Below are 214,870 nucleotides of genomic sequence, written 5' to 3' on the forward strand. Positions count from 1 at the left end.
GGTAAGGCTCTAAACACAGTAATGTCCCGTCAGAGAGCAAACTTCAATTGTCATTCCAACATTTATTTCACTATAAAGTAGCTCCTTGTTTTGGATAAACCCTTATGGTCCAACTAAAATTCATCTAAAGCAAAAACGAATTAAAAAGTAAAAATATGGGTCAATTAGCAACACTAATCTGTCAAATTGTCTCTAAAATGTCCCGTCAGAGAGATTTCGAATACCGTGTTTTGACCCGTAACTAGCTTTTTTTTTTTTTTGGTGTATTTACACTTTGGTCCATATTCACCAAGTGCAACAAATCAGCATGTGGCTGATTTTTACTTTATTACTTTACTATTTTACTTTATCCTATTACTGTGTATCTGTTTTATCAGTTTTAGTATATCTTATATTCTATATCCATATATTTTTTATTAGTTTTATTACATCTTTTATTTTACCAGTATCTTCTTCGTTCAGCACTTACGGCACTTGTGTTGTTGTAAATGTGCTATATAAATTATATATATATATATATACATATATATATATATATATATATATATATATATATATATATGTATGTATATACAGGGTGGGGAAGCAAAATGTACAATATTTTGAGGCAGGGATTGAAAGACAGTGTATGACCAATTAGTTTATTGAAAGTCATGAGAATTTATTTGCCACAAGAAAATTTACAAATAGAAAATGTTTTTATTCTATGTGTCCTCCTTCTTTCTCAATAACTGCCTTCACACGCTTCCTGAAACTTGTGCAAGTGTTCCTCAAATATTGGGGTGACAACTTCTCCCATTCTTCTTTAATAGTATCTTCCAGACTTTCTCGTAATAGTTTTGCTCATAGTCATTCTCTTCTTTCCATTATAAACAGTCTTTATGGACACTCCAACTATTTTTGAAATCTCCTTTGGTGTGACGAGTGCATTCAGCAAATCACACACTCTTTGACGTTTGCTTTCCTGATTACTCATATGGGCAAAAGTTTCTGAAAAGGTATGGATAATAGTGTTAGGTATGATTATGACATCAATATATGTATTGTTTACATAACATAACGTAATGTAACGTAGCGTATCGTAACGCAACGTATCGTAACGCAACGTAACGTAACGTAGCGTAGTGTAGCGTAACGTAACGTAGCGTAGCATAACGTAATGTAGCATAGCATAGCATAACATAACATAACACAAGACTTTATGTATCCCATTGTGGATACAGTGTTGGCTAGTTCCTCTGGTCTGACTACCGTAAGTGCTTTTATTGTGATTTTTATTGTATAGGCTAGCTATTTATTTTTCTGGCTATGTCATTTTATTTATATATTATGGTTATGTCACTTTTGTTTATTTATTTATTTATTATTATTATTATTATTATTATTATTATTATTATTATTATTCTCTATTACATCTTTTTTTTTTTTTTTAAACTCTTACATGTCATTTATATGTATGTTTGCGAGCAATGGAGTTCACAGAATTTCCTTCGGGATCAATAAAGCACTATAAAGCAATATAATATAATGGTGCTAATTATGTTCCCCATTGTTAAAATATGTGAAAATAAATAAATAAAAAATAATTTTCTTTTTCTCATGACTGTATTCTATCAAATAGCACCTTACCAATGGTACCAATTTAAGTCCCATTTAATTTATGAATGTGTGATGTTTCTTTTGTTTTATTATTATAGACCTTCATGGACATAGACACAGAATACTAGTTTGTATTAACACACTGTCCTAGCTACTCCAAAAACAAACCCAGACGCTGTATTTGTGACTAAAATACATGTTGTGTCATTTTCCTATCGCTAAAATCCTGTGAACGTCCTGAACTACTGTTTCATAAGAGTCTGACTACAGATCTGTGTGGTCTGAAACTTACATGAACTGTCAGTTACTGTCAGCTGTGTCATTTATCTGCCGATGACCACATGTTTCAGATTAGTCTGACTTTAAACCATATTAGAAAAGGAAACAGAACAGATGAATCAAAGGCCCCTGTCAGGACAGGAGTGAATATGGTAAAACATCGCTCATGTCCTGCTTTATGAAGCCCACAACCAACCATCAAATGTTCCTTCTGCTCTGAAGCCATTGTCACCGAGGCCAAAGGCTGAAAAAGACAAATCACCTCCTGTGGATGGACTTAGTCTCCGTCTCCCTGAGACACTGAGGGATTTGTCTCCATCTTTGCCTTTTATGCCTGGATGACAAGTTGTCATTTTAGTCTGGCAGGTGGCCCTTTGTCAATGAGGATCTATTGATTTTTCCTCTACTCTCAACTGGCTTGATTTCTCATTCTCCCACTCATCGCTGTTGTGTTCCATCGTCACAGCCTCAAGACAAATAGAAGGATGAGCAGCTGCAGCCACGAAGATGGAAGACGACAAAACAAGTAGACAGAAAGACGCTGTCCCGTTTTGGTTTGAGTTGTCGGTTTCATCCCTTAAAACACTTATTTTTCCAGAAAACAGCTGTCGCTTGTTTAACAATCATTTTAGTTCAGGAGCCAAATTCAGCCTAATTCAGGGGTGTCAAACTCATTTTGGTTCAGGGGCCACATTCAGCCCAATTTGATCTCCAGTGGACCGGACCAGTAAAATAATGACTTAATAACCTATAAATAATGACAAATCCAAGTTTTTTATTTTGTTTTAGTACAAAAAAACTCCAATTGAATTATAAAAATATTTACATTTTACAATAAAGATGTGAATAACCTGAAAAAAACTAAATTTCATTTGAAAAATTAGTGCAATTTTAACAACATTATGCCTCAACTTATTATTTATACAAGTACATTTACACACAATGTTACCTAAACATTTGGTAACAGGTATAATGTTGTTAAAATTTTGGAGTTTTGAACAAAACTTGGAATAATTTCTACAATATTACATATCTTATTATTAACACAACTATAGATCACAGTAGATCCATAAATGCACAAAACATTTAGTAACAGGCAGAATATTGTTAAAATTGCACATTTCGAGTTGTTCATCTTTGTTTTTATTTATGTATCTATTTGTATTTTATTGTGAAAAAAGAGTTTTGTAAATCTAAATATTTTCACAATGAAATCTTTTTTTTTTTTTTCACTTAAATTTTTTCCACATAATTTCTCACAAAGAAAATTTGTATTTGTCATTATTTATGGGTTATTGATGTTACTTTTACTGTAGATCATGTTGGTCTGTATGTGGAACCTGAACCAAAATGATTTGGTCAACTGTTGTTGACTGTTCAGGTTCATTTTTGCACTTTCATCCCGTGGGCTAGAATGGAACCTTTGGTGGGCCAGATTAGGCCCCTGGGCCACATGTTTGACACCTGTGGCCTAATTCAATCTCAAATGGATCAGACTAGTAAATTACAATCATAATAACCTATAAATAATGACAACTCCATTTTTTTCCCTCTTTGTTTTAGTGTAAAAAAGTTAAATTTACAAACTATCCTTTCACAAAAAATGTGAATAACCTGAACAAATATGAACAACAAGTGCAATTTTAACAATATTCTGCCCAATACTAAATGATTTGTGTATTTGTAGATCCTATGTGGTCTATAGGTTGGCAGAATATTGTTAAAACTACACTTTTTTTTTCTTGATCAACCCATAAAGACCCAAACAGCCACTGGCAACCAAAATCATCTACTGATATAAAATGTTTAATACCTGTTGATGGTAGAAAACCTATGCTTTTAATAACTAATCGTGTGTGAGGCTTTAAGGAACTTCTATCTGTGAAAGTGAAAACCATTTACCAAACACAACCAGCAGTTACCACAAAAGAACAAGGCTTCCAACAACAACAACAAAAACATGGTTTTGTTGTTAGGAACTAGTCCAGACTTTGGCCACTCCAAAAAAAAAAAAATCATAACTTTAATGATTCCAACAATAACTTGAGGGCTTAACCCCCTTTGAACATAAACTACAGTTCTTGACAGAACCATTTCATGTGTTGTTTAAAAAAGTGTTCACACAAGATTGAACAGAGGTTTCAGATCTTACCTGGAGGCCCATGGAGTTTGGCTTTTTTCACTGAAAAAGAAGAGAAAACACATTAGTTACACTGTACTTGTCATTTCTTAGTTTATCGAACCGTATGTTATTCGTTCTCCTCTGTCATTTCAGGTAGAAGTGTTTCATACAAACCAGGTCAGAATGAAGAGAACACAGACAGTGAACGACTCTGGAAACAAATAAGATCTGTAGCACCTTCACACCATAATTACATAATATTAAACTTCACCGGGTGAATTTGTAAAACATATTAAAGCCACAAAAAAAAAGTATTTAGAATATAAATAAATTCATCAACAAGAAGAAGAAAAAGAAGAAAATACAAAGAATAAAAAGACAAAGAAGAAGACAAAGAAAAAGAAGATGGAGAAGAAAATGAAGAAAAATACAAAGAAGAAGAAGTAGAAGATGAAGAAAATGAAGGAAAAAAGGAGAAGAGAAAAACAAAAAGAAGATGAAGTTGAAGAAAATGAAGAAAAATACAAAGAATAAGAAGAGGAAGAAGAAGAAGAAGATGAGAAAGTAGAGGATGAAGAAAAAGAAGGAAAAAAGGAGGAGGAAAGAAAAACACAAAGAAGATGAAGCAGAAGAAAATGAATAAAAATACAAAGAAGACGAGAAAGTAGAAGATGAAGAAAAAGAAGGAAAAAAGGAGGAGAAAAGAAAAACACAAACAAGATAAAGTAGAAGAAAATGAATAAAAATACAAAGATCAAGTAGAAGATGAGAAAGTAGAAGATGAAGAAAAAGAAGGAAAAAAGGAGAAGAGTATAATAAAAAGAAGATGAAGTAGAAGAAAATGAATAAAACACAAAGAATAAGAAGACGAAGAAGTAGAAGACGAGAAAGTAGAAGAAAATGAAGGAAAAGAAGACAAAAGGAGAAAAACTGGACAGGGGTCTACTACAGGTGGACTAAGTGGACAGGGGTCTACTACAGGTGGACTAACTGGACAGGGGGTCTACTACAGGTGGACTAACTGGACAGGGGTCTACTACAGGTGGACTAACTGGACAGGAGGTCTACTACAGGTGGACTAACTGGACAGGAGGTCTACTACAGGTGGACTAACTGGACAGGGGTCTACTACAGGTGGACTAACTGGACAGGGGTCTACTACAGGTGGACTAACTGGACAGGGGTCTACTACAGGTGGACTAAGTGGACAGGAGGTCTACTACAGGTGGACTAACTGGACAGGGGGTCTACTACAGGTGGACTAAGTGGACAGGGGTCTACTACAGGTGGACTAAGTGGACAGGGGGTCTACTACAGGTGGACTAAGTGGACAGGGGTCTACTACAGGTGGACTAAGTGGACAGGGGTCTACTACAGGTGGACTAAGTGGACAGGGGTCTACTACAGGTGGACTAACTGGACAGGGGTCTACTACAGGTGGACTAAGTGGACAGGGGGTCTACTACAGGTGGACTAACTGGACAGGGGTCTACTACAGGTGGACTAACTGGACAGGGGTCTACTACAGGTGGACTAAGGGTGAGTCATGTGACTGCAGTACTGCTGTTGTATTCAGTGTAGTTGTGAACAGTGGTGCTGTTGGTTCTGTACAGGTAGGATGCTGTTATGGAATGTTTGATGCCTTGTTAAGAAACAAACAGACCAGCGATCCTCCGAACAGGTTCTGTTCACAGTGTTGTGTGAAAACTTTCTTTGGTAGACTACCCTCAGTATTTTAATCTGTCAAAATGACAGACAGCCTTCAGAATTTTACGTCATTTAAAAAAAAGAAATCCGTCAATGACAGAATATTTTCAGTTAACACGACCTCTGATGTGGTTCTATGTCCTGATAAACGTCTGTTCACTGATGTTCCATAAACAGTTACTGACAGAACTTCTTCATATTAGACATTCTGGCTGGTCTCAGCACAGGTGATCCTAATATGACTGAAACTGGACTGGTTCCACTGGTCCCAGAAACCCATGCAGGTGTGAAGCATCAACAAACCCAAACCCTCTGACTCCTGCATCTACATGAAACACAGCCAGTGTCAGTTAAAGTTATTAAACTGGTTCATTTTTCTGCCATAAAGTCTAAATATGTGCTGTAAATATATTTTTAATGTATGTTTAATGGTTAATGAATTAGAACAGACTGACTTTTCATGCATGATTTTTGGTGAAGTAGGATGAAATTCCATTTTTAGGAAACATTCTGAAATTGAAATAAATATATAAGCTTTTAATTATTGTAATTATGAGCTAAGGTTAGTTTTGTATTGCATGTAATGTAAATGTTCTATGTTTGTACATTGTCCCTGAGAAATAAACAATAAACTAAACTAAAAAAAAATAACATCTGTCCCAGCTTCTGAGGTCGATCTGGACTAAACCTGTTCTAGATTTCAAATGATGTTTGTCTTTATGGTCACAAAATATAACAGAAAAGGTCTGACTATGTTTATTATCACCTTTATACACTTTGAATAAAACTGTTTGTTTGCTCATTTATCAGAATGACCAGCCATGGCATATCCACACCATTAAAAAGACCGGTCCATTAGTCATCTCTGCTGCACACATGTACTGTTGATTCTAAATCCTAATTGTAACCACAGTGTGTATAAAAATCTTAACCTGCAACAGGACTGAACATTTCAAATGAAGGATATTACGCATCTTTCTACTAAACCTGAGGAGGATAAGATAAGATAAGATAAGATAAGATAAGATAAGATAAGATAAGATAAGATAAGATAAGATAAGATAAGATAAGATAAGATAAGATAAGATAAGATAAGATAAGATAAGATAAGATAAGATAAGATAAGATAAGACACAGTTTAAGTCAGAGCAAAGCAAAAATAGTCAATAGCCAATACTCCGATAATAACTTTAGAGCAGATGTGAACTAAATCTGAAGGGAAGACATTTTTACTAATACTCCTCTCATTTAGTACATTTCAGTGTTAGTTAATCATCAAACACTAAGTCAAAGTGAACAGAGGAGGAAGACAGAGCTGAAAACCAATGTGTTAAATGTCAGGAAGTGATGGACACTGATCAACACGAACACTTCCCCCTGAGGACAAGTCAAGACTAATTGAAATTGCACCGCTCGCTAATATATTATTGCATTTTAAAGTAACTGAGTTAGCTCAGTTAGGTTTCACTCGGTATATTTTCAGTATTTGGGCTGAATGTGTTTAATTGAATCTCAGCCCAAAGGTTGGAGGTGTGACAGAAGAGGAAACACTGAGCGCGCTCATTAACAGGTCATTCATCAATCTGTCAGCACAGCTTGGTTTGTGCGTCCGTCGTGTCATTTGGCAGAGGTCTGACATTAGCGCTGAGGCCTCATTGGACGGCGGCCAGCGACAGTCTGACAACACCTGTGTGAATGGAACCACAATGACAGAGAGGCTGTGACAGAAGAACCTCAGACAAACTTCAGCTGTGGTCATGTGTGTGGACGGTTGTGTTCTGTATGTGAACGTGGAGAGACCGACTCCAATTCAAAAAACTCTCACTTTGTGCAGGAATCTACACCTGGTTTTTCTGCCTCCGTCCATAATAATATACATTATATAGACTAAATGTCGCCTAAAATTAATGTTTATTTACAACATAGTATAGCAAACTATTATATGATCAAAAACAAATAAATTTTAGCAAAACAAAAAAGTCTCAGTTTTGAATGTCTGGGGTCGCCAGAAATTAGTGATGTTAAAATGGGGAAACCACTGGACTAAATGGTCAAGAATATAAGATGTGGAAGAACCAAATCTGAAGGTTTTTTAAATGTCCCTGTTTCCATCCATGTCCAGTGGGGCTGTTTGGTCAGTACTGGACCAGTGCATCCCTGTCCAGCTGATCAATAATAAGCCCCCCAGTGCCTCTGTGGGGCTGTCAGCTTAAGGACATACACTATGTCATTCATATGGGGGGGGGGGGGGTTGTGGACACATCTGCCAACACAACCCTGACATAGAGGACAGAACAAACAGATACAATAAACTCATCTATCTATCTATCTATCTATCTATCTATCTATCTGTCTGTCCATCCATCTATCCATCTATTCATCTATCATCCACCTATCTCTCCCCCTATCTCTCTATTTATCTCTCCGTCTCTCCGTCTATCCCGTCATCCGTCTGTCCGTCCGTCCATCCATTATCTACCCATCCATTCATTCATCATCTATCTATCTATCTATCTATCTATCTATCTATCTATCTATCTATCTATCTATCTATCTATCTATCTATCTATCTATCTATCTATCCATTATCCACTCATCCATCCATTCATCCACCTATCTCTCTCTCTCTCTCTCTCTCTCTCTCTCTATCTATCTATCTATCTATCATCCATTCATCCACCTATCTCTCCACCTATCTATCTTTCCATCTCTCCATCTCTCCATCCATCTATCCATCCATCCATCTATTCATCCATTCATCCACCTATCTCTCTCTCTCTCTCTCTCTCTCTCTCTATCTATCTATCTATCTATCTATCATCCATTCATCCACCTATCTCTCCACCTATCTATCTTTCCATCTCTCCATCTCTCCATCCATCTATCCATCCATCCATCCATCTATTCATCCATCACCCACCTATCTCTCCCCCTATCTCTCTATCTATCTCTCCGTCCCTCCATCTATCCCTTCATCCGTCTGTCCGTCCGTCCGTCCGTCCATCCATTATCTACCCATCCCCCTATCTCTCTATCTATCATCTATCCATCCATTCATCCATTATCCACCCATCTATCCATTCATCCACCTGTCTCTCTCTCTCTCTCTCTCTCTCTCTCTCTCTCTCTCTCTATTTCCTTTCCTGAAATAATCTTTGTTTTCACTCTTTCTTGGTGAACTTATGTTCACTTGTCTGACTGAGGGCATCATTATTATCACATTGACTCAAACATGGGACTCATTCAGCTCCTAGAAACTCTCCGTTTGTCCTTCCGTCCGTCCGTCTGTCTGAGTGGTTCTGTCGACTTCTCCTGCTTTAGAACCTACCGCTACCTTTTGGTGGATTCTATATTTTGTTGCTGTCAGGTTGGGTTAGAATCATAATATTGAATAAATACAGCCTCCACCTGTTTAGAATCTATGAAAGTAATCGATGGTAAACAATGAATGAAAGGCCAGTATTACATAAGTTATTAATGTTAATACAATACATAGATTTTTCACTGTGCTCTGTCTGTGCCACTGTGGCTGCAGATAAATGTGTGCATTCAACAGCTGCCTTTTCATCACCTTGGTGAAACATGGACTGTTCGCTCTGTCGATGACTGCTTTTTTTTTTTTTTGTTCTTTCCCCAGACTCGTACTGAACTCAGAGTTACTGGACTGACTCAGATCAGATGCTCTAAAGATAAACCATCTCAGACTGAGCTCATCTACACATTAATCATTCCTGCTCCTGGACTTTTACAGAATCCGTTTCCACCTTCAACACCACATATTAGGGATGTAACGATTACCGGTATAATGGTAAAATTCCCGATGGTTTGTGTTACCATTTAAAATTCTAATTATCTTTAAAAGTGTGTTTAATTAGCATACTTTGAGAAACTCACGGTGATAATATTAATTTCCTGGAGATGTCGCAGCGCTCCAGTTTGCAATGTTTGGCCTCTGAAAACATGGCAGACAACGCTCTGGAGATTTTTGCCCCCACTAAAAGGACAAAGTGAGATGTCTGGATGTATTTTGGATTTTTAACCCATAAAGACCCAGTGCTACTTCTGTGGCAGTTCCTTTTTTTTTTTTTTTCCTATATTTAACATTTCATACGTGATTTAACACCATTTATTAAAAAATAATCCTCTGTATATTGCATTTTTCCAGTGAAAATCAGATATTTTCCTATCTTTAATTCACTGATCATGTAGATGTTCATAAAAACTCAGATTAAAGTTAAGGGTTATTGTATCAAAAACAGAGAAAACAATATAAAGAATATAAAATGCCCCAAAAGTGAGATGATTTGAAAAAATATCATCATTAAGCTCTCACAATAAAAACAATCAAATGTAAACTTTTCAGTAGTTGCTTTATCATTGGACATCTGCGCAAAACTTTACGGATATTTACTAAATGTCAAAAAAACAGAAGTGCGTAATGTTGGTTTTTCCATTAAATCCCAAATACGATGATTTGTTTATTTATTATCACGAGATGACACGAGAAGTCATTTGATAAAAATGGTGACAAACATAAATATCACATTGATTTACAGATATATTCATTATTATTATTATATATTACCCCTCTATCTTGTACTAAATTTAAAAATTATTCAGTTTCCTGGTGTGTCCACACATACAGCACCATGTTTCTTTTAAAACTCTTCTTCTTTGCTTGTAACATCTGTCAGCATCCGTTTTTTTAATTCACATGATGCTAGTTGCAAAAAAAGGTCTTTCCATTGCAGTTTTGCAAGATATAACAATTGTGTTACGCCCGAAAAACCACCTCTTGCCAGAAAAAATTTTAAGCAAAAAACGAGTTTTGGCGAAATATTTGTTTTTCTACTAGGTAAATTTTTATGTGCAACTTATATTCACACAATTTGAGGGTCAATGGAAAAGCGACTAGTGATGCTGAGTGTGTGTATGTCCAGCTGCATCCTGAAAATGTGTGATTTCATCTGATTCTTTCTAATCTATCCTTACACTAATATACTCATCAAAAGTGTCAGTTGGGGCAAAGGTCAAATGTAAATAAATTGGATTTGTCTTCGAGTCGGATATCAAACATAATTTCAATCCCATGACTTTGAGCTCTTTCTGCAGCTTTTTCACCAAAGACTAAGTATCTCAAAGGCAGGAAGAAAAACTCTTAAAAGTCCTGACGTCTTTTAGGTTTGGGAAAAGATCCAGTTGTTTCATTTAATTTAATTAAAAAAGATGTAATAAAAAATAAACACTGTGACTGAAACAGTAGTTTGATGAGTGTAATTACAGTACTTTACAGAGAACACTGCACTAACCTGTGGCTTTATACCACAGGTGTCAAACATGCGGCCCGGGGCCAAATCCAGCCCACCAAAGGGTCCAATCTGGCCTGCAGGATGAATTTGTGAAATGCAAAAATTACACTGAAGATATTAACAATCATTGGTGTAATCATTTTAATTCAGGTTCCACATGCAGACACATACAGTTTAATTCAATTTTAAGTGGGTCAGACTAGTAAAATATTATCATAATAACCTATAAATAATGACAACAACACATTTTCTCTTTGTTTTTTGGTGTAAAAAAGTAAAATTACATGAAAATGTTTACATTACCAAACTATACTTTTACAAAAAATTTGAATAACATGAACAAATATGACCAATGGAAATGTCTTAAGAAAAGTAAATGCAATTTTACCAATATTCTGCAATTGTAATGCACATGTGTAAATGATAAAACTGATAAACCGAGGCATAATATTGTTAAAATTGTGCTTGTTTTTTTTTAAAGATAATTCAAGATGTTCATGTTATTCAGATTTTTAAGGAAACTTTATAGATATAAACCTGATCATAATTAGGGATGTAACGATTACTGGCATAATGATAAACCGTGGTAAAATTTGCAGACGGTTAGTATTACCATTTAAATTCTAATTATCATGATAACTGTGTTTGATTACTGCACTTTTCCAGAGAAAACGCCTATGTAAAGATATGGTTATATGTCAAATATTTGAGTATAGTTTTAATTTATTCCCATTTTAATTTTATATACCTAATATTTGGAACCAGTATTCACTTTTAAAGTCTTTGAAAATGTTCATTAAGCATCTTTGTGTTATTTATGCAATAAATTATATACATTTTTCAAATTGGATTGTATATATTTTTTGTGTTTTGTGGCCTTTTATTTTAATATTGTAGGTTAAAGTGAAAAAAATAATAGGCAGTTGATATAGATGAAGTTGTGCTGAAAAAACAGATCCCAAACATGGGTATAGTAAACATTTGTTTATATAGTATATAAGGCAAAATCAAAAGTACTGAAAAACGGCCAAAATTAAGCTGAGACCCCTAAAGGTTAATATTTGAATGCTTCTGCCAAGAGAAAGTGCATTTTGCCAATTATTATTATTATTATTTTTTCAAAATACTACTTGGTTAAAGTATTTCAGTGTGTGTATTAGTACTTTTTGAACATTTTGAGCACAATTTCAACAATACTGCGATAATAATGATAACCCTGATAATTTTGGTCCCAATAACCGTGATATGAAATTTTCATATCGTACATCCCTAATCATAATAGAATTTTACTTTTTTCACTGTTATTATTTTACTGGTTTGGCCCACTTGAGATCAAATTGGGCTGAATGTGGCCCCTGAACTAAAATGAGTTTGACACCCCTGCTTTATAGCATTAGCATGACAAGCACAGGTCACTTTAATAGGGAGTTTGTTTCAACCCATTCCTGGTGGTACTTTATACTTCAACATTTGTGTTTGGGTTCAGTCCACATTAACAGAATCTGTGTCAAGTGTTGTTTTTTTGCAAAGAAATAATGACCTAATATTGGTCCTTCAGCTGTAAGTGACGCTTCTATCTGACATTCAGTGAGTTTTCATATTAAAACTTTGTTTGGACAAATGAGGTTAGTATAATTTAGGTCATTACAGTGAGTGTAGCTGTATGATTAATTATCTACATGTGGTCAGTATATTGTAATACTGTCTGTCAGGAATTATACAGAAATACAAGGGTTTTAGTAAGACAATTGTCATCAAATGCCATCATGCACATACTGTATAAGTTGTAATAATTTGTTTGTAAAATGTCTACATTTTATAAGATAATAGTGATTCAGATCATAGGTTGTGATTCTACCTTAATCGATAAAGACCCAGTGCTACTTTTGCGGCAGTTCCAAAATATTTTTCTTCTCTATATTTAACTTTTCTTATGTGATTCATCACCATTTCTTATAATGTTATCTTCTGTATCTTACTTTTTTTCAGTGAAAATCAGTTATTTTCCTGTTTTTAATTCACTGATCATATACAAGGTGTCCCATAAGTCTCCATACATAGGAGACATAATGCATTCCATACATATATGGTTCTAACATGTATTTCTTTATATTTCTTCTTTATAGTTCTTCAGCAGACACGCATTGAAATGTGTTCCTGACAAAATGGCAGTCATATAGAGCATATTATATAAATAAAAATGGTTTATGTCAAGAAACGTTTATTTTTCCTATGTATGGAGACTTATGGGACACCCTGTAGATCACAGGTGTCAAACATGCGGTCCTGGGGCCAAATCCAGCCCGCCAAAGGCTTCAATTCGGCCCCCTGAAAGAATTTGTGAAATGCAAAAATCACACTGAAGATATAAACAGTCAAGTATGTTAAAAGCATTTTAGGTCATTTCAATCTAAAAATGATCAGACCAGTAAAATACTACCATAATAACCTATAAACAATGAAAACTCCAAATTTTTCTCTTTGCTTTAGTGTAAAAAAAGTAAAATTACACAAATATTTACATTTACAGCCTAACCTTTAAAAAAAAAAAAAAAAAAAAAAGTGAATAACCTGAAATCTCTTAAGAGAAGTATGTGGAATTTTAATAATATTCTCCCTGTTATTTAATGTTTGGTGTATTTGTAGATCCACTGTGATCTCTAAGTTGTGATTCACATGTATAAATGATAAACTACGGCGTAATACTGTTAACATTGCACTTATTTTATTTAAGAATGTTCAGGTTGCTCATATTTGTTCATGTTATGTTTGAGTGCAATTCATAGATTTAAACATTTTCATCATGGAATTTTACTTTTTTCACTCAAAAGTTCTTATCCTATTATTTATATTACTTTACTGGTCCGGCCCACTTTATGTCTTATTAGGCTGAATGTGGCCCCTGAACTAAAATGAGTTTGACACCCCTGATGTAGATGTTCATCAAAGCTCAAATTAAAGTTGAGGGTTATTATATCAGAACCAGAGAAAACAGAAGAAAAAGTGACTTTCAGCTAAGACATCAATAACTGAACATAAAACGAGTGTGTCCATCCACTGTCATCAGCTGGGGTTCCATTACCCTCAGAAATGCTCAAAATGTAAATTGCACAATAGATATGAATTTCTTCCACAATGTCTCTCCTGTTATTTAGAGTAGGGGGTCCTCTTTACACTATTTTCATGCGATGGCTTTTATAGATGTTACCAAGAGGATTTTAGTCAAATATTTATCCTTACTTGGTATCTCTTTTCCTGTTAAATGACCCAAATATAGCACAGAACATGCCCTTGGCAGTTCATATCCCAATATTTTCCCAAGTTCTTTGCTGATATTATTCCAATTTGGGGTAATTTTGTGCACTGCTAAAAAACATAACCCACATCCTGTTCACCGCACAACCTCCAACAGGGCTGAGGTAATGATAGTGAAGCATTTTTGATTTTTGGTATTTTAAAAAATCTCATTATGTTTTTCAAACAAAATATTTTCCAGTTTCTGGAATTAGATGTAGTCACTTGAGTTTCACATATTTCATACCATGTGCCATCACTTAATTCTACCAACAGTTCTTAACTCCGTTTATCTCTAGCATACAGAGTCGAAGTTTTTCTGTTAGACACTAATCCCTGATGCAGTTTGGATATCACTATTTCTCCTTCTTTACCTCCACCAAAGATGGCAGGGGTTATGTTTTCATTTGGGTTTGTTTGTCTGTCTGTCTGTTAGCAAGATAACTCAAAAAGTTATGGATGGATTTTGATTAAATTTTCAGGAAATTTTGATACTGGCACAAGGAACAAATGATTAAATTTTGGTGGTGATCCAGGGGGTGGGGTGGTGATCTGCCTTGGCGGAGGTCTGCGCTTTTCTAGTTTTTATTTGTGCATACTGTATATGTTATATTTTCTGTGCAGAGATGGAAATATAAAAGACAGTTGATGCAAACGCTCTCCGAGTGCTTTTCTAGAGTTTTCATCTGGGTCCGTCTGTCTGTCTGTCTGTCTGTCTGTCTGTTAGCAAGATAACTCAAAAAGTTATGGAAGGATTTGATGAAATTCTCAGGAAATACTGATATTGGCTCAAGGAACAAATGATTAAATTTTGGTGGTGATCTCCGAGTGCTTTTCTATTTCTTATATGCTTATATGCTTTATTAGGGTGGTCCAAAAAAAAAAATTTTAAGATTCTCTGGATTAGAACCTTGCATTTGGTTCCATATCTGGCCACATTACTTCGGTCCAAATTTTATGCAAATTAATTAATATTTAGACGTTGCACAAGACACGTGCAGATTGCTCTATATACTATAACATAACTAGCCAAATGAATAGGGCATATTAGAATAATTTGTAATTTTATTCTCAAAATCAAACTGCAACTCGCATAAAAATGTTACTTAGAAAGTCCAGCAACCACTGTTGCTTTATTGAAATTACAAAAAATGTTCCTGTGTTCTTTGACAACTTGGAGCAAGTACTGTTTGTGATCTGCATTTTTTGTTCGGCTACAGTTGGGAGTCTTGAATAAGCTTCACCCCTCTTTCAGAAACATCATAATAACAACTTTTCTGGAATGCACAATTTTAGCAACCTTCTGAAAGTCTTCATCATCAGCCCAGTCTTCTGGAGGAATTCTGAAGAATGTTTGTGGTAGATCCAAAGTTTCAAAGAAACGCATGGTGCTGGTGGTGACAAAATTACTGATCTGCTTCCCTTCATAAACACTTTAGTGGAACCTCTGAACCTTCATTTTCCATCATGTTGTGAACCATCAGCTGCTTCTGCTCTTGTGTCACACTGGAGTCACAGAATGCCAGGCCAACCAATTCTTCACTCCAGTACCAAAGATGTCGGCCGAAAGCTGTTACGGCTGCTTTCTTGACAACTGAATTTTCATACTGTGACAGCTTTTTAAGGAATGCCAAATCATTTCCAGGGGCTTTCGCTGGTGATGGGGCTTCAAACCATGCTCTGATGTAGAGGCTATTATGTATTTATCTGTTAACAGTCCAAAATAAGCATTAGTAAAAATTCCAGTAAATTAACCTGGTATATGCCTTACTTCATACACATATTGCTAGATGAAGCACTCAAACCTTGGTTTTGATGGTACTGCTGCTTCTCTTAGCAGGTCAGCTCGGCTATGCTGAAAATGCAAAATTAGTCAATTTCCAGGAAACTTCAAGCAACTTATGCAACCTCTAAAACATCTCCTTTTTCTTCCAAATTTTTTCCTAAATCATCTTTTGAATGCCAAAACCTAATGCAGGGTTCTAATTGAGGTTATCTGAAACTGTATTTTTTACCATGTTTGTTGGACCATCCTAATGCTTTATCCGCGATTACAGTGATCTGGTTTATTTCACCTGGAAGGTCAACCTGACCGATTTTGATGTGTTTTTTTTTTTTTCATTAAGCCCTCCCAGCACCGAAAAAGAAAATGAAACTGGCAGATAAAGTCAATGTAAATGCAAGCGGAGGCTCAGGAAATCCCACTGACCGACAAACAACCTGCTATAACAAAAGCAGAACGCCCTCAGTGGAGTAATGATGCGGGCAGAGTTAGATCCGAGCTCCGGCCGAGGTCAGCATCGTCTGTTCAGAGGATGTAAATCAGCCTGGTCTCAGACACGTGTCACGGTGACGGTGGAGGATCGCTGATGCTGGTTACCGAGCGTTTGGCTGGTGGGATAATCCCTCCACACTAATGCCTTAAGCACGGCTGAAATCTACCAGACCCTGATGCATTGTATGATGGATAAATGACAGAATGGGCTGCGTGGGGAAGGGAGTAAAAAAAAAGGAGTTTTTATTTAGCCAAAGAGCTTTTGACCTTATGGAGCTGCAGCTTTCAAAATGGTTACTGAAGAGAAGATGTGGAGGACAGATGTGGACGTGGCTGTTTCTGTGTCATGTTCACGTGATGAGTCACAGATTGGATTAAAGCTGCAGCACGATAATGATTATGTCACATCTGGAATGGCTCTTCGAGCAATAGAGGAGCGCAAACAATGATTTTTGACAAGAAATAATTCTGATTGGATAGACACAAGTTGAATTAAAGCTGCAGGAGGGAAAAAACACAGTAACATGACAAGGCATGGGGGTCGCTGGAGCCGATCCCAGCTACTTTATGGGCGAAGGCGTGAAGGCATAAGCACAGTGTGTTTCAACCCCCACGTGGGGACGTGGGGTCGCCTGGAATTCAAATGGGGTTGCCTGAAATTTCTAGTAATTGTTCATTCATTCATTATCTCAACCCGCTTTATCCTCACTAAGGTCACGGGGGTCACTTGGAGCCTATCCCAGCTACTTATGGGTGAAGGCAGAGTACACCCTGGACATGTCACCAGTTCATCGCAGGGCTGAACATATAGAGACAAACAATCACTCTCACATTCACACCTGTGGACAATTTAGATTATCCAAAAGCTAATTTAGATTAACCAAAAGCAAAGCCAATTCAGCGCATGCATCCCTTCCAACAAAAAGATTTTCCAACTTCCATCAACACAACAGTCCCAAGATTGTATGAGTGCAGTAAGTCGCGGATCTAAAGAAATAATTAGGGAGAGTCGGATTTCACAAAATCACTTACAAAAGACAACAAATCACCTTTAAAAAACTGGCTACGTGTGACCATAGAAATACAGTGACTATGCTAAGCTAAGCTAACAGAAGGGCTGCCAGAACAAGGCAACGTGAGCACTGCAGCGCAAACCCTTCTGCTCACTTATCTACCTCATGAATACCTCATGTAAACCTTTATTCAGGTTTAACATTTCCATGTAAACAGAAGAGAAAATACTTTAGTTCCAATTAATTTCTTCTGGAAAAATAAATTGGATTTAAAAAGCATCATGTAACCGTACCCAATGATATGTAATAAATGCACACTCATTCATTCATTCATTCATTCATTTTCTGAACCTGCTTTATCCTCACTAGGGTCATGGGGGTCACTGGAGCCTATTCCAGCTACTTATGGGTAAAGGCGGGGCACACCCTGGACAATCACAGTCACATTCACACATATGGGCAATTTAGATTAACCCATTAACCTATCAGTGCATGTGTTTGGATGGTGGGAGGAGCCGGAGTACCTGGAGAGAACCCACGTAGACATGGGGAGAACATGCAAACTCCACACAGAAAGGTCCCACCCCCGTCAACTGGTGTTGGAATGGAACCCAGGACCTTCTTGCTGTGAGTGCTATCCCCTGCACCACCGTGTCCACAGTCATTAAATGTCATTTCTACTGTAAATCCATTGATCTTGTGTTCATCAGAGTGTCTGTGGGTCTGTCTAATAGATGCTCTGGTTGGATCTGTTTGAAGTCACGTACGTATGAAAGGGCAGCTTTGAAGCTCACAAGTGGAAATAATATCCGAGTGGTGAATTAAAGACGTTCTTATGTCTGTGTATCTTCAGGTCAGTGCTGGGACATAAACACCAGGCCGTTGAACTGACTGAACTGAGGCCAAACACACTGACAGGCTTCACTGTTTTTGTGTTACACATGTCTGAGCATTTCATCGATTGTATCAGTTTTCTGCTGTGGGTTTGATTTTGATTGAACCTTAAAAGATATTTATTTATTTATGTATTTATTTATTTATAGCAGGGACAGTACATATTACTGAATATTTCTGTAAATGTGTCAGTATTAGCAAAAAAGCTAATTTTCAACTGTTGTCCCTGGGTAAGTAGTAAAGTACAAGCATTCATAAAATTAGAAAGATTTTAAAAATTACATATTAACCCTCCGGTATCCAAGTGCGCCTTTTAGGCACACTTTGCGTATCGTAAACAAAAGACAATTACCAGACTAGCATCTGTCTCCCAAGTGTGCCTAAAACGCACTATTTCTTCCATTTGATATGTATGATTAGGGCTGACCTGGATTTACAAAAATAAAATCAAATTAGAGCAGAAAAATAAATCAATATATAATATTTAATAGTTTGATTTATAGATGTGCATTTTATGCACACTTGGTGACAGATGCTAGGATTTTTTAACATTTGACCCAGCGCCAAAAATAATAATGCAAATTAACCAATGTTGGAGTTAATCATTGACATATACCAGGCTGCAAAAATCAAATAATATGTGATCCACTTTTATGTAGTATATTGAAAAAAAATTTTTTTTTGTTTTTTGCATCCAAAAAAATGGTTTGTTTACATTACAAACACAGCATTTAAAGGGTTAAAAAAAAATGTGACAATTATTGAGTATTTGGTATTTTTATTTACGGCTCAAATTGATGAAATAGAAAAAAGTGTAAAAGAATTAAAAACAAACTGTAGGAATTTTTTTTTTTACATTATTCCACAAGTGTATTTTATATCAGAGTTAGTATTTAGTATTATTTTTTACATTTTACTGTAACATTTAGTAATATATTAGAGTTAGTATTTAGTATTATTTTTTACATTTTACTCTAATATTTAGTAATATATTAGAGCTAGTATTTAGTTAGTATTTAGCATTATTTTTTACATTTTACTCTAACATTTAGTAATATGTTAGTTAGTATTTAGTATTATTTCTTACATTTTACTCTAATACTTAGTAATATATTAGAGCTAGTATTTAGTTAGTTTTCAGTATTATTTTTTACATTTTACACTATTTAGTAATATATTAGAGTTAGTATTTAGTATTATTTTTTACATTTTACTCTAAAATTTAGCAATATATTAGAGTTAGTATTTAGTATTATTTTTTACATTTTATTCTAATGTTTAGAGTGGCCCCCCTTTTGCAATGGCAAAAAAGTGAAATTCAGGCTCTGGGAACAAATAAACCTCCAGTTGCTTAAGATTTGATAAGTGTTCTAATATTTTTGCACACCACTGTATTCTTCGGGGAAAAAAACTCCTGTTCTTTGAATGTCTACTTGAGGCTGAAAAACCGACTATGAAACTCCCCAGACTGTGCATAATTATATAATTGTAGAATGGAGGGACCTGCTCAGACAGGGTTTCTGCAGGTTAAAGCAAATCTAATTTAATGCCCTTTTTAATACCACTTTAAACTAATTCAATGCCCATGTCCAACTGCAGATACAGTTTTATATGTAGTTTTATGACAGTTCTGAATAGTTCCTCCTCCAGTCACTTCTGCTGAAACTTGCATTTTCCCATTTTTCCGACATTTATCAATATTCCCTCCATTCTTTCACCATGGCATGTTGCATTCAAAGCATGTGGTGTTGACTTTGTGCATAAGCAATAGCCAATAAAGGGTTCCACCTGTCGATCATCACACTAAACTTCCGATCAAAATTATTAAATGTTTATACAATCAAAATAAATCGTGAATAACAATGTTTTTTTTTTTCCATCAAGTGTATTTAATTTTTTAATCCCTCTGGACATGGAATGTAATGCTTTTTAATGCCATTTAAGGCCTTAACTTTAATGACTTTTAATGCTTTTTAATGACCTGCATAAACTCTGTTAGAGGCCAGTGGTTTGATGTTACCATATAAGGATAAAGGGGGCGGAGCTGTGGGAGTGGGAGGGATCAGAGCCATATTTGAGAGGTAATGCTAAATGTCCTCATCTAAAGTGGTGTGTGAAGTCTTTTTTGTTTTTTATACTTTATTTTTATTTGTTTTATCAACAGAGAAACTAGGGGTCACTGGTTGAATACAAAATATTAAATGACAGACAATAGTAATTATGCATTGTTTTGTTTGTAGTCCAGGAATTTTCTCCAGCGCTTTATGAAGATAGCCTCCTGAGACTCTGTAAGACAAGGCTGAAACTTTGAGTATCATTATTGTGAAAAAAATATAGTGGAATAAATGTATACCTTTCACGCAGTGTCTTGTGTTGAATTTATTGGAAAAAATGTGTAGTTCAGGGGTGTCAAACTCATTTTAGTTCAGGGGCCATATCCTGCTAATTTGATCTGCAGTGGGCCAAACCAGTAAAATAATAACATAAAAATATATAAATAATGCCAACTCCAAACATTTCAATGTGTTTTATAGTGAAAAAATTAAAATTGCATTATGGAGACATTTACATCTATAAACTGTCCTTTTAAAAATGTGAATAACATGAACAACCTGGAAAAAAACAGAAATTTATTAAGAAAAATAAGTGCAATTTTAACTCTATTTTGCCTCTGCTTATCATTTGTAAATGTGTATTACAACATGTGGATCACAATGGATCTGCAAATACACAAAATATTTTAGTAGCTGGCAGAAAATTAGAAAAAACTGCACTTACTTCTCTTAACACATTTCTAGTTTTTCATATTTTTTGTGAAAGGCTAGTTTGTAAATTTACACATTTTCATGTCATTTCACTTTTTTTACTCTAAAACAGAGGAAAAATTTGGAATTGTCATTATTTGTAGGTTTTTCTTGTAGTATTTTACTGATCTGACCCACTTCAGACTAAAGTAGGGCTTTATATGGGCCCTAAAGAAAAACAAATGACTGTTAATATCTTGAGTGTAATTTTTGCATTTCACAAATTTCATCCTGCAGGCCAGATTGGACGCTTTGGTGGGCCAGATTTGGCCCCCGGGCCACATGTTTGACACCTGTGGTGTAGTTTCAGAATATAACATCCAAAAATGTGTATCACTTGTCCTTGTGTGACTTTTTGCATGACGTTTGCTGAAAAGTGGGCAAAAATTACCCTTTTTCAGTGACAAATAATTTGAAAACCCATATTAATCCTGTTGCTGCTTGCAAATTTCCATTGAACTTGCTTACTTTGAACCTTAGAAGAAGAGCTTATGGTATGGCCTTTTGAATGAGTATCAGTTTCAGTGATTTCAGTTCAAAGTCAATGACGTCAGATCAGCCAGTTCCTCAGAAGATGTCCTGGGACAATTTTGTTTGGATTTTTTTGACTTCTAGGTAAGAATTTGACTTATAATTCTTTATGTAGAGTTGATATTATCATAAATCTGTTTGTATTATACACTATTCTCTTTCTTTTTCTGTTGTGAATAAAGCATTACCCAACAATTAAGTATATTCTAATATTAGATAAATAAAATCATTACTTTTACTAACCCTACCCCCATCAGTTTTTAGTTTGTGAAAAAAATACATGCCATCGTAAAAAAAAAAAACTTACATTCACTCAATTTTCAATATTTAGCCTCCAGAATTTAATCAATTATGCCCACCTACATGGGCTACAATTAGTTTATATTATTTAGACCCATTTACTTTCCTAAAGTGAGATCAAGTTTTTTTTTACAACCAAATTTTCATATTTGTTTTTGAAACTGCCCATCAATTTTGTCGGCTGATATGGAACTAAAACAACAAAACCCATCAATATACAAGAGAAGAGCTTTAAATAACTGTCCACTGGAGTGACCACTATGCATGAAAGGGTTAAAGTCCAAGTAAAACTAATTAAACCAGAAATAAACTGGATACAGCTGGATGTCAACTCTAATAATACTTATGGATGTAATTTTAATGCAGTTAAACATATTCATTTAATAAGATAATCCATCCCAAATGTGCACTTCAGAGTCATTTTCAATGCATGAACATGAGAACCTGTCAGGCTTTAACGGTGTATGGCTCCAGTTCTCTTCGCTGTATTTCTGTGTTCATTCATTCATTTCAGATCCACTCACACCTGAAAAACCTGAACAGAAGCCGCCGAGCAGACAGAAGTGGACCAGACCACTGTCATTACAACAGGACAGGCACAAGCTCTATTTTTAGATCTGGTCCTTGGACTCACAGTGGGTTTGGATCGAGGCAGAGGGGGGGGCATGTCATTAACACCCCCTCACATCCACAAACAGCTCCTGCAGACACTCCAAGCCCATAAAATACACTCTTCTCCTACTCCGTGTTTATAAAAATGATGTCATCGTTAATATAAGATATATTTAATGCCTCCATGTGTACAGTCACGAAAAAAATGATTAGACCACCCCTTGTTTTCTTCAATTTCTTGCTCATTTTAATGCCCGGTACAACTAAAGGTACATTTGTTTGGACGAATACAATGATAACAACAAAAACAGCTCAGAAGAGTTTAATTTCAGAGCTGATACCTAACCATTTTCCTTTTTTTTTTTTTTTTTTTTAAATAATAACCAAAATTACTTCAGTTCTTACATCAATATCTATGGCATTTTACTGACAAAAACAGTGCTTTTAGGCATTCCATGTTTTCTTTTCTGTCTGTTTTAGTCACATGATACACACAGCAGTTACTTGATTGCATAACTATTGCTTTTCATGACTTTGATGGTCTAATAATTTTTTTCACGACTGTATATTAGAATAACATTATATGTATATAGGATGAATGGGAATGTAAACTAAAGCAATGTTTCAGCTTCATTTCTGAGTTTAAAATAAATCTTTAAAAGAATCAATACAGTCATGATGATCTAATGGTTAACAACAGTATGTTCTAAGGATGTAACGATTACCGGTGTAATGATAAACCGCAGTAAAATTGCAGACAGTTAGTATTACCGTTTAAATTCTAATTGTCATGATAACTGTGTTTGATTACCAAACTTTTCTGGAGAAAACGCCTATGTAAAGATCTGCTTTTATGTCAAATATTTGAGTATAGTTTTAATTTATTACAATTTTAATTTTATATACCGAATATTTGGAACCAGTATTCACTTTTAAAGTCTTTGAAAAGGTTCGTTAGACATCTGTGTGTTATTTATGCAATAAATTATACACATTTTTCAAATCAGATTTTTTTTTGTGTGTGTGTTTTCTGTCCTTTTATGTTTTTATAGCAGGTTAAAGTGAAAAAAAATAATAGACAGATGATATAGATGAAGTTGTGCTGAAAAAACAGATCCCAAACATGGGTATAGTAAACATTTGTTTTTATAGTATATAAAGGCAAAATCAAAAGTACTGAAAAATGGACAAAATAGGCTCAGACCACTAAGGGTTAATATTTGAACGTTTCTGCAACCGAAGGTACATTGTGCCAATTATTTTATATGGGTTTTTTTGTTGTTTTTTGGGGGTTTTTTTTTAATACAACTTGGTTAAATTATTTCAGTGTGTGTATTAGTACTTTTTGAACATTTTGAGCACAGTTTCAACAATATCGCGATAATAATGATAACCGTGATAATTTTGGTCACAGTAACTGTGATATGAAATTTTCATATCGTTACATCCCTAGTATGTTCTCAATCATTTAAAAAAAACTCAAAAACTAAATTCAGTGATTTGTAGCTAGAAACATTGTACATGTTTAAAAAAATACTGCTGGAAATGTGTGAAATCACTGTGAACTGTGTAGTTCTAAACTGTACATTTCCATGGTTTAGCCCAGTTCACAAATGGTGACTAGATTTCCACAAAGATGAAAGATTACTACCACTTTACACATTAAAATAAAAGCGCATTAAAAACAAAACACTGTAATGCAATTCTCAAATAATCTTCAATTAATTTCACTGTTCATAATATAATGAAAGTCATAACGTCCTGAAACTTCAAGTTCTAAAACTAGCAAGTCCTCGCTACAGTAAAGTTGTTCAAAGTTAAACACCTTTTCTGTAGTCTGATGAACTCAGAGTACATTAACATACACTTCAAAACTATTTCCTCTCATCTGTATTTTCCTGCAGATATATTCAACATACGCCCACTTACGCACTTAGTTTCCTTCAAATTTTCTTTATGTAATATTAGTGTTCACAAAGGAAGTGGAATTTAAAGTGGAGTTTGACTGTATGACTCTGTCATATAGATAAACAAAGTAAATATTATATAGGCTACTCTACACCTTATAGATTAGTCATTTATTTTCCTGTTTACAATGCACCACATAACCACCACCACCATCCTACATGATAATAATTAACTCCTTCTCCTGCTGTGTCACTGCTTCACCTCCTTAATGAACCAATTACAGATGCCCACAGACCTGGAGTGACCCACCAGGGGGGTGGGGGGTGAGGGGGGTAAGGGTCCACATGGGTGAAGGCTCAGTGGTAAACACATACGTGCACACAAGGCTGTGTTTGTATCTGCACTAACCTTTACACAACAGGAATCATATAGCACATAAAACATGTGATGATGATATTATTGGATGGATGGATGGATGGATGGATGGATGGATGGATGGATGGATGGATGGATGGATGGATAGATGGATAGATAGATAGATAGATAGATAGATAGATAGATAGATAGATAGATAGATAGATAGATAGATAGATAGATAGATAGATAGATAGATAGATAGATAGATAGATAGATAGTCTACAGTTTCTAGGAGCTGAATGAGTGCCATGTTTGGGGTCAGTGTGATAATGATGCCCTCAGTCAGACAAGTGAACATAAGTTCACGTAGAAAGAGTGAAGACAAAGATTATTTCAGGAAAGGAAATAGTTTAATTCCCTTATTTAAACAAACCCATGTACTAATCCTTAATTAGCCCTTTAAAAAGTGACTGCACTGTCGAAAACTTAAATTGCTTTTTGTGTACACAGAGGAACGCACACCGGCTTTAATGAAGATACAGAGAAACAGGGAAATCCCACTGTTTAATGAGTGAACCATTGGTATTCAAAGGCTGAATGAGGCTGTAGGAGGCATGACCCACTGAGGTGTGTTCAAAGACCATCTGTTAAACCAAGTATATCCAGACATACAATTATCTTACATAAAAACACAAATGTTTTTCTAATTCCCAGTTCAAAACAGTCTGTTCTTCTGTATGTATTTCAGAACACCTTAAGTGATCAACTATAGACATATATTGTTTAAATATTCATATTTCAAAATGACATGTACTTTAACATCAACAAATAACTCAATTAAACTTTACTGTGCACTGCAGTTGAATATTTTCTTTGGTTCACCCATAAACAGCACACACAATAAAGTAAGTAAAGTAAAGTAAATTTTATTTATAGAGCACTTTTCACAGACAGAGTCACAAAGTGCTTTATCAATTCAAATCAGAATCAAATTAAGTTTACAGAGACCCAACAGAATCCTTCAGGGGCAAACACTTGTGATTGGTGACAGTGGCGAGGAAAAACTTCCCTTTAACGGGCAGAAACCTCAAGCAGACCCAGACTCCTGAAGGATGGCTGTCTGCCTTGACCAGTTGGGGTTAAAGAGAGAGAGAGAGAGTAAAGGAGGAGAAAAGAGAGAGCGATAGAGATATAGAGAGACTGGGGGGGGGATGACACATGGAGTACGTTATGATGAATACATAGAGTGTAATCAGTCTGTGGTGGTCCTGGGTCAGGTGGGAGACTAAAAAGCCTTTTTGAACAGGAGGGTTTTTGAGGTGTTTCTTAAAGCTCTCTACAGAGTCCATGGACCGTAGGTGTAGAGGCAGGTCATTCCATAGACGTGGTGCCACAATACATGTCCAAGCAATCAAATAAATAAGTAGAGCTGTATTCAAACTACACAAAACTCTCCATCACATTACAATATTTACAGATTATTTCCATCACAGCTGTTTATTTAACAGACTGACTGACTCTTGGTTTGTTGACCTGTTTAGTTTATAAAGGTGTCCTCTATCTGCTACCTGAAGGCATCAGTGAAATAAACAGTTAAATGATGAAATGTAAATAGAAAAGTGTTTTATTCCTCTACTCCACAACATCATAGTGAAATTCTGTCCCTACATTAGCATTAATGTTTAGCATTAGCATTAGCGCTTAGCGCATTAGGATCAATGAGCTGCCATTGGACACACAGGGACTAATTCAACTGACCAGCAATCACACATTTAAACCTGTGTTTCATATATTTATCTGTATTTGATATATTTATGTAACTGTGTTTGATATATTTGTGTACATGTGTTTGATATATTTATGTACCTGTGTTTGATATATTTACCTGAGTTTGATATATTTGTGTACCTAGGTGTGATATATTTGTGTATATGTGTTTGATATATTTGTTCCTGAGTTTGATACATTTATGTACCTGTGTTTGATATATTTGTGTACTGTATTTGATATATTTGTGTACCTATGTTTGGTATTTTTGTGTACATGTGTTTAATATATTTACCTGTGTTTGGTATATTTGTGTACCTGGGTGTGATATATTTGTTCCTGTGTTTGATACATTTATGTACCTGTGTTTGATATATTTGTTCCTGTGTTTGATACATTTATGTACCTTTGTTTGATATATTTGTGTACCTGTGTTTGATATATTTGTTCCTGTGTTTGATATATTTGTTCCTGTGTTTGGTATATTTGTGTACCTGTGTTTGATATATTTACCTGTGTTTGGTATATTTGTGTACCTGAGTTTGATATTTGTGTACCTGTGTTTGATACATTTATGTACCTGTGTTTGATATATTTGTTCCTGTGTTTGGTATATTTGTGTACCTGTGTTTGATATATTTGTGTACCTGTGTTTGATATATTTGTGTACCTATGTCTGGTATTTTTATGTACATGTGTTTAATATATTTACCTGTGTTTGATATATTCGGTCAGACTTGTATCCTTCCATTGTCTTAGTTTTTGGAGTTTTTCTAAGTATATTAATTAAAGTTCCGTTACCATTACCTTATCATGATGACAACTAAGTTATGGTCAAATGTATTAAATGTTTGCGTGTCAGAACCCAAGGGTTGTAACATGGTTTTTATGAACATGAAAAACCAGCTCTAAAAGCTAAATGTGTTTGAGATACTGTAAGAAATGCAATTAAATTTATAAAAATAGACCTTATTGTTTTTAGATTATTTTCATGTAGAAATATTCCATATTACTGCTTTAATAGATATGAAAGTACAATTATTAGATTTTTATCATTTTATTCTAAAATTTTAACATTTCTTTTTTTATGCAAACGACAAATGTACATTATGCACAGAACAAACAACTTACCAGGTGTTTCTCTGTAATTATCTCTTTATATTTTCATGATTTAAATATTGTCTAAATATAAATGTTTTGTTTGGTTTTTTTTTATTTAATTTTATGTAACCTTTATTTAACCAGGAAAAAAGATCCCATTCAGATTAAGAACCTCTTTTTCAAGGGCGTCGTGGCCAACAGACACACAGTTACAACATACAAGAATTTACAGGACAAGTCAAACTACGAAAAACAAGCGCAAGTCATTGAGTTAGTCTGTAGCACTTTGAGTTTGGATTTAAAAGCATTCAAGGAGATCAGTTCAGTCAGTTTCTAGGCTTTTAGCAACATATTCCATGTGCATATGAGTGATACTATAGTCAGAGTTTGAGATGAAACATTTTTCATTGTGGGGCTTTGCCACATATGTGCTGAAAATATCGAGTTTAAATATGGATATATGAATATATTATTACTATATAGGACAATATATAATATTATATATATTTATATTATGTATGTAAATGTGTTTTTGTTTGGGGTTTTTGTTTGTTTTGTTTTTGTTCTTTTTAGTTTTCATTAATATCTGGTGTTAATATCTGGTAGGAAAAGTTGTAAATGGGTATTATCATATTAGTGTATATAGGAAAAAGGATGTATGATATTGTTATGCTATTATTATTGTTGTTGTTGTTGTTATTATTATTATTATAATTATTATCATATTCAAAATAATAATTGCTATTTTACTTCTTCCTACTCCTTCTCGAGCATGTATAATTTCATTTGTTTTTATTATTATTATTATTATTATTATTATTATTATTATTATTATTATTATTATTATTTATTTATTTATTTTTGTTGTTTGTTTGCTTATCAATCATTAATGTACCAGTATTTATATTTTGTTGGTTGATTTTTGTTTTGATTTCACTGTCTACATGTTCGAAATAAAGATTTTATTCATTCATTCAAACACATATACTTCAGGACCGAACCATGAAATAACATTATCATGAACGGGAGAGAACAGCCAAAAGGAAGTGAAGTTTCTGACCCACGTGAAGCACAGACACATAAATACATGGAGGAGAGAAAAAGCAGCAGATGGCCAGAGGATTAAACCCTCAATCCCCCCCTCCCCTCCTCCCCCAGACAGGCCGGCTGCTGAGGCTTCACTCCTGTCCCTGTCATTCCACAACGCTGTCCCGGTGTCCACGGTAACCGTCTGTGTCCTCACCTACTGATGTTACCTGTGGCATCTGGACGCAGAAATGCCTTCAGTTACAGCATCGCCTGAACAAACCCTACCTCTATTCACCCAGGAAACAGTCGTTATATAAACCCGGGCTAATCCTGACCTGCACGAATCCCTCAGTCCACATGTCAGTCAGTCTGGTTGAGTTGGACACTGATACTGAACAATGCTGATGAGTACAAATGCACTCTGATATAATGCACAACTTAGAAAAAAACAACACAAAATACACATACACGCTGCCGCTGATAAAAACACAAGTACATTTGGTCTCCTCTCCTGCTCTTAAAAATAAGCCAAAAACAAAAGAAGAACAAAGCTCAAAATCAACAAAGCTAACAAAATGATCATGAAGGAATTAGCAACAAAATGAACGAAATACATAAAATAATCAACAAAACTAACTAAAAAACAAAAATCCCCAACAAAATAAGCAAAAAATATTAACAAGTTACATAAAATATTCAACAAAACTAATGAAAACACAAAAATCCACAACAAAATAAGCCAAAAAATAAACAAAATACATAAAATAATCAACAAAACTAACTAAAAAACAAAAATCTCCAACTAAATAAGCAGAAGAGATGAGCAAAATACATAAAATAATCAACAAAACTAACTAAAAAACATAAGTCCCCAACAAAATAAGCAAAAAATATTAACAAATTACATAAAATATTCAACAAAACAAACTAAAAAACAAAAATCCCCAACAAAATAAGCAAAAAGATGAACAAAATACATAAAATAATCAACAAGACAAAAAAATAAAAATCCCCCCAAAAATAAGCAAAAAAATTAACAAAATACATACAATTATCAACAATACTAACTAAATAAACAAAAATCCCCAACAAAATAAGCAAAAAAAAACAAAAAAGATCAAAACACATAAAATAATCAACAAAACTAACTAAAAAACAAAAATCCCCAACAAAATAAGCAAAAAAATGAACAAAATACATACAGTTATCAACAAAACTAACTAAAAAACAAAAATCCCCAACAAAATAAGCAAAAAAAAAAGATCAAAACACATAAAATAATCAACAAAACTAACTAAAAAACAAAAATCCCCAACAAAATAAGCCAAAAAATGAACAAATACATAAAATAACTAGAAGCACTCGGAGAGCGCAGACCTCCGCCAAGGCTGATCAGTGGCCCCACCCCCGTGGGCCCCCCCACACCAAGGAGGTTATGTTTTTGCCAGGGTTTGCTTGTTTGTCTGTCTGTCTGTCTGTCTGTCTGTCTGTCTGTCTGTCTGTCTGTCTGTCTGTTTGTCTGTCCGTTAGTGTGCAACATAACTCAAAAAGTTATGGACAGATTTTGATGAAATTTTCAGGGTTTGTTGGAAATGGGGCCCCCCCGTGGGGCCCCCCACCCCCGATCACCACCAAAATTTAATCATTTCTTCCTTATCCCATTTCCAACAAACCCTGGCAAAAACATAACCTCCTTGGCGGAGGTAATCAACAAAACTGACTAAAAAACTAAAATCCCCCACATAATCAACAAAACAGACAAGAATTAACTCCAGATTTTTTTGCTCCACTGAGTTCAGTTCCACATGTGTAGTTCTGTAGGTGTCAGTGGGACGTGGGACTAGGTGATGAGTGCTGTGCATCCCCTCATATACCAGGACACCTGGTCAGCCTGCACATACATATTCATCCTTCATTACTGCAGTCGAATTCCTTCATAACGGCTCCATTTGACACTGGGCAAGTGTATGCATTTATTCTACTGCTAATTACCCTCTAGAAATAGCTGTGCAGTCTGGGAACCGGCTGAGTCGTTGGTGAATACATCCTCCCGTTCTCAACACCCTCTGATCAACCTCCATGACCACCGCCCCCCTCCCCCTCCAAAACCAACCCCACAACCAGGAACAAGGAACAAGAAAAAGACTCTGAAAGTATCAGCGTTTAGGTTTGGTTTCATTTCCTGTTGTTGTTGGTGATAGAGGGTGGTAGTACTGTTACAGAATCAACTAAATATATGAATTTCACACTAATTTACTGCATTATTAACTAGGGCTGTGTATTGGAAAGAATTTGGCGATACGATACAAATGACAATACTAGGATCACGATACGATATATCACCATATATCATGATACTGTTAAAAAGCCAATTTTTTTTTATTGGTTTTGTTTCTTTTTGTTAAATGATTATTTCCTTGAAGAATTGAATTACACCAAAAGTATGCACAAATACTAAACACATTTTTATTGGATCAGAACAGGATCTAATGCTATATCACAAAATTTTCCTGTGTTAAAACTTAAATTCTGTTTTACAGACATTACAGTTTAAGATCCTGCTCAAATGTTCATATTCTATTAGTTCAGAACTTACATTAGAACATTATTTTTGTGCAATCCCAACCAAGGAATTATCATTATTTAATAAAAGAGTGTTAAATAGTAATAAATAAAAGAAAAACAAAAAAATGAACCTCCACAATATCTACATTTGAATAAATACCTAAAAATATCGATTTAGTACTTTTTAATATTGATACAGTATTGTGAAATGAAATATCACGATATATTGCAGAACTCATATTTTCTTACACTCCTAGTAAAATGCAGTTTGTCATCTGTTCATGGTCATCAGATAGATTCAGATTACGATTTCTTTATTGTCATTCAGACATTACTTTAGACATGCACTGCAGAGCGAAATTACAATGCATTTAGCCACGATAAAAACAATTAGATAAAACACCATAAGAATGAAAAGATTTTTAAACATATATATATATATATATATATATATATATATATATATATATATATATATATATATATATATATATATATATATGTATGTGAAATATGTACATGCAAAATGTATGTGCAAAACAGTCATAATAAATAGATAAATAAATAAACGTAAATAGTGTGGCTGGGGTCCAAAGTGTGACAGTTATTTATATGTTTTTCGGGGGTTATTAGAGTCCAAGGTGTTTGCAGGTGTTCAAAAGTGTGGTGGCGGTTGGGTAGAAGATATGACCCATTTGGATGTTCAGAGGCTATGTAGTTACCATGGAAACACCGCCATCTTCTAGAAACATTGATTCACCAGTAAAACCATGGAGTTGGATCAATGACAGTGGATGGACATGATTGATTTATGTTCAGTTAATGATAGATTTTACTGAAAAAGTCACTTTTTCGTCAGTTTTCTCTGTTTTTAATATAATAAACCTCAACTTTAATTGGAGTTTTTATGAACATTTTCATGGTCAGTATCCTCTGTATCTTATGTTTTTTCCAGTTAAAATCATGTCATTTCCTATATTTAATTCACTGATCATAAAAGCTTAGAGAAAATTCAAAGGTTATCATATCAAAACAATAAAAACTAAAGAAAAATGTGACTTTTTCAGCAAAATATATCATTTATTGAACATAAACCCAGTGTCTCCATCCACTGGCATTGATCCAACTCCATGGGTTTTACTGGTGAATCAATGTTGTAGAAGATGACGGTGTTTCCATGGTAACTACAGAGCCTCTGAACGTCCAAATGGGTCATATCTGATGACCATGAAAAGATGACAAACTGTATTTTACATCAATTATTTTCATGTATTGATAGGATTAATGGATCAACACGTATTAAATGGTTTAGATCAATAGATGGTTTTGGTCAGTAGTCAACTGTTTGGGTCTTTATAGATTAAATGTGTTAAATCTTACATACTTTAATAAGCTGAATGTAAAACAAATGAGCAAAGTGCTGTTTATCTGGTGTTTTCAGTGTATATGATAAAGTTATATTACACATTGTGTAATTTGTGTCCATTTATCCAACAGATTTCTAAATGTTCTACTATATAGAACCTGTAAAGTGAATGTATTGTAATCTACAGACAACTTATTCTATCATTAATTCACACTATTTCCCATTTAGACCATAAAGTGTATCTGTGAAACTACAGCAGACCAGCATTTGGACTGAATTTAGATTTATTAGAGAGTCAGAAAGGGGAAAGTTTAACTACATTTATTATAGAGGTTTTTTACTCATAGACCAGTGATATATGTGACTCAACAAGATGAAAATAAGACAAAAGATGAAGATAGAAAAGCCGTAAAATACACAACAAGAACCAAAAAGGTTAAAAAGAAACAACAAAATGATGATTTAACCAGACAAAAATAACGTAAAAGACAAAACAAGACCAAAAAGACGCAAAAGGATGAAAATGATCTAAAATAGGAAACAAAACGGAAAAGGTGCAAAAAGGAAAAATAAATGATGAAGACATAACAACACAAATAAGTAAAAGATGAAACAACAAGGACGTAAAAAGTAAAAGATGAAAAACAAGAGCAAATGACACAAAAGATGTAAATTACGGAATAAGGTGGAAAAGATTAACAAGTAAAAGATAAAAAACAAAAGCAACATAATAATAGAATTAAGAAGAAGCCACAACCTAAATGGATTTTTTAAATTACACTCCTCTGTGTTCAACCTATGAAGTAAAATAATGATTTTGTTTTTATAATTACACTTGGCTGAGCCTGTTGTGACTCGGCTGAGGACCACCCCCCACCCCCCGTCCTCTGAAGACGCCAAAATGAGAAAAAACGTCCACCACTCCAATCTTCATTCTCTCTATCAAACTGATGGATATTTCACAAATGAGAAACTACTGCATCAGTTAAAGGGTTAAAGAACTTGTTTCAGCTGAAACATATGAATCACAAACAACTAAAACAGACTGAAGGAACAGACAGTACCATCAGAATCCACGCTGTACTTTTAAAGACCAGGACCAGACCAAACAGTGACACAGGGACACATTTCATATTCAATAAAGCTCTGTGTAGGAAACTAAATAAATGATGTCCATGTTTAACCCTCCAGTATCCAGGTGCGCCTTTTAGGCACACTTTGCACTTTGTTTTAAAAAATTTTGTGTTATTTTTCACAATCTAAATAAGGTTAGAATTCAAAAGTTGTTCATTTTTGCATGATCTTTAAAATTCTGGCCACCAACTAAAATTTGCACATTGTAAACAAAAGAAAATTACCAGACTAGCATCTGTCTCCCAAGTGTGCCTAAAACGCACTATTTCTTCCATTTGATATGTATGATTAGGGCTGACCTTGATTTACAAAAATAAAATCAAATTAGAGCAAAAAAATAAATCAATATATAATATTTAATAGTTTGATTTATAGATGTGCATTTTACGCACACTTGGTGACAGATGCTAGGATTTTTGAACATTTGACCTAGCGCCAAAAATAATAATGCCAATTAACCAATGTTGGAATTAATCATTGACATATGCCAGGCTGCAATAATATGTGAGCCACTTTTTATGTAGTATATTGGAAAAAAAAAAAATTTGTTTTTTGCATCCAAAAAAATGGTTTGTTTGCATTACAAACACGGCATTTAAAGGGTTAAAAAATGTGACAATTATTGAGTATTTGGTATTTTTATTTACGGCTCAAGTTGATGAAATAGAAAAAAAGTGTAAAAGAATTAAAAACAAGCTGTATGAAATTTTTTTTGACATTATTCCACAAGTGTGCCAAAAAGACACACTTGGTGCTTAGTAAGGGCCTTGCTGGATGGGATACCGGGGGGTTAATACATGTATGAATACGTTTATAAGTACTTTCACATGACACATGTTACAATTTACAGAAATAAAATTCTGGGGTAACAATACTTAAATTACGTCATAATTTATTAAGGCAAATGTTGACAACTTTTCCTTTGGAGAAACTGATGTACATATGAAAAGAAAGGCAGGATATGTTTGAAAAGATATGGGAACCTTCTAACGTAAAAAGCATCGATTTCGTAAATGACAATGAGGAGGAATAAACATTCAGTTATGTCAGGGTTAATGAGTTCAAACAGCTGTAACAGGGTATTAAATTGTGCACAAATGTTTATGACTGAGAAGTTTGTGATGTGTATTATTTATTTGTTTTTTTGTTTGTTTGTTTGTTTGTTTGTTTACAACACTTGTAATACTGCAGGTGCCTTTGTTAGTGAGACACAGGTCTACATATGTGCTATAATTGTGTGTATATTTACAAGTGTATGTGTGTATATATAAAAAAAATGTAAATAAATACATTGCTTAAAAAAATTCAATTAAATTTAAAAAAAAATATTTAAATTACTGCTCCGTGACACAACGCAAATGGGCCTGGCCAAGATAGCACTGTGCAGCAATACTAATTTTTCCATATCTGTTTTTAAAAATTAATTTAGCAGCAAGCATAATAGCTCAAATTGTAGGTCTAAGCAAGTACTTGAAAATGACATTAAGGAATAATGACCAAATATTTAATAAAAACAAAAATTTATCATCACTGACAAAGTAATGGAGTGAGGAAAAATATACAGCAGTTATTCAAGGTTTGGAAAAAATACCAAAAAGAGCTGTTCCTCAAGAAAAGTGCCAATATCTAGCATAGCACACTTTTCTTAATATATGAGAGTATATTATAGCCAAAAATGACACTGATGTCATTTGTATTTTAGTTTTAAAAGACATTAATTCATGGTAACAGAGTGAGAATCCAAAAAGTAACAGAATGAGGTGTTTGTTCAGTGTGATGCACCAGAATAATAATAATAATCGAAGATTTTATTGAGATACTGATAAAATTATCAGTCTTTGACCACACGTTTGATTACTATATTTAATAAACATGATTCTGCTGTTTTTTTCTAACAAATAACATTCAAAATCATTATAGTATTTGATTATTATGAAATATAAGCTTAGAAACAGGCATATGTTTTGAACATATTTATTTACACATCGATACAGTCTGAATTTATGCTGTATACATTCATTTACAACCTTTACCGTTCTTCATTTACAGTGTATTCTCATATATTTTCTTATATACCCAGTTGTAATTCAGGTACAAATTAAATAAACACATTTCTAGAAACTAGGGATCTATGTTTTTCATGCTGAGTAATCAAAAATATTGTTTTAGAGAAAAAAAAAAATTGAACCTTATGTTCACTTTCGCTTGGCCACCCAAAATGTACAAAACAAACTGTTGTCATAAGAAACTGATCCAAAATGAAACAGAAGGCTTTAGCTATGATGTTAAACTACAACTGTGATCAGTATTGGATAAAAATGTTGAGATGATACGTTTTTAACAAACACAAATATATTGTGACACAAGGACAGCAGTTTGTCACTTGGTTCAGTATCAGAAAAAAAGACTTTGGAACTAAAACACTACAAATATGCAAATAAACTTCTATTTAACATACATATTACAACAGAAGTGATATATACAGCTAATAGTAGAGCACATTTTACAAATAATTGGATTGTACATAACCTTTCTATTCTTGTACTGTTGAATAATTAGTTCCTACAAATTTACAGACTTATAACATCACTTATTCAAGCAAGAAAAAACATTATTATTAAAGTAAAGAGTTTATTTACATATTATAGTCCTTCTTAGGTTTCATTTTATATTGATTATATCTTCATATCTTTTTTTCTGCAAGTGATACTGAAATTTTGTAAACAATTCCATAAAATAGAGTTCTTAAGCTACAAAATGAGCCTATTTGAGAAATGATAGGTGAAACTTTAATTTTTGACACTGATGTTTTCTTTTGCTTGATCTGGACCACCAGTCTTGATATTGGGTTGGTGCATACATACTTAAAATAATAAAAAATAAAATAAAATAACAGCTTAAACTGAAGTAGTGAGTAAAGCCATTAAAAAATTTTAAAACAACACTGTACCATAATATTGAGGTTTTAAAATAGTGTCCATTTAAGATGTATTATGTTTATTTTTTTGCTTTTTTTTCCTCATTTGACTGATTATTTTGTTCATTTCATTCAGTCATGTCATCATTTCTTGTTAATTTTTGTTCATATTTTTGGTAATTTTGTTCATTGCATAGATTATTTTGTTATTTTTATGCCTTTTTTTTTTTTGTTGAATCATTGCCTCATTTTTTGTTCCAGCTGATTATGTTGTTTTTGTTGTTCTAGGTTATTTTGTCGATTATACCTGTCTTTTTTTTTTTTTTTGTCTTTTTTGTTTTTTTTTGTTCATTTTGTTCATTCGACACATGGCATCATAAATGAACAATATCAGTTCTCTTCTGTTCTTTACCGATATTCTAATTGAACTTTGTTATTCTTTTTATTTTCAGCAGATAGAGGAGGAAAAGGGTTTTTTTTATTTTTGGTTGGGTTTTTTTTTTGGTTTTTGGTTTTTTTTATTTGTATTAGACATGTAAATAGTTACAGTCCATAGAGTATAATAAACATTAAAAAAATAATAATAATAAAAACGGTTATAAATATAAAAACAACACACATGCACACACCCTATCTTCAATAACAAGTATAAAGATACTGGTGTCAGTATTTAACAAGTGTAGAATCTGCATAAAAGTCAGAGTTAACAATTGTAAAAATCACAACATTTCTAGAGTTACTTAAATGGAATATAAAATTCAAAATTACTTTCCGTAACATCTCATAATAAGAGCGAACATTATTAAAACAGAACATACCACTAACACTACAGCTTCGATAAAAACCATGTATAATACGGAATGCATTGTTGAAAGCAACTCTGACTGAGTGAGCAGTACAACATTTAAAATTAACCCATAAGTTACAGAGATAATAAATATTCAAGCAAAAAGATATGAACAATTTATTCTTAACATTAGTGGAACAAAAATAAAACCTGTGAGAGATAAAATTACTCCTGCCAAAAGTGTAACATATACTTGTGTTTTTGATGAAAAATAGTCCTATTAGCAACACAGAGCTTATATTTATAGCATCATTGACGAATTGACACAACCCTAACCCCCAGTATCAACAGCATAAATTCTAAAGCAAATAAAACAAAAAAATATGTCAAGTGTAGAATCTTATTTAATTTTTATAATTTCTATTTATACCTCGAGCATTTTATATATATATATATATATATATATATATATATATATATATTTTTTTTTTTTTTTTTTTTTTTTTTTTTTTTTTTCCCTAATGTTTTTACTTACATGTATTTCTATATTTATAATGTAAATATTCTGTGAATTATGAAACTTTCTACCCTTGTTTGGTGTACACTATTATGTATATGTTGGATTCTGTTGGGTTTCTGTAAATTGGCTTAGAGTCTGGTTTTGACCAACTCTATATGTAAAGTGACATGAGATAACTTTTGTTATGATTTGGCGCTTTATAAATAAAATTTGATTGAGCTGATTGGTTTTCCCTTGTAAGTCGCTTTGGAAAAAAGCGTCTGCCAAATACATAAATGTAAATGTCAAATATATACTGTTCAATGTTCATTGTTCAAATAAATTAAAAAAAAAAAAAAACAGGAAAAAAAATCAGTAAGCAATAAATAAATAAATAAATAAATAACCCCCAGTATCTGTTAAGACCCGTTCACAGCCTGCTCAGAAATGTAGGTTTTTATCAGTTTTATATATAATAATAAAAAATAATCTCCATAGCACTTTCAATCAAACTGCAGTTTTACAGTAACATGTGTAAATAGTGAATAATCCCATTTGTTTGAGCTCAGTGTGTGTTTGGATGCAGGTGCAGGTGCTGGTGCAGGTGAGTCCTTACCTCGGACACACAGCAGGGACATGTCTCCGGAGCTTCAGTCCCACAGTTTCTCCGACGCCAGTGAACCTTCCGTGAGTTTCAGCCCTGTCGCCTGTTGCGCGCGAGGCATCAAAACCCGCGTGTAACCACGAGCTCCTTCCACTTCATGACAGAAAACAAAAGTCCAAATGAGAAGTAGGAGGAGAACCTGGAGAGTCCCGGGAGTTGAAGGGACAACGGACAAACACCGACCAAAATACCGGCTGAAATCCGGTTGAGCGAGGCGGCTCTAGTGCTGCTTTCAAGGACCGGTGTAAATGTGGGGAAATTAGAGTACTCCGCTCTGTCGGCTTAATAACGTCTCCAATGAAAGTATTAAACGCAAAATCGCTCGAAAATGACATGAAAGACATCAGCTTCAGCCATTTGGAATGACTGATATGACTCAGCTGTCTGTTATTATCAGTATAAATGAATGGACTGACTCATTTCCTACATATTTTTGAGTTTTTGTACAGCAAAACTACATCATGAATTGGGATAATAGGTTACATAACACACAGTTCCATGTACTGTATTTAACTGGGACCAGTTTGAGCTGTGATAAAGACACAAACATGTCCACAGATGAAAACACATGCAGCGTTTGACACCAAGACCTTGTACAGGACTGGTGATGGAGCCAGACCACTGTGTCTTCATCACATCCCAAAGAGTCTCTGTGGTTCAGGTCTGGACTCTGGTTCAGGTCTGGGCCCTGTGGTTTTAGTCTGGACTCTGGTTCAGGTCTGGACCCTTTGGTTTTAGTCTGGACTCTGGTTCAGGTCTGGACCTTGTAGTTTTAGTCTGGACTCTGGTTCTGGTCTGGACTCTGGTTCAGGTCTGAACTCTGTCGTTCTGGTCTGGACTTTGTGATTCTGGCCTGGACTCCGGTTCAGGTCTGAACTCTGTGGTTCTGGTCTGGACTTTGTGATTCTGGCCTGGACTCTGGTTCAGGTCTGAACTCTGTGATTCTGGTCTGGATTTTGCAATTCTGGCCTGGACTCCGGTTCATGTCTGGTGTCTGTGATTCTGGCCTGGACTCCGGTTCATGTCTGGACTCCGGGGTTCTGGTCTGGACTTTGTAGTTTTAGTCTGGACTCTGGTTCTGGTCTGGACTATGTCGTTCTGGTCTGGACTTTGTGATTCTGGTCTGGACTCCGGTTCAGGTCTGAACTCTGTGGTCCTGGCCTGGACTCTGGTTCAGGTCTGAACTCTGTGATTCTGGTCTGGACTTTGTGATTCTGGCCTGGAGTTTGTGATTCTGGCCTGGACTCCGGTTCATGTCTGGTGTCTGTGATTCTGGCCTGGACTCCGGTTCATGTCTAGACTCCGGGGTTCTGGTCTGGACTTTGTAGTTTTAGTCTGGACTCCGGTTCAGGTCTGAACTCTGTGGTTCTGGTCTGGACTTTGTGACTCTGGCCTGGACTCTGGTTCAGGTCCGAACTCTGTGATTCTGGTCTGGACTTTGTGATTCTGGCCTGGACTTTGTGATTCTGGCCTGGACTCCGGTTCATGTCTGGTGTCTGTGATTCTGGCCTGGACTCCGGTTCATGTCTAGACTCCAGGGTTCTGGTCTGGACTTTGTAGTTTTAGTCTGGACTCTGGTTCTGGTCTGGACTCTGTCGTTCTGGTCTGGACTTTGTGATTCTGGCCTGGACTCCGGTTCAGGTCTGAACTCTGTGGTTCTGGTCTGGACTTTGTGACTCTGGCCTGGACTCTGGTTCAGGTCCGAACTCTGTGATTCTGGTCTGGACTTTGTGATTCTGGCCTGGACTTTGTGATTCTGGCCTGGACTCTGGTTCATGTCTGGTGTCTGTGATTCTGGCCTGGACTCCGGTTCATGTCTGGACTCCAAGGTTCTGGTCTGGACTTTGTGATTCTGGCCCAGACTCTGGTTCAGGTCTGGACTCTGTGATTCCGGTCTACAATAAAATGAACCAAAAGTAAATACAATGTAAAAATGAATGAAGTAAAGCCGTCATCAGTCTATCAGTTTTCAGACTCAGGTGTTGTAGAGTCTGATGGAAGTGGATGAAGGATGTTCTGGAACGTTCAGCTGAGTCTGGTTTGTTTGAACTGGAAAAGAGGCTGACCCACATGGTCCAAACAACCTTCACCACCATCCCTAGAGTCCAGCCTCTGTCCAAACACTGAACCACACTTCTTTACCAGTACCACAGGTTTTCAGTACAAAGCAGGTTTTATGACTCCAGTCACAGGTGGTTTTGGTCCGATGATGTGTTTGGACACAGACCCTCACAGTTAGATGGACCCTCTGTTACTTACACTATCACAGAGGTTGACTGTCCTGTCATTACTGTTGACCATGGTCCAGAGGTCTAAGGTCAGAACAGCTTGAAAGCAGATGATTGGCTGTAGTGACCCCGAAAGGAAAGAGCCATAAGTAGTGGGTGGGGGTGGGGCGCTGTAAATTCAACCCAGAAGAGGACAGGTTATGTGTTTTGTGTGACTTGATGGATGGAATTTTCTGTTTTATTGTCCTTTATATCATGATGTCAGAAGTGTTATGTTTAAGAAAGTTAAGTGTGAAAAGCCTGACTTGTTTCAGATGCCTGATGAGGACACGTTGAGTTGGTGATTTAAATATGAAATATATAGTTTGGCACGATTTTTGGGGAAGATATGGAAACTTAGACAAAAAACTAAAAGGACTTTGTTTTAAAAAATTGTTTTTGGGATGAGTATATGCTTTATATGTTGGTCATCTTCCTGTTTTGAATGTCAATAGTGTCATATTAGCCTACATAGGCTGGGCACGTAAGTGTATGACACTTAAATAAAATATTCAGTCATTCATTGTTTAGACTGGGCTTTAAGAATTAATATTGGGTATGACTTCAGTAGATTAATAATTATTAAAAACTGTTTTATATATAATAAAATTATCTCATTCTTTAATAGCCTTAAAATTGTAGATTTCTCAAAGAAATCTACATATATCTCTAGTTCATAAAATTAAAGCGACGCATCAAAAGTATTAATGTTGATAGTTAGGATTAAGGTCGTTAAAGCTACAATAAATTAGAGCCTATATAATTACCCACTCAATATGAGATTTTAAAAACACACAAAGGAAATAAAGCATTCTGTACTGTTCAATTTGATGTTTTTAATTTTTAATACACATTGACATCTACTAACGGTCTGCACTGACAGATGCAGTGGGTTGACCCATCATACATATCACATTCATCGTGCTGAACCAATTCTTCTCCAAGTGATTATCATCAAACTTGTATCTGCCCAGGTCTGAGGCAGCCTTTATAATGATGTCAGCTGACGCCATCTGGTGACACAAAGAAATCCTGCACCAATACAGGATTTACACAGACATGTACAACTGGTAAAGCAGTGTGTTCAGTGGTGAATTTAAAGATAATATTGCATCATTAGGCAAATGTACGGTGGCCCAGAGGTGCAACAGCCCAAAAAATTATCCACTATAAGAAAAAAAAGAGAACAGCCCAAAAAATTATCCACTATAAGAAAAAAAACCCCATCATCCACCTTTTCAATTACAGGGCCCTGTTTACCTGAAAGGTCTCTTGCTTTAAAATTAAGGCCACCACAAAAAATAAAAGCATAGGCTGAAAATTTTTAAGGCCTTCAGCTAATGTGGCAAAAGCTAACAAAGTAATCCACCGGAAGTGGAGGTTGGTGCGCTAAAAATAAAGTTAAAAAAAAAAGAAAGAAAGAAAGAAAAATAATACAAAAATTAAAAAAAAAAAAAAAAAGTTATTCTAAAAATATATAGTGGATAATTTTTTGGGCTGTTTTTTTTCTTATAGTGGATAATTTTTGGGCTGTTTTTTTCTTATAGTGGATAATTTTTGGGCTGTTCTCTTTGTTTTCTTATAGTGGATAATTTTTCGGGCTGTTCTTTTTTTTTTTTTCTAATAATGGATCATTTTTTGGGCTGTTGCACCTCTGGGCCACCGTACAAATGGACTTGTACAATTATACCTATAGTTTTTTTCCTTGTCTTGCTTATTTTCAGTCTCTTGCCGTTTGTCATCACAAACCTGTGAAACAATGACTCGGAGAGACGTGAATTCAGTATTCTGAACTATGACATCTGCAGCACAAACATCACTTTACAGACGTAACACACACACAAGTCCTTTAGTTAGTTTATCTTTATTGTCCCAGAAGGAAAATTCAGTTTCCAACAGTAATTTGCACAAACAGAATAAAAACACTAAAATGAAAAGACTCAATGAACCAGTGAAATAATGGCCGAAAATACAATTAAAAATTAACATTGTCAGGAATTTACGTAAAATCAAAGCCTGAGTAAATATTAGCCTTTTCAAGAGAAGACTATGGAACTCTGTATAGAGGATGTTGAGGGTCAGGATGGTCTTTAGGGCCATTTAAGTACAATTTATGGACATAAATAGTTTAGTCTGTTTCAAACTGTCATCTATTATGTTCAGAGAGGCATCTTCTGCCTCTCGTTCATTCCATCACAGACAGATGGAAGAGTACATAAGGTGATCAATGGACCTTAAATCCTTCAAATGCATCTATGAGGTCAATATCTAGTGATTATCATGCAGTTTAACAATTTGCCAGGTGAATTTTTAGGCTGACAATATCAAAACAAACAAAGTATATTCTCACAGATTTTATGATGGGCCTCAGCTTCTAAAACCATCAAGTCTGACTCCTGCACTTCCTGTTTTAAGTCACAGCACAATTGGTTTTTCAAGTTTTGGCCTTTACTGGAAAAACCCAATAGTTTTTCCCAGGACAGCTTTCTTTCAGTGACACTGTACAGTTCACCCCCTGCAGACAAATGCATTGCTGGGTCTCAGCATATTTGATTTTGCACTGAAGCAGCAATGAGTTTTTAGGTTTACAGTTGTGGTCTGATCCATTTCAGATTCAAGTCTCACAGGATTGTAGGTAGTTAGAGTGCCAAGGACGTCCCTAAAATGTCTCCCAGAGGACTGGATCCTGGACATTGGAACAGCTCTGATGAAGTCAGACAGCATGACTCAATGTTAATTCCCAGTTGAAGATTCTTTGAGATTGATTGGAGGTCTACATATGTAGACTATGGAATTTGTGTAGCACCTTAAACTGTGGATGTCAGTCAATAAGTTTTGCAGACTAGAGCCACATGCTACAATTCCCATGCGTCAATTTAACTCCTTTCCCACCATTAGAGAGTCAGTAGCATCGCCTGTAGTTCTGGTCCAGTGCACTTCAAATGAAACCAAGTTGTTTTACCAGTGTTTCCAATACTGGAGTTGCCATGGTCAAAAGTCACATAAAGGACAAACTGTTGACTCTTAGAGATACTACCCAGACTGAGCCCTTCAAGTGAAACACCATGATTTACCATTTCCACAAATCACACTTTGTACATATTTAGGCAAATTCCATTTTATTTTCAAAAATCAAGTGAACAGGTGGGTCCCATCAGATGAAGCCATACACTTCGGGAGCACCGGATCTGAAAACAGTGTTGTTAGTAACAGTCAGAAGTTCAGATTAAGGCATTTAGTCTTCAGTCTGCAAGTCTTTCTCATCTACATTAAATGGACCAACTCACTGAGGTTCTAGAATCATTACAGTCAGGTCAAAAATGGATGCATTAGACATTTAAAGGTTGTCCTTTCTCCCCGGGTTTCAGCATGTGGTTAGGACAGCCAAGTGAGTTCAGACACTGCTCAAGATGTTAAGGGATTACTGATGACCTAATGATATCAGGGTCAATCACAACCTCCATCTGTTCTGAACCCTGAAGGCACCATGTCCACTTACCCAGTCTCCCCCTTTGAGACTCAAGGCTGAATCTGGTAGTCTCCCATTGGTTGATAAGCAGCTCTGGGCATGAAGACAGGATTTCCATAAGACACCGATGACTGGTCTGCAGTCTGAGAAGGCCACACAGGATTGTAGGGAGACCGTGGCTCAATGACAGTTGAGGAAACCACCTGGGTCTTCTTTGGGTAGTACGGGTAGTAGTATGGCTTGCCATAGTAATGGTAGCCGTGAGTGTGGTGGCCATAATGGCCATGAGGGTAGCCATGGCCATACTGACCATGAGGGTAGGCATAGCCATAATGGTGGAAATGGGGCCAGCCTCCATGGTAGGGCCAGTAATGGGAGCCCTGTTGGTGGTCCTGACCAACATGGTCTTGGGTCACATCCTTTGCTCCATGCTCTACAATAGTTACAGAATAGAGAAATTTAGAGACAAAACTAGAGTTAATCCTCACTTGGACAGGAAATATTTAACCTCCTGAGACTGAGCATCAGCACAGATCACATTACAGCCTCAAATTTATGAGCTTTGCACTCAATATTTAACTTTACCTATTGGCCTTATTTGTGAGTTTTAGTGGTACACCATTGTAGAGACAGCACCAAGCAACTATGATACTAATGAGATGTAGTCTGGGAATACTGTTCCCAGACAGAGCGCTTTTACTTCATGTTTAAAGAAAATGCTTCCATTTTACTATGTTCAGGTTCCAATGATAAACTATGGGAATGCTCAGGTCTCTAGAGGTTAGTTTAGAGTAGTAGTTTAAGAGTGTGACAGATACTTACGTTTAATCCATGCATGAAGCTCCCCAACAGAAAACAGCCACAACAGGACAATACTAGAAAAGAAAACCCAGTTTACACATAAATTAAGTTAAATAGTCAAACACAAAATACAAGAAAGTCAACAACTGGAACATTACCATTGATAGAGTCCCATGGTTTCAGCCAGAGAGAGATGGGCAACTGGAAACACCACCAACAGCCTTGAGGAGATGAAATTACCTTCTCAGAGGTGCAATGATAAGAAACCTGTCAGAGACCCATATTTAACTGGTTTTGTCAGCCAATCACAGCTCGGGTCATCACCCACAGATTGGAAACAGCTGAACTGATTGAGGATTCTAGGGATTCACAGGTGTTTCATGATAAAACAGTTGCATCACAAGTGAGTCTAATGGTCTGTTTTGAAGTGACAGAGTTCATGTTGGTTTCTGCCCTTTGTTGATGCCTTTAGTGCCACATATTGAGTCTGTGTTTTAATCACATAGACACAAAATCAGAAATTCATGGTTCAGAAATGTTTATCTATAAGGTTTGTCTTATTCTCTGCCACTATTATGGATACATGTTCGGTAGAAAAAGGAAAGAATTTACATGTTTTTTAACTTCTCACAGAAAACACTTGTTTGTTGGTCAAATGCATTGTTTATATTTATTCATAAAAACAATGTCCGAACAGAAAAATCTACCAAAATCAGTCATCAAGTGAGTCAAATATACAGGTTTGGAAATAATTATTGGAACAGGAATTGTAATGAATGTGACATGTTTTTTTGGCTGCTAATATCTAATCAGTAAGAGACACATGAACTGTTTGTTTTACAAATTAAGAAATAAATAAATCTAATGCTGCACAAGCGGTATGATACCTTTGGGGGGTTTGATACAATGCAAGCTATATAAGATGCATCATTAGTCTTCAAAAATGTTGGATTGTGAGGAGATAGAGATTTGAAGAGTGAATTTGGTGTATTTTGATGACTTTCATGGTGAGTACTAGTAGTATACGGCGTTCAAAGGTTTAAGACCGTTTTGATCTTGTTCCACCAAATAAGGTAGAAACCAGCAGTGGATTTACCAGTGCAACAGTGGAGATCCAGAGATATTTATGTTGAGTTCTGCTGAAACATCAGTTGTTTTACTGTCATTCATTGCCTTTCTGTTTCACAGATATTTGAAAGAACATCTGGGCAGAGCAGAGGACCAGCTGAAGTACTGGACACCACGTACGACTCTATAACCTACACTGTGGAAACTCACATGCAAGTATCTGTGTATTCCAGCATCATCCGTTCCCTGTCAAAGGATTTTTCCTAAAGCTGTGGAGGAGGAGCAGACTGAAACCACAGTAGAAACCATGTTATTTCTAAATAAAAACTTGTGAGGAAAGAAACCTTTGTCAACTTTCTTCTGTGAATAAACAGGCCAAGACAGTCCCCAAATGACTAATAAACCATAGCTTTAACCCTCAGGGTGTGCCTTGTAGGCACACTTTACACTTTGTTTTAAAAAACTTCATATTATTTTTCACAATTTAAATAAGGTTAGAATTCAAAAGTTGTTCATTTTGTCATGATCTTTAAAATTCTGGCCACCAACTAAAATTTGCACATTGTAAACCAAAGAAAATTACAAGACTAGCGTCAGTCTCCCAAGTGGGCCTTAAACGCACTATTTCTTCCATTTGATATGTATGATTAGGGCTGACCTTGATTTACAAAAATAAAATCAAATTAGAGCAGAAAAATAAATCAATATACAATATTTAATAGTTTGATTTATAGGTGTGCATTTTACGCACACTTGGTGACAGATGCTAGTATTTATGAACATTTGACCTAACGCCAAAAATAATAATGCAAATTAACCGATGTTGGAGTCAATCATTGACATATGCCAGGCTGCAAAAATCAAATAATATGTAATCCACTTTTTATGTAGTATATTGAAAAAACAATTTTTTTGTTGTGTTTTTTGCCTCCAAAAAAATGGTTTGTTTACATTACAAACATGGCATTTAAAGAGTTAAAAAAAAATTGACAATTATTGAGTATTTGGTATCTTTATCTATGGCTCAAATTGATGAAGTAGAAAAAAAGTGTAAAAGAATTAAAAACAAACTGTATGATTTTTTATTTTTTTTTTACATTATTCCACAAGTGTGCAAAAAAGACACACTTGGTGCTTAGTAAGGGCCTTGGTGGATGGGATACTGGAGGGTTAAAGGTTTTCTTTTAAAACATTAGTAAAACACAAAACAAAAAACAAAATGTTTCTGAGTCCATCCAAACACCAGGATCAGTTGCAAATCAAGATAGACCTCTTATCCAGTTATGGACTTTTAATCCAGTTTTTAATAAAAGTTTTACAACATTTAACTCTGATATTCTATCATTTAGTTTTTTGATTTATTCTGGAGTGTGGGTGAGTGTAATTTATTTATTTATTTAAACAAATGTTTTACTCCTTTTAACAAAGAATTTAGTTGTGGTTCAAGGTGTCTAAAAAGTATAATTTATTTTTATGTGTAATGATGACATATTCATTACACAAAACACATGAATGACCAGTCTTTTCTACGGTCGCATCGCTGACATGGGACTGAAACAGTGGTCAGGTTGTTACAGCTTCAGTTGTCCACCAGATGTCATTGTCACCAAAGCCTCAAAACTTTGAAACTTTTTCAGCACAATTGTAAGAAAAACCTGAGTACTTCATGAGGCTCCACCTTCCCATCACTAGAGGCATGAAGAGCATGTATAAAGTATAAAACTATGATGGACGCAGCCAACAAAGGGCAGAAACTAACATAAACTGCAGAACCTCAAGACAGAAGATTAGACTCACTTGTGATGCAACTGTTTTATCATGAAACACCTGTGAATCCCTAGAGTCCTCATTCATTTCAGCTGTTTCCAATCTGTGGGTGACGACCTGAGCTGTGATTGGCTGACAAAACCAGTTAAATATGGGTCTCTGACAGGTTTCTTATCACTGCACCTCTGAGGAGTCTGTTTCATCTCCTGAAGGCTGTTGGCAGTGTTTCCAGTTGACCATCTCTCTCACTGAAACCATGGGACTCTATCAGTGGTAATGTTCATTTTGTTGACTTTCTTGTATTTGATTATTTAACTTAATTTGTGTGTAAACTGGGTTTTCTTTTCTAGTATTGTCCTGTTGTGGCTGTTCTCTGTTGGAGAGCTTCATGCATGGATTAAACGTAAGCATCTGTCACACTCTTAAACTACTATAAATTAACCTCTAGAGACCTGAGCATTCCTGTAGTTTATCACTGGAACCTGAACATAGTAAAATGGAAGCATTTTCTTTAAACATGAAGTAAAAGCACTCTGTCTAGGAATGGTATTCCCAGACTACATCTCATTGGTATCACAATAGCTTGGTGCCATCTTTACAATGATGGTGTACCACTAAAACTCACAAATATGAGGCCAATAGGTAAAGTTAAATATCAAGGGCAAAGCTCATAAATCTGAGGCTGTAATGTGATCTGTGCTGATGCTCAGTCTCAGGAGGCTAAATATTTCCTATCCAAGTGAGGACTAACTTTAGTTTTGTCTCTAAATTCCCTTATTCTGCAACTATCGTAGAGCATGGAGCAAAGGATGTGACCCAAGATCATGTTGATCAGGACCACCAACATGGCTCTCATTACTGGCCCTACCATGGAGGCTGGCCCCACCATGGAGGCTGGCCCCATTTCCACCATTACGGCCACGCCTACCCTCATGGCTACATCTACCCTCATGGCCATTACGGCCACCACACTCACGGCTACCATTACTATGGCAAGCCATACTACTACCCGTACTACCCAAAGAAGACCCAGGTGGTTTCCTCAACTGTCATTGCACCACGGTCTCCCTACAATCCTGTGTGGCCTTCTCAGACTGCAGACCAGTCATCGGTGTCTTATGGAAATCCTGTCTTCATGCCCAGAGCTGCTTATCAACCAATGGGAGACTACCAGATTCAGCCTTGAGCCTCAAAGGTGGAAACTGGGTAAGTGGACATGGTGCCTTCAGGGTTCAGAACAGATGGAGGTTGTGACTGACCCTGATATCACTAGGTCATCAGTAATCCCTTAACATTTTGAGCAGTGTCTAAACTCACTTGGCTGTCCTAACCACATGCTGAAACCCGGGGAGAAAGGACAACCTTTAAATGTCTAATGCATCCATTTTTGACCTGACTGTAATGATTCTAAACCTCAGTGAGTTGGTTCACTTAGTGTAGATGGGTGAAGACCTACCAGACTCTAGATTAAATGCCTTAAGCTGCACTACTGTTACTAACAATGCACTCTGTTTTCAGATCCAGTGCTCATGAGGTGCATGGCTTCATCTGATGGGACCCACCTGTTCACTTGATTATGAAAATAAAATGAATTTGCCTACACATGTTGTAAAGGTGGTGTTTGTGAGAATCATAGTGTTTAACTTCAAGGTTGGACTGAGTTTGGGAATATCTTGAACTATAGGAATCAACAGCTTGTGCCTGTTCTTGCAGTATACCAACTAAAGACATTCTTTAATCAGCTAATCATCTGGCTACAGTTCTCAACAGAGCTGCAGTGAACTTCTCACAATACATTTGACTAGTGAAATGGTCAAAGTTGTCTGTCAGACAACTTGTCCTTTATTCCAAAATCAACTGAAATGACAACACAAAGTTTTAACAAAAACAGATAATCAAATGACATTTGCACTACAAATTTGTATCGAAGTTCAGACAGAAATTAAACATAAGTGTCTGTATGGCAAAGTCACTTAGAAGTTAAGTACTGGGGTCCTTGTCCCATCTGTGGTCTGAAAAATGAGATGTTTGTCTCGGTCTGGTTTGTTTCTGGTCCTGCAAAACATGACTTGGTGAGATAACATGCAGCTCAGCTCTGGAAATGTGAAGTATGAATAGCAGGAAACTAGTTTCAGAGTAAAAATGAACTGCAGTGATATTTGGTGACACCCCCCCCTTTGTCCTGAACAGGTCTCTAGCCCTTTTATTCAGTGAGATTTGACAACTCTTACACTAGTTCTCATTCAACACATTTCTGTTGTGCTGCTTCTTGTCATGGGGTCAAAAGTCAATCTAAACACTAACTTTAACCTTTATGACACATTTAGTTTAGTTATCTTTTAAAGTTGTGCACATAACCCCTGTGTATTTGAACAAAAAATCTTTTCAACCTTGTAAGAAACTCTAAAGGTGGAACAAGACTTTAACATAGTACTGTAGATACAAGGTATGAAATAAAAATCTACAGACTGCTTTTGTTTTTAGAGGTTCCTGTATTAGATCAGTCTAATAGGCCTACTCACTGTATAAAACTGTCTGACACGGTAAAGACACAGAATTTACAAATATAATACAGAACTGTATTACTATTTTTCACTTTTTTGGATTTCTATGCTGCACATTTTTTCCATATAGGCCTATGCATACAGTGTACATATGCATATATTGTATCTGTACACTGTATGTGTATATGCGTATATATACACGCATATGTATTTATACATATATGTATATACGGTATGTGTGTGTATAGTGTAATGTGGGAGTGGAATGTGAGTAAAAGTCCTGCCTCTAAACCAGTTCTGGACTGGTCCGTGTGTGGATCATGTAGAAAGGCCCAAAACGGTCCGGTTCGGCTCAGCGCTGTTTACATACCCCCCCCCCCCCTTTCCGCTGCCAAGTATGTGAAAGTCAATCCCAGCCCCTCTGGTTCCTCCGTGGCTGTTATTTAAAACTGGGCTCCATGATGGCGGGGGGGCCGGGCCGCTCCACTCCGCTCCTCCAGGATCCGCCGTGTTGTCGGTGAAAACAACCCCCCACCTCCCCCTGGTTCCGGGCCGTGTTCGTCCGTCCTGCCCGGCCTCGGATGTCTCTGCCGGTGGTTCTACCGGGCTCGTGCTGTCCGGTCAGCGGGACCTCGCAGCTGTCGGAGCCGTCTTACCGACACAGACCGCGGGGTTTGTCCTCCTCTTCGCGGGTCGGCACCGGGGGCTCCCGCCTGCTGCTGCCCGGCCGACCGCTGCTGTCCCTGGGCCTACTGCAGCTGCTGCTCGGTGCCACCATGGTGGCGCTGTCCTTCGGAGCCCTGTCCCTCAGTAACTCTCCCCCCATCCGGAACTCGTGTCCGTTCTGGGCTGGTTCGTCGGTAAGTCCGACTCTGAAGTCCGCCTTGAAACATGTGTCTGTGTTTAGGATGGTGGTTTTGTCAGAGTGAAGAAAACTGGAAAAAAGTCAACAGCTGAGCCTGAAAATCCACTTTCACATACACACATAGTGAGTACAAATCCAACATAGACAGGCCTGTGTACTACTGTAGTACTGTAGTACACAGGCCTGTGTACTACTGTAGTACTGTAGTACACAGGCCTGTGTACTACTGTAGTACTGTAGTAGTGCAGTGTGGTACAGGCCTGCAGCAGTAGTACTACAGCTGTACTACACCTGTTGTAGTACAGCTGAATGCCTGCTTTACTACAGCTGTAGTACAGTATGCCTGCAGTACTACAGCTGTAGTACAGTATGCCTGCATTACAACAGCTGTAATACAGTATGCCTGCAGTACTACAGCTGTAGTACAGTATGCCTGTAGTACTTCAGCTGTAATACAGTATGCCTGCAGTACTACAGCTGTAGTACAGTATGCCTGTAGTACTTCAGCTGTAATACAGTATGCCTGCAGTACTACAGCTGTAGTACAGTATGCCTGTAGTACTACAGCTGTAATACAGTATGCCTGCAGTACTACAGCTGTAGTACAGTATGCCTGTAGTACTACAGCTGTGGTACAGTATGCCTGTAGTACTACAGCTGTAATACAGTATGCCTGCAGTACTACAGCTGTAGTACAGTATGCCTGTAGTACTACAGCTGTGGTACAGTATGCCTGTAGTACTACAGCTGTAGTACAGTATGCCTGTAGTACTACAGCTGTGGTACAGTATGCCTGTAGTCCAGCAGTAGACCTGTCCTACAGTTGGGGTCATGTGGTCTGTTTGGTCCAAGCCTCCTCTGATGGACACACCTGGACTAGTTGTTGTATCTTATGTTGTGTAGTTGTACCTTTGCTCTTTGGTAAATACTGTGACATGTTCTGACAGCTCAGTGTCTGTGTAAAACATCCCAGGGATAGAAACAAATACAAACATTCACATGTGCAGCTTCCACGTGTAACGGTCAAGAAGAGAAAGGCACCAGAGACCTGGGACCTTCTTTTTCAGGTCTTAGGACTAGATTTAGACTTTTCAGGACTGGCTGCAGAAATCAAACCTACTTTGCTTTCTGTCTCAGATTAAGACAGAACATACTGACAATGGTTTCTGTATTAAAACCACCACAGTAATAAAAAATAATTTCACATTAAAAATAATGTGCCTTATTTTCTACAAAAGTACAAATGTATAATTTCTAATCAAGCAGAGAAATACCATTACATATGTATGTGTAAAAGACTGTTGAGCTACAGATGAGCTCATGTCAATGGAGACGTTTCTCACATCACAGCAAAAACAGAAAAAATTCAATATTTTTTCCAGCCTGACTGAAATGTAGATTTAAGCCATTGTAAGATTTGAAGCTTGGACTCATTTTAAAGTAAGAATGAGCCAAAATATCACTGTGGGAATGTACAGTATATGACATTATACCTAATTTTCATATTTGTACCATGGTGGAAATAAGCTTGTGTTCACCGCATGTATTTGTGATGTATTATATTAAACTGTGCCCAGTATTGGTCCATTACACCCACATGACCCTTCTGCACATGCTCAGTTCCATCGAGGACCAAACTGGATGTTTCAGCAGATAATGAAATACACCCAGAGAATTTCCCTCAGGGGACAATAAAGTTTATTTTACTTTATTTTACTTTACTTTCATTTTACTTTACTTTACTTTACTTTACTTTACACCCAGGATGTGAAATGTTGAAACTACCAACTATTTAGTTTGGTTGTTTCAAAAATAGTGCATTTGTTTGTGTCAGTCTGATGGAACACCTTCAGAAAGACTCCTTTTCCACTCCTGTATGTACACATATAAAACACTTTCTCCTGTTGAAATGATGGAACATATGTAGTCACGGCACTAAACTAAGACTCTACTCATATGTTCTGTTCATTGTTTCATCTGTGTTGTTGAATTCTGTGAAACTGACACCAGTGATAAGAATAAACACATAATTCCTGCGTTCCCCCTTTAGTCCTAGGGTTTCCTTTTCAGTGCCATCATGGTAGACTGTACATGGATATTACAGATTCATACACTGTTATTTTAATCTATGTTTCTCTAGTATGTTATTCTGTTCTGTCAAAACTGATCTGTAATTAACATATCAAAATGATTTAAAGTAATGACTTTATTTTACATATCGCTGATAACCACCTCCATTCAGTGGTGAAACAGAAATATAACATGCTTTATTTTTTTTAATTTCTATATTTTATTATTAGAAAATTTCACAGAAACTTGTGATTTTATTCTACAAAAATGACATAAAAGATGCAACGAGGTGTTTATTCATGGCTCTTCTGTTTGTCCATGTGTTTCCAGGTGATTCTGTCAGGTATCGTGGGTCTGACCACATGGAGGAGGCCCATGCTGCTGTTGGTAAGACTGGGTTTCAGTCCCTTTATTCCACCGAACACTAAGGCCCAATCCCATTTCACCCCTTAGCCCTACCCCTTACCCCTACCTCTTACCCCTTGGCCCCTGCACTTGGCACTACCCCTCGAAACAGAGCTGCAAAGGTTAGGGGTTGAAACATTCCCCTATGAAATGAGACAACCCTTCACAACCTGTTACGTCATCGATGCTGCTATTAACAGATGCGACAACTTTGTTTCCAAAAGTATTCACCATGTCGTCAGTAGCTGTAACCGTCTCTGTTCCATGGGCTTTGGTCGTCTTTGTGCGGCTATCAACTATAAACTGCAGAAATGTAGTCTATAACACACTGAAATAGCATTAAAACCTGTAAATTCCCCTTGTGGGACGAATAAAGGCATATCTTATCTTATCTTATCTTAAACGGTCGATCAAATGATTAAGTTGTTTACGAAGAAAGTACGTACATTTGTGTGTTTCTTTCTAGGGATGTCCCGATCCGATCTAAAGATCAGTATCGGCTGCTGATCTGGCATTTTTTAGAAGATCGGATCAGATTGGATTTAGTCACGAGATCGGTCTGATCCGGGCTCGGTTCTGGGTGTGGGGTGGGGTGGGGTAAACAAACGTCCTGCCCCCTCAAATTAGAGTTTCGGAAGGTAGGGAAAAGCTGCACAACAGCAGGAGGCTTAGAGGAAGTAGTAAAATGTCTCAACCTCATAACCTATAAATAATGACTCCGAATTAAAATCAAAATTTCATTGTAAAAAGTTGGTATCGGATCAGTATCAGATCGGTATCAGCAAAACTAATCCCCCAAAAATCGGATCGGATTGGAAGCAAAAAAAATCCAGATTAGGACATCACTATTTCTTTCATCACACTGCTGCACTTTTTGGCTATTTACCTCCATCTTGCCAATGATTCAAACAGAATTATGGGAAATTTCTCCTACCCCTCCGTTCGTAGTGTGGTCCACCCCTCCGCGTTAGCCCTTCCCCTTCGTCTAATCGAGAATCAGGACACCCCTACCCCTTCGCATGTATGCGGAAAATGGAGGGGTATGGGTAAGGGGGGTGGGGTGGCAAAGGGTGAATTGGGATTGGGCCTAAGACTATGTTTGCATATGCTGAGAAGTAACAGGTTTGGCCCTTATTCTGAAAATAAAAGTATTCCTAGTAACTGATTTACAACAATAACGTCCCTCAACCTCCTCCTTTCAATTCTTCGAACATTGAATTTGCTCATATCCAAACATCTGTATTCCTGTCCCAGTGTTCATGTTTTTCTGCTTTTGAATCATTTTCGGAAAGCGTGTATGTTTACGGTACAAAAAGCCATTAAATAAATGTATAAAAAGATGTGTTTCAGTTATTGGTGTTAAATTATGGAATGACTTTATGTAAATTATTAAATTATGGAATGCCATAAACATACATTTAAAGACGTGGTTTTCAGAACATTGGTTTGGAAAGATATTTTCGAGGGATACAAACAGGAATGATTTTTGATGTTTTGATTGGCAACATGTACAGGGGTTGGACAAAATAATGGAAACACCTTAAAAAATCAACAAAATATAATTTAATATGGTGTAGGTCCGCCTTTTGCGGCAATTACAGCCTCAATTCTCCGAGGTATTGATTCATACAACTTGTGAATTGTTTCCAAAGGAATTTTAAGCCATTCTTCAGTTAGAATACCCTCCAACTCTTTTAGAGACGATGGCGGTGGAAATCGACGTCTTACTTGAATCTCTAAAACTGACCATAAATGCTCAATAATGTTGAGGTCTGGGGACTGTGCCGGCCATACGAGATGCTCAACTTCATTAGAATGTTCCTCATGCCATTCTTTAACAATTCTAGCTGTATGGATTGGGGCATTATCATCTTGAGGTGAAGGTGTTTCCATTATTTAGTCCAACCCCTGTATTTTAGAACATTAGATCGTCCCTTTCAAACATTAGAATATCATAAGTGCTGATCCAGACCCCTGTCCACATCCACATGATCCCTTTGAACATCATTCCTTACATTAGTACCATTACTTCATGGTACCTAACAAAGCAGTTCCACTCACTGTTCATGCAGAGGTGGACCTTCCAGACCCTGTAGACCACATTGGACCTGAGATTGTTGACTCATGCACATAATTTCCTGTGTTTTCTTGTTGTATGTGAAGAAAAGAGAATGAGAAATAAATACGTGTGATCATTTAAAGCTACGTATGATGTTCGTCACCAGTTTTTCATCAAATCTGTGAAACCCAAATGATAGCCAAAGTATCATGAAGCCGTTGGTCTTTCTGTGATTATGCACCTGAATCACTTCCCTCACGGTGAACAATTTCGAAGTCTGTTTGTTTACATATCAAACCGAAACCAAACCGTCACTCTGGCCTTTTCGGAATTCTACGTTTTGACAGGATGCGATATGCGACAGGATATTATGGGATATTATTAGATGTTATAGGATATTATCAGATATTATTTGATATTATGGGATATTATTAGATATATTGGATATTATCAGATATTATCGGATATTATGCAGTATTAACAGATAGTTTCAGATATTATGGGATATTATCAGACATTACTGGATGTTATAGGATATTATCAGACATTATTGGATATTATGGAATATTATTGAATATATTGGATATTATCAGATATTGGATATTATGGGATATTGTTGGATATTATGGGATATTATCAGACATTACTGGATATTATCAGATATTGGATCTTATGTCATATTATCGTCATTGTCATATCATCAGACATTATTGGATATTTTGGGATATTGTTGGATATTATGGGATATTATCAGACATAATTGGATATTATCAGATATTACTGGATATTATGGGATATTATCAGATATTGGATATTATCCAGTATTATCAGATATTATTAGATATTATGGGATATTATGAGATATTTTTTGATATTATGGGATATCATCAGACATTATTGGATATTATGGGGTGTTATTGAATATACTGGATATTATCAGATATTATTGGATATTATGGGATATTATCAGATATATGATATTATGCAGTATTATCAGATATTATGGGATATTATCAGATATTGGATATTATGCAGTATTATCAGATATTGGATATTATAGGATATTATCAGACATTATTGGATATTATGGGATATTGTCAGATATTGGATATTATGCAGTATTATCAGATATTAGTGGATATTATCAGATACTATAACATATTATGGGATATTATCAGATATTATTGTATATTATGCAGTATTGTCAGATATTTTTGGATATTATGCAGTATTATCAGATATATTGGATATTATCAGATACTATTAGATATTATGGGATACATTATCAGCCATCCATCAGCGTCTGCATCCATCTGCCTGTGTTACATTTCAGTGGTGTCACTTCTGTCTTTTATCATTTAATTACATCCTTGTACTGTGTGTGTCTGTAGGCATCGACACAATAACCATCCTTCCTCCCTTCTTTCTCTCACCCCTCCCCCTCCCCCCTCCCCCCTCCCCATCTCTACATCTCCAGGTCAATGTGTTTGTCCTGCTGTCTGTGGTGTGTGTGCTCCTTAATCTGGCTGGATTCATCCTATGCTGCCAGGGAGCACAGTTGGTTTCCAGTATGACCAACTGCCAACTGGTGAGCCTGTGTGTGTTGTGTTGTTGTTCATGTTGTGGACTCATGAATCTGTTGACACACTCCTGTTGTAGGAACTCAGCCGCTATTCATTGTTGTGGTCAAGGTTACGTTACAGTAAATTATAGCCTGTCAGGGGATAAATGGGAGGAATGGTATCACTTTCATGTAAACAGTAGAACCACCAGGTCCGCTGTCATTGTCAAGTTATACTCTTCTTTAAGTCAGTGTAGGCCTAATAATCATCTTTGTTTTGGACATTTGGTTTTTATCGATATATTTCCAGGGATCCTTAGAAGTCTGAAATGTGATTGTCCTAAATTAAGGCCATAAATATCCTGAAAAATGATAATTCTGAAATATAACTTAAAAATCCCACAGACACAATAAATGATACTTCTATATTTTCTTGGTAAATCTTTGTACAGAATTAGTCTAATGCAGTGTTTTTCAATCTTGGGGTTGGGACCCCATGTGGGGTCACCTGGAATTCAAATGGGGTTCCCTGAAATTTCTAGTAATTGATAAAAATAAAAACTTACTAATAAAAAATATGGTGAGTTGAGAGAGACAATCCCAATCCATAAAAGACATGACAAACTCTGAAGCTGAAACTGAAGCACTGTGGTACTGTTTATCTGTCAAATGTTCATTGTAGTCGGTTTCAGATGCTGCAGCTCTTTCATAATTCATAGTTTGAGTTCTTGTTTGTTCAGTATTAATTGTCAACCTTGTAAATCCAAGCTGGACTGACTGTACGTATCCTGACCAAGGAAAATCAAATTCTCACTTTGTGCAGTCATCTGCCTCCATCCATAATAATATACATTATATAGCCTAAATATTGTCTAAAATTAGCATTTATTTGCAACATTGTATAGCAAACTATTACATGATCAAAAACAAATTAATTTTACCCAAAAAAAAAAAGTCTCTGTTTTGAATGTCTGGGGTCGCCAGAAATTTGTGATATTAAAATGGGGTCATGAGCCAAAAAAGGTTGGGAACCACTGGACTAATGTGTAATGAGTGTCCATGATTTGATCCTAACGAAGATGGGAATGAGTAGGTCCTTCAACAGTCGTTCATGGGTGGAGGGGTTCATTGGTGGGTGGGGTCGAACGTCAGTAGCACAAACATTATTCTCGGACGAATGGAAATGTAACATTAGATTAAAACAGTACCAGCTGGTTCAAAACAGAAAATATGAGGCCAGTTGTGCTGTTTATGTGAACAGAAGGTCTGAAATTTCACAAAAGACGCCTTGAAAAACATTTTAGAAAGTTATAAATTTGTCTTTTTCAGACCTGCTAATACCCTCGTTTAAGAATACTAACAGCTTTGCATGCCTGTAGTACAAATTAGGGATGGGAATAGGGATGCGCAAATTGCAAAAATTGTAGCAGATACTAACATGAATATTTTAGATGATAGCCAATGAAGATGTTACTTTAACTTGCTGCATAATTAATCCTCGCCTTAACAGAAAGCCTCATTCTTACTATAAAAAGAGTTGTCATTTTAAGGCATTTCAGTCCTTCATCACATTATCACAGATACAAAATATACAAATTTATGAAAAAACCTTTAATATAACACAGCACATAAATATCTGACACTGACATCTGATAGTTTAGTTTGTTGATTTGTATTAGTTGTTCCTTCTTGAGTCATTCCTTCATCTAACAGGTATTAAAAGTCATATATTTCTTTTTTTTTTTTTTTTCCAATTCTCTTTTTATTAGGATTTTCCATGGTTATTCACATAACAATTGACCATTCTCATCCGTTCATCTTAAAATTACCACTGAATCACACATCAATACACCCGTGACTCCACAGACAATACAGATACGGATGATTGGTTGATTGGTCCTCCCTCAGTAATACAAAAGCTGTAATTTATACGATACAAAATTAAGATCTAAACTCCCTTTCTTTTTCTGCGCATATTCAGCAGCTTGTTAAAAAACTAAAACTTGGCTTCTTCTTTCGAATAAATCATGTCTGTCTTTCGAATCAAGAAGGAGACTGGTTTCAGCTACGTTTCTGTCTGTGTTGGACTACGGTGATGTACATGCATGCCTCCTCCCATAGTTTACAGTCACTGGACACTGTGTATCATGGAGCTTTGAGGTTCATCACCAATTTTAAAGCTCTCACCCATCATTGTTTGTGTTATGATCATGTAGGATGGTCTTCTTTGTCGGCTTGCAGACTGAGTCACTGGTGTATTTTAGTTTATAAGTCTATTCTAGGTCTGCTCCCATCCTACCTTCAGACCTACATCAGTCGGAGCACCACAGACACTTATAATCTTCGTTCTCAGGATCTTTTCTTTTTGTCTGTTCCTAAAGTTAGAATTGAACAGGGAAAAAAGGCCTTCAGGTTTGCGGCCCCATTCACCTGGAACGAACTACAAAAAGACCTGAAACTTAAGGATCTGGTTTCGTTGGACACTTTTAAGAGGATGTTGTATGACTTAGAGAGGGAGACATTTGGCTGCAGATGTTTAGCCTGATGCACATTGTCTTCATGTCATGGGCACTTTTTTGCAAAGTTGACTTTGGAAGGTTTGACTTGACTATGTGTTTTTTATGTATTGAAAACTTGTATTCGTTTTATGTTTGAAAGTCTGTGTCTGTAACTATTTAATGTACTGCTGCCCGTCTTGGCCGGGACACTCTTGAAAAAGAGATTTTTAATCTCAATGAGGTTTTCCTGGTTAAATAAAGGTAAAATAAAAAAAAAACAAATAAAGAACTAAACTCCCTAGAACAGGAATGCTGGGGTGCCCTTTTGTGATATTAACCTTTTCATGCATGAATTATGAGAACCTTAATCAAAATTTTTTCCTGAGTGTTTTTATTCCTCTTTAGGCATGAAAAAACCAATGCAATTGAAAAATTTCTTCTGAAAAATAAATTAAAAAATATATATAAAAATAATTTTTAAAAAATTCAAAAATACATTAAAAAAAAATTATAATAATGAAAAAAAAATTCTTATGAACCTATTTTTCATTAAGTTGGAAAAATGTCTACTCAGCTGGACACCACACGTTTAATTTTTGATGCACAGAAACATGAATTTAGTGATAAATTGTGTGAAAACTATGGGGAGGGCTTGTGATTCTGGGGGTTTATGCCCAGGAGAGATGTACATAATGTTACCAATTCATGTCAGAAAAGATATGTAGTGTCTTAAAACTTTAATAAAGATATGGGTAAAAAAAAAAACAAAACAAAAAAAAAACAATGAAAAGAACAACTAAATCCATGAATATACAAGAGAACAGCTATAGAACAGCTGTCCACTGTAGTGACCAGTATGCATGAAAGGGTTAAAAAATTATAAGAAAGAAAGAAAAAAAACATTGATACAAAAGGGTTTAAGAGGAAAAAAGGGGTCAAATGGAAAAAGTCTTCATAAATGTGCCCATACCCGGGGGGATGACAGAGGATGTGTTCTGATTGGCCGGTCTCAGTGGTCATACCTGTACTGTATGATCGTCTGGTCTGACCCCGTGCAAACGCAGACGTGTGAGCTGTATTTTCCAGTATCTAACTCCAGATCTCATCCATCCACACAGCGTCATGTGACTTAAAACAGTGACGAAGACATTCCTGTTTAGCTGCAGGAAATGCAATGAGTGTGGAGTTCAGAGCTGCACTCAGTGACCTTTGACCTTTCTGGTGGCTGTGTCGTCTCTCTTTTCCTGTGTCGCTCTGCTCTGCCTGTATTTCTGTCCACATGTCCTTTGTAGGGGGGTGGGGGGGATGTGTAAAAATAGATGGGGATACTGCTTTACACTCTGCTCTATACATAGAGCTCTGAGTGGACGCCTGCTCTGCCTGTGTGTATATGTATACACAGGTTTTTTATTTATTTATTTAGGGTTTTTCATTAATTTGTATATTTTGAATCTGTGGTAATTCAAAGATAGCAATATTCCCCTTATTCCCCTCCTTGTGGTACACACAATCTGGTATTGAGCGTCTGACAAATAAAGTAAAAATCAAAATAACTGAATAAACAAAGTATTAATCAGGATTACAAACAGGACATATAGTTACCATAGATCAGAATCCCAAAAGTCATGACAGCAGTTTCTTAACATCTTCTGCAGCTTTTTTCCCACATCTCCAATGTTCTAAACTTAGCATTATTAATACAGGCTGATGACCATTCCAGATAGATCCCCTCGAGAAGGGCTTGTAGTCAATGTTTTATTGATAACTGGTGGGTTGAGAACCACCTCAAAACTATAATTTTAACAAGATACGCAAAGTCGTTTGTCCCTTGAGTAATAAGACAGTATAGCAGTATAAGTGGGAGGGGAGGTGGGAGGAGTAGCTGGGTGGGGGTGTACAGGAGGTAGAAGCTCCGGAACACTTTTGTCCTTGGGGGGGTGGGGTTATGTTTTTATGGTTTTCTGTTTTTATGTGATAGGTAGAAAACACATTTTGTCTATTATTTCTACTTTCTTTTTAATCTAACTTATTCTTAGCTACTTATACTCTGCATTTATTTATTTATTTATTGTTGATGTGGTATGACTGTTTTTGTGGAGCAGTGACTGTATTTTGAATTTCCCCTTGGGGATTAATAAAGTAAATTAAAAAATAGTTTTTAAAAGATTTTATCTTTAGATTGAGGATTTCTTTGTTAAGGAGGCGATAAATTACACAAGTCAAAGTAGCATCAGTATTGCCATTGGGGTGTGTGTGTGTGTGTGTATCAAATGGCCTGTTTTATATTTTACAGAATGTTACTAACATTACTGATGCCAGTTTTCTAGGTTTGTGACTTTGTTATAGCGATGCTCAGGTTTGGTCTTTATTAACTTAAAGGTGCTGGAAACTTTTGTGACCAATTTTCCATCAAATCTGTCAAACCTCAGTCATATCCTCAGTATCATGAATCTGTAAGTCTTTCTGTGATTACACACCTGAATCTCTTGCATTACGGTGAACAATTTCGAAGTGCCATCCACCATAAGCAAAACGTGTGTTTACATTCAGAGCCAGGAGGTAACTCGGGCATCTTCGGATCTTCAGATCTTCGGAATTTTGTCGCGACGTACATTGTGGGAAACGGAGGCTCACGCAGCCACCTGACAGCGGCAGCTGCTAGAGACACGACACAGAAACGACAGGAGCTCCCCTCAGACTATACATATTCCTCCAGCCGTTTCTGCATTTCAGCTGTTTCCGCGTGTTTGTTTCATCCATATAATATCATCTGGTTGCGCTGCCGCTGCAGGTGGCTGTGCAAGCCTCCCTTTCTCACAATGCACGTCGCGACAACATTCCGAAGATGCCCAAGTTACCTCCCGACTCTGTTTGTAAACAATACGGTTTGTTTATGGTGGATGGCACTAAAAAATTGTTCACCATAATGCAAGAGATTGAGGTGAGTAATCACAGAAAGATTTACAGATTGGTGATACTGAGGGTATGACTGAGGTTTTACAGATTTGATGAAAAATTGGTGTTGAAAGTCTTCCGCACCTTTAAGAACTTTGTGGAATGTGTTGTATTTCCACTGTTGAAGAAATAATGAAGGTTTACCAATGAGAGCGTAATTTATACAGATGCTCGAGTTAATGCTAGTGTGAAAATGTTTTTGATCCATAATAAAAGTCAGACGAGGCCACACTACAGGTGATTAACAGAAACACTGCAGCTAAATGAATCCAACGTGATGCTGAAATGCAGAGTTTGTAGTTGGATGACAGCAGCAAAAGGCCAAAAACAGAGAAACTTAGAAGAAAACGTGGGTTATAACCTGCCTGTGTTATAAGAGGTGAGAAAATTGTGATTTAGATCATGGATTGAAGTGAATTACAGCTAAAATTACACATAATCCTCTGTGTTATACTGTTAAATCTGAGTCTAGTGGTTTTGATTGGATTTTTAAGAAAAAAATGAATTTCTTTAAAAAAAAAGTTCAAAAATGAAGCAACATAAACTTACTAATATCTGAAAGCAGGTGTAATTGTTTTAGCAAATTGCATATTATTTTGCGACATAATAAATCTGTTTCTTTCATAGTAACCTGTGTGGTGGCATTAGGACTGGAATGCAGAGACTGTGGATGACGCTGCAGTGTCTGAACGTCATGGATGTGTTTGTGTTGTTTCAGAGTGAGGTTGGAGATGTGTGTTACTGCTGCTCCCTGTCCTCCACCTCCAAATGTCCTGAAGAGAAACTACTGGAGCTGCACCCAGCCCACTCCTGCAGCACCATGAGGATCCTGCTCAAGGTAGACCACCATACCTGACCATCACCGTACCCAACCACCACCATACACCAGCACCACCATACCCCATTACCACCACATCTTATCACCACCACCACCATACCCCATCACCACTACCATACCCTATTACCACCATACCCCATCAGGACCATACATGATCCCCACCACTATACCCCATCACCACCACCACCATATCCCATCACCACCACCATACCCCATCACCCCCATTATACCCCATCACCACCACCACCATACCCCATCACCACCATACCCCATCACCACCACTATACTCCATCACCACCACAATACCCCATCACCCCCATTATACCCCATCACCACCATTATACCCCATCACCACCACCATACCCCATCACCACCACCATACCCCATCACCCCCATTATACTCCATCACCCCCATTATACTCCATCACCCCCATTATACCCCATCACCACCACCACTGTACCCCATCACCACCATTATACCCCATCACCACCACCACTATACCCCATCACCACCATACCCCATCACCACCACTATACCCCATCACCACCACTATACCCCGTCACCACCACCGCTATACCCCAACACCACCACCATACCCTATCACCACCACTATACCCCGTCACCACCACCGCTATACCCCATCACCACCACCATACCCTATCACCACCACCATACCCCGTCACCACCACCATACCCTATCACCACCACTATACCCTGTCACCACCACCACCGTACCCTACCACTACCTCCATACCCTATCACCACTCCCATACCCCATCACCACCACCATCAGGGTGTCACAAGATAAGTTTTCTAGAGCCTGTAAACACAAAGAAGAAGTAGCTTTAATAGTCGCTGTCGTCTCATACCTATTGACTTACCATATGCTTTAAGGGAATTGTGGAAGTTTTGCTCAGTGATGCTAAAAACTATCAAGAACTGCAACATTAAATGAACAATGTCAGAGTTCATTTGAAAAAGGTTTTTCCTTTTCCCTTTAATGCACATTTATTCTTGTTACATTTATTGAAAATCAGCTAATGGTGAGTTCAAATCAGTGGACCCCTCTGACCAGATTTCCAGTGACTCAAATAAAACATTAGCGATGGAGATGTTTTCTACAGTTCTGAGGTGATGTGGTTGTGTCATGTATTTCCTAACATGTCAGTGTGTGTGTATATTGTTGCAGAAGGTGTTGTTTGCCCTGTGTGCTCTGAACGCCCTGACCACAGCTGTATGCCTGATGGCAGCTGCTCTGCGTTACCTGCAGATCTTCACCACCAGAACACCCTGCCTGGTATGAGAACGCACAACGGACCAGTCTGATAGGCTGATGAAATACAGCAGTACAGCGGCTTAATGATCAGCAGTGCTCAAAATGTTATTTTATTATTGTTCACTGACATATCCACTTCACTGCAACAAAAAACCCAGGTTTAATTTTTGTTTTTTTCAATGCTTATATCAGGGGTGTCAAACTCATGTTAGTTCAGGGGCCACATTCAGCTAAATTTGATGTGAAGTGGGCCGGACTGGTAAGATAATAACATAAAAATATATAAATAATGTCAACTTCAAACTTTTCTCTATGTTTTAGAGTGAAAAAAGTAAATTTATATTATGAAAAGGTTTACAAACTATCCTTTCAAAAGATGTGAATGACATGAACGAAATGAAAAAATAAGTGTAATTTTAACAATATTCTGCCTCAGTTTATCATTTACACACGTACATTATAACTTACAGATCACAGTGGATCTGCAAATACATAAAACATTTAATAACAGGCAGAATATTGGTAAAGTTCATTTCAGATGTTTCAAAATGTTCATATTTGTTCAGGTTATTCATATTTTTTGTGAAATGATGCTTTGTTTTAGTGTAAATACATGAAAGTATTTACATTTACAAAGAGAAAAATTTGGGGTTGTCATTATTTCTATGTTATTATGATAGTATTTTACTGGTCCTGCCCACTTGAGATTGAATTAGTCTGAATGTGGAACCTGAACTAAAAGGTTTGTTAATATCTTTGTGTAATTTTTGCATTTCACAAATTCATCCCAGGGGCCGGACTGGACCCTTTGGCGGGCCGGATTTGGCCCCTGGGCCGCATGTTTGACATCTGTGGCTTATATGGTTGGGTTTGAAGTAATGTCTGATTTTCGTTGTTTTCTCTCATAGGAGGAGACCAGGCCCACTGTCGAAGAAGGGGAGGAGCCAGCTCTGGTTCCTGACCCAGATGAGTTTGTGGCCCCCGCCCCTCCCCCCTCCTATTTCTCCACATTCTACTCATATACACCACGCCTGGCTCGCAGGTAAAACCCACATGACACGTTCTTATGTTGAATCCTTTTCATTCATCACTGTACTTACTACTTGATATTCTTGATCTTACTTTTACTTTTGAAATGTAAAAATACATCATAATATAATATAATCATAATATTTAAAGTATTGGTGAATGAGGTCCGGTGTTTTCAGTCTGGTCTGTTTGTAGACAGACCAGACTGAAAACACCGGACCTCATTCACCAATACTTTTCAACTGCATCTTTATTTCTGTTGTGTGCTAGAGCCTTGGAAACTGTTCTTATAGCGTCTGTTCATTAGAAACGTCAAAATCACAGGTTTTAAATGATCATCTAGTACACAAGTGTCAAACATGCGGCCCAGGGGCCAAATCCGGCCCACCAAAGGGTCCAATCTGGCCCCTGGGATGAATTTGTGAAATGTAAAAATTGCACTGAAGATATTATCAGTCAAGCATGTTCAATCTAAAGTGTGTCAGACCAGTAAAATACTATCATAATAACCTATAAATAATGAAAAAAAGCAAATTTTTTCTTTTTGTTTTAGTGTCAAAAAAGTAAAATTACACAAAAATATTTACATTTATTGATTTATTTATTTATTTTTGTTTTTAATTGTATGGCTTTTTAATCTATTCTTGTATTTTATTCTTTTATTTGGGTTTTACTTATTCTTCTGTATAGCACTTTTTTCTTTTTTGTGCAGTTTCTATGCCTTTAAATCTATTCTTGTGTTTTATTCTTCTGTTTTGGTTTTAATTATTCTTCTGTACAGCACGTTGGTCCACTGCAGTTGTTTTAAAGTGCTTTTCAAATAAAGTTGGATTGGATTGGATTGGATTGGAGACTGGCTTTTCACAAAAAATATGAACAACCTGAAATGTCTTCAGAGAAGTATGTAGTATTTTAACAACATTCTGCCTATTATCAAATGTTTTGTGTATTTGTAGATCCACTGTGATCTGTAAGTTGTGATACACGTGTATAAATGATAAACTGAGGTGTAATATTGTTAAAATTACACTTATTTTTCTTAAGAATTTTCAGGTTGTTCATATTTGTTCATGTTACATTCAAGTACGGTTCATAGATGTAAACATTTTAATCATAGAATTTTACTTTTTTCACTCAAAAACATAGAGAAAACTTTGGAGGTGATATTATTTCTAAGTTCTTATCCTATTATTTACATTATTTTAGTGGTCTGGCCCACTTTATTTCATATTAGGCTGTATGTGGCCCCTGAAATAAAATGAGTTTGACACCCCTGATCTAGTAGCTCTAACATCCTTTGTAATCTTGTAAGAATGGTGTTACAGCTTGTCTTCTCTGAGCTAAAAGCAAAACTAACCCACTTCAATTTGCATATAACACACACATATACACACACACACACACACACACACTAGCCACTATTAGACTGGGTGTGTTCTTCAGCTGTTTAACTCTATCAGGTGATGGCTGGTGTTGACACTGTGGATTATGTTTTCCAGGGTGACGGTATTTGTCTTACAATTACTGCAGACACAAAGAATTTCCAAAGTAATAATAAAACAGATTAAATAAACATTTATCATTTCACTAGTAGTGTGTTCAGGAATGCGTGTGGAACAAATAGGAAACAATTTGGCACATTTTCAGAAACTTATTTAATGTGGACTTTAAACTTTCACTTTAGCAAATGTTGAATGAAATGGGAAAATTGGAAAAAAAAAAACTCCCCAAATTTGGAAATTAGGTTTTTTTTCACTTTCTTGAGGTAGTTTTTGCCCTTTTCAAAACAGAGGACATTTGTATAAACAGAAACAGAAATGCCTTTTTCCACTGAATTTGGACCCAAGAACCATTTTACTTATGTGGTTGATCGGCTATGATTCAGCATCTTTCTAGATCACAGGTGTCAAACATACGGCCCACAGGCCAAAACCAGCCCACCAAATGGGTCCAATCTGGCCCGTGGGATGAATTTGTAAAGTGCAAAAATTGTGTTGAAGATATTAACAATCAGTTTAGTTCAGGTTCCACATACAGGCCAATATGATCTCAAGTGGTTAGATCAGTAAAATACAATCATAACAAAGGGTGCCAGGCACAACAAACCCCGCCCCTCACACATATTGTTGCTTTTTTTGGCATCAGTCCAGCTGATGCTATCATATCTATGTGTATGGTGATGTCAGCATATCAACTGCCTCTATATATAGAATAGAATAGCGTTTATTGTCATTTGACAGCACAGTACAGTCAAACGAAATACGGTCGATGTAAGTCAGGCATCGGGCCGCCGCAAACCTAGTGCGCCGCCACAGCCTCCTTCTTCGAAAGAATTACAGTGAAGATAATGCAAGCACATATATAAGACATTATAACACAGTATGTGTGGTCACGTGGTGGAACTTTTTCAATGGATTCGGTTGTGGGAGAAAACTATGTGAAAACTATGCATTCAGTGACTTTGTTGACTGTCTTTGTATTGTTTTTCAGAATGCTCAGGGACAGTGTGATCCCACTGCCTCACATCTACGGGGCTCGAATCAAAGGGGTGGAGGTCTTCTGTCCACTGGACCCCCCACCTCCATATGAGGCTGTAGCTGGGAGCTCCGCGAATGCGGACACTCAGGTAGACGCTGAAATACAAGTACACCTACAAGTGCACATCGTAGTCACGGCCAGTGGTCACTCTAGAACAGTGGTCAGCAAGCTTTACAAACTAAAGAGCCACTTTTGTCCATTTTGTCTCCAAAAGGACTCCTTGATCCAAGATCTGGTGTAGCTGACATTTCCTCTTCGCTTAGGTTCATGTCTTTATTCAGGAATTTCATTGTGAAAGTTTGGGGTACCACAGGGCTCGTTGCTGGGCCCAGAGGGTGTCTTGTCATTCAACATTAAAATTTAATTGGCTTATAATTCTGTCTCTAATACTTATTATAAATCAGATGTCTGGTCGTTCAACAAATTGCCAACTGTATCTGTGGTTCTGGCCTCAGTGAGATGAAACTACTGTGAGGTGTTCAAGTGACTTTTTGGATGTAGGATATTTGTCAGTAACTGGGGCAAAGTGGACTGAGGTTGAGTAGAGGTGGATGGAAGAGCCAAGGCTTTGGATGACACTGTTGGATCATGATCAATAATTTCAGTTGATATTCATAATTGTCTGAATAAATGTCATGACTGATCCGAATCGTCATTCCTTTGTGACTGAATTCTGGAGTTGTGATTGTCTTCTCACTGTTCTTCTCAGGACTCAGACGTTGCTCTGACGGAAATGACAGTCAACTCCTCCGTCAACTCCACCATCAACTCTGAGGTGGAAACGTCTGCTCAAGGTAAGTGCTGGTCACATGACCACACAGCAGGTGAGGGTGGAATGTACTGTACTACTGAGTTAGCATCTGTATCACTGACCCTGGTGGGGTCTGAAATCTGACCCACATATATGTTAAGGATGAACTTATTAACCCCCCATGAAAACTTCATTTTCATTTTTAATTATTTACCAAATGCTGTTAAAAAAGAGCAACAGAGCAAACAGGTTTTTCAAACATTCTAGTTTTATTGTGGATGCTTTCATTATTTTACTTTGCCCACAGACATGAAACTGTTTCACAAAAGCCATCTGTCTGTCTCTGTCTGTCTGTCTGTCCGTCTTAGACCCCCAGATGGTCTCAGCCTCATCAGGACTTGTGGCCCAGGCCCAGCAGAACCCAGGTCCATCCCAGTGGAGGAGGCCCAGGCTCCTGCGCTCCAGCAGTGACCCCATGGTGACAGATCCAGCTAAAGGTGGGCGTTTCCTCACCTTGGTCTGTAACGCATTCACACGGATGAATCCATCATCATGATTAATCTGATTAAAATTTTTAATTCAGTTAACCCATCTGCAGTGCAGAATGACTCTGAACGTCTCTGGCAATGCATTTCAGGCAGTTTGTCCAGGTAGAGTTAGCGTCACGTATGAACAAATGGCCAGTTGATCCGGTAATGACAAGCAGCAGAACCAACCCATAAAGATGGAAGACGCAACAATTAGAATGCAACAAATATTCAAGTCAATATTCAACGAATATTTGAGCAGCAATAAAATACTTTTTTCCCCTTAAACAACATGGCATTTTATGCAGAACAATTCCAGTGTCTAACAAAGTTTGATAAACAAACAACTAAATATGCAGCATGTATTTAATTACTGATGTGTAAAAACAGGAATAAAAAGAGAAATGTATCTGAATTATTCCAACTTGATGGATAACAGATGGATAACACCCATTGGTCAACCTCTGATGAACTCATCAGTGAAAGAAAAGATTAGATTCTCGTCCATTATGAAAACATTCAAAGGCTTTTACCTCCACCCTGAGGCTGTGGCTGGAAACTGGTTCCATAAATGAGTCTTGATGGTTCCTTCTTTGCTTGGCACTAATATGAAATGAAGGTGTGACCATTCTTTCTTTTCCCCTCATATAGTGTGGAGCAGTGACCCCCCCCTCGCTGCTTCTCCGCAGACCACCGACTCGTCCACACAGACCTCGGAGCCCACCCTGGCAGCCCACACCCAGGGACAGGTCACGCTCCGACGGGGGAACCGCGCCGGCCAGACGCCGCGCCGGCCTCGGCCCTCGTCCATGGTGGACTACCAGAGCTACCGACACACACAGCTGCTGGTCAGGAAGATCCTGGATCAGCCGGCTGCCCAGGGTCTGACCCCTGAGGTCCAGGAGCTGGTGGACAGTATACGCCACGTCCTGCAGTCGGACCAGGAGCACATGGACGAGGCCGTTCGCTGCGCCAGCTACATAGAACAGGTAGAGTTCCATCAACTGCCATAATCTGAAGCAGAAAACACAGAACATGAGACTCACATCTGTTTGGATCATTAATGCATGTAATTCTTTGTTTATGGAAATATTTATATGAATACAAAATTTATTTTTCTCCTCATAATTTCATTTTCACTCATTTGTGGTTTTTCTGTCTTTCTTTTTCTGAGCACTTGATTGTTGTATGTTGCTGCTGTTAACTGAAATTTCCCCACAGTGGGATAAATAAAGTCTTATCTTATTTTCTTACCTTACCAGCTGGTTTGGATCATTATCAAAAAGTGTTTTCCGTGGAAATGTAACTGATATTTTTGTCGACCAGTGAATAATATGGTCTGATCATTCCACAGACCTGTTGTACGACCATGTTTTATCGCTTTACATCAACGTTTACAGAGACGCTAATGTTTGTACATCACAACTTATTTGAAAAAAAGTCTTTGCATATACTGTTACGTACTTTTTTTCAATAAATTAAGACTACTTGAAGTATGTATAAAAACTTTCATATTAAATTAAGAGGTTTTTTGGATTTGCAGGCTGTGTTTTTGATACTTAATGATTTTGCTTCGAGTCTTTAGATGAAACCACGTTACAGGTCAACGAAGGCAAACCAGACGCTCTTTGGTTTGGAAGAAACTGATCAGTTCACCCAATAAACAACTATTTGGCTGTTTTCCCACACCCAGTTCTGATTCAACACAGTCCTGTTCCGAGTTGGTCCATTGCTCCAGTGTTGGGGCTTCACTGGCTCCTGAAACCAAACTTCAGATGTCCTGTGTTCATTTTTTGGTCAGTCATCATTATTTGGTGCCATGAATGCTTGTATTGTGTTTCCAGGTGTTTACTGATTCGGAGATGAGTCCTGGTCGGCGTCAGGCCCCTCCCCCCCAGCAACACCCTGCAGTCAGCTCCAGCCAGACGTTCCCCCGCCCCCCCAAGAGGAAAACTGGAGTGTTTCACCTTCAGAGCTGTGGCGACCTCAGCACCTTCGCCTGTGAGGCTCTGGAGTCTGCCACACGTCAAGAGAACAGTACAAAAGTAGGCTCCAGAGCGGGGTCCAGGACGGGGTCCAGGACAGGGTCCCGCCCGGATCACCCTGAACATCGCCACAGTCTGATCGGAGTCTTCAGAGAGACGGTGCTTTGAGTAAAACCGCAGTGTTCAGTATTCACGCCTGCAGGCCGCCGTCTTAACTGTCGCCACGGAGTTTGGCCGTTGAACAGAACTGTGGAATCAAACCTCAAATCAAAACATCACTATACTTTATCAAAGTGGAATTTTGTTTCCAAAAGATCCAGAACGAATCTGTCAAAGTGGCAAAAACCTACTCATAGACTTGATAGAAAACACTGCTTTAGTACTTTATACTTTTTAGTACTTTATATGTTTTTAGCTTTATGTGAAAGATTGTTCCAGAACAAAACATCTGTTCGTATTTCAATGAAACTCATAAGAATAAAAACACATCAGGCACTACAGGGTTTTTTTTTTGTTTTTTTGTAATTTTTTAACCAGAAAATGTAAAATCCTAATACATGACTGAGCCCTGGCATGTTTGTGTTCATCAGCTGTGGGTTTAATGTGGATGTTCATGTTCTGACCTAGTGTCCTCTGTTGGACGCTGCACAAAAAGAGTTACACACATCAGTGGATGGAAATGACAAAACCCACAAAAAAACTGTATATTCATATTAAAATGACAGACTTTCTCTGCGTTGTATGATTTATGTCCAAGAGCAGGGGTGTCAAACTCATTTTAGTTCAGGGGCCACATCCAACCTAATATGACATAAAAGTGGGCCGGACCAGTAAAGTAATATAAACAATAGGATAAGAACTTCTGAGTGAAAAAAGTAAATTCCATAAAATAAAAAATACGCTTAAATATCCTACAATACACGCAAAAATACACTTAATTATGCTCAAAAATCCTACAATACACGCAAAAATACACTTAAATATGCTTAAATATCCTATAATACCTGCAAAAATACACTTAAAATTCCGTAATTAAAATGTTTACATCTACGAATTGTACTTGAACATTACTTGCATACATGAACAAATACAGGGGTTGGACTAAATAATGGAAACACCTTCACCTCAAGATGATAATGCCCCAATCCATACAGCTAGAATTGTTAAAGAATGGCATGAGGAACATTCTAATGAAGTTGAGCATCTCGTATGGCCGGCACAGTCCCCAGACCTCAACATTATTGAGCATTTATGGTCAGTTTTAGAGATTCAAGTAAGACGTCGATTTCCACCGCCATCGTCTCTAAAAGAGTTGGAGGGTATTCTAACTGAAGAATGGCTTAAAATTCCTTTGGAAACAATTCACAAGTTGTATGAATCAATACCTCGGAGAATTGAGGCTGTAATTGCCGCAAAAGGCGGACCTACACCATATTAAATTATGTTTTGTTGATTTTTTAAGGTGTTATGAAGGTGGTATGAACAACCTGAAAATTCTTTAGTAAAATAAGTGCAATGTTAACAATATTACGCCTTAGTTTATCATTTATACATGTGAATCACAACTTAGAGATCACAGAGAATCTACAAATACACCAAACATTAAATGACAGGGAGAGTATTATTAAAATTCCACGTACTTCTCTTAAGTCATTTCAGAAATTCACATTTTTTTGTAAAAGACTAGTTTGTAAATGTGAACATTTTTGTGTAATTTTACATTTTTTACACTAAAACAAAGAGACAAATTTGCAGTTTTCATTATTTATAGTTTATTATGATAGTATTTTACTGGTCTGATCCACTTTAGAATTAACTGACCTAAAATTATTTTAACATCCTTGATTGTTAATATTTTTCGGTGTAATTTTTGTATTTCACAAATTCATCCCACAGGCCGGATTGAACCCTTTGGCGGGCCGGATTTGGCCCCCAGGCCGCATGTTTGACACCCCTCTCCAAGAGGGGTTTTTTTGTTAACTTGAACATGGTACATTAACCCATAAAGACCCAGTGCTACTTTTGTGGTCATTCCCAAATGAATTTTTCTCTGTATTGAATCTTTCTTAAAGGAATGATATTTTGAGTTTTAAATGGAATTATGCATTTTCAAACATTTCCCTGTGGTCTACATAAACTGTAAATGCTCTGCTTGGGTCTGAGTTCTTCATTAATTCAACTCCACAGGTTCATCTTCAACCCTAGTTATGACTAATGACACTAATGACTAATGAGCCACTTCAGGCCCCGCCCCCTCCAGGTTGTTGGTCGTGATGGTCTGTCCTGTTCAACCAACAACCGAGCATTTTAGGTATTCGGCTCAAAGTTGGACATATTTTCAGTATGGACTACAACCGCTGCTGCTGACAGTTATGGCGTATTCAGAGAAATATTTGTTGGAAGTCTTGACCTTATATCCAATCCAACTTTATTTGTAAAGCACTTTAAAACAACCACAGTGGACCAAAGTGCAGTACAGAAGAATAAATAAAAACCAAAAATAAAAGAATAAAATACAAGAATAGATTTTTTTTAAAAAATAAAAAGCCATACAATTACAAGCAACAAAAAATAATATATAGTGATATGTGCAAATGTCGTAACAACTTAAGAAGGAATATAAACAGGTTGTAGAAATCCACTTGATTTTTGCCAAAATGAATAATGAAACAACATCCCCAGCTTTTGTACGCTTTCTATACATGTATTCAGATTTGTATAGTGTAAAGGTCAGTGGGATTCGGTTCAGTTGAATACAATGACAGAAATCCTTCATTGTATCAGTGTTATTTAATGGTCACATGGACTGACTTAAACCTGCTCACATACAGACTGTAAAATGTAGATTGTGCATTGTCCCTGTCTAAATAAATAAAATAAATAAAACATATTGATATAGTTTATGTAGGAGCTATTTGTCGGTTTAGCTTTTTGTTTAAAGTTATTTTATCTTTTTTGTTTAGTAACTTAGTATTTTTTTGCTAATTGTTTATTTTTTGTTTGTTTAATATTTAGAATATATTTTTCGATTTTTATGGTTATTGTTTTCATTCTTTGGTATTCAGCACCTTTTTGTTTTGTGTTTTCTTATTGGTTTAGACTGTGGGCACCTGGGTGTAAATAGGGAGCACAAAGTTAGACCAGCATGCACCTGGGTGGGCCTATGGTTTTTTACCAGACGATCAGACAGACAGGATGAGGAGGAGAGACAGCACAAAAGGCCTTAGTTGTTTTTCCTGCAAAATCTTGAAAATAAACCACTTGAACTAAATCTATGATACGGACATTGTATTTTTGACTGCGTAAACCACAAACCCATGGTGCATCTAGTGAATATTTCAGTTATGTTAAAGTCTTAAGTTCAGTCACCTTTAAGTTGATTTAATTTTGATGACAAATAGCCACTACACTTTATATATGTACAAAGTTATAGTTCACCGATTATGAATCATGTAACCGTGTCACTGTTTGACCTGACCCAAATGCAAAACACGTCATTAGGTTTTTGGCAGGAAATGAGCTGCATTCAGTTTCCTGACATTAAATTACTGAGTAAAGAATGGTTCCTGTGTTTTGTTTTGTTTTTTAAAAGCAGAAGTGAAACACAACTAACTTATCTGACAAAACTTGGACCAGTCAAATGTAAAAACTGCACAAACATTCACTGCCAATGAGGAACAGTGATAACCCGAAAACATATGACACAATAACCACACCCAACACTAGTTTTTCTTGAAAAAGATGTTTATAAAAAGTTTCCCATGACACACAGAGGAGGCTTCGCATTAATAACATACAGTAAAGTATGACAAATTCAACACCTGTCTGAGCGCAGCCTTAACTATCAGCCGTTGGTTTGTTGGATGATTCTGGGAAAAAAAAAAAAACCCACCTTGTATTAAATGTTGGATGCTTTGTGTGCTCATGAACTCATTTCTTTAGTCTGAAATGAGCTGGATTTCAAATCTCATAACTGATGGTTTCAGATCCAGCAGTTTCCCATTTACACAAACAAACAAACAAACAAACAAACAAAAAGAAACAAAGAGACTGCATTTGTCATGGCTTTAAGAGTAAAGCTAAAACTGTATGGAGACAAATTTGGGCCAAAGGTTTGGTTTATTTGGAGTTAAATAACAAACAAACACTTCAAATTGTAACCAAATCTTTAAAGTACTATAAAAAAAACCCCAAAAAACACGCATACAGGAGTATTGTCATTTTCCATTTCTTCTTGTGTGTGTTTTCTTGCCCATTACAACCCTGCAAAATAAAAAACACGAACACACAGCTGATTCAGATTGTTTTGTCTGATTCTATTTTTTCATTTTCAGATCTTTTTGTCACTTTTGAATCATAAGTCTCAAATCTATCCTGTTTCACGTTATTTTGAATCTTAGACAAACAGATCTGAAAGTGAAAAAACAAAAACTACAAAAAAAAGTCAAAAAAACAAACAAATGAGTAAACAGTGAATTGAAATCCTTCGCATTCTGACACTAACACTGAAAACACTGTTAATACTTTTCTCAGTTTAAAATCAGAACATGCGTTTCACATTTGAGTTGTTTTGATTAACTTTTTATTTTTCAAATTAACTTTGGCCCATATTTGACTCCACATGATGAATACTGTATATTGACTTTAACAGATAAAATAAATATTTTATGGCTCAAACAACAATAAATAATGTCCCGTCCACACAGATATTTGGAGCAGCAGTAATACTGGACCTGCTGGTACCGGTTTCATGGCTTTCCTTCTCCATCCACTTCGTCCTATGTACCATCCATGTCCAGTCTGTGTGCCTAATAGACTCTAAACCTCTACTGATACTAAGGAACACCTGTTTGGACTTAGATCTGGGAATGGTCTGTCCTCCGCTAAAGGATGACGCTCATCAGGAGTCGCAGTGCTAAACCTGTGCAGGTGTGAATCTGTTTCGGTTCATAGATGTTGTCGACATCTACCACTGATTCTCTGATACATGTCATTAGGCCATTTACAGTAAGAGTAACCGTTTCTTTTCTGTGTCAAAGATATTACATGGTCAAAAGTATGTGGACAGTCTATATCCTCCATGAGCCAGACATGAGTCATTCAAACCCATCAATACATCCATGAATGGACGCATGAATCACAAACCTCAGATCAGCTGATGACTCACATATAACAGCCATATTTAGTGGAAAACTGCTGCATACATTTAAAAAACACTACAAACGGTGAAGCTAGGGTGTTTGGTCTTTATCCAAATAAACATTCCAGACCTTGTTGACCAACTCCACTCTCCTTTTCTTTTTGTTTAATTATTTATGCCTGATAAATGTCATACCTACTAATATTATTGCTTTTATTTGTAGGGACTTTGAGGGGTGGGGGACTGGGAATTGTATATACGTATGTTATGTGGAAAATCCAAAAGTTTTGCCGCTTTTTGTTTTTTTTTTTAAACCTTGATTCCAATAAAAAGAACTTGTAAAAAATAAATAAATAAAAAATTCCAGACCTTTTTCAAAACTATCCCCCCCCCAGACCTTGACTTTATGTATTTTTAAACTTGTATCCCTACTTTTTTGGTTGAGATTGTTCCTGTTGTGCGTAGGAGAAAAGTTCATTTTAATAAGTGTATAAATGAATGAACATATAATTTGCAGTAAATTATGTTTTACTGACAGAAACATTTTCAAAACATATGAAAATCACAAAAGTGCATGGATATCACCCAAATAAGTTCCACTAGAATCATTCTAGTGCCAACTGGTTATTGAAATCATATCCAGTCTTTTTTATCTGCTTTCCTCATGTATTTCTTATCTTACTAAATTATGTGCCTTTGAACATACTCTAAAATTAGACGATGAGAGAAACTTTTTTCCATACTTTATTTAGACTTTTCACACAAAATTCCTGACTTTGAGGTCTGGAAAACAGCGTTTCAAAATTCCAAACTTTTTAAGACTTTTAAGACCTGCACAAAAACCCTGCATATCTATTGGAAAACTACTACATACATTTACAAAAATACTAATCATGGTGAAGTAGAGTTTCTGTTCTACTGAAACATGGAACAAAGTGAGCTTAGATTTACTCCAAATGTAGATTTTTTTTTTTTTTTTACAACACATTAAAATTTTTTTCTTTTTGGGAAATTCTTTCTGCTCCTTTACTGTTATTTAATATAACTTAAGTTCTGTCTAATGTTTTTATTTTTGATTTATTACATATGCGTTTGGCTCTTTTCCATTTAACTAATCTTGGTCATTGTTGTTCTTGTTCATATTGAAGGGGTTTCCATCGAAATAGATCACGAGTTTTAACTGAAAATCAGTAAAATAAACTGGTAATTTATGCGCATTACCACTCACTAGTGTTAAGTGAATGCAGACAGTTGGTTCTTCATCATCAAAGTTTAAAAGCTTTAAAACATGTACATGTAGTCTTTGATAAAACTACCTGAATGGCTGAATGAGAAGCTAATCAATGACAAGTATTTTCATAAAACTGGAGTTGGCTAAAGCTTTGTGACTCTGTGAACTACAGTGAGGTTCTGAGGTTCTGGTCTGGATGTCCAAGCCTTTTTTTGACATTTCTCTGTTCAGTTCATACATGGAGCTGTGTCACTGCTTTTTTTTCCCATCTAGCATGACAGAATTATGGAATGTTGCACTTGTTCTGTGATGCCAAAAAAAAAAATAAAACAAAAAAAAACAACTACCAAGCACCAGAGCTTTAACAACTTTGAGAGAGTGAAGGTCAGTGCGTTGTTAACGCGTAAAAAAAACCCCACGAATAATAAACTAACGCAAAATAAATGCAACGGCATAAGTGTGTCCATATACTTTTGACCATATAGTAAAAAAAAAAAAAAAAAAAACAGAATCAGAGGTTTGTCTTAATTGAATACAGTATAAGTGACAGTTTCTTGATTATATGACAGATGATTGTGTGGATACAGTCAGATAAATGTCTGTTCAGTTTACAGTGCTCTGCTCAGATTGGAAAACAATCCATCCTTCTGGAAAAAATACTCTACATGAGATGTATGAAGAGTGTGTATGAAGTATGAGGAACATGTATGAAGCATGAAGATGTATGAAGTATGAGGAATATGTATGGAAAGTATGTATGAAGTATGATGTTTGAAGAACATGTATGAAGTTTGAAGATGTATGAAGATATTTGCACTTTTTCTACAATAGAAGGAATTAAAAAATGAAGGGCACAGAGGTTCAGATGTGGAGAAACGCTGCAGTAGTAGCTGCATTTATATCATCTGATGCGGATTCACAGCCGACGCAGGTTTAATTGGGTTCTGTCTGGTTCCATCAGGGGACTTTTCTAACCCCGTGCCCAGTACAGGTCCACACAGAGGAAGGAACCTAAAACGTGCCCTTCATAAACCAGAGGGTCAGTGTATAGCCCTTCGGTCTCGATAGTTCTGCCCATATTTGGTCTCTGAAAGTCAAATCATTTGTCAGGTTTGTCAAACATAAAAAAATATAACATTAACACGCGTACAAGACAGAAAAGTCTTACTGGAAGTCAGTTTTCTTGTTGATTAAAATTCCAGTTGAGGTCCATAAGGATTTGTTTTTGGTATGGAATAAAAAAAGAGGAGGAAGGGTTTGAAGTCTGCAGAATAGAAGGGTGAGCTGCTTGTTACCTGATTGTGCTTTTCCCTCCAGATGCTGAGGATGGAGCGTCTACAACACAGAGGTTCTACTGACACTCAACAGGTCCTGGACCGAGGCTCTGTGAAGTCCACTAAAGGAAGGACATGCACAGGACAGAAGACAGCAAACACAGTGCCTCAGCAGTGCATATGGATGACACCACACCACAGGGCAGTCAGCGCCGGACTCTGACGCCTTTACTCGTTTTCAGTCCAAACATGGGTTCAGCTGATGTTTTTAGATGAGACGTGTGCGTTCCTGCCGCACACCAGTCCAACTCCAGCCTCATTTAACTGTCATTAGCGGAAATAACCCCCAAAAGTGAGAGAGGGACAAAGAGAGACAAGTAAGAGTATGAGTGAGACCTTCCCTTCAGCTTCCAACAGTCCGGATCCATGAGCCCAAAGCAGCTGGTGTCAATCCAGAGGAGTCCACTGTTAACCCAGCTGGATCTGTCCAGAGTAACAGGTGAGGAGGAGCATGATGGAAAAGCCCGTCAGCAGACCGGCGTTCTGGATGGCGAAGGTGAGAAGGAAACTCTTGCCGCCTGCCTCCTCATCCTCACGACTCACTTCATTCATCTCAGGGAACTATGACAGAAAGAGATGACAGAGACCCTCAGAGACAACAGAGATGCTCAGAGATGTCAGAGACGCTCAGAGGCCTCCAAAACACCCACAGAAAATTGAACTATGACAGAAAGAGAAGACAGAGACCCTCAGAGACCCCCGTACTACCAGATAGCACCAGGTACTACTAACAGTTGACTACAGCTAACAGCCAACTACTAACAGCTGTTAGTAACACTTTCCCTGAGGGTCCCTGGGATCTGATGCAACAGTAAAAAGGGACATGAAACTATGCTCATTACATATGGATCAAACCCACATGGATGTTGGACACTGGAATGACAGTGTGGTGGTCAGTATGTTTTATGTCCAGGATGGACATGAGACTGGACAAGTTCAGGTACTTCCATAGGACACAGAATCAAAACACCCTCATGGAGAACAGTCTGAGGTCCTGAAAGGGTTAGTTTGAGTTTTTACACTGGTTTTACCACCTGAGAAAGGCCTGCGTAAAAATCAGTGTCTGCTGAAACAATGATCACTTTTTCTGTCATTTTCAAATTTGCTCTTGATGCAGCAAATGCAGATTTCACTTCTAAACAACTAAATTCTCACCTATAAAAAATAATCTTAAAGGTACTTTTTGCAAAGCAACAACAGTAGTATGTTGAGACTTATATCACACACTGTGTTCTCATGTTCCCTCCTTCACAGCTGAAGTCAAGCTCAGACAAAACTAACATCTAATAGTTAACTAACGCTAATAACTAATCAGTTAACTAACACTACTAACTAATCAGTTAATTAACACTTGTAACTACATGTTTATGCTGTCTTATATGATGTTATGGCATTAAAAGCCGTTGACCACAGACTGCATGACTTAAACGGTGTTTCTTCTGTTGCTGTAACTCACCATGTCTGCCAGAGCGATGTAGAGGAACATTCCTCCTGCCAAGGCGAAGATCCAGTTGGGGGAGAAGCTGTTGCCGGCCAGGATACCAAAGCCCATGCCCAGATAACAGCAACACGCCGACAGGAAGTTGAAGAACAGAGCCTGTTGTATGCTCATGCCAGCATTCAGAAGAATCACAAAATCACCTGGAACAGAAAACATGTATGAACATGTATGACACAGTGACCTGAAGAACATCTGCTCATCTATGGTAGACATTCCCCAAACAGGTGAGGGGGACAAAACCCATTATTAAGTGGTGTTTTTCTGACCCAGCTCATGAGGAAACTCCTCGCACAGGATGGCCACCGACGTGCTGATGCCTTGGAACACAGAGGCTGTGAAGGATGCGCCAATGGCCAGGCCATCGATAAAGTTGTGTAAACCGTCGCTCAGCGTGATCATCCAGGCCAGTGTTCCAATGTCCGAGTACGTCGTCCCCTTCAGCCAGTAACAGCCCCCACCACTGCTCCCAGACCGGCCCCCCCCATCTGGACTCTGGGAGTCCTGGAAGACCAAGGCAAAGGGGAGAAACCCCCCCAAGGTAAAAAAAAAGACCAGACAAACAACACACATGACCACCATAGGGTTTGATCTGCCTCATATTCAAATGTCCATAAAGTTACTGCTGATAATGAGGAGAAGCTTCCACATAGTTCTGGATATTATCAGATCTAACAGGATATTACAAGGCAAATTTAACCAAATGTTTAGAAAACTGCTACAAGAAAATGCTATCATTAGGCTTAAAAGTGTTGCTAATTAGATACAGTAATTTCTTCAATACCAACAGCCTGAGCGTTGATTCAGGAACTGACGTTACACTTGTTTATGCAGCTTTTCATTTCATCATTGTGTCTGTCTAATATACCAGGTATTAGTTTCTAGTAGAAATTCAGACAACATAGTTCTCTTACTGGTCCACACATAAAATTATTTCAGTTTTTTTCCCCCATTTTCAGCATTCTACTTGGGTGTTTTAATTAGTAACAATATGAATAATGGCGGACAGAAATACACCAACAGTGAAGAAGTAAAAAACTTAAAACTACTTCTTGTGAAACATCTTGTAAAGGTAGATATTTTTGTTTGGTGCATAAATGTTAAAGGTTATCTGACATGATGGAAGGTAAACATTTGTACCACAGTAGCCATGTAGTAAAAAACAGTGTACTGCATTTGTGGTATACCACTTACAGGAGCATGTTTATGTCCAGTCAAAGTCAACCATAGTAAAATACTTTAAAAGTAACAATAAAATGAAATGAAGGAAGTACAATTCAATAATAGAATTAAACAGATTTTTTGGCAGTTTCCACATTGAACAGGACAGATTATAGCTGATAAGTATGTAAATCAGCAAATCAATATTTCTATTGGTAACATTATTATGATTATTAATAATTACTGTACATAATGGATGGAGGACCCATGGTGACCCCCCCACCAACCTGTGGGGTCTGGGCAGGGCTGAGCATGAGCTCCCCCTCCCCTGCATCCACTTTGCCCAGGGCCAGACTACTGGCCTCTCCGTTCTGTTGCAGCTTCTCCTTCTCGCCTTCTTCCATGTCGCTGCTGGGTGTTGAGTAGTGGTCTGCCCCGGGGTAATGGCTGTGACCATGGCTCTAACACAAACAAAACACACACAAACACGTCACAAAGTAGGCAGAGCTTACGAAGACTTGGACAAAAATGTTAGAGGGACGGACGGACGGGGATTTAATATCTGACAATTTCAACGATGACAACTTCATTTACATCTACTGTAATTCTTTAAAAATACAGAAAATCAACACAAATAATATTAAGAGAATAAAGTGAAACTGCAGTAAAACCACAAACTCCCTGGATTTCAAGTGTTTTTTTTTTTTCATCTTTTTGAGTCTTTTATTATCACACTGCAAAAATCTAAATCTTACCAAGTGTATTTTTCTCATTTCTAGTCAAAATATCTAATACAAGACTTTTTTTTTTTTGCTTAATTCAAGCAAAAAAAAATCTACTAATGGAACAAGTGAAAATTATCTTGGTAAGATTTCTTGAAATAAGTAAGTAAGTTCTTATTTCTCACTGAAAAGTTACTCTTTAGGTGATTATGTCTCATTTTAAGTGTGATGAGATATTTTGACTAGAAATGAGAAAAATACACTTGGTAAGATTTTGATTTTTGAAGTGTGATACTTTAAAACTACCAATAACCATCACGTTCATTCAATAGGAACAAAACTCAGCCTTTTAAGTGGAATAAAAGGATGATCTGTCATTCAAGTATTGGGAACATTTGTATCACATACAATTTATGATCTTATCACTCAGTTGTAACATTACGAGAATGTCAAAATCCCACAGATAAACAGTACAGTTGGAACAGATATAAAAAAAAAAATACAAAAACCCTCCCTGTCTAGTAGTGAATTCTAAATAACTGCCCCCATGTAAATGACAGACTACCCCTGTCTGAGTTTTCCATCCGCTGTATGTGATCAGAACCAACATCTGCACTGTTCAGTTGCACTTCAGTAACAGAAGGTGGAGATGAGGGCTTCAGTTTTAGTTTGAAGGCACCGATGCTCTACCTCAGTTTCAAACTCAGTATTTTAGCACCGTCAGCTCCATAGTGGCCTTCGCTACTATACATCCTCCTGATGTACTGTTATGCAGTTTTTTTCCCACTGTACTGACCTACTCTGACCTCTGACCTCATACTGCCTCCTCACTTCATCCTTAAAACAGCACAGGGAGAACGCTTTAAAAAACGTTTCAACAATAAGTCACACCCTTGAGGTTCGACGCCACTGAAACTGGACAGAAAATGACTATAATCTCCCAAGGTCACAGAGAATATTTATGTGGAGTGCAGAACTCCTGGGACCGGAACACCAGCGCTGGTACCATGACCTGCCCAGAGCTGCACTGCACAACAATATTTCTACACGACACCTCTAAAGAACCATACATCTACAGAGTTCTATGAGGTCATGTGGAGCAGCTCTGCAGGAGTTCAAAGATAAACCTGAATTTGAGTGAAGGATAACGGATCCCAGCCTCAGCACCAATGTGGGTCAAAGAGGAAATGTAATTGGATCACCGTGTATTAAGAGCCTGGATTATGTCTGATGGCAGGAGAACCACCAGAGGGCGCTACTGTCACTGCTGATGAATTTATCAATGAAATGAGCTGCACTGGAAGGCTTTGTCAACAGGCAGCTTCTCCATTCATTTATGACTCGGGAAATACTGCACATCAACACCAAAATGAACCAGATCTGAACTGGACCTGAACCAGATCTGAACAGGTACATGTGTATCTACAGAGCTTAGACAGCCAAGTCTCATGAACAACATTTAGATTTACATAATTCCCTTTTCTGACTGAAATGAAATTGTGCGATTTTTTAAAAGGTATTTCCTGACATTTATAGAGAAAAGATGAGGATGCATATTTATTAACTTAATATACTTTAAATCTGTGAAAAAAAAGAAAATGTATTTTGTGACTATTGACAGGGGTAGTATATTATGTACAGCATTACTTAATGTAAACAATTATAGCCAAAACATGTTAATAAGTTTTCAAAGCAATTTTCATTATGTTTTTGTTTTAAAGCTTAATATTTGTTCAAAAAAAGCATAAAATATTTTTGTTAGAAACCATTGTATCTGATTATAATCTGTTAAAGAATTAAGCTAATTTACTTTCATACACCTGATGCCATATTTACTTGCACTGAAATGGTTTTCTAGACACATTACGGTAATGAGTTTCTGACAAGAAAATCTGTTCCAAACATTTACTCAAGCAGTCGTTAATGAGATGTTTACTGGAAAACTGTCACATTGGTTTTGTATATTGTTTCTGGTTCTTCCTGGAAACAAACTTATGATGAACAACATGACGGATGACAGAACAGCATAATAATAATAGTAATAATAATAACAAAAAATCGGTTTTATATAGCGCTTTTCTAGGTAGTTAAAGACGCTTTACAATAGGCAGCCAAGGGACAAACACACAACAAACGGGTAAAACCGATACAGAGCTAATACAAAAGGGCAAACAAAGAGCAAATACTCAAGCAAAAAGGTAGAGACAGATACAGAAAAGAAAACGGAAGCGAGAAAGGTGGATGCACCACCAAAACACACAGTGAATTTTACGGAATAGTTTTCTACAGCTCTGACATGATCAGATATCGGACTCTGGAAGGACAAAAACACAACTGGAACCAAACAATGAACTGGGCCACAAAACAGACACACGTTGAAGTCAAAGAAAAGTGACTTATATCTAGTTTTGTCTGGAAAACCTTCAAACACACAGTACTGTTCGAAAGTCTTAGCCTTTCGCTCTGGTGGTTTCGCAGGTTTGTAATGGATGTGTCTTGTGTGTTGACAGTATTGAAACACAAAATCAGAAGAGAGACGCTTCTGCAGGTAAAGTCAGTATTTACTGAGACGTGTAAACACTGATTTCAATTCTCTTGGTTTGACTGCCTGAGTGGGTTATATTACACACTTTCAGAATATCACAGACTTTTATGGTCTTCTATCCTTTTTTCCATCCTCTCCAATATTCATATCTTTTTTGTGAAATGCATTTGTGTTTCAATTACTATTCACATATTTGCTGTATATTCCAGTTATACACACCTGTATATGAATAAGTGTGTGCAGTTAGAGTCTTAGACCTTTGCCCTGTACTGTACACATAGTTTATCTTGGCATCATAGGAGTTAAACAGGCAAATACGAAGAATAAACATGGACTGATCTCAAGTGGCTGAGAGCCAAAAACAACCCAAACTGGAACATGTCAGTCTACCAACATTAACCATTTAAATACTGCAGGTCAAAGGCAAAAGCAGGAGTCAAAGTGAGAGGGGAATTCAGAAAGACATATGAGGTGAAGAAGGCACAACATAACCCAGGACAAGATAACCGTCCCCCTGTCAAGGTCCAGGCACTGATTACAAACTGTCCCAAAGCTACTTTCACTGCTTTCCTGACAATGTGCCATGACGGAAACAAATATCACATGAACACGTCAGAGCTGCAGAGGGAAACGGTGTTGGTGTTTTCCCCTCGAAATTTTCAGTTTCAGTTAAAAATTGCAATTAATTAATGAATAAATAATAATAATAAAAAAAATTGCAATTAATGAAAACTAAGACTACAGCTAAAACTATATGACAAAAATCAATTTTGTTAACTGATCCAAAATCAAAAATTACATAAAATAATACTAAAGAAGGACATTTTTAGTTACTGCTGCAATCATTTCTGTGAATGAATGAATAAATGTATTATTGAAAGTAACTGTCTCAATTTCCAAAAGCACAAAGATTAAACAAGAATTGTAATGAACACTAGAGCATGATACTGGAACACAAAGTCATCTAAAGTATCTTTTCCTTTTGACTTTCACTATGTGCTGAACAAGAATAAAATTAGTTTTCACAGTACAGGGATTTAAATAAACCATGAACTTCATAAAAATTTGAAAACTACATTAACACTAGAGAATATAGTGAATGTTGTAACTGATCTGTTCTATTAGCAGTACTTCGCTGTTTCATCCTTCACTAAATTTAACATGTGGTGCTTTTGAACACCACACACAAAACTGAGATGGTTTTAATCTTTGTCTCTTGGGTTTCTTTCAAATGTTTTCAAAGTCAACAGATTGCAATGACATTGTCCATGTATCTGTCATACATTTTAGTTGGTCAAAGCTCACCGATTAACAGTGGGTGTTTGGTTTTAGTCCGTTCAGTTCTGTGAACTTTAACCTGTGGCATTGATAACGCAGGTGAAGGTGTGTCTACGTCAACACCCTGAAAACCACTTTACAGACAACCCTGCACCATTAGTTTTGTTGCTTTTCAAACATGTACTCGTCTGAAAATCACACATCCTGCTGATCTGGTTTAACCCTTGCCACTCATGCGTTACAAATCTGAGCTACAGGTGCATCCTGGGTAAAATGACATGGCAATAATATCCAATTAATTATTTGTCCATCTTGTACATGTAATGTGTTTATTTGGTCATGTCTTCAGGTTTTATAAAATGTACTTTATTTATCTTTGAAACCTGAGATATGATAGTTTTAAAACCCTCTAAGGCCAGACTCCTTGCTTTTACTTCATGTGTATATTTTTCTGTCTTTCTTTCTTTCTCTTTGACTTCCATCCTAGTCTTCTCAATGCCCATATTCTGACTACTGGTACTTTTTTTTCTTATGCCAGGGGACCAGACTGTAGGTGTTATGACCATAATGATCAACACAGATTAGTTTAAGTTTTGTTTTTTTTTTCGGTCCATTTGTTTTTTGTACTTGCGTATAATTGTTTTCTTCTAAGGCCTGTTTTCACCATGGTTTCACTATGTTTTATTAATATTTTTGTCATTTTCCACTGTAGAAAAGTGTTTCTGATACTTGGGTTAATCTCATCTTTCCGTTACTCACTCCACTGATGTGCCATGTGATTGACAGCTGGAGTTAGAGCCAATCACAGAACAATACACACATAAACAAATAAATGTACAGGATGTATATATAGTGTACTCAGTAAATGTATATAATATAACGGTCATTTATACACATCTAATGAATGTTGATCTGTAATATAAAGTCATAATTCAGCCTAATTTACGTCCCATTTAGAGACACTTAATGAAAACAGAATGATGGTATTCCACCATTTACAACCCCTATTATTTTATTCACATATTCCACTGCTTTTGTGAAGCTCAGACTTTGTTAAACCTATTTCAACACCAAAACACTTCATCCACGAGTGAAGGTGTGTTTTCATAATGGATTTGAATGTTATTAAAAATCTGACATCAAACTTTCAGCATTTGGGCTGAAAAGTTTCTTTCTACAGTGAACAAGGATGAAAATAGGCCTTTTATTATATAAAGCTGAGATTGTCCTGAACATTTTCATATAAAACACTTGGATGCTGTGTTATTTTCAAGTACCTAAAAAAGGTACAAATCGAGAACATACCCTTGGAGCTCTGAGTGTCAACATAACACTCAGATATGCTCATGTGTGTCATGGATGCTACTACAGTTCACTTCTATCCAACTGTGCTCCATGTTGAATGCACTCACCCCATTTTTCTGTTTGAGAAGCACTTTGAGGACCTTTTCAGTGAAGAAGAAGAGGTAGAACCCTCCAAAGACGACAGCAGACTTTGACACATAGAAGTCCACCATGGGGTCAAAACCAAAGGCCTGTTGGACAGAAAAAAGGAGACAATGTTAACAGAAATTATACATGTCTAGTCATGGTTGTAGCTTATCAGAGATAATAAGAATATTATGTCATTATTAACTATAATAAGACAGAAATTAAACATAATATTTGCACTTACTATCCTGATCTGTTTAAATGAAATGGACATTTTATACCACATCAATTCCCTCGATTTCCTGAGGGCTCTGCACAAAAGATCAATAAAGTTGGATCTAATCTAATCTAATCTAATCAAATCAATAATTACAGTAACAATCTGAAAACGGGATGGCAAAAGCTACATCAATGATCATGATAATATGCTTTAGACAGTTTCATTCGATGTGGACAGATCTAACACCATACTCTGTTTGATATCATCATACTGAAGGGTACATTCAGGGGCACTTCATCAATTCTGCACCTACATTATACCAGTAGATTCCATGATGCCTTCAAACACTACATGTAAACAGTAATCTCTACTCAAACTTCCACAAAGTTAATATTATTTTTAACTTGTTTTCCTAAATATTTTCAGTACATTTCTTACTGAATATGTTTACATGCTAATAATACCCATATTCCAGTATTGTTCCAAAAATTACTGAATGAAAAACTATACTTTATGCTCACTGGGATCATTCCAGGTCTGATCACATTCACTACATAGTGTTTATATGGAACACAGGGAACTTTGGACTGTCTAATCCGTGTTTCATTAATAAACTCTAGTATCACTGTGTACTGCATCATTGTTACTGTTATTCTTTACTGCTGCTGACTGTGCACGTGATTGCAATATTTACAACATGACAAGGTCATTCGATCACGTTATGTGGAGTTGCTGACTGACTTTAAAGTTACTGAGGCTGAAGAAAATGGATTACAGTGGTGTTGGCTCTGTTAAATGACCACATCATGTCGTGGATTTGTCTTTGCCATCTACAAGTGAACATGTCCTGTTACTGTTAGAGGGTTGTCATGATGAGTTCAGTGACCCGTTTTAATGTTTATCTACATGTTTCTGTGGCGTTTCCACCGGGACCTGAGTTGTGGCCTTGTTTGTGTTTTTCGATTTGAAAGCATTCCGGTGCTTTTGTGGTTTGTCATATTTTCTTCCGTATGGCCCAGACCTGGTGCTAAATGTTTAAAGGTTCAGAAGTAACTGGTCACCAAGCTAATACAGCCAAAACTGTTATTAGGGCAGGTGTGGGTCATTTCAGCGTTAGTGCTAATTTGTGAACTATACAGCTGTAATTTGTCCTGCACTTGTACAGTTAAAGACAGAAGCTGAGTGAGTCTGTCCACAGTGGTTGGACTGTTGAAGAGTGAAGATTCACATGTTGAATTAAACTGAGACTGTTTGGTGATCCATGCTGTTTCTTTTCTTCTTTACATATTTTTTGGGTTTAATTATATATAATCTGTTGAAGTTACACTTGAAATATTCTTAATAATTACTTCATGAGGCTATTATTATTGTCTGACCATGCATTTGTCTTGATTGTGTTGTTTTTTGGCTGCTACTTGTACCTCACCTTGTGCTCCATCCTGCCATGAAATGTTCTCTACAGATTAAGCTTTACTGTTTCATTACAAGCACAAGTTCTTTTATTTTGACTTTCTCTCACACCTACAGGCTAGGCTTTTGTTTCAACAGATCTCTGCAGTAAAAATGTGCTTGTCATATTGGTAGATTTTCTTTTCTTACTACTAATCAACCTTCACTTCTCATATGTATTAATAAGAATATTAAGTTTCTTTCTTTAGTTTTTTCAGACCATACCTGCACCACAGTGACTCTCACTACACTTAGTGATATTACATTTTTATAAAACAAGAGCTGGACAGCAAGTGCATAAAAATATTCTTTGACACCTTGAGCTAAACTCCAGATATTATCTAAGACTTTTTTTTTTACTGCTCTTCCCAGATGCTGCATAGCAACCGAACACTGAGGTGCTGTGAGGGATCTGCAGCAGATAAATGAGTCACAGCAAAGCATCATGGTCTCTACCTCTGGGATCAGCTGAAACAGGGCGTTGGAGTACAGCGTGCCAATGGCCAGGGCAATGAAGTAGAGCAGCAGCCGCTTGTAAAAGGTTTTCTTCATGAAGGGCACCACGCTGGCCCCGACCAGCGAACACAAAGAGATGAGTGTGACACAGAGGATCCCATAACCCCACACTGATTCACAGAGAAAAGGAAGAGGAAACACCACAGAGTTAGCAGATCAAGTGTTTCCAAATTAATCACCCATGGAAGAGATAAAACGTACACAACACCAAGGTAAATCCCTGAAAAGAAGAGAAGAATTTAGTGAAATCAACCTGAAAATTAGAGATTTCAAAGACACCGGCAAGTCTTAGCAAAGGAAACAGTACAAATCAACAGGTGATAGAAACCCCATATATTTAATCAAACAGACAGAGGAGGTAATTAAGACCAGTTCTTCAGACACACACACTTTGTCTGTAACCACTCAGGTGAATCTGCACCACTGCAAGGGCCTCTGGGTAAAGATTATCATTGCACACATAAAAAAAGGCCAAATGAAGACTGAAAACCCAATGGAGCAGAAGAAGCGCTGCTTACAAGATGGACTGATGTGTTTGATTTCTAGAGCTGTGACCACTTGAAAAATTAAATCAACGCACATCCGACACCTGCAGTTCTTCAAATGGCCACTCGAGGCACCAAAAGCAAGTCAATTCTCATACACCCCCATGTTAAAATGAAATGAACATGTTTATGGCCTTGGACAAAACAACAGATTTGGTTTTTATAGATAATTTTTTTAAATATTACATAACTCACTGGCATACATTTCATAGAGACTTGAGGTTATACATTATTAAAGGAGTGGTTAGCTAACATTTACCAGTAATTTTTTGGTACTGTGTTTTATGGTTTGATGTTTGCACTGGTTTGTGTTTTATCAAAAATGCATGTTTGGATGGATGGATGTATAAAGGGATGGAATATAGCTAGCCTTGATGTAATTGTCAGGGAATGAGCAGACATAGAAGTGGAGACAAACCGACACAGGATGTGTGTTGAAGTATAAGGGCAGATCATGACCTCTCCATGGAATTCATTAGTGCCCAAGAAAACCCCAGCAGGAAAACAAAGGTAGGAAAGAAGGAAGCGCTGGGCCAAAGGTATGCTATTTTGGTTAACAGCCACGTGACCCTACAGTGAATAAACTGATGACATGCGTGTGCAAAGGTAGGATGTGGGAAATGATGTCAAACCTCTGGGAGGAGCTGGAGGATGGCAGTGGAGAACAGAGTACCGACGGCAAGAGCGATGAAAAAGGTCAGTGTGTGTTTCATGAAACGTGACTTCATCAGAGGCACGATGAAGACTCCAGTGAGGGCGAACAGGTTGACCACTGTCACACTCAGGAAAGAAAAGCCCCACACTGGGGGTGGGGAGACAGGAGGGGGACATGGGTGAGATTACAACACAATGGGTGGTTACACAGCACCAGATAAACCACTGACTTTTATCATCAACGCACTGATTTTTCCTGTTAAAATGCTAACTTCTATTGGTAAATGAGGTTAGGGAGGTAACGATTCATTTCACAATCCAAACAGTTTGAGAATCGCTGCATCGGCTTACACCTGTAGGAACAGAAACAGCTTTTTAAGGCAGTTTTACTCGGTGCTGCAGGCCCTGTGATGGTTATAGAGAGGAAACATTAAATGTGGACAGTTGCATCGTCTTTGTGGGCTGTGGTGAAGGACACACATTCCTGAATGACAAAAAGAGGAGGATGGTAATGGTAAAAGCAGTACACGGCCATTTTTTCCTGATCTTGTCTCATTCAGCTTTAACACAACATAGAATATAAACGCATAAACATGGACTTCTACCTGCAGTTGACAAAGGTTAATATACTAGCGTAATGGAAAATGTACAAAAGCAGACAATTAACAACAGCAATGTAGGGTTTGTAATCAAATTTATATTCAGTTGTTGGCAAATAAATGCAATGATCGGACTGAGTTTAACTGCTGTAAAGTTTCTAATAAAGTCAAACATAATTCATGGGTCATCTCTGCAGGAGTCCACAGTCCACATTAGATTTAGAACATGGTATCTGGGACACAGTGCAACAGAATGTCAGAAAATTTGGCCAAAAATATTCAACTGGACACAACAGTGAACTGAAAGTATTTTAGTTTGTAGGATTCAGGGACAGTGGTTGCATGTGATCGTAGTGTTCCTGTTCTTTGGGAGGTGTGTGATATTGGCTTGATTAAATCAGCTTTTTCCGCTCCGCATAAAAATAAAAACGTAAAAATGCTTCAAATGAAACCATTAAATTGTAAGACCTAAAACTAAAGGGAGCGTGAATCAGGACAATGCAGTCAGTAAGTGCAGGACAGATGATATTCTGTGGCATCGACATCACTGCTGCTGGAAAAGCTCCACAAACAGCTGAAGCCAAAACCAACTGCCTGCATGGGCTAGCGCCAGACCAGAATAGGAACAGATAAGAAAAAGCAATGTACCAGTGGAAAAGGACAGATACCAGCAGAAGTGGAGGTCATGACAGACGTCTACCTGCCAGGGATCACACAGACCAGCTTCAAGTGTGAGCTCAACATTGTGGAAACTAATAAAATAGGAGCATTTCTAAAGTGGACGTTGGGTTAAAGACATCACAGCAGCTCAGTCATTATCTGTTGTTTTATATCAGCCACATACCTCAGAGCTACTTTAGCTCATATTCACACAGAGCTCTGAATAAACAAAAGCCTGTGATACACAAGTGCACATTTTCCAACACTCCACAGTGGTGACACATGCCAAATGACCCAGACTTCTAAAGGACGTGGTGTGGAGATGTGAGTGTTCAGCAGTATTCGGTATTGTCTGGGTTCCGGCGGTGGTGGAAACTGTCTGTTCATTTATGGATCCGGTCTGGATGCCCTGTACCTGGATGAGGCGGACTCAATCTGGATGTGCTGACTCCAGCAGAACTGAAAGAGCTCAAGGATGAGCCATTTTTTCCAGCCAAACTGAGAAATGCAATCTGAGCTGTTGGCTGACGCAGTTTGCTTATCTTGGCTTTGATTTTCTTCACAAACAGCATGATATCAGCGTCTCCCAGCAAAAACACACACATTTCATCACTGTTCAGATCTGATGAAGAAATGGGGTCTGAGCTGCACGAGGGTCTGCTTGGTGATTGGTTTAACTGAGGCTGTAAAATGTAAAGGTGTTTACAAGTTACTCATTGACTTTGACTATGTGTCTGTGTAAAACGGACAAAAGTGCTCAAATAAAATGGTCCATTAGAATCAAAAGACACCGAAAAACATTAATAACAAGAGGCACTCGGAGAGCGCAGACCTCCGCCAAGGCAGACCCCCATGGCCCCCCTACCCCAAGTCACTACCAAAATTTAATCATTTGTTCCTTGTGCCAGTATCAACATTTTCTGAAATTTTCATCCAAATCTGTCCATAACTTTTTAAGTTATCTTGCACATGGACAGACAAACAGACAGACAAACCAACGCCGGCTAAAACATAACCTCCTTGGTGGAGGTAACAAAATATTGCATTTAGATTTGCACAGTTCTGGTCACCATGTATCATGATAAAAATGTCATATATGACTTTCAAAGCCAGAATGCAGAACAGACTGAAGAATCCCTTTGTCCTGCATATGACTTGGTTTTTAAATGACTCAATATATTTATCTTATTAATTATAGTTTTCCCGGATAAGCGGTGGATAATGGATGGATGGATGGATGATTATAGTTTTGTTAGTTCTGAATGTTGGTTGCCCCTTGGGGATAATATAATATACATTACTTGAACTTGACTGCAATATATGACCTAGTAGTATGACTAGCATTTTGTTAAGTTTTGGTCTTTCATGGAAAACCTCCAGAGTGGTGATCATCACAGCTCTGGTGAGTCCTTTAACTGTTGGATTAAATGAAACTGCTCCTGGTGACATTTAAAAACATGTAATATCACTTTGTTTCACATTTAAGTCATAAAAGTCTCTATCTGTGAATGTTAAAACTGTGACCCTGAGCTGTTTCCTAATGTTCATTCGTTACATGATCAGTGGAACTTAAGTCATAAGATTATGTGGAAAAATATTAAAACATCTTCCTTTATTTAATTTTTTCTATGTGAACTAAGAACTCATTCAAGATGTTTTTACATGTTTCTTTTGTCTTTCATTTATCTATGAGAATGGGTTTGGTTCTGGTTGTGCAGGTTCTTTTACATAATGCAGTTTGAACCATAATCTTAACGTAATGGAAACTTAATGTAAACGTGTTGTGAATGCCTCAGGTTTGATCTGTGACAGCCTGCTGATCTATGTGACACAGTTGTAGTGTAGTGACTGGAGCAGACCACCTGGGCCTGGACTCATCCTGTCCAGTGGAGGTGGTCCTCTCCTGTCCATCCAACTCTACCCTCCCCTTTGTCCATTTATACTCTGTTAGATCTGGTTAGACCCTCTTAAAAACATCATATTGTTCTTCATTGGTTGTGTCAGTTCCTTCTGTTAAAATAAAACTTGAATCTATTGGTCATTTTTTGTTCATGGCATCTAAACCGGGCCATAAAACTGTGGACATGTCTGAGCCTTGAATACAAAAATCACACCCCCACCCAAACCCAGGACCCCAGAGGGACACGTGACCTCTTCTTACCACTTACCACTCCATGCAACAGTGTATTTGTCATCAAAATGTCCCGTCACTGTTACTACATCTGAAAGCTCACCTTCAGCATCTGATGGTCTGGGGGAGTTGTCGGTGCTCAGCTCCTCCTCTTTCCCCCCCTTGCAGGACCCAGCATCCAGCTGCTGCAGGAGGGTGGGGCAGAGCTCCTGGAAACCCTGCCCATCCAGGCGGGACTGTTCACTGATGCTGTAAACAGCCAGTGTGTCTGCAGGCAAACACTGAGGATGAAACAAGAAAAAAAATAGGCATTAAACTTGAAACAACCAACAAAAAGACTGAAGCTGTCTGCTGATGCATCAGGATTATGTGAGTTTAATGTGTATACAGTGGCTCCTCCTCTTCTAATCCTGATGGTTGGATGGATACATATGCAAGAAACTGGATTCAAAACAAATTTATCAACAATCAGGACAAACTCTGCAACAAGGTGGATTACAAAAGGGTTTGTAGTTTATCTTTAGTTTCAGTTATGTCTGAAATAATCCCCAGGTGTAGCTGTTGCATACATAACACACTCATAACACACTCAGTAGCCTCCCACCTTTACTCTGAGGCCCAACATCATGTGTTACTGTTGAGAGTGCATGGACAGGACAGATATCAGAATAAAAAGCTTACCCAAACTAACTCCTATAGTAAGATCTGTGTTCCAACTAGTTCTGTGACAATAATATAGGATCTTCTGATCATTATTTGAGGTAGCCACAGTCAGTTTGGGTTAATGTTCAAGTGTACAAAACCAAGTAGAACAAACTGACTCCAAAGAGTACATCTGTGCAGATTTGACTGGTGCTCTACTTAACACTCGGCCTCTTTTCAAGGCTTCTTCTATTTCTATTTGTTCTAATCAGCCCTTTCTCTCTATCTTTCAATGACAGGTTTTGTATATTTAAGTTGCTCATATAAAATCTACCTTGTACATTTTTATTATGTTTCCAAAGCCTAAAAGAAATACAAAGTTTTATTTGATTTGAAGTAGATTTTTGTTTGCATTGTAGTGTTTAGTGACAATAAAAGGCACATCATACATGTTATCATTGAACCTGATGTATGAATACATTATTCATAACCTTATACTAGTGGCACAAAATGAACAGATGGACAGACTTAATATTAAGTGAAAGACAAACACTGTTGAACTGTCATCGTTTAAGCTCGAGGTGAAGTAAATACAGTAATTATAGCCCCCCTCATATTAATCACATCCTAATTATTCCTGCTCATTTTAAATTCAAAGCACTCATGTCTATTCATGCTATTCATTATTTCTATTTTCAGACATTTGGATGTTGACCATAATACATTAAAAGTGACTGAACAGAGGTCAGATGTCCTTAGTGTCCCCTTCTATGTCAAAAGACACGTACAGCAAATAATGAAATCTGAGAAATTAAAAGCCAAAAGGTCACGCTGGGGAAAACAAGGGAAACTTAATCCATGCTAAACGTTTCCATATTAAGATCTGGATGCTGATCATAATTTGATCTCTGAAAAACAGAAATTGTGCAACTCAGCACAGTAACTAGAATAACACATGTGGAAATACAATATGTATAACTGAGGTTCAAACTAAAGAATACAGTTTTAATTTGATCAATAATTAATTATTCATTTTCTCTGTGGTGAGATGCTGACTAAAGCTAGCTACTTTACCATACGGTTTGAAATATTAGTTATGTCTGAAGTCTAAGTCCTTGAAAGGCTGAGTAAACCATTTAAAGACACAGCACTAATGTTTTTTTTGTTTGTTTTTTACAGAGGGATAATATTCTTCACAGGTTAGATAATTAAGATAAGATAAGATACGCCTTTATTAGTCCCACAAGGGGATATTCCATGTTTACAGCAGCGAAGTACAAAGCACACAAGAGCAAAGAAGTACAGAATCAAGATAAACACAATCAAGAAAGCCATATACACTATTTACAGTTTATTGTACAGTTATTGCACAGACTTTTTGGAGCAGTTCTTGTTGTGGAGCCTGACAGCTGCATTCAGTTAGCATCTTACCTCAAAAGGGCAAAAAAGGTGCTATTATTGACCAAATTAATACTACCGTACTTTCCGGACTATAAGCCGTACCCACCCCATCTCCAACGTCTCACCATCGATTCATTGATGCCAAGCTTATGTGCAGCAGCTCTATGTCCTTCTTCATCAGCCTGATCAATCATGAGCCCAGAAAACATAAATTAGCCGCATCATTTTAGAGCCGCTGGTTCACAGTGTGTGGAAAAAAGTAGCTGCTTATAGACCGGAAAGTACGGTATATTGTATATGTAGTTCTAGCTGCTACATTTCCAAAGTTAAAAAAGTCTGCATTGTGTCCTGGAGCTGAAGAGAATGTCAACATTTTTACAGAAATAAAATAAACCAAGTACTTTACATATAAATCAGTGTATAGGCCGTTATCATGGAAGGCAACGGACAGTCATTAATGTAGAAATGTTGCCTAAAACAAACAATATGTGATATGTGGGGATCTTCCATGTTGATCATAATTGGATCTCTTGCTGAATCACAACCACAGCCTTTTCATGGAAACTCAGTCTACTACAGGAGTTCAAGGGTTCCTTCCCTTTCTTTCTCAAAGACAATTCAGAAGGAAATGAGAGGAACGTTTCAGTATTGTATTCAGTGACAGCTTATTCATTCCTGTGTTTCAGCAGGAGAAATGGTGCAACAGCTTTGAATAATAACCTGCAAAGGGACCTGTTACGAATGGCCAACTTTTGCGTGACTTAAGGTGAGTCATTGACTGGTATTATTGAAGGAAGTGCACTTAACCTACTCACACGTCTACTTATGATCCGAGTCACAAAGCGATGTCTGAAACCTGTTTTCATAGTTACAGAACATCTTATTCTCTCCATGACGTCTGACCGAGATGTGACCTCAGACCTATGTTCTAACTGGTTTTATACACATGCTTCATACTTTGATTTAATCGTTTCAAAGCAGATCAGAAATTACTGTGGCACTAAGTATGGGAACTATGCTAGCTATCTGAGCTATGTGGCACCAATGGCCCCGTCTCCTTCCAGACAAGCTTAAAGCTGGATTTAATGCCTCAGGGTGTTGGTGAAGGGCTGATATTCCTGCTACCCGCAACTGTAAATGTGCTCCACCTCCAATTATGAAACAATACCAGTGCTGACACCAAGTTTCCACAGACTTTAGCGCTTAGCTGAGGTGGAAAAGTTTAACGGAATGTAAATACAAAATGTGATAAAAGTGTGGTGAAACAGATGCTGCAATTAATGACAAAGAAATGATGAAGAGGATTTTCAGTGAATATGAGCAGATAGAAACTTGAGAAACACTTCCTGAAATACAAAGCTGACATTCTTAGGTGGTCACTGTGTCTACTGTGCATTCTGCCACCATCCCGTTATTTTTAACTGCTTGAGCTGTGACCATCATGGGGAAATACAATTTTGCAATAAACCAAAGAAAAAATGGTCAAAATAATAAGCAGATCATTGCATGAAATAATAATAATAATAATTATAATAATCATAATAATAATAATAATAATAATAATAATCATAATAATACATTTTATTTATAAGTGCCTTTCAGGACACCCAAGGACACTGTACAGTAGAGGATAAGGATAAATAAGCTAATAACAACCCAGAAGCCCGGCACTGTGTGTCCCAGTACTGCACAATAATGCACTATACTTTGCTGCTACCTCCCTCCTAATGTGCAATATACCCATTTATCCACCTAAATGCCACCATTAAGCTTTTATTATGCTGTGTTTACGTCTGCCTTAATGTTGGTAAGTGTTCTTAGGTGTGTGTTTTGATTGTCTAGCCACTTTTATTTTGTCATTGTCTTAGCTACTTTTAATTGTTTTTAGCTACCTCTATTTTAGGTATAGTATATGTTTTCTTTTATGTTAAGCTTGATTTGCACTGACCTGAAGAGCACCTCGAATTTCGCCATGTTGATGCCTTGTGCTAATGTGCTGACATTAAAGCTTCTATTCTAAAGGTTAGTGGTTAGAGTGTCATGATGCTGGTTTACATTTCCCTTTCCAGTTCAGAGATGAGAAATGAATTCACTTGGATAAACCTGGTACATTTCTTCATAACATCCAAGATGAAAAGTAACCAGCATCAGAAATGTCAGTGAGACTGTGGATCATATGCTGTAGATTATTCAGAACATAGCTGGACTTTGGGAAATGATGTGTAAAACATTTCAACAAATGTAAAGATGTAAGGACTAGTAATGCAGTTTAACCAAAGAAAGTGTAATGAGGAGGAATGGTCATGTTGTTAAAATACTATTAGAAGCAAGTAAAACAGACCACTGAGGAAGGATCAATATCTGATGATCTGAAGACATTTTACAATGGGATGATGGAGGAAAAACTGGTGATAGATTAAAGTGACTGAGGGACAAGTTAATATATTTTGCAAACACTATTTGTCCTGTGTGCCAAAAAAGCACTAACTATTGGCCAATCATCCTAAACAATCTTGTGGAACCCAGATATAAAAATATAACATAATATAGAGGTTGACAGAAGTTGTTGGGAGGAACATCCAGACCCTTCTGGCTTTCTTTTTTTCCTTTTTATCGCAGTAAGGTCCTAAAACAGTGACTACATGAAGTACTGGGACCTTGGACTTGTTGAACCTCATAAGATTTGACAGTAAATCTACTTTGTGCTTTGAATTTTGCATTTATTTGTTGCATGCTCCCACGAGCGTTTGTTGGCGCCAGGGTGTCATCTAAAAGAATACGACCAAATGAAATATAACTCAGCTGTAATCAGAGTCAGATGTGCTTGATGTCTATTAGTTTACACATTCACACATGTTTGGTACATCCATCCCTGCATTTAAATACTCATATCACTGTTATTTAGTATTCCATAAACACGACTTAGTACTGTATGTACCATTATATAATATGTAGGCGAGAAAATGTATGTGAACCCTTTGAAATTCTCTATTTTTCTGCATAAATTGGTCATAAAATCTGATCTCAACAACATCTAAGTCACAAGTACAGACAAACACAAAGTGCTTCGCCTTATACCATATAAACAATTATAATATTTCATGTCTTTCCTGAACACACCTATTAAACAACCACAGGGCAGCCACAAGTGGCAACGTTTGGGTCCAAGTAGGAATCATTTGTTGATCCCCAGTATTTATCTTGAAGACCAGAAGACAATAGGTTGGACTGCTAGTCATACATTTACCACTTAGCTGTTCTGGGACTCATGTCCTGTATGGAAATGCACAATGTACTGACACTAGTTCAGCTCATGAATCTGTAAGGAGTTTTCCATACATGACCCAGTGTTTGGTTTTGTCAGGCTGGGTCAAAGATCCCGGCTCTATGGAACTGACTTCATGACATACAGGCATCAGGCCCTGGCTGACAGATAAGTTAATATGTTTGCTCTCACCTTGGAGCCATTGGATTTATCAGGTGTAGCTGCAGGTATCTGGACCACGTGGCTGCTGTCCCCTCTGGTGTCCCCGGGCCCCTGGCTGAGAAGGGCCAGCAGAGAGCGCAGTTGGGGCACTGAGATGGTGCTGTTGTCCCCATAGCGATCCAACAGGTCCTGGAGCACCTGGGTGGGGGTGGGGGTGGGGGACTGGGTCCGACCGGGTCCGTCCTGAGCTCTGACTAGACCCAAAGGGCAAAGCAGCAGGGCCAGAACCGTGACAAAAAGGGGGAGCAATTGGAGGAGGAGGAGGGTGGAGGTGGGACGGCCATGATGGGACCAGATGAGCATGGCTTCTACACTGACTGGAAATGACTGATCTGTGGGAGGAGAGACAGAAACACACACAATAAACCTAAAGACAACAACCACATGTACACAGACCCAGCTCAAAACTGGGAGAAAAGATAAAGTTTAAATGAACAAATTCATTCTCAACAGGCTGAGTTAAGTCAGTACAGCATGTTTTTTTTAATTCAAGAAAGGAAAAACAATATGTGATACAAGGCTAATGACATTCATTTTGTCTTCTGTTTATGTAATTATACTTTTCTTTTGTCTTTTGTTCAGACAAGCATGTCGTGCTGCTGACGTTGGATGACGCTTCTGAGGAATACTGGAGTCACAGTTGAAAGTGTCAAGCAGGTAACATCTAAAAACCTATACCTTGTCTGAACAAAAGAAAAAAGAAAAGTATAATATGTGATACATTTTAGATACGTCTTGAATTGTTTTTCTTAGTTTAACCAACCGAATGCCCTCCCTCCTACCCTTCCCACGTACATACAAACCGCCATTAAACATGAACCAAAAAATAAATAAACAGTATATTTAACAGCCTGCTTCAAAAGACAAGTGTTTATTTTAGAGGTGCATGCCAAGTGTCTCATCGTGTGTCATCTAGAAAATAAGAAACATCTTTTTTTATTTTTTTACACGTGAGGCAAATAGCTGCAGCAATCATTACACAGCATTTTAAGGAAACTCATTGTACAACAAAGAGCTCAAAAGAAGCAGCTCCACAGCATCAGCAAACAACCAACCTGACACCACACACATAAAGGCAGCCACTGCACAAAGGTACAAGAGGACAATGTGGTCCAAGAATGACAAGTAATGCATGAACAACATACTAATGTTAAAAAACAAGTATTCTGATTCGGTATTGTCTAATTAAGAAACATTTGAAAGAAATGTTTAGAGTTTTTGGAGACTTTTTGGAACATGAACACACATATGAGGCTGGTTCTGAAGGTAAATCAAACACATGCTTAACACATTTAGACCCCAAACATAAAACTCACATGGGGGTGCTTTTTAGACAGGAAAAACACAACCACCAATTACACACAATTACACACAATCATAGCACACAAAGGATCAGTGATAGCACTGGAATGGCCAACTGAAGGAAAAGGAAAAGCATCTCAAACCACTAATACACCAATGCATCAGTCTGTAAACCAGAGCTACGTCTGAGCCACAGGCAAATCATTAAACCTTATTTTCAGAGACATGGATAAATAACAAGATTTAGATTTTGTTCTGTCTATTAGACTGTGGACAAAGAATTATTTAAAGCAGTTTTCTTTAATTAAAACTATACACTATATGTGGGAAAATCTACGACCACCAACGCTTAAAAAAACAGCACTTCCAAGGGTGTGTATGTGCAATATTTGTTCTAAAAATAAAACACTTTGAAAGCACATTGTTGGCAATGACTGTACAAATATGTACAAATACATTTTTTGAGCATGAAAGAGAAAGAACTCAATTTGGTCATTTAGTCATTTTTCACATTGGTCAAAAACAAAAACGTGATTAATCAAATCATTCCAAGCTGTTGCGCAGCCCAAGTTAGACATGCAAAAAAATAATGACGCATTCATATGTTAAAAACAGTAGCTACCTTTCACAACAAAGTTTTCTTTGTTCATCTGGCACAAAGTGGACACACACACTCACTGACGTTGGTAATGGCCTCGGCAATGAACCAAGAATTTCTGCTACTAAACATAAAACACAGATATAACTTGTAACACTGTCCGGAATTACAAAAATGTAGATGTCAGTTATCTGTGTGGGTGGGAAAATATAGTATTGGCACTGCAGTAAAAAAAAAATTAACTTGGTTCTTCCCTTCACTGCATCCCTGACACACACATAGAGTAAAGTGTTCTGTTCTGGTTTCGTGATGCAGAACACAGGCCTGATTCATTTCAGTACAGCCTGCAGGTCCACATACAGACGTAGCCTGAATAAACAGACCCATTCATGTGAAGTTAAAGACATGCTCACCTTTTCCTACAGAGGCTGGAATGACAGTTGGTTGGTGGAGTCTGAACCAGTGGATGTGCCCAGTGGCTCAGTTCGCTGACTGATGCACTGGTTACCTGGAGGCAAAGATGGAGTCCAGGGAATAAACCTGCCAAGAGGAAGGAACAGCTGAAAAGAGCAGCAGGTGTCTGAGGAGTGCAGAGTTCACCTTCACAAAAAATGTATTGTGCATGCATTTGAGTTTTATTTTGGCTAATTATCAGTGGGAAGGAGTGATCTGTGACCTGTACTGTCAACATTAAACATCATTAATGTTAAATATTACACACTGACACAAACACATGTAAAGATATTAGCGGGACAATCATCACACCTGATGAAACATGAAAAAGGCCTTGGGTTCAGGTCCTGTACCAACCAGCCACAGTTTCCTTAAATCAAACCCTGACAGATGCTTAAACCAGGATCTGAATGAGAACCTTCTCAGATTGTCCCATATCCACTGACTCCCATTAGATTAATCCGACTAAATCAAAGGTGGAAGAATTTCTTGTCCTGTCAGAATAAACTGAGGAGGCTGTGGACCACATTTACATTTTAACTTCAGTTCCAGTCTCTTCAGCCTCTATTATACAGACACAAAGCTGGAGCATCAAAAATTAGACAAGTCATTCTTTGGCCTTTCAAGAGAAAATAAATACAAATAATTTATCATTTACTTATTTTTAAGCAAATCTGCCAAGGTTGCCACTTTCCTACTTCTACAACTACCACTACTACTACTACTGGCTCCTCCCTTTAGGGGTAACCACAGCCAATCATCTGTTTCCATCTGACTGTCTCCTCCTCCTCCACATCCATAAATCCTCCGTTTCTTCTTCCTCTTTGCCTCCTGCCTGGTTGAGAACATCTTCATCATCCTTACATATATATATATATATATATATATATATATATATATATATATATATATATATATATATATATATGTTTGTTTATTTATTTATTTTCACCATCCGTCCTCTGCCTGTGGCCAATCATCTCAGTCAAATAAGCAAAATAAATTGTCAGAATAATTACAAATTAACTGCTATATAATGGCTAACAGGCAAAGTCTAATTATCATCAGTGACATATAACACAGCCCAAGTGGAGACACTATTACTGCTGCAGTTTCATTAAATCTATTACAGTCAGGAGGTTGAAAACCTGACAAATATACTCACACCAGCACTAACCCCCAGGAAAGAAGCCGCAGATAAGGTGATCTCTCTGTGCTCTAGTGCATTTATTATTAATGAGGGAGGAAAAAAACATGTGGACAATTATTTGAGAGTGACAAAGCCATGGATAAAACAAAGATAACCACAGCCTTTGACATGTTTTTCTGTCTAATGTAAAACAGATGTGCCCTTTCTGCTTCAAACTTGGATTTAATGTTTAAACAGACTTCCTCCTCAGCCACTTTTTAATTTTTGTACAAACACTACAGTGCACATATGGGTTTGTTGTTCCCAGATTATCTATGGAAATGTGTCAGTCTATACTAAATAAGCCATAAAAAAAATCAAATGACACACAGGAGCTACATGACTCACCTGCTTAAATTCATCTAACCTTTTGGCATTATTAACCCCATCAGCCCCACAGGGCTAGAAATTAGTACCTGACACCTGTAAAAGGTGGTGTTGAGCAGTGGTGGAAAACTACTAGACACAGGGACCAGTACCCTGAAGTAGTATGTAGAAATAATGCAGTTCAAACACAGTGATTTGTGCAGTGACCAATGCAGTTTGAACTAAGTTTGTTTAACTACAGAGTCTGTGTTTACAACAGCTCCATATGGTTCATAATGTGATGGGAACTGAACAGTAACATCTGTATCGTGGATGTTAAATACACTTCTGACACTCATGGCCCTTTTAACCTGACCTCGTTCTGTTTTCTGGATCACAGAGATCCAAAGAAGTGAACTGAACACAGAGCCAAAAGGCCTTGTTGTGCAGTTGGGTCAATATAGTGAAGCTGCTGTTCAATGTCATGTTGTCAGGTCATGCTGGAGTCACCGCAGACTCTCAGTCACCAGATCCACTGTGGTGTGAGTCTGTGTGTGTTGGACGTCCAAGGACCATCAGTGGACGTGGAGATAACAGTTGGTGAGAACAGATAGTCAGTCTGCAGAGGGGACATTAGTTCTTCCCCGGGACAGCAACATGGGACAACACAGAACAACAGAGGATGAGACAAGGTACAAAACAGAGCAAAGAGCAGAAGGGACATCTGTTTTGACCCAGTCTGCTGCTGTCCAATCCAGAGGCATCCAGCTGATTATACACCACTCAACCTATGACATAAGTTACACTGGAAGACCAATGCCTGATCACTATGGCCTCATCTATCACCTGGTAACCCAAACACAGGGGGAATATGATCAGGCCTCATCTTGCAATGTTATCACCACTACTGTCACATGTTGCATACACTTATACATTAATTGTATGTCATTGCATCCACCTCATTTTCAATAAAATTACAATTCTGTTTCTTTTTGTGTAAAACTTCTTATCATTCCCTGAGTAAGTCACATTTCATCAAACATACTAATTTACAGTGCTCGCTTATTCGAAAATATTCCAATATATGTATTAATTATTCCAGTAAATATTCTGGTATATAACTCTGCACATCATGATATAGATTATTTTTATTAAAAATTAAAGCACTGTCAATCAATAATAATATCTATGCAAAATACATTTTAATATAATGTTTATGTGTATGTGTATTTTTATGTTGTATATATTGTAAAAAAAAAAAAAAAAAAAAAAAAAAGTGTATGACATTGATAATTGAAATTTCAAAAATTATTTCATATTTAATTTTTATTATTAAATATTATTTATTTAATTTGATATTTACTTTTGTTGTCCATCTGTGACATTGCCATTTGCTGCCATTTGCCAGTTGATGTTTGTCAAAACTCTTGCTTATTAGGTATGATAAAATATTTTTTTCCTCTAACCAATTATTAGGTTGTAAAATAGAGGGTATAAAAGTATACACTGAATACATTTTAGGATGATAATGTCGTAGAAACTTTACTTTTGAGAACTTTGTTATTCTTGCAAAAAATAGACAAATATTTTGTCCATCCGTGACGCAGTAGTTTTTGATATTTTTCATTTAGAAATATCTGAAACTAAATTTGGCCCTTTGAGTATGTTTAAGATGGCATTTAGACCTTTCCAATTACGTGTAATATTTGTCTTAAACTTGTCTGGTTTAAAAGTTATGAATCAAAAAGTAGTGGGCTGTCCATCTGTGACGCCCTTGACCTCACCCAGTAGTAGTTTTTTCCCTTAGTTTTTATGATTAGAATTCCTGTGAGCCTAAATACAACATTTTCAATCTGACACACACACACACACACACACATACACATATATATATATATATATATATATATATATATATATATATATATATATATATATGTTGTCACACACAGTTTCAAAAAATCAAATGCGTGTAGATTTTGTCACTTAATCTACCCTTTACATATTGAATCACACTGGGAACATGAAGAATAATCAACATTAGCCTCTTAACAATTATTACCAAATGCACTAATGCCCTGTTGCTACAGTCATTCAAGTCAAAATAGTTTCATGTTGCTTTCATGTTGAACTAGCTCACCTTGTCTGCATCAGTGCAGGATGAGGGGTTTGCTGTAGGATCACTTTCTCTGACAGTTTCTGGAAGGTGTTTCACAAATTACGTTTTAGCAGGCAGCTAGGATGGATGATAGCCATAGTGAAGACAAATATCATGACATCTGGGAACTATCCTCTATGCCAGTGTTTCCAAACCAGTGTGCCGTAAAAAATCATCAGGTGTGCCGTGGAAGATTATCCAATTTGACCTCACCGGTACTGTAAGAACAGCGTGATATAGATCCATACGACTGTACGCACTAATGATCCACTCAACCACAACAGTCTCCTGTTTGCCTTTGCAAAAATAAAAATAAAAGTGAAAGTGAACCAGCCCCGATGCAGTGCGATCTGCTGATAAAGCCCCCCGCCCACCCCCTCACTAGTGACGCGCGGATTAGCGAGTAACCCACAAACCCCAGGTATCAGGCTGGGGCAGGGGGGATATGACAAATTTATGAACAATATTTGAGAGAAATAGGCCTTTTGTGTACATAGAAAAAGTTTTAGATCTTTGAGTTCAGCTCATGAAAAATGGGAGCAAAAACAAAAGTGGTGCGTTTATATTTTTGTTCAGTGTAGATAAAAGGACAGGAAAATTACAGGAATGTCAGTGTATGGGATGATGCATAAGCGTCCACTGTGTTGGTTGATATGGAACTAAAACAACAAAACCCATGAATATACAAAAGAAAATCTATAGAATAACTGTCCACTGTAGTGACCACTATGCATGAAAGGGTTAATAACAAAAGCCTCATTTGAAAGTGTTGCTCTTGCTTTGGATTGCCTCTGTTTATATTAGCAACGATAACGGACGAGTTAACGGCACCTAATAATGCCATTTCATCTTGTGTGTTTAAAAGTTTGTGTTCACCTTTCTTTTAAAAAGAAGTTGGTCAGAACTTGACTTCCTTCATTTTGCCTTCTCTCCTTTTCTTTCCTTTCTTTTCTGAAATCCTGACTTATTTTTTCAAAACTATGACATCATGATAAGATTTCTTCTATCATAGAGATGCAATTAGTCACCGTAGCCTAACAAGCAAAGTGTGTTTCTCAAACTCTGTGTGGAGTGAACCATTTTGTGCTTTTCTCAATGGATGTTCACAGAGTAGTGACAGCAGTCTGTACTTTTATGGAATACAATAATATACCAATTTATAAAATCTAATGCGTGAAGCTTGTATATAAGTCGGTATTTACCATATAATTTAGTTGAAATACAGGAAAAAAAAAAAAACTTTAACAAAAAAATCTTAACTTCCCATGGACCCCCCTCTCCCTTGGGCCCCCCTCAGCTGTATAGGTTAACAGCCCTGATCAATGGCCGTGCCAATGACCCTTAATACTGTAGACCTGTCGTTGCCACTGTCACGTTCAGGCTGTCAGGGGGAAGTGGGCTCAGAAGACACAGAGACAGGCAGAAAGAGCTCTGGAATAGGTCCGAAACATCTGCTCATTACGGAAAAACCGTAAAAGATAGGTGAAAACTAAAATCACATTTCATCAAACATACTCATTTACAGTGCTCGCTTATTCAGAAATATTCCAATATATGTATTAATTATTCCAGTAAATATTCTGGTATATAACTCTGCACATCATGATATAGATTATTTTTATTAAAAATTAAAGCACTGTCTTTTATATTATTTTTATTACTCAGTCTGTGACATTTAGTGACATCTATCATTAAATCACAACCAACTGAACAGACCCCAGCCCTCATTTACAGCAGCACTAAACACAGAAGTTATTACAGTCAGTTTTGTTTTGTCTATTCTCATTATAATGCAATAACAACATAGCAAGCAATTATATTTTTTACATGAATACACACTAATCAAAGCATAATCATGAATGTAATATTCCATTTCTGTATTTCCAAGATCTTACACATTGAACCTTGAACCTATACACAGAAAGCCACAATACTGTATGTTCATTAATGTTTCAGTGCAGATAAACTGTTATATCATGCATAATATGGCAATTAACAATAATACTGAAACATGTTTGAGGTAAACTGATAGTGAACTGGGAATCAAGCTTAAACAGCCAGTAAAACTGACATGAATCACCCACTCTTTTCTCTGACTTATGACCTTGGATGTGCTTTGGTATATTGTCAATATAAATGAGAGAATCATGCCCGTTTCTGAAATAAAGACATAAAGAGGACATAACAGGAAGCTTTAATGTTTGTGTGAGAACAATTAATGAGGTAGTGAAAGCACATGTGACAGATGCAGGCATATGGAAGCACTCTCTAATTCATGATAAACACAACATCTAGTGTGTCTGTAGAAGTAGACTTTACTCTAAACAAACCAAATGGCTCATAAGCGGTTTAACTGGATGTCACTCAATGTTAATGCAGTATTTAATGAATGAATGTGTGTACACAAGTACTGCATCCATGTCATGAAAATTATTCACACTATGACAACACAGCCCAAACTCTAGGAGGTGCCACTGTATGGAACTGCCCTTAACATTGTAAAAAATAAACCTTGTTCAACTAGTTAGTGCAGGGAAGACCAGCGACAAGAAACACAACCAAGATAAAGTCAAGACTGATGAAAGTGTTGATAAAAAAGTTTTGTTTTGTCTTCTCATTCCAAAATAAAGTCTAATAAAAGCAAGACTTATTAGAGTAAGACTGATGAACACATTCTGGTAGCTTAACTCAGGGGCCAGATGAGGACTTTATAAAAACAAAGTCAGGTTCAACAACTGATTAGAATATGATCAAAATTACAATATGGCCAATTGCAATATCCAAATTACAGGATATAGAATTTTATATAAAATAAAATACAATAAAATAACAAATAAATAATAAAATAAAATAAAATAAAATAAAATAAAATAAAATAAAATAAAATAAAATAAAATAAAATAAAATAAAATAATAGAGATAACATCAGTACAGACTGTGGTGTGACAAACATGCCCTGTTTACAGATTTTACAGATGTCAGGGAACATCCTGCCAGAATAATTAAACCATCACATATGTGGGACAGTTCTCATTATTTGTCATTATGTAAAGTATCTTCCTACTGTGCTTTACTCATTACAGTTTCCATTAAACTGAGGCTAGTTGTGAAGAATAAAGCTATGCGTTACCTTTTCTGAATGGAGACACAGTGGCAGCTGCAGATCCTCCTTCATTCAAAGTAATCTGATTCTGAAACAGGCTCTGTGTCCTCATACCTCCTTCCTTTATAAACGAAGGATACCTGCACGTTAAGCTGTGAATCCACTCACTGACCATTACCTCAGGATAATAATTATTGTTTTACTCAGTTCCCAGGCCAAGATGATCCACCAAAACTGTCATTAGATGAGATAGTACTGGCTGTGGTTACCACATTGGATCAACGAGCACATTGTCAGGGTGCTATACCCCCCCCCTTCACAGAACAACAAAGAACAATTAACCTTAAAATTAAAGAGCTGACATGACAGATGTCCAAGGTCCTGAAGACACACACTCAGATCCACCATGAAACCCATTTGGACTGTTACTGCACCAACCTATGCATCTGTTCAAATACATTTCAACATTAGGAATTACCCATAGAGACAACATTTCTTTTCTTTGTCACTACACAACTTGAAAATGGCTAAACTATGTCTTAAAAAGGTTGTTTGACACCACACAGTGAGGGACATTCACAGACACTTATCATGGTCTCGCACTGACAAAGACTGGCAGGAAAAACTTCTGACAGAATCCAAACTTTAGCATGACCATCTCACAATGTGACCTACTTCTAAACAACCAAAAGGAATGCAGCAAGAAACATTTATGTAGCTAAAAATACAAAATCCACCCATTTGCTGTAAAACTGCCATCCTAAATTACCCACTCTCAGAAGCCAAACCCAGGTCCATAATCTGCTCGACTTGTTCTCTTGATTGTTTTCAGTACACACATATAAACCGCTTTGGCTTCAGTGTTTACAAGTACGATGGTGCAGATAGACAATATGCACTAATGGGATTTATTTTTGTTGTTTTGGAAGTTGTATTGTTGTACAGTTGATTAGTGTCATAGAGGTTGGTGTTATCTTTTCAGTGTGCATTCATGTCAAGGTTTATTAGATCCATGTCTGGCTACAAAAAACTGAGAAGACTTAAGAAACTTCAGTCTATGAGAACCTTTAGATACTTATACAGAAAAGTATACATCTATTGCCTTCCTGTTTAATGACCTTACAGATGGTTATTTCACTGTTAAATAAGGACAGTGGTTTGGTTTTAACAATCATATTCTTGTGTAATATTGTGAAAAGCCTGACTGACATATTATCCTTGGTGTGTGTCTGGTCTGGTCTAATCAGCTCAAAGTCTTGGTTAGGGTTTTAGTGACTACACTATGTTTATGATGTCATGCTTACTTTTGTTAAAAAAATCTAATTTCTCTGTGCATTCTGACCAACACGCTCATTATAAGAAGTGACATAGTAATTAGAGCCAAGCCCAAACAGCCCAGAGACCAAAGACTGCTGCTGTGGTGACACATTTATCGCACATTAATATGTTTCATCATATTGTTTTTCAGCCAAATGGAACAGGCTCTGGCATTAGGATTAGACAGTTCAGAAAATGAATCAAAGAATGAATTGTTTTCCAGCCAAACAAGACAATTTACAAGCACACCTCCAGTTTATTTTAGTCATATGTGGGGTCAACTTTTACAGCTGTCTGATTATAATGAAAAAAATATCTGCTTGAATTTTTTTTCTTGGAAATAAAACCTTCAAATCCCATGACCTCCTCAGTTTTTTTAAAAAGCCCCATGAACACTGTGGGCTATGTTGTTCTCTCAGAAGTACATGGGTTTCTTCAGTAGAATCAAGGTTACAGTAAGTCAGGACAATTATGCTGACTTTACAGCAATTTAGTTTCAATATAACTCCCACAGAAAAGAACAGATTTACAAGAAAGCAGAACAGCTCCGACTCATCAAACTGACTACACACTGTCAGGATTGCACAATTTTCACTACATACAGTATGTAAGACATACCTTTATAGTTAGAGCAACAAATTAAGGATCATCAGAAAATTAAACACAAGACAAAGTTTCATACATCCGAGAGGACTTCCAACATAAACCACAATAATGAAGGCATTTCTGGATTCCGACACTTCTCATCTAACCTGCTGGATAAAAGTAATCCCCTTTTGGAGTAAATAAAACACATAAAAGACACAGTTTTACTAATTTCGGTTACTGTGCCTTCTGTATCTGTGCCTGTCACGGGAAGTTGCGTCATGTAGGTGAACTTACACATAAAACCTTGATGAAAATAGGTTATATATCTTTACATTCGTACTCCAGATGAGACTGTTTTCGCCTGGGTGGTTAGAATTGTTTTTGGAGATTCCTGGAATATACTGGAAAAGCAAATGGATGTCATCGGTCGTCCTAGTGGATGTTTAAAACTCTTGTATGCTTCATTACTCTGGTATAAGGTGGTTTATATGTGAACGGCACATGTTACGCTAACGTTTATGACTCGAACACGGACTCATGCAGCCCCTCATACCCTTTTCCTATAATTCTATGTGTGAGTTTTTAACAAATACCAAACAAAATGGATAATCTGAGTGATAGGAAAGACTAAATGGAGAGGTCAAACAGTTGCACCCCCTGGTGTCCCTTCAGTTAGCTAGCTAATATAGCATTATGTATTCCAGATATTGGTGTTAGCTTGCAGGCTAACCGGTGATGGAAAGCCCAACCAGCTCCGTGTGTTCCTTCTAATGCTGTGCCGGAGTCAGTGTTCAGCCAGTGTACACCCTGTACATTAGCATGTGTCTCCGTAGGAGCCGTAGTTAGCTTACCCGATGATGCTGAAGGAGGTTTGACGTCAACTCTGAACCGCGCCGTGGCTCCACTTCTGACTCACCGCAGAACTAACAAGAACCACCGAACTGCCCGTCGTGAGCGGGAGGACATAACCCTATTCCCTATCAGTCAGACGGGATCCTTTTCCCCTCTGTACCGTCTTCCCATTCAAAGAAAATCCACTCGGCAGAGCAGCGCGTGGAGGATGCGGTGGGGTCATTTTCAGCGGTGACGTAGACGCCGGCGGTGCGTGCAAACGGCTCGTGCTCCCTCGTGCGGCCATTGGGGGGAATCGCACAATGGCAAAACATAAAAAATAAATAAATAAATAAATAAATAAATAAATAAATAAATAAATAAATAATAATAATAATAATAACTGATCAGCCTGTACCACTGACATTAGCGGTGGTAATAATGGTGATTTTCTCATTTACAGTATATTATAGTAAATTAGGTCTTGTTACAGGTAAGTGTTGCTGCTGTTACAGTCTGCTGTGGTCAGAAAAGAAACAGCTGCGCCTCTTACTAATAATTTACATGTCTAATTAACATGGTCTAACCAAGTCAAACTTTATATCGAAATCGTTCTTCTGATGTAATACTTGTTTACCCCACGACCACGTCTTCTGTCACTGAATGGAATCGTTGCTCACATGTAAATCCATCTCCAGAGATCCACATAAAGTATGGGCTCGTCCGGGATTTGAACCCGGGACCTCTCGCACCCAAAGCGAGAATCATACCCCTAGACCAACGAGCCATTTATACAGAGGCAAAGGAGTGAATAACACCACAGGTCTTCAAACAAAGATATAGATGTTTATAGGTTGTTTTGTTTGTTAATGATTTATCGGTATTGCTGATCTCTCGTAGATCGTATATTTAGAAGATGAGTCTCTACATGACGGACCACACTATGAATTTATTCCCATGAGACGTAAAGTATAAATGTAAAAATATCTTATGGTTGTTAAAAAAAAATCAGCCCTCAACAACTGTGGTGACCCTAAGACTCAGATTCCCACATGATATTCTCCTCTACACTTGTTGATGTAATGTTTCCCATCATGCTCCAAAGTAAGACTTATCTTAACGTAAAAAAAAAAACGTCACGACAAAAAATAAAAAGTTATTTAACAAAAGCCATGACAGCAAGTGGTGTTCTGATGGTATTCGATATCCATTGATCAGTGATTAGTGGGCGGGGCGTCGCTGTGCCGCTGCGCAGCTCATTCGTCAACCGGAAGTTGTTGTGATTGCGGAAGTGTACAGATGATGTAGGCGCAGCAGCAGCTCATTGAACTCATCTATTTGACTGTGGAATTTGATCGGGCTTTATTCCAGCTTTATGTAGGTCAGTGGAGCTTCAAGTTTTCAACTCTACCAGGTAAGGTTGAAGCTCAGACAGCCGTCTTTCTAAGCGTTTCCAACTCCTGTCAGTAACACAAACTGCTTTTGCTACATTAGCTAAAGTTAGCGCAGCTAACGCGACGCCCTGGACAAAACACTGATGAGAGCAGTGACAGGGCTGCGTTTAGAACCCATAGACAAACACTTCCATGCTTATGAGAACCACAGCCTGGTGGCGGAACACAAGGTTCTAAATTAAGTGAAATGTTCATCTCCTCGCCAAAAGGCCCAGGGTTTATCATCAGACTGTTTTTTTTTTTTTACATGTCACTTGTTGGTTCCTGAGGCACCAACATTCTAATCATTTATATTATGACATTAAATACATCAATAAACAGTTTATTCTGTACTAACTTTTATTCCTAACATTTCTAATATTTAGTCACTCTGTTGAAATGACGGCCATTCGGCATCAGTGACATGTAGGAAACAATGAGATATTTTATTATAGTTAAATTACCCCGATGCGGAAAATGTTTTGCATTCAATTTTTACTAGTAGTCGAAGATCACGTGTATTACCACCAAAATAAACAACTTTTCCTTGAAACGTTGAAGTATTTACTGACAGCAATAGTTTGTATGTACTATGTTTCTGTGATGTGCAGTCCAAATGAAATGTGAAACTATATTTGCAGAGGTTTTATATTGACTAAACAAGCAGTTTGAACATGTTACTTGTAAGTTAGAGCTACTACTATTAGTAGTAGTAGTATTACTTTTGGCACCTACATTTAGACATCTCCTTCATCTTCTACCTTCAAGTCCCTCTTAATCACATCCATAAATCTTGTCTTTGTTCTTCCTCTTTGCCTCCTGCCTCTTAGAGAACATCATCATCCTTCTACATATATATTCACTGCTCGTCCTCTGTCCATGTCCAAACCATCTCAGTTAGGATTCCCCCCCCCCCAACAATCTCAACCTGATCTGACCGTACCGTCTGAACCTCTAATCCTGTCAATCCTTGTTACTCTCAAAGAAAATCTCCACATTTTCATTTCTGCCTCCTGTATTGTCATCAGTGCGGTTGTTTCTAAACTGTCTTCTACACCTTTCCTTTAACTCTTACAGATTGTCCACATCGCTCTTGTCTTTTCTTCACCCATTCCATCCTGCCTGAACTCTCCTCTTCACCTCCAACCTGAACAGTTGACCAAAAATATTAGTTCTAATTATTTAGAGCTGTATCATCGACAAAATAGTTTTTCAGAAAAACTGAACCAGTCACTAATGAAAATTCATGTTAGATGTTGGTTGTTGTAGAATCTAAAAGATAAGCTAATGTTTAAAAGTAGAATTTAGATATGACTTGAGATAAGGTCTAAATTTACAAAAAAGCTAATGTCTAGTGGACAGTAGCAATTCAACAAACTAATATTTTAATTGTCAAGCAGATTGTTGATTATTTTTTCAATTATTTGAGTAGTTGTTTGGTCTGTAAAGTGTCAGAAAATTGTGAAAAATGTAAGTTCCTGAGAACTAAAGATGATGTCCTATAATTTCTTGTTTGCTCCACAACTCAAACATATTATTTTGACTGTCATAAATGAGTCAATAAACCAACAACTATTTAAAATGCAGAGGAATCATAGAAGTTAGAAGTTGAACATGTTGGAAGTATGTGAATATAATCACTTACCTCTGCCTCCCTGGATTGTTTTTTTTTTTTTTTTTTTTTTTAATCATGCCACACCCCCTTAGATAAACTGCTCCCATTAGGCCTCTCTTTACATGCTGGGTGGGATCTGACACTGTCAGGAGGCCAAGAAACCAACATGGCTGAATCAATACAAGTCTGACCATTACTCAGCATGCTGATGAAACCTCCAAGTATTTGTCTTCATTTGATCAATCAAACACACAAAAAGCAGAGTCCTACAAACCAAACCTTCAGAGTCACCACTTTTCTTTAAATATCGTGATCCATGGATTCAGGATTATCTCCTGAGGTCTAGAGGTTGAAAAGAAGGACACTATGTTGGAGTGGCTGGAGTAGGGATCAAAAGTCAGGCTGTTATTTTAATTCTAGAATTTCATCTGCAATTAAATTCACAAAACCAGGCAGATATACTGTAGATGGTGAAGAAAAAACTTTAACTCAGGACCAAAAACGAGTCTCTAAAGTTTAATGAAATAATTATGAGACATTAACTCTGATATTTGTCAGTATAAATTGGTATGACATTTTTTATCCTGATGTTTTGGGCTGTTTTGGGCATGTCCAAGTGTCCCTGTGCCTAAGACCATTCCTTCCATCGCACGTTTTTCATGCAGTTTTCTCAGTTACTATAAATCATGGCCAAAGATGTGTTTTATGAGGTCTGATGTTTAACTTCTGGTAATCAGTTCATCCTTGTATCTAACCAAGGATGTGAACCTGGTCCATATGTTGACCCAGTCCACATGTTGACCCGGTCTGCATGTTGACCCGGTCCATATGTTGACCCAGTCCACATGTTGTATTAAACCTGTGTGGTCCACAGTGTCCAGCTGTGGTGATGGCGGACCACACCGATGTCCGTCTGCCTCCAGAGGAGAGGGTCCGCGCTCTCACCAAGAAGGGAAGCTCCGTTGAAGTGAACGACGACGTCCCGCCTCGCCGATACTTCCGCTCTGGGATGGAGATGATCCGCATGGCCAATGTCTACACAGAGGAGGGCAACATCGAGCACGCCTTTGTCCTCTACAATAAGTACATAACGTAAGTATTAACACTGACTCATCTGACACAGCAGATTGGTCTGGTGGGAACTGGGCTCAAATTTAACCACATTTACTGTATTAATGTGGGTATTTTACATTTTCTTCCACTCTAATTTGTTTCTTCATGTGAAACCATTTAAACCCCCCCCCAAAAAAAAAAACACATTAAAAAGTTCTTTTGTCAGGATTTGGATTTATTCATCATTGAATTCTTTGATACAGAATAAATATCAACATACTGTTAACATATCTTTATTTTAATGTTATGAAGTCTGCAGTGAACTGTATGTACAGAAGAGTGTAATTTAATATCAATGACACATTTAAAGCTGTGGAGATGTAAAAATACTCACTAGTAATAAGATGTGTTTTTTTCTGTTACCTAGACTGTTTATTGAGAAACTACCCAAACATCGAGACTACAAGACAGCGAACATTCCTGAGAAGAAGGACACACTCAAGGTACTCAAACTGTGATTTACTGACTCTTGTACAACTGACTGTGCATGAAATGTTTGAGATTCAACCTGGCTTCATTTTCCATCTCCCGCAGAAACTGAAGGACATTGCATTTCCTCAAGCAGAGATCCTGAAAAAAGCTCTACTGAAGAGGTTTGAAGCCGAATATGCACAGTACATGGTCAAAAAGGTAAACTTCCTGTTTTTAATTAATACTAATACTTAACATAGAAGGATTCAAAAAAATACAATTCGACCTGTAAAAACTAAACTAAAAAAGCAAATAAAAACAAAACAGTACAAGATCACTGATTTGTTTCTATCCTTAGTCATGTGGATTGTAATGTACAGTATCCATGTACGTGTACAATACAAATCTGACTATCCAATGTTGTAACACTGTGTTCAATGAAACCAGACATGGGGTTGAAACATTAATGACACACAGCGAAGTACGGTTGTAATGAAAGGAGTGATTTGTTCATTAACAGAATGAATGGAGGCAAAACAATCAGCGTGACCTTGAACGGCAGTGAGTCAGAGGACACGTGTTTGTCAGCTCACTGCCGTGCTCATACTCATGCTTATGCAATAAAACTAGTTTTGCAGAAGACACAGCACCTTAAAACCCAAACCAGTTTGATATTTGTGTTACATTCCATACATTTGATCCAATACGTTTCACGTTGCTATTTTGTAAAGAATTTTGCATGTCACCTATGTGGGCTGTACTAACCCTGTACCTGACATGGATTGGTTTGGCATTGATGGTGTGTTATTGTATCTGCAGGCTACCTTTTCCATTTGAGCGGACCTCTGTTTGCTCAGTTTTCTTTCTTGTTGATGTTTTTTGTCTTCTGTTTAATGTTAATGATAGTCAGGATACATTTGCCTTCAGGGTTTTGGGGAGAAAGGCTTTAGTTGTGTCACTATAAATGAGCATGCTTTAACCCAAACCATGATATCTTTATACTATGTAATCAAGTGGTTTTGTTGACTAAAAGTATACCTACTGCCTAATGGCGCTTTGAAACTTACCTCCTCTGGTCCAGACCTTAGGACTTTTCAATTCAATGTGAACTAATATTTGCAGGTGTTAAAGCTTTCCACTGGTCTCTGGTCCATTCAGCAGACATATCAGTCTGCAGTCTAATGTAATGTTTACACATACACAGTCACACAGATGGTCTAAATAGAAAAATAAGTGTTTTTTTTTTTTTCAGCTAAATTCTCTACTAGTATAAATGGTGCTTCCTCCTAAGTCATTCAGCTGATATCGTATGTTCATGTGAACTATTCCAAAGTCAATAACTGTGTGACTCCCTAATACTGAACCTCATATTTCCATGCTGTCTTGTTGTTCAGAAGGCAGAGGAGGTGGTGCTGGCCCAGGAACAGTCCCGTCAACGGGCCCTCGACGCCGAGCGCGAACGTGTCGCTGAGATGCAGCGACGCCAACGGGAGCAGGAGCAGTTTAGTGCCTTTGAGGAGATGATCCGTCGTCAGGAGTTGGAGAAGGAACGCCAGCGTGTGCTCTTAGAGTTCGCCACTCCCACCGTACCTTCCCCCGACACCCCACTCATCCCTGGCATCCACGGCCCCCCACCGGTGTCCCCCACCTTGCCCCACAGCCCCGGAGACCTGTCCGCCTACAACCAGTACAGTCGCTCCAATGCTACCGCCAGCACCCCAGCAAGTGCCCCGCCCACCTTCGACCGCTCGCTCAAACCAGGCTCCTTGGTCAGCCCAGGGAACAACAGTGAGTTAATATGTGAGAGACCCATGGGGGAGGGGGTTAAATACTGCCCTACTCCTGCTTTAAGGTCTTTACTCCCCTCAGCTTACTTCTCTCCCCTGACCTACTTAGTTCCTGTTTACACCATGCCTCATTCATCAGCAGAACTGACCTTTTCCTCAGAGCTGTGGTTCATTCACTGGTTTCATGGTTGGTGCAGATACGATGGTGGATGCCCTTCGGCAGTTGGCGGTTCCTGCTGAGCTGTGCCGGAGTTTTCTGAGACTGGCCGAGGCCAACACCAGCCGAGCTGTAGAAACCTGTGGCATCCTGTGTGGAAAACTGGTAAGACTGTCAAACACAATGAGCCAAAGTAGAAGCACCAGAATCACTGTCGCATCTGAATGCAATACTTTTTTCATATGTTTAAAGGTTTTATGATTAGTGAGGTATAATAGCTTCTTTGAATTTTCTCACCCGACATGGCTGGTACAACTTGTTTTTTTTTTTCATCAGCCTGTGAAAGTGGAAGGAATGTGGAGTTTGCAGATTGTGAATGAAAGTGCGCCATCAGATGACCTCCCTCTGCTGGGTTGAACATAATGTGACGTTTCCGTCACTGTCCCAGATCTGTTCAGGCTTTTGTTTAAAATATGTGACGCTCATTTACTGGCCGGGTCAGTGTGTGTACTGTACGCCAGTAATAAATGTGGTCAGAGTTTGTCACACCGCAGAAAAAATACTGCCAACCACCCAACTAAGTGTAAAAAATTAAGTGAAATCTAAAAAAAAAAAAGTTTCACAGTCATGAAATATAACTAGACAGGACTAGTTTTTCAGACAGTAAGCCATGAGGCCTATTGCCTCTCAACTGTTAACGTCAGTATAAGTGTATGCTATATTTAAAATATTTTCACTACTTAGTCCTTCCATCGGACAGTTGTTTGTGAGGCCATTAAAGGTTGTGTCTCTCCTCAAAACCACCAGAATTTATACCTCACATAATGCTTTTAAGGCCTTCATCACGATTAAAACTGCAAACAGATCAAGGGTTTTTCCAAGGTTTGTAGAGGGTTTAAGTGTTGTAGAGGTTTTTTGTTATGTGACTATAAATTGTTTTAATTTTGTATAATATAAAGCCTATATTATTACAAAATAACTGAAAGAATCGCAAAGTATTCTTTATTAATTAAATCAACTCACAGATAGCAGACAGGCTGTCTCTTCAGGTTGATATTTATCGCTTTGGAGAGGCAGAGAACAAAATTAATTTAGTGCTGTACAAATGTGTAGGCATTGCACTTAAGTCATACTGGTGGGAAAACCCCATGATAAAAATATCATCCTCTGTTATTGGTGAAATGTCAACTTATTTACCGATAGCCCATGTTGGTTAAATATCAGTCAAATATCAGCTGTTACTGATGTTGTTCAAATGTACATATGTGGCGATAAAAGATGACGCTTTGTCATGATGCTACGCACAAGTGAAGAATATTACAGTTATGTTCTGTAGTTTTGCAGATCAATAATCAAAGTTATCCAGTCCCATATTTTATTGCAGTGTCATGATAATTACAGCCCCAGTTTATTGTCAGGATTCCTTTCCTGAACACAGACTGCTGATGGTCCAACTCCACACTTCAGTTCTACATGTTCCACATATTTTCCTTCTTAGACACATATGATGTGTTTAGAAACCAGTATCTGTTTTAACTTCACACTCTTTCAAGGTGCATTCACTCTTTTAGGAGCATGACCATGTGTTTTATTTTTGTTGTCATCCCTTTGTTCCTTTACTTTAGTCCTTTGGCTGACCCTGAGTACACTGTGAATAATTTAAAGGAATCCAATAGTGCGACTCTTTTCTGTTTTCTTCCAGACCAGAAATGCATTTACCGTAACCCACGTCATCGTACCAAAGCAGTGTGGCGGACCCGACTATTGTGACACAGAAAACGAGGAGGAGCTTTTTCTCATCCAAGACCAGTATGATCTCATAACTCTGGGCTGGATACATGTGAGTAATGATGCAAAGGCCCATCACAGTTCAGCCAAATAAAGAATTCTCTCCGGAGTGTTAGAAGGAATCTGTCAGCAGCCCCAGAAGTTAATCAAGCTGTCGTTTAAAAGCAAAAATCCTCTCCAGAAACTATCAGGATGACAGGTTTTTGTGATGTTTCTTACTATCTTCTCAATCTTTTTAATCTCAGTCTTTTATTTTTACTTTGAAAGATAAATGAGTTCCATTAAAAGCAGATTTTTCTCTCTCGACCATTACTGGAAATGATCCACTAGTCCTGACTACATAGATTATGAGTCTGGACAGAATGTGAACAGACAAATGACTTTTTAGAAATCTCCTTCATACTCGTTAACAGTATGGACTCAGTCATCACCACTGATACGATTATGTTTAGTCCAGGCCTGTTTATCTATATCATGATGTAAAAATGGACTGTAAATCTGCACGTTTAAACTGATATTTAAAGGTGATTTTCCTGGGGAGGATCCTCCAACCCTTTCATGGGTTTGAGTCTTTGTCACCTTTTTCATCCCAGAAGAATTTGCGTCCTTGAATTTTGTCTATAATGAAAATTGCTAAATGAGCAGAGCAAAAACTGAACATAGAGCTGCTGTTCAGAGCATGATAACTGAATGTTAGTTGTGTGGTTTAAGGTAACACCACACCCTCACCCTAAGCTGTGTGTGCAGAGTTCTTAATACATTTCAAAGCAAAGTCTGTGACATTTTCCTAAAACAACACTGTATAGATTGTTCCAGTAATAATCCTTTCAGTCATCATTCAGTGTGTGGTATTTACCTGCAGAGACCTCGCCATCGGCATGGATTCTTTACTCTCCTCTTGTTTTTCTGTGAATGTTTGTTGGATGTTGATCTTCGGGTGTGAGTTAGTTTGTTCATCCAATCACAGTCCAATGGAAAAACAACAGCTCTTATCTCACTTCTCTTCTGTCTGAGACCAAACTATGGATGAATCACACAGACTCCTCTCTATCACATGCTTCTGTTGAATTTCTATCCAGAGCTCTACTTTTCAAATGGTGTGGAGGAGTTTATGTTTGAGTAAAATAGCTGTGAAAATGATCAGAACATAGTGTTTAATTATTCAGCTTCACAACTTTTTTTGCTCACCATCTGTTCTTACTCTTCCATTCACTCTGTTGGCTCATCGTTGGCCATCTCTGTTGTTTGTAGAGAAAGGAGAGGTTAACTTTGAACAGTTCTGCTACCCAGTGGTGGAATGTAATGAAGTAAAAGTATCTGTACCTGTATCTGTACTTTACCTAAGTAATTTATGGAGGGGTACTTTTTACTTTTACTTCACTACACTTTAGCGCAGGTATCTGTACATTTTACTCCACTACTTTTCGAATTGTGTTTGTGTTACACTCTATTTTTGTTTTCTTCTTCTTTTTCTAAATTGATTCTTTTACCATGCGCACAAAGCACTGTGCATCTATACGCATCACCGTAATCAAGCAGTAGAGGTACAGCTGGATTGACCTTCTCTCCCAAAAGAGTGACTCAATTCAAAAAACTTTGAAAATCAACTCCTTTTGAAGTTGAATCATAAATACTGGTAATATTCAGATTTAGAAATGTCTGGCCTGTTGGGTTGATTACTGTGGCAGAAGAGCCTGTTTATTGTGGGTCCTCTTTACAGTTTGAGACCAGAGCTTATGCTTCTGTTTACAGTCCTCAGTACTATTTTTTTTAATTTTTTTTATTTAACCTTTATTTATCCAGGCAAGCAATTAAGAACAGATTCTTATTTACAAATGCAGCCTGATTAAAGAGCAATGGCCCCTTGAGGGGTAGGGGGTGGGGAGGCTAAAAGTAAAAACAAGGTTAAACAATTACATAAAAATAATACTAAATAAGTTGAGCAGTCAGTTCTATTGTTAGTTCTTTCTTTGTATATTTACCAAACATCCAATTCCATCACTTTTAATCAATATTTACTTTATTAAGTATAATGGTTGAATCTGGATCAAATACTTTTAGTTTTTAAGTACATTTTAAAATGAGTACTTTGTACTTTTACTTAAGTACATTTTTCCCTGGATATTTTCACTTTTACTTAAGTACATTTTTTCCCACTGTGTCTGTAGTTTTACTTAAGTAATAAAAAGTCAGTACTTCATCCACCACTGTCTGTTTCAAATACAACAAAGACATGTTCTGTACTTTTCCACAGATAGATAGATAGATAGATAGATAGATAGATAGATAGATAGATAGATAGATAGATAGATAGATAGATAGATTTGCCATTTGTACACAATCAGGTATATAGGAATTACTATGCAGAGGTCTCTCAGTGCAAGTATAAAGGTTAAAAGATACAATCAAATAAAACTCAAAGATATAAGCAGTATAAAAATATAAGTTTAAAGCCAGTTTCTGCCTTCATCCTGAGAACATGTAAACGTTTTTCTGTTATAAAAGTTAGTGTGACTGTCATTTAATCTATTTGAAGTGAATATGAACATTACTGGCAATAAGGGGATGAAAAAGCTGCTGTTTTATTCTCATGCTGTATTTGGCTTCAGTCAGTTCTGCTCATGAGTTTAAAGGTTGTGAACGCTTTTATTATCAGTCCTTGAAACGTCATTGAATTAAATCAGTCCTTTTAAAATGTGTGGGAACCCTCTTAATGTTATACACAGTAAACCGATGTTCTCTGTAGAACTGCAACTGATTAATCGACTAGGTGCTTGAAGTCAGTCTAAAAAGTCCTGATTCGATTAATTGACTCGAATTGATTGAAGGAAGATATTCTATTGCAGTTTTCCTGAATTGAAGCTTCTTTGTGCATCACAAATAAGCGTCCGTGTGAAACACAACAGTGGAACCAATGTTTAACAGTAGAGAAATGAAGGAAACAAAGCTTTGATTCAGGAGAATTGTGTTTGAATGATTTTTTTGGATCACTTTGAGTCTGTCGGTTGCAGCTTTAGTTCTCTGAAGTCTTCATAATGAGTCGTGTTTGTGCTGTGTGGTTTTTCAGACCCACCCCACGCAGACGGCCTTCCTGTCCAGCGTCGACCTCCACACTCACTGTTCATACCAGATGATGCTGCCGGAGGCCATCGCCATCGTCTGTTCACCCAAGTTCAATGAGTGAGTCTCTAAACCAACACCTGACAGGACGATCGCCAACAACAAAGACCCCTTAACTTCACTGAGTCAGGAGTACATAACTGTCCACTGAGCCCATCACTGACCTTGTTGGACCGTATTTCTTCTTCTGTGTGATTTTCTGATTGTGTTTGATTCAGAATCGGCTACTTCAGGTTGACAGATCGAGGGACAGATGAGATCTCCACATGTAAACAGAAAGGTTTTCACCCTCACAGCAAAGACCCTCCGCTGTTTACCGTAAGTACAACCTTCTCTGGAAACAATGTATGTAAATTATTCTCTCTGTGTTAGAATACTGTTTATATTAAAACTATTAAAGGTAAATATACCTAATATTTAAGCCAGTGCTTTTCAGCCTTGGGGTCGGGACCCCATGTGGGGTTGCCTGGAATTCAAAAGGAGTCACCTGAAATTTCTAGTAATTGATAAAAAATGAAAAAAAAATGAAAAAAAAACTTACTAATAAAAAATATATGGTGAGATATATGGTGAGTTGAGAGAGAAAATCCCAATCCATAAAAGACATGACAAACTGTGAAGCTGAAACTGAAGCACTGTGGTTCTGTTTATCTTTCAAATATTCATTGTGGTCGGTTTCAGATGCTGCAGCTCTTTCCTAATTCATAGTTTGAGTTCTTGTTTGTTCAGTATTAATTGTCAGCCTTGTAAATCCAAGCTGGACTGACTGTACATATCCTGACCAAGGAAAATAAAATTCTCCCTTTGTGCAGTAATCTACACCTGGCTTTACTGCCTCTGTCCTTAATAATATACATTATATAGACTAAATGTCTTGTAAAATTAACGTTTATTTGCAACATAGTATTGCAAAGTATTACATGATCAAAAACAAATTAATTTTAGCAAAAAAAAAAAAAAAAGTGTCTGTTTTGAATGTCTAAGGTTGCCAGAAATGTGTGATGTTAAAATGGGGTCACGAGCCACAAAAGGTTGGAAACCACTGATTTAAGCAGTGCAGTGGTTTTGCCTCTGGTTCTGAGCACCTGTCCTGACTCTGTGGAACTTGGTTTAGATGGAACAGATTTCTGAATTCATAAAACACATAATATATTTACATGAACAGTTAGTGCTTTTTGTCCACATTCACACAGATCAGTCTGTTTTATGATTTGTTTTTGAAAAGATTTGAAATTCTGTTTCTTTACAGAAGCAACATAGTCAGTTTAATCTTGATCATTTGAAGAACTGAGGGATACAAATATGATTATTTTTCGCCACATTTACTTGGATGATCCCATTGAAAACCTCAGAGGTGGAAACTGTATGATGTATTTTACACTATAGTTATAATCTATTGTTTTCAGCAGTTTCATAAGTCGACCAAACCTCCGCTTATAACAAACAGGAACATCATATAAGAAACAGATAATAGACACTAAGAAATAATTTAGACAGTGTAGAAAATGTAAATTCAACATCAACATACCAACATTTACTTGAACTTTTACTTCACTGTTGACTTTTTGAATCCAACATATTTCATGTTTTGTCTTGTAAACTTAATGATATTGTAAATTTCCACCCTATCCTCATATTCAGGCTGAAACACATTCAAGAAAAAGTTTGAACCTGTGCAATTAAGGACAAATAATGATTTTTATTTTTTTTTTAAATTAAACACCAATATGATGTGAACAGGTGATTTGGTCCAAGAGTGAAGATGATGATCAGTTTGACAACACACGTATGAGAAAATTATTGGAATGATTTAAAACAAGAAAGACAGGAAGGGTTTTGGAAATGTCAGCCTTTACAGAAAAAATAGCCAACAGTGTTTGAAGGAATGAGAGGGAGGTTTTGTTGAGCATGTGACAGTCATCTGTAGTGTGACTTATTTGTCCATGTGAACAGACTCTTAATTCACATCTGTGTATTTTTGTGTGTTTTCAGCACGCCGGACATGTGACTATCACAGACGACAATGTGTCCATGATGGATTTGCGGTGATTTTTTTTTTTTAATGTTTTTCATTACAACACATAAGACTGGTTTATGAAGCTGGAGACGTTTTACGGAAGAAACACTTGTTTTATTTCCAGGATGGTACTGAGCGAATGCTGCCCATCAGTTTACCATTTATATACAGACTTCAGTTGTTCTGGATGGGAACAATGTTGTGAACTTGATTTGCTCTGTAAGAAAAAAACAAATATTATTGCACTTTTCCAAGCAAACAACTACTATTCAGTAATGGACTGGCTCTTCATCCTTGTTTTTTGTCTGTATGTGCTCTCCTTTATCACCTTTGCTTCTGTCTTGAATTAAAACTGTGTGTTCGACCAATCGCTGGCAGGAAACCCAACTGTCGTCACATTTTTCATCAGAAGTCTGGTTTTGTCTGACAAAGTGCCAAGGAAACCAATATTCACCTGTTGTTGAGCTGTTCATCATGCAACATGAAGTCAAGTGTGACCCTCCATGTAATCAGTAACACTTCAGTTCTTTTGACTTTCCTTCATCTATGGTTGAATAAACATAAGTGATAGAGAAGTGAAACTCAGGTTATGTAGCCGCAGTCGCTGTGGCTGCTCTGGATTCTATTTTTATAAACTAAAACCCATCACTCCACACACTAGGTTTTATCATTCTGTTTTTCTGTTCTTGGTTTTAGTTTGTGCTGTGGGGATGCGATTGGTGTTTAACATCATCTGAATGTACCTCCTGCTGTGTTACTACACTCAACTAATAACAGATCAGTTCATGCCACCAACCTCTTTTATTTACTCCCTTTTCTCATTAAACAGAATAAACAATTAGCCGTAATTGTAAAGTAAACCTCTAATGAATTAAATGCCAAGACAGAATAAAGACTCGTAAATTAAATTGTTGTGTTTGTCTTGCTTGTTCACAGAAGAAAATAACATGTATTGAAAAAGTAGTTTTATTTTCTATTGAAGCAAATGTGTGCCATCAGTGATTGAAAGGTTGTATTTTGCAATCATTTAGATTGAAAGGTTGTATTTTGCAATAATTTTTTTTGGAATGGTTGTATTTCATAATTTGATTTTTTTTTTTTAGTTGAATTTTATTTTTGAATTGTTGAATTTTTACACATAGATTTTCATATTCTGAATTCAGTTATTCAAAAAAAAATTTTTTTAATTTAATATTCTCCAATATAATGTGTTTCAAATTCAATCTAAAAAAAAATTCAACCTAAAAAAAATTCGATATAACATCGTGACCAGGCAATACCAATAGAGTACCGAGCCACTCGAGCTAACTTTCACCCAATCATGCGTCAAGCTGGATATCATGTGATGCTCAGATGGCAGCGCCATAGACATATACACTTTTTTTTTTATTTAGAACAACACAGTTTACTTTTTTTTTTTTTTTCCATATCAAGCCACAGACATTTTTTCGCACTGCTGCTGCCCATTAGTGTGACATGCCTACAGGGCATGCATCGTAGCACAGTGCAGCTAAGCTAGCACAGTGCCACTCACTGCTACTGCGCATTCAGTCTACAGAGGAAAGAGGTGTTCGTTTGCACTGTTAAAGTGTTCGTAAATCGCTCAATTGTTAACATATATTTACACGGGTTGTTTGTTACAAACGTCAGACATGGAGGACAGATAGAGACATAAATAGAACAAAAGGAACTCAGAAAACGTCAAGGTGTGTTCAGGTCTTTATTTTAAAGAATTGCTTTAAGGGTATATATTGCATTTGATTATTATCATCATAAAAATATTATTATTATCACTATCATAAATAATGCTATTATAATTTGACTATTATAACAGCCAAAATCCTACTTTAATAGTGCAAACGAACACCTCTTTCCTCTGTAGACTGAATGCGCAGTAGCAGTGAGTGGCACTGTGCTAGCTTAGCTGCACTGTGCTACGAGGCGCGCCCTGCAGGCACGTCACTCTAATGGGAAGCAGCAGTGCGTATATATGTCTGTGGCTTGATATGGAAAAAAAAAATAATTGTAAACTGTGTTGTTCTAAATTTTAAAAAAAGTGCATATGTCTATGGCGCTGCCATCTGAGCATCACATGATATCCGGCTTGACGCATGATTGGGTGAAAGTTAGTTCAAGTGGCTCGGTACTCCATTGGTTTTGCCTGGTCAAGATGTTATATCGAATTTTTTTTAGGTTGAATTTTTTTTTAGATTGAATTTGAAACACATTATATTTGAGAATATTAAATTAAAAAATATTTTTTGAATAACTGAATTCAGAATATGAAAATCTATGTGTAAAAATTCAAAAATAAAATTCAACTATAAAAAAAATTCAAATTATGAAATACAACCATTCCAAAAAAATTATTGCAAAATACAACCTTTCAATCTAAATGACTGCAAAATACAACCTTTCAACCTAAATTATTGCAAAATACAACCTTTCAATCTCTGATGGCACACATTTGCTTCGATAATTTTCTGATTGTAAATAATTTTGAATTAAGTTAGTTTCGGACACTATCATTATTTTGCAATGCTAAGTCATTATGTGGTCATTAAACTCCAAATACTTATTCTGCCAAAACACTTCAATGAGGAAGACTTTTGGCAGATTAAGTATTTGGAGTTGAAACACACGAGGCTACATTTGTAGGTGAGAAACTGGCTTTTCTAAGTTGAAATTTTCAAATATTTGTAAAAAGAAAAATCAAAAAAATTTAAATTCAGCCATCAAACTGAGCACTGCCCCTCTCCTAGAAAAGCATTGGGTGAATAGTGTCCAAGAAATGGGATGGATATATCCTCCTGAGACCCAGCAGAATAAAAGTTTTGGCATTTTTACATTAAATAATTGTCTTGACTGGAAATGCCATGATGCAACAGTTTTTTTCAGACACATATTTTATTTGTATTATTTAATGAAATATTCGTTGCAGTGGACAGCATTTTTTTTTTTTTTTAGTAAAGCTTTGAAACTCTTGTCCCCTACAGAGGACAAAAATGCATTGCTGGGTCTCAGGAGGATATATGGGACATCCATGGAGATATAGGCACATGTTTACATCCATGGGGAAAACCGGCGCATTGGGGTTGGTTGGTAGAGAGACAGTCCGCTCCATGGACGTCAACATGTCGACGCAGTTTATAGAGTGTTTGGGGTGGTTGGGTGGACAAAAAAAGTAAACAAAAAAAAAAACAGTACTGCTCTAAGTTAATTTTTTTAATCACATCAACTAAATGTAACTAAAGACATGTACAAAATAATAATCAAATCTAATCATAATACAGAAGATTTAGCTCAGCCAATAGATCAGATCCTTCCAATAGATAATTAGGCCTACTGTTAATTAAAGAATACCTCAAGATATACTGAAAAGCAAAGTTTAAGTCTTATTGCACATTTTCACCTTTAATAAAGCCCAGATCATTAACCCTCTGGTATCCCATCCAGCAAGGCCTTTACTAAGCATCAAGTGTGTGTTTTTCACACACTTGTGGAATAATGTAAAAAAAAATTTCATACAGTTTGTTTTTAATTCTTTCACACTTTTTTCTATTTCATCAACTTGAGCTGTAAATAAAAATACCAAATACTCAATAATTGTCACATTTTTTAACCTTTTAAATGTTGTGTTTGTAATGTAAACAAACCTTTTTTTTTTTTTGGATGCAAAAAACACACAAAAAAATTTTTTTTTTTCAAAATACTACATAAAAAGTGGATTACATATTATTTGATTTTTTGCAGCCTCGCATATGTCAATGATTAACTCCAACATTGGTTAATTTGCATTGTTATTTTTGGCACTAGGTCAAATGTACAAAAATACTAGCATCTGTCACCAAATGTGCGAAAATTGCACACCTATAAATCAAACTGTTAAATATTATATATTGATTTATTTTTGTGCTCTAATTTGATTTTATTTTTGTAAATCAAGGTCAGCCCTAATCATACATATCAAATAATCATTCATTTTAGATTTTTTTTAACCCTTTAAATGATCTCTTTTGATCATGATGTCACTACATTTTTTGATGGAAAAAAAACACAAAATGTGTTTGTTTGTTTGTTTTTTTCAAAATACTACATAAAAATGAGATTACATATTGTTTGATTTTTGCAGCCTGGCATATGTCAATGATTAACAGCAACATTAACAACATTAATAAATTAATTTAGACCCTCACCTCTCAAATGAAGCCCAGATTTCAGTAAAAGCAGGATTTATTTATTTATTTTGATTTTATGTGTTGTTTTATTACTGGCTGTTTTTAATCACCTTTTACATGTTTCTTTTATAATGTTTTAAATGTGTTTCTTTTTGTTTCTTTTATTTCAATGTCCTGTGTGAAGCACCTTGAATTGCCTTGTTGCTGAAATGTGCTATACAAATAAACTTGCCTTGCCTTGCCTTGCCTTATGCCTTAATGGCTTTGGATCAAAAACAGTGGTTATAATGAAAGAATGGTGCGTTTTAGGCACACTTGGGAGACAGATGCTAGTCTGGTAATTTTCTTTTGTTTACAATGTGCAAATTCTCGTTGATGGCCAGAATTTTAAAGATCATGAAAAAATTAACAACTTTTGAATTCTAACCTTATTTAGATTGTGAAAAATAATATGAAGTTTTTTAACACGAAGTGCAAAGTGTGCGAAAAAAGCGCACCCGGATACCAGAGGGTTAAATATGATTCTTTGTGATTATGTCATTTATAGATAGATAGATAGATAGATAGATAGATAGATAGATAGATAGATAGATAGATAGATAGATAGATAGATAGATAGATAGATAGATAGATAGATAGATACTTTATTGAGCCTTTGCAGGAAATTGCTTTGTTACAACAGCAGCAGTACAAGAAGAAAAAACACTCTGACCCATCTCGTGAACATCCCACAAACAGCCATCAATGGAACAAATAAATAATAAACAGAATAAAAGATATCTATCTATCTATCTATCTATCTATCTATCTATCTATCTATCTATCTATCTATCTATCTATCTATCTATCTATCTATCTATCTATCTATCTATCTATCTATCTATATATATATATATATATATATGTACAATACAAGTAATGTATATAATACAATAACCTAAAACACCTAAGTATGCACAGCATACAATAATTTATCGCACAGCGATATTAAAAAGTCTAATAGCAGCAGGCAGGAAGGACCCCCTACTGCGTTCAGTCTTGGACCGAGGGGGGATCAGTCTGTGGCTGAAGGTGCTCTCTCTCAACACCTGAAGATGGTGCAGTGGGTGAGATGCGTTCTTCAAAATAGAGTCCAGTTTCCTGAGCATTCTCACCCCAGCCACTTGCTGAACTGTTTCCAGTCCAGTCCCAATGATGGAGCTCGCTTTCTTAATGAGTTTGTTCAGTCTGTTTCAGTCAGAAATGCGAGCTCCCTCTCCCCAACACACCACACCAAAAAAAAGGGCACCAGCCACCACAGTCTGGTAGAAGCTGCACAGAAGAGGCTTGGAGATCCTGAAAGACTTTAATCTCCGTAGGAAATAAAGTCTACTTTGCCCCTTCTTGTGCAGATTAGCTCATAGATTATGACCTCATGACTATATACGACAATAAATAAATGAATAAAATAAAATAAAATAAAATAAAATAAACGAAATCGTTAAATATTGCCGGGTTATACTCAGCTGTGTTCAAGGTCAGTATAGCACAGTGTTTTAACGCTGTCCTCCTGTAGGTGGCAGCAGAGTGCTGTGATAAAAACGGCGCTGCCGTTCAGAGCACCATCGACTCAGAACGTAAACAGGAAGTCCGACCAACAGAGCCAAGTAGCGGTGTGTTAGTTACTAAAATCTGTGTTTTCATCGTAGCTAATATCTCAGATCTACGTAAAAACTCAAAATGGGGAAGCGCCAGCACCAAAAAGATAAAATGTAAGCATCAGCGTTGTCGCGAACAGTTAATTTCGCAGATGAAACTCATTTGTTATTAGCTTAGCTTAGCTCATGTTAGCGTCTTAATAGTATGTCTACTGATGAGTTAGCTCTGAGCTAGCTAACTAAAGTCTGACAAAGCATTGCATTTTCTTTTACTTAATAGTGCTTCAGTTGGTTGTCTCATCTTCATTCGGGTTTGTTCCAACATCTTTCCAGGTACATCACCAGCACAGAGTACACCAACTTCTACGGAGGGAAACGAGCAGGTGAGTTTAAGGCTAAGCAGATGTTTCCTGTTGGTACTAGTCATTTATTCTGACTATTGTTGTGATGTCTTATTTTATAATCTGCTAAACAGAGCTCTGTGATGTGACCCAAACTGTATCTCCTGATACCGGTTATTTTATGTTCAGATAGAAATACATGTTTTGCGACATTGTACAGTTTATGTAAATTCAGTATACAATAAATAACTTGTGTGAAGTGACCACGTGGAAAAGGGTATATGGTATATATAGGGTATATATAGTATATGTTCCACTACACTTGGTAAATACACCGTTGTCCATAAAATTGGAATTGTGTTTTCAGACACATTCGTCTTTTCATTCCTATTTCTACACAGTAATCACCTTCGGCTTAGTGCAGTGACCACATGCTGACTCTCTGTCACACTTTATCAAGAATAAATCACACTGTCACCATCATTTTATGAGAAGATGTACAAATATTTTATTCAAACATCATGGCCAATGGTGTATAATACAGTGTATCTTTTAATTGTTCAACAAATCCTGTAAATAAAAGGTAAATAGAAAACAGATTTCAAGTGTAAGTGCTAAGGAAATATAGGTTTAAGATGTAAAGAAAGGTAAAATATCCAAACCAAATACATAATAGTCTCTGAATGTAACCATGGACAATAACTTTAGACGTTATAGTTTAAACATGGTTCATAATATCAGTCTGTGTAATAGAGCAGCATCTATGTTTTGTGAATCATTGAGTTTTTACTGTCTCATGATGTGTCTTGTACAACTTAATATAGTTAGAGGTAAATGTTTACAAGTTCTGATACTAATTATGACTGGGGTTGTTTTTCTGCTGGACTTGAGAGTTATTTTTGTTCAAATATTAACTTAAGACGAATAGTATAGTGTAATAATAGTGTTTTAATTGTTGATTCTTCAGCTACTTGTTTAGGTTTGTCTCCTGACACAACTGAAAATGAATGCTGTTTTATATTTTAATAACTTGCTTTGATCTTTCTACACTATAGAAATCCCTCAAGCAAATTTCAGACGGCTCCCGTTTGACCACTGCAGGTATGTGGAGGGTTTTTAGTTTTCTGTATCTTGAGTGTATTCTTTTTAGATTCTAGACACTAGATTAATAATTTGACCACAGTTAGACTGCAGTTAATTTACAATATGTTGCCCAGATGTGACTGTTTTTACAATGACAGATGTGTGTTTGTGATGTTTTTTAGTTTATCCCTTCAGCCATTTGAGTACCCTGTGTGCACTGAGGATGGAGTCGTCTTTGACCTGCTGTGAGTAAATGATGCAAATTTAAAACCAAATGACCAAGATTTGTGTTGCACTGTGACCGTACATGGAGTGACATCTGTTTTGTTTTAAAAACTGTGTTACTCTCATGCTAAACCAGGAAAAAGAGAAAGACAGAATCTGTCTTTCGCAGATGTCCCAGATACTGGACATCTGATGTCCAGTATCAGCCAAACACTGGTATATAAGAAATGAGTGGATCCATTACAGAGACTAATATTTATCTGCTGTGTGTGTATAGTAAAAGTCTCTTCATTAATTCATGTGATTGGATAATGAGACTTTAAAATGTTCAAACCAGCCATGTTTTATATATATATATATATATATACAGGGTGGGGAAGGAAAATTTACAATATTTTGAGGCAGGGATTGAAAGACAGTGTATGACCAATTAGTTTATTGAAAGTCATGAGAATTTATTTGCCACAAGAAAATTTCCATAATAGAAAACGTTTTTATTCTATGTGTCCTCCTCCTTTCTCAATAACTGCCTTCACATGCTTCCTGAAACTTGCGCAAGTGTTCCTCAAATATTCGGGTGACAACTTCTCCCATTCTCCTTTAATAGTATCTTCCAGACTTTCTCGTAATAGTTTTGCTCATAGTCATTCTCTTCTTTCCATTATAAACAGTCTTTATGGACACTCCAACTATTTTTGAAATCTCCTTTGGTGTGACGAGTGCATTCAGCAAATCACACACTCTTTGACGTTTGCTTTCCTGATTACTCATATGGGCAAAAGTTTCTGAAAAGGTATGGATAATAGTGTTAGGTATGATTATGACATCAATAGATGTTTGGTTTCAAAACAATTGACGTAGTGCCTGCTGAGAAAAAACAACTAAATGTTCATTGTAAATTTTGTTTCCCCACCCTGTAAAAAAGATATCCTTTTTTTTGGCATAGAAGAGGAGTAATTGCATCATAAACAAAATAAACATAAAATAATCAGGGTTCCGGCAGGGTCTTTAAAAGTCTTGAGTCTTGAATTCACAAATCTGCATTTAATATCTTAAAAAAGTCATTAAAAGGTATTAAATTTGATATGGCAGGTCTTCAGTTGTGTTGCCATAAACTTGTTCTCTGTATTGAGTGTAAATGTGTCTGGGCAATGTCAGTAGCTGCACTAAAGATCTGTTTTGAATCAAACAAACAAGGTCAGAACTGTCACAGTTTAGTCTGAACTGTGGATCAACAAATGACAACACACACAACAAAATAACATACTAACTTTATATACTTCAGAAGCTTCAGAATCAGAGTCCTCAGTCTTCATTTTAGAGCTGTCTCCAGTGAGTAAAAAAAACCCCAGCTATATCTATTTTTATCACTGTGGTCACTTTCTTTGACTCTAAAGTTGTTTCTTAGTGGTTTTTCCACACTGTTTTTTTTGTTTTGTTTTTTTTTTTACACTTTTTAATAAACTGACATCTTTTGCATCCTGTTGTAAACAGTCAGTGGTATTTGAGGACATTACTGAACATTTCAAAGTAGAAATACTAAACACAGCTGCTGTGTTTTCCATGTGTTTATCTTTTTTTAATCCTCTGTTTTGTCTCTTAGGAGCATTGTTCCATGGATTAAGAAGTTTGGTACCAACCCGATATCTGGAGAGGTAACTAGTCTACAGTTTATAGTTTCTGACCACACAACATGTATCATTCACAGACTATTACTCTTTATTTACTGCACACTTGTGGTTTATACATCATGGTAAATGATGGTATGAACCACAAAGTGAAACTAAACCTGTTTAAACACCAGCGAGTGTTGTACTGTTGATATATTTACACTGTACACTCCTTATTTCGTCACATTGAGTCAAAATTATCCCAAATGTAATTTTAGTTTTGTACTTTGTTTTGTGCTCATATATCAGCTATGATGGATGAGTCAGCAGAAAGACAGCGTTCCACATCAGAAATATTTAAGGAACACTTCTATAACAGACTGGTGTGGTAGTGGCCTGTGTTTGAAAGCTGATGTGTATAAATTTTGACAAAAGTGACAGAGGAAACTTAACATCCTTAAGGTCACATTTAAAGAAGCTGAAAACTAGGGGGTGGATCCTCATGTTTTACTGAATTCATAGAGGATTAAAAATGAGTCCCTGTTTTTGTTCTCATTCTCATCTGCCTCTGAATGTTCTGGATTCCACAACATATTAACTTGTAAACGAAGCCAACATGGTGACTCCTGTGGCTTCTATGTTTACTTTAGTACAACAGCTGTATATTCATATGTGTCTCAGTCTTTTATGCACGTTTTGCAATTCAGGAATATATTCATATATTCAATATATATGTAGCTGGGATAGGCTCCAAGCAACCCCTGTGACCCTAGTGAGGATAAAGCGGGTTCAGAAAATGAATGAATGAATGAATGAATATATTCACGCTGCGGCTGGTCACATTTAGAAAACTAGAAGCACTCGGAGAGCGCAGACCTCCGCCAAGGCTGATCAGTGGCCCCCCCCGTGGGCCCCCCCACCCCCGATCACCACCAAAATTTAATCATTTCTTCCTTATCCCATTTCCAACAAACCCTGAAAATTTCATCCAAATCTGTCCAGAACTTTTTGAGTTTTGTTGCACACTAACGATCAGTGGCCCCCCCTGTGGGCCTCCCCACCCCCGGTCACCACCAAAATTTAATCATGTCTTCCTTATCCCATTTCCAACAAACCCTGAAAATTTCATCCAAATCTGTCCATAACTTTTTGAGTTATGTTGCACACTAACGGACAGACAAACAAACAGACAGACAAACAAACAAACCCTGGCAAAAACATAACCTCCTTGGTGGAGGTAATAACATGAAGGGCCAAATAAAAGCAAATCCTGTGTGAGGAATCAATCTGAATTGTGCACTAAGGTTGACCAGGGTTCCCGCGGGGTCCTAAAATCTTGAATGTACAAATCTGCATTAAATACCTCAAAAAGTCTTTAAAAGGTATTAAATTTGATATGGAAGGTCTTAAGTTATGTTGCAATCAACTTGTTGGCTGTATTGTGTGTAAATGTATCTGGGAAATGTCCAAGCTGGAAAGAAAGTAATGTTAGTCGACTCACTTCCACCCATTCCAACCCAACAATTTATATTGAAATTAAGAAACAAAGTGTCACTAACTTTTCAGCCCTTGGTGAGAAATGACTCAGAATGGTGGGAATCAAAGCATTGGAGTAAATTAATAAATCTTCTTAAATTCTACACGTCACAAATTTTTGCCAGTAGGGCTGTGACATGGGCATTAAATTCTGTTCTAAGTAGTCTTAAAAGGTCTTAAAAAGTCTTAAATTTTACTTGTAGAAACCTGTAGGAACCCTGCTGACAGTTTGAGGGGAAATCACTGGGACCAAATCATTTACTTTATTTGTATTTTTAGTAGTACTACTGACGGCAGCGATAGTATTATTACTAGAATACCACATTACTGTCATTAGGGAGCCAAGGTCCTCAATCTTTGGAGTGAGAAGAAACCAAATAGGAAAGAAGGAGGTTCACAGATTTATCCTGTCATTCTCACCAGGAAAACCAGTCCCTGAAGGGATTTGTAAAAGTACTGTTATGATTCCACACTGAAGTGTTTGTTATTTCCCACAGAAACTAGAAGCAAAGTCACTCATCAAGCTCAACTTTGCCAAGAACAATGACGGTAAATATGCAAAAGTTTTAATTGGATAAATGGATTTTAGAAAAATCACAAAGAAAATGAGACAAATAAATGAATGAATGAACGAGTGTGCAGTTGTAAATGTTCAGGTCAAGGCTACATGTATCCTGGTGCCAAGTGAGAACAGCTTGTAAAGGACGTGTTCATTGAACGTTAGAGGGTCATGTTAAGGGAATAAGAGTAAATAAAGCAGGAGGAGGACTGAGATGTGGTTGAGTCAATCTTATTCTGCATTTCATGAGCTTTTCCTTTACTTCTGGATGATCAGGGTTAGACTGACAGCGACCACTGCCTCTGATTTTCTGTCATTTTGTTCCAGGAAAGTATCACTGCCCTGTTCTCTACAACGTCTTCACTAATAATTCTCACATTGTTGCCAACAAGGTCACAGGCAATGTGTTTTCTCATGAGGTTGGTGAACTTACACATCTGTCCCACAAACACTATAAAAACACACACACAGAGGTAGATGTTATGGACTTTTTAGTGTTGACAGTGCAGAGGCTCCGCCCACTTCCACTTTCAGGTGGATTCCTTACTTCACTTCATTGTGTACAGCAAATGCTTTTCCAACAAACTGACGAGTAGATACTGTAAAGAACATTTATCTTCAAATTTGACACACATGTAACTGCAGATACACAACATTTAACAGCACAATCTATTGTTAGCTTTCTTAGCACGTAGCAAATGCACCAACGCGATGGTTATATTTGAACTTTAATGTAGGTTTTTCTATCATGTTTGAGTAAACAAACTAAAGGACAGCTATGTTTTTGCTAACAGCTATGTCTTAAACTAACTCATGTTACTGATGATGTAAACCATTTCAGTTGCAGAGGTGGAATCTGTCAAGTTCATGTTGTAAATGTCAATTGGCATATGTAGTTTGGTTCTGTATTACCCCTGATTAATGAAGTTAGTCTGTGTCTGTTTTGTTGCTGTTTTAAGGGCTATTTTTGTTTTCTTAAATATTTGTCAGGCTGTGGAGCAACTCAACATCAAAACAAAGAGTTTTAAAGATCTGTTGACGGATGAGCCTTTTACCAGGAAGGACATCATTACACTGCAGGTGAGCTTTCAGGTTTTCTGGGCTTTTTCTTTTAAACATATTCATGTTGAATTTAATGTTGAAATAATTGTGTTTTGCTTTCCTAGGACCCCACTAACCTGGACAAATTCAACGTTTCCAACTTCTTTCATGTAAAAAATAATATGAAGGTGTTGGATCCAGGTGAGTTGGAAACTTAACTTAATTTAATCTTGTGTAGGAGATTGTATTTTTTTCTTTGAAACTTGAATTCATACGGTTCATGATGTTCACATTTGTTTTTTTTATTTGCTCCATTTTCTGTCGTGGACTATAGATGAGGAAAAGGCCAAGCAGGACCCGGCATACCACCTGAAAAGCACCAACCTGGAAACCAGAGAGACCTTGGCTGAGCTGTACAAAGACTATAAAGGAGATCAGCTCCTGGCCTCCACCATGAAGGAGCCAGAGGCCAAGAAGACTGACAAGTTCAACGCTGTAAGAAAACACTTCATACCAAAGTTTTTTTTTAACCGTCACCCTTAAAAAGAAGGGACAGGATTATGGTATGAAAGAAGTGGTGGGTACTGAAGGAAAATCTGAAACAGCCCTGTGATTCTCCTTCTATGACGGATTAGCTCTAGACGACATCTATTCCACATTTATTTATTTATTTATTTGATCCTGTATCACATGATCAGACTAAAGACATAGAACCTGTCAAACAGTGGTCAGTGTTTGGAATGGTCCTAATACACATTTTATTTGCTTTTTTTTTGCATCTTTCTGGTTTTGATCACAGATCTGGACATTTGAACACGATATAGTCATAACTTTTATGGCTGGATCCAATTTCCAGAATGTGAGAGTGCTTCCTTGGTCATTTTTTGTCATTTTTCCACTGATAGTATCGGCTTAGCTCACATTGACGTGACAGAACTTTTCAGAACTACAATATTGCATTGTTGAATTTGTCAGGTTATCTAATCAATAGCCCAATCATACTATCATGCTATCTTCAGCCTGACTGTAGCTGCAAAACGTGTTTTAATCCAATAAACATAAGCTCTGAAATTCTCAGTATGAAAGGTAAACTTCAGCATCGTGTTATGTAAATGGCTGAATATGCCGCGTCCTAACATGTAAATGCAAAGAAAAGAAACAAAGAAACATAATAAAACAAAACGAAGCAAATTAAGACAAAAACAAAATAACATTTAAATGAACAGAGTCTTATCTTTAAATACATACAAGTCTGAATTTTGCACGGTTGAAACAGAGTAGGAAGAAGTATAAACTTATTTAATCCTACCCCTCAGTGCTTTTACACCTATATTACTAACTTAATACAACAATCAAACAATAAATTTTTCCTAATTTTAGCATTGAACCACAACAAATACACAATGGAGTAATTGAATTATACACAACAATATGATCATAGTGGTACAGTCATACAAACAGACTCAACAATTCAACCATTTTCTTCAGTAATTACAGCAGATTTATCAGTACAACATCATCCATAAACAAACAGGTCTCATTGTCATTATTAAGTACTGTACCTCTCAAGAATCAATTCTTTATATCTTTTTAAAACTGAATTATGTTTGATATTTGTTTTATCTCCACACACAATTTGTTCCATAATTTTTCCCCACAGATGGTGATACAGAAACTTTTTAACGTAGTGCGTACTTTATGAATCTTTAAATGTAACTTTCCCCTTAAATCATAGCCTCCCTTTCTTTCACAAAACATTTCTTGAATATTGCCTGGCAGTAAGTTATTCTTTGCTTTTTACATTATTTGAATAGTTTTGAACTCCTCAAGGTCAATGAGTTTTAAAGTTTTAGACTGGAAAAATAGCGGATTTGTGTGTTCACGAAAACCAACATTGTGAACAATTCTTATTGCTCTTTTGCAGTAGAAAAAGTCTTTGTAATGAACTTGTATATGTATTTCCCCATACCTCCAAACAGTAACTTAAATAAGGTTGAAGGTTTGAAGACTTTGTTTGAAGGTTAAACACTGGTGGGGGGGAGTACACAAATTGGTCTATAAACAGAGGTAGTAAAAGATTCTTTTAATAAAGACGACCTCCGTTTTGTGTTAATGTGACGTCTGTACACAAGAGGGCACCAAACACAGTGATATGATGCTGTTTTATTAGAAACATGGCAGAAGTGCTGCATCCAGAAACAAAACAAGGTTGATGAATTTGCAGGAACAGACATGATTCTATGATAAAGCTTTGGCTCAGAGGACGTAAATGTAGACGTATTAAAGACCAGGCCGTGAGGAAAATGGAAAATGTGGAAAATGAATGCACAGGAAAGCTGAGATAGAACAAAGGTTTGCAATATTTATGGAAGAAAATGCAGATGATTCATGTTTCCATGTGAACACAGGCCTTTTATCGTATTATTACTGAGGTTCAACGTTTAACACATGACGGAGGTTGAAGCTCAGTCACATGAACGGCAGGAAACTGATTCAGTCTGAGGAGAATCACCCGCTCCCTTCTTATCAGTTCCCTTTTGATGTGACTCCACAGCTCTTTTTTTTTTTTTTTTTTTTTTTTGTACTGCGGAGCTTTCCTTAGTTGCTCTCGAGTTCACAGATGAGGTGATGGTCTGACGGCGTCTGAGAAAACAGGGAATATAGGTCAGACGAGCACACGAGGTAAAGTCTGCGCCTTCACAAGAACTGGAGCAGAAGAAGGAGCGTAGACTCTGAAATCAGGTTTCACCTCCACGCTTTCATCTCAGCCCTGACTTTATTCCCTCAGCCTCAGTGCATTTTCACTGACATTCATGTGTACAGTACATTAGTCATTATAGGCTCTGATTATTGACCAGTGTGAAGGCCCTTTTGAAACTGCATGGGTTGGTCTGCTCTTAATAGAATTGCATTTTTGAGTCGCTAAACATGGTCAAAAACCTATAAAACTCTGCACATGAATCCTGTAAAAATAAATCCTTTTATATTTATGGGGTGTTGCCTCATGGACCTGTCTGAATGGTTCAGTAGTACCTATAGAAATGTTAAAAAATGAAACCCTGCATGAGGTTTTGTCTAGGTGTATTATATTTGGTAGTTACAGATCAAGAAGGAAGCTCACTGTAAATCCAACGGGAAGTCATCCAGTTTGTTTTCAGTGTCCACATTTGACACATTTTCAGTCATTGTACTTTCATGAACACCTGCTACAGTATTAACTCCCAACAGCTTCAAATTAACTCAGGTTCATTTCAATACATTTGCAATAAATATTCAGTAGAATGGTGAGTTTGGCTGAACTTTGTTACCATACTCAAAGCACTGAATGTTTTTCTGAAGACATTTAATCAGCAGTTAGGCTGAAAAATGTTTAAAAATAAGCAGTGTGTTTATGTTTCACATAGATTTAACATATTTCTTAGGAACATGTAGGCCTATCCATACCTTTTAACCTAAAGCCTAAAGGAAGTCTGTCATTGTGGCACTGAATATACAACACTTGCAGATTTTCTTTTTTTTCTTGCCATTTCCTGTTGCTGTTTTGTCATGAATTTCTATATATATTGTGGTTGAAGGTGTGAGAGCTGGATCATTACTGCTTCAACTTTAATTTAACCTTTAAAACCTTAAAGAATCTCCAGTTATGCGAATGAAATAAGCCTATGGAGGCTGAGGGGCTGTACTTGATGCATCACAAGGTTGGGGGGTGTTGTTGTAAAGTGGAGGAATCTGTCCTTAAAGGAGTGATATTTTGCTTTTTGCATTTTCAAACATTTCGCTGTGGTCTACATAAACTGTAAGTGCTATGCTTGGGTCTGAATTCTTCATTAATTCAACTCCACGGGTCCATCTTCAACCCTTCTTCCCAGTAATGACACCAGAAAGGTGGTTTGGAGCGCTGGCCCTTTAAATGCACATGAGCCACTTCAAGCCCCGCCCCCTCCAGGTTGTTGGCTGTGCTGCTCTGTCCAGTTCAACCAACAACTGAACATTTTAGGTAATCAGCTTGAAGTTTGGACATATTTTCAGTTTTTACCACAACCGCTGCTGCTGACAAACAATTATGTCGTACTCAGACACATGTTCGTCAGAAGTCTTGACCTTATATGTGCAAATGTCATGACGTAACTAGTTATAGACATAAAAAATTAAGAAGGAATTAAAACTAGTTGTAGAAATCCACTCAACTTTTGCCAAAATGAATATAAAAATAGTTTTGCAGCACTTGGAGGGTTCAAATTCAAAATTTTTGAACTATTAAGGTCCAAATACACAAATAAATGAACCAAAGACTAATAAAAGTGGGTTTAGCAAAATATGACCCCTTTAAGTGGAAGATTCAAGCCCCTTAAATCACAAAGTATCCGCCTTGAAGGAAATGTTCGTTCACAGTGGACAAACACAGTATAGGTCTGCAGAATGTCACAGTGAAATAAGTTGAATTTGATTGTTTTATCTGACATTCACACATTTCTGACCTTACAGAGTCACATTACACCGTCTGTAACTTTAAAGATGGAAGAGTTTATTAAGATTGTTTTTTATAGGAATCATTAAATATTAATATCTGGTGGTTATTATTCCATCCTTGTGTATCCCCAGAGGTTAATGTTTTACAGTTATCAGTTGATTTAAAGGTGAGGTTGGATTATTAGAAGTGGAGTTGTGACTGTGTTAATGTGCACATGCAGAGCGTCGTCAGTTGGTTTGGTCATGTCGTCTTCCACGTTTAAAGGCCAGGTGTCCTGTGGTTGGATTTACTCATGGTGTTACTCATGGTTTTGAGAGGTTTAGGGGATCTAACTGTCAAAACAGAACGCATTCTTCATAGTTATGTTAAATAATTACCATACGAAGTGTTTTTGTCTAAATCATTTTCTTTCTATCTGTTAAAGGAGTAGGTCTGCCATGTTTCGCTGTCATGATCTATTTAATACTACTACTACTACTACTACCAATTATAATAATAATGGATTAGATTTATATAGCGCTTTTCTATGAACACATACTCAAAGTGCGTACAGTGGATCCATTATTCATTCACATTTGAGCTTTTACATTCACATTCATTCACATTTGAGCTTTTTTTCCTTATTTTTTCCAACATATGATGGGTCCCTCTCCTCCATTATTTGACAGCACTCATCCTCTTAACCTAAAATGTCCAGGAACAGACAAAACACAGCCTGGGTGTAAATGAGGTTTATCAGTTTTCAGTGTCGTCTGTATGTTTGGGTCGGACGAGGGCTGTTTGGTTGGATGTGATCTACACCCTCACCCTTAGATGTAACTAAAGATGACACTGTCACTGAGCCTTTAGATGGTGGTGTGGATGCGGATACACAACTGTTGTGTGATATAAAACTAGTGTTTGTTGATTCCGTAATGGTGGTGATATATAAAGTGTCCACCAAGTCTCTTTACAATTTAAAAAAATGTATTACAAAAGCAATTGATGAGATATGTTAATCAGATTGGTTCACACAGTTTTTAATCACATTGCATTTGTGTATTTCAGGTATCGTGTTGATGAAATAGGTTCTGTTAAATAAATTCCTAAAAATGGCTACTCCTCAAGAAAAGGCACAATGTGTATCAAGGTTTATTGAAACAAAATCAGGGTTATGTTAAAGATATCGTGTACCGAACAAAGATATGGGACATTAACAACCTGAAGCAAAAGATCACTGATGCCACTGACATCACTGATGAGGCTATGATACAACCAGCATGGCAAGAAATCCAGTACAGACTTGATATGATGTGCAAGTAATTAAATGAGGCAAAAAAATGTCAATATCTACTTGTCATTTTGTAATAATTTCCACAGATTTGTTCATTCATTTGTTTTTTAAATCTCGCAGTGTGGTACATTTTGGGAATCGAACTCATTATGCAACACAGAGTGTTTCACAAAAATGACCACTGTTGCGAAACTACTCATGATTTATATGTGTTTAAATGGGCAGGTTCTGTATGTAACAGGAGTGGACACGATGGGTTACATACAAAACCTGGAATGAGACTGAGATTCATGTAAAACCCACATGTCTGGATTACAAAAACCACTAGGATCATCAAATTTAACACAGTGTCTTTATTTATAGTGCTGTATAAGACCATTTCAAGCCATGTTTTCAGATCAAATACACTGACACCTAGGTAGTTTTCCATGTCCCAAATTTGGTCCTATTTTTGGCCCCAATGTTTGATTAAAAATTCATTAATTTTGCGATGGCTCAGAGCAAGAGTATGATTTTTTTTTTTTTTTTTTTGCATTTATCTGAGGTCATCATTAGGTACATCCTGGGGGGAAATATGTCTAAATTTCTCTTTTATTTTTGGGTCTAAAAAGCTGGAAAAGTACCAGGTACCAAAATGAACCCAGTTTAATAGAAGCACCCATATGTCCTCTGTGCTGACCATGTACTGTAAAGAATTAAGTGACTTTTAATAAGACTAATACAAACCCACTTTAGTTGATTGGAGTTAAACCTTTATGGTGCATCTAAATTGTACGTTCAGGAATGTTTGTACGGTATTGGCTGTTAAAACATTCTCACCAGGCTGACGTTCATCATGAACACCTCCCGGGGCAGGACAGCTGATGTTAAAACCATGAGGTGATAGCTGCCGTTTGTCATTTTTATTTGGGTGTGTCTGTTTTTTTTAGGCCCACTACTCCACAGGCAGAGTTTCCGCCTCATTCACCTCCACGGCCATGACTCCTGCAACCACACACGAAGCAGGTAAATGAACGTCGAACACACAACCTCTGCACACACCTCTCCCACAACAATAAGCACTTACAGGGTGGGGAAGCAAAATTTACAATATTTTGAGGCAGGGATTGAAAGACAGTGTATGACCAATTAGTTTATTGAAAGTCATGACAATTTATTTGCCACAAGAAAATTGACATAATAGAAAATGTTTTTATTCTATGTGTCCTCCTTCTTTCTCAATAACTGCCTTCACACGCTTCCTGAAACTTGCGCAAGTGTTCCTCAAATATTCGGGTGACAACTTCTCCCATTCTCCTTTAATAGTATCTTCCAGACTTTCTCGTAATAGTTTTGCTCATAGTCATTCTCTTCTTTCCATTATAAACAGTCTTTATGGACACTCCAACTATTTTTGAAATCTCCTTTGGTGTGACGAGTGCATTCAGCAAATCACACACTCTTTGACGTTTGCTTTCCTGATTACTCATATGGGCAAAAGTTTCTGAAAAGGTATGGATAATAGTGTTAGGTATGATTATGACATCAATATATGTTAGGTTTCAAAACAATTGACGTAGTGCCTGCTGAGAAAAAACAACTAAATGTTCATTGTAAATTTTGCTTCCCCACCCTGTAGTTCTGCTTGGTTTTATTCCTACTGGAGCTGTTTACATGGGGAACACTGACTAGTCCCCAGTTAGTTTAGTTTAGCACTACAGTGTAGATTTGATGCAGCTGAAGCAGAAGACTTTTAGCTCTAACTGTGTTTCTTCAGCCTCTGCAGCTACAGCAGAGACTTACTGTTATGCAACTGTATAGTAGGTTCACTTCAGAAGAGGACAAGGTTTGGATTCAGTGACCCAGTTCAGGTTTATCTTATCAGGTTTTTGTTTTGTCTGAATGTGTCTGTCACTGACGCAGTATGAGGGCGTATGTTTATGTATTTCCAGTACATGTTATGCTTTATGTTGAAATGTGTATTCTGGCCGATCCTTTTGGAGCCACTTTTATGTCCAAATCTTACTTAAAATAAATGTTTTTTTTTTTTTTTTTAATCACATTAACCCATAAAGACTCAAACAGCCACTGGTGACCAAAACCATCCACTGATCTAAAGTGTTTAATAACTGTTGATCCACTAATCCTATCAATCCATGTAAATAATTGGTGTAAAATATGTTTGTCATCAGATATGACCCATTTGGACGTTCAGAGGCGTAGTAGTGAACATGGAAACACCGTCATCTTTTGTAACACTGATTCACCAGTAAAACCCAGGGTGTTTGATAAATGACAGTGGATGGAGATGCTTGGTTTATGTTCAATTAATGATACATTTTGTTGAAAAAGTAACCCTTTCTTCAGTTTTCTCTGTTTCTGATATAATAAAACACAACTTTAATGCGAGCTTTTATGAACATCTACATGAGGGTGAGGTCAAGGGCGTCAGGGTTGGACAGCCCACTACTTTTTGATTCATAACTTTTGAACCAGACAAGTTTAAGACAAATATTACACATAATTGGAAAGGTCTAAATGCCATCTTAAACATACTCAAAGGGCAAAATTTTGTTTCAAATATTTTTAAATGAAAAATATCAAAAACTGCTGCGTTACAAATGGACAAAAAATTAACGTCTATTTTTTGCAAGAATTACAAAGATCTCAAAAGTGACATTCTTATAACATTTTCATTGTAAAATGTATTTGGTGTAAACCTTAAACCCTCAATTTTACAACCTAATAATTGGTTAGAGGAAAAAAATATTTTATCATACCTAAATAACGAGTTTTGACAAATGGCAGCGTCACAGATGGACAACAAAAGTAAATATTCAATTCAACATTTTTTGTTTCAATTATTAATATACTTTTTTTTTTTTTTACGATATTTACAACAAACAAATAATATTAACATTATATTGAATTGTATTTTGTGTGTTTGTGTGTGTGTATATATATATATATATATATATATATATATATATATATACATATGTGTATATATAAAAATGTTACACACTGTGTGTTTAGCATATGACAAATAATGTAATAGTCAAATAGCAATATATTTGGAATAAATTTAGGTTATTTATGAGAGCTTATAAAGTGAACCCAGAATGACGGCAGAAAACATTGTCACTTTCCCAACATTCACACTCAATAAAACTCCTCAAATTTTTTTCACAAAATTTTTTTCTCATTTCAAAAAACATTTTCCTGAAAATATCAGCAATTACCTACCCAAAAATATAAGTTTGGTGTAGATTATTGTAATTAAGTTTTTTTGACCAGATGCTAACCTTCCCTTGACTTCGCCCATGATCAGAAAATTAAATATAAGAAAGAATATGATTTACACTGAAAAAACACAAAATACAGCGGATAATATCTATAATAGGATCTATAAAGCCTCTGTTGGATAAGTGTGTGTTTTTCTGTGCAGACGCCATCGCTGATGACACTGTTCGTTACCAGTATGTGAAGAAAAAAGGCTACGTCCGTTTACACACAAACAAAGGAGACCTCAATCTGGAGTTGCACTGCGATAAGGTAAGAAGAACTGAGGGATTATGGGAGTCATTTGTAATCAACATCATGGCTTGGGGCGGTGAAGCATCCATCAGTCAGTGCCCATTACATTCACTCAGAGTCCAGGATGAACCATGGAGGCTTTGGCGTCAAAGCTCGAGGTCACTGTGACCTCACGTTTATCCAGACTTACCTGCACATTTGGTTCAGATCAAACAGGAAAAGTCCACAAGTCCAGACCCCATGAGAACAGATCATCATTTACACTGTTCAAAGTACTGAAATCTGCTTTTTTCACAGTCTGTCCCTCAGTTTGGGCTGGGAAACACATTGAACTAATTCAGTTAATGGAATTCTTATTTTTGAGACATTTAAAAAAAACCTGAATTGAAACATTAAGATTTTTTAATCATGTTTTGACTTGTATTCGTGTAGAGGATGACAGTAGAATAAAACTGACAACAGAATAAAACTGACAGAGTAAAACTGACAATACAATAAAACTGACAGTAGAGTAAAACTGACAGAGTAAAACTGACAATACAATAAAACTGACAGTAGAGTAAAACTGACAGAGTAAAACTGACAATACAATAAAACTGACAGTAGGGTAAAACTGACAGTACAATATAACTGACAGAATAAAACTGACAACAGAATAAAATTGACAATAGATTAAAACTGACAGTAGAGTAAAACTGACAATACAATAAAGCTGACAGAATAAAACTGACAGTAGAGTAAAACTGAAAATTAGAATAAAACTGAAAATTAGAATAAATCTGACAATAGAAAACTGAGAATTAAGTTAAAACTGAGAATAGATTAAATTCTCATCCACCTCTAATCCCAGACTGTTAAATGTCAGTTTTAGTTAAAGGTTTATTTCACCCTCCTCAGAGTCCATGAAGACATCTGTACCCTGGAACCACGTGTGTCATGTGCTTGGTTTTCATTGGCCTCTGAGCCGTCCAATCAGAATAACGATGGTAAACTTATAATGCTTGGACACCCTGTCCTCTTCACCCCCACCTTTGGTCCCCAGAGGTTTTCACCCAGGACTTCAGCTCCGTTCATGTCCTGCTGTTTATGATTTAATGAGCGCAGCTTCACTCTCACTGACTCTCCTCCTGTTTGAGTTGGACCACATTATTCCCTGACAGGTCGCATCATTAGCAACATTATGTGTCCAAAAAATTATGGAAATAAATGCTGTGACATTGCTTAAATTTGTGGAAACAGTGACACAGTTCAATCAAAGCTGAAGACTGTCCACTGGAATATTAAACAGGACCTATTCATTTATTTATTTAGGTCAGGTGCCTCAAAATCAGATGCCACTGAGAAATCAAATTAAGAATATATGACATGAATGTAAGTACTTAGATTTATTGTTAAATAAATCCAATATTTTCTTGTATATTTCTATACTTTTATATTTATAAACTTGTAATTAGGGATGTCCCGATCTGATCTACAGATCAGTATCGACTGCTGATCTGGCATTTTTTAGAAGATTGGATCGGATCGGATTTAGTCACAAAATTGGGCCGATCCGTAAATAAACTGACATTCTTTTGACCCACCCCAACCCGACCACCCTGTAACCCACTTCACATCAGTAACACATGGCACCGAACGCACCCTCATATAATACCTGGATGGACCTGTCCATAGACACACTACAACAGTGGCAAATATAAGGTTCTAATTTGTCCCACAGTATGAATTTGGAAAGTGCAAAAATTATACTAAAGTTATTAAGAGTCAAAGGTGTCATGCTTGTTTTAGTTCAAGTTTCACATTCAGCCCATTTGTGATCTACAGTAAAATAATAGTATAATAACCTTTAAATAATGACTCCAAATTTAAATCAAAATTTCATTGTAAAAAGGATATTGGATCAGTACTGGATCGGTATTGGGAAAACTAATAAAAAAAAAAAAAATCGGATCAGATTGGAAGCAAAAAAATCCAGATCAGGACATCACTGCATGTAATGTTTTCTTGTATTCAGTCTAGTTTTTGGCAGATTGTTGTGAATAAACTGAGGACCGGCAGTGATCTTAAACCAGGGCCATTTACACATTATTATTGTTATTATTATTATTATTATTATTATTATTATTATTTATCTGCATTCCATCTTCATGGAGAACAAAACATTAGGCACCTCAGCATCTTCATCAAATGGTTTGCATTTTAAGCATCGTCAGGCAAAGACACATACACACACACACACACAAATACATACAAATATGCACCGACAAAAACAGAAAAACATGCACAAATACAAAAACACACGCTCACACAAATACACACACACAAATACACAGACAGACACCTGCTCATTTAAAGCCAATGACAGTCCACTGAGACGTTCACTGATACTAATCTGTAATGTTTCTGCTTTAAACCAGTATTAAAGGTCTGAGGTAAAAGGAAACGTTGCTTCCACCTTCTGGGCAGGTCACTGAAACCATAAACCTCTCCGTGGCCTTGAATGACCGGGATCTATTATAAAAGGACCGAGAGGCAGAGAGTGGAACCTTGGAAACAGAGACATAAGTGGAAATGAGTTCAAGTCCAGCGGAGACTGTCTCGTCACACATCGCAAACCCGCTGGAAAAAGGAAATGTGTGGATTTTAATGAAAGCGCCTGGTGATTCTAGCACCAGCAATTATTGGTAAAGGGGAAACTGTTTCTGTGAAACGGAAACAGAACTGGTCTTTGATTCTTATTATAAATGATTATTAATTATTGAGAAACTTGTATTTTATTTTGTGTTTCAGACATATTACAGTTAGACACATAACAGTTAACATCATGAGTTTTACTTATGCCATCTTTAAAATGGATGGATTTAATAACCTTTTTTTTAATCTAAGAATACAAATCGTGCTTAGATATTTTAGCTTTCCAAATGAATTGCTTATTTATATCAGATTTTCCTGTGGGTTTCCTTTCTGAATCACTGCCAGAGAACATGACGGTATACTTATCTTCAATACGGAGCCTCTGAACATCCAAAACAAACATTAGTGATAATAATGAAACTGTCCACTTTGGCTGACAGTGGTAGTTCTATTATTATTATATTTGATGTTCATTAGATCAGTAGCTCCAAAGAAAAAGTGCATGTTAACGATAGATATGTTTTGTCATGGACAGTGGCTCAGTTAGTCAGAGGCTGAGGTGGTTGACTGATCATTGTAATCATCATCATCATCATCATCCCTGTCATCATCAAAGCCTTCGTCCCAGTTAATGGATGTGTTAAATGTTAGTCAAGATAAGCTTCTGTCATCATGTGTATTGGACTGATTTAAAGAACAGTTAAAAGTTTTAGGCTATGTTCAGACTGCAGGCAAATGTGGCCCAAATCCATTTTTTTTGCCAATATGTTTTATTTTTATTTTCTTTAAATCACTTTGTTTTATTAGTTTCTTTAGTAGGGACCATGCACATTTCTGAACATTGCTGTATAAAAAATACACCCATGTAAATATGCCAGAATTAGTAAAAATAACTACTTTTCATCTGCAGTCCCTAGGCAGGTGACAGAAACAAGACATAAAACAGCCAACATTAGTACATCACTCGCTCGCTATGAATTAAAAAAAAAATTAAGATACAGATAATGATGACATAGACATCATCAAAACATTCATTCATTCATTCATTTTCTGAACCCGCTTTATCCTCACTAGGGTCACGGGGGTCGCTTGGAGCCTATCCCAGCTACATAGGGGCGAAGGCGGGGTACACCCTGGACAAGTCGCCAGTTCATCGCAGGGCTGACATATCAAAACAAATAAACAAAAAACAAATACACATAGTAAACAAATAGACATATTATCTGATGTGACCTGTTTCCGATCTGTTAAAGACAGTTTGAACAGCACAAATCAGATTTTTTCTAATCTGACCCAGCCCACTTGCATATGTGGTCCCAAATCCGATACGTATCTGTATCCGTATTGCAATGCAACTTCAGTCTGAACGGCCAGGTCGCATTTATCTGACTTTTACATCATTGAAATGCGACAAACGTCACAATTCTGCATCCCAGGAGTGTCACTTCTGCAAACACAGTGTGTGCCTGCGTGGTCACGTATTACGTCAGGACCTCTTTTGTGCATGCAGGTCACTTCAGGGTCACATTCAGGTCATACTCGAAACTGATAGCGGTCGTATTTAATGTTTAATATGAACGAGCACACAAAAAAAAACGCATTTCACCAAAAAATCCAAATTGTGCATTAAGACCTGCTGTCTGAACGTAGCCTAAATCACCTGTAAAATGCACCTTCAGTCAGATACCATCCACGTGTCTGGGTCTCCACACAGTCGTACTAATCCTCCTTTGATGCTCTATATTTACATAATCTTAACCCCGAGGCGGTAGTTAAATATTTGGTTTAATCAGTTGTGTGTTGGTTAAAGCCTGTGGTGGGTCAGTGTAGCAGATACATGAGTCAGTGTTTATGACTATATAGAGTAAAGATATATATATATATATATATATATATATATATATATATATATATATATATATATATATATATCCATTTCCACCTGACTGTCAAACTGTGAATATCTCAAAACAAATAAAGGATGGAGTCACGGAGCTCCATGATGTGCAGACAAATCACTGATGTGTTTGTTGAACATGAAGAAACTGTGAATAAACCACAGCAAATAAACATTCAAACCATACCAACTGCAAAATGCACAGGTCAAAAGTAAAACATAACACAGATGCGGAGAGAAGAAATACTGTGTTACACAGCCTCCAAAGACCCATGAGGTGATATTTTTATTAATAACTTGTTCGCACAAGAAAATTATCTAATGAAAACATATCAGTTTTTGTTGGTAACCTCACATCACTGAAGTATAGAACAGTTTAGGATTCTCATGAGATAGGAGTCAGTTTAGCTGTGAGTCATGTGACTGGGGAGGAGAAGACTGTTGGGGAGAAACAATATTGGAAAAAACTGACATTGCAATTATTTTTTAACCCTGCGATATATATTGCGATATGAAAAATTACTCAGGAGGATATAACAGCTGTGTGGCACTGACGTTAATGGTAAAATAAATTAGTTGTGTTTCTTCTCGTTGTGGCAACAGGTGCAAGGTATTGTCAACACAGAACACATGTTTCAATATCATCCTTCTTGTAGCTGAAATAATTCCAGATAACTGACGTTGCTTTTCTTTTTGGCACCAAGTCTTTGTTTTCGCTGATTTTCTCTTGATTGTTGTTCATTACCTCCGCCAAGGAACGGCGGAGATTATGTTTTCATCAGGGTTTGTCTGTTTGTTAGATTGATGGATTTTTTGTTTGTTCATCTGTCTGTTAACAAGATAACTCAAAAACTTATGGACGGATTTGGATGAAATTTTCAGGAAATGCTGATACTGGCACGAGGAACAAATGATTACATTTTGGTGGTGATCGGGGGGGGTTGGGGATGATCTGTCTTGGCAGAGGTCTGTGCTCTCCGAGTGCTTTTTCTAGTTTTTCAATGTTGTTACCAGCAACTCAGTCCATGTGCAGGGGCATGGTCTGCTTCTGCAAACTGATTAAGAACGATTGTGATTGGTGTGTGTGTGTCAGGTACCTAAGCTGAAATTAGATGAGAACATGTTGAGTTTATTTGGCTCCTACATTACAGGACCTGCGATGTTACTATTGCACACACGTACATTACAATGACGATGCTCAAATGATATATTGTGCAGCTCTAGGAGAAGGTAAAAAAAATCAGTAAGAGTGGGAATATTTATAGCAAATAGTCTCTTATATAAATACTCAATTATAAGATAATATGAAAGGAATAACCAATTTAATGAAATATGAAGTATCAGATAGATAGACAGACAGACAGATAGACAGACAGATAGATAGATAGGTCTTTATTGTCAATCATACACAGAGTAAAATGCAATGAAATTAGGGCTCAATACTTTTTTCATACTGCACTGTGTAAAGACTACCCCTCTTTTGAAAGAGTGAAATAACATGGAACCAGGACAGAACAGGAATCATTCATCTGGAATTAGGATTTACACACATTTAAGGAGTATGATTGGCCCAAGTGTAAAATCCAGTCTCCTTTTTAATGTTGAAATGTTAATGTTGCTGGGCCATTACATCCCTTTTGTTGGTATGTGCTTGTTGTTGTTTACCATTGTTGATATGTAATTATTGTTGAAATATATTGTATTATAAGTTATGTAGACTATCAGTTAGATAGTTACTATGTGTAATGGTCATCAGTTTTTTTTCATCTATTATTTACATTATTAGGACTCTAAACAGATGTAATTTTATCATTAAGGAAGCTAAAGTAATGTGTTATATTGTAAAAATGAGAGGCAGGGGTGGGATTTAATAAGTTTTCTTCTTCCTACTCCTTTTCGAGCAATACATATTGAATTTATTTTCTTATTACAAGTGTACACGGCAATTGCTATGTTGTTTTGATCACCTCTATTTATTAATTTATTTGCTCTGCTATTAGTTCCTTGTACACTTGAAAGTTTTGTTTTTTCTTGAGCTCGAAACCTATAAATAAATGAAATGAAATTAGGGGTTATATTCTCCAGTAGGAAAATTACATATTTATTTACTCTGATAAAGACCCTAAAACAGTTGCAGGAAATGGCAATAGTGTGTTTTGTCACATTTGTGAAATCTAATGTTCATATGTTTCAGAATTCTTTGCCAGTAAATGGCTGTTTTTCTTAATGAGGTGTTTATACACAGTTGAACTATTACTAGATTTATACTCCCATGGTGGCATAAAGTTAAGACAGTAGACAGTTTAGATTAATAAGTTAAATCATAATTATTTGTACTACCATTCATTTTCAGCTCAGTTTTCAGTATGACCAGGCTGTGTTATCCCTCACACAGAACCAACAGTCCTGGTGTTTTTCCATTTGCCAGAGGTTTGGTTTTTATAAACCACTACTTTCTGTTCCCTCAGGTTCCCAAAGCTGGAGAGAATTTCATCCGTCTGTGTAAAAAAGGCTACTATGATGGGACCATCTTCCACAGATCCATTCGCAATTTCATGGTAAGGACTCTGGGTTTGTGTGATCTATTGTAACCGGGCTCAACTGTATCAGGTCTATGATGTAAAAGGTAAATGACAGTGGGTCCGCAGACGGATTCAGTCTTAAAATGAGAGCATTTTCTTACAACCTTGTTCACAGTCCCTGGATACAGTTCTGCTCCAAGCCTGGTTCAAATAAGATGTATTTGGGAATGTTTGAATTTTAGATGTTTTCTGATTTATACAAGTTTCCCTGTAGTTGCTGGTTAGATGTGTATTGGCAGGAGCTGTGCCATTAAAAGTGACAGTGTGAAGAGTGAAAAGGAGAAATTAAATATTCAAGGTGCAAAAACTAAAAAAGAACAAAAATGTGAGAATCAGTGCACCACAGTAATACTATACTAATAACAAAATGTTTTTTTTTTTTTTAGAATCCAAGTGAAATCCTAGATTCATACCGTGTAAAATTCCTGCTCACACAACACTTGTTTTACAAAATATTTCTGTATACACAAAAACTCTAAAACGATGAAGCACTTAGGCAAACTACTGTTAGAGTTGGACGTTAAACTGTGGGCTCTGAAGACCAGATAATGTGTAAAGTGGTGAAGGGTCTTATTGTTTCCTAAACCCACACACATACATACAAAAACTGTCCAGTCTACAGTAAAATGTCACCAGGTATCAGATGAGTTTTATTACACTAATATTAATTGTCCAGTTTACCCCCTGGTCCCCTGGTTTACCCTGTGGTCCTCCTGTTTACCCCTGGTTCTCTGTTTTACCCCCTGGTCCTTCGGTTTACCCCAGGTCCTCTGGTTTACCCCAGGTTCTCCTGTTTACCCCCTGGTCCTTCGGTTTACCCCAGGTCCTCTGGTTTACCCCAGGTCCTCCTGTTTACCCCCTGGTCCTCCTTATTTACCCTCAGGTCCTCTGGTTTACCCCAGGTCCTCCGGTTTGCCCCCTGGTCCTCCTTATTTACCCTCAGGTCCTCTGGTTTACCCCAGGTCCTCCTGTTTACCCCCTGTCCTCCTTATTTACCCTCAGGTCCTCTGGTTTACCCCAGGTTCTCCTGTTTATCCCCTGGTCTTCCATTTTACCCCCAGGTCCTCTGGTTTACCCCTGGTAATGCAGAGTCCGAATTTCCCTGTGGGGATAATAAACGAAGTTAACTTTTAACCTTTAAATATATGCCTATGAACAAATAAAATGAAAATATTGACAATTATTAGACGATCTTATGTGACTTGTGCAATGTGTTTCCATCAGAGACACGCATGGACCAAAAGAAAGTTGCATAATTTTAAAAAGATGCATCCAGTTTCCATCACAACCCCTAGGGGCAGAAATGATACGCTGTGTGTGTAATGCCAAGGTTTTCATTGCAGTAGTAAAGTATTCAGTGTTTTCTGCTTCAGAGGTGAGTAAACATACCCAGAGTGAAAGTGTTATCAGCTCTGATCGGCTCTGTTTGAGAACAGCGGCTCCTATAATTGAAGAGGCTCTTAGTGGACATCTGGTCTCGAGGACCTTTTCTGTTTTATTCTGTCTCATGATTTTCATGCATGGCAGCGAACTGTGAATTGTTTATCCATAATTACTGTGCCACTTAGGCCTTGGACTTATCTTTCAAAGCTGTACAGGAGTCTGGGCTCAGACAACAATAGTCCTGAAATACACTTCAGAGTCTGTTAATGGAGACACAAACCTGCCCACCCCCCTTAAAGCAGTTTATCAGCACCCCACAGTTTGGTATTTCTACTTTAAATATAAGAAGTCCACCAGTCTGAGACCTCACAGACTCCAAAAGGAAGAGTTCACTATGTACAGAAACAAATGGTCTTCCATGTTCCTCCAATTAGACTTTTACTGATGACAAAAACCAACTCATCTGTTTAATCAGAGGATGTAGAGACAAGGCTCAGGTAAAGAATAACTCTCGACAAATCTATTAATCACATGCATTCATAACTCTCTCTCTCTCTCTCTCTCTCTCTCTCTCTCTCACACACACACACACACACACACACACACACACACACACACACACACACACACACACACACACACACACACACACACACACACACACCCATAGTGAGGTGTGAATCTTTACAGCTGCTGGAGTAACTGTTATGAACTTGTGCATTCTCGAAGCAGCAAAACCACATTAAACTGCTGTTGTACTGTCACACAAACAAAAGAAACAGGCCTCTGGTTGTTTTATTCTAAATATATAAATCCTAAACCTTGCCTTTTAAATGCGTTGTAATTTGTGTCCTGTTCAATACATTTCCCTCCTCATGGAAAGTTAAAAGAAATCATGCAGAAGCAGCTTTGACCATCTGTGCAACATCATCCTTTTCTGCTAATGAAAGGCTCTAACGACACTTATGTGTTTTTGCTCCTTGATGTTCACTTTCTTCTGCAGCTGCTTTTGCTTGCAGTTATTGTTTTCCCCTCAGGTTTTGTCGTGTACCTGTGCAGCTTTTGAAGAAACAATGGAAAGTATTTTTTCTCAAGCTTCCTCTGACGTTGAAAATTAGGATTTTCCCAGCCCTCCCTATACTTTCTTACATAAATGGTACATGGAAGCACTCATCAACACTAAGCTTCAGAATTTCCACTGTGTCTTTGAACACTAGAAGTCCACAGTGCAGCGTCTACTGTGAGAACAACAAGGGGAAAGTTGAGTCTAAAGAAGAACAATAGAGGCCGGTAAAAACACAATGACACTGTTATCTATGACTAAAAGTCAGATGAATGCAGGAAATATTCTGGTTACAAAAGTCCCATTTCAATACAGAAAGGGGATTTTTCCTGCAATAACAATAGTCAGGAACAAGTACTCAACCATTCAGTTATTGAAGGAACCTGTTTGTGGGTTTCAGGCCTCTTCAAAAGCCCATCCCATTCTCTAACATCTAGTTGAGGTATAAGAGAAACTGAGTAGAAACTGCTAAAACTTTGGCGATTAAGGTCAAAAGCTACCTCATAAAACGCACTTTTGGTCAACACTCAGGAAACTGTAATTGATATTCTTAGAAATAAAGAATACTTCAAATGAAACTACACCCTACAAATATTTTAAAGATACGAAATAAATGTTTGCCTAAGTATTCCCTCAGAGACTCAAATTTCAATTTGCTCTTTTAATCAAACCACATTTTTGTTTTCTAGGAAGTAGAGCTGGGTTTATATATACTGTGTGTGTTTGTCTTTACCTGATACAACTAAGGAGCCTGAACTCAACTAAAATGTCGTTTTTATCCAAATGTCCTTCGAAAGTCAGAATATACACTTTTAGACTGATACTTTGAGTTGACTCCTTTTGCAACACAAAAAAGGTCTACTTCTATTGAATTCATGTACTTTTTCCACCTCTGCTCTTTTCCGTGTATGAGTCTGTAATTTGACCCATTGGCGGAGGCGTCATTATCAGGCATCAGAAGCTTTTTTTTCCGTTCAGCTGACATCAGCCAATGCTAACAGTGGGTTTTATTTTTGTCTTGTGTAGATTCAGGGAGGAGACCCCACAGGCACCGGCACAGGTAAGATCAGGACTGCACTTAAACTACATTTACAGTTATGTAACATCTCTCTGTTGAATTATTAATAGTGCCTTTTTGGCATGTTTGTATAAATACACTTGCAAATCAAGCTGCAAGTCAAGAGTGTTACTAAATATACTTGGCACATGGGAATCCAGAAGAGTCAGACACACAGATGAAACCAGGATGATGCAGATGGGGAGGGCTGGGTGGAGTGTAAAACGGGCTGGAATCAGACCACACACTGGTGATTATCAGTGCTTTATCGGGCAAGTGACTATTTTTGGTCATTTCTGCACACATTACATGACAGGGACAGCAACAGTTACAGTGAGGACAGTGAGGGAACAATCTCAAGTTCAATGTGGTCTACAGGGTCTGTAAGGTCCACCTCTGTATGAACAGTGAGTGTACCTGCTTTGTTAGGTACCATGAAGTAATGGTACTAATGTAAGGAATGATGTTCAAAGGGAGAATGTGGATGTGGACAGGGGTCTGGATCAGCGCTTATATCGTTGTAATTCTAAAAATGTTGTTCTAATGTTCCAAAGTTTAAAAAAAATAAATTAAATTCCCACTTATGGGCAAGAAACCAAATATGGTCACTTCATCGACCTTGATTTTCTACATAACAATCCCAGGGATCAAACATCACCTTGGAGACCTGAGTTCCTCGGTAAAGACAAAACTGAGGAATCTGGGTGTCATCTTTGACCAGGACATGTCTTTAGAATTCTACTCCAAACACCTAGTCAAAAACTGTTTCTTCCACCTACGCAACATCTCCAAACTCAGATCTATGGTGTCCATAAATGAGCTCGAGATGATCGTTTACGCTTTTGTGTCTTCTCGCTTAGACTACTGCAACAGCCTGTTCACATGCTTAAACAAGAAGGAGCTGGCCCGTCTACAGTTTGTCCAGAACTCTGCTGCCAGGCTCCTGACCCGCACAAACAGGAGAACCCACATCACTCCCATCCTTAAATCTCTCCACTGGCTCCCTGTTCTATATCGTCTTCATTTCAAAATTCTTGTGCTAACTTTCCGGGCTCTACATGGCCAGGCCCCTGCATACATTGCTTCCCTGATCCAGCCCTACAGCTCGACTCGTAGCTTGAGGTCTTCAGGACAGCACCTGCTGATGGTTCCACGCACCTGTTTTAGCACACGCGGTGACAGGTCTTTTAAAGCTGTGGCACCACGTCTATGGAATGACCTGCCTCTACATCTACGGTCCATGGACTCTGTAGAGAGCTTTAAGAAACACCTCAAAACCCTCCTGTTCAAAAAGGCTTTTTAGTCTCCCACCTGACCCAGGACCACCACAGACTGATTACACTCTGTATTCATCATAACGTACTCCATGTGTCATCCCCCCCCCCCCCCCCCCCCAGTCTCTCTATATCTCTATCGCTCTCTCTTTTCTCCTCCTTTACTCTCTCTCTCTTAACCCCAACTGGTCAAGGCAGACAGCCATCCTTCAGGAGTCTGGGTCTGCTCGAGGTTTCTGCCCGTTAAAGGGAAGTTTTTCCTCGCCACTGTCACCAATCACAAGTGTTTGCTCCTGAAGGATTCTGTTGGGTCTCTGTAAACTTAATTTGATTCTGATTTGAATTGATAAAGCACTTTGTGACTCTGTCTGTGAAAAGTGCTCTATAAATAAAATTTACTTACTTACTTACTTACCAATATAAAAGGAAAATTTTCACAAATGTAATAAAGTCTTGTTAGATTCTGCAATAACACATTAAGGTTGGATTTTTTGAAGTCCTAGTATTTCTACAAGTGCCCTATAAAGGGTTAAAAGGTGGAACTGGTTTATATCAGAGTGTGGGTTTTCTGTCTCTAGACATCTGTGTAAATGCATCCAGTCTGACAGATTCTAAGCTTCGGGCTAAAATGGACTTCATCACCTGGACTGAACACGCAACACACTAACAAACCTTTTGACTAGACTTGAATATTTTGACCAACAGACCAACTAAGGGACAAACTATTAACAAACTATAAACAAACTATTCCAATCCCCACTTTCATCTTGTCACACTTTTTCTTTTACCCTGTAATCACATAGTTGGGATGTTCTTCTCTTTTGGTGGATCAGAAATTCTATCTTACAGTCACGGAAAAAATTATTAGACCATCAAAAATCATCAAAAACAATGGTTATGCAATCAAGTACTAACTCCTGTGTGTATCATGTGACTAAAACAGATTGAAAAGAAAACATGGAATGACTAAAAACACTGTTTTTGTCAGTACAGTGCCATAGATATTGACTTAAGAACTGAAGTGATTTTGGTTATTATCAAGAAAACATGGAAAATGATTAGATATCAGCTCTGAAATTAAACTACTATGAGCTATTTTTGTTGTCATCATTATATTTGTCCAAACAAATGTACCTGTGGTTGTACCAGGCATTAAAATGAACAAGAAATTGAAGAAAATAACGAGTGGTCTAATAATTTTTTCTGCGACTGTATATTGATCTTACTGAACTGAACCGAATTGAATCAAAACAAAGTGTAATGTAAAGTGTAAATGTACAGATTTCAGGTCTGATCTGTGACTCCAATGTTTAATGATGAATCAGAACATTTTAAGATTTGTTTGGTTGTTTGTTTGTTTTTTTAAACAAATGCCTCCAAGTGATTAATTGGTCATCAACACCACTGTGATTACTTATTATTATTATTATTATTATTATTATTATTATTATTATTATTATTATTATTATTATTATTATTATCATATAGCTCTTATGACTTCAGCTGAGTTTGGTTCTAAATTCATGGTCTCCATCTATTTTTGACTCAAGGTAAATGTCAGCGTGTTGATAAATTATGTAAAAATGTCACCAGGGAGTGTGAGGACTGTACAAAGGGTATCTGCGGTTCACACATTTACTTCACTCATAGCTGTGTATGTACATGCACAGGTGGATCGGCCCAGGACTCGGGGCCTCGGGGCCACAGATCCTCCTCCCTGTTGGGAGCCAATAAACTCATGCGGTGCTTATTCCTGTGTATCCATCACAGTGATTCTTAATGATGAAGCAGGTCTCAATAATGACTCCCAGCTGTAGATTCTCAACACGGCTCCGTGTTCAAGGACAAACAGGTCTTCAGCTCCGTCTGAAACACGCCCACACCGCACTGATCCAAACCAGGACTGTCACCTCCGAACATGTCAGGAGAGGATTGGGTTTACATTCTCCAAAATATAGATGTGTAGTATGGGGTTTCACATGGACCCTTTAACTAACATTTAGGCGTTTATTGTGCAGCTCTTCATTCATGGTGCTGTTTTTTTACTTCTTCATCTATTATATGTTTTAGTTTGTTTGTGGTATTAAGTCCTTGAACATGACTCCCCTTTCATTAGCTCTGTTATGCATCCTTGTCTTATCCAAACTCTAACTTTTCCTTCCACCTTTCACAAGCAGATTTTTTTTTTGTTTGTTTTAAAATTTTTTTGTTTCTCCTTCAGGTTTTTTAACGTACAAATTGAAAATGGAATGAAATACTAGTTGGAGGCAATATTCTGAATTAGATATGTAAATAGTACATTCTATCTACACTGTGAAAAATGACTATAGAATTAACACCAAAAAGTTATAAAATTGCAACATAAAAAAACTGTAAGTAACAATACAATGCAAAGTTGTTTATTTGAAAAGATTTTTGTGTTAACGATTAAATCAACTATAGCTGTAGTTTTTACAGGAAGAGTATGTGACCAAAACCAGATTTGTACGTAGAAATTATGTATTTCTATTGTTTTTAGAAAATAAAACTGTAAATTCAAAAACAATGTGGTACCATTTAAATTGCAAGACCACAATGTTGAAATAATGGCATATTTACTTTTTTTTTTTTTAAATTAAAAAGTTATTTTACAAAAAAGTAAACATTTACAATGTAACATTTTAAATTTGTAAATTAATGGGTTGGTAGAGTTGGTAGTGCGGCTTGTCCAATAACCAAAGGGTTGGTGGTTCAAATCCTGGCTCTGACTGTCAATATGTCAAAGTGTCCATGGAAGACACTGAAGCCTAAATTGTTCCCAGTTGGACCTGGTGGCTTTGGAAAGAGCTTTGGACACCATGAAGGCGGAGAAAATGTGTTAAATAAGTGCAGTCCATTTACCATTTAAATCCAATGTTAAATCTACATGTTACTCCGTAAATATTTTTACAGTTGGATGTGTTTTTTACAGTATTGTTGTGGAAACCACAACTGCCAGTTTTTTTTCTGTTAAAAACAACAGGATTTTTTTTATAGTGTAGATCACAGCAACTATGCCTTGTTTCAGATGTATTAAATTCTTACTAAGACATTTACAATAACTGATAATCAGGTCTTGTGAGGATTCTTTGGACACATGTACAACACAGTCAGTATATCCACCTCAGTGTTTCAGGCTGGGACAGAAAATACATAAGAACATTTAACATTATTATTCAGGAGAAACCTCTATAAAGGGGTTTTAAATTACAAACTGTTTTAAAGAATATTTAATCAAATTAATTTGGGGAAATGAAGTAATTAAAGTGCACAACAGTGATCAGTTATCAGAGCTTCTTTGGATACGGGAACACAGTGGTCATCATCTGTTATGATCTGATAGAAACTGGGTCATAATGAATCAGTGAATAATAAATGAGAGTCATGAGTAGATGTGATTAACAACTAACTCCTCCTCCTCCTCCTCCTCCTCCTCCTCCTCCTCCTCCTCCTCCTCCTCCTTCTTTCCCAGGGGGGGAGTCGTTCTGGGGGAGGCCCTTCAGGGATGAGTTCCGGCCCAACCTGACCCATACCGGCCGTGGGGTTCTCAGCATGGCCAACTCAGGCCCAAACACCAACAAATCCCAGTTGTAAGAAAAGCTTTTTTTTATTTACTCTGAACAAGTGTCTTTGGTGGAAATTCAGCCATCAGAGATTTCTGCAGCCGTTGTTTACTTGACTTTGATTTCTTCACTGAGGCTTTATGCACATTTATAAATCTACATAAATTCTCCATATTAAACATTCTCTTGTTCCTGCCAAATATGGTGTATAATATGAAAAAAGCTGATAATGGATGAAAACTTATTAAATATGAACATTCTCCAGAAATATCTTTTCAGTTTTTGAAAATTCATAAATTAACATTTTTAATCTGAAGAATGCATTGAGATATCTGCACCAAATTTATACTCTAGATGCATCTTGGCATGAGCAGAAGCCTATTGAAAGCAGGTGACTTTGACCTACTTTTTCAAGGTCAAATGGCGACAAGTCTTTTCAATGATGTAATGGTATTATCTGAAGAATACATTGAGATCTGCACCAAATTCATACTGTGGCATGGAGCAGAAGCCTAATGCAAAATGGACAGTCTATCCTTGATATGTACAGCAATTTTGTGTTTGTTTTTTTTTTTTTTTTGCATATTCAGAATTTAGTCTGACATGAGGATTTTTGAGTTACTTAGGGACTCTGATGTAGGAATTTAGGATAGGTGAAGGATGGGGTAAGGGGGCGGGAGATTATAAATTAAACTTCATCCCGCTCCTTTTTGAATGTTTGACATTTTTTTTATAGAATTCTTTTGTTTGATTTTAATGCAATATTTGAAATAAATTAAGAAGTAAACAAACAAAATAGGTCACCTATAGGGCCTATAGGGCAGTAACTTTCAACAGTCTTACACTATGTTTAGCCAAGGAAAAGTGCGGGGCAGATTATGTTTCATGCAAGTTTCTATTTTTACAATGTCAGTGAATATAAATTTTTTTATCTTGTATATATTTATAGATAGTTCTTTTTTTCTTCATTCCATAATATTGAAGTTTATTTTCTCACAGCAGAGTCCCTTTAATGTCAGAGCATTTCTGAGTTATTTATAACTATATAACTGCAGAGAATATCCAGGTTTTTGTGATATATTTGTAAGATTTTCCTGGGAATGATTGAATAACTAAAGCTTACTAACAGACATACTTCTATTAAAGGCATCACTGCTTTAAGATCAGTTTAATTCTCCGCACTAATGTAATCTCATTGTTTTTGTCCTTTCTCTCTCAGCTTCATCACCTTCCGTTCGTGCGCCTACCTGGACAGAAAACATACAGTTTTCGGAAGGTAAACCTTTAATTTTGGATCTTTTGTAAATTGTGGCATGTTTTTTATGATGAATATATATGTATAAGATGGACCTTTTACCACTCACTTGTTCTGTCTTCACTTCTTTTGTCTTTTTCTTCTCTATCTTCTTTTCTCCTTAGTTTACCTATGAGTGTCTTTGTCAGACTCATATTGTCCTGTTGTTTATTATCTATATGTGGCTCCAGTTCAGACCCAGACAGTGAAAACAGTTTGGGGACTTTTCGTCTGACTCTGGGAAGGAACAGTTAAATATTTAGCAGGTGCTGAATGCAAACTGGTGATGCCTCTTTCTCTGCTCGGCTTAGGTTAATCTGAAATCACATCTTTTTGGAGAATGCCGTTTTTCACTTTTGACTAAAAATAAATAGTTGTCAGCAGTTGGTCACGTGTCCCACAGACTTAAAAAGCTTGTGCTTCATCCCTGTGTCCATCTCTGTTACTAACTGCACATTTAATGGACCTGCTGCAACACCGGTCCACTCAATCTCATTTACATGGAATGGAACTCTGTAGACCAGCCACTTTTTCTACATGTCCTCATCAGACCTGCAGCCTTTTGGATATTTGGTCTTTTTCTTACTTTTTCATCACAGTAGAAAAGGTGCCACTCTGTATCTACTCTGTCAGGAGCCACAAAAACATTTATTGTTAATTATCTAGCTTTTTTTATTTGAAAAGGTACATCGATTTCAGTTTCTTTTATTTGTTGAAGCCCCAGGTAATATTGGATTTCTTGTCTTTAAAGCAGAATTCTTTTTATAAGGCACAAGCAGTAAATATACACACTTTAGAAGCTCAAGTCAGATAGATGACATTTCCGTTCAAGTAAAATGGAAAAAAGTGATCATTGAATTCATTGATCAATATATACACAACCCTGACAATTAGAAATGACTCCTCAGTGATGCTAATGAACCCATTAATGCAGTACATGCATTACACTTTCTAAAGTTACAGTAGTAAACATGTTTTTATAGAACTTTTTCAGTTGTCATATTATAATCTATATTATAAAAGCCTAGTGGCCTCCGTGTGTGTGTGTGTGTTGGGAATCACACAAAATCCAGAAAGAGCTGACTGCTGCAGTTTGGCATACTTATGGATTTTTGGTCAAGGAAGACAGTAGGGAAAACAGGAAGTTGATAGGACCATTATTTTGGGAGATATTAGTAATTTTGGAATACATTAGCCTTACAGTCAGGTTGCTATGCCCAGAATACTTTGGCGGTGACTGTTGGACAAATGCGGTACAGCATGCACAAATACACAACATAATAAAAACTACCACATCTAGAGCCTGTGGATCCCCACGGGTCAACGCACCATTTACCTGTAAGTGTGCAGTGACATTTTGTTCTTAAATTGTGATACATGTTTACACTTGTTGACCGCTGACTTGCTTTGTTGTCGTCCCTCTCTCACTGTCTCAGGCGTATGTTCCAGTATACATAGACAAACAGTTAATGCAGTATTAATGCAGTATGTCTAGTGTTCTGGTGTCGTACTCAAGGCCAGTTTCACGACCATGTTTTGAAGGTTTTTTGTCTGTATTTTTACTCCGCCTTGTCTTGATCTCTGACTCAGACTGTGATCACATTGCAGATTTAAACCAATATCTTGACTCATAACAGTGTTCATTTTCCCTATGAATGGTCGTGGAATAATCTTCAAATAACTGTAAAATTGCGTACATTCATTTCTGTTAATGATTTTAAAAGTATCATGGAGAATGCAGTGAAGGAGGAATGTCACCGTTTTTCTTGATGCCATTACAGTTGAATAGTTATTATTGTGTTTTATTGTTCATTGTGTATCATGTATGTGTTTTATGTTGTTTGGACTGTGTGTGGCTGCTACCTTAGCCAGGTCTCCCTTGCAAAAGATATTCTTAATCTCAGTGGGACTTCCTGGTTAAATAAAGGTAAAATAAAATAAATAAAAGAATAAGCAGCCACAGGTCAGATTCAGTATTTTTCTGGTCTTGCCTCAGTCTTTGTGTTGCTTTGATATAGTCGGGTCTTGGTTTTGACTTGGACTTTGGTCTTGACTACATACAGGGTCCGTACAGGTGCTGAAATCCTTGAAAATGCTTGAATTTCAGTGTTTTGTTTTCAAGGTCTGAAAAGTGCTTGAATTTTAGTTTAGGTGCTTGCAATTATAACTCTGTGATATAATTTATTTATTCATTTTTAATATGAATTCTTCCAGGTTAGATGACAAGCCAAAGCTACTTACAGAGAGGTGATACATTTAGAAAAATAAAACTTCATGTCAAAATCCAGGCATATTTTTGTCTTAATCTTTGTCTCTGTGCGAATGTGTCTGAAGAACACCAAGTGTCTTCCCTTTTTTTGGATAAAACTTTGTGTTCTCCTTTAATTTCAAAACTTTTTGCTATCATGAAACATAAATGTAGATGTTTATAGCATAATACAATGTACATCATTGTGATAAAAAGTGACAAATATAATCATGAGTATATGCATTCCTGTAGATGTGTATTTTACTCCAATGATAAGGTGCTGTGCTGGAAAAGTTTGAAAATGAACCTTAAAAGAAGTGCTTGAATTTGACCTAGAAAAATGTGTACGAACCCTGTACATAACATACATCAAATTCTCACTTTCCTCAGGCCCTTTTGTCTAAATATGGTCACTTCTGTTTCCAAAAAGTCAACATGGTGACAACAAAATTACAAACTGCTGCCTTTAGAAGGGCAGTTCAGAAACCAGTGGGTGACATCACAGTCAGCTGATCATATACAACAGAAAGTCTATGGATATAGAATAAAAAAGGTCCAAATGATTGGGGGAGTGGGGTCAGGGGTACTGCTTTATTATGGCTGCTTTATCATGTGTAGAGGACTCATAAATGGACGATGGTTTTTGTTTTTGCAGAGTTGTTGGTGGATTTGAAGCGCTCACAGCCATGGAGAATGTGGAAAGTGATCCCAAAACAGACAAACCAAAGGTAGGATGAAGCAGACAGAGGTAATTAATGATATGTCTTAATGCCTTCGTTTCGATTTTTTTTTTTTTTTTTAATGACTTGCATTTTATATTAACTTTTTCCAAACCTATCACATCACACATCAAATACTAAGATTAGAGCACTGGTAAATTACCCACCCTCCCGTAACCAGAAGGGGTCTTCATGTAAATATTGTGGCTTTTTATCCCGCACACATCAGCTTTAAGTATCCATGTGTATAGTATATACATACACCATAAATAAATACACAGAGGTGTCTAATCATAATATATATACATATAAGGTATGTGATCATTGTCTTTTCAGTGTGAATTCATTCAAATTATATTTTTCTGTCTTGTCCTGCATCCTATATGAATGAATGAATTTATTTTGGTTTAACATCCATCATTGTACTTAGTACATTAATCGTAATAAACATAAAAACCAAAAAAGGAATAGGCTACAAGCAAAAGCTTTTTTTTTTTTTGCCTATTCTTTTCACCTAGTACACTGCTTATGTCAACTTAAATGTGTACAGCATCGAGCATTCACACCATAATCATAAAAAGTTTTTAAAAAAAAATAAAAATCAACAACAAAAACATATCTACCATCTCAATTCAGTATTTCTAAATAATTTTAAACTTAAGGCACTTTTTTTTTTTTTTTTAACTTCACCAAAGGAGTGAATAACTTAAATGCATATGACATTCTTTCATATGCCACTACTTTTCCAACTTCTGTTATCCATTCTTGGGATGGAGGTTCTCCATATTTCTTCCAGTTCCTCATTATAAGTTATCATCCGGTCATTAAAACAGTCTGTATCCAGCCTTTTAGTGGTTGGGGAAACACAGACAACACTTGGGGATCTCCTAATATAAAGAACTTGGGGCATAGCAGAAATTGTCTTTTTATAACATTTATAACATACCTGTTAATCTTCAACCAAAATTGTTTAATTTTTATTTTTTTTATTGTAGTGTGAGTCAGATTAAAGTGCTTTCTCCATTCATCCATCCTGTGTTTCATCAGTTTAAGTTGACAGATGACAAATATTAAAGGCAGATGAGTAGTTCAACACTGAGCTGTAGAACCGATGCCAGGGTTTGATTCGTTCATGGCTCATCTAAAGACCAGGTGCAGAAACAGAACATGAAGCAGGGGCTTGTGGGAGAGAATCTGAAAATGCCAGACAGATGATGACTGAGTCACGACAAAACCAAGTGTGATAGGTTACCGTCATATTTTAAAGACGCCAACTACACCTTAAGTACATGAACCAAATGGATGATGTTTATAAAGTGTGTGTTGGTGTCATAAAAATAAATAAATAATATAAAACACCAGTAACGCTTAAGGAGAACGCTATTTATATGGTACTTGTCATACTCACCTTACATACAATGCATAACATATGAATTAAGAAAGAAAAAATAGATAAAAGCAGAAAATACAGCAGCTGTAAACAGAGAAAATAAGATGACATATTGGGGCCACTATAGCTGCAACAGTTGAAGCAGGAAAAACACATTTTTTCTATAGTACAGTAATAAATTGCAAGAAAAAAAATCTATGTTATTCTTGTAAAGCACCAAAATACCTTCCTGTAAAAGTGCAACTTGGGCATAATTAGCCAAAAACCCAATGACACAATGTAGAGATCGATAAGTTAAAGCTGTATATGAATGAGTTTCCCACTGGGGGATGGATAAAGTTATTTTGCATTCATTTAACACCTATCAGACACTTCAAAGAGCTTTACAAGTGATTGGAAAAATGTAAATAAAAGATCATTCAAGCAACAACATAATTGATAATGAAAAGAGTAATGTAAAAGGAAGAGGGACATATATATTATTAATGATATTTTAGGGAGAGGGGGTGGGATTAAATAAGTTGCACTTCTTCCCACCCCTTTTCGGGCATGTAAATGGAACTATTGTGCTGTTCTACTGTGTAAGATTGTGATGATTCTTGATATTTGTATTATGTATGTTTTGTTAGTTTGCATATATGTAAAATTTCATTGCATGTGCAGAATAAATCACTAAATCAAATCAAAAGTGTGAGAAAATAAACATAAAATTTGTTGTAGTAAAACAATAAATTGCCTGAAAAACAGTAAAACCAATGAGACACTTGTTGAAACGTTGTCATGTGTGTTTGTGTTGTAGTCGGAGATCAAGATCATTAATACGACAGTGTTTGTGGATCCGTATGAAGAGGCTGACGCTCAGGTATGTACTATCACACTGCTTATACTTAACAGGACTTACAACGGTGATTACAGGTGGTTTTTCACATTACTGGAAAACTGTTGTGGTGTGTGTGTGTGTATATGTGTAATGTATGCTTGTGTGTGACTTATGGGTTTCTGCTTGTTTTATACCTGCTTATTTTACATTTACATTTTATGCATTTGGCAGACGCTTTTTTCCAAAGCAACATACAGGGGTGCGTTTTTAGCTGCTTTTATTAGTATAATTTATATGACATTTTATTTTTTTTGTTTTTCTTATTATTATTATTATTATTACTATTATTATATTAATATTCATGCAAAATGATAATTGCTATATAATGATCATAAGGAATAGAAATTGGGGGTAGGAGTGCGTAAGTTTTTACTTCTTCCTACTCCTTTTCGAGCATGTATAATTTCATTTTATTTGTTTTATTTATTTATATTATTATTATTATTATTATTATCATCATCATCATCATCATTATTGCTATTAATATTGTTGTAATATAATTGTATTAATTAATTTATTTACTATTACCGTTATTATTTATTTATTTATTTTGTTGTTTGTTTGCTTATCAATCATTTTTGTACCAGTACTTACATTTTGTTGGTTGATTTTTGGTTTGATTTCACTGTCTACATGCTTGAAATAAAGATTTCTTTCATTCATATGTGATGCACAGATCGGATGGCACTTTTAAATCTCATTGTACTTGTTACAATGACAATAAAGATATTCTATTCTATTCTATTCTATTCTATTCTATTCTAATGTGTTTCAGTCAGCCAAGATTTATAACATTTTTCGTCACAGCAGAATGATTCAAATGGAAACTGTCCTTTAACTTTTCAGTCAAACTAAAAATCTGCAGTGTTTTTTATCTATCCAGAGTCAAACTCAAATGGTAAATGTAAGACCGATTGGTAACCTGATACATGATATGTAAGTTGGCATGTATATGAACCAGTACAAATGTATGCGTTAAAGCACAGGTGTCAAACATATGGCCCGTGGGCAAAAACCGGCCCACCAAAGGGTCCAATCTGGCCTGTGGGATGAATTTGTGAAATGCAGAAATTACACTGAGGATATAAACCATCATTGGTGTCATAAGCATTTTAGTCATCAATGAGGGGCCACATACAGACCAATATGTTCTTAAGAGGATCAGATCAGTAAAATACTATCATAATAACCTATAAATAATGATAACCCCAAATTTTTCTTTTTGTTTTACTGTAAAAAAAAAATATTTCAAAAAAGTAAAATGATATGAAAATGTTAAATTTACCTTAACCTGAACAAATATGACCAACCTGAAATATCTTAATAGAAGTGCGATTTTAATGTTGAATGCTGAATGTTTTGTGTATTTGTAGATCCACTGTAATCTGTAAATTGTAATGTGCACATGTAAATGATAAACTGAGGCATAATATTGTTAAAATTTCTCTTATTTTTCTTAATACATTTCAGGTTCATGTTATTCAGATTCAAGGTAATTTTGTAGATGTAAACATTTTTATTATATAATTTTACCTTTTTCACTATTGTTATTTTACTGGTCCGGCCCATTTGAGATCATATCAGGCTGAATGTGGCCCCTGAACTAGAATAGAATTATGACAGATTATTTGCCATTTGCACAGATACATCGCATTATAGGTACATTGGAATTCTTGTGCGTTTCCCTGAGTCACAGAGTTGGAAAAAGACATGAATAAAAACAGAAACAAAACATAAACACAGCTAAAACATATAAAAACCATTATTGCACAGACAAACACAAATATGGATTTGTAAAATAGAGTACTGATCAGAAAAAAAGAAATAATAATGAGAGTACTGAAAGGTAAAAAGTTATTGCACGTTTGAATTAAAAGTTCTGGGAGGTAGAGCAGGTTATTGCAACTAAAATGCGTTTGACACCCCTGCATCAAAGTAAGCATATTGTAAGAATGTCATATTTGTGTTGTTTGACCTGGGTGTTAGAACAGCCTTTATATTAACAACCCACCTCAGGATGGGCGTCACACCTGCATAAAAACACCGCAACTCTGTTTAAATGTGTCAACAGTGGTTCACAGAGCTGCAGCTGGAGTGTGTAGTCTGTGTATTTCCTCCGATGTCTTACGTCCTCTGGTGCATTTTACATCATGGGTGTTTGTCAGATTTCAGCAGAACGAGAAAAAGAGCTGAAGCAGCAGGAGGAGGAGGAGCAACAGAAAGTCAACAACACCATGAAGAAAGCTGAGGAGCAGACGCCAAAGACCTTCAAAGTAGGAGTCGGGAAATACATCAACCCCAGCACTATGTAAGGATACACACACACACACACACACACACACACACACACACCTATACCTATCAGACCACATTAGTGGGTACTTTACATGTGTCTTTAATGTACGGCACAGGTGTCAAACATGCGGCCCGGGGCCCAAAACCCGCCCGCCAAAGGTTTTCTCTTTGATTTAGTGCAAAAAACATTAAATTATGAAAATATTTACATTAAGAAACTATCCTTTAACAATAAAATGTGAATAACCTGAACAAATATGAACAACCTCAAATGTCTAAAGAAAATTAAGTGCCATTTTAACAATATTCTGCCTGTTACTAAATGTTTTGTGCCTCTGTAGATCTGATCTGTAATGCACATGTATAAATGATAAGTCAAGGCGTAATATTGATAAAATTGTACTTACATTTCTTAACAAATTTCATTTTTCAGGTTATTCACATCCTTTTTGTTTGGATAGTTTGTAAATGTCAATATTGGCATAATTGAATGTTATTTTTTGTACTAAAACAATTTGGAGTTGTCATCATTTATTGGCTATCGTGCTATTATTTTACTGGTCCGGCCCACTTCAGATTAAATTGGGCTGAATGTGGCCCCCGGAAGAAAATGAGTTTGACACCCCTGACGTACAGGTTATTATCTATGCATTGGGATTCTCTGATCCAAAGCCTGGACCAGGATTTTATGACCACGGTTCTGATCCAAAAGTCCATCTGTTCACTTCAGTCATGTAATGTGTTCCACTGATACAATAAGAGCTAATAATTGAAATATGCGTTGGATTACACTCAAGTGTTCCGCAAAGTAACTCCTGATAAAAATGCATTTGTTTGTTTTTGTTTTTTTTACTGACTTACTGAGATAGAAATATAGACACGGATTAACTTATGAATTCATATGTTCATCAGCACAAGACAAGAAAAACAACAAAAAAGACAACTTCTTTTTCATTTCATTTATTTCGTTCATGGTTGTGCATTTCATCAGCATATTCAATAATCATCAGGTAAACAAACATGTACACACCCATGCTCGAAAAAGGAGCAGGATGAAGAAAATCTTATATTTTCTGCCCCCTTTTAAATAATAATAGCCTTAATGGTTAACTATAAAGTCATACTGTATAAAGTCAGACAAACCAAACAAAATACATCCAAAGATAATACAAAATGAATACAAACCCAAGTGCAAAACTACATATCCAGGAAGTACAAAACAAACAAAACCTAAGTAAATGTATACCTGACGAAATGATGCAAAAACATTACGATACCAGACCAAAATAAGTAAATGTCACAAGATGCAAAACAAATACAAAGCAAGTTCATATAATTTCATTGTTTTGTAAATTTCAGTAAATTTAATTCAGTAAATTTAGATCTCTGTGTTGATCTGTTATTGTGTTTTACATAATTATAAATCAATGTGTTAAGTCAAGCCTGATGTTGCATTCCACATAAAAAGAAATTATGTTTTTTTTGTTTTTGTTGTTTTTATAAATATTCTTATTGAAAAATAATTCCGGTGAACAAGAAGTGCACAGCGGTGAACAGGAAGTGCACACCCGTGAACACATCTGATTACTGATGTCTAATGCTGCGTTTCCTCTGGTTTATGTTCAGAAAACGTGCAGCTGCTGAGGATGACAGCGGACCGTCCACCAGCTCTGCAGCAACGCCAGTTAAGAAATCCAAAGGCAAGACCGGTTTCGGAGACTTCAGCTCCTGGTAGAAGCAAAACATTGTGTCTTTTTACTGGACAAACATGAACAGAAACATCCTCCATAGATTTGTTTTATATTGTCTCCATTGTAGTGTTGTTGTAATCTTGTCAATTAAAGCTCCTTTTCTCCAGATGTGTTGATGATCGTTTTATTTCACAAACACACAGTGCAAGTGCTGCTTTATCGAGCGTTTCCATGAAAGAGTCATATTGAAAGATCCTCAGCACTTATTAAGAGAAGCAGCAGTCAGTAAAAGAAATCATTTATCTTGCCTTCATTATCTGAGACAGTTTAATCAATATAAAACCATGGGATGGATTCTTTGGTCCTGGACTGTCTGATCCAGTTCATCCTCCAGCTGGTTTAGTTTTGTTGTTTTTTTTCTCTGATATAAACCGTGTCATGCATCCTCTTCAGATCCTCCTTTGCAGGGTCGCAAGTGTTTGAAAATGCTTGAATTTTAAGGTTTTGTTTTCAAAGTCTGAGAAGTACTTGAATTTTAGTTATCAAGTGCTTGAAAGTGCTTGCAATTATAACTATGTGATCGGATTTATTTATTTTTGTTTAATATTAACTCCACCTGGTGAGATGCACTGCAAAAATCTAAATCTTACCAAGTGTATTTTTTTTTCATTTCTAGTCAAAATATCTCATCACACTTAAAATCAGACATAATCACCTAAAGAGTAACTTTTCAGTGAGATATAAGAACTTATTTTTAAACAATAGATTTTGAAAATCTTATTTCAAGAAATTTTACTAAGATAATTTTCACTTGTTTCATTGGCAGATTTTTTTTTTTTTTTTTGCTTAATTCAAGATTTTATTTTTGCTTAATTCATGATTTTTTTTTTTTTTTGGTTAATTCAAGCAAATAAATCTGTATTCCTGTAGATATTTATTTTACCCCAGTGTTTAAGTGCTGTGCTGGATAAATTTGAAAATGACCCTTAAAAGTGTTTGAATTTGACCTTGAAAAATGTGTAGGAACCCTGCCTTTGGCTCCAGTCCTCTGTGTTTGTTCTTATCCTTGTTCTCATCATCATCTCTACACAAAGCCTTGGTAAAAAAAAAAAAAAAGACGCACTCGCCTTCTGCTCAGGCCTTTAGTTCATTTTACTAACATTATTTTTCTTTGTACGACTCATTCCCGACTCAAATCTGCAGAGCTGTGTAAGGTCTGATTATGTGTTTTCACAAAGTACAGAACAGAGGATAGAAGCAAAGAGGGGAAACTGCTGCTTTTAGTCCAAGATGGAGGTGTAGATCTGATCTTACACTGCAAAAATCCAAATCTTACCAAGTGTATTTTTGTCATTTCTAGTCAAAATATCTCATCACACTTAAAATAAAACATAATCACCTAAAGAGCAACTTTTCAGTGAGATATAACTTATTTTTAAACAATAGATCTTGAAAATCTTATTTCAAGAAATCTTACCAAGATAATTTTCGCTCTTTTTTAATAGGCAGATTTTTTTTTTTTTTTTTTTGCTTAATTCAAGATTTTATTTTTGCTTAATTCACGATTTTTTTTTTTGAGTTAATTCAAGCAAATAAATCTGCCAATGGAACAAGTGAAAGTGCAGTGTTACTCAACATCCATCTTCAACATCATCATGAAATTGGCCCCAAAGGACTTGGTTTTGTCTCAGATCTGCCATATTTTCCAGAATCATGTCTTGGATTCTGAGGATTTTATTTCCAGAACAATCAAGACCACAAAATCACTGCAACAATCTAAATCTTACCAAGTGTATTTTTCTCATTTCTAGTCAAAATATCTCATCACACTTAAAATAAGACAGAATCACCTAAAGAGTAACTTTTTGGTGAGATATAACTTATTTTTACACAATAGATCTTGAAAATCTTATTTCAAGAAATCTTACCAAGATAATTTTCACTTGTTCCATTGGCAGATTTTTATTTTTTTTTTGCTTAATTCAAGATTTTTTTTGCTCTATTCAAGCAAAAAAATCTGCCACTGGAACAAGTGAAAATTATCTTGGTAAGATTTTCTGAAAAAAGATTTTCCAGATCTATTGTCTAAAAATAAGTTCTTATATCTCACTGAGAAGTTACTCTTTAGGTGATTATGTCGTATTTTAAGTGTGATGAGATATTTTGACTAGAAATGAGAAAAATACACTTGGTAAGATTTAGATTTTTGCAGTGTGGTAAGCCAAAGCTATTTACAGAGAAGTGAAACATCTAGAAAAAATAAAACTTTGCCAAAAAAGTAAATTAGCAGATGTTCTCGGGTTGACTCCAGGTACATTGTTATCTTTTTTTTTTAATTATTTAGTGACAGACAAACATTGTGACAGGGGTAACAAAAACTACAAGACAATACATCTGGCATACTAATTCACAGACTTCAAGACATTCAAGTTCATAGACACCAGACAAGACAGAATAGTTCATAGACATTAAGCAAAACAAAGACAGGTGCAAACGGGACTATTTACAGGTGAGTTTATGTGTATGTGTGATTATTTTGTGCGGGTTGGGCATATTCAAGTGGAGACAGAAGAGGGAATGAAAACGAAATTGACAGTGTAATAAGTAAAAGTGTCAAAAGAGGTGAGATTACAAAAGTGAGAAATCAGTAAGGGGTTTTAAATGTTGGTATAGAAAGAAGATTAATGGAAAAGAAGAGAGGTACATTTTTATTTTTATTTTAATCTTTGGTTCAGTGCGAGTGTGTCTGAAGAACACCAAGTGGCTTCCCTTTTTATGGATAAAAGTCTGTGTTTATTTTCTAAACTTCTTGCTTTTATGAAATAATTTTAGATCTTTATAGCATAATACAATGTTTATTATTGTCATAAAAGTGGGGAAAAAAAATCATGACTATATGTATTCCTGTAGATATTTATTTTACCCCAGTGTTTAAGTGCTGTGCAGGATAAATTTGAAAATGACCTTGAAAAATGTGTAGTAACCCTGCCTTTGGCTCCAGTCCTCTGTTTGTTCTTATCCTTGTTCTCATCACCATCTCTACACAAAGCCTTGGTTAAAAAAAAAAAAAAAAAAAAAAAGATGCACTCGCCTTCTGCTCAGGCCTTTAGTTCACTTTACTAACATTATTTTTCTTTGTACGACTCATTCCCGACTCAAATCTGCAGAGCTGTGTAAAGTCTGATTATGTTTTTTCACAAAGTACAGAACAGAGGATAGAAGCAAAGAGGGGAAACTGCTGCTTTTAGTCCAAGATGGAGGTGTAGATCTGATCTTACACTGCAAAAATCCAAATCTTACCAAGTGTATTTTTGTCATTTCTAGTCAAAATATCTCATCACACTTAAAATAAGACAATCACCTAAAGAGTAACTTTTCAGTGAGATATAAGAACTTATTTTTAGACAATAGATCTTGAAAATCTTATTTCAAGAAATCTTACCAAGATAATTTTCACTTGTTCTACTGAAAGATTTTTTGCTTGAATTAAGCAAAAAAAAAATCTGCCAATTGTTGATCCACTAATCCTATCAATACATGTCAATAATTGGCCTAAAATACAGTTTGTCGTCTTTTCATGGTCATCAGATATGACCCATTCGGACGTTCAGAGGCTCCGTAGTTGCCGTGGAAACACCGTCATCTTCTACGACATTGATTCACCAGTAAAACCAATGGAGTTGGATCAATGACAGTGAATGGATACACTTGTTTTTATGTTCAAGTAATGATATATTTTGTTGAAAAAGTCAGTTTTTCTTCAATTTTCTCTGTTTTTCATTAATAAACCTCAACTTTAAACTGAGCTGTTGATAAACACCTACATGATGAGCGAATTAAATATATAAAATACATGATTTTCACACAAAAAAAACAACGCAAAATACAGACAGGGCTCGTGACTGCGACTGAATTACGGTCGCATGCGCCTGAGAATTTCGGTAGTGCGACTGTTTTTGAGATTACGATCGCACGGTGCGCCAATAAAAAAATGAGCGAAAATTAATACGTGCGCCTAGAATAATGGCTGCAGAAGTAACTCATCAGCTGAAAATAAACAAGCTCCACGCCCCGCTGACTGAAGCGGAAAATCTAGTCCCCGCCCCCTCGCGTGCGCAGGCGGCATAAACAAAGGGATCAAATAACTCCACCGACGTTTGAAACAATCTCCTGACTTCAGGCGTGGTGTAGACCACAGTGACTAAGGGTACCTTTACACGGCAACACTCCGCAAAGATTTCTCCTTTGCGTTATAAAATCATTCCGCGTTAAGACGCCGCCGCTATGATAACGATCTGCGTTAACATGAGTCCGCGAGGACGGCTGAATACGCTGTAGTGGCCATGCCAGACCAGTAGCTGGCGATGTAGAGCTGTAGTGAAACAGTGGTGGTAAAACAGGCGCCTGCGCACAAACAATTTCCGGTTTAGACAGCCTTTAAATGAGGAGAAGAAGAAGAAGCGGAGGAGGCGGACAACACTATTTACAAACAACAATGGCGAGTGGTCGTACAAAGACGCAGGACTTCTTTGTCTGGACAGACGAGCTGAGCACAGTTAGCAGCACGTATGTTGTTCTGAAACCGGCCATTGTTGTTGTGGTTGTTCCTTCTTTTTCTGCAGCTTTATTGTGTCATAGAGGCTGGCAAACCAGCTTGGAGGCGCATTACCGCCACCAACTGGCCCGGAGTGGGTTAACTGGCGGTTCTTGGCTGCGCGCGCATGCAGTGACGTCATATTTTACCCCGGAACGCTCCGACTCGCGTTAACACGGAGCTGGAATGCGGAGCGTATCGATAACGTTCCACCCTGGACCCTGGTATCAAAAGTTTCCGGATTCAGGCACTCTAGGCACCGTTTCCATGTTAACAGAAGGCTAATCCGCGATGAAATCTTCCCGGAGTCGACTGAAGCCGACGCCATGTAAACGGCCCCTAAGGGCCTTTAGGCCATGAAATAAAAAAGTTGGTTGTTGCAAATAATGGTGTGATTCGTCTTTCTTCTCCAAGAACCAACTAAAGTATATACCACACATTGACAATTGTTTTGCACCTGTGTCAATGTAAGCTTTTTCTTTCATACTCTATTCAAATACTTTATTCTAGGTTGTTAACATTGCTTAAATACATATAGGAATATTACTTGGTATGGCCAAGAATTTTGCTTGTTCTCCAAATTTTTTATGTAATAGTGGTACGCCTAGATTTTAGCCTGTGCTCCTAACTTTTTAGGGTTAGGAGCACAGTGCTCCTAACTTTTTAGGGTTAGGAGCACAGTGCTCCTAACTTTTTAGGGTTAGGAGCACAGTGCTCCTAGGTCAAAAAGTTAATTTTGAGCCCTGTACAGATGATAATACTATAATGAAAGGTGATAAATTACTTAAGAAAGATTATATATGGAGAACTAGAAAAGCACTTGAAGAGGGCAGACCTCCGCCAGGGCAGATCAGCCCCCTCACCCCCCACCCCTGATCACCACCAATTTTTTTTCATTTTTTTTTTTTTATTAGTGATAGTTAACAAGAAATTGTGAACAGAAAAACAACAACGCGTAAACAAAGGGAAAATCAAACAAATAAACAAACCAAAAACAACAACGACATCATATTACAATGAAAAAGATAATAAATGTAAAGAACAACTAAACAATATAGCTTGGTTAGGGGCGATAGGGAAAAGGGGAAGAGGGGGGTGTGAATGAAAGTGAGAAAGAGAGGGGGGAGTGAGGGGGGAAAATAATAATTGTTGTAATAATACAAAAAAATCAGGGTTCTCAGTAGCGTCATTGAACGTCAGGGACCCTGACACTGAGATGTGACCCACAACGCTGTCTTTCAACCAGCATAGCGGTGTTTTTTGTGTGTGTGATCGTCCAGCGTAATGATAACAAGATTTGAATTTGCAAAAATATATTCCTTTGTCTTGGTGTAAAGTGCTGCAGACAGGAAATGAGAACAATAGAATCAACACCCTTTTGTGTGCCTTAGTATTGTCTGACGCCCGCCCGACAACATCACTTGCCTTACACTCATTGGCTGACAATGACAGTTCAATCAATTTATCTTATTTAATTGGACTGATCACCCGTGGAAAATTATATCTGAAATTTAGCCTGTGCGTGCGTGTAGTGTGAGATTATCCTTAATTTCACGCAAATGAATATTTAATTCCCATCAATAATTCCCATTCACAAACTGAAAAAAAAAAACAAAAAACAGTTTTTGCTTTTAATCATTACTGTAACAAAGACAAAAACTTGGCTTCATTCCTCAAAATTTGCCCCTCAAAATGCAGGAAATAGTGTTTCAGACAGTTATAAATTTCAAAAGTTTCCGGGGAAGGATGCCCCCAGACCCCCTACAAAACTCGCACCATGTACGTGGCACATGGTGCCCCTATGCTGTGAAAAATCCCAGTGAGAACCCTGAATATATTATTATTATTATTATTATGGTGGTGGTGGTGGTGGTGGTGGTGGTGGTGGTGGTGGTGGTGATGATGATGATGATGATGATGATGATGATGATGATGATGATGATAATACCAGTGGGGCGGTGCAGTGGTTAGCACTGGTGCCTCACAGCAAGAAGGTCCTGGGTTCGATTCCAACACCAGTTGACAGGGGGGGTGGAACCTTTCCGTGTGGAATTCGCATGTTCTCCCCGTGTCTGCGTGGGCTCTCTCCGGGTACTCTGGCTGACTCCCACCATCCAAATGGAACCGGTGGTGTCGGACTCTGCGTTGTGTTCTTTTTCTTTTAAAGGTTCCATATTATGCTATTTTTCAGTCACATCATATAGGTCTCAGAAGCCCAAAAACATAGTATTTAAGTTTGTTCGCCCCAAAACCATCCTTTTTTCGGAGTTTCAGCAGTCGAAAAAGTCTCTCTCACCAGCCCTCCTCAAAACAGGCCGTTTCTGGGCCTGCTTCCGGGTATGCAAATGAACGCATCTGTCCACGCCCACTCCCCCTCCCCTCTCTGGGAGAGGACGCGGCTTACGCTAGCGGTAGTACGCGCTAATGTTGACTGTGAAGCCATGGCTCTCTCGTCTACAATACACATGTCTCAGATAGAACGTCTTTCCAAACACTGGCTTTCTTTGCCTTGAGGCGTGATTGTGCCCCGACGGAAAACGGCGGTGTTGTGTCGGGTTCGTGGACCTGACACGGAAAGACGCCTGCCACCACTAATGCAGGCAGCTGCTAACAAGCTTGATGCTAACTATACTGATGCCAACCACAAAAGGCCCGTGTTCAAAGTAGTTCTGTTGAATGTCTCTTGATATTATCAGCTCTTGCATGTTAACGGAGACGCAAACGTTAGCAGCAGTAACCGAGCTATGTTAGCTGCCATGCTAACGTTAGACGTACACATCAACAACCACCAGCTTATCCGTAATGTAGGGTTATGCAGTAAAGATACAAAAAAATGATCAGAACTCACATCTCCCACACTTGTACTTGGGTCACGAAGCGTTGGTACTGCGTCCTTCTGGATTCGGAGTCTTTGTGCTAAGCCGGAGCTGTATGGGCCCATGTTAAAAAAAAAAAAAAAAACACTCGTCCGTGAAATGCCGGGGACACACATACAAGCGTTTGGGAATGTTGTTTGGTCCATGACCATCACAGATAGAATCCAGACACTTTTTACGGAGAGGCTCGGAAGTGGGGAGCAAAAATAAACTATCGTGTTGGTGTGTGCAGCCAACAACACCACAACTTGCATGTCTCGCCTTCGCCATGTTTGTTGTCCAAGAGGTACTTTGCCAGGGTGGGGCTTACCTTTTCATGCAGGGTGGGGGCACAGTCAGGGGGAGGAGTTAAATCCGCTTATGTCGTCATAAGCGGACCCAACTCAAACTCGGCCGTTTGAGCAGGCATTTTCACAAAATGTGGTGTAGCAAGGCAGGGAGGAAACAGACAGTTTTCAAATTCGAACCTCATAATGGGGCTACTGCAACACACACTACTGTAAGAAAACTTTCACAAAGTGAGATTTGCATAATACGGGACCTTTAATGATGAGACCCGCATGTGTGTGTCTTTGGAGGCAGTCTCCGTTTATTGTTCTGACAAAAATGATAAAACATAAAGACCTCCGGTCAGTATCCCACGTAAAACACACTCCTGCCCAAACCAAATAATAAAGAAATATGTTTAAATACATTATAAGCGCCTAATACAGCCTAAACTAGTTGGTTCATGTAAAAAAAATTAAATTAACAGAAGTTAAACCAAAATTTTTTACAAACTACACGGCTGTTTACCTCTCCCACAGAAATCCGGAACAAAAGGGAAGAGGCAAAGGCGCGAAAACTCAGGTTATAGTGCGCAGTGTCACACTGTAAATTGTTCGATGGGGACCAGACCAAAACCAAAAGTTCCACACACTGACCTGGAGGCCCACAATGTCAGGTACCAAACCAAAAGAAATTAAAATAAAATGAATAGATTTTGTGTAATTATAACAATACACAATATAATATACATACCCACAGTGCTGCTAGATAATTGACCCTGTTACACAAAGACATGCACTAATAGGTTAATTGGTTAATCTAAATTGCCCATAGGTGTGAATGTGAGAGTGATTGTCTCTATATGTCAGCCCTGTGATGAACTGGCGACTTGTCCAGGATGTACCCTGCCTTCGCCCCTATGTGGCTGGGATAGGCTCCAAGCGACCCCCGTGACCCTCGTGAGGATAAAGTGGGTTCAGATAATGAATGAATGAATAATACCAGTAATCTAATTTGCTAGTATTATAGTGGTGGCGGTAGCAACAGAGGAAGCCACAGTACAACAATGACTTAAATAATTTAATATTTGTAATAATGTATTTGTATCAGTTACTATCTGTTTTGAATTTATATGAATTCATTTTAATTAATATGGCTATGGGGGGGGGCATCACCACCAAAATTTTATCATTGGTTCCTTGTACCAGCATCAACATTTCCTGAAATTTTCATCCAAATCAGTCCATAACTTTCTGAGTTATCTCGCTAACAAACAAACCCTGATGAAAACATAACCTCTGCCGTTCCTTAGTGGAGGTAAAAATGTATTTGGGAAGTGCTGCAAAAGTACCACTGGGTCTTTATGGGTTAAAGTGGCTTCAGAGTTTGGTTTAGACCAGCTCTAAATGTAAAGTGTCATGAGATAACTTGTGTTATGCTGTGGTGCTCTATAAATAAAATTTGATTGATTGATTGAGTCTGTGGGTAGAAGGTCTACCGTGCTGATCAAACTGTGGCTTTGGCGATCGTACCCTTGTGTCACATAACACATCATTTATTGGCTGTTGGGTTATCGGCCTGGCGCTGCTCCGCTCCGCTCGAATCATTCAGCCGTGTTTTTGGCAGCAGTTCCAAGGCTCTGGGCTTTTACCTGAGTAAAGACACCCTTGAGTGTCCTCTGAGTCTCCCCCCAGACACACTGAGATGGAGCTTTGTAAATACACCACATGAAAAATGAAGTTGGTGCCCTTTCAGAAGTGAAGTTTCTGACTGACTCGATTATCCTTTTCAAGCACACGGGCCGAAAACTGCAGCTGATGAAGGAGTCATGCATTTTTTCGCTGTGTGTCCTGTCAGCACCACTGTAGAAAATTAACTCCTGCAGATGAATAATTGAAGTGTGCGGTTCTTACAAGCATTAGGTGGGTGATCTGAGACTGCAGCACGACAACTGAACAGTAACTTTAGACAGTAAGGTGCCCTTCATGTACTGAACATGAACACCAAACACCAAAACATGGTGAGAATGTTCCCACGTCCAGCTGAACAGTGCGTCCAAAACTACAGCCTCATGACGGTGATCTTTGGTTTTTGTGTCTGACGTTTTAAAAATGGTATTGAAAATGTAACGATGACTTTTGGAAGATTTCCCCTTGATGTGTCCTACCCATAGGCTGAACAAAGAATACTTCCATAAGGTTTTTAGATGTTTCCACTTGGTTTCTGGAGTGTCGTTTTGACGTCAACTCTTTATGGTTTTTAATGGGTTTTATCATCAGTCAATTTTCCATTGGACATCTGCGCAAAACTTTACTGATATTTACTAAATGTTGAAACAACAGAGGTGCGTAATGTCGTTTTTCCATTGAATCACGAATGCGATGATTTGTTTATTTATTATCGCGAGATGTTAGGAGAAGTCATGGTGTTTTGAATCTGGAATGCTAGTTAGCCCTTTATCCTGTACTAAATTTAAAAAATGATTCCGTTTCTTCATGTGTCCACACATATCACGCCATATTTGTTTTAAAATTTGTCTTCTTCACTTGTTGTAACATCCATCAACATCTTTTTTTTTTGTTCATGTGACTCTAGTTGTGCAAAAAGGTCTTTCCATTCCAGTGTTGCGCGATATACCAATTTTGCTACGCTCCAAAAACCACCTCTTTCACATGCAAAAACTTTTCATCGAAAAACGGGAGTTTTGGCAAAATTGTTGTTTTCCACTAGGCAAATTTTTATGCACAAGTTATATTCGCGCAATTTTAGGGTCAATGGAAAAGTGACTGTTGATGATATTTGGAAAAAAGGAGGTGAAGTGGAATCTGATACTTTGTACTGACATATGAAAAGGTAAACTTCATCATTTCAGACATTTGATGGTCATCCGTCCGTCTATCCATCCACCCACCCACCCATCCGTCCGTCCGTCCGTCCGTCAATCCGTCCGTCCACCCACCCACCCATCCATTCATCCGTCCATCCATCCATCCGACAATCCATACATACATATACACATACATACATACGAGGGCTGTTCTATAAGTTCATGGCCTCACCCAGAAATACTGGTTGTTATAATACAGGACGTTACATTCTTTTGTGATGGGATAGTGATGCTTGAACATCGATGGACCAAGTGCATTGCTGTAAATGGAGATTATGTTGAAAAATAAAATATAAATTATCAGTCTGTGTTGTTCTGCTCTGGGTGAGGCCATGAACTTATTGAACGGCCCTCGTACATACATACATACACACACACATACATACACGCATATATACATACATACACACACACACATACACACATACATACATACATGCATACACACATACATACATACATACATACACACATACATACATACATACACACATACATACATACATACACGCATACACACACACACACACACATACATACATACATACATACATACATACATACATACATACATACATACATACTTATCACTTACGTCTAACCCTAACCCTAAAGCCTGGAAGCTTTTTGTTCCATTTCTTTTTATATCCAGGTACTATTTTACCATGAAATGGGTCTTCTCTCACACCACACAGTGGTTGCAAGGATTGATATTTAACACTTGTGAGAAACATTCAGTCTACATGAAGGCCACCCTAATGTATAAGGCCTGGTCTTTGTTGTTTGCAGCTATAATTTTTGAATCTGTATTTTTCTACTGAGGAGTTTTGCTTGATTGATTTCATGGCCTGTCTCTGTTTATTTGCTTGACATTTCAAGCTTCTGCTCCAGGAACCACTGTGAAATGAAACTGGGATCTGAGCCAGTAGACACAAACGAACAGCTTAATGAGTCCCGTTTGCAGGGTCAGAAATCAGTTTAATGTGGGATCTATGCCGCACTAGATCCTGTTTTGGGTGGAACAGGAAGACAAGAAAATTGCCCTGCATTTAGCCTTTAAGCAACATGGAGTTTATGGAGATAAGAATGAACAGGCAGGAACACCTTTGTACAATAAGCACCTCACCACTGAGGAAAGAGGAGCTTTAACATCTCTAAAGAGGGATTAGAATATTACTATCCTGTCGTCTGACAAGGGAATGTATACTGTGGTTCTTAATACCATGGACTACCACAGCAGAAGAACCAGCTTACCCAGTGATACCACCATCTATGCACACTGATCTCATGAAATCGCGTTGTACATCACATCAGTTCTTATGGCATTTGATGTGCTATACGTACACATTTTCATCCTTTCACATGATATTCAATGCCATTTGATCACGTGTCAATGTACGCCAAGATCTCCAGTTTACATATCTGTAACCGCTAACCCTAACCCTAACCCTAACCCTGACTGAACCCTAACCCCCACTCTAACCCTAACCCCTACCCTAAGCCTTAACCCTTACCTTCAGTGTGTGGTATTTGCATGATAAACCCATAATAGCTGTAATAAATGGAATACATGGGTTAGGGTTAGGGATACGTGTAATAAACATGTTTATTACATGTTACATATAATAGACATGTACATGTTACGTGTAATAACATGTAATAAACATGTAATAAACACGTAACTAATGTGTAATTAACACTTGTAATTACACATAATTAACACCTAATTAACACATAATCTGTTCATAAACTACCACTCAAAATAGGGTCCAGTCAGCTCTAAATGGCCTGAAACGTGATCCCATGATGTTTCTGAGTGGCACATGTTGGAGTCCACACTGAAATTTTGGGTTACCCAAACTGGACCTTCATCAAAGCCAAACCAAGGAACCAAGAACCCAGGAACAACAGAGGGGAAAAGATGGAAAAAGGAAAAGGCATCATCATTCCATACACAGCTGGAGATCTTCAACCAACACAATATTCATATCAAACCCACCAACACCCTGAGACAGGCTCTGGTCAGGCATCCATCCATCCATCCATCCATCCATCCATCCATCCATCCATCCATCCATCCATCCATCCATCCATCCATCCATCCACACATCTACTGTTCACCAACCATTCATCCATCTACCATCAACCCATCATCCATCCATCCATCCATCCATCCATCCATCCATCCATCCATCCATCCATCCATCCATCCATCCATCCATCCATCCATTCATTCAAATTTTGTTGTTTTGTTTGATTTTGTTGTTGTATTATGTACATGGTCCACTATGGTCTACTATGGTCTACTATGGTCAGCTATGGTCAGCTATGGTCTACTATGGTCTACTATGGTCTGCTATGGTCTACTATGGTCCACTATGGTCCGCCATGGTCGGCTATGGTCCACCATGGTCTACTATGGTCCACTATGGTCTGCCATGGTCTGCCATGGTCGGCTATGGTCCACCATGGTCTACTATGGTCTAGTATGGTCTATGGTCTACTATGGTCTGCTATGGTCTGCTATGGTCTGCTATGGTCCACTATGGTCTACTGTGGTGTAGTATGGTCTATAGTCTACTATGGTCTGCTATGGTCTACTATGGTCTGCTATGGTCTGCTATGGTCCACCATGGTCTACTATGGTCTACTGTGGTCTAGTATGGTCTATGGTTCACCATGGTCTACTATGGTCTACTGTGGTCTAGTATGGTCTATGGTCTACTATGGTCTACTGTGGTCTAGTATGGTCTATGGTCTGCTATGGTCTACTGTGGTCTACTACGGTCTACTTTGAATCACTGCTCTCCTCTAGGTTGAGTTTTATTTCATATAAGAGGTTGAATAGAGGACACAGGCTTTATAAACTAAAAGTATCATCTCACTTCTCCAGTACTGTAATAATAACTGACCTGAAATCTGTCAAAGTACGTGCATAAAATCATAATGAGTGAGTCTGAGCACATCATCATCTGTCTCCTCTCATTCTTACTTTTTCTTCGCCGGCCTCCTTTTGAAGTCGACCACTGAGAATAGCCTGAGATTCTGTAGGAGAGAAGAGTGGGAGTGGGGCGAGTGGGTGGGTGTTTTTAAGACTTACTCTGCAGCACCACAGCCTTTTTTAGTCCTCTGTCGTCCTCCACATTATTATATCTTCTAGGAATATCAGTCCATTTTTAAAATCACATCTTATGCTGCTTTTACTTCAACATATGTGACCACAATAGCACTAATGCAGAAGTATGTTTTAGTGTTAGGGAATAAAACAAAGATTTGGAAACAGGATTTGGAGTTGACAGGTAAAGTCAACATGTATTAAAGCGCAAGTGCCTTAGTAGAGGAGAAAATGTGTTTTGTCATGTAGGGATGTAACGATTACTGGTATAATGATAAACCATGGTAAAATTACAAACGGTTAGTATTACCGTTTACGGTATATTCTAATTATCATGATAACCATGTTTGATTACCGCACTTTTCCAAAGAAAACACTTATGTAAAGATCTGCTTTTATGTCAAATATTTGAGTATAGTTTTATTACAATTTAGATTTTATATACCTAATATTTGGAACCAATATTCACTTTTAAAGTCTTTGAAAAGGTTCGTTAAGCATCTTTGTGTTGTTTATGCACTAAATTATATACGTTTTTCAAATCGGAGTTTATATTTTTTGTGTGGTTTTTGTTCTTTTATGTTTTTATAGTAGGTTAAAATGAAAAAAATAATAGACTGATGAGACAGATGAAGTTGTGCTGAAGAAAAGATTCCAAACATGGGTATAGTAAACATTTGTTTATATAGTATATAAAGGCAAAATCAAAAGGACTGAAAAACGGACAAAATATACAGAAGCCTATTGCATTCACACAGAAAATAAATTCAGCTCTGTTTTTCCAAATTGACGAGATAACTATCTCATAAAAACAGAGCCGAATTTTTATTTTTTCACAAAACAGTATCTCGTTAATTCAGAAAAACAGAGCTGAATTTATTGTCTCTGTGAATGCAATACACTTTGGTAAAAAATAGGCTAAGACCCCTAAAGGTTAAATATTTCTGCCAACAAAAGGTACATTGTGCCAGTTATTTTATTTATATATATATATATATATATATATATATATATATATATATATATATATATATATATATATATATATATATATATATATATGTATAGAGAGAGAGAGAGAGAGAGAGAGAGAGATTTTTTTTTTTTCAAAATACAACTTGGGTAAATTATTTCAATGTGTGTATTGTACTTTTTGAACATTTTGAGCACAATTTCAACAATACCGCGATAATAATGATAACCGTGATAATTTTGGTCACAATAACCGTGATATGACATTTTCATATGGTTATATCCCTATTGTCATGTATTTATTGGGTCATAAATGTCCTGCTTGTGTAGAGATGAGATATCAGGCCTGTGGGAACTGCTGTCAACACCGTTACTATGGCCTTTTTACATTCCCGTGTTCATAAATCCCACTAACCCTTTGATTGAAACTGATCTGATAGTAACATTTCACTTTTGACTTCTTAAGACAAAGAAATGAATGAGCCATCGTGGAAAAGGAGGTAATCGGTGACTCTCAACACTCCCTTCTTCTCCACTGCAACGAGGGCAAAGGGTTTGTTTGAGCTCCATCTGAGCAGCAGCGTTTTTAAGCTAAAACATTTATGATGTTACAACATCCACAGAGACGAGTAGAAGAGAACCAGTACCCTTCTGCTGTCAGCGGTGATGCCATTCACACACTTTACCCACGAATCTGAGGTTTGGGGAATTACTTATAAAACGTCATTACAATCACTTACTATCCTGCAGAAAAAAGAGCAATAAAGACTGTTCACAAGGTTCAGCACATGGAACAAACAAATCCACTTTTTAGACAATCGAAACTACTGAAATTCACTGACATCGTATCTTACCAAACAGCAATAATCATGTACTCGGCAAAAAACAGACAATTAGAATATTGTCGGCAGCAGGTAAAAAACCCATCACTAGGAAATGACTAAAAAAGGATGCACCAAAAATGGAGGACTGGATAGACATTATACAGGGGTTGGACAAAATAATGGAAACACCTTAAAACATCAACAAAAATATAATTTAATATGGTGTAGGTCCGCCTTTTGCGGCAATTACAGCCTCAATTCTCCGAGGTATTGATTCATACAACTTGTGAATTGTTTCCAAAGGAATTTTAAGCCATTCTTCAGTTAGAATACCCTCCAACTCTTTTAGAGACGATGGCGGTGGAAATCGACGTCTTACTTGAATCTCTAAAACTGACCATAAATGCTCAATAATGTTGAGGTCTGGGGACTGTGCCGGCCATACGAGATGCTCAACTTCATTAGAATGTTCCTCATGCCATTCTTTAACAATTCTAGCTGTATGGATTGGGGCATTATCATCTTGAGGTGAAGGTGTTTCCATTATTTTGTCCAACCGCTGTACATGACATCTATAGGATGAAGAAGTTGACTTTCTCTGTCAGACTGGATTCAGATAAATTCACCAAGTATTGGAAAAACAGGGTTGATTTTATAAGACTATTAAGAGAGGATTTTACTTGATCAGTAATGAGCATTTAGATCCATGTAAACCCTGGGTTCGTGCTACACTTAAAATCAGTGGCGGCTGCACGTCTTTCAGACAGGGGAAGCTCATTGTCGGCTCACATTTTAAAAAAAAAAGTCAAGTTATTTAAACATAAATTCGTCCCTCTGTTCCTTTTTAAGAAAATGGTCAGTGATCTTATCGTTCCAAGTAAACAAGAAAACGTTGAAATTATGTGAAATTGAAACAAGGAAGTACAATGAGTGTGTTTTATTTACAGTGCAAGAAATGAACAAGTAATTTCGTAGTGGCTTCTCTCTCGATTTCACAGCAGAATGCGTGATGGTATTAAACTGAACTGTCAAGTGAAGGAGTAGATCTCAAAATAGCTGTCAATCAAATGGGATTCAGCCTTTCGACTGATCCTCCAATCAGCACGTGGAAGCCCGGCATCCGGGGGCGGGACAACATCGTGGCATTTATCCAATTACCGTCCAGTTTTGAGGCAATGAAAAAAACTGTTCCACTCAGTCCCATTGAAGTGCATGGACGCTGAGCATCTACGGACAAATGCACTGAGCAGAGATCGAATGAGAAAACAGCGCAACGGGAACGTATGAGAAGTGAACAACATCGAGTCTGTTGATTTGTGATAAAGCTGATTCTGAACGAACTCGTCTGTGAGATGAACATGTTCTAACACATTTGTAGTCAATGAAATGTCAACACAACTGTACATATTTAACCATTTAATTTTCGTAATTTTAGGGGAAGCAGGGCTTCCCTTGCAGTCTATGAGGAATCACCACTGCTTTAAATGTTCAATGTTCATCTTATAAAGGGGAAAAGAATGGAGTGTGAAATATATGTTATTTCCCTTTAATTATGTTTTGGGTTGCTTTGTATATTTTTACTATTTCTGTCAATGCTTCCCTGTTTGAGTATATTTTGGATTTTTGTTTTTTTGTTTCATTTTATTTTATTTTTTTCTTTACAAGAAGTAGAAGTCATGGAAACGATGTAAAATGCTAAGATGATGCTTGACTGAAAAAAAAAATAGTAAGAAGATAATTACAAAAAAAACCCAAAACAGACAATTACCAGAAAATACCCCCCAAAATTTTTAGAAATCGGGAGGGAGGTTATCAATTAAGACAGGAACATAACTTCAAAATCAAAAACAGGGCAACAAACTTAAACAGTTTTTGTTTCTCTATTTCTGGTGTCAAGTTATGGAACAATCTAAGGGAGGAACTCAAGCAAAGTCAAAGGGGTGAGAGCTAATAAACTATGCTTCTTCTCACTCCTTTTCAAATATGACTCTTTTTCTTTTTTTCATATTTTGTGTGTATTCTTATTTTTTGCTTCCTTGAATTTTCATTTCTATATTATGTTGTGCGAAGAGGTCACTTGGTAGCAATCAGGAAGCTGGTACCATTTCCATATTTGAAATAAATCAATAAAAAAAATAAATAAAAATCTGAGTGAAAGACGCTGGGTGTGATGTGGTGACACACTGTTCTATTAACTCTATTAACTGTTTTTTAAAGTCATAGATTCAGCTAATGTGTCTGGAAACAAAGATCTGCTTTTACTCAATTGTGAAGTAATCGCATATTTAGAAACCAATATTTTTCTAAACTTGAGCTTAACCCTTTCATGCATGAATTACGAAAACCTTAATCAAAATTTTTTCCTGAGTGTTTTTATTCCTCTTTAGGCATGAAAAAAAAGCACACCGATTGATTTTTTTTTTTTTTATGAACCATTTTTCATGGAATTGCAAAAATATCCACTCTGTTGGACACCATGAGTTAAATTTTTGAAGCAAAGAAACATGTATTTACTAATGTTCTGTGTGAAAACTATGAAATAATTTTTTTAATGCTGCTAATCTGATGTTTTGTCACATTTTAACATAGTCTAATATTAGTTATTATTCACTTTATGGAGATAATACGTTAAAAAAAAAAAAAATTGTTTAAAAAAAAAAAAAGTTAATTACAGTCTAATAACAATAACAAGGAATTGATTTACACTCAAACATGTTACTGCAGATCAGGCTTATCAAGGACAGCAAAGTTACAGAAATGGTGCGTCCGCTTTATTGGCTGATATGGAACTAAAACAATAAAATCCATGAATATATAAGAGAACTGCTTTGAATAGCTGTCCACTGTAGTGACCACTATGCATGAAAGGGTTAATGAGGCTTCTCAGGTTAAATCACAATCATTTTAATGCTTTTAAACTTCACTAAAAGAGCATATTCACATTGCATTATGAAATATTATTAAAAAAAAACGTTTTATGTGTTACAGTTATGGTCAAACCCTGACAGGTGTCAAGACCCTCTTGAATGAACCGAAAGAATCAGGCTAAACTTAATCCAAACTCATAACATTTTCTGTACATATTAGAGGTAGCAATATAAAGTAAAAAGTGTTGTATTTCTGGGGACTTGGACATGGATGTGGTGAAACGGTTCAAAAGTTAACCCTGGAAACATGAGAAACTAGCGTGCTGACCCATGGGGATCCACAGGTTCTAGATGTGGTAGTTTTTATGCTGTTGTGTATTCATGCATGCTGTACCGCCAAAACATTCTGGGCATAGTAACGTGATTGTAAGGCTGTTGTATTCCAAAATTACCAGTATCTCCCAAAATATTGGTCCTATCAGTGTGTTATTTTTGCTACTGTCTTCCCTGACCGAAAATACATAAGTATGCCAAACTGCAGCACTCAGCTCTTTCCGGATTTTGTGTGATTCCCAAGACACACACACACACACACACACACGTATGCACACAAAATGAGGTTTCACTTTTCTACACCAAATTTAGTAATTGTAATATTTTTACAGAAATGATGTATGACACTGTTGACCTCTTCTTACTCACATTATAACACCTTAACTGCCCTGTTCTGCCCCAATCTGCACCAAGCTTTAATATTATTAGTTGTTATTTCTTTTATGACTTTTAAGGGTCAACATCACATTATATATCTCAATATAAATATGGCCACTCTGCCTAAATCACAGGTGTCAAACATGCGGCCCGAAGGCCAAATCCGGCCCGCCAAAGGGTCCAGTCCGGCCCTTGGGATGAATTTGTGAAATGCAAAAAAATACACTAAGAAATAAACAATCATTTTAGTTCAGGTTCCGCATTCAGACCAATTCAATCTAAAGTGGGCAGGATTCAGTAAAATACTATCATAATAACCTATAAATAATGACAACTCCAAATTTTTCTCTTTGTAAATGTAAATATTTTCATGTATTTACACTAAAACAAAGTATAATTTTGCAAAAAATGTGAGTAACCCGGACAAATATAAACAACCTGAAATGTCTTAAGAGAAGTCAGTGCAATTTTAACAAGATTCTGTCTGTTATTAAATTTTTTGCGTATTTGTAGATCCACTGTGATCTGTACGTTATAATGTACATGCATAAATGATAAACTGAGACAGGATATTATTAAAATTACACTTATTTTTTTCAGTTTGTTCATGTTATTCACATCTTTTGAAAAGATAGTTTGTAGATCTAAACTTTTTCATAATGTAATTTTACTTTTTTCACTCTAAAACATAAAGAAAAGTTTGGAGTTGACATTATTTATATATTATTATGTTTTTATTTTACTGGTTCGGCCCACTGCAGATCAAATTTAGTTGAATGTGGCCCCTGAACTAAAATGAGTTTGACACCCCTGGTCTAAATCAAGAGTGCAGGAGATGATTGAAATCACTTTACAAAAACAAACAAACATAAGCATCAAACCTCTGCAGCCATTAGATGAGAAAAATGTAATTATCTCTGCAGCAGTAAATAAACGTCACCTACCACCTGAATTCCAAGTGCTATTCTGCTCTAAACTTGTTGGTGCCTTGGTATAATGAGAATCCTGTTTGATATTCCATCTTAATCTTTTACAGTAATTAAGATAAAGTTGATTTGTTTTTTGTGCCAAACCTGGGAGGCAAGAAAACCAGCTGCAAGAATATTTAGACACAAATGATATTAAACATAGACCAGGCTTACAGAGCAGTACAACCAGAAGAAATCACCACCCAGCAGTATATATATGTACACTACCAGTCAAAAGTTTGGACTCACCTTGTTTTTCTTCATTTTTATGACTATTTATGTTGTAGATTCTCGCTGAAGGCATCAAAACTGTAAATGAACATGTGTGGAATTATGTAGTTAAAAAAAGTGTGACATAACTCAGAGCATGTTTTATATTTTAGATTCTTCAAAATAGACACATTTTGCTGTTATTACTCCTTTGCACATTCTTGGCATTCTCTCGATGAGCTTCATGAGGTAGTCACCTGAAATGGTTTCCAAAAGTCTTGAAGGAGTTCCCAGTGATGCTGAGCACTTGTTGGTCATCTGTGGTCCATCTCATGCCATTTAAATGAGAAGGTGAGTCCAAATTTTTGACTGGTACTGTATATTTATTTATAAAAATAAATAAAATTTTTGCATAAGAATTTTGCCAGCAGCCAGAGAAATGTGACTGAAACTGATGTGCTGTTTAGTGTTGAAGTCTTTCGATCGGTCGGTAGTTTTTGTAGTGTTTGGGATTCAATCCATTCTTGTGGTTTATGGATGATTTTGTTATTTAAGGCTGGTTAAATAAAGTCCTTGTCTATTTCCTCACAGATTTATTCATTCTCTACATGTAACCTGGCCATAGACAACAGCAGTGGACTGGAGGGAACCCACAGAACCTGGTCCAGGTCTAAGCCCCAACCCTTTATTCTGTTGGGGTAGACTAGAGTCCCTGGAGGAAGTATGCATGAACACCACATCAACAGTCCCTTTATGGATGAGGACTATCACACAAGTCCATGTAAACATACCCAAACTGAGTAAAGGTTTGAATATGAGACCATACTCCACTACTGGTTCTGTGTCAAACAGGGCCAAGTGTCCTGTTGAGCAGAGTTAAACAGCTCTATTAGCACATGAGAAAGGAGGCAGAGCAGCAGACGGCTGTAAAACAGCCTTACCTATTCCCTTCAAACAGATAAGTGCTGATGTGACAGCCTCTCTGGTTGAGTCGGTGCGTCAGCAGAAGCTCTGACTGTCTTTAGATGCACATCTTCCAGTCCATCCTTCAATGACATCATCCACTTTGGTTCTCATTGGCTGAGGCTCCTGTCATTCACACACAGGCACCAGTGGCCGCTTGTGTGGCACTAAGTGGGTGGGATTAGGGCACTGTGTCGGATGCGGTGCTGTAGCCATGGTGACAGTGGATGCTGAGTGCTGCCGTGACTCTGCGTAGGCAGACTCTGAATGGAGATGACATCACCCAGGGAGACAGGAGAAAAACAACATCTCCTTCAGTTCCTGTGTCTGTTTTTCTGCCCATGATGATAACACCAAATGCTATTTGGAGGCCAAAAATGAACCAGATCCATCTCTATTTACTGGACAAAAATATCTGAAAGTACATTTTGTTATGGATTGTAATGTCTATGTCTGCTTTTGAAAGCCAGTACAGATATTTTATGGTAATGTAGATGGAAAACTGCAGTCTTTCAGACACACTGTGAAATGTTCTTGTACTATTCAAAAGGTCTCACAAAAGGGTGTCCTCTTAATGTCCAAAACCATAACAATGTTAGAATTTTAGACATTTAAAATAAGAAAAATGAGTTGAAATTCAGCTGGATGAAGTGATTCACATCATGAAGATTTGATGCTGATGTTTTGATGTCTTTTCTGATAATAATAGTAGTAATAACAGCATTTCTTCTGTTTTAATTCATGTTTTGAGAGTAATAGACAATGAATTGATTAACCCATAAAATAACTGGTGGATTAGACTTAACTTTTGTATCAAAAACCTTAAAAATGTAGAAGTTTTTTGATATGGAAGTTTGTGTTGGAGTCTGCACCATTTATTTAAGTAACTCCATTACCAACCCAACTGTCTTAGTTATCTGTGATAACACATACACACATAAACCAGTGTTTAGTAGAAGACACCCCAGTGCCCAGCTACCGTACAGGTTAGAAATACACTTAACATCAACAGTTTATTTAGTTTGAAAATACTATTCCTTGTACTTCACTGATCAGCGCTGATGTAACAATACAGTTCAACACAAATTCTTAAAAATCTCCACATGAGGTTTCACATGGTAAAAACATCCTCCTGGACCTATAAACTACACCCAACAGGAGGTCTGACTTTTATTCATGTATTTAATGTTTTTTCAATGTTTTTCCCCACCGTTGCACTTTAAGAAACTATGCTCAGAGAATTAACCTGAGCAACTGAAATGTGTTCAGTGTCACAGTAAGGTGAAGCGAAAAACATCCCAGCGACATCTGAGGATCAAAGCCTGAAAAGATCTTCATGAATCCAAGAACCCATCGATGGTAGCCTAATCACAGTCAGCTTTAACCCAAAAGGACCCAGTGGGACTTTTGTGTCAGTTCCCAAATTAATTTTTCTCTCTATTTAACCCTTTCTAAGTGATTTTTCGCTATTTATTAAACTATTATCCTCTGAATTTTGCTTTTTTTTTTCCAGTGAAAATCATCTATTTTCCCATATTTAATTAACTGATCATGTAGATGTTCATAAAAGCTCAGAGTAAAGTCAAAGGTTAATATATCAAAACAGAAAAAAAAAAAATGAACAAAAAGTGACTTTTTCAGTAAAGATATCATTAACTGAACATAAACCTATGTTTCCATCCACTGTCACTGATCCAACTCCATGGGTTTTACCGGTGAATCAGTGTTGTAGAAGATGATGGTGTTTCCATGGTAACTACAGAGCCTCTGAACGTCCAAATGGGTCATATCTGATGACCATGAAAAGATGACAAACTGGATTTTAGGCCAATTATTGACATGTATTGGTAGGATTAGTGGATCAACAGTTTAGATCAGTAGATTCTTTGGGTCTTTTTAGCTTAACCTTTTCATGCATGAATTATGAGAACCTTAATGGGTCAAAACACAGTAATGTCCAGTCAGAGAGCGAACTTTAATTGATAGTCATTCCAACATTTATTTCAATATAAAGTAGCTCCTTGTTTTGGATAATCCCTTATGATCCAACTAAAGCAAAAATGAATTTAAAAGTAAAAATGTGGGTCAAATTGTCTCTAAAATGTCCAGTCAGAGAGATTTTGAATACTGTGTTTTGACCCTAATCAAGATATTAAGTGTTTTTATTCCTCTTTAGGCATGAAAAAAACAATTTGATTGAAATTTTTTTAAAGAACCTATTGTACATGGAGTTGCAAAAATATCCACTCAGCTGGACACCATGCATTTAATTTTTGAAGCAAAGAAACATGTATTTACTGATATACTGAGTGAAAACTATGAAATAATTTTTTTAAAATGCTGCTAATCTGGTGTTTTGTCACATTTTAATATACTCTAATGTAGGGATGTAACGATTACTGGTATAATGATAAACCGCGATAAAAATGCAGACGGTTAGTATTACCGTTAAAATTCTAATGATCATGATAACCGTGTTTGATTACCGCACTTTTAGGAGAAAAAAAACCGCCTATGTAAAGCTATGCTTTAATGTCAAATATTTCAGTATAGTTTTAATTTATTAAAGTTTTAATTTAAATACCTAATATCTGGAACCAATATTCACTTTTAAAGTCTTTGAAAAGATTCGTTACGCTTTGTGTTATTTATGCAATAAAGTATATAGGTTTTTCAAATCGGATTTTATTTTTTTGTGTTTTCTGGCCTTTTATGTTGATATAGTAGGGTAAAGTGAAAAAAATAATAGACAGATGATATAGATGAAGTTGTGTTGAAAAAAAGATCCCAAACATGGGTATAGTAAACATTTTGTTTATATAGTATATAAAGGCAAAATCAAAAGGACTGAAAAATGGCCAAAATATGCTCAGACCCCTGAAGGTTAATATTTGAATGTTTCTGCCAACAGAAGGTACATTATGCCTATTATTTTATTTTATTTTATTTTTTTAAAAATATAACTTGGTTAAATTATTTCAGTGTGTGTATTAGTACTTTTTGAACATTTTGAGCACAGTTTCAACTATACCGCGATAATAATGATAACCGAGATAATTTTGGTCACAATAACCGTGACATGAAATTTTCATATCGTTACATCCCTACTCTAATATTAGTTATTACTCACTTTATGGAGATACTGTGCAAAAAAAAAAAAAACAACTTTTTGTTTTAAGAAAAATAGTTAATTCCAGTCTATTAACAATAACAAGCAATTGATTTACACTCAAACATGTTAGTGCAGATCAGGTTTATCAAGAACAGCAAATTTGCAGTAATGGTATGAATGTCCGTGTATGGGATGATGCATAGGCATCCACTGTGTTGGCTGATCTGGAACTAAAACAATAAAATCCATGAATATACCAGAGAACAGCTGTAGCATAACTGTCAACTGTAGTGACCACTATGCATGAAAGGGTTAATATGATAAAGGAAAATCTAACTTTCATACAGAATAAAACAGACTAAAATGGTTCAAGTCGAACAGGTTAATGCATGACCTGAGATTCTGATTTGTGGGTAGTAAATCTAAAGCCCATATCGGTCCAGTCACAGGTTGGTAGTTGCTGGTTGCTTTTTTTTTTTTTCCATTTCCCAACACATGTAGTCTTCAACTCCCAGGAAACAACATGTGAACAAACACTACAACACTACAGTGTCTCAGCTGTTTTGGATGCTCTGAACCTGTTCCTCATTGAGCCTCCTCTACAAGCCCCCCCCCCCCCCCCCCTTCCCTTTTCCCTTTCTCTGGCTGTGAGTCACTGCTCTGAGGATGAGGACTGGCCCCTCCCTCCCATGACATCAGAGGCCTGAAATAGCAGCAGCATTAAAGCTTCCAGTCATGGGCGCCTGCTGCGAGCCCAGCACCCAGGGCAGCCACTTCCAACTGGGAGGGAGGAACCAACACAGGAGGGGCCGACAAGGGAATAAACACAAAGAAGAAAATAAGGGAGCAGATAGTAAGGTGGTAGGAGCAACAAGTCACAGGTTGAAGGGGAGGGGTGACGATAAATCTGACAGTTTTAGAAAAATATAAGAGCACCAATTATGTTGAGTCAAATTAAATACTTGTACTGAATAATTAGGATTTTCCAACAGTGGGTCTCACCTACTAGTATTATGCTATGTTGTTATGCATAGTTATGTTGCTAATTGAATCTTTGTAATTTTCCCTTCATTTTCCCAACTCACATTTTGTTCATAATGGTACTTTAGCTGGTCATTTTCCACACATGAGGTCATCTGAAAGACCTCGACAATGCCATGTGTTTACAGTTCAGTTATGTTAAAAGGGATTTGAAAGGGCTAAAATAAGAAATACAAAGACATGAAACTTAAAAATTGATCCAGCAAGAAATAGAATATGATAGAAAGAACAGAATAGAATAGAATAGAATGCATTTATTTATTTATTTATTTATTTATTTATTTATTTATTTATTTATTTATTTCGAATGTGGAAACAAACAAAATAAAACAAAACAAGCAAAATAAGACAAAAACAAAATAACATTTAAATGAACAGAATCTATCTTCAAGTGCATGCAAATCTGAATTTTGCATGGTCAAAAAGGAGTAGGAAGAAGTATAAATTTATTTAATCCTACCCCTCAAATGTTTTTACACCTTTGCCACTAATTTAATACAAGAATCAAACAACATTTTTCCTAATTTTAGCATTCAACCACAACTAATACATTATGCAATAACTGAATTATACACAACACAACAGAACAGAACAGAACAGAACAGAACAGAACAGAATAGAATAGAATAGAATACAATAGAATAGAATAGAATAGCCTTTATTGTCATTGTGTGTGGTACTCCAATCAGTGCAGCAATATTAACAACAAAAAAAAAAAGTACAGAAATAAGAAAATAGTGAATGTAAAATTACAAAACTAAAAATAAGATTAGAAAACAGAATATAAATTTTACAAACAGTGTGTTGGTGTGTTCCACCTCAACCGCCACAGCACAACATTACTTTTTTTCCTGATCAGTACTCTATATAACAAATGTGTATTTGTGTTTGTCTGTGCAATAACTGTTTTCATATGTTTTAGCTGTGTTTATGTTTGGTTTCTGTTTTTATTCATGTAACTAACTCTGTGACTCAGGAAAACGCACAAGAATTCCAATGTACCTACCACTGCTATGTATCAGTGCAAATGCCAAATAAAGTCTATTCAATTCAATTCAATTCAATTCAATTCTATTCTATTCTATTCTATTCTATTCTATTCTATTCTATTCTATTCTATTCTATGTTGTCAATTTCCACCATATAAGGACTCACAGTGACTACCTGTTACCTGTGTATAGAATTGATGTTAGTTCATAATCCAGTTCATTTCACAGGTGATAATAATCTTCTGTGTGGGGTTCATTCTCAGCCCTTCTGTCTCAGTGTTGCCTATGATTAGTGATACCTGACTGGGGTTTGACATTACAGTTTGTCTTTGATTACATTTACATTTATGCATTTGGCAGATGGCTTGATCACAATCAGGGTGTACAAGTATATTTGTAATACGTTATTAATCAGTATTGCAAAAAGATACCCCCAAAACCATTCCCAAAATGTTTCTTTGGCCATCTTATTACTAGATCTTGCAATCCTCCAAATTTGAAGAAAATCGGATAAAAACTAATAAAATGGCGACCCAATGAGAGTGAAAATGTGCACAATTTTATTGTTATAAGAGAGCAAAATTATTGTACATAATGTTTTGTAACACAATAAATAATTCCTACTCAACTCCTGTGTCTTTTTTATCACAAAATACACACATCACATTGCTTTTCATTTATTGATCATTTTTGTTGAACAGCTGTTTGATTATCAATTCTTATTTTCAGTATTAAGACAATCAATCATTTTGTTCTGAAAACCCTTCTTTTACAGCCCTTTAATTGTAATAATAGAATGGGAACCTGTTATTTCAGTATTATTATGACTAAATATGGACAACTAGACAGATGTTGGTCTGCTCCCTGGCTGCAGAAAATTTGGGAACAATGTGTCAAACAGATGGTTATGTCGAACCGCATGTTTTCAATGGTGCGTAGTTCATCAAAATTCATGTAGTGTCCGTACACCAATATGCTTCCATCAATAATATGGCGTATATGCCTTATAGATATATTGTTATAACTTGTTCACAAATGTTTATTTCCTCCTGTACCAGGAAGACTTAATTACAGATCTAACAGATGCGACCATGTGGTCAGACAGATTTCCATTCCAATCTTGCAGAGTCCATACATCAAGTAGTGTCCGTACACCAGATTCAAAATATGTGGGTCTAATTTTATTGTTTCTGTCAATATATGGAATTTCTCAGCACGCATGCTTTGGACACGACATCTATGCAATAAACAATGCATGATTATCCTGAGTGCTGAAACATTTGTATATCTTTGTAGGCATTAAATATGGAGGCGATTAGGCTGGAGTGTCCGTACACCCTATAATTTGTGATTTGACAGGGGTACAAGCCTGTGAAATTTTTAGTAGACACCATAATACAAAAATATTTTGGACTTTAAAAGATAAATATCAGACAAATAAAATGGCCTGTCTGATTTTTTTATAGAGCATTATTATTTTTTATCTATATGTGCACCCTTTCTGGTACCTTTGATTGTGATCAGGCCGAGAGGCTCTTTTCCAAAGCGACTTTCAGAAGAAAAACCAAAATAAAAGAATAAAATACAAGAATAGATTAAAGAATAGATACAGATGCTGATTTTAGTTTAGACCCATGTGTGACTGTAAATCTGTTGAAAGGACAAACCTTGTTAAAGTTCAGACTGATCTGAGGTCAGTTCAGCCTTGGTCAGTTTTCTTGTCTCCTCTTGTTTACCGCACACACATGCTCTGTTTGTACTTATTTTACTACTTCCTTTCCCGTACTTAGTACACACCTCTACTGATGGGGTTTGGAAACAAAAAAAGGAAGTACACGGGAGTCCGAGCCAGAGGGGGCTGACATCGAATGCCCCCCCCCCCCAACAAGACACAACCCCCCGTGGAAAAGCCTGAACCATGCAGTCGAGCAGAGAAGTAGGTCAGCAGACGTGAAGACTGAGCGTAAGAATAACATTCAGCGACACAAACAGTCAACAACACCACATCCTGGATATCTGCCCCCCCCCAAACATACACACTAACATACATAACCGAAGACAGGATATAGTCCTAACAAAGTAAAGGTTAGATTTGATTCCCACTGGTGCCAGCCACTCTGAAATATGTATGTCTTTAAAGTAGAAGGAGGTGTTCTAGATAAAAGCATCTACCAAGTGCAATATGCTGTCAGCCATCTGTAACCATCGTCAGCAAACTGATCCATCCTTAGATCTACCAGTTAAAAATTAAATTATAAAATAAATAAATAAATAATAATTTACAAAAATGTAATTAAGTAAAAAAAAAAAAAAAAAAAAAAAAAAGATCTACCAGTTAAGACACAGTGGCCTATGCACTGATCAGATTATTAAAAAAACAGCTTTAACCCATAAAAACCCAGAGCTACTTTAGTGACATCTCTCAAATTATTTTTTACCCATATGTTATCTTCATCACCATTTATTATAGTATTATCCACTGTATTTTTTTTTTTTTTTTTTTTTTTAAGGGAAAATCATATATTATGTACATTTCATCACCCATACACTTTCTTTGTTTAGCTGTATGAAAGTGTGAAGGAAGAAGGTGAAATTTAATTTAATTTAATTTAATTTAATTTAACTTTATTTTATTTTATTTTATTGGTTTATTTAACCCTTTCATGCATAGTGGTCACTACAGTGGACAGCTATTCAAAGCTGTTATTTTATATATTCATGGATTTTATTGTTTTAGTTTCATATCAGCCAACAAAGCAGACATACCATTGCTGTAACTATGCTGTTCTCAATAAACCTGTTCTGCAGTAACATGTTTGAGTGTGAGTCAATTCCTTGTTATTGTTATTAGACTGTAATTAGCTTTTTTTTTTTTTTTTTTTTTTACAAAAAGGTTATTTTTGTAGAATATGTTAAAATGTGACAAAGCATCAGATCAGCAGCATTTAAAATAAATAAATAAATAAATAAATCATAGTTTTCACACAGTAAACTAGTAAATACATGTTTCTTTACTTCAAAAATTTAACTCATGGTGTTCATCTGAGTGGATATTTTTGCAATTCCATGAAAAATGGGTTCATAAAAAAAAAAAAAAAATCTATCACTGTTTTTTTCATGCCTAAAGAGGAATAAAAACACTTGGGAAAAAATCTTGATTAAGGTTCTCATAATTCATGCATGAAAGGGTTAATAGGGACCATGCACATTTATCAACATTGCTGTATAAAAAATACAGCCATGTAAATATGCCAGAATTATTAAAAATAACTACTTTTTATCTGCAGTCCCTAGGCAGGTGACAGAAACAAGACATAAAACAGCCAACATTAGTACATCACTCGTTCGCTATAAATAAAAAATAAAAACAAACAAACAAACAAACAAAAAAACCTCATAATGATGACATAGGCATCATCAAAACATCCATACACTTTCTCTGTTTAGTTGTATGTAAGCATGGAGGTGGTGAAAGTATAGGCTGATGCCCCTGTGATCATCCTATGTCTATTTGTTTTTTGTTTATTTGTTTTGATGATGCCTATGTCATCATTATGGGCATTTTTAATTTTTTTTTAATTTATAGAAAACAAGTGATGTACTAATGTTGGCTGTTTTATGTCTTGTTTCTGTCACCTGCATAGGGACTGCAGATGAAAAGTGGTTATTTTTACTAATTCTGGAATATTTACATGGGTGTATTTTTTATACTTCAGTGTTCATAAATGTGCATGGTCCCTATTAGATAAACCAATAAAATAAAATAAAATTTTCCTGTATTTAATTTACTGATCATGTAGATGTTCATAAAAAGCTCAGTTTAAAGTTGAGGTTCATCATATCAAAAAAAGAGAAAACTGATGAAAAAGTGACTTTTTCAGCAAAGATATCAACAACTGAATGTAAATAAAAGTGTGTCCATCCACTGTCATTGATCCAACTCCATGGGTTTTACTGGTGAATCAATGTTGTGGAAGATGATAGTGTTTCTACATTCACTACAGAGCCTCTGAACGTCCAAATGGGTCATATCTGATGACCATGAAAAGATGATAAACTGCCTTTTACACCAATTATTGACATGTATTAATACAGGGGTGTCAAACATGTGGCCCGGGGGCCAAATGCGGCCTGCCAAAGGGTCCAGTTCGGTGTAATAGACTGAGTACAGAGGCAGAACCCAAAAGCAAGACCACAAATACCGAATAAGATTTAGTGTTTTTATTAAACACTTTTACAGAAGAAAAAACTCTACACAGAGAATATTTGTCTTCTGAGAGGCCTCCGGTTCCGGGGGTAAACGTCTGGGCTGCGGGTGGGATAGACAGACGGCCGACTCGGCCGAGTCGGGAAAACCCCCACGGAATCCCCACTAGGGACAGACAGAGGGTGGTCAATAGACAAGCCAGGTCATACACGGGAAAACAATCAATCGAGCAACGGTACATAGGGGACGAGCAAACTCACGGTAGTAATCCAGGCGGAGGTCGAAGCACAGGTTAACGTTGGAGGCTGAGGTAATAAAGGGAGCAGGCAGAGACGAAGTCGGGTACGAACCAGGTCGGGAACAGGCAGGCAGGAAGAGGTCAGGCTGAATCGAAGGTCGAGGGACGAAAACAGGTCAAACACGGCAGACGAACAAACAGGATCCAAGAAACGCTGGTAAGTGAATACAACGAGTTGCAGAGCACAAACTGGCAAAGGAACAGGGGAAGACACAGGGTTTAAATACACAAGAGGGCGGGAAGACAATGAGACACAGGTGGAGATAATCAGGGAGGAGCAAGGTAATCAGGTGAAAGGTGAACACAAAAGGAAGTAAAGACAACAGACAAGACACATGAGGGAAACTTAACAAAATAAAACAGGAAATGACAAACAAAACAGAAAAGACAGACAAAGTCCAGAAGCCGACATGACATTCGGCCCCTGGGATGTTTTTGCTAAGTGCAAAAATTCCACAGTCTTAAAATGAATTGAGCAAAAAAAAATTATCTTGAATTAAGGAAAAAATCTTGAATTAAGACACACACAAAAAAATCTCCAATTAAGGAAAAAAAGTCTTGAATTAAGCAAAAAAAAAAAAAAAAAAAAAAATCTAAAATCAACAACTTAATTTGTTTCCTTTGTTTTAGTGCAAAAATAACATTAAATTATGAAAATATTTACATTTACAAACTATCCTTTAACACTAAAATGTGAATAACCTGAACAAATATGAACAACCTGAAATGTCTAAAGAAAATTCAGCACAATTTGAACTATTTTCTGCCTGTTCTTCAGTGTTTAGTGTCTTTGTAGATCTGATCCATAATGCACATGGACAAATGATAAGTTGAGGAATAATATTGTTAAAATTGCACTAAATTTTCTTGCATTTTTTAATTTAAATTTCAGTTTTTTCAGTTTTTTTTGTTTGTTTTTTTTGATAGTTCATAAAAGTAAGTATTTTCATAATTTAATGGGGTTTTTTTTAATACTAAAACATAGACAAAAATTTGGAGTTGCCATTATTTATAGGTTATTATGTTATTATTTTTCTGGTCCGGCCCATTTCAGATCAAATTTAGCTAAATATGGCCTCCGAACTAAAATGAGTTTGACACCCCTGGGTTAATAGGTTTAGTTGCTCTGAAGTTATTCGATATTTCAGATCAGTAGATGATTTTGGTTGCCAGTGGCTGTTTGGATCTTTATGGGTTAAACTGTTATGTCCAGTCAGCCAAAAGGAAGTTATACATTGAACATATGCTCTTTTTTAAACATAGCCTGACTGGGAACTCTCAAACACACTGCTGGCTTGAAGGAAGTCATATAAATGGTCTACTATTTTCTCCAGAATCTTAGATATGAATGGATAGTTAGTTAAAACTGCAGGGTCAAGGCAGGGCTTTTTAAGAAGAGGTTTTATAACAGCTACTTTAAAGGACTGTGGCCCATAGTCTGTTGATAATGAAAGGTTGATCATGTCAAGCAGGTGGCAGCTGAGTATTGGTGGAGCATTTTAATCAGCCTGGTTGGAACTGGATCTAAGAGACAAGTCGACGGTTTGGGTGAAGAGACTGTTGAAATTAGCTGATTAACCCTCTAAGGAACAAAAGTAATCCATAACCAAATGGGTCAGTAGTCAACTCTGTAATTCCTGGGTCTGATGGATTTAATGATGAACTTGAATTTGTGGAGGACAAAAGGCAATTAGTATTATCTCTGATGAGCGAAATGGTCTTGTGAAGAAGATCATAAAATCATTGCTATGGAGGTTTGTAGGAATACTAGGCTCATTTGCACAGTAGTTCTTTGTCAGTCTGAATACAGTACTGAAAAAGAAACTTGTGACTGTTCTAATTTTCCTCTATAAGTGATGAATAATAAGGTGCTCTAACAGAATGAAGTACCTTCCTGTATTTATTTAAACCAGTGGTTGTCAGCCTTTTCTGAACAAACACCCACTCACCTCGTCATGAGCCTGAACCATTAAATCATTGACAGAAAATTCCACTTTTTTGAAACTGGAGCCTTTGCTGGTACTTCTGAACAACCCAAATTTTTTTTTTTTTTTTTTTTTTTTCAAATAGCAATTTCTATGTATGAGTTTCAGTTTTGTATCATATTTGATACATCAGGTCTCAATGCTCAAATATTATTGTTTTTTAACAAACAAAAACATAATATAACATAAACATGTCTAACAAATTGGTAATTCCTTTTCAAAATTGGCAAGGTTCTGCCTCCTTTCTCATTAATGACAGTCTTGTAGTGTCACTGGAAAGGCCTCTGGTGAATGGATTCCTCCCCCCTGGTGGATTATCTGTGTATTGCATGTATCTAATTGTATGCATCTGGTTTTTCAAGAAAACAAATATCACACTGATCATGTAGAGGGCTTCAAAACTCATGTATCAAATATGATACATGAGTTTTAATTGACGGGTCTAAGAATGACAGACCCAGGACAAACCCAGGACAGACTGATTACACTTTAGAACTGAGGGAAGTCTCCAGGGGTTCTGGGCTTCTCTGCTTAAATGTGCTAAAACATATTTTATCCTGACCAGCAACTCCACTGTAATTGTGATTGATAAGATACACTAACAAGACATTAATGTTTCAATTACCATTTTACCATGTCAGTACATTAGCATCAGCATTAGCATCAACATTAGCGTTAGCTCAGTCATCATGCTTTGCTCTTTCCTAGTTCCACCATCTTGTCCAGTGAACATATGGTGGTGGCCTGATCACAATCAAAGGTACCAGAAAGGGTGCACATATAGATAAAAAATAATAATGCTCTATCAAAAAATCAGACAGACCATTTTATTTGTCTGATATTTCTCTTTTAAAGCCCAAAATATTTTTGTATTATGGTGTCTACTAAAAATTTCACAGGCTTGTACCCCTGTCAAATCAGAAATTATTGGGTGTACGGACACTCCAGCCTAATCGCCTCCATATTTAATGCCTACAAAGATATACAAATGTTTCAGCACTCAGGATAATCATGCATTGTTTATTGCATAGATGTCGTGTCCAAAGCATGCGTGCTGAAAAATTCCATATATTGACAGAAACAATAAAATTAGACCCACATATTTTGAATCTGGTGTACGGACACTACTTGGTGTACGGACTCTACAAGATTAGAATGGAAATCTGCCTTACCACATGGTCACATCTGTTAGATCTGTAACTAAGTCTTCCTGGTACAGGAGGAAATAAACATTTATGAGCAAGTTATAACAATATATCTATAAGGCATATACGCCATATTATTGATGGAAGTATATTGGTGTACGGACACTACATGAATTTTGGTGAATAACGCACCATTGAAAACATGCGGTTCGACATAAACATCTGTTTGACACATTGTTACCAAATTTTCTGCAGCCAGGGAGCAGACCAACATCTGTCTAGTTGTCCATATTTAGTCATAATAATACTGAAATAACAGGTTCCCATTCTATTATTACAATTAAAAGGCTGTAGAAGAAGGGTTTTCAGAACAAAATGGTTGATTGTCTTAATACTGAAAATAAGAATTGATAATCAAACAGCTGCTCAACAAAAATGATCAGTGAATGAAAAGCAATGTGATTTGTGTATTTTGTAATAAAAAAGACACAGGAGATTGAGTAGGAATTATTTAGTGTTACAAAACATTATGTACAATAATTTTGCTCTCTTATAACAATAAAATTGTGCACATGTTTTCACGCTCATTGGGTCATTTTATCAGTTTTTATCCGATTTTCTTCAAATTTGGAGGATTGCAAGATCTAGTAATAAGATGGCCAAAGAAACATTTTGGGAATGGTTTTGGGGGTATCTTTTTGCAATACTGATTAATAACTGATGCAAATATACTTGTTCACCTTGATTGTGATCAGGCCGTGGACATTTATGGTCACATCTGAATCTAAAAGGCCAAGGTGTAAGTACTGGACTGCTGCGACAGACAAAGACATTTATGGAGGTTGTATTTACATTTTTATTTAAACTTCCTAAACCAGGATCCCGGTGACCTCACTGTCAACAAACTTACATGTGACTCGGTTGGAAAAAAGTTGCGTTTGTCTGGGTCACCTGGTCCAGGACAGGTGGACATTGGGTGGAGCCGGATGACATTTGCATTAGTGCTGAAGACGCAGATAGGAGCTCATAGTTTATATGTTTAAGAGCGAGTAGAAAACAGATGGCAGTCACAATGCAGCAGAGATACAGTGAGTTAGCAAGTCAAATATGGTTAATGTGAGAGATTACACCAGCTACACCCTATATTTAACAGACAAATACTGTAGGAAACACAATCCCATGAGGCTTTTGGTAGTGTGTCTACACCAGTATCTGTGTTAAAACCAACCTTTAAAAAAAAAAACAAACATAAAACTATTAATGAATACAGGGATGATTCTCATGTCGTGCCCACGTTTCTTGTTCTTTACCAGTTGTAAATGTGTCATCGTGTCATTCTATACCAGGGGTGTCAAACTCATATGTCTTCAGGGGCCACATTAAGCTAAATTTGATCTGAAGTGGGTCAGAGTGGTGAAATAATAACATAATAATATATAAATAATGTCAACTCCAAAATTTCCTCTATGTTTTAGAGCGAAAAAAGTAAAATCATGCAATGAAAATGTTTACATCTACCAGCTATCCTTAAAAAACAATGTAAATAACATGAACAAACTGAAATTTCTTAAGGAAACTAAGTGTAATTTTAACAATATTATGCCTCAGTTTATCATTTACTCGTGTAAATTACAAATTACTGATCACAGTGGATCAACAAATACACAAAACATTTAATAACAGGCAAAATATTGGTAAACTTGCACTTCAGACATTTCAAAATGGTCATATTTGTTCAGGTTATTCATGTTTTTGGGAAATGATAGTTTGTTTTAGTGTAAATACAGTAAAATGATATGAAAATGTTTACATTTACAAAGAGAAAAATTTGGAGTTGTGAGTATTTATAGGTTATTATGAAAGTATTTTACTGATCCGACCCACTTGAGATTAAATTGGTCTGTATTTGGAACCTGAACTAAAAGGATTAATAACTTCAGTGTAATTTTTGCCTTTCACAAATTCATCCCAGTGCAATGGTGGGTGTCTCATTTTCCACTTTAACCTAATAAGCTCTTGTGCTAACAAGGACACAAAATGTGTGAAAGTGCACTGTTAACTACATAATTCAATTTTAGAAAGAAACAACAGCAAGTGGAACATGTGATGGTCTATATATAAGTCATAAGTTTCTGTGTTTTGATATCATACAAAAGGGATGGAATGGGCCCAAACTAAGACTTTAGGAAACCAAAAGAAGTATTCAGGAGAAACAGGGGTGTGTGGATTTATCCCATCGCTAACTCAGCTCAGTTCATCTGAGGCAGCTCAATGTTCCTCTAACATAGACTTCAACACAACGGATCCAGGGTTCGGGCTTGTGAGGTTTTGATGGGATCGTCTGTCTTTGATTATCAGCAAAACAAAAACCTGATGTGCCTACCACAGTCAGGAAATATAAAAAATAAAGTCTAGCTCTTTCATTACAACAAGTCTTTTATCAGTGTACACATCTAACTCCATAATAAAACTAATTATTAACCCATAAAAACCCAGTGCTACTTTTGTGCCACTTCCCAAAATGATTTTTTTCTCTCTATTTAACCATTCTTAACAGATTTATAACCTTTTATTATAGTATTATCCTCTGTATTTTGTGTTTTCTATGTGTATATCAGGTATTTTCCTATATTTAATTCACTGATCATATACAGGGGTTGGACAAAATAATGGAAACACCTTCACCTCAAGATGATAATGCCCCAATCCATACAGCTAGAATTGTTAAAGAATGGCATGAGGAACATTCTAATGAAGTTGAGCATCTCCTATGACCGGCACAGTCCACAGACCTCAACATTATTGAGCATTTATGGTCAGTTTTAGAGATTCAAGTAAGACGTCGATTTCCACCGCCATCGTCTCTAAAAGAGTTGGAGGGTATTCTAACTGAAGAATGGCTTAAAATTCCTTTGGAAACAATTCACAAGTTGTATGAATCAATACCTCGGAGAATTGAGGCTGTAATTGCCGCAAAAGGTGGACCTACACCATATTAAATTATATTTGGTTGATTTTTTAAGGTGTTTCCATTATTTTGTCCAACCCCTGTAGATGTTCATTAAAACTCAGATTAAAGTTGAGGGTTATTATATCAGAAACAGAGAAAACTGAAGAAAAAGTGCAATTTTTAGTAAATATATCAATAACTGAACATAAAAACAAGCATCTCCATCCACTGTCATTGGGTTTTACTGGTGAATCAACGTTGTAGAAGGTGATAGTGTTTCCATGGTAACCATGGAGCCTCTTAAAGTCCAAATGGGTCTTATCTGATGACCATGAAAAGATGACAAACTGTATTTTACACCAATTATTTCCATGGATTGATAGGATTAATGGATCAACAGGTATTAAACAGTTTAGATCAGTAGATGGTTTTGGTCGCCGGTTGATGTTTGGGTCTTTATGGGTTAAATATTTGTTACCATGGGCAATTAAACACCGGACTTCCCAGCCCAAAGTGCATAAAGTGACAGCTGATTGCTGTCCTGTTAATTATGTGTTAATTGTGTGATATGACCCTAGAGTGATGTGGCTTCCATCTGTATCAAACTGGATTTAAAGAAGTGCACAGTCATTCCACCTTCAGCAGAAACACGATGCTCCGACTACACTGAAGCTAAACCACGGGTCAGAACCTTGAGAACGCGATCCCCATCTCAATGGACAAACCTGGTTAAATACAGGTTAAATATAATAAAATAAAATAAAAAACCTTGTCTTTAGTTGCTTTTCCATTGGACATCTGCACAAGACTTTATCAATATTTACTAAATGTCGAAAAAACAGAAGTGCGTAACAAGGTTATAATAGTTTTGGATTTTTCATTATAGTTTAGTTTTATTTAGTTTTGACTTTTTTTTTCTCTAATTCAGTTAGTTTCAATTCGTTTTTAGAGCAGGTTTGCTAGTTTTTATTAGTTGTCGTTTTTTCTGAATGCTTAGTTCTAGTTAAGTTAAGTTAAGTTAAGTTTAGTTTAGTTTAGTTTAGTTTAGTTAAGTTAAGTTAAGTTAAGTTTAATTTAGTTTAGTTTAGTTTTAGTATTAGTTTCAGTTTTTTCAGATATTTTATCTTCCTCACCATCCTTTTCAAAGAAATAAGTGAGGTTACCCTGGACACTTTATTTGGGGGTGGGGTTAGGGCAGCTCTGACTGAGCACAGACACAAACATATGTTCAGTACCATGTATAAATTCCCTATACCAGGTTGGAGGGGGTAATGTAGGTGGGGGTGCAATCCATACACAGCGTCACTTAAGTGAAAACGAAACTGAAACTTTCCATACTTTCACCGTTGGCCTCCCGACTTCTATACCTCTCTTTCACCGCTGGTCTTAGATGAAATTTTCACATGTTCTATCCTATATCAACATTGACAAAGAGAAAAACTAAGGGAATTTTATCCTTAATTTTTATACGTTTTAGTTAGTTTTGTAAGCACACAATACAGTTTCAGTTAGTTATCTTTTTTTTTTTTTTAATTTGAGTTTTTATTTATTTCAGTTAACGAAAACATTTTTTCCATTTCAGTTTTTGTCATTTCGTTCGTTTTCATTAACGATAATAACCTTGGTGCGTAATGTCGGTTTTTCCATTAAATACAAATGCAATGATTTGTTTATTTATGATCACGAGATGACATGAGAAGTCATTCCATAAACATGGCTACGAACTTAAATATAGTGTTGATTTACAGATATATTCATTATTATTATATATAACCCCTCCCATACTAAATTTAAAAAATGATTGGGTTTCCTGGTGTGTTCACACATACTGCGCCATGTTTCTTTTAAAACTCTTCTTCTTCGCTTGTTTTAACGTCCATCAAAATCCTTTTTTTTTTTTTTTTTTAATCATGTGACTAGTTGCAGAAAAAGGTCTTTCCATTGCAGTTTTGCATGACGTACTGTTTGCACTATGCCTGAAAAACCACCTCTTGCCAGCGCAAAATCTTTTAATTGAAAAACGAGAATTTTGACAAAATTGTCTTTTTTTCCATTCGGTAAATTTTTATGCGCAAGCTATATTCGCACAATTTGAAAGTCAGTGGAAAAGCGACTAGTGTCAGGACCAACTTAGTGAAAAAAAAAGTTTAAAATTAAACATTAAACAACAACAACAACAAAAAAAAAAGGCACACATAGCATCATAATAACAAGGGAATTCCTAGAGTCATTTAATTCTGATGTTTCTATGTAATAAAAGCTCATGTTGTTGCTTTAAGACCAAGGCAGTGTGTTGGATAAATTAGAGGCTGACAGGCTGCTTTATGCTTGAAGATGATCCAGCCACCTCAAGGCCATCGAAACACGAGGCTGTGTGGGCATGAGCATCACAGGCAGGGAGGCAGATAGATGGAAGTGTACAGGAAGAGTCATCCGAGCATGTACTGCCATAGCAACTACCCTTCATACAACATACATACAGTGGGCTCTGTATCTAATGGCTCATGTCCAATAAACCAATTACAAACTGCATCTCTGAGAATCCTGCTGTAGCATAGGACACTCTTCTACATAAACTCGGTGTAGTTAGGTCTTTCACTTTTTCACTTATGAAAATAAAAAAGTTACATCTCCAAAAACGGTCACAAGTTGGTCTGTTTTAACAAATAAAGACCCAAACAACCACCACTGACCAAAACCATCTACTAGTGTAAACTTTTTAATACCTGTTGATCGACTAATTCTATCCATACATGTAAATAATTGGTGTAAAATGCAGTGTGTCATCTTTGATATGACCCATTAGGACTTTCAGAGGCTCTGTAGTTACCGTGGAAACACTGTCATCTTCTACAACACAGGTGTCAAACATGTGGCCCAGGGGCAAAATCCGGCCCGCCAAAGGGTCCAATTCGACCCCTGGGATGAATTTGTGAAATGCAAAAATTTCACAAAGCTATTAACAATCAATGATGTCAAACTGTTTTAGTTGAGGTTCCACATACAGAACAATGTGATTTAAACTAAAATAATAGCATAATAACCTATAAATAATGACTCCATATGTTCTCAGTTTAATGTGAAAAACATAATACATTACACCTATAAATAATGAACTCCAAATTTTTCTCTTAGTTTTAGTGTAAAAATTTACATTAAATTATGAAAATATCAACATTTACAAACTATCCTTTAACAATAAAATGTGAAAAACCTGAACTTTTGAAAGTGAAATTTTGAGGTGTAATATTGTTAAAATTGCACTTTTTTTTCTCAAGAAATTTCAGTTTTTTCAAGTTATTCACATCATTTTGTTTGGATAGTTTGTAAATGTAGATTCATTCATTTTCTGAACCCGCTTTATCCTCACTAGGGTCACGGGGGTCGCTTGGAGCCAATCCCAGCTACATAGGGGCAAAGGCGGGGTACACTCTGGACAAGTCGCCAGTTCATCACAGGGCTGAACATATAGAGACAAACAATCACTCTCACATTCACACCTATGGGTAATTTAGATGAACCAATTAACCTGTTAGTGCATGTCTTTGGATGGTGGGAGGAAGCCGGAGTACCCGGAGGGAACCCACGCAGACACGGGGAGAACATGCAAACTCCACACAGAAAGGTCCCACCCCCCCGTCGACAGGTTTTGGAATCGAACCCAGGACCTTCTCGCTGTGAGGCACGAGTGCTAACCACTGCACCACCGTGTCGCCCGTAAATGTAGATATTTTCATAATTTAATTTTTCATTATTCACAGGTTATTATGCTTCTGTTTTACTGGTCCGGCCCACTTGAGATCAATTTGGGCTTAATGTGGCCCCTGAACTAAAATGAGTTTGACACCCTTGTTCTACAACATTGATTCACCAGTAAAACGCATGGAGTTGGATCAGTGACAGTGGATGGAGATGCTAGTTTTTATGTTCAGTTATTGATATCTTTACAAAAAAAAAGGCACTTTTTCTTCAGTTTTCTTGTTTCTGATATAATAACCCTCAAATGTAATCTGAGTTTTAATGAACATCTACATGATCAGTGAATTAAATATTGGAAAATACCTGATATAGACATAGAAAAGGGAAAATACAGAGGATAATACTATAATAAATGGTGATAAATCAGTTCAGAATCGTTAAATGGATGGACACACTTAGTTTATGTTCAGTTAGTGATACATTTGCTGAAAAATATACTTTTTTCTTCAGTTTTCATTGTTTTCATTTAATAAGCTTTGAATTTACTTTGAGCTTTTATGAACATCTACATGAACAGCGAATTAAATATAGGAAAATACATGATTTTAACTGAAAAAACAAAACAACAACATGAAATAGAGAGGATAATATTATAATAAATGGTGATAAATCACCCAAGAAAGGTTAAAATAGAGAGAAAAATTCATTTGGGAACTGCCACAAAAGTAGGATTGG

General features: G+C 36.8%; 5 protein-coding genes and 1 non-coding gene across 9 annotated transcripts in view; 4 read left to right on the forward strand and 2 right to left on the reverse strand.

Annotated features, from left to right (window-relative positions):
* Positions 1-4,052, forward strand: part of LOC115425602 (uncharacterized) — a 51,926-nt gene extending 47,874 nt beyond the window's left edge. The window contains exon 9 of the mRNA XM_030143235.1: positions 4,031-4,052. The gene's annotated coding sequence lies outside the window, so the exon portion shown is untranslated. The remainder of the gene's footprint in view (positions 1-4,030) is intronic.
* Positions 4,053-51,115: 47,063 nt separating this feature from the next.
* Positions 51,116-72,928, forward strand: fam189a2 (family with sequence similarity 189 member A2). Of its 2 annotated transcripts, XM_030142545.1 has the most exons (11): positions 51,116-51,569; positions 53,975-54,031; positions 57,586-57,696; positions 63,841-63,960; positions 65,151-65,258; positions 66,146-66,279; positions 68,757-68,892; positions 69,514-69,598; positions 69,924-70,052; positions 70,734-71,071; positions 71,927-72,928. In XM_030142545.1, exons 1-11 carry the CDS (start codon positions 51,291-51,293, stop codon positions 72,233-72,235), a joined length of 1,806 nt encoding a protein of 601 aa, XP_029998405.1. In that variant the 5' UTR covers positions 51,116-51,290; the 3' UTR covers positions 72,236-72,928. The 2 variants fall into 2 exon arrangements, with proteins under 2 accessions (XP_029998405.1, XP_029998406.1); XM_030142546.1 differs by lacking the exon at positions 57,586-57,696.
* A 2,871-nt stretch (positions 72,929-75,799) lies between these two features.
* Positions 75,800-112,812, reverse strand: slc39a14 (solute carrier family 39 member 14). Of its 3 annotated transcripts, XR_003936302.1 has the most exons (11): positions 112,577-112,812; positions 103,025-103,151; positions 100,682-101,043; positions 95,285-95,462; positions 90,533-90,702; positions 88,389-88,511; positions 82,719-82,892; positions 81,540-81,774; positions 81,229-81,413; positions 79,734-80,333; positions 75,800-75,936 (listed from the first exon to the last, which is right to left on the reverse strand). XR_003936302.1 is itself a non-coding variant. In XM_030143987.1 (10 exons), the coding sequence occupies exons 3-10, from the start codon at positions 101,012-101,014 to the stop codon at positions 80,181-80,183; spliced, it is 1,551 nt and encodes a 516-aa protein (XP_029999847.1). In that variant the 5' UTR covers positions 101,015-101,043; positions 103,025-103,151; positions 112,577-112,812; the 3' UTR covers positions 76,009-80,180. The 3 variants fall into 3 exon arrangements, 2 of the variants coding, with proteins under 2 accessions (XP_029999847.1, XP_029999848.1); XM_030143987.1 differs by lacking the exon at positions 75,800-75,936 and having other exon boundaries at positions 76,009-80,333; XM_030143988.1 differs by lacking the exons at positions 75,800-75,936; positions 90,533-90,702 and adding an exon at positions 91,770-91,939 and having other exon boundaries at positions 76,009-80,333.
* Positions 112,813-113,271: 459 nt separating this feature from the next.
* On the reverse strand, positions 113,272-113,343 carry trnap-ugg (transfer RNA proline (anticodon UGG)). The gene has a single exon. It is a non-coding gene; the product is annotated as a tRNA-Pro (tRNA).
* A 498-nt stretch (positions 113,344-113,841) lies between these two features.
* Positions 113,842-126,905, forward strand: LOC115426170 (STAM-binding protein-like A). The gene is made up of 10 exons (XM_030144167.1): positions 113,842-113,970; positions 116,479-116,696; positions 117,085-117,160; positions 117,252-117,347; positions 118,523-118,916; positions 119,113-119,237; positions 120,775-120,912; positions 123,928-124,040; positions 124,199-124,298; positions 125,973-126,905. The coding sequence occupies exons 2-10, from the start codon at positions 116,494-116,496 to the stop codon at positions 126,027-126,029; spliced, it is 1,302 nt and encodes a 433-aa protein (XP_030000027.1). The 5' UTR covers positions 113,842-113,970; positions 116,479-116,493; the 3' UTR covers positions 126,030-126,905.
* A 4,880-nt stretch (positions 126,906-131,785) lies between these two features.
* ppil2 (peptidylprolyl isomerase (cyclophilin)-like 2) lies at positions 131,786-173,623 on the forward strand. Its single transcript, XM_030144176.1, has 20 exons — positions 131,786-131,926; positions 132,146-132,195; positions 133,209-133,254; positions 133,419-133,481; positions 135,065-135,116; positions 137,105-137,156; positions 137,494-137,585; positions 138,157-138,246; positions 138,333-138,408; positions 138,542-138,702; positions 144,881-144,956; positions 147,379-147,485; positions 154,467-154,556; positions 158,053-158,086; positions 162,848-162,965; positions 164,158-164,214; positions 167,136-167,208; positions 169,389-169,451; positions 171,635-171,777; positions 173,391-173,623. The coding sequence occupies exons 1-20, from the start codon at positions 131,895-131,897 to the stop codon at positions 173,497-173,499; spliced, it is 1,584 nt and encodes a 527-aa protein (XP_030000036.1). The 5' UTR covers positions 131,786-131,894; the 3' UTR covers positions 173,500-173,623.
* Positions 173,624-214,870: the final 41,247 nt, after the last annotated feature.

Source organism: Sphaeramia orbicularis, chromosome 9 (assembly GCF_902148855.1).
Source record: "Sphaeramia orbicularis chromosome 9, fSphaOr1.1, whole genome shotgun sequence".
NCBI classification, from domain to species: Eukaryota; Metazoa; Chordata; class Actinopteri; order Kurtiformes; family Apogonidae; genus Sphaeramia; species Sphaeramia orbicularis.

Coding starts and splice junctions, on each gene's coding strand:
- ppil2 (XM_030144176.1), top strand. CDS start 131,895: ATGGGGAAGCGCCAGCACCAAAAAGATAAAAT. Junction 147,486..154,466: donor TGGAGTTGCACTGCGATAAG/GTAAGAAGAACT, acceptor CTGTTCCCTCAG/GTTCCCAAAGCTGGAGAGAA. Junction 158,087..162,847: donor CCCCACAGGCACCGGCACAG/GTAAGATCAGGA, acceptor CTTCTTTCCCAG/GGGGGGAGTCGTTCTGGGGG.
- slc39a14 (XM_030143987.1), bottom strand. CDS start 101,014: ATGCTCATCTGGTCCCATCATGGCCGTCCCACCTCCACCCTCCTCCTC. Junction 95,463..100,681: donor ATAAATCCAATGGCTCCAAG/GTGAGAGCAAAC, acceptor TTTCATCCTCAG/TGTTTGCCTGCAGACACACT. Junction 80,334..81,228: donor ACATCGCTCTGGCAGACATG/GTGAGTTACAGC, acceptor TTTCTGTCATAG/TTCCCTGAGATGAATGAAGT.
- LOC115426170 (XM_030144167.1), top strand. CDS start 116,494: ATGGCGGACCACACCGATGTCCGTCTGCCTCCAGAGGAGAGGGTCCGC. Junction 117,161..117,251: donor AGAAGAAGGACACACTCAAG/GTACTCAAACTG, acceptor CATCTCCCGCAG/AAACTGAAGGACATTGCATT. Junction 120,913..123,927: donor TAACTCTGGGCTGGATACAT/GTGAGTAATGAT, acceptor GTGGTTTTTCAG/ACCCACCCCACGCAGACGGC.
- fam189a2 (XM_030142545.1), top strand. CDS start 51,291: ATGTCTCTGCCGGTGGTTCTACCGGGCTCGTGCTGTCCGGTCAGCGGG. Junction 57,697..63,840: donor GTATGACCAACTGCCAACTG/GTGAGCCTGTGT, acceptor GTGTTGTTTCAG/AGTGAGGTTGGAGATGTGTG. Junction 65,259..66,145: donor CCACCAGAACACCCTGCCTG/GTATGAGAACGC, acceptor TTTCTCTCATAG/GAGGAGACCAGGCCCACTGT.